This window comes from Myotis yumanensis, unplaced genomic scaffold (assembly GCF_028538775.1).
Source record: "Myotis yumanensis isolate MYYU_CA2020_CCGP unplaced genomic scaffold, mMyoYum1.0.hap1 SCAF_11, whole genome shotgun sequence".
Lineage (NCBI taxonomy): Eukaryota > Metazoa > Chordata > Mammalia > Chiroptera > Vespertilionidae > Myotis > Myotis yumanensis.
This window is the reverse complement of record NW_027223762.1, coordinates 56,982,710-57,271,067: the sequence shown is the minus strand read 5'-3', so window position 1 is coordinate 57,271,067 and position 288,358 is coordinate 56,982,710. Positions and strand designations below refer to the sequence as shown.

At 46.8% G+C, this 288,358-nt stretch overlaps 3 protein-coding genes across 3 annotated transcripts; 1 reads left to right on the top strand and 2 right to left on the bottom strand.

The window, feature by feature from the left end:
• Positions 1 to 7,211: 7,211 nt before the first annotated feature.
• Positions 7,212 to 26,399, bottom strand: LOC139019266 (protein Daple-like). Its single transcript, XM_070428329.1, has 11 exons — positions 26,211 to 26,399; positions 25,425 to 25,551; positions 22,965 to 23,110; positions 18,217 to 18,354; positions 16,239 to 16,697; positions 15,513 to 15,751; positions 12,507 to 12,650; positions 10,562 to 10,574; positions 9,400 to 9,965; positions 9,046 to 9,073; positions 7,212 to 7,361 (listed from the first exon to the last, which is right to left on the bottom strand). The coding sequence occupies exons 1-11, from the start codon at positions 26,397 to 26,399 to the stop codon at positions 7,212 to 7,214; spliced, it is 2,199 nt and encodes a 732-aa protein (XP_070284430.1).
• Positions 26,400 to 50,278: 23,879 nt separating this feature from the next.
• BUB1 (BUB1 mitotic checkpoint serine/threonine kinase) lies at positions 50,279 to 93,523 on the bottom strand. The gene is made up of 25 exons (XM_070428523.1): positions 93,452 to 93,523; positions 90,421 to 90,480; positions 90,203 to 90,341; positions 88,904 to 89,100; positions 85,966 to 86,009; positions 85,216 to 85,304; positions 83,028 to 83,080; positions 82,760 to 82,944; positions 80,482 to 80,633; positions 74,018 to 74,277; positions 72,247 to 72,305; positions 71,053 to 71,181; positions 70,848 to 70,958; positions 69,787 to 69,886; positions 68,809 to 68,890; positions 66,908 to 67,082; positions 65,106 to 65,193; positions 61,213 to 61,442; positions 59,548 to 59,691; positions 54,896 to 55,011; positions 54,433 to 54,594; positions 54,097 to 54,254; positions 53,822 to 53,996; positions 53,174 to 53,280; positions 50,279 to 50,603 (listed from the first exon to the last, which is right to left on the bottom strand). The coding sequence occupies exons 1-25, from the start codon at positions 93,475 to 93,477 to the stop codon at positions 50,408 to 50,410; spliced, it is 3,237 nt and encodes a 1,078-aa protein (XP_070284624.1). The 5' UTR covers positions 93,478 to 93,523; the 3' UTR covers positions 50,279 to 50,407.
• ACOXL (acyl-CoA oxidase like) lies at positions 93,476 to 204,420 on the top strand. The gene is given in 13 exon segments (XM_070428328.1): positions 93,476 to 93,574; positions 93,844 to 93,911; positions 111,691 to 111,787; positions 123,253 to 123,336; positions 133,871 to 133,957; positions 134,986 to 135,083; positions 136,653 to 136,689; positions 140,758 to 140,872; positions 141,796 to 141,882; positions 143,553 to 143,625; positions 146,969 to 146,979; positions 146,982 to 147,100; positions 204,178 to 204,420. Coding segments are annotated over 13 exon segments (1,218 nt in total).
• The last annotated feature ends 83,938 nt before the right edge of the window (positions 204,421 to 288,358 follow it).

The following is a 288,358-nucleotide window of genomic DNA, read 5'->3' as shown; positions in this document are numbered from 1 at the left end:
GTCACATATAGAAATTTTTTGATATTTTGTAACCAAAGTAAAACAAAGACATATTTTTGATATTTCTTTTATATAGTTAAATGCCATTTAACAAAGAAAAATCAACCAAAAAAATGAGTTCGCATGTCACCTCTGAAATGCGTGATATAGGTTCCCCATCACTGTTCTTACACATAGTGTTGAATTTGTCTTCTATCCTTTTCAGTGACCTTATGACCACTTCTCTGAATTCTTTCTCTGTCATATTGTTTGCCTCCATTTCATTTACTACTTCTGGTAATTCCTCCTTTCTTTTGTATGCGGGCTGTTTCTTTGTCTCCCCATGATTTCTCCTCTCAGGGTTTCTGGTTATGTAGCTCTCTCTCTCCTGCACTGACTTTCTTTAGGCAATGCCAGCTGTGTTTACTTTGCCAGCTCCGGCTGGGTGCTCTTTGATTCAGCTGTTCCTTCTGCTCTGTGAGAAGGCACAGGGCCTGTCCGTGAGTTCGCGCATTTGTCTCCCCCTGAGAAGACCTGCCAGGTGCCCGTGGTCAGGGAGGTTGGAGTTCTTCCATTCCTAGATTTGCAGCTGAGATAACTGGTCCCTGGACGTCTTGGTTTTAAGGTCCTGGGAGGCATCCGAGATCTCCCCATTTGAAGGTAAGGCTGGGGTTCTGATCACAGTCAATCTCCAATCACAGCCATCTCCTCTTAAAGATGACACAGCCTCTGTGGGACCGCCGGCCACTCCAGAAGAGATTTCAGCTACAGTAGAGGCTGACCAATCACGGGAGGCCGGTCTGCCAGTCCCCAAGAGTCCCTTGGAGTATAACTGACCCTTGCTCACAAATATTGACACTCCCTACACATCCACGCACCCTCCTTTCGTTCTCTCACTCTCACACTATCTAGCAGCCTGCAGTCTCGTAGGCAGCCATCTTACTTCTCCTATTTGTTTGTTTTGTTAATCCTCACCTGAGGATATTTTTTTCAGAGAGAGTGGAAGGGAGGGGCAGAGTCAGAGAGAGAAACATCTATGTGAGAGAGACACATCAATTGGGTGCCACCCACACACCTCGACCAGGCCAGGCATTGAGCCTGCAACCCAGGTACTTTCCCTTGACCAGAATTGAAACCTGGACTCTCTAATATGAGAGATGATGCTCTAACCACTGAGATAAACCAGTCAGGGCAGTCAAGCATCTTTTATCTGAAAGTTTTGCTAGCTCACTTAGGCTGATTATCGTTAATTAAGTCAACTTAGACAATAACACAAGGGGAGGTGTGAGTGTGAAAAAAGTAATGCATCCTATATGAAAACCAGAGGCAACAGACGCCTCTAGATAAATGTTAATAAGCTTCATTATCATTTCTCTGCATGTGAGCATTTGACCTAATTCACCTCCTGTAAAGACTGGGAATGCGAGCATTAGTCCCCAAACACTAGTATGGCTGCATGTGCACATTTTGTTTTTTTGCGTTTCAAGGGACACACCAGGTCCTGAAATGGTGAATGTCACTCATAAAGGTGTGTGCACAGGTCACACTCAGGAGGCAGCTTGTGAAGGGCCCTGGTGCTGTCAGGGGCGCCCCTGAGAGGGCATGAGTTTCAGGCCTGGGCTGGACTTCAGGAAGTCCTGGTGTCCTTCATAAAATTTAAATTCTCAGGGTGCACCTTTGGCAGGTTTATAGGTGTCATGTAAAACATGATATTTAAAAGTAAATTAAAAACTAAGCCAAGTTTAAGGCAAGTAATATGCACTTCCCCCCTCTCCCAAACCTTAACATCTCTGAAATCAGGATGCAGCTTTGAGCCTGCCTCACAGTCACTGTCGGCCAGGTGGCAACTGTGACAAAATAGTCAATGCCACAACCCATTTATCTTCTGCTTATGTGAGCACCCTTGTCCTGACAGCCTCTGAGATTCCATGAAATACATACAGCACATGCAACTAGGAATCCACTTCAGAACCTCTGGCAATTCCACGTGACAACCCTGAATGATGAGGTGCAGTGCACCCCGTGGTGGCAGGACTCAAGGCCAGATCAGGTCGGAGAAAAATACTGGACCCGCTTTTCAAAGTGACAGGAAGATCAGAGCCTCAGGAGGCCTTGCTGAAGACCTTGCAGCTGTCCTCACGTGTTAAATGCACCGCGGACCTCCCTACAGAAGTGGCCTATTGTAGGCCTGGAGGAAACAGGGAACCCCAAAAACCTCTGCTGTGGAGTTTGTCTCTATGGTAACTCTGTGGACATCAGCTCTGGATATTCGAGTCCCTACCACAGTGTCCATGATTTGTGAGGCTCCTCATGCTAAAGGACCTGAATTGTTCTGGGATGAACGTGCAGCAACACTGATGGGGTTTATGTTTCCTACTTGGGTGTTCACATACCAAAGGGGGCAGATGTGGTGTGTGGAGCACACCCCCTTCAGGCTCCTACACACACACACACACACACACACACGCACAGGTGTGCACATGCAGCATGCAGTCTCCTTGGTTCTCCAGTGTCCCTGAGGGAGACCTGAGATCCTCCCCTTCAATTTCCGCCTACAGCAAGGTCAGCCCCTCCTACCTTTATCCTTGGGCCCTCTGCGGGTGTCTTGCTCTTCTGACCCCTTTGAGCAGCATGGGGTGGCTTTGAGGGGCTCCAGCTGAGATTGAAGAGGCTGAGAAGTAGTGGGCAAGGCCTGGTCTGAGGACCCCAGCGGCCAGGGAGGACTCTCTGAGGTTGACTTTCGTCGTTCTCTGGAACCCCCTTTCTTTAGTTTGATGAGTTTGACTAAGGCTTTGGCTCCAATCCAGTGCTTTTTCCTGTAAGAAGTAGGTTTTTAGGACACAACCAACCCTCACTGCCCCTCCAGCAGGTGTCTGGGTGCCCTACAGGAGCTGGGATTTCCATCACCAGCCTATAAAGGTGGTGGTTAACCTGGTTCAGAAAGCGGGTGCTCTTCGCCACCACCACGCTCAACCCACCTGGGGCTCAGGAGTTGGAACACATTGTGCAGTTAATTCACACAGACCCAGGGGTGGTAGGAGCCTTCATCGTGCAGGAACCCACACTGGCCCCTGGGGAAATCAGAACTTCAAACCCAGCTCTCAGCTCTTGATTACTGTGCCAAGTGCAGGAAGTGGTGCTGTGCTGACCTAATCGTGCTGGCAAAATTCTACTAAAATGCCATTTTCAGAAAGTCAGGGACCTCCTCATTTTCTGCTATAGTTAATAATACGTGAAATAGGCTGGCATACTCTGCCAATTTCTGGCATTGAGGAATCTTGGTGAGGGGAACAGGGCAGGAGAGTGGGCCGTTTGAATTAAAAACAGTGAGCCCTGGCTGGTGTTGCCCGGTGGTTGAAGCGTTGGCCTGAGCACTGACGGTGGTGGGTTTGATCCCCCAACAAGGGCACATACCTGGGTTGCAGGTTTGATCCCTGGCCCCGGTCAAGGTGTATGCAGATGGAAACCAAATGATGTGTCTCTCTCACATAGATGTCTCTCTCTCCTTTGTTCTCTCTCTCTCTCTCTCTCTCTCTCTCTCTCTTTCTCTCTCTCTATCTCCCTCTCTTCCTCCCTCCCTCTCTCCTTCTCCCATTCCCGTTCTCTTCCTTCCTCCCTACTACGCTCTCTAACTGTCAATGGGAAAAATATCCTCAGGTGAGGATTAGAAAAATAAGTAAATTAATGAAAATAGTGAATGTAAAAGGTAATTCATTGCAGCTAACAGGAAATGAAGCATTCTAATGTAACAAGGACCACAGCTGGGTTCTGGTCCTGGCTCTGCCACGAAACAGCACTGTGCTTACACAAGCCACTCAATTTCCTCATCGGTACCTAAATTTCCCTGTCAACAGAAGGGTCAGGCGGAGGTTCTGATATTATGTGGTTCTGTGATTTCTACAGATAGGCCCTGCCGGATTCATGGTGATTTGACCTCAAGGCTGGGCTGGGACAGGACAATGGGAAGGCCCAGCTCCTGGGCTCAGGCCTGGGCCCAGGGGAGCCCTGCTGGACGGAGGCCGGCAGTCTCAAGGACCGAGCCGACCCACTACCGGGGCTGCTGCTCTCTGGGGAAGGGAATGTGTTTCTGAACCTGTCCTGGGGGGTCCAGTGAACCCAGAGGAATGGAGGGCAGAACAAAAGGTTCCTGTGCTTGAAGACGGGGGTGCTGGTCCAGGTGTTTGAGACAAGCTTCCATCCCAAAACAGAAACATGATTTTCTAGGTCCCGAAATCTTGAGACAATAGCTGATATGCCTGATTTAGTGGCTTTAAAAGCACAGACTCTCTGCCCCTTAAACAGGCTCCTGACCAGCTGGCATTCACCATCCCTCATAGGATAACCCTGAGTATGGAGGGTGGGACTGAAAGAAACTCTAAATTCTTTCCATGCTGGGAGGGACCTGCATACAGGGACCTGCCATACAGCAGAAGGTACGGGCCCAACAAACTGGCCACTGCTCTAGATGCTACAGCTTCCCCTGCTCGTGAAAAAGCAAGCTTTCTGTCCTGTGTGTAAGCTACTGAAGCTTAAGTCAACTCACTTCTTTGGCGCTGGAACATGGAACTTGCGCTGAGCCATGCTTTTTTCTTCCAGTGTTTCATTTTGTCTCTGTAAGGCATTTAATTTGTCTCTAACAGAGGAGAGAGAAAAACAGTCTGTTTTTTTTAAAATAAAACACATAAATTGACTCATAACCCCCTCCTGGGACCTGGCCCAGAAGGAGCCTGTGTGTTCCTGGGACTCAGACATCACGGTGCTCATGACCACCATGACCCCTGAGTTGGGAATATGGGGATGGAAGCATGTGACATGGGTCCAGGAGCCTAACACGTCGAGGAGATGACTGAACACCTAGGGTCAGGCTGTGCGTCACCTCAGGAGAGAGACCCCGAACCATCTGAAAGTCAAGCTGGGAAACCCTGAGGGTTCTGGCCAGGTCAGCTCAGGACATTGGGCACTCCGGTCAGACTCAGGGCTAGGCTAGCTCCTGCAGGTGCAGACAAATGATAGCTTTAGTGGTGGGAGGGGTCTGCCCTCGCTGAGTTAGACAGGTATCAGGTTAAAAAGGTCAGTTTAGCAAAGTCAGCCCTCCAACCTGGACCCACTTCAATGTTGGGCTTCTGCTAACACTTCTAGTGAAGCAAACTCAAAGCCTTTTGGGAGCCAGACAGAGAAGATAAGGAACAAAGCGGCCTGGGAGGACCTGAGGGAGGAGTGGGGGCTGCGGCGAGGCTGAGCGCTCAGTGCCACCTGGGACCTAACATGGGGCCTGCAAATGGAGGGCCTCTCTCCATGTGGCAGAGTTTCTGACTGCTTTTCCCAAAGGATCCAGAAGCCCTGGCTCTGAAGCAAAATCTTTTAATTTCTAAATGTGGGAAGTCAGTTCACATTTTTAAAAACACACAAAGGAGCCTCTTAAACCTTGGGCTGCCAGAGGGCACCCCCGCTCCTGGGAGAGGGAGCCTGGCTTTCCTGAAGCAGAAGACATGGCATGCTTTCCTGTTGTCTGTCTAGGAGCCATGCACACAGTGCTCGCTATACAGCGCCCCCCACAGGGCCGCTGGCTCCTGTCCTGTTCCTGCGTCTCCTCACCCATGTGGCCTTGACAGCTCAGACCCCTGCTTTCCCTGCTTGAAAATAAGTCCTCGGCATCCAGACAGCTGCTCAGGCTCCTTCACTCAAGAAGGTGCCCAGGCCCCTCCTAATATGAGGGCTTTTCCGTGAGTTCACCGCATAGTGAGCACCCATGAGAAGTGATCGCTTGCAAACTACTGGGTCCCTGGCCACAGACCTGCTCTGCTCACAGCACCCTCGGCTCGGCCTCTGTTCTTCTAGTCTGTGTTATTCTGTTCCCATAGCTGTCCCCCAGCCCCACAAACTCATGGCCCAGCTATCCCAGGGCTGGGGATGACTCTGCTTGGAGCAGGCTCAGGAAGCCTGCCCACTCCCTGGCCTCCTGCAGACACTTTCTAATGCAAAAAGGTCATCAGATCATCCCCAGGGTACCAGGTCCCCACTCTTCTAGTTTGCACCTGTCCAACCTCTGCTGGTAATTTTTAGCAGCTGCGTTATAGAGAGCCCACTTCAGGCTACAAACTCTCACTTCTACCCCAAAAGTACAGTGTGGTTTCCCACGTCAACCATCCTTGGTAGATGTTGAGCCCCCTGTAGATGAGCAGACGAATCCGGGAGAACAGTGAACAGCAGCATCACCCCGGGGAGCTGGTACAGTACCCAGTGGTCACTGTGGCCATGTCCCTCTGTCCCACACTGGCCAGCCATTCCCGATCACAAGGAAGGACAGTCCCAGCAGCACAGCACCGAGGGGTGAAGACCACCATGGACCCACAAGATGTGTCTCAGATGACTTGACTTCCAAACCACAAGGTTTCCAGCACCAAGGTTCTTCCTCCTGCCCTCATTTCTGGCAGCTTCCTAGGCCCTGTACACCAGCATCCCTTAATCACCCAATTCCCAGTGAATCCAAGTCATCAGAAGGGCATGGAAGTCTTCCATGGCTGAGCGCTGCCTCCTCCAGCTCCCCTCCTGCCACTCCCTGCACCTTCCCTGCACCCACAATATGCCAAGCCCCACCTTCATGTTCAGCCCCTATCCCCTCCCCCCCCCCCCCCCCCCTGCACAGACTGGCTAGCCTTCTCCCCATCCGTGTCAGCAGCAGAACTCCAACTCCTACCAACATGCTTCCTTCTACCTCCATGGAGCTCCTCAACATCTGTGTGCACACAGCTCTGCTCACATCCCATCACCCCTACTGGTTCCTGGAGACCAGGTAACTGGTTCTGTGCACTTTGCAGAGCCAGGCCTGTTGGCCAAGGCAATAACCACAGAAGGAGGACAGCCACTGTGCACCAACAACCCACTCTGCAGCCCATTAAGGGAAAAACCGACACAGAAAGGGCTCAGCCTGTGATCTGAAGTCCTTCCCTAGGAACCTCTCTTTATCTCTGTTGTATTTTTCAAAGTGAACCTGATCCCAAAAGCAGATTAAGAAGTGCCTGGCAGGGGGCTGTGTCTCTGAAAAGCCAACAAAGCCAACCACCCCTATTTGCAGAAATCTGGAACCATTCCAGAGAAAACGAGAAGGATGTGCTGGTAAGATGGTCTGTCCCCTTGCCTGGGACACCAATGCGCCCAGGGGGTTCTCTGCTGCCCAGAATGGTGCAGTCTAGTCACGGAGCTGTTGACAGGCGTCCGTCAGCCCACACCCCTCACACGTACTGCCGCTGCTCCTCCTGGTGCTGGTCCTTGTTCTCCACGTCCTCCTGGAGAAGCCTCTGGTTCTGCTCTTCCAAACTTTGGTTTTGGCTCTGCAGGTGACGGTTTTCTCCCTCCAAGTTGCCCTTGAGGCGGGAGAGCAGCTAAAACATAGATGGACAATGTCTCAAACACCACATGCTCCTGTGATTCCACTGCTGGGAATCTACTTCCAAAAGGAGAAAAAGGTCACATGCACAAAGATGGTCATTTTGGTATAATCTACGTCAGCTGGCATGACCAATACGGCCAGTGCTATGGGGATGGCCAAGCCTTCTGCCACTGCACCATTCAATCAGGCAGCCACTGGCCACGTGTGGCAGCTGAGCACTGAAAATACAGCCAGTCTGAGCTGAGGTATAAGTGCAAAATATATAATAGGTTCTGAGGACTTAATAACAATTAAAATTAATGTAAAGTATCTCATTAATAAGCTGCTTGGTGTGTGTGGCTCAGTAGGTTGAGTGTCCCATTCACCAAGAAATCACCGGTGTAATTCCTGATCTGTGGCAAGAAGGCATACTCAGCCCCAGGGTGCCTTATGTGCCATACCAGCTCAGCCTGGTTCAGTGACCCTGACAGGGGGTGGTGAAGGATTAAGAAAAGACAGCAAGATAATGAAAGCTGGGTCTCAGTGGGACGCTGCTCCTTTGACGTAGAGACAGTGCCAGCACCCACAATCCATATCATTTTATAGCAGATGCCACGAGGCAAAGTAAGGGTGTGATCAAGATGTTTACAACATTCTCGTGGGTTTCAGTCCTACTCAACTACATGCACCTGAACTCTATCACTCAGGCATGTAGGGCCACGTGTTCAGACCATAGGTTCAAGCTTACCACTCTAGCTGTTGGCTATAATTATGCTGGGAAGGCTCTGCCCTCCAAGCTGGGACTTGCACATGGCAATGAGAGGTCCGTGCCCTCTCATCAATCCAAGGCTTGAACCCATCCAAACACTGTAGCCACACCCCACACTGATCAAGGCACATGCCTGGGTTGCTGGCTCCATTCCCCAGTTGAGGGCATGCAGGAGGCAAATGACGGATGTTTCTCTCAAAAAATCAATTAAAAAACATATTATTTTTAAAAATCTCATTAATAAGCTTTTGGGGTTACATGTGATATTTTAGATATAAGGGTACATTAATCCCACCTGATTCCTTTTACTTTTTGAATGTGGCTACTAGAAAGCTGAGTGTTACATGTGGTGGCCTACATTACATTCCTACTGGACATCTCTGCTCTAGGCAGGGTTGGCACGCTTTTCCGGTAAAGAGCGAGGTACTAAATACGTTAGGCTTTCCAGGCCGACAGTGGTCTCTGTTGCAACTGTTCAACCCTGTTATTACAGCAGGAAAGGAGCCAGAGAAACAATGCACACACATGGGTGTGTCTGTGTTTAAAAAAACAAACCAAAAATCTTAACTCATGGACACCAACATTTAAATTTCATGTCACTTTCACTTGCCCCCAAATATTATCCTGCTTTTGATTTTCCCCAGCCATTAAAAACTGTGAAAGCTACTCTTGGTTCTCAGCCATACACAAACAGGCATGAAGCTGGACCTGAATTTTGGGCTGAGGGTGGCCAGCTCCTGCTCTAGAATATCATCGCATTTGGTGTAGCAGGAAGTCCCAAGCTTTGGCTTCAGACAAACGGGGTTCCAACCCGCTACTTCAGAGGGAACAAGGATGGGAACCCCAGCTCACACGATCATTGTGAGAATTAAATGAGATGACACAGAGAGCAGAGTGCTCAGCCGAGAGGACAGAGATACAACGGTACTTGGCTGTTTCCATGCACCGCGCCGACCCTGCAAAAAGCAAAGATCAGGTGAAAGGTGTTCTGTAGCACACCCCTGCCAGTCCTGGTGTTCATCCCAGTCAACTGCCTCTGGCTTCCTCTCTGCCTCTGTGTGACATTCACACACACCCTTTGAGCAGAGATGCCAATGAGGACCCATTCCCACCTGGTGGAGCCCAAGGCGTCAGCCCAGGGAACAGGCCCACCCATGGTCCTGGGGCCTCCAGCTCTGGCCTCACCTGGCAGTGGTTGCCCAGCTCGGTCAGCGAGATGTCCCTGCTCTGGAGCTCCTCCCTCAGCCAGTTGCACTGGTCCTGCCAGCAGTTCACCTCCAGCTGGGTGTCATTCAGGGAGGTCTGCAGCTTCTTGCTGTGCATCTGCAGCTCCTCCTGCTGCCCCTTCAGCCCCTTATACCGGGCCTGCCAGCGGTTCTTCTCCAGCTGCATTTCATGAAGGGAGGTTTGCAGCTCCTTGTTGTAGCTCTGCAGCTCTTCCTGCTCCTTCCTCAGCCAGTCGCACTGGGCCTGCCAGCAGTTCAACTCCAGCTGTCTGTCCTTCAGGGACGTTTGCAGCTCCTTGTTGTGTGTGAGCAGCTCCTTGACGTGGGTCTTCAGCTGCTTGGCGTCAGTCTGCATGTCCATGGTGAGTGTGTACATCTCCTCTTGCTCCTGCTTCAGCCCCTCGTACCGGGCCTGCCAGTAGTGCACCTCCAGCTGGGTGTCGTTCAGAGATGTCTGAAGCTTATTGCTGTGCATCTGCAGCTCTTCCTGCTGCCCCTTCAGCCCCTTATACTGGGCCTGCCAGCGGTTCTTCTCCAGCTGCATTTCATGAAGGGAGGTCTGCAGCTCGTTGTTGTAGATCTGCAGCTCTTCCTGCTCCTTCCTCAGCCAGTCGCACTGGGCCTGCCAGCAGTTCACCTGCAGCTGGGTGTCACTCAGGGAGGTCTGCAGCTTCTTGCTGTGCGTCTGCAGCTCCTCCTGCTCCCTCTTCAGCTGCTGGTGCAGGGAATTGGCCCTGGGGGTGGAGAGACACAGGGCCAAGGGCTGAGGCGCACTCCCAGGCTCTGTCCCAGTTGTAAAACCTTAATCAAAACAGCAACCTCTCTGGCCCTCAGTTTTTTCATGTGTTAATGAAGGATTGAACAAAATCAGCGGTTTTCAAACTGTGTTCATTGGGGTTCTAGGAGGCTACCCCAGCTGCCCCACTGCGGGCTGGGAGAGACAGGACAGGCAGGCTTGGACACCACTGCAACGGAGCATCCCTGCAAAAGTCCTTTCTATGTGAGGCTTTGGCACATCTGCCTACTTAGAAAAAGAGTTCTTTGATTGAGACACTTAAACACTGAATAAAACATTTCTGCTCTAAGACTCTATGTCTATATCCACCTCTTCTCCCCAATTCCAAGCCCCATTCTAATTTCAACTACTGAGATAAATAAAATAGGAGATTCTGGAGTGTTACCTAAATTCACTGAAATTATCATCATCATCATCATTACCGGACTGGGATTCCTGGGGAAGATTTATACCAAAAAGCTCATATGACCAGAGGCTCATGGACTCAATTTGAACACAGGTGTGTGAAATTTGGCCCACACAGCTTTTTAAAAAAATTTTAACATTTACTTATTTTATTCTATTTTATTTCATTTTAAAGTGTGTATGGTTTTATTAATTGAAGACTCTCCAATAAAGTCAACTAAAAAAAATAAAATAACATAAAGAAAGGAAACAGAACAAGAAAAAAAGATTCTCTGTTGTAGTGCTGTAAGTACTTGCCGGTTTAGGTTTAAGGGTCAACTGGCCTCAGACATGTTTCCAGGTCCTCCCACTCAGCGGTTCTAAACCTGTGGGTCACGACCCTTTCACAGGGGTTGCATAAGACCATCGGAAACACACATATAGCGTGTCCCAAAATTCAGGCAAGATTCGCAATTGAATTGAGTTGCAAATCTTGCGTGAATTTTGGGACACCCTATATAATTACATATTGTTTTTGTGATTAATTACTATGCTTTAATTATGTCCAATTTGTAACAATTAAATTGTGGTCACCACAATATGAGGAACTGTATTAAAGGATCACGGCATTAAGAAGGTTGAGAACCACTGCTCCTGGTCCTCTGTCCTTCCCAAACAAAGCAGATTTTTTTGAAAAACAAACAAAACAAAAAAATAATTATTGTATCAGCATTCCAAAATTTTAAGTTTCCCATCAACATTCAGATATCTTCTTTTCAGAAAAAAAAAAAAAAAAAAAGCATAAAGAAGCCTGGCCTGCCTCCCAACTGACAGTCTCTAGCTGGGGTTTATTCTCCACCAGGGCCTGGTCTATCGCTGACTCTCCTTCCCCACCTGCTGGACCTGCCCGGCCACTGCAGGCAGCTGAGTTTACAGCCCCACAGCACATGTTAAATCAGGGCTGTGGGAAGGAAGGCTTCAAGTGGTCACGCCTCTGGGTTGAGGCAAGACCTGGATTCAGATCCTGCCTGTGACTAGGAACATTGACCTTGAACAAGTTGTTTAATCTCCCTGAGCCTGTTTTCTCCTCTGTTGCTGTGGTTTTTTTAAAGGATAACAATAGCTCAGTCAATTCTAATGATTCGCAGTATAATGTTCTACCCAAACACGTGAACCCTGAATTAGTGAGTACTGAAACTGTTCCCACCGGTGCCTGGGAGTCTCTGGTAACATTCTGTCAGCTGATCAAGACATAAAGACGCTCCGTGTAATACACTCAGAGCCAACAGCACCATACCTGGGCCTGAATGACCCTTGTGTGCCACTCGTATATTCCCCGTGAGGCTCAGAGCAGCCTTGCACTTGGGAACACTAGACAGCACTTCAGCACTCCATTTGGGTTCCATTTCAAACAGCGAAATCACCCTCAAAGCCCACAAAATAGAACACCATGGCACTCAATGGCCCACAAAGAGGACGCTGGTAGGTGACAGCTGAAACAAGGCCGGGGTCAAAGACTTTTACAACCTCAGCTGCAAATGTGCACATCCGGCGACTCCAGTATCTCCCACTCTGGGCACGTCCATGACAGGCCACGGGCACTGATTTGGGGGTCACCGGTACATTTCAGCCAGGAGGTGAATTCACAAATGGGAATGCGTGGATGCTGAGGACCGAGCCACCCTCCCTCACGGGATCGCTGGTTTAGAGGATGCAGGTGCCCCTGCCCGACAGTCATCAGCATCATAACTGTGGGAGGGGAGGTTGTCCAAACCTAGACAATGCCCCATCCCAGCTGCCGAGTCATTCGTTCCAGCCACCAGCTGGAGTCCCCTTTACCTTGTTACCACCAGCTGCGTCCAGGGCAGGTTTGGTAAAAATGCACCATCACCAGGGGTCTCACTTGAGCTCAGCTCAGTGGGTGCTGAGTGAGTGGGTCTGACTGACATCCCAGCAGAGGCCCTGAGGGGGCCTGGCGGTTACCTGTCCAGCTCTCCCTGCAGCCTCTGGTTCTCCTCGGCAGCCATGGCGCTCGTCCTCTGCTCCTGCTGCAGAGCCTCCTGCTCTGTGGTCAAGAGCGTCCCCAGCTGCTCCAGCGCCGCCTTATGTTGGAGCTGGTCCTTGTATCTGTTGATGGGAAACACACCCGCTAGGAAAGGACACCCCAGACCTCAAAGCCTGGGTGAGCAGCTTCTCTCTGCAGAGCTGAGGGAGAGGGGGATGGACAGGGGACAGGGTTGGACAAGGAGAGGGACAGACACTGAGCCAGCTCTGGGGGTCTCCTCCAGCCGGGAGCCAAGTACCCCTCCTCCCACCTGACGTGTCTCCATGGTCCCTTCCAGACCCTGTCAAAGCAGCCTCCCTCGTTCATCCCACTGGGAACAAAACCACTGTTTTCTGAACTCCACACCCTTCTCAAAGAAACCACTGCACATACAGCGAATTCCACTGCCCATAACAGCTGATCCCCCCTCGGCCCCAGCTCAGGAACACAACTCTTCCTGCTCTGAGCCAGGCAGGCTGGGGGGCCAGAGGCTTGCCTGGTGGGGCCCAAGCAGCCACCAGGGGCAGCTCACACCCTGCTCCTCAAGGCACCCCCAGTCCAGCCCTTGCCCTCGCTCTCCCACAGCCTCCCCTCAGCTCGGGCTTTTATTTCCTTGCTGTCTCAGTCTGCAGAGGGTCCCGCACAGCCTCTCTGGAGGGCAGCAGAGCACAAGAGGGAGCCCCTGACCAGCCCCAGGCTGTTCCTCCTCCTGCAGGAACCTTCCCTGTTCAGGGTGACTCGGGGGACCCCCCAGGTCCAAGGTGGAGACTGAGTCATCACCTTTCAATCTTCCCCAGGCAGGCAAATGCCTTTCCAGACCCCCTTCCTGAGTTGTCCACACCCAGAGACAGGCTGACAGAGACCACCCAGGTTCCATGGTTTCAGCCCCTGCCCTCAGCCCTCCATCCCCACCCCTCCTCCCCCGACCCCATATCAGCTGTACTTGTACCCTCTGCCTGGAGCCAAGACCTGTGGGTACTCAAACTCAGACACCTGCTCGGTCGGCTGTTAGAAGACAAACGTTCCTTTGTGTGGCCTTTAGCCATGGGTGGAGACTGCCAGGACAAGATGTGGGACGTGGAAGGTTGGGGTGGGGCTCTGCCGGGCTTTCAGGGCAGCGATCTTTCTCATCCAGGTTTGACAAACAGGGCCACGGACCATTAGGGTCCCCACCTCCTGCTTCCCTGTTGTGTCTTGGTAAAGCACAGGATCAAGCATATCACAACCATTAGTAACCAGCCTACTGCAGGGCAGAAACTGGGAGTCCTACTCCCTACTGAATCCTGGGTACGAGGCTGGACACCCAGTACATGTGCACCAGGGGAACAAAGGAGTGAGTGTCTCAGTCAAGTGTCAGGTGAAATGAAGACAGAGCCCCTGGCCTGTGTTTCAGGCACCTCCACCTCCAACTTGCAGCCATGCTGCAGACACACCAAGGGCCTCCAGCTATCTGTCCAACCAGCAAAAACCACTGAATTACACAGTCGGTCCACAAAGCAAGGAGTCACAGGCAGAACAATGAACCCCTCCCTCAGACCAGTCAAATGCCACCTGCACAAACCTTCCCATGTGAACAGACATAAGAATATATCCACGGTTATCATAGGGCATTGAGGGTAAGGCCCACAGCGCCTGGTGCGGGGTGGGCACCACAGGAGGCTCCCATCAGTAGTCAGCTGGGTGCATTCCCACCACGTTAGACAGCACCACGTGCCCAGTGGGTGCTCACTAAGCGTGTCGTGAACACAGGACGGGTGTGGAGGAGGCAGCGAGGGAGATGCCACGAGGCAGAAGATGCTCATTCTGGCGGGAAGAAAGAGAGTCTGATAGGAGCAGACGTCCCAGCACCCCCAAAGGGTGGGAATCTGGGTGGAGAAAGGGGTGGAAGGCTCTGGAGAGCGTCCACAGGAAGCACTGGGTGAGTGTGTAAATGAACATCATCGCCCCCAAATCCATGCAGCAGCAGGCGCCCTCCACAGGCTCTGCAGGCTCAGTGCCCTCCCTGGTCCCTGGGATGCCAAATCCCTGCACCTCAGCTGCTCCCAGGGAAGCCCCAGCCTTTGCCTAGCATCTTGCTGAGGCAGAGGCAAGGGAAGACCTCAGCAGGGACAACTCACAAGCACAGAAGGTGGACAGCTCCCTCCTATGCTGCTCCAAGTGTGGGAGAGCCTCTCTTTAGCGCATCTCTCCAGCCCTCTCCCCCACACCTTGGAGTCCTCTGTACATCTCACTTCCCCCAGGCTCTGGGTCCCACTGCACCTGCCGGGGCCACTGAAATCAGGGATCTGTTGGCCAGGAGCTCAGCCGAAGTTGGCTGACTATATGCACACAAAGCCCTGATTTTGCAAAAGCACAAAGTTAAGATTTATGCATTTAAGGTACATCAATTTTACCTTTAAAAAGGTATATGGAGAGTCATAGGTAAAGGTGACAGGAGAATGGCCGAGTATTGGTAATGCTGCTGCAGGTGAGGGGAACACGGGCTTTTCACAATACTATTCTGTACACGTCCATATATTCAAAAGTTTCCAAAATTAAAAGTAAAAAAAGAAATTCAGAAGCCCAGACGTTGAGACATGGACAGGGAAAAGGCCTGGGGAGCTGGGTAAGGCACGCCCCTGAACATCGGCAGCTGTGGTGACTTACCCTCCTGGTCCTTGCTTTGGAGAGAAAAGTAAGAGGAGGTAGGAATGCCCAGGGGAGCTGGGACCCCAATGCTGACACCTGGTTTCCCTGAGCCGGGATTAGTGGGCACACCCTTCTCCCCTGGGGGACCCTCCTGCCACTCAGTCTCCAGCTGCACCAACTCCACATCGCTGAGGGAGATGGTGGATTTACTTCTCTTCACTGTGAAGCAGCGGGACCAGAGGAAACATGAGGGGCCAGAGTGAAGGAGAGACAGGAGCCCGGGAGCCCGTCAGTCACCCCCAGCCACAGGCACCCACCTGAGAACCTTGCTCTCCAGCCCCAGGGTCTGACACAGCAGTGTCTTCTGGCGGCGGTACTTGTCCATAAGGGCCTCGTGCTCCTTAGTCAGGTGCTCGTGGAGCGCGCCTAGTATCGCGTGTTCCTGCTGCAGGGCCTGGTGGGCTGCCGCCAGCTGCTGGTGCTGGAGCTGAGTGTCCTGCTCTGTGAGCACAGTGTGCGAGGCGCTCTGGGAGCTCAGAGTGGAATTTTCCACCTGCTGGAGGGAGAAGGAAATGATGCCTCATCAGGTGCAGGCCCAGGGGGACCACAGACTCCGGATCCCCACGTCCCCACAGGCAGTGAGGGACCAACAGCGGGTCAAGTGCTGACACCAAAATAGCAGGACCCTCAGGAGAGGCAACACCCAGCCGAGCTGAGGACAGTTCTACCTGCACTCAAGGAACTGCTCTGGGAAGGCCCACGGCAGAATCGGACTGTCCCATGGGCCTAAGCTTAGTCCTGGGCCCCTCCCTGCACATGTGACCTTTCTTGGCAATTTATGCCCTTTCTCTGGATAACCTCCTTGGGTACCCTCTCTGAATACTTTGAAATGTACATGGAAATTCAGTAAGGACATAGAGAACCTGAACAGCACTACCAACCCATTTAACCGATATTTACACAACACCCATCCAACCGCATTCAAACCACCAGAGAGTTGACTGGGGAGGAACCGTCCTAACTCATTCTGAGGCCAGAATTACCCCGGCGTCCAGCTGCTTGTCCCGCTCCAGACCCTCAGGCTGCAGGGTGTCCAGAGACGTCTGCAGCCTCTGGTTCTCCAGCAACAGGTCCTGGCTTTCCCACTCGAGGGCGTGGACCCTCTCAGGGGCTGTCGTCAAGGCCCTGACCTCCATGGCCAGCTTCTCGATCTGCTGCAGCCGATGCAGCTCCTGCTCCAGCTCCTGTGCCCGCACCACGTGCTCCTTCACTCGCACCTTCATGTGCTCCAGCTCCTGTGCCTGCGCCGCCTGCGCCTTCACCTGCTCCAGGTCCCGGCACAGCTGCCGCCGCTCCCACTCCATCATGGTCACTTTCCTTTTGGTGTCCGTCACCGTCTGGAGGAGGACTTTTTGCTCAGTCTTCCTGCCCTTCATGCGGGCCTTGCTGCTGGTCTGTGAACTATCCCGCAGTGAATGCACCAGTTTTTTCAGATCCTTGAACTGCAGGAAAACACAATGGAAACGACACAGGCGTGATTTTGGTCCAAACTGGAGGCCCAAAGTGTAGGCCTGGAATGTCCATCTCATCGTGGACCAAAGGACGTCCTAACATTTCCCAAAGGCCTGATATGGACACAAGGTGAAGGGCATGGAGATCCCCACCCAGACAGTTCAAGTCTAAACACTTTCACAGAAGCCAGATGACTTAGAAACAGAAACTGCATCTTCTCCTAAAACAATGAAAGTGATTTCCTTGGTGCTTTTTACCCTGGTCCACAGTGGTGCGAGAGCTGACCGCCCACCCCTGTGGCCGCTCCTCACACCACTCTCCCCTGCAGGCATTGCACATGATCTTCCCTCTGCTGTGCATGCTCACCTGCCTCCACCCCCAGCCTCCAGCTTCTCTGGCTCCTTCTCATCCTCCAGGGCTCAGTGTGATTGACAGCTCCTCAGGGAAGCCCTGCACCACGATTCTAAATGTCCTGCACCTAATAAGACTCTCCCTGGACCCACGTATATTCCCTCAATAGCACACGTCTCAAGTCACCTGTTGTTCCACCTCCTAGACTGGAAGCCATATTTGGGGAGGGTGGATGCATGCCTCTTAAGTCTACACAGCACCACCCCAAGCCCCTTTTCTGCAATACTAGAGAGGCTGAAGAACTCAAGTACCTGATACCCAGCCTCCCTTGCAGCTAGGGTTAGTCATGTGTCAGGTGTGGCCAATGAGATGTCCACAGAGAATCCGGGGAGGCCTTCCCTCTGTCTCTTCACCCTCCACATTCTTCCTGCCCACTTCTTGGCGAGGTACAAGGGAGAAGCCTGGTTTCTGGGTGGTGTCCCTGAGCCGCTGCCCCAGCACTGGGCTGCCTACCCTGGGACTTCCTGTAGTGTGAGGCAGATCAACCCTGGAGGTTCTCCAGGGCTCTGAGCGTGAAGCTGGACATTTGAAGGGGGATCTTTGTCCTGTGGGCTGTCCCATGAGCTGCAGGACATTTAGCAGCATCCTGGCCTCTCCCACCACAGCCAGGAGCACAGCCAGGAGCACCTCCCCTCTCCTCCCCCAAGTCATGACAATCATAAACAAGATGGCCAGTGCTGCCCAGCCAGTATGGGTCAATGGTTGAGCATCATCAACCTATGAACCAGGAGGTCACAGTTCGATTACCGGTAAGGGCACATGTTACGTTGCTGGTTGGATCCCAGTAGGTGGCATGCAAGAGGCAGCTGATCAATGATTCTCTCTCATCATTGATGTTTTTATCCCTCTCTCCTTCTCCCTTCCCCTCTGAAATAAATAAAAAATAGACTGAACAAACAAAAAGATTGCCAGTGTCCCTGGGGTGCAATATCTGTCCCCGTGCCCCTGCTGTGGCTGCAATTGCTGGTGTGAGCTGCAGCTGTGGGCAGAAACTGGTAACCCGGAAATCACTGCTGGATTTCCAGGACATCCTATGATCCTGGACTCACACTCTTGTAGGCCGGGGAGCCAAGGGAGGCATGGCGCTGGAGGGCCTACCTCCTGGGCTTTCTCAGCCTTCAGGGTCTTCTTGTCACGGAGCAGCTGTTCTCTCTCCTCCACCAGCTCCTCACAGAGAGTCTCCAGATCCTGGCTGGTCTGCTTTTCTCTTTTCATCTGGACTCGCAAGTCTTCAATCTGCAGAGCCAAAGACCGAGCCCATGCAAAAGTCCTTTTAAGGGAGTGAACTGTGTTTTAAAGCAAATCTGAAACCTGTCAGCCCCAGGGAACACTTTATCAGGCCTTTTCTCAAGGGAAAACCTTCCGTCCCACTTCTTGGGGAGGTACATCAGCCACTGCCAAGACTGCAGAGCAGGAGGGGAGAAGCCAGGCTCCTGGGTGGCGTCCCTGAGCCACTGCCCAGGTCAGGCCTAGTTGTGCAGTGAGCTGCCCACACCCTTGACCATCACCTCTCAGCCCATGGTGTGTACTTCCAGCTCACGGTAGAGAAAAAGGCCATGGACACCAATAGGTCAGCTTTCCTCCCAGCTTTCCACTGCTCACTCTCAATGCTTCCATCTTAGGCAGTGTCCACTACTGTCCTGAGGGTAAGGCCACATTCCTGGGGCCAGCAGCCACCACTGGATGTCCTACCGGTACTTTCCCCAGTTGGTGACATTCCTATTCATCCAGCTGCTCTGAGGGGTCCTCTGCCATCTCTCTCCCTCCTCTCCCCTCCAAGTAAATGGACCACCAAGGCCTGTGCTCGTTCCCCATGTGGCTCCCCCTCCACACCCCACTGCTGCCCAGGCCAGACCCCCTCCATCCTGCCTGGATGATGCCCAATCAGCGGCCCGTCACGGAGCTCTTCTGCGGGACCCACCAGTGCCCACTCCCTGAACATGAACTGCCTGGACCCGCACATCTCACACTCTGTGCCTGACACCTGAACACCATGATGGACGCAGATTCAGACTCAGGGTGGGCCCTGAGGTGCGACTCCCAGGCGAGGCCCATGCTGCTGTCCCTTCCCACTGACACCAAACTCATGACCACCTGGGAGGGGGAGAGTGTGGTTCCCTGCTAACAATGTGACCACGAGTGCATTTCTGTTAGTGACAGGGCCAGCAAGCAGCAGGCATGGGCGCCAGCTTCTGTCAGGGTGACATGCTCAGCTCACACCTGGCAGGTGGCAGGTGCAACAAGAGCTGACCCCTCCTGAGAGCGCCAGGCCCCTCCCACCCTCAGAGATTCTGACATGGTCAGTCTGTGCTGGGGCCCAAGAGCCTGCATTTGGACTTGTGACCCTGATGCTGGTTTGGGTTGACGGCTCTAAAGAGGAGCCCCACGATCCAGATCAGGAGGCTCTCAGAGCTTTTAAACACCCCAGACCTCAGGCCACCAACTAGAACCTCTGGGAGCAGGACCTTCAGACACCCAGTGACCCAGTGAGCAGCAAGGACCAAGAGCCGGCTCCATTTACCTGGCTGGGAGCAGCCTGGCACAGGCAGGTTTACAAACTCCCAGAAGGATCGCTGCTCTAATGCCAGCTCTGCCTACTTCTCCCGGGCGGAGGCCGCCCTGCCTTTATCTCACAGATCTGAGCACAGTCTCCAGACAACTCAGAAGCAGCAGGCAGGCAGCTTCTTCCCCATGAGGGGGAGGGTTAGGCACAGTGGGGCTCATATCTGTCCCCTCACAGCACTCTGTCCGTACACCCAGCCCGCTGCCCCAACATGGGGACAGGGCAGCCCCAGCAGCCAGGGCCAACAGCAAAAGGCGCTGCAACGTGCCACCTGTCTGATCTTTCTCAGAAGTGAGAACATCTTTCTTCTCCTTCCTTATCGCTGCCCCACTTCCTAGCACCAGGTCTGGGCTCAGCAGGAAGCAGGCATCTTCCCTGATGGCCTTGCCTGCTCTGGAGCCGGCCCTGAGGAGGAAGGCCCTGCACAGCTGTCACTCACCCTCATTCAGAGAAGGGCACCGGCCCAGGGAGTCCAGTGATCTGCCCAGAGCCCCACAGTGAGGATGCAGCAGAGCCAAACGCATGGCAGTGGGCCGACCCCAGGCCTTCTCTCTCAGACAAGGTCTGGGGGTGTGTCCCCCTGCCAACCTCCTGCCTTGTTCACCCCTCCCCGTCTTACTGTCAATCCTTCTCCCCTGCTGCCCCGTCTGTCCCAGTGAAAGGAATGTTATGTCAAACCTTTGCATATCTGGCATGGCTGCTTCTGGTCTGAAAATGTGACTGCCTCATGTCCCCCCCACCCCCTGGCTGGACACCCCATCTTTCTCTGCTTCTTTTTGCTGTGGAACTGGAACTCTCACGCCTGTCCTTCCCTGAAGGCCATCCCTTCCCCTAGGGCAGCGGTTCTCAACCTGTGGGTTGCGAACATTGAAAATTCATCCTGCATATCAGATATTTACATTATGATTCATAACAGTAGCAAAATTACAGTTATGAAGTAGCAACGAAAACAATTTTATGATCGGGGGTCATCACAACACGAGGTACTGTATTAAAGGGTCGCAACATTAGGAAGGTTGAGAACCACTCTGAGAGATCGCTGGGCTGAGATGGGTTTCCAGTCTTCCTCAAAGCACCAGGCTTGGGCCGCAGACTCCTGTGGGGATGCTCCAGGTCCCCAGAGCACGCGGGTGCCAGGGGCCTGCCCATCAGCCCCTGTGCTGCGCTTTTGTGCCCACGATAGGCCCCAAAGGGCTGCCCCTCTTCCTAAGAGGAATGAACTCTTAGATGTCAGTGCAAAGTGAGGGTGGGGGGAACACCCTCTCTAAGGTCCACAGAAGGGTCGTGAGTTACAGGGAAGGAGGTGACCTTCGGGAACTAAGGTTTACACAGACCAAAGGGAGCCTACAGCCTGGGAGACACTGGGTGGTAGGAGAGCAGAGCTGGCACCGGGGGGCCTGGGACTCTGGGCCACCTGTCCTGGCTGACCCTTATCTCTCCTTCTCAGACACCTCCCAGAGGGCCATGTTGTCTGGACGTGTCCAAGGCTGGGCCTGTCCTGGCTCCAGGAAGGTCAATTTCAGGCCATGTCCCCTGTGGCTTTTAGCTGATGGCCCAGATGCACCATCGATCCAACATTAGGGAGGGCCCATGATGCAGCCAGGCCTCGAGTTGGCAGAGCAGGACAGGGAGGACAGCAGAAGGGCCGCCTTCGCAGGGCTCCTGGCAGCAGACAAGGGAGAGTGCTGATCTGCAAACTGCAGCCCCTTCCTCCCACTAGGGGCTCAGAGCCAAGACAGGTCTCTGAGAGCTGTGGCAGGACTTCCCGGGGATCCTACAGGGAACTGATGGAGAGGAAGCAGGGAATGGGACCTGAGAGACAGGGCTAAGGAGTCATGTGGGGAGGCTGCAGCCACCACCTGTCTTGTGTGTGTGGAGGAGGGACCGGAGTGGACCCAAGGACAGAAGCGTCAGGGGTCATCTATCATCCCTGCCGGGAGCTGGGCCAGAGGCTACAGCACAGGCCTCTGCAGCTCACCCCTGGGGACCCGCCCCGTTGGAGGTTCTCATCTTTCTATAGGTCAAGCCTTTCTATCTCAGCCGAGGTCAGGCTGCCAGTTACAGAGACATACCCTGTGCCCGGCCCAAGTGAATCTAAAACCCAGACTGTCTGGTGGCTTTCCCTGAGCTGCACTGCACAGAGAGACGCAGCATGAGGAGGGCCTTCCTCCCGACCCCCAGGGAGAGGACACACTGCTTGGCAGCTGCTCTGCTGTGAGGTGCACGGAGCCTCAAAGGACGAGAAGCGTGAGTCACTGAACCTTGGACGTCCCATGAGAGGCCGGGAGAAACCACTGCACAGGAGGAGGGGCGGTCCCAAGCCTCACTCAGAGATGAAGTTCCAGCAGAGCCGTGACCAGCGGGACCCAGGTCTCTGGTCTGCAGCCCACGTCCCTGCCATTGCCAGGGCAGCCTCAGCAAATGACGCTGGCAGGACCCCTGGGCCGGTCAGGACAGACACCCAGACACCTGAAAGACAGGTGGTCAGCAAGCGGGAGTGCCCTTGCGCCTCCCTCATCCGGAATCCGGGCACCCGTCACGGTGTGCTCAGAGCACACGACACAGCTGTGTCACCCGTGGTGGCTACATGGACTGAGGCCCTCTGACCCAGGATGACCTGCTCAGGGAGGCCGTCGCTAGCCTCTCAGGGCCCTTCTTGCCATGTGAATGGGGTCCTGGTAACTGTAGGATGAACCTGGCTGGTGAGCCTGTCTGTCCTCCCAGATCTCTGTTCTACTGCGCTACTGGGAAGACCTGGTTTTTCCAGAAAGGCAATGCAGTCCAGCCATCTCTTCTTCCTCATGCCCTCGACCGAAAGGAGAGAGTGAGCACTGGGCTCCTGTCACCAGCAGCCATGCCCTGAAACGGCCCATCCATGGTCTCCACAAGGGAGGGAGTCTTCCATCGCTGCTTCTCTCCTGGGCCCACCTGCTGGTTTCTAACAGGGTGCTGCTCTCCTTCCATGAGGCACTTACTACGGGCTGGACCCTTTGCCTGCACTAACTCACACCATCCTCACCACACCTACTGGTGGGTGCATTGTTAACCCCATTTCACAGATGAAGGCAGCGAGGCCCACAGAGGTCCATCGTGTGTGATCTCCCTGCTGCAGGGACTCCTCCTGCTGCCTCGTGATGCCTCTCCAGGAGGCCTCCTGTCCCCCTACCAAAACGGTGGCTGCACAGGACTCTGCCTGTCCCCCAGCTGCGCATGCTCACCGGCACCTGGGTGCTCCCCCTGGCCACTTACATGCCCGTATGTTCCGGACACCACCCACGGGTACCTGCTTTCTGAGCTGCTGGTTCTCCTTCTCCAGCTCCCGGCGCTGGAGGCTGCTCTCCTGCAAGGCCAGGGAGGCGTCTGGCAGCCCCTGGATGGTGCCCTGGAGGCTCTGCTTCTCCTGGTCCAGCTTCAGGAAGCAGCTGGAGGCTGAAGAGCAAAGTGGAGTCAGAGCCCATATTCCAGGGGCCTCAGCTTCTGCTCTCTGCCCCCGGCCCTGAGACAGCCATCACCCAGAGACCTAGGCTTGAGGGTCTGGGATGGTCAGCTGGGTGCCCTCCCTTTTTCCCAGGGTGCTGTTGCTGTCTGCACCTGAGGGTTCCTCGGGTGGTTATGGCCCCTCTGCTGGCTCAGCTGGGTTTGTCAGGGGAGCAAGCAGAGCTTAAGAAGAAAGCAGGTGATGGTAGAGAGAAGCCAATGCAAACGTTCAAGACAGTGGAATTGCTGGCACCACTTTCTGCCAAGTTTTAACCTGACCGTCAAGCCAAGGATTTCAGAGACTAACGGAGATGGCAGAGTGCGCTCTCTGTGCCAGCCTCAGAGTGGTGTGAATGCAGGTGGCTCAGCCGAGGGTGTAGGGAGACACGATCACTGACCGCATGTCTGTGGGTGGAAGAGGCTATGGGGCACATATGCCCAGTACTCGCCATCTCTGGGTAAGTTCCTTCAGTCAGAGATTTCATTTTATACTTTCACAATTGCATTGAAAGAGAATGAGACAGTTTATCCAAATTGCTTTAAAAATTCTAAGCGAGATGAAAACATAAGGTGAAGCCAGAAAAAGGCAATGTCCTCCTTTGCTTTTAAACAGCTTCAATGCGGAACAGAAAGGGAGCACCGACCTGAGAAGAAAGGGAGTTCTCGGCCCCTCCCTGCCGCCAGCAGGTGCGTGACTTTGGGAAAGTTCTGGGGCTTGTTCAGGAGGAAAACATGACTGTCTGAGGAGTCAGGGTTGTTCCCTCACCTGTCCCTCCAGGCCACACACTCAGCCCTGAGAGCCTTATCGCACTGTACTGCTAGTAGGGCTGCTCATGAGCACCCCTAGAAGCAGAGCAATAGGTATCTTTGGCTAAGACAAGGGCGATAAGAAGAGCCATCCTTTGTTGGCACCCCGTGGGCCAGGCACAGCCTAACGCTTCACTCTCCCCTCTCACAAGATACCCATAGCAATCCTGTGAGGCAGCTTCATCACCCCCATTTTTCAGATAAGTAAACTAGGGTGCAGAAGAGGTCACTTGGCTAACAAGTAGAGGAGCCAGGACTTTAAACCAGCCCTTTCTGACTCAAGAAGCCACCACCTCAACCACAAAAAGTACGTTCATGCTTTGTTCGTGAGCTGCCAGCTGAGCAGTAGGAGTTGGGAACATGAAGAAGAAGACAGTCACCGACCTGGAAGGGCTCACAAGCTACACTGAGCATCTGAATCAGGGAGGCTTTCCAACCCCATCAGCCACCCTGGATGCTAACAGAAGCACATTTGGTCTGAGCCAGTCCCTGCCAGTGGCACCATTCTGTGTCCCACCAGGGGGCGGTGTGCTCCCCAGGAACCTGAACTCCCAGAGCCTGGGTTCCCAGGAGTGGGGAGACACCAAGCCACAGAAAGAACTAACTTCTCACACAGACTCGTAGGTCAATGAACTGATTTTAGGTTTGGAGCAGATGGGATGCCTTGAAGAGAAGGAATACCCAGCTGCTTTCAACAGCCTTTCCATGATGCTGAGGAATGTTGCTCAGAATTTAAAAAGCAGCCCCTCCCCAAACCAGCCTAAGGCCCTCCTGGCTCAGCAGAGCTCTAAGCAAACCCTAACCTGCACTCTCAGGTGCACGTGTGCTATTATTGGACACAGGAACTGGCTTGTTGTTTGCTGGGTGCTGAGACTCCTCCTGTACGACCAGCCACCACACCCACCTTCCCTGGCCAACTCCTCACCTCCTCTGGGGGCTGGGAGGGGGCAACACCAGAGGGAGAGGAAGAGGCCTGGGTCCCCTGAACAGCAGCCACTGAGCAGCCCCAGCCCAGGAAGATGGAGAGCAGACTATACCCATCTGTCCGATTATGAAATCAACAGAGGAAACCATGCCCCGGGTACAACTATAATGGAGGTGAGTGACCACTGGGGACGTCTCCTGCATCCAGAGCTTCCAATCCTCCACCAGCAGATCTAAGACACCCTCTGGGCATTAGCGTGCTGTCATCTGGAAGCTCCTGGCACTGGCTGAATGGAAGCTGAGAAATCTGGCAACACTTCCTCCGCATTTGGCTTCCTGACTCAAGGTGGCCAGGCCCTTCATGTTCTTGGGGAGAATTGTAATGAAACAGTTCCAAATGGCCCTTGAATAAAATCCTATTTACTTGGGTAGAGGAAGGGCTGACACATGAGTTTCAGAGCCAAGGGCTCAGCTCCCCGGGTAAGAGCGAATCCACAGCCAGGCTGGCTCTGAGGCACCAGGGGCTGCTGCTTACCCTCTGACAGCTGCTCCAGCTCCCAGCGCAGGTGGGCAGACTCCTCCACACTCTGCTCCTGTGCAGTCTTGAGGGCCATGTTCTCTTCCCACAGCTCCTCAAGGCATTTCTGGTATGTGTCCCGGACCTAGTGCAGGAAGTGTGGGGGGAGGGGGGGTTGGGGGAGCAGTGAGGATGTGGACTGGGGCACACTCTGGACAAGCCCCGGCCCCATGCATCTGTCCTCATTCCCCCAGGATGAAGGGCCTCCATGCCCCTGCTCACTTCCACAAACATAGCTGCACAGAAATGACTCCAACACATGGCCCATCTGTGAGATTTACAACCACTAAAAGGTATGTTGACCCAGTGACCTAGGGGATGAAGACACCCGAGGTCTCTGAACGGTATCTGAACAAAGTGACCTACAGCGCAGGGCTTTAGAGCAAGTGCTATGGTGACGGCAGCTCTGTGGCCCCTTAGCAGGCCTAATGCCTTGGAAAGGCAGTAGAGACTGACACATCACAGGTCAACCCACATCATAAACGCCCGAGGAGACCCTTTTTGCAACAGAGGCCCAATCCCTCCATCCTCACAGGAAAGCAACACAGCATCAGGCCCTCTCTGAGTTGGAGGCTTCAGTGGTGCCCACTCAAGCCACTGAGCTTAGCAAGTGACTCTCTGCCCTCAGAGGGTCACTGTGGTGGCAGCAGCACCGATCCAGTAGGTGAACATCAGAGAAGGGCACAACATGAACCTACAACTGCCCCCATCTGTGCTACACGTGGTGACCACAGCTTGTCCTACCAATTGTAGGTGGTGCAGCTTCGATTTCAGCTGCACATTCTCCTCCTCCCGCTCGAATAGCTTATCAATCCAATACCAAATCCAATGCTCCTGGAGGTGGCCCTTGGTGTCCATTGAATAATCGTCTCCAGTCTGCACCTGGTCAGCAAGAACACACACGAGAGCCATCAGGTTAAGGGCCCTGGTCATGACGACAGCTCTTCCAGTCACTGGACCCAAACCAACAACCTAGGGGTGACTCTGCTGCCGTGGAAAGTTCTGTCTCTGCTTTTGAGCCCCTGCCCTTCTCCATTAGGCCAGGCCAGATGGAAAAATCCCCGAAGCAAGGCACTATTTAATTTTGGAAAGGAACAATGTGAGAGTGTCTGACATGTACAGCCTCGGTGTTTGGACGAGTGCACCTGCTGACAGGTGTGGGACTTGGCTGAGCCACTTTTTTAAACAAGGAAGGGGTGAGGCTGAGAGTCTGTCCTGGCTTTGAGGGCCAAGTCTAGGCCTCTCACAGTCACTCCACTGATCTGGGTCCAGGAACAAAACTCAGAGGAGCTTTTGTTCAATACGCAGTTCCTATGTGAACATGTCACACACCTACTCTTAGAAAAACAACAGCTCTGGGCAGTTTCCTGGAAATGAGGGGTCTGTAAGACACAACTAGCAAACAAGTCCTATGGCCTCTGTGTGCCAGGCACATGCTGGGGGTGGAACACAATGGTTGGGCCCTCACAGGCCCCCACGGGAGGCGTCCACTGCACTTACTCCTGTCCCAGTGCCCAGCACACACCGGGGAGCTGTTCAGCTCATTCCCTCATCCCTGCTCCCACCCCCCGGAGAACTCCCAGCGCCACTCAGTCTCAGGAGGACTGAGTCTCCCCTGAATGCCCTCAGTCTGCGAGCACGCATACACGGGGACATGCCCATTTCTCCTGGCGGGCTGTTTTCCAAGGCTTGCCCCACTCACGGGTTCTAACACCTGGGAGCGGGCCGGTAGCTCCTGCTTATCCATCACATGTTCATTTCCCCGCACGGGCCAGAACCCCGGATTCTCGGTAGAGGGGAAACCGTGCACCTACCGCCAGTGGACACGGTTCTGGTCCAAGCCTGGCATCCGGAAGGGTTTGGTCACTGACTCTGGCTTCACCAGACGGCCCCCTCCCTGCCGGTCCCCAGCCCTGCACTAGGTGCTCTCTGTCTCTGCCACATTCACTTTCACAACAGCCCCCAGAGGGAGGCAGGGACAGTCCCTTCCTACACACGAAGAGGCTGACTTGAGTCAATTAAGGAATGAGCCCCAAGTCACAAAGTCAGCCAGTGGCGAAGCTGGGCTTGAACTCAGGCTGCAGAACTCCAGACCTGTCTCTTCACTGCCCTCAGCAGCCTGCACCTTATCCTTAAGGAGCCCGCTTGGGTAAGAAGCCCTGACTACTATCAGCGATGTGAGCTGGAGCACATGGAGGGGCTTCAACAGGAAGGAGGCCCTGCTCTCCCCCCTTGGCCACTGCCCCCAGCATTCTCATCTTGTGTCTACCCACCAGTACTCACCAGTATCACCATAATCCCAGGCCCTGAGATCCCATAGCAAAGCCTGCCTGGTCATCCTTACAACCAACTCCTACTCAGCCTTCAAAACCCAGCCCGAATTGCCCACTCTGAAAAGGACTTCAACTCCACTCTATCCCACCCACTGAGTCAGATGCTGGGGCACCCAGAGTGCCCACTATGAGGCAACACTGAACTGGCCTGTCCGCCCCCCCCCCCCCACCCCCAAAGGCTCGTCCTGCAGTGCAGGACTATGCCACTGCTCTTCTCCTGGGGCCCCCAGAAATGTTCAAAGGCACTTGTCAGCTGAATCACACCATGAGGGGGAGTCAGAGGCACCATGTGAGTTGGGCCCTGAAGGACCTGGGGAAAGGCAGGGATGGACAAGTGTCCAGAAGCAGAGTACAGTGTGGAACTAAATGATTTATAGCTACTCTTCCAATGGGCCTCAGTTTTCTGGGGGTGTCAACCTTCCCATGGATCAGGCAGCAGAAACATCTAAACCTGCTTTGCACACCCACCACCGCAGAAGTGAGAGACAGGACCCCGAGAATCTGTGCCCGAGTCTTAAAGTGGCAAAGGCTGGGGCTGGAGGAGGCAGAGAGTGTGAGACCACCAGACCCACAGTCTGATCTTAAACCCAGCTCCTACCTGCCTTGCCACCACCCGCCCTAGCGCTCCCTGCACAATCGCAACCAGGGGCCCCATCTGTGGACAGAACTTCGCGTAATAAGCTCACTAGAAACGTGTTCCTATCGATGCCACCCGGTGCCAGGGCACGAGGGGATGAGAGGCACCTGGACCACCTCTCCTGTGAGGGACGGGACAAGGCTTGCTCCACACCCAGCAAGTGGAGTGAGAGCTGGGACTCGCCTGCAGAGCCTCCGCTGCCTCTGGGAGCAAGCCCTGCCCAGGAAGCTAAGTGCCCATCCCTCTCTGAGGGCCAGAGACAGGCCCAGCTGGCCCTCAGCTGCTCTGGACCCTCAAGGCACCCGCATGTCTGCCCCTGGTGGTGGGAATTTCAGCCAAGGACAAAGCATGGGACCAGAGGGACCTCCCAGGCACTCTCTCTCTGCCTCTGTCCTCCACCCCGGGCCCTGGCAACAGAGGTGGGATGAGTATTTGCAGATGGAAGTCAAGGATCACCCGGTGCACCCCCACTTCCCAGCTGTGCCTAGGGGTGCTCAGGCCTGTCTCCTCAGGTTGTGGCACTGCCACCCTCCCCTTTTATGTGTTTCTCAGTGGCAACACTGGACGGGCTATTGGGGAGGGAGCCCGGGCCATCTGTGGCTCCCCCTGTACCCATAGGAGGGCCCCACATGGTGGTTGTCCACGTGACAGTCATGCTCGGCTCTCTGCTCCGCTGCCCATCACACCTGACACTGTCACCGTCCGAAGGAGACAACACCTCTGATTCCCCTGTCCTTCTCCCCTGGTTGCAAGTCTTTTCATGCTGAGATGGGATTTACTTGACGTGTGTGGTCACTACCAAGTGCCTTGTGTGTGCCAACCCCAGGCATGCAGTCAGACAGGCCCCTGCACCTGCCCTCAGGGGCGCGGGCTGCACACAGTAAACCTGGCCCAGCAGGGTTTACACCACTGTGATGTAAGCGTGCGGGCGCAAGCTCTGTCCTCGCAGCTCCCTGGGCCCCGGCACACGGGCCTTGGAGAACAGTGTGACTCATCCTCTATGTGGCCTGGCCTCCATGGACCACTCTGTTTCTCTTGTAATTCATTTACTAATGCAAAGTGTAAAGCATTACTAGTTTCACAGCAAAATTATTAATCGACTAGAGGCCCGGTGCATGAAATTCCTGCTGGGTGCGGTCCCTAGGCCTGGCCAGAGATCAAAGTGCGAGCATCTGGTGTGGAAGGGCAGGTTACAGCTGACCTCTGGACTCAGGGCAGCATCTGGGCCCCTGGCCCCAGCGCACTCCCCTCATCCCCGCACCTGAGTCATGGTGCCCAAGTCTCCACATGGAGATGGGGTGAGCATGGACGGACATTGCGGGCCGGAGAGCAGTGTAGGCCTCTGAGCCACCCAGTGGTGTCCCCCGGAAGCAGGGAGGGCAGCATGCTCTCTCCTGGCTAGCCTTGCAGACCAGCTCCTGCTCAAACCCACCAGGAGCCCAACAGGCCCCTGTGGTCCTGGCTGCTGAGGCCTGGCTCACCTTAATGAGTTTGTGCAGGTGCAGGGTGGGCTCCTCCTGGGCACCCAGCACCTGAGCTCAGGGCCTTCCCTGGCGGGCGAGCCCTGGTGTCCCAGGGAGGGATGCAGGGGGAGTGAGAACGAGCTTGCATCCTTACACACCTCCATCCCTGTCACCCCCGCTCCAGGTTAGCCAGCCAGAGGTCTCAGTGTATTGCCAAGCCAGCAATGTTCTGCGCTGCCCCCTGGTGGCCAGCGCATGTCATAGCAAGCAGTCAAACTCCTGGCCTCCCTGTGCAACTCCCATCCAGGGGGACAATTTGCATATTAGGCTCTTATTAAATAGGATATTAAAAATGTTGCTGCTGCTATCCAGAGGCACACACTTGAGAACACGGAACAGGGTTCCCAGGGGAAGCCCTGCAAAAGCCCAGAAGCTCCCCAGTGCCAGGAGCGAGTCTTGCTTTGCGTTAGATCCCCTGCTCCTGGCGCAGGGCTTGGTGCCACACAGGCCTTCAGTCACTGCGTCTGCATGATTGAGCGAAGCTTCCTGGACAGGCCCGGAAAAGACACGGAGACAGGGGCTGAGCCCTGAAACCCACCCCCATCCACGGGGCAGAGTGTTGGCTGAGATGTAGGGGCTGCCTTAGGTCCCCAGTGTGCAGGAGGCAGTGGAGGCCACAGCCTGGGGAAGCTTGCACATGACCTCCCGCAACCCTCCAACCTGTGAGTGAGGGTGTCTGTGCCCCACACCTGTCTGTGCTGCAGATTGATGCCCTTGGTCACCAGCAGGGCCAGGGGGCCATTTCCAGGACAAAGCCGAGAACTGGCCCCCACGCACACCCCTCCTGGGCCGGGCTGCTAGGGCACAGCACCCAGGGTGCCTTCTCCCCAGGGGACAGAGCAGTGAGCCACCAACATTCCTGCGGGAACAGCCACTCCCTGAGTAGGTGGGAGGAGCAAACACGCCTGGAAGAGAGGGTCCTGAACTCACTGCTCATGTGAAGCAGTTGGGTGCATGGTCAGAGCATCAGTTACCCTGCCTGGGCCTTGGTCTCCATCCCCCCTCAGCCCTGACACCCTGCTCTGAAAAGACCCATAACCTTGGAATCCAAGTAGGCTACACCACAGAGAACTTAATATGGAACTTGCCCAAATACCAGGTGTTTTACCTCTTTCATTGTATAAACCTCACGGACTAGTACAATTATCTCTGTTTTATAGATGAGGAAACAGTCCTGGTAAGATTTAGCCATAGAAATTACAAGGAGTCTTAAAGAAAAAGATTAGTGAATAGAAGGTCATCATTGTGGCATGAAGGAGGAGGAGGAAAAGTCCTAGAAGAATCAGGGCTTTTCAACCACATTCCCAACCCTATTCCTTCCACTACCAGAGGGAGCCCAAGGATCGTGCGGACAGGATGTGGTGCAAGGAGAGGGCCAACTGGGGAGGCATTGCAGCTCCTCTCCCCGCTTCCAGGACACAAGTGCCCGCGGGCTGCCTGCCCCTGCTGGGCTCACTTCCATGTGGCTGCATAGAAGTCTATGTCTTTCTGCTTCTGCCTGAGGCCCATCGCCTCCATCTCCAGCCTCTCCACGCGCCTTGCCTTCTCCCTCAGGGAGTCCAGCTCAGGAAGGGGGGCACGAGCAGCCTGGGCGCTGGCCGCCAGATCCATGTTCTGGGAGGTGGGCAAAGGCAGGGGACCTGGCTCAGGGCACCCTCGGGGCTGGGGAAGGCCCAAGTCCCTGCAGCCCCAGGAGAAGCCAGGGGCGGCCAAGCTGGTCCATGTGCAGGCCCATGTGTGGGGTCCCACATGCTCTCACTGCAACATGTCACCCCCAGCAGCTCCCAGGACAGCTGGCTCTCAGGCAGTGCTGCTTTGAGCGGGAAGGAGAGGTGTCCCAGGTCACATTCCTGGACCTGGGGCCACGGTGACTGGGGCGTCCTAGCCCCCCACCCCCGGCCCACACGATAGGCCTCCTGCTCACATTGTGCCGGGCCTCCTGCAGCTCCAGCACCAGCTGGTACAACTGATGCCTGGCGTCCACCAGCTGCTTCGTCTTCTCCTCCCTGGGGGCGATGAGAACATGTGGTGAGGGCTCCTCAGAAGCACCCGGAAAGCCCACCACCTGGGAGACCACAGCGGGGAAGGAGGGGGTCCTGGCTTCTAGGCGTGAGGACGGCGTCTACACGTGGGGCTGCAAAAACGCTCTGGAGTCCAAGGTGAGCTTTAAGTTGTCACTGATGCTCTCAGACTTCACCACAGACCTGAGCTTTCCTCTGAGGGTGCAGGCAGGGAAGGAGCCCCCAGAGCCACTACTCCCTCCACAGCCAGGCAGGCAGGGAGGCCCCCTGGCAGGGAGGTGAAGGCAGGCAGCTTCCCAGATACTGGGCATGGTGCCATCACCAGCTGCAGGAAAGGGGGAGCAGGCCCACAGGACTGGACAGGAGAGACACATCCTCCCTCCAGCCAAGAGCACCCACACTGGGCCCGAGGCTGAGCGGCAGGCTGCTGCTCTGAGTCTGCCATGTCTGGACTGGCAGGAGCCCTAAAGGCCCAGCAGAACCCTGTTGTGCAGGCCCCGGGAGGGGAGTGAGCGGGCTAGCCCAGGGCCCAACAGGGACCCAGCTCAAAGCAGAGCCCCGTCACTCCAGGACACTGTGAGAGCTGCCCCGTTTGCTGCACCGTATGGCAGTGAACCACATGTGCGAGCAATGGGTGGTGACACACGGCACAAGAGCAGAAAGACCGGGGTCACTGGGGGACTCACAGCTCCTGCCTGATGCCTCGAAGCGTGTCCTTGGTGTCTGCCAGCTCCATGGCCAGGTGCTGCGTGTCCTCGCTGGGGCGGCTGCTGGTGTTCCACTCCTGGGTCAGGGTCACGACCAGCTACAGCAGGGCAGACAGGGGGTCTCACCGGCGTGCTCCTGTGCCCGGCACAGTGCCCGCACTAGAACGTGGTGAAGAATGACCAAAAGACGGAAGAAAGTAAAAGAGAAGATGGCAGCCGAGACTGCAAAGCCAGGAGGGAGGCAGGAGGAAGTGGGGGAGTTTTTAAGAAGCGAGGATATATTTAGTGAGACAGAAGGGCCGAGTGAATGGAGCAGGCTCCCCAAGCTCAACCTCTGTCGTCACACAGGTGTCTCAGGGGACTACGCCCTGCAGGGAAAGTGCCCACGTCCTGCCCCCTCGGAAATGGGCCAGGAGGACAGACAGAGTGCAGCTTGAGAGGAAGTCAGGATGAGGAGCGGGGCCATAACTAGGGCTCCAGACCCAGGCCCCTCCCCACCGTACCCCAGGCTGTTGGGCCACCTGAAAACACACCTTCCTGCAATGGTCTTGCTCAATTAAGACCCTCCTGAGGCGACAGACCATGTTGTTGGTAACGTACTCCACGTCCTCCAGGGCCATGTCTGGGACCTCCAACCACTGCAGGTCCAACAGGCTCTCCTGGTGGCGGGTCACCTGAGGGCACACAAGGGTAAGGTGCTGCGGAGGCCGGGCAGGGAGCAGCGGAGGGTCCCTGAGAGCACCCACCTCCCAAGGCCACGCCCCCTGGGACCTAGGCCCACTCTCCCACAGCTGACCCACCTCACTGACATTATTAACCCTCAGCCACCAAGTTCCTGTGGGGGGCGGGCAGGCTCCTCAGCAAGTGCAGCCACACTCTGCAGCCAAGCCCTGTCCTCACACACCACTGCTGCTGTCACACTAGCTCAAGGAGGACACTGACTTCCCACCAGACAGCACTCCTCCCAGTGTGGGAGCTCCCTCAACTCTCCCAGGGATTTCAGTCGCATCCATCCATGTATCACACAAAGAGGGTGGTAAGCCTTGGGAGGGGAGGGTCAGGAGGGATAGCATCTTATTCTTCAAATAAAATCTAATGCGAAGATGGCAAAATATTAGAGAGCTTATGTCAGAAGGTTGGGAAACATGACAATCTTATTTTTTGAGGAAACCTTTCATAATCTGAAATACTTCTCAGGTGAGCCTGGATCTCATCCCCACAGGCCACACAGGACCACCTGGTTCCCCCTTTCTGCCGAGTGTGAGCGCAGGCCCACGGCCTCATCCTCACTGGGCAGCCTCTCTTCCAACTGCCAACATCACCTTCTTCAAACCAGGGACATGCCCTTGATGGGGAATCAAACCTGCGACCCTTTGGTCGGCAGTCCAACACTAACCACTGAGTCAAACCATCTAGAGCCTGGACCCGCAGCCTAGCCCCCTGGCAGGAGCAGGTGAACTCATCTCAATCCAGGGCTAGAAGCGCCAGGGGGTCCTGCACCTGGTGCATGGGCTCCAGAGTAGGAAACCCCTCAGGGCCCCAAGCCAGGACCCCTGCCCCAGTTTGAAAACCTGTGAAGACCCCTGAGTCCCAGGACTGCCAGGGCCCAGGCCGGTGGGGTCTGTGGAGACCTCAGGGGGGGTGGGAGAGGAGCCAGGGCACCCGCAATGGGACAGGGAGGCAGGTGTACTCACCCCCGCCACCAGCGGACTCTGTAGAAAGAGCTCCATGAGCTCGCGGACAGTAACGTCCATCCTGAGGCTGTGTCCACCGTCCATCGCTATGCACACAGGCTCTGGGCCCACCGTCTCTGTGCCCACCAGCTCTGTGTCAAGCACTGCCAACGGCTACTCGTCCCACATTCCAATTGGCTCCTCACCCCACATTCTAAACTGCTATTTGCACCACATTCTAAACTGCTATTTGCTCCACATTCGAAAAAGGCTCTTTGCCCCACATTCTAAACGGCTCTTGAGCCTGTATTCCTAACTGCTCTGGGCCCCGTACTCCAAAGGGCTCTAGCAGGGAACACAGCTGTGTCAGGGGCTGTGGCAGCTCCCTGTCAATGCTCAGTGCTTTGGAATACACAAAAATTATGACACACTCCCTATGAAATTTAAAATCTTTCTGGGCACATGAAATATGAGGAAGTATGTCTACATCCTATGTACTTATAAATGTAAATTAACCACTTCAACATAATTTTGCCAGTCTCCATTTTTAATTATTTTTTCCATCAGCCAAATTGCAGAAATTTGATCAGTTCCTTTGAAGTAACCATTCATTTTATTTTGTTAAGTCTGTCCTCGTAGCTCAGCTTGGGAGTTCTCTTTCCCATCACAGTGAACGGAGACCCTCCGGTTAGTAGTTCATGCATTACAACACCTAAACCCACCAGTCAGCTGCCTACAAAATGTATTGATAGAATATTAACTAGTAAGTAATTTAGAGGAAAGAAAAATGAACAAAATAAAGCTGCATATTTGGGAAATATTTTAACAAAAAGTCTGTGCATAGCTTTCTGTGCAAGGAGCATTAAACTAGCACATGTAAGAAAGATATTTAGGGAACAGATATGTAGGTATGTCAGAACAAATTTAAACATCTAGGCTGTCAATCAATGAACTAAAAGTGTTTTAATTATTTTCTAAACTAGAAATGGCTTTATTTTGGTTAACTAAAAAATTTATTTTGATTTAAAATAAATTTAATTTTTTTAAGTAAATGAAATCTTTGGACTTATGATAGAGGGGGGATAAAGTACCAATTAGCATTTTTAGTGACTATCCAGCTCCAATAAATATTACAAATTCCTTAAAGTCAAAGAAAAAAAATGAAAAAAAGCCCAGGTGTTATTTTTTCATAATCACCTAAATCAATTCCTCTTATAGAACCTACCAGAAATCTAATAGCCTTCATTTGTGGGAAGCATGATGAGATTTAAAATAATGCAAAACAATATATGATCAAAATGGGAAACAAATTTATAAATGTAGTTACCTGAACTGAGAACACAGCAAATTACATATAACTTAGAGATTCTTGATATATTGAAATTACTTCTTTTATGATTATGCAAATCAGGATTTGAATAATGGTTGACTACATGAGCTTATGTCAATGAGATATTAACCGGATGCTAAAATTTTAAACTCTCTGCTTCCAAATTTCAGGGCCAAGGTTTCAGAGAAATGCAGCCAAATGTATGAGACTAGAACTGTTTTAAAGAAAACACATAACAGTGACATAGAAAACAGGATCAGGCAGACTGAAACCACAAGAGTGTGTGCAAGCCAGGCACACTGATGAGCACGTTGCACACATTATAGCTCATTCAATCAACTCAAAGGCCTCAAGGTGTCCCATCTACTCTCAATGACTTAGCTGAACTTTGGACCTCAGGTATGCAGAAATTCTAGGAGGAATATAAGGTTTTCTTTCCTGAAAACCAGTTCCATGCCCTGGCTGCTGTGGCTCAGGTGGCTGGATCATCATTCCATACACTGAAAGGTTGTGGGTTTGATTCCCGATCGGGCCATATACCTAGGTTGTGGGTTCAATCCCCAGTCAGGGTGCATATGGGAGGCAACCAATCAATGTTTCTCTCTTACCTAAATGATATTCTCTCTCTCTCTCTCTCTCTCTCTCTCTTTCTTTCTACCCTCCCCCCTCTCTAAAATCAATAAGCATATCATCTGGTTAGGATGAAAAGAAAATTGGTTCTATTAGATCTTAGAAAACTTAGAAATTAATTTTCAAATTTTAATAGTTATAAATTCCTACCAAAATTCCCAATAGTTTCAGAGAATACCTTGACTTAAACTAAACCAACAATTCAATTATTTTATTTATACAAGCAGTTTTACTGCCATCTGAGTCAGACCCTCAGAATGTTCTGCTGTTGGATTGGAAATCAATAGATACAGCTCTACAATCAGATTCCTAGTTGTGAAAAGTTGAACAATAGTCTTTAAACATATGATGAGTCATCAGCAAACATCTCTACCCTTAAGATATGTGGACTGTACATGTGGGATTCTGCAAGGGGATGAGGAAGAGGGGAAGGTGAGAAACAAAAAATAGTCAGAATCCCTTACTTGGAGAAAGTTATTAATAAAGCAAAAGTGCTAAGAAAGAACTGAACAGCCCTAACCGGTTTGGCTCAGTGGATAAAGAGTCGGCCTTCAGACTGAAGGATCCTGGGTTTGATTCCTGTCAAGGGCATGTACCTTGGTTGCAGGCTCAATCCCCAGTAGGGGACGTGCAGGAGGCAGCTGGTCAATGTGTCTCTCTCATCGATGTTTCTATCTCTCTGTCCCTTTCCCTTCCTCTTTGTAAAATCCACAAAGTATATTTTTTTAAAAGAGAAAGAACTGGACATGTCTGTATCCTTTCATACATGAAATAAAAATATGTGACATAATTACTTAGACAGCCTCTTCCCAGCCTTCATTTTGCAAACATTTTTCTGAACCAAACAGCACTTGTAAACATAAATCTCATGCCTACAGTCAAATTGTATTGTGGCAAGACACTCAATTTAGAAGCACTTGCACTCGACTAATTGTATCACAGAACATTAATGCAGCAAGATACAGGCAAACAAATATCTCCGATTTGTTCCCTCCTTCATCCTCACACACATTTTCTTGTTTCTACACTGGTCTGTTCTGCCTTGTTCGTTTCTCAGCATAGTCTTAGGACTCTCGATTGCCTTGTCTCTGCTGACTATTTTATATTTATTTCTATTTCCGCTCCATTCAACCTCTCTGTCCATTCTTTAAGCTTCTTGCTATTCCATTTTCTTTATGTTTTTTTCTTGTCTCTAAAATTTCATTCTAACATAGTTAAAGAAAAAATCTATTTTAATGTCAGATAAAAATTCTCAACTTCACAAATTATGTTTCAGTTCTTACAGTTTTCACTGTTTGTATTAAACATTTTACTCCATTCAAGTTTCTTTTACCTTATCTTTAAATTTCACATTTCCTTCTTTTAGTCTTCTCCCTTCCCTTTATCAACTTATTATGGAGTTTATCTCAGATGACTAATCTCTGGTTCAGTTCTATCATTTTTTAAAAAGTACAATTTCCATTTAATTTTTTCCAGAGAATGTTGCTTCAGTCCTTAAAAGCTTAGCTCCTTACATAGGCTTTGGTGGGGGTAATGGGGTAATGGGGCAGCCCCGCAGGTCTGACTTGGGTGGAGGTTCAATCCTTCCGGAAGTAGTGAGAATGGATCCCGACTCCTTGCTGTGTGGCAAGGACATCCAAGACCCTTGCTTCAGAAATGTCCCTAAAGGCTGTGGCCTCTACTGCTTCCAATGATCAACTTCTTAAAGGCCTCGTCCTTGGGCACAGCTAGTGCAGTGAATAGGCTGCACATGGCTGCGGCCTTTATTGGCACAACTGTTGTTCCCTCTTTTCTTGGTTGTCTTGGGAGAGAGGGTCCCAGAGAGCCGGTCCTATCATTATCCTCTTCCTAGTTTCTATCATTCCAACAAGCATTGGAGGTGTCCCTCCTCATCCCGTGGAAATGTACACATAGCCAGGAAAATGTATGGTATTTGCTGTGCCACTCTTAAGAAGAATATTTTGTATTGTCTTACTTCAATAAATTTTTACCTAAAACCTAAGAGTTTCCATGAAGAGAGATTTTGTATCTAAGAAAATGTTTTCCATGAGGACAAAGTCCATGAAAATGAGATCATGTTAAGAATCATTTCCACTTCTGCTGTCAGTCATTCAGTGACTTCCTTTTGTCTCAGAATAAAGGTCTGAGTGTTCCACTGGCCAACTAGGACCCGGGCTCCAGCTGGCAGGACCGGATGTAACTGCAGGACAGAGGGGCACCTGTGAGCTCCCAGGAGCCACACCTCAGGTGTCCCTCCCAGTGTCAGCAGCCCCAGGAGTTGCTACCCAGCAAGGTCTGGGGAGGACCAGGGAGCCATGGACACAGGTTCTCTGGACAGACCTGCAGGGAGAGTCTACACCTGCCCTTGCCCAGCTCGTGCCCCGCCTCACCTCTCCTCACTGAGTTGCTCCAGGGCCCAGAACCAGGCCCAAAATTGCTCCTCAGGCTCTATTTGATATTTGTGGGCAGCCTCTGCAGCAGCACTATCTCCTCCATTGCTTTCTCCTCCTGGGGCCAGAGGGAAGGAGAGGATGCAGACACGGTCCAAGTGGGGATGAGGAATGGGACAGGGGCCTGATCCTGGGTCTTTTCACACAGGGTCACCCTCCTTCCCCTTAATTCCATACAGGCCCTTCCTGTGCTCAGAGCCCTTCCTCCAGGGTTATGTGAGATTATATTGGCTAGAAAGAAGGGGATTAAATTATCCTGGAGAAGTGTCGAAGTGCTAGATTTCAGTAATATTTGAGAAAGAGAATAAAGGATATACAAGGAAGAGGGACAACCAAAGAAATATTTGGCTCAGCAGTGAAAAATATTTGTACATTCATAAAAATGTATCTGATTCAATAAAAACTATGATACATGTTGAGGGAACAGAGGGAGGGAAATGAGGCCACAGTGGAGTGAGAAAGCTAAGCTTTTATCTGCTAGAACAGGAAGTCAATAGATAGTGCTAAAAATTAAGTTAGCTATTATACTTTTGTTAAAAATAAATTTAAAAAATTAAGGGAATAAAACATTAAGGTCAATCTTTATATCACAACAATGTTATTGAAATTTAGCCTAAATGTTGAAAACTTTTTTAAAAAGGTCATTACTAAGCCAAAGACATTCCTGAATATGAATATTTGAACATTAGAAAAACAGAAGAGGTTTAGAAAATCAACAAAAAGAGGTCCATGCTATCGATATTGGGTCCATTATATATTTTAGGAATCATGGCAGACAACGTTTAAATCAAACCAGTAATTTTTTAACTTTTAAACTTTTTACATACATGAATTACATCATTGTTCTTTAGCTTCTCTTGCTCTAAGAATAGAAAAAATTAACTGATCAATTCTGATACAAATGCTATAGGGAAATAAAAGTTGCTGGTTACCTGACAGGTTGATTACCAACATACAAAATGAGAAAATTTTATTCCATTTTTATAATATCCAACAAAATTTATAGTTTAAGTTACCTGGAAAGATGATACCTGATGCCCATAAAGTAAAATCTAAACACTTAGTGTTACTTTTTGACCAAACAGATATTCTCTATTAGGTACAAATGAACGAATATCCATGTACAGAGGAAAACGACAAAGCACATTAGACCAGGCAAGGAACTTACCTAATAGAAAAGCTTACCTCCTGCATATCAGAACCTCTCATTTCTAATCTTACATTCATTCCCACTTCACTTGAAACACCAGATCTAACAGCTGACAGCTCTCAGAACCAGCTTCTGGCCAGGCATCAATCCCTAGATGCACCCGCATCCCTGGCCACATCCTTAACCACTGATTGATAATCAACTAAAATATCTTACTAAAAAAAGCGGGGGAGGGGTTCTACTCAATTCCAAAGTAAGCTATTTAAATTTGAATTTAAACAGAGTGTGCTAACCGAATTGGACATACCTACAGCACACAAATCATTTTGCTCCTACAAAGGCCAGGAGAAGAAGAAAAGCTCCAAACAGGGTTCTGGGTGTACTTTGTTCCCACCTTCCTTCCATAATGTGGGCCGCACATCATGGGCACACATTCCTTGTGACTGAAGAGAGGGGGGCATGGGATAACTCTTCCTTTACTGTCCCAACTGTCTCCCTACAGGCAAGCCACCCACGGCCCTGGAAGAAGCTAGGACATACAGCAATAGAACCTTAAATGAACAGCTCGAGACAGGCAAAATGCACACTCCATGAGAACGCAGCTCAGAACCCCCCATTTCTTATTGTGCTGTATTACTTCAAATATAATGGAACCTTCACATGTACTTCTGCTCTCCCAGTCAACTGAAAAACTTGTCATGTATAGGCCTTTTTAAGCAAATCAACTCAATTTAACATAGCATTCAGGAAAAGAAGCCAGCAAGGAGGAGTGTGAGATCCTACAGTTCTGATTCTTCTCCTAAAACCAAAGGGCACAGGAGATGATGCTAGTTTCAATGCTGAGGCTCACCTCCGGGACACCCATCGGGCTCTGTTTGCCCCGAGGTGCTCTGACGGCACAGCCTTACGTCTGCATGAGAACGATTTGAACAGCTTAAGTCTGTATGTGAGGTGGGATCATTTGGCTGAGCACTGTGTAAAATGGGCCCCAGATCAGAAATTCAATCCTTATACATAAACAACTGATTTTTAAAAATGTGTGCAAATGAAAAGCCGTGACCTCAATCCAATCATTCATCTTTAAAATGTATGCTCTTTGGAGCAAGGGGACAGGACATAGTGGTTAGGAAAAACAGACCACATCAAAATCATGTGGCCAATTGACCACGCTGAAAAAGAGGTGGCACAATGTGTAAACAGAGAGTCTGCTGTTCTCCTCTACTTGTTCCCCTCTTTCACTTATCAGGAATAAACACAGTCGCCTTCCTTTCTGCTGATATTATTAGCACATTCCAGGCACAATCTCAACAAGCAAGTTATGCTGTGGCAAGTTACTGTCAGATACCAGTTAATATAGTAAACATGCCAAAAGCAAATGAGCTGGTTTTGGCAAATGTTCTTGAGACAGTTAAACTAATTCTAACTATATTCAACACATGAGTTTATTTAGTTAGCTGTGGTTTACTTGGGGACTATTCAACATGGCAGATTTAAAAAGTATAAGAGCTCAATGTTCTAATCTATAGAACACTTTCATGACAGTGATTTTTAATTCTTTCAAGAAATGGTTTTTACCTCTTGCCCTTGTATTTACAAAACTAACATCTCACTTCTTCCTCCCATGCCACATGATTAATTTGGGGCTTCAATTAGAATACTTTATGTAGTTGATCATAGGGCTGCTTTATAAAAAATTTTGCTGTACCTGTGTAGAGGTTGGTCTGTCTGCAGTCCACCTTACATCAAGGTGGGATAATCTTCTGTTTAGGCAGAAATGCAAAATAGGTACTTATTTTCATGAAACAAAGTATGCCACCATATGGGGTAATAAAGTTGTCATTTATAAAAAGAACCCTATAATACTCGCCAGTAATGTCCATCTCAAACCACTGAACCAATCTTATAAGAAAGTGGAGCAAGATCCTGATAGAGTATTGGTTAAGACACTATTTTCCAAACCATGCAATAATGGTTCTAATTTTTAAAAGGGAATTGGGTAGTCAAATCTAAATATACCTACTCTCTGGTTCTTAGAGAATCAAAATGCTCACTGATGTGTTAAAAGCTAATCAATCAAGTAATGAATAATGTCTAACAGCATTCACAAATTTATATACTTAAGATTCTTTATTTTTTTCCTCCAAGTATACAGTTATATTCATGCACAAACCTAATTTGGGATTTCCTCGTTTCACAGGAATCTGAACCAGTCATTTTAAATAGTATTGCCAGCACTAGAAATGTATACAGCTAAACCAGCTGCTGCTTTGTTCTTTAAGGAAATTCCTTCACTGAATTTCAAGTTCATTAAATTGCTTTTGAAGAAATTATTCTAGTCAAAATTTTTATGTTAGAATCACATAAAATTATTGTAAAGGTTCCCCCCACTCACACACACACACACACACACACACACACACACATGTTTGAAAAATGAGACAATGTTAGCTCTTTGAAAAATAAATTAATTCAGTTGTGCACAAAGTGACAGGTAGAGCCTTTCACAACTTCCTCTAACTTCAGGCTAATGAAAGGATTTGAATTAAACAGGAGTTTGATATTGTGATAAAATCAGAGACCTTGCATATGCCTACGGATAGCTGAGTATCCTCTGGGAGGACTTGATGATCAGTGTTTTACATAGTCTGGAGTAAACTTATTCATTCATTCATCCAATTCATTCAGCATCCATTCAATCCATAAGCCTTTACCACATGCCCTTCAGTTTTTTTGGTGCTGGGGGTGTTGCTTTGTTGAAAATTTTAACAAGGTCACGCTTCCAATGATTTTTATTTCTAGTGGTAGGGTCAACAGACAGTGCTGCTCATCAAACCTCAAACACATGGCCCAGGGGGGCTCTCGATCTTCTGCTGCTGTAGCTACATTCCAGACAGAAAGACAGAAGAAGAAAAGGGAGATTTTTCAGAAGATCAGCATAGCACAGAGCTTTTATATTACTGGCTTAAAGCTTCATGACATGGCCACACCTCGCTGCATGAGAGGCTCAAAAACGTAATTATATAGCTGAGTAACCGATGCAAAAGGAGAACTGGCTATTGGAAGGTAACTAGCACTCTGCCACAATCTGCAAGGAAAGATTAGGGATGTTTTAACTTCAAGAATTCATCATGATAAAATTTCATAGCCCTTTGCAAGCATATATGAAAAGCTTATAAAAGCAGGTCTGTAATAATCATTTCTTAAGCTAACAGGACAAAGTGGAGATAGGCTTAACTTATAGAATGAAACTAGGCTTGATGCAAGAAATTTTATGGCATTCAACTGAACAGGATTACATATTATATGTGTGTTGTGACTGACTAATTGGGTTTCATCTTGAGTATTATAACTAGTGGTTCTTAAAGAACAGGATTTTGTATGTATTATGTACATTTTTCTAGGAAGTGTTTATTATTATCATAGAATCAAAGACATATGTGAAAGAAAAGGCTAAGAATTACTGTACCTGATTTGATGTGGAACAACTCTCATTTCCAACTTCAGAGAATTATAATCCAGAGTTTTCAGTAAGTGGTGCTGGTGCTGACACTCAAATTAGTAAACTGTCCAGTGCCCCTTCCGCTGTCTCTTCCCACGCCTTCTAAACTCTCCTCCCACTTTCTCTCTTCTTGCAGCATGTCAGTTTCTTTCTTCCAAGTGAGTCAATGCAGCTGAGAATGTTAATTTATTTGATTTGATGCTCTGACAAAACATGAGGGTGTTCGTTTGTCATCCCATCAGGGGCAGTTAATGCTCTTTGGACAGATCAGATCTGGGCCCAAATGTGCACTCTGATTGCAGTCCCAAACCGTGGGACATGTCATGAGACAACTTATAAGAAGGGCCATTGGTGTTGAGACTGGGAGTTCCTTTTTGCCTTCCTGGACCCTTCACTCTTTGCTGCTGTTTACTGGTGTATTTGCTTACAGTTCCATTGGTCTAGATGCTATAAGAAATCTAACATCTTTCTCAGCCATGACCAGTACTTCCTTAATCACCTTCACATGGAAGTGGAAGAGCCTTTCTCCACTAGAAGGGCCCTGCTCAGACTCTTGGTTTTCTAAAGCAGATGCCAGCTCCACTCTCCACTCCAAAGACTATGACAGTCAACTGATCAGGATTACAGACTATGTGCTGTGCACTTAAATGGTATCATAAAGAGCAATCCTCTGTAATTGCTCAGGACATCAACTCCCTGTAGCAGGCCTAAGCTGGAAGGTCAGCGTGGCCATGAACACCAGGCCATAGGGACCCGAGTGTCATGTGGGCTGGGTCCAATCCTAACCTCACAGACAGGAAAACTACAACCCGAAGAGCGAATTACCTGAGTGAGCAGTGCAGAGCAGAGCCTGATTCCTGCTCACTCTAATGTATGAACTGCCAAGACAATGAAAACCCCATGCCCACAGGCAGGGATGTCTGCAAGGTAAATGTCAATGAACCTAGGAGATGAACCATCCTTTCCCGAGGGCCCATTTGGGGCTGCAGCAGTGTGCCTGGTAAGATTAACTAGTCAAGGCTTTTGGTGTCTTGGTGACATGGAGACAGAATTTAGCAAGAGCTCCCAGGGTGCAGTGCACAGGGCTGTTCAGCATTAAAGAGAAAGACTCGTGCTCCCCAGGCCAGAAGGAATCATGGAAGGAATCTCTCTGCAGAGACGGAGCTAAGGTCAGGATAGGACAGAGTGCACCATCTGAACAAAGGTGTGACTCCAACACGTGGGCAGCTCTGCACAGTCAAGAGGTGTCTTGGCATCACATTTCCCAAGACAAGAGCTGATGGAGGACCAAACTGGAGAACACAGCACCCCCGGCATAGGACAGAGTCAGAAGGTGCATGCTGACCACCCGCGGAGAATGCTTGCCTCCTTCCCACCTGCTTGGAAGGAGCACAGCAAGGCAGGGCTGTGGCTTTCAGCTCTTAAAAGAGGGAATCAACCCCTCCAGGCGAGTCCCACCCACATGCCATCCCTGAACTGCTGGGCAGGAGCTGCAACCACCACCTGGACTCCTCCTCCCAGGGCCTGAGACAGGCCTCTAGACCAGGCAGGATGGGCTTGTTCCCCTGGCCAATGTCTGGTGTAGGCAGGGCACGTGGTTGTGACAGGAGACAGAGGGACTTCCAGGAAAGGCTTTCTTTACAAACTGGGGGAGAAGCAGGGAAGAAATCTGCTTTCTCTTTGCTGATGTGGGAGTGTGGCTGTGATGGCTGCAACCAATGCAGCCACTTGCTGTCTGGGAAGAAGTGCTCCAGGGTGCATGACTGATGGAGGGTTTTGACTGGCCTTCTGGACACCAGCGTCCTTTTTACACAGTGTGCACAGGGATCAGGTGCCACATTGGTGAGGGAATTGGAGGTCATTTTAAATTTTTTGGTTTTTTTCAAACAAGCCTCTATTTGTAGGAAGAACAGAACTCAAAGGGCTTTTCCCCTTCACTGCACTAAAACCTAAACTCTCTTTGTGGAGAAAAATGTTTCCTATACCTTGAATGTGGCTTGACCTTGGCTCCACCCTCATTCCGTGAATGCAGATGGGAATTTTGTGACCAAAATGGATTAGAATATAACAAAATATTTCTGTCACACCAAGTAGACTTTAGTGATCTGTTGGAGAGACAGATCTATTTACAGCTGAATCTTTGGGGAAGAAAAATAGTTGTTTTATGAATAATGAAAGCTGATAAAACTGGGAGCACCACAAAATTAAATTGTGTCTTTCATGTTTGAGTCGAAATCACTAGCCAGCCTTGGAGAAAGTAATTTAATTATGAAGTACAGACTGCTTTTTTGTATCTCAGTCTCTCTCCTCTGTATCTCTTGTCTGCACAAGGATCCTATCAGGTGACCCAACCCTCATTCACAATCCAGTTTTGGAGACCATGTATTCCAGCTGCTCTACCCATGCATGCATATATGCATCTATCCCTCCCTCCATCACATGCATGCATGCATCTATCATCATCCCTCCTTTCCTACCTCTTTCCCTCTCTCCCTCCCTCCCTCCCTCTACCCATCCACCCATTCATCCGTTCACTGGCATTATCAGCCACTTGCCACACACTGCGCTATGAGGGATGTTGTCCTCACGTAACATCCACTGTTAAATGGTTCTACTTTACAGACGTGGACACTGAGGCAGGTGAAGAAGCTTGCCCAAAGTCACGTTGTGAGTTGCAGAAATGGGAGTTGATTCTGAAGCTTAGATGCTGCTTCAACCGCCAGAAGACTAGCAGCCTCAGAGTCTCCCTCAGGTCTCAGGTTCTTGGTACCCCCTTCACCTTAGCCACAGGCCCACACCTGTCCCAGCAAAACCCGAAAATTCAAATTAAAGGCAACAACTGTACAGTACAGACCTATAGCTGGGTAACAACTTACAAAAAAGCAGAGGCTGTATCTGTGTTCAAAGCTCAGCTGTGGGTTCCCCTTCACACAGCCCTTAGACATGGCAGCCATTCAACCCTGGTGTTCACAATGTGCCCCACACCACCTTTCCAGGCTTAGCAGCTACTCCCTCTGAAATATACCTAGTTTTTAAAATGCTACACCTGTGTAGTTGGATTCAGTGAAGAGAAACATGAAGAATGTCCTATTTTTCTGTCAGATTTTCCCCGAGTTTTTTTTTCATTCTTTACATCGAAAGCAGACAGTCATTGTAGCTAGCCTTGTACTACTCTGGAACAAAAAATTCATCCGCTACTCAGCCATGGAGGTTAGGGAGCTGGTGTTTGGGATTAAGGAGGTTCTTCTGAGCGTTTCTTAGCATCACCATGCCCTGTGATAAGTCTGGGAAAAGACAAGGTGCCTTCTACTCAATGTACCACTGGATGCCCTAGCCAGAGCAATTAGGCAGGAAATAAAAGGTATGCAAATCAGAAAGAAAGAAGTAAAACTGTCTGTTTGCAGATGTGCCTTTATATGCAGAGAACCTTAAGACTCCACTACAAAACTGTTAGAACTATTAAACAAATTCAGTAAAGTTAGAAAATTAAAAATAAACATAGAAAAATTAGTTGCCTTTCTATACACTAACAATGCACTGTCTGGAAAAGAAAAAAATCCCACTAACAATACCTTCAAAAACAATTTTTGGGAATATATTTAACCAAGGGATTAAAAACTCTGTACATGAATACTAAGACACTGATAGTAGAAACCGAAGACACAAATAAATGGAATGAAATCCTGTGTTCATGGCTAAGAAATATTAATATTGTTAAAATGTCCAGCCCTGGCCAGTGTTGCTAAGTGGTTAGAGCATCGGCCCACACACCAAATGGTCTCAGGTTTGATTCCCAGTCAAGGGGACATACCTGGTTGCAGGTTTGATCCTCATTCAGGAGGCAACCAGTCGACGTTTCTCTCTCTCTGCCTCTCCCTTCTTCCCTCTCTTCCACTCTCTAAAAATCAATGGAAGCTCTGGCAGGCATGGCTCAATGGTTACAGCATCTCCCTCCAATAAAACTGAAGGGTCTCGAGTTTGATTCCTGGTCAAGGGCACTACCTGGTTGCAGGCTCCTGGGCCCCGTCCAGGTGCATGTGGGAAGCAAACAATTCATGTGTCTCTCTCACATTGAAGTTTCTCTCTTTCATTGATGCTTCTCTCTCCTCCTTTCCTACCTCCCTTCTACTCTCTCTAAAATCACTAGAGAAAATATCCTTGGGTGAGGATTAACAACAACAAACGTTCATACTAATCTAAGCAATCTTTAGTTCAATGCAACCACTATAAAAATGCCAATGGCATTTTTCATATAAATAAAGTCCCAGCCCAGCCCGCATGGCTCAGTGGTTGAGCATCAACCTATGAACCTGGGGGTCATGGTTAGATTCCTGGTCAGGGCACATGCCTGGGTTGTGGGCTCAATCCCATGTGGGGCCTGCAGGAGGCAGCTGATTGATGAATCTCTCTCATCATTGATGTTTGTTTTTTTTTTTTAATATATTTTATTGATTTTTGACAGAGAGGACGGGAGATAGTCAGAAACATCGATGAGAGAGAAACATCGATCAGCTGCCTCCTGCACACCCCCTACTGGGGATGTGCCCACAACCCAGGTACATGCCCTTGACCGGAATCGAACCTGGGACCTTTCAGTCCGCAGGCTGAAGCTCTATCTACTGAGCCAAACCGGTTTTGGCACATCATTGATGTTTCTATCTCCCTCTTCCTCTCTGAAATCAATAAAATATATTTAAAAAAATAAGAAAAGTCATACAATTTTTAGGAACCACATAAGATCCTGAATAGTCGAAGCAATCCTGAGGGAGAACAAAGCTGCATCACACTTCCTGACCTCAAGCTACATTACAAAGTTGTACTGAAAACAGGGTGACATAAAACCAGACACCTAGACCAACTAAAAAAAATCAAGTGCCCAGAAATAACCCCTGCATATAAGTTCAACTATTATTTGACAAGGAAGCCAAGAATACTCAATAGAAGAAAAAGCTCTTCAATAACAGTGTTAGGGAAAGTGCATATTCACTTGAAATAGAATGACATTTGGACCTCTTTCTTGTAACATTTACAAAAGTAAACATGAGGTTTAAATATAAGACCTGAAACTGTGACACTCCCAGAACAGGGAAAAGCTCCTTGACATGGGTTTGTTAATAAATTTTTGGATGACACCAGAACCACAAGCGACAAAAGCAAACATCAACCAGACAAACCTTCTGCGGAGCAAAAGAAACAATCTGTAATATGAAAGGGAACCTACACACACACACACACACCACAAAAGCAAAACACAACAGGAAAGACATGAAATAAGCATTTCCATAGTAATGGTTACTTGAAACTTTAAAATTTAGGAGACTTTCTTATTTCTCAATTGAGGATGGCATTTTATGACACAAAATCCAAAAAAAAGTTAATTTAAAAGTTTATGAATCAGAATATAACACAAAATTTTAAAAAATTTCATGGCAACAGAAATTTTAAATAAAAAACAGACAATAAATTGGAACAAATATTTGCATCTCATACATCAAGGGCTCTGACAAATTAACCTGAAAAAGAACAATCCAAATAAAATGTGCACAAAAGATCCGAGTTCACAGAAATACACAGCTCTTGAATATATGGATATATTTGTTTTAATTCCTGAGAATGCAAATGAAGACCACAGGAAATCCCATGTTTCACCTGTCACAGCAGTAAAGGTCACAAAGCTGTGATGTTAGTGGAGGTGTAGAGAACAAAAGCTTCCATGCGGGCTGGCACAGACCCCTGGGGGCAGTTTGCAAATATCGACACAAAATGTTAAATGCACTCACCTTTAACCCAGCAATTTCACTTCTAGGAATTTACAGATGTTATCAGATAATTGAATATTACACAGCCATTAAGATTCAATGTGACCATGCCATATGTCGTTACTCTCTACTATACCTTAAGTGAAAAAAAAAATCTGCTAATTGTGTCAGAAATAGATAGAAATATGCATAAAATCATTTTTGGAAAGATTCACAAAAAGTGGGTTGTGCCCTGAGCAGTGATATCAGTGGTTAGCGTCAGCCTGCACACAGAATGGTCTCAGGTTAGATTCCTAGTCCAGGGCATGTACCTGTACCTGTACCTGTGTTTCAGTTTAGCTCACTGCCTCCAGGTAGGGTGAGGGAGCAACCCTCACCAATGTTTCTCTCTTCCTGTCCCTCCCCTTCCACTCTCTCTGAAAAAGCAATGAAAAAAATATCCTCAGTTGAGGATTAACAAAAAAAAAAACAACAAAAAGTGGGTGGTGGTGGCCTTTGGAACAGGGAAAAGGAGTGGGAGTCAGTGTAGGAGGAAGCAGTTGTCTGGATTCTGAACTGGTGCTGCCTCAGGTTGGCTTTCCTTCATTATGCTAATGAAGGAGGAAGTTCAGTTCAGGTTGTAGGACCCTTCCAGCTTTAAAATTAATAAATGATAAGTTGGCTACTATAATTTTAGGGAGACCTTAAGGATTTATACAGCTTATAAGGCTATTTTTAAGATGTGAGATTTTCCTTTGAATGGTATTTTTAAATAATGAAGAGGCCAAAGATTTATCACTTTAGTATTTCCCATAGATGGCAATGAAGAACAGGCAAGACGATAGGGAAACTATTCATAACAACTTGAGTCCCTTGGCTATGTTTGGAGAATTTTTGCTTATTTTACATAAACACAAACCCTCAAATTTGGAAAAAGGCTGTTTTGGCCCTTTTGTGGCTTAGAGTGAACAGCTAAGCGTTTAAAAACTGATTTTAGAGACTGTCCACACACCAATTCTTCTCATGAATGTTTATGTCCAAAGAGTAGCCATACTACACAGGGATCTTATTAAGCTGTGTATTTTGTTGAATTATTGACAATAACCAAGCGCTCACATGAATATATTTTATAGACTTTTAAAAAAGAAACATTTACAAAAAGAAAGAAACATTTACACAAACAATAAACATGAAGGCTCAAAGTGAGCAGGCCAGCATTTACAACGTGATTTTTCAGGAGTGCTTGTGTTTTATTTTCGAGAACGTTTATGTTCTAAGAGCAGTACAATTAGCCTGTTACGGAGGGTCTTAATCTTGTTTGTATAGTGTTGTTGAAATATCTTCTTTAGCTTTTGCCTTAACAAATCCAAAGACGGAAGATGATGACAATCTGGTATATTCAACATGATGTGGAAAAATTCATTCCACATATCCAAATGCGGAAGCCTGGGAAAACAAAACATAAAGGATAAAATGTAGCATTCCATATGCAGGGCCCACTCTTGCCTTTGACTACCAGTCATGGAGAACTTAACATTAACAACCTTCACCTACACGAAACTCAATGCATCAAGAAAAGGAATGTTCAATTGATCCTATATAATAAAGAGGTGATATGCAAATTAACCCTCACACCATCACAAGATGGCTGTGCCCACAGCAGAGGCAGGGTTCCCATAACGAGCCATAATGAGCGATAAGAAGGCACCTGAGGCTGCACCCGCCCCCCCCCCACCCCCCCCCGCCGCAGCCTGGCGGGGCTTGACGGGGGACCTGAGGTCATGCCCCATACCCCGGCACTTGGCCGGGGGACCTCAAGCTGGGTCAGGGGACCTGAGGGTACGCTGGGGGACCTGAGGCTGTGCTCCCCGCCCGGCAGGGCTTGATGGGGCCCCTGAGGCTGAGCTCCACCTCCCAGCGGGGCTTGACGTGGGACCTGAGGCTGCGCCCCTCTCCCGGCGCTGGGCTAGGGGACCTGACACTGCACCCCCTGCCTGGCACTGGGCCAGGGGACCTGAGGGTGTGCCCCCCACCTGGTGGGGCTTGATGGGAGTGGGGCTGGCCGGGGCTGGGTCTCGAACGATTTCAAGGTGCACGTGGGTGGGTGGGGACTTGACTCTGGGTTCCGCGGCATGCCCCAGACTCTGACAGGAGGAAGATTTTCATACACACTTTACTAATTTTCTTTCATCTCTGACACTTCTATTATAAAGAGCAAATAGCAATATTAAAATATTTCCTCTAATTAATTCCCTTTTAATGTGCACAAATTTTGTGCACCAGGCCACTAGTTTATAAATAAGAGATATAATTAAACATCTATAAATATCTTATTTCCAAAATGTGATTCAAGAAAAGTAGTCTTAGTAATAATAGCTCTTCAGTGGAAAAGCTTTCTCTTTTATTTTTTTAAGAATATTGATCTGTTTATTGCTAGTGGTATTTCCAATATTGTCAGATCTGATAATCTGATCAATGGCTCCGACAAGCCTCATTGCATCCATGCCAGGAACAGGTAGAAAGGCTGGGCTGCCCAGAACAGAGCACAGATTCAAAGTTCTAACCACTGTAATGGCTAAAGCTATCTGCAAAAATTCCAGAACATGGAGATAATGCACTGGGGGAAATTTGTGTTCCAGGCAGGAAATCCAGCCCATTATTACCAGGCCTGCTTAGAGTTAATTTATGGCTACTCTGGATGTTCTGGTCCTTCCATGATGAGCAAGAAAAAGCATAAAGTAGTTACTAAATTTGATGATTCATGCAGAATAAAGCATACTGTAAGTTTTCCTCTGGAGCCTCTTATTTATGTACAGACCCTGCATTTTATAAAATTACTATTGACAGGTCTTTTTCTTGTAAAGTCTGTAAAAATTCATTCGGGCTGTACACTTAAGGTGAATGTCTTTTTCAACGTATGTTTTCATATTTCAAAAACATTTAAGAAAAAGTATCCTATATAATAAAAGCTCAGTGACCCTTACAGCAGAACAACCAGAACAACCGGTCGCTATGACATGCACTGACCACCAGAGGGCAGACATTCAATGTAGGAGCTGCCCCCTGGTGGTCAGTGTGCTCCCACAGTGGGAGTGCTGCTCAGCCAGAAGCCAGGCTGGTGAGCACAGCAGCAGTTGTGGGAGCCTTTCCTGCCTCCGCAGCAGCGATAAGAAGTGGTGAGCCAAGTGGTAAGGAGCGAGCAGGCAGGCAGTCAGAAGCAAGGGGTCCCGGATTGCAAGAGGAATGTCTGACTGCCAGTTTAGGCCTGATCTAAACTGGCAGTCGGACATCACCCAGAGGTCCCAGAATGTGAGAGGGCACAGGCCGGGCTGAGGCCCTCCCCCTCTCCAGCACAAATTTCGTGCATTGGGCCTCTAATAAATATATAATGAGTATACTTGTACTGAATGCTCAGCTTAAACATTACCAATAGTTGATTCACACATTATATTAAGAGAGCCATCTATGTTGAAAGGAAGAATCCTAGTCAATCATTAATTGCCATTGTGATTTTACAGATGAGAAAACAGTCTCAGAAATACTAGTCATGCAGGGGTGGGACTTAAAAACCTACCTGGTAATGGATAGTTGCCTCATCATATTACTCTATAATTTACAAAGCACTTTTGCATGCATTATTTTTCTTGCTTCTTATAATAAACATCTAGGGTACGCAGGAGGATTATAATTTCCATTTCCATAGGCAAGAGGACAAACAAGCAACAACTGGAGGCTTGGTAACACCAGGTGATTGGTGTGTACAGGAGGCAACCATTCAGCCGGGGTTTTCATTGCTTCTAGGAGGGCCCTGGCTGCCACACTGTCTCAGATGAGAACAAAGTAATGAAGCTGTGGAACTTGCTCACTGTACCCAGCACCCAGGACTGTGCCATGTCACCATAGTCGCCAAGGCATGGGTTTTCCACGCAGGCAGAGATCCATTTCCCCTTGAGATGGAACTCAACACACCAGCATATTTATTCTCTCCTCACGGTGGTACTAGTGCTAATACCCACCTTCTAAAAAGACCTTCAGGCTTCCAGACTCCTCCTTCATTTTTCAATTTCATGTAAGAGCCAAAAAGCATGCAGTACACGGTTGCAGCAACTCCAAAGTAATCAACCTACAAAGAAAATATAGGCCTATATATCTAAAATACTAATTCACACACCAGTATATTAAAATCTCTAACTTACTCAGCAAGCTACACAGTCACAAGAAGTTACTTTTGAAGAATCTGGACATCATATGTTCTGTATCCCACTGATGTGCCCTACTGAATGCCTGTCTAGGCTTTGGTGGAAACTTCCATGGACAGATCACCCACTGTCCCCTGAAGCTCTGTTCTCCTTGAGCTGTTGTGTCCTTCTAAGTCCTTCCTTTCTTTTGTCACCCAGAGGCAAAAGAAATCCCCTCCCCCAAGGACAGTTTGGAAGGCCTCCTAACTCCTGGCCCTGGGACCCCACCCTCCGCTCTCACTGCACTCCAAAGCCTCGTGGAATGTGCTCATAACTGAACATAAAACTCAAGCATGGCCTAAAGTCCAGAATAGGAGACTAGAGCAGCTCATACTAACTAGATGCTCAAATTCATTCTGAAAATATAATTAAGTTATAATATAATAAAGAAAAATGTTTCCAAATCTCTCATGTTAACTCTTATACCTGGTAGCTCCACGGTTTGTTACTGAGCATCTCAGTACATTGAAAACCGGACGTTTCACACTTTGCTGTAAATGTAGTTCCTTTTGGAAAAAGTTTCATATCTATACTCTGACCCAGGTCAATAAGTGCCAAGCCATCAGATAAATTATCATCTTCTCTGTCCTGTTCCAAAAATCTGTATTAAACACAAACAAGGCCAGGCCGCATGAGCACAATAAAAAAAGTCTGCTAGGCAAATGGTAAGAAGAGAGTCCTGTTAAAAACACAGTACTTGCCTGCTTCCAAGTATGAAGTTGTCTGGCTTAATGTCTCCATGGATGATCTCGCAGCTGTGGACTTGTTCAATCATGTGCAGCATTCTTATAGCAAAGGAAAGCACCAGAGCTTGAGGCATCACTTTCTCAGGGGTGTTTTTATAGAGATTGATAGCATTCTAAAAACAATGGAAAGTGGAATCATGAGTTGGGTACACGGGATCAATGAAATTTCAAGTCGAGAGCTTTGCCCCAGTCTACCACTCCAATAAAAGCTCCAACTATACAAGGTATTTGCAAGGCATAAGATAGAGAACTTCAGATTCATATCCACATCATCAATGTGAATACACTTACCAGTAATGTTCCATAGCTGTAGAGATCTCCCACTAATACGCTGCCATCCTGGAAGAAGTGGGCAGAATAGAACTTGATAAACATGTGTCGCTCACTGGGTGATAGTCTCTCCATTAGCTGGGTCCCAATGTAGAATTCCCAGGCATTGGCGGGCTTCTGGACCTGCAAACCAGGTGTGTCACATTCAAATCCAGTCCCACATTCTGGAAATGATGGCAGGAAAGCAATTTCTATCCCAATGAAAGACATGGGTGGGAAGTGATGACAAGCTGTGCGGTGTTGCTGCATTATGGAACCTGCTGCAACATAATTTTAGTGGCAATTCTGAGTCCATGTAGGATAATTTTGGTTCTTAAGTGGGGGCTATAAACCTAAATGAAAGAAACCACTAGTCTTAGAAAAGAAAAGAAAAGCTCTAAAAGGCAGTTCTCTAGTAAACAAAAAAGCTGCCCAGATCACTTACCTTCAAAACAAATTTCTGTTTACTTTTGGTATCCTTCACATCTCCATGGGTAACTTCATAAACTTGGGCAAAAGCGCCTTCTCCAAGAAGGTGATCAATATAGACCAGCAAAGAACCTGAGGACACAGACATGTCAAAGTGGGGGGGGGGGGCGGACACACACGACTTTATCACAATTATTAACTAAATCCAAAGAAAGCAGAAGGAAAAAAAGAACTAGAGAAAAAAAAAAAAAAAATCAAAGAAATTGAAAACAGAAAATCAATAGAGAATATAAAAAAACCCAAAAGCTAATTATTTTAATTCTTTAAGAAGATCAATGAAGACAATAAGCCCATACCAGGTTACCTAAGAAAAAGAGAGGACACACAATATTAATATCAAAAGTGAACATGTTACTATTATCAATGAAATGAAACAGAGTCATCACTACAGATTCTATGAACATTAAAAGGATAATAAAAGAATACTATGAGCAATTCTATGCCCACAAACTTAACCTAGATAAAATGTACCAATTCCTTGAAAGAAACAATGTACCACAATTCACACAGGAATAGACAATCTGAGTATGCCTATATCTAGTAAAAAAATTGAATCAATAATTAATAGCCTTTCTAAACAGAAAGCACCAAGCCCAGATGGTTTCACTGGTGAATTTTACCAAACAAAGGAAGAAATACCAATTCTCTACAATATCTTTCAAAGGATAGAGCAGAGGAAAAACTTATTAACCCATTCTATGAGGTCAGCATTACCCTAATACCAAACCAGGCAAACACATTACAAGAAAAGAAAACTAGCCCTAACCGGTTTGGCTCAGTGGATAGAGCGTCAGCCTGCGAACTGAAGGGTCCCAGGTTTGATTCCGGTCAAGGGCATTTCCTTGTTTGTGGACACATCCCCAGTAGTGGGTGTGCAAGAGGCAGCTGATCAATGTTTCTAACTCTCTATCCCTCTTCCTTCCTCTTTGTAAAAAATCAATAAAATATATTTTAAAAATTTTAAAAAGAAAACTGAAAATCAATATCTCTCAAGAACACAGAGGCAAAAATTCTCAACAAAATATTAGCAAATCAAATCCAAAAAAATGTAGAAAAAAATTATACACCACAACCATGTGGCATTTATTTCAGGTATGCAAGGCTAACTATACATTAAAAAATCCATTAAAGTAATTGATCACATAAACAGACTAAAAATAAAAATCATATGGTCATATCAATAGCTGCAGAAAAAATATTTAATAAAATTCAATCATGATAACAATTCCCTGCAAACTAGGAATAGAGGGGCACTTCCTCAACTTGATAAAGAAAATCTACAAAAAACCTACTGCTAGCATCATACTTACTGGTGAGAAACTATATATATATGTTTCCCCACTAAGATCAGGAATAAGGTGAGGATATCTCTTCTCATTATTCCTATTCAACATTATACTCAAAGTCCTAGTTAATGCAATAAGTGAAAAAAAGGAAATAAGAGGCCTATAGACTGGGATAAAAGAAATAAAATAGTCTTTGTACACAGATGACAGCAGTATTGTCTATCCAGAAAAATCTCAAAGAATCAACAAAAATCTGTAGCTATTAAGTGATTATAGCTAGGTTGCAGCATACAAGGTTAATGTACAAAAGTCAGTTGCTTTCCTATGTACCGAGATGAGTAAATACAATTTGAAATTAAAAACACAATACCATTAACATTTCACTCCAGGTATGCAAAGCTTATTAAAACACTTAGGTATAAATCTAACAAAATATGTACAAGATCTGCCCTGGCCAGCGTTGCTCTGCAGTTAGAGCATTGGCCCACATACCAAAGGATTGAGGGTTCGAGTCCCAGTTAAGGGCATGTGCCTTGGTTGTAGTTCAAGCCTATGCCCCAAATGGGGGACAGGTGCGAGGCAACCAATCGAGGCAAACAACACTGGTTCTTCTCTCTCCCCCTTTTCCTCTCTCCTCCCTTCCACTCTAAAAAAAGGAATGAAAAACAAAAAAAATTTCCTCAAGTGAGGATTAACAAAAAACCACACAAAAAACCAAACATAAAAAAAGTACAAGATCTATATGAGGAAAATGACAAAACTCTGATGAAAAAAATCAAAGATTTAAATAGAGATATTTCATGTACATGAACAGGAAGACATAAAACTGTCAAGTTGTTATTCTTCCCATCTTGATAATATAGATTCAATGTAATATTTCATGGATATTGACAAACTGATTCTAAACTTTACATGGAGAGGAAAAAGACCCAGAATAGCCAGCACAATATTGAAGAATAACAAATCAAAGAGCTGACACTACCCAATACCAACATCAAGCTACCATAATCAGGACACTGTGGTATTGGTGAAAGGATAGACAAATAGGTCAATGAACAGACAAAAATAGACCCAGAAACAGACCCAAACAAATATAGTCAGCTGCTCACTGACAAGGAAGCAAAGGCAATTCAATTAAGAAAGGAGAGTCTTTTCAACAAATGGTGATAGAATAACTGAACATCAACTTGCAAAAATAAATCTAGATACAGAACTTTTCACAAAAGTTCAGTCAAAATGGATCATACATCTAAATGTAAAACACAGAACTATCAAATAAAAGACCCAGAAGACAATAGAGAGAAAATCTAGGTGACCTTGGATTTGCCAATGACCTCTTAGATACAACAAAAGCATAATCTGTGTGCCGTGGTTGGTGTGGCTCAGTTGATTGGCCTTTGTCCCATGCACCAGGAGGTTGTCAGTTTGATTCCTGGTCAGGGCACATGCCTGGGTTAGAGCCTTGATCCCCAGTAGAGGGCATGAAGGAGGCAGCTGACTGACATTTCTATCTCCCTCCACGTCTCCCTCTCTCTCTAAAATCAATAAAAGGAAAAGAAAAAAACATATTTGAAAAAAGCATGGTCTGTGAAAGAAATGAATGAAAAATAGAATGAAAAACAAAGTCAGAGACTGAAAGAAAATCTTTGCAAAACACTTATCTAATAAAGCACTATTATCTAAAAAATACAACAAACTCTTTTACTCAACACTAAGAAAATGAACAACCCCATTTAAAAAGGGGCCAAAGATTTATAACTCACCAAAGAAAATAGACAGATGGCAAATAAACATATAAAAATGTTCAATATCATGTCATTAGGCAAATTAAAAACAATAATGCACATCTATTAATATAGCTAAAACCAAAAACACTGACACTATCAAATGCTGTGAGGATGGGAGCAACAGAATTCTCATTTTTGCTGGTGGGAATGCAAAATGGTAAAACCCTTCTGGAAGTCAATGTAAACATATTCTTATGATATAATACAGCAACCAAACTCCTTGATATTTACCCAAATGAACTGAAAACTTATGTCCACACAAAACCTGCACTGAGATGTTTACTGCAGCTTTACTCATAATTGCCCAAAATTCAGAAACAGACAAGATAGCCTACAATAGGTGAATGAATAAATAAGTGACGGTGCATTCATAATGTGAATTATTACTCAGCAACTTTTGAAAAGAGCTATTATGCCATTAAAAGACATGGAGGGATCTTAAAAATGCATTTTGCTTAGTGAAAGAAGCCAATCTAAAATGTCTACATACTATATGATATAACTATATAACATTCTGGAAAAGGCAAAACTATGGAGACAGCAGTAAAAAGATGGGTGGTTGGCAGGGTTTTAGGTGAGCACAGGGCAGGTTTAGGGCAGTGAAACTACACTGTATGATATTGTAATGATGGATACACATCATTTCACATTTCTCAAAACAATACTAAGGAAGAGAACCCTAATATAAACTTTAGTTAATAATAATGTAACAATATTGGCTCACCAACTTCAACAAATGTTCTGCACTAAAACAAAGTGTTAATAAAGGAGTCTGTGTATTATGTATGGAAAGTATGTTGTTAGAATGTTATTCCCATTGTTATCCACAGCCACTGTTTCCCACTCCCATTTTTATTAGTTTTGAGTACCTTTCAAAAGTTCTCTGGAAATACTATCAAATATGAATATATACAGACATGATCTTTTTAAGAAACAAAAAGCAGCCAGCCAGTGTGGCTCAGTGGTTGAGCGTCAACCTATGAACCAGAGGTCACAGTTTGATTCCTATTCAGGGCACATGTCTGGGTTGCAGGCTCTATCCCCAGTATGGGGCATGCAGGAGGTAGCCAATCAATGATTCTCTCTCATCATTGATGTTTCTATCTCTCTCCCTCTCCTGTCCTCTCTGAAATCAATAAAAATATTTTAAAACAAGAGCAGTACATAGTACTAGTCTGCCCTTTTTCTTAACAGCATGTTTTGGAGGCCATCCCCTGTAAGTACAGAGAGCTGCATTTCACTGCAGAGATATCCAGTTATTTATTGAAGCAGTCCCCACTGGCACCTATGTAGCTTCCAACCTGCTGCTTTTACATGCACATGTTTAAAAGTATGTGCATTTTTAATTTTGATAGGTATTGTCAACTGGCCTTCTAGACGTTAGAGCCCCAATAGCAATAAAAATGTTACCTACTGTTATGGCTTAATACCCTTCCCAAGGTGATGGTGCCAGAAGCAAAATCACACACACACGGGTCACCACAAACTTCCCACAGAGAAATAAGAGTTTAAAGTTACTACCACATAGTTCTTACCCAGCTGAAACTCAGTCTTGGGCTTGATGGCAGGAAGTTTACACTGCCACTCGAAAGCATTTGGACTGGAGCGCACTGGTTGAGAAAGCCCGGATAGAAGTTTGAAAATCAATCGATCATCCCATGGATTCTCAACAGTGAAGCCTTAAAGAAATGGGAACAAAAAATAAATAAATAAATAATAAAGTTAGTACCTAAGGTATTACAAATAAAGCAAGCGGAGACATGCATTAAATAAGCTTTCAAAAGCCTCACCTGTAAAGAGCACTGATTCAAATAATAAAAACCATTTTCAAGTCAAAATGAATGGTTCTGTATAGTTCATTGTCATTTTAGATCTATAATTAGACCAATATTCAGTTGAGACAAAGGAAAACACCAGAGGCACCTGTTTCACTCATCTGGAACTGCTAGATACTGCCTTTAGCACAATTATGGGTACATGTCTTAAAGGAAGACTTGCATATTAGTTAGGTACTTCTAATATGCTCCAATATATATTCTCTAAATTGCTTTTTCACTTATGTCTACAAAAGATGTTGCCTTTAAAGAAACATCTCACCTGAGGATACATTTATTGATTTTAGAGAGAGAAACCTCAATGTGAGAGAAAAATCAATCAGTTCCTTCTTGTACACGCCCCAACGTGGGATCGAAGTCCCAACCTATTTGGTATATGCGACGACCCTCCAACCGAGCCACTTGGGCAGGGCAAAAGATGCTGCCTTTTAATACGTACAATACCTATGTGCAATTTGTATGTATTAGATATTTTGGGTTCACAAAAGAGAAATCATTTCTAAAGGGAAGAAAAAAGTTAGTGGCAGTGATCAAGCCTAATCCAGCATCAACATTTACTTAGTGCTAAGCCTACGTAGGACACTGTTCTGAGTACTTTACAGTTAGTAACTTACTTGGTCCTTACTATAAGACTAAGTAGGTACTAGCATCATTGCCACTTTACAGAAAGGCCACAGAGGACTGAAATAATCTCAGCTAAGAACACATGACTCATAGGAGGGGGAGCCAGATTGGAACCTAGCCAGTCTATCTCCAGAGGCTGGGCTTCTAACCATTATGTAAAATGTTTTTGTGCAGCCTGGGTTTGGGGATCTCTTAACCCTGAACCTGGTTACTTTTCTGTAAAATGGAGACAACAGTATTACATTAAACGCTTAACACATAGTATGACCTCCAAGTCCAATTTCCTCTTCCAACAGATATTTTTGACACTTTCTAAAATTAAAATGGATGGCCCTAGCCAGTCTTGTTCAGTGGATAGAACATCGACCCTTAGGGTCACAGGTATGATTCTGGTCAAGGGCATGTACCTCAATTGCAGGCTTGATCCCTGGCCCGTGTGGGAGGCAACTAATTGACATGTCTCTCTCACATTCATGTTTCACTCTTTGTGTCTCTCCCTCTCTTTTTCACTCTCTCTAAAAAAAGAATCAATGGAAGATATCCTTGGGGTAGGATTAAGAAAAAAAAAAATTAAATTAAAATGGATGAACTAGCCCTCTAGCATCAGCAAATGTGATAAAGTATGCAAATTCTTTCTGAATGACATTTGAATCCCTGCTCTTTGAGCTTTTCATGAAGTAGCTTTTACTAGGTGACTGTCCTAATTCGGGGGCACAATGAAGACTGAGAATCTTTTCATACTTGAAGTATCGACACTCCCAAGTGACCGAGGCTGCACCCATTCTGCCTGGAGTCCAGCACTGGTGTCCGATGGCTCCCGCACAACAGGAAGGTTAGTATCTGTGAGTGTACAAGCTTTCAGGTTCCGCTCTGCCTCGCTGGTCAGCATGCCACCTGCAGCTGGCTGGCTCGGATGCAGTAAGGATGCACTGATGGGGAATGCTGCTTCTGGGCTTTTCTCTTGAATTGGACTGGATGTGTGAAAAGAATGCGAGAGGAGGAAACTAAACACCACGTGATTACAAGACTATTAGATTTGACCACATGAAAGTCTCACAAAGCAGTTTCCTTTTCATTCTAGGAATGATATTCCAAAATTGCTTCACAAAGTTGAATAAAGCATTTTCTTCAGACAAAACAAAAATATACAAATACACAGCTAGTACCATATGATCAGAAATAAATCAAAGATGTGGTAATATATTCGATAAGTTGGTAGGTAATACAGGGAATATTCTTTAGTAGGGAACATTGAGAGGAACCAGTTTATACCCCCCAAGCTATTATATGAGCATTAGTACTGTCACCAAGATTGAACACTTACCTTTATCCAAAATACCTTCTTTTATAAAAATGAAATAAACAGAAAGTGTGAACTGCAATCCAACAACCCAACACTGGTACATTTTTACACACATATACATCTGTACATTCAACCTCATTACTCATGGATTCCATATTTATGAATTCACTAGAGGCCGGTGCATGACATTCGTGCACTGGGGGGGAGGGGGCGGCAGTGTCCCTCAGGCCAGCCTGCGCCCTCTCGCAGTCCAGGACTCCTCAGGGGATGTCCACCTGCCTAGCCCGCTCCCAGCAGTTGGACATCCCCCAAGGGGCCTTTAGTGCTGCCTTGGAGGCAGGAGAGGCTCTGACCACTGCTGCTGCGCTCGCCAGCCATGAGCTGGGCTTCTTTCTGGCTGAGCGGTACTCCCTCTGTGGGAGCGCACTGACCACCAGAGAACAGTTCTTGTGTTGAGCATCCACCCCCTGGTGGTCAGTGCGTGTCATAGTGCCCGGTAGTTCCCCATTCGGTTGATTTGCATATTAGGTTTATATTATATAGGATGTGCATGCTAAAATTTATTTGTAAACCCCAAATCAATACTCAACCTGCAGAGTGGCATATAGATCAATGAAACAGAGCAGAGAGCCCAGAAATGAATCTATACCTATATGGTCAATTAGTATTTGAAAAAGGAGGGAAGAACATACAATGGAGTAAACACAGTCTCTTTAATAAATGGTGTTGAGAAAATTGGGTGGGTACAAAAAAAAATGAAACGAGGCCACCAACTTACACAATACACAAGAATAAACTCAAAATGGATTAAAGACTTGAATGTAAGTTACAAAACTTTAAAAATCCTAAAAGAAAACATGGGCAGTAAAATCTCAGACATCTCTCATAGTAATAGTTTTGCTGATATGTCTCCTTGGACAAGAGAAACAAAGAAAAAAAAAATAAACAAATGGGACTACAGCAAACTAAAAAGCTTCTACATAGCAAAAAAAAAAAAAAAAAAAAAAATCAACAAAATCAAAAGGGAACTCATTGTATGGGAGAACATATTTGCCAAGGACACATCTGACAAGGAGTTAATTTCCAATTATATAAAGATATATATTTCCAATATATAAAGAACTTATACAACTCAACATCAATATCAGGAAGACAAACCCAATTAAAAAATGGGCAAAGGACTGGAATAGATACTTCTCCGAAGAAGACATACAGCTGGCCAATAGACATGAAAAAATGCTCAAGAAAAATGCAAATTACAACCACTATGAGATATCACTTCACACCTGCCAGAATGGCAACCATCATCAATAAATCAACAAACAACAAATGCTGGTGAGGATGTGGAGAAAGGGAACCCTCATGCACTGTTGGTGGGAATGCAGACAGGTGCAGCTGCTTTAGAAAAAAATATGAGTTTCCTCAAAAAATTAAAAATAGAACTTCCTTTTGACCCAGTGATCCCACTTCTGGGAATATATCCTAAGAATCCTGAAACATCAATTTAAAAGAATATATGCACCCCCTATGTTCATCGCAGTGTTATTTACAACAGCCAAGATCTGTAAAACAGCCCAAGTGCCCATCAGTCAATGAATGAATAAAAAAAAAAACAAAACCATGGTATATTTCCACAATGGAATACAATGCAGCCATAAAAAAAGAAGAAAATCTTATCTTTTGTGACAGCATGGAAGAACCTGAAAATTATTATGCTAAGTGAAATAAGCCAGTCAGAGAAAGACAAATACCATATGACCTCACTTATATGTGGAATCTAATTAACAAAATAAACTGACAAACTAAATAGAAACAGAGGCATGGATACATGAAACAGACTGACAGCTGTGGGAGGGGGGGCACAGAAAATGAAGGGATTAGCCAAAGAACATATAAGCATAACCCATAGACAGAGAACAGTGTGGTGATGGCCAGAGGGAAAGGGGCAGGAGGCTGGGTGGAGGTGGACAAAGAGGGGGGAAGATGGGGACATCTGTAATAGTGTCAACAATAAAAATAAAGTAAAAAATAAGAAGGATATTAAAAAGGTACCAGAGAAAAGAAATCCCTTTTCTCTAATTAAAAAAAAGAAGGGGGCGGAGGGGGGGAGTTTGATAACAAGAGCACAGTCCAGTGGTGAGAGCAAGGGTTCTAAAATAAGAGATATGGGTTCAAGTCCCATGCTTCCAATTAGAAGCTATATGACTTTAGGTCATTTATTTAGCCTTCTAGGCCTGGTTTCCTCATCTGTAATGGTAGAAAAGACTAGTTCCTATAACTGAAGTTACTGTAAAGTTAATTAAAAGATATAGTTTATGAAAAGCATAGCCACTGTTCTGGGATATAATAAATGCTCAAAAGATTATAGCTACTTCCAGTGTCTATAAGACTACTCAAATATGTTGGAATTTTACTTCTGCAAAACATTAATGTATGGTAAGTCTGCATTGTGCACCAATTCCTAAGTTTAAACACTGTATCTTCTGCCTCATAAAAGAAAGTGATTGATTGTCTTAATTATAATGGGTATAGAGAAGGAATTCTGTTTGCTCAGTTCTGCAACAGGGTCTTTGTCTGGTAAGAGTACTGCAGTTCTGCTCCCAAATTAGAGGAAATCAGATACAGAAACTCTTTCCACAGGGATTCTCTGCTACCGCACTGCTTTTCTCATAGCCCCGATATACCCCATGTTTAGATTAACCCCTAGAGTGCCGGGGAGGGCAATCGCACTTCTCCCGTCTTTCGCCAAGAGTGCCGGGAGCACTATCGTGCTCCTCCTGCAGTGTCACCATTAGATGCTAGTCATTCACTCTTTATTGACATATGGCACCTAAGTGCAGATGACTTATGATGCCGAATGTTTGTAGTTCTAAAATTGACCACTGGCATTTATCTGCCTAATTTTTTACAGGTACTACGATTTTATGAAGTTTACTCAAATTTTGTAGCCCTAAAGCTTTGAAATGACGTCCAGTTCTAAGTCTGCTTTTATTAGTGATGATAATATTGCTAAATATGTCAAAGATGAAAACAAATGTAGTAAAGGTTTCCTTAAGTTTTTGAATATGTAACTTCATTTACTTGCGATTCATAATTTTTTTCCTAAACTGCTGTAAAATCAGCAAAAATGCCTTGGCAATTTTAGCATAGTTCCTAGGATATTGGTTGGCACTCAAAGGGTTAATTATTCTATTTATCCACAGAGAGGGCCTTCGGACTTAAAGCTGAGAGTCCATAAAAATGCTATTAGCCTTTAAGGACTGGAATTCTATTACATCTTAAAGCAAAGCTAGAATGAAAATGGAGTGACAGAACCACATGCTCACTATACCTGAACTTTCTGTCTTTTGAGGGTTGCACCACGTTTTTTTCACATGAATCCAAAGTCACATGGGTGCACTGTGCTGCTATCACATTTTCTGAAACATAAAAAATTAGAGGTAGACGTTATGTGGACACGTGTGTACACACATGATTTTATGTTACAAAGTCAAGGATTCCTTTTTATAGTGACTTATGTTGTAATTTTAAAATAGTGTTCCATGGTAAATGTGCAGTAAGGTTTTTAAAAGGGGGGAAATCACTTTAAAAAACATTCTACTACTAATATATGTGAGCATTTCAACTTTATACATCTAATCCATACAATCCTTCAGAGAACAGGGCCTGGAGAAGGGCAGGTCCACTATGGGGAGGATGACCAAATCATGGGAGGTTACTGGTATGGGAGGCAGGCCACACGCTGCTTTGGGAGAACCTGATGACAAGGACATCGAGTCTAAAAGACTGCCAGGCTTTAGGAGGGTAGGGGTTTTGGTGTCTTTCAGTCAGTCGGTTGTTTTAGTTGATTGAATGATATAGTATGTTTACATCAGAAAGCTCCCTGGCAACAGTTGCCACTCCTTTTAACTAAAAAAACCCCATACATCTATTAACAGACTAGATAGGGCAGAAATACAGAATAAACTTCTACCAAGTGACGTTAGTACTATATACAGCCAAATATTACACTGGATTAAATTTTATCAGATATTGCCTCACCAAAGAGGTGCTAATATTTTTAAAACTAGAACATCAGCTCCTATTTATAGAACCAAAGTGGCAAATACTATAATTGTAGCCAATTTTTGACTGTTCTGAAAGGCTCTTAACTGATAAAACTAGTTTTCTTGAGGGGAAAAAAACTTTTAAAACATTTTTTTTATTAAAGTGGCAAACTTGTGGTAATACTTGGCAATTTTTCAGGTTTCAGCTGACCTTCTCTTTAAAATTCAGAAAAGAAATATACCATGTTGGGTTAATACTCGACAAAAAAGTTTTATCCCTTTAGTTAAACATTTTTAAGTCCACAGGCTCAAATATGCTTCCATCTAGCGGAGTGAAATTCCTTGGCAATTCTTTTACTGGCATGCTTCAGTGAACAATTGCTTTTTTTAAAAAAAGTGCCAGCAATGACAAGAGTTCGTTAGTAATTCAGTAGTCTTCCAAAAGGTAAAGTAGTTTCAGATCTCATTGCATATATATTTTGTAGGTCAGCAGTTAATAAGTAATAACTATCTGTGCTCAATGAAAATGTTATATATTAAGGTACAATTCAGATAAACAAAGATCTTGATATAGGAAGTATTACACTTGGGGGAAATAAGGACTATTTAAGTTTCCTCATTATTCTCACTAAATCAGATCACTAAAAAATAAAATTTTCTGCATGGCGGTGTGGCTTAGTGATTGAGTGTCAGCCCATGAACCAAGAGGTTACTGGTTCAATTTAGAGTCAGGGCATATGCTCGGGTTGTAGGCTTAATACACAGTAGGGGGGCATGCAGGAGGCAGCCGACTAATGTTTCTTTCTCATGGATATTTCTATTTCTATTCCTTTCCCTTCTTCTCTCTCTAAATATCAATAGAAACATATTTAAAAATAAATAACATTTTCTTAGTACTTGGCTATGCCTCTAAAGTAATGAGATCTGTAGACAAATATCAAGAACTAAAAATTACTATTTGTTACTCTTACCAAATTAATAAAATATAAATGTTCATTATTTTTTATTTAATCTGTCTGTAGTGGCCTTTCTGTTTGTTCTAAAACATAAAATAAACCTATACCCTATACAAGTATTGTTACACAACCTTTATCTTCCAGAGCGTGTGCTGAGTCCACTGGAAGTTTGTGGAAAGGAGTAGATGCAAGCTGTGCAGCAGATGTAAAGTCTCCTGGGCTCTTAGGACTGGGTGCCAGCGTCTTGGTGCAGCGGACGCCCCATACTGTCGAGTCATCCCAAAACTCTTCAGCATGAGGTACTTCCTGCAACAAAAGATGAACAGAAAAAAATCAACCATCTCCCTGTGTCATCCATGAAATTTAACACATTAATGCTTTGAAGACTCAGAAAAATGAGGAATGAAAGAGGAAACAGGTGCAATTCTGGCTAACACACAGCCACTTTCCCTACTCTGCTTGTTCGAAGCAAGTTACTAAGTCCAGCCTACATTCAAAAGAAGGTAAACTAAGCTCCACCTCCTGGATAGAGGAACATCAAAGAATTTGTGAACAAAGGCTAAAACCACCACAGTAATTAATAATTTGGGTAAGATACTTTGAGGCTATACAAATATTCTGTTTTCCTCTTGAAGTTTCACTAGCCAATTTTAATATTCACCTGTGGATCTTGCCTGAAGCAATTATTATCACTGTGACTGACAGCCAGCCATTTTCTATAGTCACTCATTCCTTCTACCTGACTTGGAGTTCTTCTTCTATGGGATGCTTTGTTCTTTCTCTGCCATTTTATTTATAGCAATATGAATATTTACTTTATTTCTTGGTTTAGAATTTAATACTACCCTATTCTACTTATTTTCTTGCTTATATTGTCCCAGGTTTGGCCATTGGCTGCTCAGGTTGGCTCCTGTGTCTTTTTTCTGTGTTCCATCTTCTTTTTAAGCACTTCCTTACTTTCTGGCACTATAAGATACCAGTATTCAAGGCTTGTTTATATTTTTCTAGCCCCAGCCCTAGAATCGGCTATTTCTCCAAGAACACAGAGGTCAATTTTAGAGTCTATGACAAAGGCAGAAACTGCTAAGTCAGAATCACACTTGACCATAGCTCTTTAGTTGCCCATAAAAATGCCACCCTGGTTTTTATATATACTGTGGTCTTCATAAATCCCACCATGTCTCTTCCAACATGGCAGGAATAGCTGGCTGATTGTTTTTTTTCAGGTGAACACAGGATAAAGCAATCGGCCTATGCTTAGGGCCAGAATGTATGGATAACTTATTGTGGGTTTTTTAGTCAAAGCACACGTAGTTGAATAGTTCACTAAAATGCGCCTCTGAGATAATGCTACTATATTTGAAGTTTAGCCCATTATTTGGGAAATTGCTAAGGTCAAAAAATCCACCAGAAGCATTAGAGAGCTGGGTGATCATTTATTCAAAAGAATCCACTATGGGATGAACACCACGACACAGGATTTAGCAGAGCTTCTTAGCACCTCTCTGACACATCACAACAGAGGGCAGCCTGGGGTAAATGATGAGAAGTACAGCTTGGTAATACTCAGGGCTGAAGTGGAAACTCAGTGTGGACTGGACACAGAGCTGCTGTAATAGAGAAATGCTTTGGGCCAACAAACAGGTGACACCTGTCTGCTGCCATGCCTGACGAAGGATCATTCCAATTTAGCTTTTGCTAACAGCCCACTTGTAGGCCTCACTTCCCAGGTCTAGGAAACATGTGTATTTCTCTACCCCACCCTTCACCCCTGTCCTTCTTTATAGAGGGCAGGATCTTTGAGGGCAAGGATCACACCAGATTCTTTTTCAGTTTCTATACCTATCACAGTGTCTGGCACATACCAGATACTCAAATAATTGTAGAATAATGTACCCCAAAATCGCACTCTTCATATGACATATAATTTTTCAGCAGTTTTACATAATCTAATTTATCAGTCACAACTATTTGGTAAAACAAAAAGGGAAGAGTGGTCAGACCATTTCACAGATGAGCAGACATTACTTACCTTTGGTCTTGGAGAAACTCTGCTTATAGAGCGTTCTCCAAAAGCCCTGGCTCCTGTGGGTTTGTTTATAGGTTGTGGTAATCTAAGAAAAGATTTGTAAAATTATAAATAATAAAACATGCCAAAGAAATAAATGCTACTACCTGAGTGTTAGAAACACTTTCCAGTTATCCTATTTAACTACTTAGTATTTATATATATATTCCTTACTTTTGCAATAGTTGTACCAAAACTGAGTACAAACTGAATTAATGTGACTGTGTAGATAAGAGTAGAACTAGTTACCTCAGCGAGGGTGGAAAATACAGAAGTTTCTATTACATCGAGCTATAAGTTTTAGAAACAGTTAGTGGTGTGGCCACAGGTCAGGGATGCCATGCATTTGATTTATTTCCAGTGCTTAATTTAGCTATGGGATTTCTCTCTGAGAGCTGATCAGGCCCTTTCTCCTTTCTGCCACAGTATAAATAACGTCCATATTGTGATATCTTTAATTCACACCGACACTTCTCTTTCCACAGTTTAAACTATTAATAGTGAAAATTCCTGAAGCTACCCTCTCTAATGTAATTTCTCTTGGCCTTCAAACATATTATCTCTGCAGTATGAACCTGCATAAGCCATCTCCTTTTCTACCTGATCAATCCTGCAAATATAAATAGAGCATGTACAGATATCAGGATTGGTGAATTCATTCACATCCAATAAAAGTTCAAATCCACAGAATCCTTCAGTTCTCTGATAATTTACTACTATAAGCTTTTATTGCAGAAGGTCTGCTTTCTTTTGAGTCCTGCATAGCACTGAGGATATGGGGAAGGTTAGCAATAATTTGGTCATCGGGTCAGAAAGATCATCAGTGGTGAGCGGGGACTATAATGCAGATCACTTGATTGGCAGACCACTCTATTGCCACTTCACTGCCTTGAGACACAGAGGAATCTCCTACAAGGAGATTTTAACTAGGTGTTTCCTTACCCGTAATTTTCTTTGTTTCCATCTTCAAACACGGAAAAAGCAGATGACAAAGAAGAGATAATTTTATTGACTCCCCAAGTTCCAGAAGATCTTGCCTTTTCTGCAATAGAAAAAAACAGCATTTAATTATTGCATTGGGGAGAAAAAATTCTTCTTTATACTAAACTTCAACTATAAATAAGAAAATGGAATAATAGCTAACAGAAAAGAAGTGATAGCAGCTTTTCAAATACTAGGTAATGCGATAAGTCACTATGTATTGAGATAAAATAACTTAATTATGGTCACAGGGGTTCGCATTCAAGTTCTTGCCACATATACAAACATGGTGTTCATCATTCTCCTAAAACATTGCTATTGTCACCTGACTCAGTTAACAATGCTCTCAGTGGCTTTGTTTTCCATTTTGTTTAAGAATTAACCATTGTAGCTTTATATTTCAGATCTTCCTGGATCTAACTGGATCTTAGTATTGTTTTTTTTTTTTTAATTGATGTTAAAGAGAGAAAGGGAAGATAGAGAGGGGGAGCGAGGAAAACACACAGAGAGAGAAACATTGATTGGCTACCTCCCACATACGCCCCAATCAGTGATCAAATCCACAACCTGGCTGTGTGACCTGACCTTTGGTGCATAGGATGATGCTCCAACCAAGCCATACCGGCCAGGGCTTATTTAGTTTATCATGATCTCTCCCTGGCTTCCAGCAGGAATCCCGATTCCAGACAAATGTAAGATAGTTGCTGGCCTTCAGCACTCCACCCCTGCCATTCTACTACCAGGCAAGACTAGAGTCAGACTTCAAGAACTCAGCCCTTTCTAGCCATTTCTACCCATGGGGATCTTGTCCTTCTTTGGCACTATTATCATTTTATAAACAAATCTGATCTATGACACACATTAAGTACCTTGTCGAAGATTCTCGGATTTTTTAATTTCACACATTCCCTGCCCTTATGTGGCAAGCTAAAAGGGTAGGGCCACTTCTTGTATAATCCTTGATATTCCTATGACAGTCATCTACAATGCTATGTACTTAGCAGTTTTAAACAAATTATTACTTTGAAACTGAGCTTCAAATGCATCTTCATTTTGATCTAGAGATGGCCATTCATCTTTGTCATCAGAAACATCAGGAAGTGTAGGAGCCTGGAACATATTCATGATGAACCCTTAAAGGAGTAGAAAGAATAACTGTAAACAAAGCTGCAAAAACCATTCATTAATCTGCTGTTAGAGACTACACATTCCAACCAAAGGCTTTACCTAATGCTTCTTTTGTGTGCACGGTGGGTGATGGCTGCACTTTGGATGGTGTTGCCTGAACCATTCCCAGGGATGTGTTTGGAGTTGTGTGAAAAGAACTTGTGTTAACAACCTTATGTGTTTCACACCCTATTAAAGGAATGGGGACAAGATGCAATATCAGTAGGGAAATCAGAATTATTTAAAAGATATACAATATAAGAAACTTATTACAATTAAAACATTTATTATTGTTGATAATTATCACTAAGGATTTCCGTTACTAACGTACTCTCATTTTTTATCTTATTAATATCTTATCTTATTAATAAGGCCCAGATCTCACTCTCTTCCTCCTCCTCTGCTCATTCCAGCCCCCCCTTGCCTCTCTGCAGTGCTTAGATACATCAGTGACATTCCCACCTGAGGGTCATTCTGCATGGGCCTGAAACAGGTTTTCTAAGCTAGCCACATGAGCAGTTCCCTCTTCCAGGCTTTGACCCCTAAATATTACTTTCTTTTTGGATGTCTTCCCAGGTCACTTCTATATTTTCAATCCACCTCTCCAATAGCAATACTTCCTTTCCCCTCCACATAGGTGGGTTTTGTCCTTTCTGTTCATGGCTACACCCCTAACTCCCAACAATAATGCCAGGCCCCAAGAGAGTGCTCAGGAGGTCTGGGTTCAATACAGGGGTCTCCAGCTGTTTTTGAGTAGCTCTGCTCCCACAGAACTGTCATTGGAAAGGATGTCACAGTCACATGGGGGGGCGGGGGGAGTGTGAACGTCCAAGCTATGTGTCTTATTTTACTTATACCATAAAACTTACATAACTTCAGTGCAAATGCCTCTAACAAAGTAGTACCAAATAGAACTATAACACCCCTAATTAAACCTTTAATCACATTTGCTACCTCATGACATATTAAAGTTGACTCTTGTTTTAGATGAACTTGAGAAATTTAACAGTAAGGTTTTCACAAATCAAGTTTCCAAAAGATTCTAACTAGTAAGATGTAACTAACAAGTAGGTTTCTACCTCTATTTGAAATGGTCCAGAGCTCATCTTACTCCTATATTCTAAGAGGAAAGCTAACACCAGCTTCATTAAGGTCTGAAGCCTTCATGAACCACGGCCACCACCCAGACCTCTGTGTGACCTGGAGACGTCTGGGAAACAGGTCAGAAGCAAATGTATTGTAACTACATATTACCTTCTTTCATCTCTGCTCTGCTCTGTGGCTTGAATTCCTGAGTACTTCTAGTCACACATCTGGAAGAGAAAACGCTTGAGACACACTAACTCTCAAGAAAGAATAATAAAAAAATGTCAGCAATTACAAACCTACTGGTAAAAAAAAAAAAAAAATGGATAGAACTGCTTAGGTCCTACAGTGTAAGTAAATGAAATGTTTTATTTTTTCCATTTCCTTTTGAGGAAAAGAATTCTTACAATTATAAGCCAGGTACTAATGTTTGCCTGACACAGTGATTATGTATTTTAATAGCATGCTAATAATTCCTTTATGTGGTATTGCAAGATAATGGCTCCCTAATTCAAAAGTTCCCATTCATCACATAAGCTAAAGGGCTAACACACAGCTCTCCTGAGTCATGGTGAGGAAAAGCACTGCTGAGCTTTGGCTGCATGGCCACCACTCGTCATGAGCCAGTTGACAAAGCACATTGTTCTCCAGATTTTAATGGTTATTAAGAAAGAAAAAATGGCACAAAAGACACTTATATCAGTTGTCTTAAGTATAGTTGTGATAGTGGACTTCATCCATTTAACACTGCTAAAATTTTTTAATAAACCTTGTTAAGATATAAAGTAAAAAGTACAGCACTTTTCATTTTACCATCCTGGTAGGGGCGACTGGTCAGGCATCACTTTTAACAAGGCATGTCACTGCTGCTGCTCTTATCATTTTATAGGTGCATAAATGAACTATGAAGACGTAATGGAATCATGACTCCCACCAACAGTCCTCTTCTTACATATATGGTAGAGTAACCAGGTCTGAATTATTATCTTAATGTGAGTGAAAAAGCATGATGATTTAAAATCTTATTTCCTGCCCTAACTGGTTTGGCTCAGTGGATAGAGCATCAGCCTGCAGACAGAAGGGTCCCAGGTTCGATTCCAGTCAAGGGCATGTACCTTGGTTGCGGGCACATTTCCAATAGGGGATGTTCAGGAGGCAGCTGATCGATGTTTCTCTCTCATCGATGTTTCTAAGTTTCTATCCCTCTCCCTTCCTCTCTGTAAAAAATCAATAAAATATATTTTAAAAAAATAATAAAATAAAATCTTATTTCCAGGGGAAATCATTGACAAAAGTTAACTGCAGACATTAAGGGAAAACAATACTTAAGAACCATAATATGTGTTAAGGGGTTAGGCCAAAGGGAGAATATGAGATTAACTGTAGCTTTTATTTTTTTCTAATGGATCAATAAAATTGTTATATGTTGAAAGAGAGAAACTGAAGAAAAAATATAAACAAAACAAGTGATATGACACTCTATTTTAGAAATCTAGGAAAATCCCTCAAAATTGGGGATACATCTTTAGCAGTATAAAGATATTGTGTAATGGATATTAATCTCAAACCACTCCTGGTGGGAAGACAGAAGGAAGATGAGAAGTACATATGTTAAGAAACTGTTTGTGTATTCAGTAAAAGCTAGTAAGCAAAGGTAGTTTCAGTTTAACAGATGTATATTCTTCTGTTATAAAAAGATCGTTGAGTTTCAGTGTAGTGAAAATGTTTAATTCAAGAGAGCAGTATGAAGTAAAACACATACTCTAAAAGAAATATGAAAGAAGGTAAATCTGAAAGATTTGGGGTTGAAGTTTTGGGAACTTGGTTTAAAAACAGGAACTAGCTGTCTTTTACATCTTGCTCCTGATTTTGTAAACTATGTAAGAAACTGACAGACACCATTCACAGCACTGTCATCACTGGACCAACTTTGGCTCACCTGGCATCATTTCCGGCCACTGAAAACATGGAGTCTGTCCCTTGCTGGGCTGCCAAAGGAGCAGGAGGAGCTGCACTCTGGCTGATGGCTGGGGACACCAAAGCCACAGTGACCACATTGGCTTCAGGAGGAACAGCAGCAGGTGCCTGTCTGGGTTTCTCTCCCATGTCCTCTGAGGTTTGCTGAGTTATGGTTGGCAGAGATGGAGTGCTCAGTTCCTGCTGGGAGTTGACACTTGGCCCCATGCATGCTGGATTAACCTGTCATGTTAAGGAAACAAAAGCAAAACCATGAAGTCCAGAATCTTAGTAATTCGGTGTTACAGCTTTTCAAACACTGGCATCTGTCTTCAGTGGATTCCTTTCTCCTTGAAGTATTCTGAAATGAACAGTCGACAAGAACACAAAGGACCATCCTACATGACGGATGATTTTGTAGTTTAACCATAGACACAACTGGCAGTTCAAACTTCAAACCACTGAAATAACGCCCCATCTAGTTTTATTAGTATTTAAGAACTGTCTTATTTCTCTTCACTTAATTTTGGGAAAAGACCAAGTCAATTTATCAAATACTCATAATAATGTTCCTTCCATCAAAATGTTACCTTTGGTAGCTATTTTCTCTTTAATGAATAGGAAACCTGAGTATAAACTACAATTGTAACTGCCACACAAACAAGCATGGCTTATACAAGATGGAAAACAAGTTCTTCATTTAAAATCTTTGTTTTCCTATTCAATGTAGAGTTTAACTGTACACTCTTTTGTTACCAAATTAAAAGACAGAAGAGTGAATTCCTCACCACACAAAAGTATTTTTACAAATTATTAACACCAAATAGCTAGGGCAAAAGTAGTTATTTCACAGACAAAAGGACAAAATATAAAATGTTCATACTCACAGCTTCTGGTCTAGATGGCAGAATAAATAAATGGTGTTTTGGCCTACTCCCATGACCACATCAAAATTAGAACTAAATTATAGAACCACCCTAGAGAAGCACCTGAGGACTAGGTGAATAGAAGTCTTATAACTAAGGATATAAAGAAACCATGCTGAGACAGGTAGGAGGGGCAGAGAGACATAGGCAGTCTGGTTCCAAATTCACATGTGGCAGTTAAGAATCAGGGCAATATCTCAGCTGCAGAAGTCCTCCCTGAGGTGTGAAGACACTCCCAAGAAGCTCCAAAACAAACACACCTGGTGGCCGGCTTCAGACCACACTAGACCTGCACCACACCAGGCTCCTCATCCAAGAGCACTGTGCCAGGAAGTAAAAAATCATAGGATTCTGTCTGGGTGAGACAGAGGGCTGCTATACTCCTAGGCATCCTCTTAGAGCAGTGGTTCTCAACCTTCCTGCAACCCTTTAATACAGTTCCTCATGTTGTGGTGACCCCTAATTTCATTGTTACAAATTGAACATAATTAAAGCATAGTGATTAATCACAAAAACAATATGTACTTATATATGTGTTTTCTGATGGTCTTTTTTTTTTTTAAATTAAAATCTTTATTGTTCAGATTACATTTATTCCTTTTTTTCCCCATAACTCCCCTTCTCCCAGTTCCCGCCCCACCCTCCGCCCTCACTCCCCACCCACTGTCCTCATCCATAGGTGCACGATTTTTGTCCAGTCTCTTCCCGCATCTCCCATTCCCCCCCAAGAATAGTCAGTCAATCCCTTTCTATGTCCCTGATTCATTGTAATCACCAGTTCATTCTGTACATCAGATTATTTATTCACTTGATTCTTAGATTCACTTGTTGATAGATGCATGTTTGTTGTTCACAATTTGTATCTTTACCTTTTTCTTCTTCCTCTTCTTAAAGGATACCTTTCAGTATTTCGTATAATACTGGTTTAGTGGTGATGAACTCCTTTAGCTTTTCCTTATCTGTGAAGCTCTTTATCTGACCTTCAATTCTGAATGATAGCTTTGCTGGATAAAGTAATCTTGGTTGTAGGTTCTCGGTGTTCATCACTTTGAATATTTCTTGCCATTCCCTTCTGGCCTGCAAAGTTTCTGTTGAGAAATCAGCTGACAGTCATATGGGTATTCCCTTGTAGGTAATTGAGTCTCTTTCTCTTGCTGCTTTTAAGATTCTCTGTCTTTTGCTCTTGGCATTTTAATGATGATGTGTCTTGGTGTGGTCCTCTTTGGATTCCTTTTGTTTGGGGTTCTCTACGCTTCTTGGACCTGTAAGTCCATTTCTTTCACCAGGTGGGGGAAGTTTTCTGCCATTATTTCTTCAAATAGGTTTTCAATATCTTGCTGTCTCTCATCTTCTGGCACCCCTATTATTCTGATATTAGTGCGCTTGAAGCTGTCCCAGAAGCTCCTTACACTATCTTCGTATTTTCGAATTCTTTTTTCATTTTGCTTTTCTGGTTGGGTGTTTTTTGCTTCTTCGCATTTCAAATCTTTGACTTGATTCTTGCCCTCCTCTGGTCTGCTATTGGGTATAATATTCTTTATTTCAGTCTGTGTATGCTTAATTTCTAGTTTCTTTATCGTAGCATCGAGGGTCTCATTAGTTTTCGTGAGGCTCTCCTCAAGTTTATTGCAAGCCCTCAAAATTGCGTTTTTTAGCTCCACATCCTCCATTTCTGTCATGTTTTTTTGTCTCCACATTTTTTATGCCTTCTTGGTGCACCCCCTTGTGGTCTTTGTGCGCAGTCTTGTTCTAGTTAAGCCTTGATTGTTGTAGTTAATACTTGAGGGATTTGACCATCAGGCTGACTGGCTGTGAGAATCAGCTGTGTGGAAAACTTCTGTCCTCTGGGGAGGTGCTAATCTAGCCTTTGCCTGAGGCGATCTGGCAAATGGCTCTGCGCAGGGCTTGGGCAGGGCGGGATCAACAGGGCGGGCGGAGGGAGCAGTTATGGCTGCTCTCAGTCCCGTTCCCAGAGGCTCTGCTTCTCAGAACCCCGGCAACCGCTGCAAACCTCGGAGAGAAAGCTGCCCTCAGGTTCCAACTGATGCCGGATAATCCCGCTTCTCCTGTCTGAGTCTGAGTCCCTAGAGACTAGCCCGGATCTGGAGCTCAGAGTCTGAGACTCCCTCCTGACTGAAAACGACAACCGCGCCCTCAGCCACCAGCCCGCTTTGCGCGCGCACCTCGGTACCTTTATATTTTCCACACTGCGCCTCCTCTGAGCCTCGGTATGCGTTGTCTTTCCTTCTAGTTGAAGAGTCTCTCCTCAGCCAGCCTTCCTGTGGTTCTGGGTGATGTCTGTTCTGTCTTTTAGTTGTATTTTTGAAATGGTTGTTTGCGGCAGCAGTCTCCGGTGTTTACCTATGCCGCCATCTTGGCTCTTCCTCCAATGGTCTTAAGCGACCCCTGTGAAAGGGTTATTTGACCCCCAAAGGGGTCTCGACCCACAGGTTGAGAACTGCTGTCTTAGAGGGTCTGAGCATAAACTTCAGAGAAGGGACAGCAGCTTGAAAAGTTCCAGGGACATACTTGGAGGATCTGAATTGTAAGGTTCACGGTGAGGCCTAGAGGGGCAGCTATATCCCAGAAAGAATTGCTAGCAGGAGCCATCGTTCCTTTTATTGCCCCACACCCCCCACAGCCTACAGATGGCACAGGTGAGGTCCATATACAGTCAAACCTCATTTCTCAAATGTCTTATATCTCGAACAATTTGGTTCTTGATCAAGTTGTTTACCGAAAAATGTCTCGGTTGTCAAACCAAACTTTGTTTTTTGAACTCACAACCCCTTCAAGCTGATACCTCAGCTTTAAAAATGGTTTCTCTCAGGCAACAAAGGAGAGAATGTTTTTGTTGCTGGGGAAATCAAGGATTAGCACAATTGTAAAACATAAAGAGGCCATCAAGAGTGCTAATGTTGCTAAGGATGTGAAAGAAATAATGATCACAGACAATTAAAGAGGTAGAAAAACTGTTGTTGATTTGGATAAAGAAAAGCAGTTGGTTAGCCAATGACAGCATTTCAGAGGCAATGATATAGGAACAAGCAAAGATGCCCCACGCTGATATGAAAGACTCCCCTGGAATGAGTGCTGAAAGTGATTTAAGGCTAGTAGGGGGTGATTTGATAAATTTAAGAAAAAAAAGTGTTTATTTACAAATTAAATAGTATATTAGACATGTACTATATAAAAGAAAGGTTAAAACAGGTAATCATTTGGGGGTCTAGAATGGATTATTACAATTTACATTATTTCTAATGGAAAAAAAATGATTTGGTTTTCTAACAAATCGGTTCTCGAACAGCCTTCTGGAATGAATTGAGTTGGAGAATTGAGGTTCCACTATAGAGCTATCCATTAACCTGGCTAACACACCTCTCGCCCCACCCTGGTAATTCTCTAAGCCTTGCCCCACTAGACTCGTACACTGACTGAACCTCTTGTGGCCTCCAATTGCCCTGTTCCTCTTGCTAATTGATGATTACTTTGTAGCTCTTAGCAGGTAGCCCTGGGATGGACACAGGCAGTAGCTGACCTTGGCCTGTACTGAAGACACTCCCAAGAAGCTCCAAAACAAACACACCTGGTGGCCGGCTTCAGACCACACTAGACCACCGCCCAATTAGCATCACAAATGACACAACCAAAGGGTGGACTGACAGGCACCAGAGCCATGCCAAAGCAAAGCCTGCTCCCTGGGGTCAGCCCCTGCAGAACAGCTTGTCCACTGTAATATCATGGCCAGTCCTCTCAGCCAGTCAGCCTGAGGATCAGTCCTTCCCACTGATGTGCCAACATACTCAGTTATAAGAGGGCACACAAATCTCACACTGGGACAATCCTGGAGCAACCGACTCAAGTGAACAGAAAGACTGTGCCACTGGGTCCCACAGAACCCCTACTACATAGGGCCACCCTGCTAAGACTTAAAGGCATAACAGATAGCCTGGCTGGTGTGGCTGAATGGTTGAACATCAACCTGTGAACCAGGAGGTCATGGTTCGATTCCTGGTCAGGGCACATGCCCCGGTTGTGGGTTAGGTCCCAGTGTGGTAGCTGACCAATGATTCTCTCTCATCATTGGTGTCTCTATCTCTCTCGCCCACTCCCTTCCCCTGAAATCAATAAAAATATATATTTTTTTTTAAAAAAAGACATAACAGATATATCTACTACATGGGAACAAACAGGGAGGTAGCCAAAATGAGGAGACAAAGAAACATGTCCCAAATGAAAGAATAGGACAAAACTCTGAAAAAAGAACTAAATAAAATGGAAGCAAGCAATCTATCAGATTCAGAGTTCAAAACACTGGTTATAATGGTGCTCAATGAACTTAGGAGAAGAACAGATGATCTCAGTGAGAACATCAATAGAGACAGGAAACATGAAATGGAGATAGAAAACATAAAATGAACCAGGCAGAAATGAAGAATAACTAAAATGAAGCATACATTAGATGGAATCAACAGCAGATTAGATGAAGAAAGGGATCAAATCAGCAATTTGGAAGACAAGGTAGTATAAAACACAATTTAAACAGTAAAAAAGAAAAAAAATTAAATTGAAGATAGTTTAAGGGATTTCTGGAACAGTACCAAGTGTACCAACATTTGCATCATAGAAGTACCAGAAGGAGGGGAGAAAGAGAGAGAGAGAGAGAGAGAACGAACAAAAGGTTGAAAACCTATTTGAAAAAATAATGATGGAACACTTCCCTAACCTGGTGAAGGAAAGAGACATACAAGTCCAAGAAGTACAGAGTCCCAATCAAGATGAACCCAAAGATGCTCACACTAAAACACATTATAATCAAAATGCCAGAAGTTAAAGCCAAAAGAGAGAATCTTAAAAGCAGCCAACGAAAAGCAGTTATCTACAAGGGAGCTCCCATAACTCTCAGCTGATTTCTCAACAGGGGTACAGTGCCTTCAAGGATGAGAAAATGTGATGAGAAGGACAGCTGCCCTCAGCCAACCTAGAGGACCAAGACAGAAGGCTATGGGGGATATGTGGCCAAGAAAAGTGAAACTAAGAATATATCTGATGCATTTGAACACAATGAACATTGGAACATAATTAAACAGTTTCTTTAGAGAGAGTGGGGAAATAGAACTGGTAAGTACCAAGAAAATATAGCAAAAAAAAAAAAAGGCCCAAGATAATTATTTTAACAATTTCTTGGAACTATCCCGGGAAAAAAATTATGCAAAAAAGGAAATTCAAATAAATAAGAAAAAACAAATCATTCCAATAGAATCATAAATATATAAATACAGGGTGTGGCAAAAGTAAGTTTACAGTTGTGAATACTCAAAATGCAGAGTTTATTCTTGTATTATTATTTATTAACTATTATATTATTTTCCATATAGCATACTTTTGCCCCACACTGTAAAGAAATATATAAACATGTACATGCATATTTAACATCAGAATTAACTAAAAATAGGTCCAAAAAGGAGCAAATAAAAAGAAAATCAATGGCATGGCAAGCATCAGTAAAGAGCACACATACCTCAGGACTTTCCTGAAAAGCAGGAAGGTGCTCCTGGGATGTCTCTACCACTTGATGCAACTTCTTATGAAGTTCATCCATTTTCTCTTTCAGTAGTTGTTCTTCAAAAGCATTTGCTTCTTTCATTTTCATGTAATGTCTGTCTTCATTTACTTTAGAAAAGATAAATGGTTTGAATGCAAAGTTTAAATGTAGGCCATAGGATTGCAATTTTTTTACTAGTCTTTTCCATATGTATTAGGTTATCAGAACTAAAACATGTATTACATTTATTTTGCCAGCTATTTATTTAAATTAAGGTATAATTGACACATAACTATTAGTTTCAGGGGTACAATATGATTCTATATTTGATCACAAGGTAGTTAGTAGTTAACATCTGTCACCTTACATGGTTACAAAAAATGTTTTTTCCTTATGATCAGGACTTTTAAGATCTACTCTCTTAGCAACTTATAAACATGCAAGTTTATTAACTATAGTCTCCATGCTATACATTATACCCCATGACCTATTTATTTTATAACTGGAAGTTTGTACCATTTCACCCCCTTTATTCCTTTCACCCTAACCCCTGACAACCACTAACCTGTTTGTATTTATGAGTTTTTTAATTCCAAATAGAAGTGATATCATACAGTTTTATTTTTCCCTGACTTATTTCACTTAGCATAATGCCCTCAAGGTCCAGCCATGTTTTACAAATGGCAAGATTACATTATTTTTCACAGCTGAGTAATATACCAGGGTGTGTAATGTGTGTATGTATGTAGATTTATCAATCATAATTTCTTTATCCATTCTTGCATTAATGGACCCTTATCTTGGGTATTAGAAATAATGCTGCAATAAACATGGGGGTGCATATATCTTTTTCGGTGTTTTCATTTTGCAGTGTTTTGTATACTAACTATGTTTCTTGTAACTTTACAGATGTTTTAAATTAATTCTAACACTTCTTTGATGTTTTTCTATACACATATCATGCTATCTGCAAATAGTGAAGTTTTACTTCTTCCTTTCCAATTTGGATGCCTTTTGTTTTTCGTGTGTAATTGCTCTGTGTAGGACTTCCAACACCATATTGAATAAGAGTGGTGAAAGTGTGCATCTTTGTCTTGTTCCTGATCTTAAAGGAAAAACTTTCAGCTTTCACCACTCAATTTGGGGTTAGTACTGGGGCTTATTACAGTGAGGTACATTCCCTTTATACTCACTTAGCTGAAAGTTTTTATCATAAATAGATGTTGAATTTCATCAAATGATTTTTCTGAATCTATTGATATTGATCTATGATTTTATCCTTGATTTTGTTTAGTGATGTGTCATGTCCAATGATTTGTAGATTTTGAACCATCCCCGCACTACTGGAATAAATCCCACCTGATCCGGGTGTATGGCCTTTTAATGTATTCAGTTTGCTAGTATTTTGTTGAGGATTTTTGTATCTATGTTCATCAGGAAAATTGTCATTGCAGATAGTCCCACTTACAATGACTGGGTTACACAACCATGTCATACAAATCAAATCACCTGGCTAAGAATTCAGGTCACAACATGTGAAAGAAAAATGCATCTGTGCATGGCACAAAATGGGTCCTCCATGAGTGTGAAATGACTGTTCTTTCAGGTACCAATGAATGAGAAATAAGAAACAAAACCGGAAGGCTAACAGGGTGACTATAGTACAAATAACTGAGATGGTATAAGTCCTGAGTGGAACAAAAGCTCATTTTCCTCTGAGGTCTATATGATTACAGAAAAAAAAAAAAAAAAAGAGTACAAATATTGGTATTAACATTCAGTTTTCCCTGTGAGAAAACCTTGGCCGCCTCCATAGCCATAAGTAACATAGCACTTTATCAGAGGATTCCTTCTAAATGTCTTATTTGTATTAATTGCAGATCTTGAAAAAATCTTTTAACTCCAATTCCTTCTTAATCCTTTGACAGTACAAATAACTGACCCAGTGATTTAGAGTTGCTATATATAAAAGTTCACCTTTACAGGTAATGTTTACAAGTCTTAAAATACCTATTTCCTAAAAGCTAAAGCAACACTGGTATGGATATCTATTTTAGCACTGTTTCATCTCCAATCCCTTTGACAACAAGGCTGCCACAATAACAATGAACAAAGATGTCTAGGCTTTTTAAAGGATGAGCTGGAGACTTTGCAGATTCTTTTACCACGTCAATTATCTGTTTAAAAATGTTAGTAACTTGGAAGTGAAAATTATTTTAGTAATATAAAAATAACTCAAATAAGACTGCTGTACCCCACTGCTCATGCTTTCTCCGTTGATTGTACTTGTGGGCTCTCAGCTCTTCAAAGGAGAATTCTGACTCTCCACAAATGAGCTTCTCCTTGCAGTACATAACAACCTGCTGAATGTCAGTTTTGGCTGTCAGAGAGGGATGTCCAGAGTATTCTGATTTAGAAATCACGACCACCCTTTGTTCCCTATAATGGGAAAAAACACATTATTTACAACACTGTACACAGCAGCTCTTGATGAGAACTAAGGAATAAATTAATGTACTTACATATTTGACTCTTTATCACAAGCTGAAGATGTTACTTTAGAAACTTCTGAACCCTAAAAAGACAAAATAAATAACAACAACAAAAAAATACTCACATACCTAAAAAGAAACCATCACACAAATTATTTCAAAAAACAATATGAATATGCTCACAGGGCCTCTCCATCATCACATAGATTTATTTATGTTCTTTTAAATTATAATTAATATCTGAAACTTGAGTTTGCATTATTAGTTGTAACTTCTACAACTAAAAAGTCCAATAGAAAGTGATTTAAGAATTCCCTACTTGGTAGTAGAGTAGGGCAGGCACTTATTCCCTTCAATCCAGTATAGGAGCTGGGCCACAGTGCCTAAGTGTTATAGGATTAACAATGCAAATGCCACATTTTTAATCATTAAGATTTTCTTCTGGTACTATTCTACCCTTAGGAGTTCCCAATGCTGGCATCTGTCACTACAACTATTTACTGAACATATCATACATGTCCTGTCCTAAGCTAGGTCCTGGGAATGTGATCATAAACAAGACCCATCACTGCTGTCTAAAAACTCAGTCTGGGCAACAGAAAGCAGCAAGGAGGCTGGCATGAATGTGTAGGATATAAACTGGAAGTGTGAGTATCTATCAAAATTAGAAATTCATATTCTACTTCTAGAAATGTGTTACATTAAGAAAACATGCCCATGTAAGATAAGATCAGAGCCATTGGATTTAGCTTAAAAGGAGGTCCCAGAAAACTTTGAAAAAGCAGTTGTGCCAGGAAAGATGCTGGAAAGAAGACTGAGCGAAGGAAAGATGAGCATTTTACACATCAATGAGCCTTTAGGGCAGAAGAGATCTTGACAGGGCAAAAATCTTAAGGAGTAAAGACAAGCTCAGGTGAAAAGCTGCCTTTTTCCACCGAGATGGCAGGGAAGGGTACAGTTACATTTATGGGTTGATGGCAGATAATTTATAGATGTCATCTGATGGTTTCTGCTGTTGTCAATGAAACAGTATTTTTGCCAGCTCCTGAGAGAGAGGTTAGAGTCATGTCCCAAGTTCCAAATTTGAAAAGTGTAAACAGGAGTTTAAATTCACTATAATTTGGTATTAGAGAGTGAAACGGGAAACAAGATATACATAAATTAAGAGATACATAAAACATAAAGAGTGCTTGAGAAACTGGAAATATAACTGCCTGAAGTAGTAGAACCTGGCTCTGATGTTATGGATACCAACGTTTAAAGCTGAGGTTTTTTTTTAAAAAAATTTATTCACTGATTTTAGAGAGGGGGTGGGGAAGGAGAGAAACATCAATTTGTTGTTCCACTTATTTATGCATCCATTGGTTGATTCTTCTATGTGGTCTGACCAGAGATCGAACCATAACCTTGACATACTGGGAAGATACTGTAACCAACTGAGCTAACCAGCCAGGGCCTGAAGCTGAGGTGGTTTTATTTAAATTGATTTTAGAGAGGGAGGAAGGAAGAGAGAGAGTAAGAGTGAAAAAGAGAGAGAAACATCTACATGAGAGAGATACACTGATCAGTTGCCCCATACACACTCTGACCAGGGGTTAAACCCGCAACCTAGATATGTACCCTGAACAGGAATAGAACCTGAGACCTTCCATTGCTCATGACAACACTCCAACGAGATGGAGCCACACCGGCCAGGGCTCAGTGTTTATAGCAGGGCTCAGGAGCCTGCAGGTGGATGTGGTCCAGGGTAGGGGTTCCTGGGCCTGAGAAGGCCAGCAGACGAAATAAAGAAGCTGTTGGGGAGCTTCTCAGTATATGGACATAGGAGGTTGTATAGTGGGGGTGCCTAAGTTAGATAAATGTAAGACGGTGTGGTCAGTCAGTAAGTTATTTAAATTTAATATTGGAGCCCTGGCCAGGTAGCTCAGTTTGTTAGAGCATCATCCTGATACACCAGGGTTGCGGGTTCAATCTACAGTTAGGGTACATACAAGAATCAACCAATAAATGCATAAATAAGTGAAACAACAAATTGATGTTTCCCTCTCTCTCTCATTTAAATTTTTAAAAAAATTTAATATTGGAAGTGAGCAGTGGTAGATGACAACAGGCCAGAAAGTCACCACAGGTGCAAGTGACATGAAGGGTAGAGTCATAGAACGTGTAAGGCAGCAGATTACTGTTCAATACCATTCCCAGTTTACAGAAATGTTATTACCTGATTCTTAGAAACACAGGCTGGATTTGATTTTGATGTCATCATTTGGTTTAAAATCTGAGCATTATGCAGAGGTTCTGAGGTTCTAGCTATGGGGCAGGGGGAATAATGAAATAAAGAGAAATAGGGGTAAAAACCATAATAAAAATTATTACAAACATATTCCCCCGATCTTTCAATAAAAGCATTACAAAATAAATCAGCTCTTTCAACATTGTCTCACAAAGTAGAACTAAAACACTTTTTGGATAAGAGAAATATTGTAGAAATGATTTTCTGATCAACTGAAAATGCCCAAGGAAATATCCAAAAGTAATGTAAACTGTAGTTATTAAAACAAAAAACAGGGCAAGTTAGTCCACACTTTGCTTAAATGTGATCTTTATTTCTAAGGAAGAAAATGACTACATTTCTTTAAAGTTGCATTAAACACATTTGATTCAAATCAAAACAGACTCTAGACTAAGTACTACCCTCAATTTAGGGCAATTTTTATTTATTTTTTGAAACCCTAAGAATATAATGAAGTCAAGTCATTCTTATGGGTTTGTTCTTTTAAAGTGCTAAGACAGAGCCCCTGATCTCCAGTGCTATTTAGCAGGCCTTAATACGATCAGAGTACCTTCCCCATTACCTAAGACAATACAATCAATAAAACTGAAAAAATTTGTTTAAGGATGGAAAAAAAAGCAGTGCAAATCAGAGACTAAATTAGCAACAATTTAAACATTTTAGAAAACATTATTTTACCTTGAGCTGGCAAATGGGTTTTGGTAACACGTGTCTGAAATAACCTAAATGACAGCAGAAAGGCACAAATAATCAATATAGAGAATACACTTTAGTTTAATACATATTTGCAAAAACTAAATATGCCAAGTACTTTATTCTAAGCTAGAAAAGACTGAGATCAAGGAATAATGTAAAGTTGAATTTTAGAGTTGTTCCAAAATTAAAAAATTCTTGGATTATCTTCGCACCCAATATATTCACATTAGAAAATTCATCTGTTTGCATAGTTTATATCAGTATTTCTTAAACCCATAAGGCAAATGCACCCTTCTTCTCTGTGTACCAAGTATGCCAATGTTCCAACATGGGGATTTAAACTCTCTTTTTAAGCATTCTATATACCTGGAACATATGAATATGTTTGGAAGAAGCTACTACTTATAAAGGCAGATATAGAATTGTTCATGCTGTGAGAACTTAAATGTCATTTTATGGCACTTTTGAACATCAAGCCAATTTGTCAAGTCACATGCAACATCCAGAGCTGACGTTTTTGAATGATGTGAGCAAGAGTGCACAGTATGAAGAGACTAAGAGACATATAGCCAAAGGCAACCAGATGCCAAATCTGATTTTACTCTTAATTCAAACAAACCAATGGTTCAGAAAAATTACATAGCAATGAATAACTGAAAATTAGATAATAAAGAATTACTGATAATTTTTTTAGTGAAAATGGTGTAAGGTTCACTTTTACAGATGTTTAAGGAAGTAGTTGGGGTAAAATATTTTGCTGTCTTACATTTGCTTTAAATTCTCCATAGAAAAAACAAGTTCAACTGTCAAAATTACTATTAAAAAGAGCACAAGGGGCCCAGGCCAGGTCTCTCAGCTGGTTAGAGCAGGGGTTCTCAATCTGTGGGTCGAGACCCCTTTGGGGGTTGAACGACCCGTTCACAGGGGTTGCCTAAGACCATAGGAAAACACATATATAATTACATATTGTTTTTGTGATTAATCACTATGCTTTAATTATGTTCAATTTGTAACAATGAAATTAGGGGTCACCACAACATGAGGAACTGTATTAAAGGGTCGCAGCATTAGGAAGGTTGAGAACCACTGGGTTAGAGCATCATCCCGATATGCCAAGATTGCAGGTCGAATCTCCAGTCAGGGCACATACAAGAATCAACCATTGAATGCATAAATGGGAACAATAAATTGATGTTTCTCTCTCTCTCTCTCCCTAAAAAAAAAAAAAAGCATGAGGACTATAACAAAGTAGACAAAAAAAAATGAGTATATTAAGTGCTGGAAGGGGTACAGTGAGATAAACTCTCTCATATGCTGCTAAAGAGGGACCAGCAGAACTCTGGTATAGCCTTTCCAGTAGGAAATCTAGTGATATGTATCACAAGCCTTAAAACTCTTCCTATACCCTTTCACTCAGTAGTGTCAATTCTGAGAATCTATCAGAAGAAACTAGCTAAAAATAGGAAATATATTAGGAGATACTTTAATGATGAGGGAAAAAAATCTTGTTGCAAAGCTGCATATGTTCATAAAGCATGGCTGCAATCCTATAAAAAGCAGAGAAAAGTGCCAACTAAAATGCCAAAAAATTTCTTCTGCTTCTTTAGTTTTCTATACCTTTCAAATTCCCTAAATGAAGGATATTACGTAATCACAGAAAAAGTAAACAATTGTGCAAACCAAAATTATTTATTAACATATATTGTTTTGCCCTGGCCAGGTAGCTCAGTTTGTTAGAACATAGTTCCATACACCAAAAGGTTGCAGGTTCAATTCCTGGTCATGGTACCTACCTAGGTTGTGGGTTTGATCCCTAGCTGGGGCACCAACAAGAGGCAACAAATCGATGTTTCTTTCTCTCCCTTTCTAAAATCAGTAGAAACATTTCCTCGGTGAGGAAAATAAAAGAAGAGAGATTATGTTTTTGTTGTTGTTGTTAATCCTCACCCAAAGATATTCTTTCCATTGATTTTTAGAGAGAGTGGAAGGGAGGGAGACAGGAAGAAAAAGACACAGAGAGGGAAACATTGATGTGGGAGAGATATAGATTGGTTGCCTCTTGCACCTACTATGATGTGACCAGGGATTGAACCTACAACCCAGGTATGTGCCCTTAAACAGGAATCAAACTCGAAACCCTTCAGTGCTTGAGCCAACACTATAATCCAGCGGTTCTCAACCTGTGGGTCGAGACCCCTTTGGCGGTCGAACGACCCTTTCACAGGGGTTGCCTAAGACCATCCTGCATATCAGATATTTACATTACGATTCATAACAGTAGCAACATTATAGTTATGAAGTAGCAACGAAAATAATTTTATGGTTGGGTCACAACATGAGGAAGTGTATTTAAAGGGCCAGAAGGTTCAGAACCACTGCTCTAACCACTGAAAATATTGGCCCGGGCTATTACGTTGTTCTTTATAAAAATCACAGTGTTCAACAGTTAAATTGTGACATAACTCTGGGACAGATTTATCAACTACTTTATAAGTATATAAAAGTTCATAATTTCTTAACAGCAGTATAGAGCTCAATATATACAACCTAACATAGAGTACAATTTCCTGTTAAAATACACAAACACAAAACACACACAGAGGCAGAAGAAAAGATATTGGAAGTATTATTTCTGGGCTGTTTGTTTCCTTTCCACTCTTGTTTATTATCCACATTTTCCACAACAAGGAGATGACAATAACATTATCTCCAGAGCAAATGCAGTGGGGCCTTGACTTAGGAGATTAATTCGTTGTGAGACCAAGCTCGTTAAGGAGCTCGTTAACTCAAATTACTCTATCAACTCAATGCAAAAAATCGGCGGAGAGACAGCTGGTATCTCAAAAAACTCTAAGTCAAGGCCCCACTGTATTACAGTTCAAAGCAGGAAACACCACACAGAGCTTCATTTTCAAACTACCTGTACTGTTGCTGCAGCAGCTCTTTAGGTTCTGCCTGGTTTTGAATTCCTCTCCGGAAGACGGCGCTGGCATGTTGCAGGTGTCCTTGGCCCTCCAGATGCTCAGCCCAGGTTATGTACAGAGGAGAGGACAGCTTCCCAATCCCATGGTTGTACAGAAACTCAAAAAATTGATGAGGGTCAGTGTTGCACTCAGCCTACAGAAACCCAAAGCAAAGAGACATGAGAACAAAGGACCGTGTGGTCTAGGTCTAGCCCAACCAACCAAAGGTTTCAGGCTGTACTACATAGGGCAGCAGTTCTCAACCTGTGGGTCGCAACCCTTTTGGGGATCGAAAGACCCTTTCACAGGGGTCGTCTAAGACCATCAGAAAACACAAATAAAATTATATATTGTTTTTGTGATTAATCACTATGCTTTAATTATGTTCAATTTGTAACAATGAAAATACATCCTACATATCAGATATTTACATTACGATTCATAACAGTAGCAAAATTACAGTTATGAAGTAGCAACGAAAATAATTTTATGGTTGGGGGTCACCACATGAGGAACTGTATTAAAGGGTCGCGGCATTAGGAAGGTTGAGAACCACTGGCATAGGGGAAAGCCCTTCTTGCTCTGATGACAAATCTAAAAGTGAAGCTCATTCCTTTCCTAGACATTTAGTGTCCCCCATAATTACCCACACTATTTCCCAACATAGTGAATTCTATAATAATCCACTGTATAAAGTATTACTTTTGTTTAATCGGAGCTGGCTCAAGTTCTATAGGATGACTCTATCCTAGTATTTTGTAATTTAGTGAACCAATCCATGTTTATTCTAGCCATTACACTTATGACTTTATTGCTAGAATTCATGTTCCCAAGCCATTATTTTAAGATTAAAGAGACCAAGTCTTTTAAAGTCTATAAGCTGAGGCAGCCTATCCTTTGAGTACTAAATTTAGTTTCTGAGAGCTCATATTTTCTTAATTATTTGCAATGAATTTAATTTATTCTCAGGAACCCTTCCCCAAACACAATTCCAACAAAGCTTTTTTTAATTGAATAGTTTCTACCTTGTGTTGTAACATTTATACACCTGATACACAGAGAAAGAGGGTTTTAAAATTAAATCAGACTCCACCATACAGAAGCCAAAAGGTTCTAAATTACACATCTCTGACCATAAAATTTATGACTGAAAACATGAGGAATTAAGACAGTCTAAAATCATCTTAAAGCCTGGGGGGAAAAAAGCAAGAGTATAATATGATTATGAATTTGAGTATACCTGTAACTGTACTTACAAACTTTAAACAATAATTGATGAATCTTGGATCATTATGGTATCTCTTGTTATCTAAAAATTCCTTCAGTAAACGTTCTAATAGAGTTGTAAAGTATTCTTTGTTCTCAGGAAAATTCTCTTCTATCCATTGCATATAACTAGAAAAATGTGGATAATATTAATTTTCAAGGCAACATAAAAATTTGTTTAAAGGAAATAAATGAACTAAATGCTAACCTTTGCCATACACTAAGTGGGTCATTGCCCTTGTAGCTCTGCATGTGGGCTTCGAACATTCTAGAAAAGAGAAAAATATGCACATGGGATATTAGGGATAATTCCTAAAAGCAAAAAATGTATTTTATTTTATACTTATACTAGAGGCCCAATGCACAAAATTTGTGCAAGGGGCTCGGTCCCCTCCGCCGCGGCAGCTGCCTCTGTCTCAGCTGCCTCTGCCGCTACAGCTTCCTCAGGAAGGTTGTCCGGTCTAATTAGCATATTACACTTTTATTATTATAGATACCTTAAAATGAAAATCTTAAATACCAATTCAGGTACTATCTATATATATAAAAGGATAATATGCTAAGTGTCCCTTCTACCATCCGACTGATCGCTATGATGGGCACAGACCACCACAGGGCAGATGCTCAACACCAGAGCTGCCAAGCTGCAGTGACTTTGCAGCAGCGGTTCTTGGGTGATGCACCCCGAAACCAGAGAGGAGGGAGCCCGATTCCGCGTGATTTCACCTTCAGCTGTGGGTTATGTTGTTGCTGGGGCACTGTTGTCCCTGAATCTGCACACTTGCATTTTCATTCCACACACTGTACAACAGCAACTTTGCAGAGTGCCCTCTGGCACTCCTGGACCCCTCAGGGGATGTCAGAGAGCTGGTTTCCCCTGAGGGACCCTACCTGCTGGAGGGACCCCACTCACCCTGCAGATGGTAGGGAGGGGCCGCAGGAGGTTGACTCCAAGGCGTGTCCAGCCCATCTCACCCAGTCCTGCCCCGATGGCCACCTTCTAATTAATTTCCCTTCAATGTGCACGGATCCAGGCACTGGGCCACGAGTTTAAAAATTAAAAAAGCCGTCACTCAGGATGGTTAGAAGAAGCACTTTCCAGAAGAAAGTAAGACCAAGGCCTCTGAGCTTGGTCCTAAAACACACAGCTGGAGAGTTCCCAGCCCTATCCCCAGACTTCTCCTCCACTGATCCCCACCGTCACCACCAGCACCAGGAGGCAGTGCCCACCAGTTTGCTGCTTCCCCTCCTCCTGATGGATTTGCTTTTTGATTTAGCAAACCCACTTCTCTAAATCTAGAAGACAATACACCTGTGTATGTGCACAATGCCACTAGTACTGGATTTTCACTGCAGCAAAATCTGTAATAGCAACAGGCTGTCAACAACCAAGTATGTGCCAATGGAGGACTTTTCAGATCAATTATGGAACATGAAATATTCTGCAGTTGTAAAAAGAATGACAAAGAGCTCTACATATTGCTAGAGAAATCTCTAAGGACAGTGTTCAGTAAAAAAAAGCAGTATATACCCTGCTACATCCCATGTGAGGTAAAGGTAGGAATTGTACACATACAACCATAGCTATACTAATATTAATATGTCATTAAAATACAAATACATCTGCACAAGAAACACTTGAAAAATAAACTAGAAAATGGTTACATATGAGATGGTGGGAGAGTAGACAGGCATAGATCTCAGTGAATACTTTTCTAAATCTTTTTTGCAACTATGTTAATATGTTAGTTGCTTTTAAACATCAAAAACTGCTTCTACATTTTGAATCTCCCTTTCATGCCTCTTGGCAGACAAGGCCCTACAATGTCAGGTCCACGGCACACGTTTCATGGTGTGATGCCAGCCCCGTGTCCCTAGAGCCGTGGCGAGTCCACTCTACACCGAAACGTGGAGTTCACGGGAGCGGAGGCCAATGTAACGTCTTCAGAAAGTGAAAAGAAGGGCAGAAATGCCGCATGTCTCCCTGTCAGGGGAGTGGGAGGGAGGCAAGCTTCTGGAAGTGAAATCCTTGGCGGCTACACTGAAGGCTGAAGAAAAAGTCTTAGAGAAAAGAGATGTTGGCTTTGACTGAATCCCGGATCCCAGACAGCAAGCTCCCCCTGGTGCTGTCACAGAGGTTTAACTCTCAAGTGATTCTGAAACCGCGGTATAAGTCGCCTCCACCACAGAGCAAAGGGTTGGGGATTTAAAAAAAAAAAAAGATTAGACTCACGCAGCGGTTCTCAACCTGTGGGTCGCGACCCCTTTGGCGGTCGAAGGACCCTTTCACAGGGGCCGCCTAAGACCCTCCTGCATATCAGATATTCACATGATGATTCACAACAGTAGCAACATGACAGTTATGAAGTAGCAACGAAAATGGTTGGGTCACAACATGAGGAACTGTCTTTAAAGGGCCGGAAGGTTGAGAACCACTGGTAGAGGCTGACATCAATAACACTAAGTGTAGCCTTCTTTTTTTTTGCTTAAAGTACATGTCATTCAAAGGCTTTTAAAAGTTGACTGTGGGGTGATCGGTTAAGAGCAATTTTAAGTTCTCCCCATGCTCTGCAGTAAGAAGTGGCCTTGAGCCCCGGCCGGTGTTCCCAGTGGTTGGAGGTCAGGCCACGCAGGGAAGGGTCGCAGTTCCAGGTCAAGGGCAGGGGCCCGGGTTGCAGGTTCGACCTGGTGGGCGGGCGCCTGGGGGCGGGGGGGGGGGGGGGGGAGGCCAATTGATGTGTCTCTCACAGAGATGTCTCTCTCACACACACACATCTCTTCCCCCCATCACCCCTCCTCTTCCTCTCCTTTCCTTGAACTCTCTCGAAAAAATATCACCTCAGGTGAGGATTAACAACAAGAGTAAGTAGCCTTGAAAGTTTCTCAGGAAACCTACACGCAGCTTTAGGTTCTGGCTGCGCTGGGTTTGTCCCCCGGCGGCGCAGGCCCAGAGCGGGCTCCTCACGGGGGACAAGCGGGGCTCTGAGGGCCTCACCAGTGCCCAAGTCCCCCCACACAGCTACCTGCCAGGTTTGGGCAGAGGCGCGGGCACACGGCGGGGTCGGTCCACGACTCGAGTGGCCACAGCCCGGGTGGGCAACGCTGGGGTGGGGCCAAAGGCCGCGGAAAGGGGCGAGCGGAGCAGGAGGCAGGACCCGGCCGGCCGGGACAGGCAGACCGCAGGCTGGAACCTCAGGTGCCCCGGCGCAAGCATGCCCACCCACCAGACCCACACTCACTGCAGGACGTTTTCCGGGCTGTCCATGGCGAGAGGACACGCCGGCCCCAGCCCCGCCAGCGCTGCGAGTGAGGAGCCGCCGCGAATTCGAATCTCCAGCGCAGCCGCAGTAGCAATGACGAGCGTTAGGCAGGCTCCTGGCCATTGGCCTCTGCTGCAGTCAGACTGGCCAACCGCCGCAGCCGTTGCTAGGAGACCAAGTCCCGCCTCACCGTGATGAACATTTGCCAGGCGCCTGGCCATTGGCCTCGGCTGCAGTCGGGTTGGCCAATCGCCGGGGCCGTTGCTAGGAGACCAAGTCCCGCCTCATCGTGATGAACATTTGCCAGGCGCCTGGCCATTGGCCTCGGCTGCAGTCGGGTCGGCCAATCGCCGGCGCCGTTGCGGCCGCAGCTCCTCCCACTTCCCGCGGCCGTAGACGAACCAGAAGCTTGCGACTGGCTGAGGGGACGGCGGCGCGGGTGCGTTTTCTAAGTTGGCTCTGGCGTGGGTAGTGGATCTTTTTCACAGCCCTTCAAGTTGCACCTGGCTTCCGCAGGGATCATCCCAGGGAAGGCACAATGGGAGATGAATACCTAACCTGACACCTCTCTCCGTCCCCGCCAAGCGAAAAAGTGGGGCCTTGGTCCCTAATCCCCAAAGTGGTGCCTTTTCGACTCCTCTCAAATATATGAACCAGAATCACTATGCCTGGTTCATGGAAAGAAGAAAAATAATGCCTTTTGTGGGTACAGACCGTGGCGTCGTTTGAGGCCGCGGAGCCTGGGGTATAGGAGTTGGGCAGGTGGGGTGAACCCAGCACCCGCAAGACCATGCACCTCACTTCCCGCAGTTTTCTGTTCCGTGTCTTCCGCTGTAAGAGGAGAAAGACGCCAACGCCATGAAGTTTCGTCGCACAGCCTGTAATGCAGTGGCGAGGGTTAGGGCGGTTCATCAATGACCCAGGAAAAAACCCTCGCGGTTGTTGGCTTAGTGACTGGAGCGCGAGGGCAGGTGGGTGGGCACTCGGGGTTGGCCATACCCGGCATAGGTGGCCTTGGAGACCTCGGGGCTTGATTGAAGGGATCTGATTGAACTGATCTGAAAAGCTGCGTGCATGTCCTGGAATGCCAGCTATTAACATCTTGTGTGGAACTAGGAGCTCTGGAGACCAAATTCTCAGGAATTATAAAATTAAAAAAAATTAAATAGAGACCTCTTTCTAAAGGAGGCCAGATGTCCAAGAAGTATGTAATCTGCTGATGCTTCCTGCCTAAGAGTAAGTAGAAAGCGTCAGCCTAGCGCTCTGGGCCTTTGGTCTTTCATAATTTCCCGTTTTACCTCTCAATAGTGTTTCTTCAAGAGCCACTTGACAGTGCAAGTAAAATATAAAGGGCTAGTCATGGGATTATTCCTTCTAGAGAGGCTGTTTGGATTGTTTGCTCTTTTAGGGCGTTTAAGTTAAATACCTAAAAATAATAGTAATTAATTAGCAGCTTCTAGAAACACTGATGGTCTCAGAGTCCACAATTTCTCCCAGGGTGTGGATCAATTGGATCTACACAAATACCTTATTTGTGGGGTTTATTATTCAGAGGGTACTCACTCTTTAGATAATTCCTGTGATGGCTAGCAGGAATTAATAGATTTTTAGTCCCATCAGCTCAAGATTTCAACTTGTCATCAATTAGGAAATGTTGATTGAACAACCATCATGTACTAGGTGCTATTGGATTTATACCTAATTAACTCAGATAGAGTCTGTCCTTATGAGATTAGTGGTTTTGTCTGGGAGATGAAGATACAGTCACAGGAAATTGTATAAGGGTATTATACACTGAGTGGCCAGATTATTATGACCACCTGACATTTGTAGGCAAATTAGCTATAATTTCCCGCTGAAGTTGCTAGAGGGCCAGATCATTATAAACGTCTGAATAGCACAACATACTTAAGTATCGTTGCTGATCAAGTTCATCCTATCATGTTGATGGCATATCCCAATGGAGATGGCTTCTTCCAACAAGACAATGCTCCATGCCATGGTGCTCCTATTGTGCAGGAGTGGTTTCAAGAACATGAGGGAGACTTTACCTTGCTTAGGTCGCCCCCACAATCACCAGATCTCAATCCAATTGAGCATTTGTGGGATGAAGTTAAAAGAGCCATCAGGCAGCTGGTCCCACAACCATCAAATCTCACAGAACTGGACAGTGCTATTCATTAGGCATGGTGTCAGATTCCTTGCATCACCTTTCAACATCTCGTGGCGTCAATGCCAAGAAGAATCGCCGCAGTATTGAAGGCAAAAGGTGGCCCAACGAAGTACTGATGGGGTGGTCATAATAATCTGGCCAGTCATAATAATCTGGCCACTCGGTGTATATGTGTGTATTAAGTGCTAAATGAGTGAGTATTCAGACTATCCGCTAGGAGAGTCAAGAGGAGAGCGGGAGAATGGGGCCTGTTGGTCAGATAAAGCTTCATGAGGAAGGGGGGTGTTGAATTGGGCCCTGAGGTGGGGATGGATGTGGGTGGGAAGAGCTTGGGGGAGGTCATTCCTGGTATATAAGAGGGTTACTGAGGGAGATCACCCTTGACTCTTGTTAATGAACAATTGAGATTCTTTTTGTTTTTGTGTGTTTTGTTTTGTTTTTTGGTGTTTTATTTCAGTATTTTATTTTTTCATTTTTAAATACATTTTTATTGTTGATAGTGTTACAGATATCTCCCATTCCCCCCCTCCTCCTAGCCCCTACCCCCTCTTCCTAGCCCCTATTCCCCTTCCCCAGATCTTCACTACTCTATTGCCTATGTCCATGGACTATGCATATTAAGTATACTAGAGGCCCGGTGCATGAATTCATGCACCAGTGGACTTCCTCGGCCTGGCCTGTGGGATCGGGCTAAAACCAGCTCTCTGACATCCCCCGAGGGGTCCCGGATTGCGAGAGGGTGCAGGCCAGACCAAGGGACCCCACCAGTGCACAATCAGAGCCAGGGAGGAACACGGGAAGTTGGCCAGCCAGGGAAGGACCGTGGGAGGACTCCAGGGTGTACCCGGCCCGTCTCCCTCAGTCCTGATCACTGGACCCCAGCAGCAAGCTAACCTACCACTTGGATCATCTGCCCCCTGGTGGTCAGTGCACGTCATAGCGAGCAGTTGAGCAGCCTTAGCATATCATTAGCATATTACGCTTTGATTAGTTGAACAGACAAACAAACACTTAGGCTTTTATTATCTATACTAATAAAAGGGTAATATGCTAATTAGACCAGATAGACTGGACAAAGCCACAGTGGCAGGGGCCGAGGCAGTTAGGGATGATCAGGCCAGCAGGGGAGAGCAGTTAGGGATGATCAGGCCAGCAGGGGAGAGCAGTTAGGGGTGATCAGGCCAGCAGGGGAGCAGTTAGGGGTGATCAGGCCAGCAGGGGAGCAATTAGGGGCATCAGGCAGGCAGACAGAGGCGGTTAGGGGCCATCAGGCAGGCAGGCAAGTGAGTGGTTAGGAGCCAGCAGTCCCAGATTGCAAGAGGGATGTCCAACTGCCGGCAGTCAGACATCCCCTGAGGGATCCTGGATTGAAGAGGGTGCAGGCCAGCCTGAGGGAACTTCCCCCTTCCCTGTGCATGAATGTCATGCACCAGGCCTCTAGTATAAGATAAGTTCTTTGATTTATCTCTTCTCATCTCCCTAACCCCACATTGAGGTATGTCAGTCTGTTCCATGCCTCCATGCTCTTATTTTGTTGGTCAATCCATTTTGTTCATTAGATTCCACAAATCAGTGAGATCATGTGATATTTGTCCTTCTCAGATTGGCTTATTTCACTTAGCATAATATTTTCCAGGTCCATCCATGCTATCCCAAAGGGTAAGCGATCCCTCTTTTTTTTTTTTTTTACAGCTGCATAGTATTCCATATTGTAAATGTCCCACAGCTTTTTTATCCATTCATCTATTGATGGGCACGTGGGCTGTTTCCAGATGTTAGCTAATGTAAAAATGCTGCTATGAACATAGGGCTGCATATATCCTTTCAGATTGATTTTGGGGTGTTATTTGTTTTTGTTTTTTGATATATTCCCAGAAGTGGGATCACTGGGTCAAATGGAGGTTCCATTTTTAATTTTTTGAGGAAACTCCATACTGTTTTCCATAGTGGCTGCACCATTCTGCATTCCCATCAGCAGTGTACTAGGGTTCCCTTTTCTCCACATCCTTGCCAGCACTTGTTGTTTGTTGATTTTTTGATGATAGCCATTCTGAAGGTGTGAGATGATATCTCATTGTGGTTTCAATTTGCATTTCTCTGATGTTTAGTGACTTTGATCATTTTTTCATGTGTCTCTTGGCCATTTGTATGTCCTCTTTGGAGAAATGTCTATTCAGGTCTTCTGCCCATTTTTAATTGGATTTTTTTGTCTTCCTTTTGTTGAGTTGTATGAGTACATTATATATGTAGGATATTAACCCCTTATCAAATGTATCATTGGCAAGTATGTTCTCCCATTCAGTAGATTCCCTTTTCAATTTGATAGTGTTGGTTTTTTTTTTCTGTGCAGAAGCTTTTTATTTCTATTTAGTCCCATTTGTTTATTTTCTCCTTAGTTTTCTTTTTGCCCTGGGAGATGTATCCATAAACATATTGCTACATGAGATGTCTGAGATTTTACTGCCTATGTTCTCCTATAAGATTTTTAGGTTTCATGCCTTACATTTAAGTCTTTTATCCACTTTGAGTTTATTCTTGTGTATGGTGTAAGTTGGTGGTCCAGTTTCATCTTTTTGCATGTATCTGTCCAGTTTTCCCAGCACCATTTGTTGAAGAGACTGTCTTTATTCCATTGTATGTTCTTGCCTCCTTTGTCAAATATTAATTGACCATAATGGTATGGGTCAATTTCTGGGGTCTGTGTTCTAAATCTATTGGTCTATATGCCTGTTCTTGTGCCAGTACCTGTTGTTTTGGCTATAATTGCTTTGTTGTATAGTTTGGTGTACAGTATTGTGATCTTTCCTACTTCATTTTTCTTTATCAAGGTTGCTGCAGCTGTTTGGAGTCTTTTATAATTCCACTGGAGATTGTTTTTGAAAGACTGGTTTGATAGTTTGATTTCAAATCCTAAAGGCTAGATTAAGGAGTTTATATTGGGTCATGATTATAACTGGGTCTTTTGATCATGACCAATTGTTGTGTTCATAGGACTTCATGGTAATTACACTCAGCTCTACCTTATTTTCTAGAAGCCACAAAAATGCCCTGGGCTGGGTTGCTCAGTTAGTTAGAGCATCATCCCAATATGTCAAGATTGAAGGTTTGATCCTTCAATCTTTTTAGAGCACATACAAGAATCAACCAATGAATGCATAAATAAGTGGAATAACAAGATGTTTCCTTTTCTCCCTTCCTCTCTCTAAAATCAATCAATCAATAAAAAAATACAAAAAAATCACAAAAAATTGCGCTCCTTTACTTTTGCTACTAGGGGTTCCTCTCGTACCAGGCTTGTTTATGGAGGTATTCTGGGTAGCCCTTTCACACCGCCCCTTAAAAAAGACACAGTGAGCCATGATAAAGCCCACATACCAATAACTATGGGCATATCTAGGAGTCGTAGAAACAAGTATTATGATTGTTGATGAATAGAAACGGAATGGCATGTTTACAGGAATAATTTTCTGGTTTACTGAATGATTTCTCTTGGTCCTTACTTATGGAAGTCCCTCTCTGCCATTATTCTTATTCTGAGGGAGAATTACAATGACCGGCCTACATAATGTGTTCATCTTTTTTCTCTTTTTTTAACAAAAAGCTTTTTTTGTCTTCCTTTATTTTAGAGAGAGAGGAAGGAAGAGGATGAGAGAGAAGAAGAAGCACCGATCGGTTGCTTTTCAGGGACCAAACCTGCAACCTGGGTATGTGTCCTGACCACAAATTGAACAACCCAAGACCTTTTGGTGCACAGGACAACGCTCCTACCAATTGAACCACACCAGCCAGGGCCACAATGTGTTCATCTTAATGTCCTTATTGGATTAATTAACCTGGTGGTGTCAGGAGGATTTATTTGGAACAGGAAGAGGGATGGATCTTAGAGGCAGAGGACAGTAATTTTCAGACTTTGAACTGAATTTGGAGACTGAGGAATGAAAGGTAAAGTAGGGAATCAGATCTCACAGAGAGGGAGTTCTCAGGACACAATGACATCTTCAGTATGTCGGGAAAAGAAAAGAAAGATAAATTGGGGGCCTAGGAAAATTGGCAGAAAGAGGCCATTGAAGCCACTTTGTTTTTAGGCTTTCTTTGTTTTTAGACATGCGGAGTTAGAGTGTTACCAAGCATTTGTCCTTGTACAGAGCAAGATGAGAGACAATGGAAGGAAGGCAGGCAGGTGGTTCAAAGGCTATATGAAGAAGCTTATTGAAGTTTCCTGTGCCGTTTTTTGTTGTTGTTGTTAATCCTAACCTGAGGATGTTTTTTCCATTGCTTTTCAAAGAGCGTGGAAGGGAGGGAGGGGAAGAGAAAAAGAGAGATAGAGTTGTGAGAGACATATCCACTGGTTGCCTCCTGCACACACCCCGACTAGGGCCTGAGGGGGGAACCCAAAACCCTTGAGTGGAAATTGAACCTGCCACCCGACAGTGCCATGCCAGGCCTGATGTTCTATCCACTGAGATATGCCAGCCAGGGCCCATGCTGTTTTTTTCTAAGAGCTTCACATTATCTCTCAGTGTCAGGGATAAATTAAAAACTTCCAAATAGTTTGACGAAGAAACAGTTTGATACTTTGATGAGGAAAATCTGTAGACTCTCAAATGCTGGCAATCTTTACAAAAGTACAAGATACCTAAAGGCTGGCAAAAGTGTTGTTTGTTTCTTAAAAGTTGCTAATTGGAGCCCTAGACGGTTTTGCTCAATGGATAGAGTGTTGGCCTGTGGACTAAAGGGTCCCGGGTTTGATTCTGGTCAAGGGCACATGCCCAGGTTGTGGGCTCAATCCCCAGTAGGGGAGCATGCAGGAGGCAGCTGATCAATGATTCCCTCTCATCATTGATGTTTCTATCTCTCTCTCCCTGTCCCTTCCTCTCTGAAATCAATAAAAATACATATTAAAAACAAAAGAAGTGTGCAGTTACAACCTTCTCTTCCTTTAAAACTCTAATTTACCTCATTTGCTAATTTCAATGTTTCAAATTTCTATCTAAAATGACCAGTAGATTTTCTAAATTATTAGGAAGGCCAGTAAGTGAAGTATTTTAATTTGTATTTGGCCTTTCAGTGATTTGTTATCCCAACATCATAATTTCATAAACTTATTGAACAAGGAAAAGCAGGCCACGTCAGAGGACATAAGCTCCAATCTTGACTTTCCCAAGAAGCAGCAAATCTGGGAGTCAGTTTCCTGATCTTTAAAATGAAAACAGCAATATCGTTCCTTATCTTCATAATGATTCTCTGAGGTCCCCTGTCCTGTAACCTCACAAAGTTCTTCATTCAGTTCCTGAGCAACCTTGTGTTGTCACATGATATCAAAGTTAGTGTTGTATTTAGATTAGAAAAATGATTATTTTCCATAGGTTCAGCCTATTTAACATAAGCAAATAATCACAGATGGACAGATACCTTTCTTTCCCTGGGAAATTTAGAGCTATTTAGAATAGCAGTATTAGATGTGTTCCTGAAACCTCATATAAAAGTGAATATTTATTAGTAGACTCAATACAGAAAGCTGGTGAATGATTTAGGGGACTAAGAAATATTAACAGTAAAGTTGATATGTAGAAAGGGAGATATAAAGTCCCATCTTAGAAAACCTTGTTCATCCTCGAGTGTGTTGTGAGTTCAGAAGAAGCCCATGTGGTCAAAACTCAGTGTCCATACTGTATGGTAGTAGCCTGGGGAGAAAGATGGGGGTGTGGGAGGACCCCAGCGCCCTGCCCCCAGCACCCTCCCCAGGAACCTTGAATAGAATGTTCAGTTGTGCATGCTGTCCTGGCATTTATGTGAAGGACCCAAGTGATACCTACCATAGCTGTCATTTCTACCTGGGCATGGGTCTAGAGACCAGAGGACCTATTTCTTTCCCTTTCCTAGTCCTTACTGATTGGAGGCAACTTGGTTCTTCATAAGTTTAGTCTTGCAGCCTGAGCACTGATGAATGGCAGGCTGTGTTCTCTCCAAACTGGCCTGCCTTAGCTCCGTGCACCTCCTCACCCCTCTTGTCAGCTACAGAGCCTTCCTCCAGTTTCTTCTGTGGAACATTGAATCCTTCGGTTGCTGTGCAAATTGTGCTTCAAGGGGGCCCAGATGTTGGAGTTTACCAGAAAAAGACTTCAAAGCAGTGATTTTAAATCTATTTAAAGAACTAGCCCTGCCCTGGATGGTTTGCCTCAGTAAACAGAGCGCCAGCCCAAGGACTGAAGGGTCTCTGGCTTGATTCCGCCCAAGGACACTTACCTCAGTTGCAGGTTCCATCCCTGGGATGTGTCTCTCTCACATCAATGTTTCTTTCTCTCTGTCTCCCTCCCTGCTTCTACTCTCTCTAAAAATCAACGGAAAAACATCCTTGGATAAGGATTAGCAAACAAACAAACCAAAAAAGAACTAGCCCTGTCCAGGTAGCTTGGTTGGTTGGAGCTTCTCCCTGTACACCAAAAGGTCTGGATTTGATTCCTGGTGAGGGTACATACCTAGGTTGCAGGTTCAATTCCTGATTGGGGTGAGTACAGGAGGCAACCAGTAGATGCTTCTCTCTCACATGGTTGTTTCTCTCCCTTCCTCTCTTTCTAAAATCAATAAATACAGATCCTCAGGTGAGTATTAAATATCCTGTATAGTAAAGAGCTAATATGCTAATTAGACCTAACAGCCGAACGACCTTCTGGATGTCCTTCCAGATGACCTTCCAGACGAAGCCAGGGCTGTGAGGGCCGAGTTCCTTGCATTAATTTTGTGCATTGGGCCTCTAGTATATAATAAATAAATATGTTTAAAGAACTAAAGGAAACCATTAAAGGAAGGTGTGATAATGATGGTGCATAAAATAGAGACTATCAGTAAAGAGACAAAGTGTAAAGGAGGACCAAGTGGGAATTCCGGAGTTGAAAAGTACAATAACCGCAATGAAAGATTCATTAGAGGGGTTCAACAGTTAAGTTGTCATAAAAAAAAGTCAGTGAACTCAAAGCCAGAGCAGTAGAGAAGCTAAGGAATAGAAATTACACACACACAACCACACACACACACACACACACAAAACAACACAAGGAAAAATGAAGAGTCTCAGAGAAATGTGGGACATTAGTGCACCAACATACACATACGAGGATAACAGAAGGAGAAGAGAAAAAGGAGGGACAGAAAAAATATCCTAAGATGTAATGGCAAAGGTGACCACAATATAATGCTTCAGCAGATGCTGAGTGATAGACTAAGGCATCCTCCTACCATCGTGCAAGTGATGGAACCAACTGAGGAAAAGGAGCAGGGAGACCAGCATCCCTCAGGACTGAGGAGCTTCCTGGAGGTGGGACTTTCAGTGCTGAAACTGGGACTTCCAAAGGACTCAGACTGGGAGCAGTGGGACCCACGGGGACACGATAAAGCAGCTTCCCAAATCACCCATTTCCCTTCTGCAACCCCAGCACAGGGCCATGCTCTTCCACTAGAGGCCAAGCTCTGCTGTGTCACCTGCAAGAAGGGACTGACTGGACCAGCGCCAGGGGGCTGCTGGCTCTGACACTTTATGGTCCCATGATTTCAACAACACACACTGAAGTCTGCTGTGAACAGTCTGTGCCTTACCTCACACAGTATGTTCAGTTAGCATGTTCTTGGTGGTATATTAGTTCAACTTAATCCTTGTACACCAATGAAAACTATATCTGTACAATAGATACTGAAGATGAATCTGATTGGCCATGATGAGTGAAAAAACCAGACACAAAATATATATAGTGTCTAGCCCCAGTCTTTCAATATTAAGAAGCAGTCAAAAATAGTTTGTGGAGCTACTAGCCAAGAGAATAGCTAGCACTGGGCAGGGGAGAAGAAAAGTGACTGAGGGGTGATTCTGGGTGCTGGTGATGTGATGGCATTTTCCTTGATGTGGGTAGAGATGATCAGATGTATTTTCTTTGTGATAATTCATTGGCTGTGCTTTTGTGACTCATGCCTTGTTCTTGGTGTATTATAGATAATAGTGTATTTTAAAAATAAGATACTAGTTTATGCTCAGCAGTTGTGTGTGTGTGTGTGTGTGTGTGTGTGTGTGTGTGTAACAATGCCATATCTATTAGTTATTTATTGATTTGTTACACATTACCTTAAAACTCAGCAATCTATAACAGTAGCATATTATCTCACACAATTTCTGTGGGTCAGGAACTTCAGAGCATCTTAGCTGGTAGCTCTGGGTCTCTCAGAAGGTTGCATTTAGGGGTGTTGGTTGGGGTGAAGTCATATATATATATATGAAGGCTCGATGGGGGCTGGAAGAGCCATTTTCAAGATGGCACATGCACGTGTCTGTTGGTGGGACTCCCTCCCACCCCTTACCCCCATTCTTCCCCAGGTGGCCCTCTTCACAAGGCAGCTAAAGTCTCCCGGCAGCTGGCTACCTCCAGAGCCAGTGATCAGGCAGCTCTGTACTGTTTTCTAGATGAATACATGTCCTTATGTGTGTGGAGTACATTCTTTTCTATTGCTAAGTAATATTCCATTCTATGACCAGACCATCGCTTATTTATCTGTTCTCTCAGTGATCTATGCCTGGGCTGTTCCATCATCTCTCAGTTTGGGGAAATTATGAATAAAGCTGATCTGAACATTCTTCTAAAGAATCTTTGTGAGCATGTCATTTTGTTTCTCTTGGCTGAATACCTAGGAGTGTAATTGTTAGGTCAGGATAGGTATATATTTAGCTTTATGAGAAACTGCTAGACTTTTCCCAAAGTGATTGTACCATATTATGTTTTTACAACAAAGTATGAGAATTTCCGTTGCTCCATGTCCTTGTTGACATTTGATTTTGTCATTAAAAACAATTTGTTTTTAGCCACTTAGGTGGGTGTGTAGTGGTACCTTGTAGTGGTTTAACGACATTGAGCACTTTTCTTATGCTTATTGGCCATTTGTATATCTTCTCTTGTAAATTATCTCTTTGAACCTTTTGGAGGATGTTTGTGTGTGTGTAGCTCACATGTAAACTTGTGTAACCACCAGCACAATCGGGATACAGAACTGGTCCATCACCACAGAGAAACTTCTGCGTTTCCTCATCAGTTACAGTCTTCCCACAACCCTAACCCCTGGCAGCCACTGATCTCTTCATGACTGTAATTCTGTCATTTTGAGAATGTTGTAACATTGGAATCATACAGTATGTAACCTTTTGAGTTGGCTTTTTTCATTCAACACAGTGCCTTTGAGATCCATCCAGGTTGTGTGTACCAGTAGTTTACGCTTTCTCAATGCTGAGTAGCATTCCATTGTGTGCTTGTACCACAGTTTGTAGACCTGTTCCCCCATTGAGGGACATTTGGATGTTTCTAATTTTTGGCGATTGCAAATAAAATTGCAATGAACATTAATGTATACGTATGTGTGTAAACAGAGTTTCATTTCTCTTGGCTAAATACCCATGAGTGGGATTGCTGGGTTGATGACAAGTGTATGTTTAACTTTAGAAAGCACTGTCATACTCTCAGAGAAGCTGCACTTCTTAAAAAAAATTTTTTTTAATCCTCACCCAAGGATATTTTTTCCATTGATATTTAGAGAGAATGGAAGGAAGGGGGAGAAAGAGAGAGAGAGAGAGAGAGAGAGAGAGAGAGAGAGAGAGATTAGAGACACATCAATTGGTTGCCAACTGCACCTGCCCCAGCCAGGGCTGGGGATCAAACTGCAACACAGGTTATGTGCCCATGACTGGGAATTGCACCCCCCACCCTTTGGTGCATGGGCTGATGTTCTAACCACTAAGCAACACTGACCAGGCACTACACCATTTTTTATTCCCACCAACATCAAATGAGAGATCCCATTGCTCTGCATCCTCCTTAACACTTGGTGTGTTGTCAGTATTTTTTATTTTAGCCACTCTAATAAGTGTTTATGATTTTTTTAAAAATTATTTTTATATTTTACTTAGTACCTTGTAGTTGGTTCTGATTCTTCAGATAGGACAAGGATGTCAAGGTTTGGGCCATTCTTACCAAGTGCTATTCTTGCTAAATGTTAAAATGTAGCACAGTATTTTGCAGACCAGTTGCAAACAAGATGAGCTTGAGGGGGAGGGAACTGACATAAATGTAGCCAACTGCAAAGAGGAAACTAACATGTAATTGATCAAATAGTGCATTCAAGCAATGGCTAAGCCTCTGTGTGGGGAGACAGAGCTTTGTATATAGAGACCCTGGCTCCTTCACTTGCTGCAAGTAAGTAAAACCTCTTCTTGTTTTTGAACAGAGCACCCCAGGGGGTGAACCTCTTGAGTTTGGTAACAATTCCACTTGTGAGACTTCCTGCAGAGGTGTTTCACACTGAAGGCTCACACCAGGCTTCTCTGAGGGAAGGTGAAATTAGCATCACTTGTTTCAGTGCTTGCCAGTGGCATGTCCTAGCTCAGAGGTTTTCAATCTTGTTCTTAGTGATGGGATGTGTTTTCCCCACTAAATCCCACACAGAACATCGATACTTAAATCAGATGATGGTAGAGCTGCTGGGGGTTGAGTTGGGCCCTCTCTGTACCCCCACAGTTGTCCCTGAGGTGTCCACAGCCTATGAGGCTCAGCTCCTCATCTTGACACTAATGCCATCCACTCAGGACCTGCCATGGCTCTTAATTCCCTGGGGCCTCTCTCTATAATCTGAGGCATGGAGATGAATAATTGCCATATCTTCATATCTTACAGACCCACAAGAAAACAAAAGGGACATTATATCTATTAAATTACATTACTGTTTAGGATTCATTTGCCATTGTTATACAAATGTTATTTGAGGTGGCCTATAGGTGGTTGTTAAATGTGGAGGTTGATATTTAAAGACAGAAAATACGTAAACAACTCAGCATGTTGTGTAGGAATTTGAAGCTTGTGGGGCCTTCCTAAAACCCTGACTTTTCCATTGCAGAGATCGTTACCTTTTTTCTTGAAAAATGTTAGGAATTTAGATATTCTTAATGTTCAAGCTTTTGGGCAAATAGTTTCTAAGACTTTTAAATCCAATTTTCATTCTTTGTTAAAAGGAAATTACTTGTGGTCACAGTTCAATGAAGAACAAGCGCCATCTAGTGGTTATTTTAAGTGTACAATTTAATGTTTAAGGTTTGTTTTTGTTTTTTGATGTGTGTGGTTTATTTTAATATGGTTCGAAAGTCAGAATGCATAAAAAGGTATTGTTCCCCATATGCAATATTTTTCTCACATCTACTCCATGTACATAAAAGATAAACACTGCTATGAGTTTCTGGTGGGTCCTTTAAGAGATTAAAAAACAACAACAGTGCATATGCAAGCAAATATATAGTTTTTCCCCTCCATTTGCAAAAATTATATAGCATGGCAGTAAAAGTAATATATTCACTTGTTTATACCTTGTTTTTCATTTAAAACACACTTTGGCAATTTCCCCATATTGGCATATTAAGAGATTTTTTTTTATGTAGTATCCCATTGCACGGTTGTACTGTATTTGTATCGTATTTTACTCTTTGTTGATGAGCTTTTAGGTGTTTGCAATGTCTGCTGTTACAGCTCTATAGTGAATAGCTATTCCTGCTCATGTAGCATTTGAATCACCCCAGTAGTGCATTTTGGGATGAGGGTGGGAAGGGAAAGGGGAAAATACACCTTAATTAAAATGTCCTAATGTGTCTCTGTTGAGAAATTTCTTTTTAAATTTTTTTATTGTTTAAAGTATTACATATAGTATTACATATATCTCCTTTTTCCCCTATTGACATCTCCCCGGCCATCCCCACCCCCCGGCACATGCCCTCACCCCCCTAGGATCTGTGTCCATTGGTTTTGCTTATATGCATGCATACAAGTCCTTTGGTTGATCGCTTTACCATTCCCCTCCCCCCACCTTCCCTCAAAAGTTTGACGGCCTGTTTGATGCTTCTCTGTCTCTGGATCTATTTTTGTTCATTGATTTATGTTGTTCATTTTCCACAAATGAGTGAGATCATGTGGTATTTATCTTTCTCTGACTGGCTTATTTTGCTTAGCTTAATGCTCCCCATGTCTATCCATGCTGTTGTGAATGGTAGAGAAATTTCTTTAAAGTAAGGAACATGGGTATTAAGAGCTGTTTATTAGTAGCCCAGTTTTCTTGAGGCATGTTTACTTTATAGTTTTAAATAGTGTTGTAGTTCCTTTGGTTTGTGCATGTATTATCTATGCATTAACGGTCCTCCCCTGCTCTTCATTGTGTCTTATTTTCCTACATAGATTGACATAAAATCATTACTATCATTCTATTCTAGTGAGATGTTTGGTATCACTATGAGCAGTAAACATAGTTTATGTGAGAATAACTTTGGGATTTAAAAATAGATGAATAGTAATAATTTCATTGAAAATTTACTGGAGTAGAAATGTAAAGAAAATAGATAAATAATATGTTTTAGAATCTTGTCTGAATAACACACTTCCTGGCATTCCCCTAGGCTTTACTGTCTGGTCTGTATAGTTTGAGTTTCTCTTGATCCACATTTTTCATTTTTGATTACAGAACTTATAATTAATAAATACTAGAGGTAATTACACTAAGAAGATCCATCGCTTATATTACTCTAACTTATACTGAGAAGGCTAATCCCTATTTTTGTAAAACTACTAATTGAAATTCTCTGCTATTAGATGATCCCTTATTCTGTGAGTCAACTCTGTTATTTTTAGACTGCCCCTTACTCTGTAAATTAACTTTGCTTTCTAGCTGCTTGAATAATAAGGAAGATAAACTTGGCTGTCTGACCTTGTAGTGTAGTCATCTAACATAAGGTCCGGGAAAACCCTGATTTGGGAGACAAAAGGGGTGGAAAGATATAAATAAGGAAAGCTTCCTCCAAGTTTTTGCTCAGAAATTTGGGAGACATCTCCCTCTGGGCCCGCTGGCATAATAAGCAGTGTAACTCCATTTCTCTGGGTGTTGCTTGGTTTTTCTCCAGTCTTCTGTAAGCATCATTTCTTCCATAACATCACATACTCTTCACATGTATGATGACATAAGGAGAAGTCTCTAGAAGTGCAATTGCCAAGTCAAAAGACAGGTTTATGTGTAATTTTGGTAGATATTATCTGGTTGCTGCACAGATAGATTGTACCAATTATATCGTACCTCCCTCCTTCCCAGCTAGTGCATGACAGCCACCTTGCCAATGCAGTGTGTTATCTGACTGTCTGGGTTTTGCTCATATAATAGGCAAAAACTTCCATTTCAGTGCAGTTTGAATCTGTGCCTCTCTTATTGCATGTGACAGCAGATATTTTAAAAATATATATATAATTGTCATTTGTATTTCCTTATTCTGTGGACCAGTCAGTTCAAATCATTGGCCCACCTGTTGATCTGTTTTTGATGAATTATAGGAACTGTTTAATTAGGGAGATTAGCCCCATTGCAATGACACCAGTAATAAATATTTTATCCCAGTTTGTCATTTGTTTCTTGTCTACTCTTATGGTGTTTTTGTCATGCAGAAGTTTTTGTTGTGTAGTAACATTTATTGATGCTATCTTTTAAAAAAATTTCATGTTTTCTTTATGGCTTGTTTATAGTATACTAGAAAGGATTTTCTTGCATTAAGATTATGAAAGAATTCTTCATGTTTGATTTTAATTTTTTGTGGTTTGTTTTTCTCCATGAAAATCATTGATCTGTTTCAAATTTATTCTGATATATAGTGTGAGGTAGGGATCCAATTTTTCCCCCCCAGTTGACTACGCAACTGGAATGTCCCCAGTGCTTTGTTTTTCCCAGTGACTTGCTATTCCAGCTTTGACTTACATATACTGAGTTTCCATGTGTATTTACTTGTTACATTATATTTCATTCCATTGGCCTATCTGCCTGTTTTGCACCTGTTGAATTAACAAGGCCTTTTCACAATCTGATTATTTGATAGAGATCATAGCTCCTCAGTTTTAGAATTTTTCTGGCTGCAAAGAAGAAATCAATGTGTAATAGGCCAAATAGTGTAACATAAGCAATGGCGATGCCTCCCTTCTTTGGGGAGATAGAACTTTGGATATGAATTCCCTGTCTCCTTTATTTGCTGCAAGTAAATAAAACTACCTGGGACAACCACATCTCGTTTTTGAATGGAGCACCCCAAGCAGTAAACCCCTTGAACACAGTAACAAAACTGTAGGGACCCAAGTAACTGTAAGTTCAGCTACCATGGCATGGGGCTTACTTTTTGGTTCTGGAACTGTTGCAATGGGTCTAACAGTTCCTGCCCTGGAGAAGGAGGAGGGGGAGGGGGATTTAGAGTATGAATGGCAGCTGATATTCCTGGGCACTTACCATGCAAACACAGGCTTAATAAGCATTGAAATGAGGACCCTCTGAGTCACGTACAGTTACTGTTCTCCTCTTATGAATGAGAGAACAGAGGCAGCGGAGGCCAGGTCACTTGATGTTGTCACACAGGCACAGAGTCAGGAATTCGAGGTTTCTTCCAGGCTCAGGCCGTGCTTTGCATTGAGGCATGTTAAGTGGCAGAGTGGGACCTCCCCTCCTGTGTCAGTTTAAGTTTATTGAGAAGCAGACACCAGGATGAGACCAGATGTGCAAGTGATTATGGGAGAAACATCTGGGAAAGGTGCTGGCTTTGGGGAAGAAAATACGTACCAAGAAGGGCTCTCTGGTAGCGAACTGGGCTCACATTTTAAAAACAGAGCCTAGCAGCCACTTCTACGCAGGTGAGAGGCCCCTGTCCCTGACTAGTCCATCCTCTTTCAAATATGGACTCTAGATGCACAGCCTTTGGTCCTAAACTGACACAGGAGGGAGGTTCCTCCCGGCTAGGGCTGCCCCTCCCCCAGCTGAAACCCTGGAGATGTGCTGCAGGACCAGAGCGGAGCCCAGCAGGAGGAGCAGGTCTGTGTAGCCCAGCGGTTCTCAACCTTCTGGCCCTTTAAATACAGTTCCTCATGTTGTGACCCAACCATAAAATTATTTTCGTTGCTACTTCATAACTAATGTTGCTACTGTTATGAATCATAATGTAAATATCTGATATGCAGGATGGTCTTAGGCGACCCTTGTGAAAGGGTTGTTCGACCCACAGGTTGAGAACCGCTGGTGTAGCCGGAGAGGCCGCCTCAGGCCATGACCCAGCTGAGCGAAGCCTCCTCCTTCACTGCACCCCGAGCTGGGGGGCCCTGTTGATGTCGAATTGGCACCAAAGACCTGAGAGGGTAACGGGAAGGGAGCTGGAGGAGACCTGGAGGACCTCCAGAATGTGTGCAGGTAGGGCTGACACCTGGGAGGAGGGAGAGGAGAAAGGGCACAGCTTGGTTTGAGGAAGTCGCAGTGGTGGTGGGGTGAAGGGGATGGTGCTGGGCAAAGGTTGCCTGAAGCCAGAAAGACCTGGCTTTAGAACCTTGCCTTCTCAGCCGCCTGCCGGGAGACCGAGGCAGACTCTGCAGGGAATGCCATGGGTGCCAGCTGGAGGTTGTGGTTACCTCTGCTCCCTAGGCCTAAGCGACACTCCTTGTGGCCACCACAGTACAGCTCCCTTCTCCCCGTGTCCCAAATGCTGCTCTTGGTTCATTACAGACACAGGAAAATGTCTTTTCTACCTGCAGTCTTGTCAGGAAATCCTTCTTTCCTTCCATTTTGACCACCCTGATGGACTACATGGTCCTTTATACAAACGGGGGGGGCTTTCTCGGATGCACAGTAAGTACCACATGGGAGATACGAAGGCACTAGGGGTTGTCTGTTTGCCCAGAGCCACCAGCAATCCAATCAGTTCAGTGTCTTTTTTTTTTTAAAGGTTTTTATTGATTTGTAGAGAGAGAGGAAGGGAGAGAGAGAGAAACATTGATGTGAGAGAGGAACATCCATCGGCTGCCTCCTGCACACCTCCTACCAGGGATCTAGCCTGCGCCCCGGGTATGTGCCCTGACAGGGAATCGAACTGACAACCGCTCGGTGCTCAGCACGACATCCAGCTCACTGAGCCACACCGGCCAGGACCAACTCAGCGTCTTGACACACATTGTGAATCTCGCCTTCACAGGTACGATCTGAGTCTGGAGGAACCGAGAGCTTTGACATTTGAGAGAGTGAAGTTCACTCTGGGTCTGCCTCTGTTAAGACGGTCATTTCAGGAACAGGTACGTGTCTTTATTTTGCTGTTGTGGATCCTGGGGATCTGCCAGTGTTGCCTGTATGGGTTGTGCTTTCCTCAGCCCCCCTTTCTACCCTTTTCTCCCTCTGCCCTGAGCCACTCACTCACTCTCAGTCTAAGGAATTGGGAAATCAGAAGAAGTAAGGAAGTATTTGTTCACAAAACCAATATAATTTTAGGCATAAAACTCAAATACCTCAGCAATGTAAATAACTGCTTTTAGAGGCTTTTAAGGCATTTTAGACTTGTCTGAAGTGTATGGGCCCTGTTTGTCTAACCACTGCCATTCTAAATTCAGTTAGATTATTTTAATTTAGCCTCATTACAAAGAGTGTGATTTGAGAGTTCCTCTGTGATGCATTAAGAGCTATACATTTTAGCCAAGTTTAAGTCTATTTCCATTTCATTCAGCTTCATGGTTTCCTTGAACTTAACACTTTCCATGGGAAAAACAAACAAACAAGCTTCCTGTTGATCCACCTGGGGAGGGGTCTGACCTGGGGAGAGACTTCAGGGAGCAGGTGGCTGGGGAGCAGGTGTGGGGTCTGTTGGGGTGGAATCTGAGGATTGAGGGGTGGGGGTCTCCCCATTCAGGGGACTGCTGTGGGCTTGCTTCTCTGTGGACTGAGGATCAGCGCTGATGTGGGATCTGAGGTCCTTGTTTAGAACAGATCGCCACCCTGTCGCCCCCTTTGGTTGGCTGTCCTGAGGATGCAAGGACAGAACTCGGCATCTCAGAACGTTGGCACCTCCTGTTAAGGTGTGTGGCCACCTCCAAGGTGACGATTGTCACCTGTACATGCCAAGCATGTGGAAGGAAAGCATCCACATAATAGAGGGAAGCGTGCTTCAAAGCCTGATAAGTCATTCCGTACCAAGTTAGTAAATCGCCAGTCAGTGGAACATAACGTTTAGAATACAAACAACAAAGAAAAGGGGGGAAAAAGAGAAAACCCAAACCGTTTTGCTTCCAGCCACTTTCTCTACCAAAGTCTGGCTTCCGAATGCATCAGCATGGGGCGGGCTGCAAGGCGAAACCCCAACATGCAGCCTGTCTCCTGCTCCCTTAATCGGCCCAACACGTCTGTGGCTTTTCTCAGTGTCAATACTTGGGACCCGGACGTGAGGGTTAATCCTTTAAAGATGTTGACTAATTGCTGCTAGACCCAGAGTCTGAAGGATTAGCCAGTGCGATCTCGCTCCTGATGAGGCGTGTGGACTCCTGGATCCAATTATCTTCCTGTTTTCTCGGTGCCCTTCGTGACCTCAGCAGCCCGGACAGCCCTGTCCCAGGTGATCAGCTATAATTCCTCCAGGAGGCCCTGGGCGATCCTTCCAGTATTCATTTCTGTTAGTTATTTCAGCCCGTTTGGTGCTTCTCTCTGTGGGAATTTGCAAAAGCCAGTGAACCCAAAGGAAATTGAATGAGTCGGCCGTTGGTGCTGCAGGCTCATCTCATCGGGCGGAGGTCACGAGACTCAGCAGCACATCTGTGCTTGAAGGTTCTCGAGTTCCACCCTGTAAACAGCTGGAGGAGCTGTCCGTGCCCAGTAATTCTAGAAGAAGTGTTACATGATTCATCTGCCTCTTAATAAAAATAGTGAGTCATGGCTGTACTGCCTGTTCAGAGAGCGTTCCAGGTCCTTCCCCGGCCCCTCTCTTGTGTTTCTGTTAACATTCGTGGCTGATCCGATGAGCTCCGAGGCAGAACGTGGTGTGTCATGTGTAATGATGATGTTCTCAGGACAAATGAGGAGTGAGCCCACTCGTTCCAATTCTCTATGGACAGTCCCCAGGCCAAGAATAAGCCATTAAAATATTTCCACTGTGTTTTCCCCTTTGCCATCTGCAATAGATTTGAGATGTTCCAAATAATTTTAAAAGGAAAAAGCTGTGTCTGCGTTTGACTACAGAGTGTGCATGCACACACGCACACCCATTGTGAGCACCATTGTTGCACCTCCTCGACTTCCTGTACCTGTCTCCAGTGACATCACTTTTGTGCCTTTCAGCCACCTGTCCCTTCTCTGCCTGAGGATTCTAGCAGTGGATCCCGTGTGTGTGTGTGTGTGTGTGTGTGTGTGTGTGTGTGTGTGTGACTCCCTGAATTTCCAGATGACACAGGACCCAGGGGTGACATTTATTTTGTGGCAGTGCTGGGCCTGGATCCCCTTGGGTGACTTGTTCTGTGTGTGCAGCCACTTCCTCAGAGACACTGGTCCCTGGAAGCTGACAGGCTGATGACCTGCATCCAAGCCATCATAACAAAAAATAACAGCTCAGATCTACTGAGTACATACTCTATGCCACAGTGCTAAGAACTTTCAATGAATGAACTCATGCAATAGTCACAATACCCCTAGTGGTACTCCCCTTTTACAGATCAGTAAACTGAAGCTGAGTAATTGGCCTGAGGTTAGACAATTAGTGAGTTGCAATGTAATCCATGGAGCATGGGTTCAAACCCAGATGGTCTGCTTCCTGAGCATCTTACATCTGGTGGTTCTTGGCCCTGGCTGCCCATTAACATCGTCATCATCTGGGAGTTTTCCAAACTCCTGCTATGCAGGCTTTTACTCAGGCCAGTCCACTCAGCACGGAACTCTCCCAGGTGGGTGATGTGGGGTGTTGGCTGGCTGGAGTGCTGCTGCACACCCCAACACTTTCCCGGGACCCTGAACTATCTCCCCCAAATCATCCCTGTTTGGCATTCGGTCCCTGCCAGTCGTAGTTCAGGCCTCACTCATAGGAGCGCTCCATCCCAACGCTTCCTTGCCCCAGGAGGGAGCCCGTTGACTGGGGCTGTGCCTGGACAGGTGTAGTGAGGAGATATCTAGATAATGAAGCATCCACTCAGCGACTCCCCCAGCCATCTCTCTCCCATCCTGAGCTCTGCTTGATCTCCTCCCCATGGTCCACATGAGTGGTGGGCATGGTAGCATCATCATTGTCTAAACCAGTGGTTCTCAAAGTATGATCTCAGGACCCCTGGGCCCCCCAAGACACTTTCAGGTTCTCCCTTAAAGGTAGATACTCAGCTACCTGTGTGCATGACACCAGATTTTCATCATAAATGTCAACCAGAACAGCATATTGCAGCAGACTGAGTGTAGAGACAGGTATGAGAGCCCAGCTGTCTATTACTAAGCCAGATACTAAAATACTTTTTGCAAATATGTAAACAGTGCCACATTTTTCACTGATTTTTTTTGGGGGGGGCCTGGAAACTATGGTTATTTTATATAAGAATTATGTCATTTACATTAACATGGGTTTATTATTTTTTAAATGAATAAATATTAAAGTTTTTTCCATTTTAATTACTGGATGGTAAGTCGATAGATATAACCCACATAAACAAACGCTTTTTGGAATCCTTGATAAATTTTGTTGTTGTTGTGAATCCTCACCAGAAGCTATTTCCCGCCCCCCCCCCCGCCCCTCCCCGCCATTGCTTTTCAGAGAGAGTGGAAGGGAGGGAGGGAGGTAGGGAGGTGGGGAGAGAGAGGCAGAGAAGGAGGGGGAGAGAGAGAGAGAGAGAAACATCAACTGGTTGCCTCCCACATATGCCACAGCTGGTGGGAGTGGTGGGGGGGAGTGAACCCACAACCCATATACGTGCCCTTAACTGGGAATCAAACCCATGACCCTTCAGTGCATGGGCTGATGCTCTAAATACTGGGCACTCCAGCCAGGGCAGAATCCTTGATAATTTTGAACAGTGTAAAGGGGTCCAGAGACCATAAACTTTGAGAACTGCTGACCTAAGTTACCCATTGTTTTCTCAGGAAGCCCAATTTCAGCTCAGCATGTTGGGGAATTGGCAGAAGATGTGTAGCTTTAGTGTATATTTATTATACTACAATTATCTATTATTTCTATCAGGATTTTAGGTAGTCTCAGTTTGGGATGGCTTTTGGTTTTGTATTTAGAGAAGTACTGGGTGGGCAGTCAGATCTAAAATGGAACGAGATTCTAAGGTCAGAATCTGAGAGGGCACCTGGCAGTGACTGAATGCCAGCTGCGTTCCTCATTGATCCGGGAAGGAGCAGCCTTTCCCAGGAGCCGTGACACTGAAGCCTTGGCCAGGGGCAGGGGGGCGGGGCGAGAAAGGAGCAGGGAGGATGCCAAGAGGCCGAGGATGTCTACCCTGCCACTAGCCCTTCACCCCAGCCCTTTACTCCCAGGCCTGTCCTGCTGCCCACAAACCCCAGCTGACTGGTCCTGCAGACCCTGAGGGGTACCCTCCCCTACCCCAGCGCTGGCTCCTGACCTCTGAGCTCTTGGCTCTGACACCTTGGTCTTCGCTCTGCCCTTGGCCCTCTGGCTTCTGTTTGTACTGGACCCAGGCCTTTCCTAGTGGGCTGTGACGGGCTGCCCCTGGCTCTATCTTGTGTGCTGTCTCCGGCGGGAGTCCCTGTTCCAGCTTGAGCTTCACGGACTTGGACACCGGCCACTTGGCCAGTACCCTGGCCTGGCCAGCCTGACCCCAAGGGAGGCTGTGGAGGATTTGAGCAGAGATAACAGGATAGAGCAGCCTGTTTACAGAAGTTCTTCTGTATAGATCGGCACCTCAACTTACTTGTCACCTGTGATGGCCACAGGGATTACTTGAAAGGGAGTGCCAGGGAGTGAGTTGGGAACCACCCAGGGACTCCCCTGCAGCTGGAATTCTGCACTCTAAACCATTCTGCATAATGAAATAGTCTCATTTTAAGTCACAATTATTCTTGCAATGAAATAGTATGTTAACAATAATAATTTGCGAACCTTTGCTAATTTCCTCCTATGTGCCAGGTAAAGTGATTCATTCCTTTTACAATTATTTATTGAACACCCACTATGAGCCAAGTGTTGTTGAAGAAGCAGTGAGCAAAGCAGGCAAAAATACCTGTCTTTATGGAGCTGGCATTTTAGTCTGGGAGGAGGCAGATTAAACTCACAGACAAGACATGTTTAGTGTGTCACATGGTTGTAAATGCTGTGGGTGAAAATCAAGCATGGGAAACTGGAAAAGAAGTAAAACCATCTCTGTCCACAGGTGGCATGATCTTATACGTGGAAAACCCTAAAGATTGCACACACACACAAAATGTTAGAACTAATAAACTCAACAAAATGGTGGTGTACAGAATCAACCACTGTTTTTCATTAAAAGGAACGTAAAGTAACACACTTTCCGTGAACGGAAGAGGAAGTGCACGTGTCAACATGGCGATGTCACTAGGATATAGGTTCATCATGACATGCTATTGATATTGATAAGTTAGTGATTGCAGGGAAGGAATAGTCAGAAAACTTTCCAAAGCAGCAAGGAATTTGGTAGAAAGAGGCATGACGTTTAAGGCAAGAATTGGAAAATCCTAAACTGTCAGAATGCTACAATATTGTTATTGTGAAAGGAGAACTATATCCGTTGACAGAGCCATGGGGCTGCCACCTCGCATCATTCCTGCATGGGGCTTTCCTGGAGTCGCCAGGGCCCTGGGGAAGCAGAAGCCGAAGGGAGCAGCATGGCCTATATGACAGCCCTCCCAGTACTCTGCCCAGGCTCCCGACTTTGAGGCCCCAGCAGAGAGTGAGCAGAGACTACGAAGGGCCCCACGTGGGAGCCACAGGGAAAATGGTTGGATTTTCTTGCTTTTGGAGTCATTGGAGTGTTTTCACAGTGGAGGGTGGGGTGGGGGAGGGGAAGGAGGGAAGTAGAGCACAATGCTTATTTTAAAAATGTTGTAGTGCCTTCATTAAAACTTACAAGTTGTTTCAAAAAGCCTAATTAAAAAAAAACATACACTAGAGTCATTAAAGCAATTATGAAAAAGGACACACTGGGAGGATTCTCACCCCTTGATTTCAAGACTTATTATAAGACACTCAGATTATGTGGTATTGGCACAGGACAGACAAATAGATGAATGGGACAGCTGCAGAGTCCTGAAATGAACCCGCTGGCACACGATCAGTGGATTTTTTGACAAGGTTGTCAAAGCAATTCCATGGGAAAAGTTTTTTCAATAAACGGTGTCTGAACAACTAGATAAACACAGGAAAAGTTAACCTTGATCCCTACCTCACACTACACACAGAAATAAGTTGAGATGTGTGATACACCCTCACATAAATTCTAGTATTATGAACTTTGTAGGAAGATAAAGGAGATCATCTATTTGACTTCAGGATAGGGAGAGGTTTCTTCAGAAGAAACCAAAGAGCTAAACATGTAAACAAAAGAACTGATAACTTGGTCTTTATCAACATAGAAAACTGTTGTTCATCAAAAGACATCGATTGTTAAGTGAAAAAAAAAGGCATTCCCCAAAGTAGGAAAAAATATCTGCAATGTGGATTATGCCACAAAAATTTATGCCCAAATTTGTACCCAGAATATATAAATAATTTCCAGAGCTTAATGATAAAAAGACAACACCATTTTAAAAAAATGGGAAAAGACTTGAACAGACACTCTATAAAACTATAGAAATGGCAACACACATAAAAATGTGGCCAACATTTTTAGTCTTCTCAGAAATGCATATCCTATATAATAAAAGCATAGTATGCAAATTGTCCCCTTCACCAGAGTTCTTCTGGGAATTGGACCAGGGGGTAGCCAGCTGCGGGGAGGGAGAGAGTACCCGGCCGGCAGCCGGCAGCTGCTAGGGACCCTACCAGTGCAAGAATTTTGCACACTGGACCTCTAGTTTAAACCATAATGAGCCCTAGTCAGTGTGGCTCAGTTGGTTGAGCGTTGTCCTGTGCACCAAAAGGTCATGTGTTCTATTCCCGGTCAGGACACATACCCAGGTTTTAGGTTTGATCACCAGTTGAGGTGCCTATAGGAAGCAACTTGTCAATGTTTCTCACTCACATTGATATTTTTCTCTCTCCCTCTTCTCTCTCTCAAATCAATAAAAATAACCATACTTAAATCATAATGAGATGACATCTCACTCCCTTCAAAATAGCTGAAAATGGGAAAGACTGGCAATCCTGATGAGGATGGAGAAGCTAGAACTCTCATGGGTTGTTGATTGGAGAGGAAATGGTGCAACCATTTTGAAAAACTGTTGGGCAGAAACCTGCCCTTTAACCCAGCAATTGCATTCCTGGGGAAATATGTCCACAAAAAGACTGGTCCATGAATGTTTATATCAGCTTTATTGATAATAAGTCCAAACTGGAAACAACCCAAATGTTCATCAGGAAGAGATTGGACAAACTGTGGGATATTCATAGGTGGCAAACAGCTCAATCCTAAAAAAGAAGGAACTGCCAAAAAGCAGGATGACTTATTTGCATGAAAGAACGCAGACAGAAAAGAGCACATCCTTACAATTCCCTGTAAGTCAGGAACTGACAAGGCTGAAGATGGTGATAAAAGAGCAGTGGTTTCCTGTGGTGGTGGGATGCTCTGAAAAGGGGCCTGAGGACACTTTCTGGAGGTGATGGGGACATTCTGTAATTTTAATTGGCACTATTGTTGCCAGTTCTGTTGACCAGAACTCGTGCACTTAAGCTCTGTGCACTGCACTCTATGTCAATTTTATCTCAATGATATCCTATATAATAAAAGGCTAATATGCACATCGACTGAATGGTAGTACAACCAGTCACTATGACATGCACTGACTACCAGGGGGCAGAGGTTCAACGCAGGAGCTGCCTGCTGGTGGTCAGTGCACTCCCACAGGGGGCGTGCCGCTCAGCCAGAAACCAGGCTCACGGCTGGCGAGCACAGTGGTGGTGGCAGGAGCCTCTTCTGTCTCTGTGGCAGCACTAGGATGTCTGACTGATGGCTTACGCCTACTCCCCGTGGGACATCCCCCAAGACTTCCTGGACTGTGAGAGGGCGCAGGCCAAACTGAGGGACCTCCCCCTCCCAAGTGCATGGATTTTGTGTACTGGGCCTCTAGTTATTAATAATATTAACACCACCATAGTGTCTGATGGTTGAGGCAGAGGAAGCAGGAAGTCCAGTGGGGAGGCTGTTACCAGAGTCCAGTTAGCTGATGGTGGGAGATGCAGGAAGGGCCCAGCTGGGGCTCTGCTCTGGAGGGAGGTTCAGAACTCGTTAGCCTAGAGGTAAGGGTCTCTTTCAACCAGGATCAGTGAGTCCATAAGCCCATTTATTTATTTTATTTGCACATTCTACTCTGACGCCTTCTCTTTCTAAAATAATTTGGGGCTAACTATAGCAAAGGGCTTGTATTTAATAAAACTGAGAAGACATAACTAAAATAAAAAATCGAAGGCAGCCCTAACCGGTTTGGCTCAGTGGATAGAGCATCGGCCTGCGGACTCAAGGGTCCCGGGTTTGATTCCAGTCAAGAGCATGTACCTTGGTTGCGGGCACATCCCCAGTGGGGAGTGTGCAGGAGGCAGTTGATTGATGTTTCTCTCTCATCGATGTTTCTAACTCTCTATCCCTCTCCCTTCCTCTCTATAAAAAATCAATAAAATATATTTTTTTAAAAAATTGAAGGCAAAAGAAGCAAATATGTCTGTTTGGGGACTGATATGAGAAAGCTAAGATCAGGAATCTGCCCAGTCTCCCTGGCTGGCACCTACGAGGGGCTGCTGGTGGGTTGCCAGAGGGCAGTGAGGGTCTTTTAACATCAGAGGAATGAGAGCTCAGATGATAGACCCTGCAGTGCTGGATCAAGCTGACGTTAGTGGAAGAAGAATATATCTGCCTTTTAGAGCCCCTCTGGGACTTATAAAACTAAAAATATGCATTTTTGTAGAATTTGATCTGTGACAGACTATTATGCCATAAAGGTCTAGATCATCAAGTGCTCTACAAAGAAATGGGGGCTGTTTTAGGGAAAACTACCTGCCTTTTGTTTGAGACTGAATTTAATAAGCAGAAATGTAAATAGTGTGGGGTGTAATTTAGGATAAACTCCGAGCCTAAGTATATTCCCCATGCACTTTATGGAACCATCATCATTTAAAATCACTACAAACTAACATTCTGATATGGACATTGAACGTGGTTTGAATATATCAAGTCTAAATGAAGGCAGCTATTGATACAGAAATACTGTGGAAGTGTATGCTGAAATACACATCGTTTATTGATTGATCATTATCCGTACAGACAATTTATTATGTGGCCAAATGATAATCCCCTTGTCCATATTAGACATTCCTTAATTAATAACAATGAACAGATCAGAAATGATTAAAGAACGGGGAGGATTTATGTGTGGGGAAGATGTTAAAAATAAATGCCAGCAGGGCAGTCAATCAAATTAAGCCTAGTCTTAGTTCTGGAACTTCTGCTTGACTCTGGAAGGGGACCAAACCGAAGGCGTGCTTAAGTCAACATCAGAGGATCAGTGGCAAACTCCTGTTGGCATTGCCCATTGGCTCTAATAGCGAAGATCGCAGTCTCGTGCAGAGACTGGAGAAGGAAAGTAAGCGTCAGAAACAATTTAAATGCCCCAAGAAGGCTCAATTTGGGGTTGAAGCTTTAGCAAATATGATTGCAATTTATTTCAAACTGGTGGGTAACGTGACCCAGATGGATACCACTAATGACAAGGTCATACTCCTCCATCAACAGTAGAAATGGAGAGAATGAAATGTGAAGAAAACTATGACCGGTTGGAGGTTTTGCGGGATTTACTTACTCATGGTGGTTTAGGTTGGCAGTAGCTGAGTGGTGCTGTAAGGGGAGAAAGGGCTTGCTGCCACCATGCGGGGTAGGGTGACGTTCAGGAAGATCACCTGGTCACAGGGACATGTTGATGTCAGGTGCTCAATGGAGTATGAAGTAGGGATGCACCAGTGACAAAGGTTGGTCCCCAGAGTCCCAGGTTTCCTCCAGCTTAACCACACCACGAGGGGCAGTAAAGGGGGACGGGGGACGGGCAAGACATTCGTGAGGAATCTGAAGACCTGGTTTCGGGCCCTTGTTGTGCCACTTACTGGGTGACTGGTTGGACAAGCCTTGAGACCTCTCTGAGCATAGACATTTCCATCTGTTACATGGGGTCAGTACCTCCTGTCCTGCTTAGCCTCCGTGGAGGGTTTTTGTGAGCATCAGGGGGACAGAGGACACACGGGCCCTTCGAAAAAGCCTGCAAAGATCTTCTCCAGTTGTTTTTTATTATTTGGTGGTAACTAGCTCTCCAGTGGGAGCCAGAGCTGGAGCCGGAGCCACGCGATGGTTCACACTAGAGCCTGGAGATATTTTAGGAAATAATCAATACAAGATGCACTGGGTTGGAGCCACGATAAGACTAATAAGTCTTGACAGTGTGCTGTTTGATAGAATTAAAAATTCTTGAGAGAAACATTGTAAAAACCTACAGGAGGGGAAAGCAAAGTGCAGTTGGGGAGAGAGCTTAAACCCATGTGGAAACTTGAGAACCATCCACGGAAAGTCAGCTCTCACCCTGCTGCCGTGGGGCTGGTTACACACATGTGTACACACATGTGCACACATGTATACACACAGGCACACATGCTTATGTGCACACCCCACACAGTGCATATACAGTGTATGTACAATGAAGATGAGCAGTAATTTTAACAATGGGTCTGGGGCCCCCCACCTTCTAAGGCAGCGGTTCTCAACCTGTGGGTCGCGACCCCATTGGGGGTCGAACGACCCTTTCACAGGGGTCGCCTAAGACCATCGGAAAACACACATATAATTACATATTGTTTTTGTGATTAATCACTATGCTTTAATTATGTTCAATTTGTAACAGTGAAATTGGGGGTCACTACAACATGAGGAACTGTATTAAAGGGCCGCGGCATTAGGAAGGTTGAGAACCACTGTTCTAAGGAAATGCCCTGCCTCTGAAATTTTAAGGCAAAGCAGCAACAATCGTTTGCGCTGTCCCACTTCTCGCTGGAGGAGAAGGGAGTGCTCATGTTGTGGCTGTTGTGTGCAGCCAGTGAGAGAGGGCAATGAGGGGGCGGGGTTTACCGGGTAAATGAACAAAGCCTGAGATGATCTAGGTTAGACAGGGAAGTAAAGAATATTGCTCTTCCCGTGTCCTCGACCTTCCACTCCGCGGTCTTTATCAAGACTGACCGTGGATTGGAGCCAGGCGTTCTGGCTGGCCAGAGGCCAGTGCACAGGCTGCAGGCAGGACTGCAGGGCTGGGCAGCGCCAGGGGCAAACCTGCTAAGGCAGCTCAAGGCCCGAGGGAATCTGTTGGAAGTCTGGCCACAGACAGACACAGCTGACCTTCTATTGTGTAAGAACATCATCCTGAGGCCCTTCTATATGGTCAGAGGCCAGACAGTCACAGAAGGAAAGAATGAAAACATTTACATCTGTAGGATGATGGGGTTAATGTTCATTTAAAAAGTGCTCTGACTGTGTTGCATTTTTGTTATAAAAGTAAATATGTTTTTTTATATAACTGTTAATCCATAAGTTTAGAAAACCATAAGGAAACCTTGACATTGGGCCTGTCCTGTTTCCAGGCAGAGAAAACAAAGAGTTTTGTCAGTCGAAGCCCCGTCATAGGAGAAGTGCTCTCCACAGCGGACATGGCCACAGCAGTAACGGTGAGAGGGACTGGGCACCGCCCCCACGAACTGACACTTGGTTTTGAATGACAAGGATTCCTGCAGCTATCAGTCTATTCATGGGAACAGATCTTTGTAAAATGTATAGCTTATAACCCATCCCCCGCCCTCCTCTTTACTCATTGGGTTCAATCCTGTTTTTGTGTTTTCTTTGCTTTTCCTTTTGTTGGGTTTTATTGCATTGGGTCAATCAAATATTTGTATTTGTTTAAATTTATAAAACCATATCAATCATTTGTGATTTTCTTTCCTTCACTTAACTATCATCCCTTATCGTTCCATATGGTTGCATGCCACTGCATTCATATTTATTGTTAGGTCGGAGGGAGCCCGGGATCGGATACATGCGGACATGGGATGAGACAATGGACTTCCTCTGGAATTTCTCACAGATCTGGAATCTCTCACGGGTCAGCGTGCCAGACACAGATACCTGCTTCTCCTTGAAGTTCACAGAGATCCCCGCACAAGATACTGACCCATTCCTGAATGTGCCGCCCACCCCCTGCGGCCGAGACTCCCTCAGTTGAATGTGTGATGATCCCTGCTGCGGGCACTTCCTCAGTTCAGGCCCCCGCCCTCACCAAACACCTGAATAAAGAGATGTCCCTCCCTCCCTGAAGGCGCGAAATTCACTGGCCCCACCTTTTGGGCCGGTGGGTCTCGCCCGAGAACGCAAATAAACTTCTCCTTTTTCTTTCTGATTCACTCGATTCTCTTTGCTTTCCTCGCCGCCGCTTTCCTGGGTCACCTAACATTTGGTGCCTTGAAACCCGGGTGGCGTGAGCACCTAGTCTTGCCGTCCCTTCACGGCTTGAGGTGCCCGCCTCTCCCTCCTTGTGGCCCAGGACCCGTCGGGACCTCGTTTCTTCAACTCGGCAGCCTCTTCCCGGTGGCAACATCAGCGGTGAGTCCTGCCCCGCCCCGTGCCGCTCCCCCGTGGCCACACACCTGCCGGCGTCTCTGTCCGTAAAACGCGGCCGTGTCAGAGACTGTCCTATCCGGGCCCTTCCAGGAAGGTTCCTTGGACCTCAGGAGATAGTGGAGACGTCCCTAACTCCTTTGGTCTACTCCGTCTGTCCGTGGCGCGAGTCAAATCGCTAGGACGCTAGCTTTTTGGCCCCGCTACTGGCCACGGGGAACGGACCATGGGCAATCAAAATTCCAAACCTGACCCGACCACACCTCTAGGGTGTCTGCTCACCAATCTGGCTGAACTGGGCCTGTCGCAGGACCTGCGTCCGAAACGTCTCATTTATTTCTGTAACGTGACATGGCCCCAGTATGAATTGGATAATGGATCTAGATGGCCTAACAACGGGACATTTGATTTTACCATCCTCACCGACCTCAGTAATTTCTGCCAACGAACCGGGAAGTGGCTCGAGATCCCCTACGTTCAAGCCTTCCTTTGTTTGCGTTCTCGTCCCACCCTCTGTCCTTCTGTTCTTCCTGCCCCACGGCCCAGGTTCTCCTGGCCCGTGGGAAACCTACTCTCCCTACTGAGATCTTTTCGTTTTCCGCCTTATCTGAACCACCCAAGAATCTTTCCTCCCCGCCCCAGCGCCATCCGCCCCAGCGCCGTCCGCCCCAGCGCCGTCCGCCCCAGCATCCTCACTCTCCGCACTCTCCACTCCTCCCTCCCTGCTGGACTCTCCTCCAGCCACGCCTTCTCCACCGCCTCCTGATCCCACCTCCCCTCTTCCGCCCGCCCCGCGGCAGCTGGAAACTCAAACCGCCTTTTACAACCCTGTGCCCCTGTACGCTGCGCCGCCAATGCCACTGCTGCCGCAGCGCGCACTGTGCCCCATTCCCCGTTCCACCGCCGCGCGGTCTGTCCGTCTGCCTGCTCTGCCCCCACCGCCGTAGCCGCTGCGGGAGCCGGAAACTCAAGTCCCCTGCCGTCCCGCTCCTGCCTGCCTCCCCAGTAGGCACACGGGCGTCCACAGGCTCCACCTTCCTTCTGTCCCTGAGCCTTCGTTCTGCCCTGCCCCTGGGAGGTTGCGACTTTAAACCGCAATTGAGAAGCACCTGGTGTCTTTCTCCTTTCTCCGCCAACCCCACTGTGTGCATCAAAAAATCCCAGTGCCTCTCCCACGCCCACCCAGGCCACCTCTCCTGCGCTCTCCCCTCCCCTTACAGGCCTGCCTTAGTAACCTGTACCCCACGCAGTACCCTCTCTAAGTTCTAACTGCCCACCTTCCACTGCGCTCTGCCGAATCTCCTCCCCCATGACTGCCAGCACTTTACATTCACAGGTGGCTGGCCAGTTCCCTTTGCAAGAGGTTGCAGCTGGGCTCTCTTCAGACCCTTTTAACAAGCAGCTTCCTTCTCCCCTAGCGCCCAAATCCTGAGAACGTTAGCTCCAGAACAGCCTCTTCTGTTTCTGTGCCCATTCTACCCCTGAGGGAAGCAGCGGACTGAGGGCATAGTCTGAATCTATGCCCCCTCTCCCTAAACCCGACCTTTAAGGTCTTTATTAGTCCTCAGACCCAGGTCCGAGATCAAGTGAAAAATGGCCTTGAAAGTTCTTAATGCCCGTGAGGAGCAGGCACAGTCAGAATGGGAAGCCTGCCTTCCACAGAGGGTGGACCTGCAGACACACCTTGTTGTGGCCCTGTGGTTGACGGCAGCCGCCATGGCCCCAAGGGGGCTGTGAGCGCTGGGGGTGCAACGAAAGGAAAGCCGCCACTGGAGAATGCTTCAAATGCGGAGATGAAGGCCACTGGGCAAAGCAGTGCCCCCGGTCCTGGGCTCCAGGCAAGCCCTGCCCAGCGTGTGGTCAAAATGGTCACTGGAAGAGTGACTGCCCTGGAAAAGTGGCGGGCCTTCTATGCCTCAGCATGGGGGGGCCGCCCTTCCAGGCCGTGACCGCTGGCCATGTTGAAACTGGCTGAAGACTGAAGAAGCCCAGCCTCGATGACTCCAATCACCCTCTCACCCTCGCTGAGCCTCGGGTCACAATGAAGGTAATGGGTCACCTTCCCGGTCGATACGGGGGCTGCCTTTTCTGTCCTGCCCTCCTTTTTAGGGCCCCTTTATCCTTCCAAGATCTCGGACATGGGTATTGACGGCAAATCCACCTGCCCGCTGGCCACCGGGCCGCTTCCCTGCCTCCTTGAGGATAGCCCTATAACCCACTCATTCTTAGTCATGCCTTCATGCCCCGTGCCCCTGTTAGGACGAGATATCCTCACCATCCTAGCGGCCACTCTGCCCTTCAGCCTCCCCACTCCAGCTTCCCTGCTCCTTCCACTCCTGGCCCCCTCCCTTTACAGGGACACCGATCCTCCACTGCCATGAGTCCTGTCATGGGGCCCAGTTGTCCCAGACCACAGTCGCCTAGCTCAGTCTCTGTCTCTGCTGTGAATGCCTTATCTCTTTATCTCCTCCACACTGTCTCCTCCTTTGAACTGAAAACTGCTCTAATCTCCACCCATCCCCCGCCACCCTTCCCAAAGGAAAAATGCGGCAGTTTTAAAATCCAAGCGGCTAGAGACCTGGGAACAGGCTGCGCGACCTGCTCCCTCCCTCCCCGCCTTTTCTCCAGCCTCCAGGTCCCTGGCTTCCACTGCTCCTTCCATTTTCCCTTGGATAGCAGCGCATTCTAACATTTCCTCCCACTTTCACTGCAATGCCTACCTCTCTCAGGCTCACCGAGTGCCTCCCACCATCCCCGAAGAAGATTCGGCGACACCATCCAGGACCGGATGACTCATCATTCCTCACAGGCTCTTACCTGGCAAGCGACCCTCCAATTTTGCTCAGGTTTTTCATATTTTCAGGGGAAACAGATACGGAATGATGAGGGAGTCATCAATTCTACTGTCTGGGATGGGAAATCCTCTAGTGTCACTCTCTATTTATGAATCCTGGACCTACTCCTATGCCCACACTCATCAACACAACTTTCCATTTACTCTCTAACATCAATCCCTTCTCTACATTCTTCTGGATTTGTCTGTCACTGGCTCGAACCCTCATCATAGCCACTCAATTCCAACCTATTGGACCGTCTAACTAAACTCTCTTTAGAAATTCGCAGCTCCTGGACCGGACCTCCTGCCCATGGCCCCAACCAGAAGTCCGGGCTACACCAAGGAGCCCCACCTTCCTGAGCCCTTTTGACCCTTCTTGCTCAACCACCGTCTCTTTACTGATCCCCCTCCCCTGGGTACATATCTCCCTTATCTGTCTTTAATCCGGCAGCTGCTCCGAGAACACGCTGACAGGTTCCTGCCCAAACCGGAACCAACTGACCAGGACTCCGGGGGACCAGCCCTTCACCCTGGTGACTCGGTCCTCCTTAAGAACCTAATTGTAAGCCTTGGAGCCTACGTGGACGGGACCTCATGCTGTAATCCTCACAGCCCCCACCGCGGCCAAGCTGCTTGGCGACCTGTCCTGGCACCGCCTCTCCAGACTCAAGAGGACCCCGGAGCAGCAACACTTCTATAAATGTGATGTATTGGGCCCCACTAACATCTGCCTTAACCGCCCTCCCCTCCTCTCTCTCCTCCAGGCCCTGAGTAACCTACACACACCCTCACCCTCTTGTGTGGAGGTTCAAGGTCTGTGAAACCTACTACCAGAACGGCAAACAAGTCACCCGGCAGCGAAACCCAGACAGGTCTTTGCTGGCTGCCATCCCACTCATGACTTCTCCAAGAACCCAAGGGAAAGGTGAATGTCAGCCTCCCATGGCTGGCATTCCCCTTTGGGAACCTGAAACTCCAGAGCCCACCCTGCCCCCACGGATATGCTACCAGACCAGTAATCCGGTAACTGGGGGACGAGTCACGTGGAACTGCACCCAGAACTACACTGCATCCAGCCTCACCAAGGCCAGTCCGGGTACCTTCTTTTGGTGCAATGGCACCTTAAGTAACTGCATAAACTCCTCTGACCCCGGGCCCTGCTTCATCGTCATGGTAGTTCCCCAACTAACCTTATATGGAGAGTCAGAGCTCGCCTGGCTGCTCCCTCCATCCCGCCCCCAGACGCACCGGGCTGCCTTCTTCCCTGTCATGTTAGGGGTGAGTATCACTGCCTCAGTAGGCCTCACGGGGGGGGCCCTCGGGAACAGTCTGGTCACTGCTCAGTACTTTAATGACAAGCTCCAGTTAGCCCTGGAGTCCACTACTGCTTCTTTAGCTTCCTTACAGCGACAGATAACATCAATAGCCCAAGTAGCCCTGCAGAACCGGCGCGCCTTAGACCTTCTGACTGCAGAAAGAGGAGGAACCTGCATATTCCTTCAGGAGGAATGCTGTTATTACATCAATGAGTCTGGAGTAGTGGAGCAAAATGTACAGACCCTGACTAAGCTGAGTGAAGAACTACATGCAGGACACTTCCAGGACAACTCCCCTTTCAGCTGGTTCCAAAGCCCCTTAGCTACCTGGGTCCTGCCCATGATAGGGCCCCTGATTCTCATCTGTGTCTTTTTTCTCCTAGCCCCGTGCCTCCTCAAGTTCATCCGCTCCCGGATCGCAGAGATGTCACGGGTGACTGTGAATCAGCTCCTGCTCCATCCCTACACTCGGCTCCCCTCCGACCCGACTCTGCCTAACCCCGGCCTTTAACCGCCGCCCCCCTCGTCGTCCTTGTTCAGCTGGAAGCAGTCAGAGAGTCGCCGACCCTTATCACCAAAAGGCCGGGATGTTAGGTCAGAGGGAGCCCGGGATCGGATACATGCGGACATGGGATGAGACAATGGACTTCCTCTGGAATTTCTCACAGATCTGGAATCTCTCACGGGTCAGCGTGCCAGACACAGATACCTGCTTCTCCTTGAAGTTCACAGAGATCCCCGCACAAGATACTGACCCATTCCTGAATGTGCCGCCCACCCCCTGCGGCCGAGACTCCCTCAGTTGAATGTGTGATGATCCCTGCTGCGGGCACTTCCTCAGTTCAGGCCCCCGCCCTCACCAAACACCTGAATAAAGAGATGTCCCTCCCTCCCTGAAGGCGCGAAATTCACTGGCCCCACCTTTTGGGCCGGTGGGTCTCGCCCGAGAACGCAAATAAACTTCTCCTTTTTCTTTCTGATTCACTCGATTCTCTTTGCTTTCCTCGCCGCCGCTTTCCTGGGTCACCTAACATTTATCTTTTAAAATATTTTTATTTTGGAATAGTAATGCTCACAGGAAACTACAAAAGTAGTTCCTAGAGCAGGGCTGGGCAAACTTTTTGACTCGAGGGCCACAATGGGTTCTTAAACTGGACCAGAGGGCCGGAACAAAAGCATGGATGGAGTGTTTGTGTGAACTAATATAAATTCAGAGTAAACACCATTACATAAAAGGGTATGGTCTTTTTTTTTTTTTTTTTAGTTTTATTCATTTTAAACGGCCGATTCAGCCTGAGGGCGGTAGTTTGCCCAAGGCTGGCCTAGAGTCATAAGAACTCTTCAGTCGGTTCCGTTGGTGGTGACACCATACAAAGTTGTAATGCAGTATGAAACCAGGAAGTCGGCACTGCTGCAGTGTGATCGCTGGACCAGATCTTGTTCAGATTCATAGCTTTCCACACACTCAAGTATGTGTGTGTGTGTGTGTGTGTGGTATTGTTGTTGTTGTTGTTGTTGTTGTTGTTCTGTGCATTTTGGTTCCAGACACGATTCGGGCAGCCACCACCACAATCAAGATAGAGAACTGGCCTTAGCCAGTTGTTCAGTGGTTAGAGCGTCAGTCCCCAGACTGAAGGGTCCTGGGTTCAATTGCGGTCAAGGGCACATGCCTTGGTTGCAGGCTCGATCCCTGGGCATGTGTGGGAGGCAACCAGTCGATGTGTCTCTCTCACATCGATGATGTTTCTCTCTCTATCTCTCCCTCCTCCCTTCCACTCTCTACAAATCAATAGAAAAATATCCTCGGGGGAGGGTTAACAACAACAAAAAAGATAGAAAACTGTTTCATCATCCCAGACATGCACAGTGCTACCCGTTTGCAGTTGCCTCCAGCCCCCGCCATGCCTGTTTTTTGGCAACCTCTAATCTGTTCTCTGTTTCTGTAGCTTTGCCATTTTGAGAATGATGCACAGCGGAAGTGTGTTCACTTTTGACTGCTGTATTGTATTCCTTTGTGTGGCTGTGGCCAGCACCGGGAAGTCTTAGACTTCTGCATTTGCTGACCAAAAGGGTATAAAATGGCACTGTGCCATGGGCTTGCTTGTGTGTTCCAGCTCACCAAAGATGGTGAATGAGTGGCTTGAAGGGCATGCCTGCCGTGGCCCCTCACGGTGCCCCAAGTCCCCAGAAGAGGTCATTCATGTGGCCCTGCATATATCTTTCCCTCCGTGGACACCCCTGGGCCTCAGGATTAGTCCCTGCATCCACGCCTCAGTCTGATGTTCCCACAGTGGGAATTAAACTAAAGTAGAATGCGAGAATGACCAGACAGGAAGGCCTGTGGATCGGTGGTGAGTCCAAGGTGGCAGTTACTTCTGTTCTGCAGTGTAGTTGTCAAAAATATGTAGGATCTAAAACCAAAGAAATTAATGAGTGCCCACTGGGGTGACGGCACCCACAAGGAGGTCCTTCCAGGGAGACAGGCCTCCCTGGGACTTGATCCAGTCAGGGTCTCTTTCCTTCTGGATGCATCGGCTGTGGCTCCAGAGAGAAGAAATTCAGCTGAGATGCACCAGATGGTCACCCCTTTCAGAAACAATGGAGGACCCTGGTCTACACTCAGGATCCATCTCGCCCCTCCACCTGCCTTCTCTTCAGCCAGGTCTGGTGGAGTGTGACCTGGGAAACCTCCACGGGTCTCCTTGAATTGTGGGCGGGCCCTCTTGGAATCTCCAGGGTCCAGCATTGAGCCTGGTGCATTGAGTCCTGCAGGGAATGTCTGACTGAATCAGGGGAAGCAGCCTACGGTCCAAGCTGACTTGAGGGACATTCTGCCCGATTGCAATGTGTGCACATTACTTAGATCCTGGCTCAAACAACAAACTAAAGAAAAATTACAAGCCAGTTGGGGAAATATGTACATTGCAAATTTGGTGATACTAAAGAATGGTTATATTCTAGGTGGGATAATGGTTTTAGGGTTAGGTTTTTAAAAAGACTATTTCTCTTTTACAGATGGATAGGACCTGTTTGTGGATGAAATGACAGGGCATCTGGGATAAACTTCAAGATTACCTGGGGTGTAGAATGGGGGCAAAATGTGCTGTGAGGTCAGTCATCTTTAGTTCATCATACTCTTCTATTTTGTTTGAAATATTTCTCAATCAAAAGCTTTTTAAGAAGTTGTTCTCTTGAATATCCTGGACAAAAATCTGAGTAGATTTAGAGAAATAGATATTTTAAAATGCTTCCCTGATCACTGTGCTGCTCAAAACCCCTTCCTGGTGCAGGAGGGACGGACGCAGGGTGCTGGGAGCAGTGCCTGCTAGCTTTCGGATGGGCAGGGCATCCCCACATCTCCCTGCCAGCCCAGAGCCGCTGGTGGCCTCTGCCTGCTTCCTTTCACCTTCCCCTGAGTGGGCTGTTCACCTGAGCAGGGGCGTCAGCATCAGTTCATCTCATCACCTGTGCCCACAGGCTGGGCCTTCTTTTCCCTCCATGTCTGTTACCCACAGACTCGGGTGTCCCTGAGCGCTTTGGATAAACACCGTTGTGCTCACACAGCCAAGTGCTGGCCCGCCAGGTTGGCTTGGCAAACAGCTCACAGTGACGGGCAGGAACGAGAGAGGTGCCAGGGAAGCCTGTCATCCTCACTTAGCTTAGCTTCCTCCCACGACTGGTCCCTTCCTTACTTGAGTCACCTTACTATCGGTCTTAGTTTGCCTGGGCTGTGATGATAAAATATTATAGATCAGTGGCTTAAACAACACAAATTTATCTTCTCGCCATTCTGTAGGCTGGAAATCCAAGGTCAGAGCCAGCAGGTCCAGCTCCTGGGTAGGACCCTCTTCCTGCAGATGGCTGCCTCCTCCTTATGTCCTCACAAGAGGGTTGATGGTGGAAGAGAGAGTGAAAGAGGGAAGGAGGCTGGGAGGGAGCGAGAGAGAGAAATAGCTCTCAGATATCTCTTCTAGGAACACGGATTCCATGGTGAGGGTGCCGCCCTCATGACCTCATCTAAGCCTAATTAGCTCCCAAAGGCCCCATATCCTAATACCACTGCATTGGGGATTAAGGCTTCAGGATATGAATTTGGGGGGGATACAGTTCAGTCCATACCACTGTCCTTTCTGGGGTCACCACTGTCTCAAACAGCGCCTGCAGTGCCTCAGTGTATCCCCTTGGCTCTTGGAATGAAAGCGCCTGGATGCTGACAAAGGTTTTTGGGGAGACCTGCCTTTATTGTTGTGTGGGAGGGGCCTGGCCTGCCACAGCCGGTGCTGGTGGCTTCCTGGCCCACATGACAGACCACTGGTCCATGGCAGCAGGAAGACCAATGACCTGGCGCATGTCCAGTCTCGGGTTTAGTCTCAGGTCTGGCGTGTTCCCTCTACATCTGAGGTCATGGTGAGTGGCCTGAGTGGCCTTAGTTTCTCTCCCATGAAGACGGCACTGCCAATGCCCACTCGTAGGCTGTGTTCAGATGGAAGTTGGTGACACTTGTGATATGCTCCATGCCAGGCCTGGGTGCGTGCTGGGGCTGTGACCTCTGAGATGTGGCCTGAGCCCTACCCAGCACTCTTCAGGAGTGGCTCACTTAGTAGACTGAGGTAGGATGAGCCTGCACCCAGCTGTCACCCAGCTTTCCCTGCTATCATGGGTCGTCGCTCTATCTAGTCCCCATCTAAAGCTTAGAGGCGCAGGCAGGGGATTCCCTCCTTCTCCCTCCATCAGCAATACTTTTCCCGGGTTTACAAAAGACCAGACGAAGTATTGGCTGCTGACTCTCACCGAATCCTTGCAGCAGCTTCATGAAATGCTATTAGATGCCAGGCAGTTGGGTTTGAACCCCAGCCCTGCCATTTCCTCCGGCACAGGCCTGCCAGGTCACTTGCCTCTCCTGTACCTTGGGGTCCACATCTGATAAGTAGGGTGATGTTTTCTTCTCTGAGTTATCATGAGGACCAATGACCTCATGTGAATGGAGCTCAGTGCCTGAAAGGCGTGGGTGCTCATTAGTTGGGGTGCTCATCATTCACTCCATTGTCTGATGGGGAATGAGGGCTTCTGTGTCATTTGTCCCAGGCCCCACAGCAGGGGGAGCTACGCGGGGGTCCTACACAGCCAGCTTTGTCGCCTTCCTGGTGCTTGGTTGCATGTCTTCCATCCCAGGCCTCGCGAGCTGGACCCTGAGCACACAGGCAGAATGAACGTTCAGGACAGTCATTTGATGGGGTGAACAGGGCGGCCCGGGATGGAGGGCTGACTCTCTGTGGTGTTGGAGTGGCCTCCCTCTCGAGTGAACTGTGAGCTATGTCTGCTGAGAGGAGCTGGAGTCTGACAGGGGTGAAGAGGTGGGCATGGCGTTTGGCCAGGGGGCTAGCTGTCACTCAGTTGTTGACTGTTGTTCACAATGGCCTGTGTTGTCCTTGTTTCCAGTGTGGAATAATTTATTGGCTATTTAGTGGTGCGGTCAGGAATCTCAGAAGCCCAGCACATTTAACTAAGTGGCTTCAGCCACTCCAGGTAAGGCATGTATCTCAATGATGTCTTCTTTTATGGAGAGCCTTAAAAATTCACAGTGGCTAGGGTGCGTGTGTGTGTGTGTGTGTGTGTGTGTGTGTTTCATGCTCATGCAGAAAAAAATGAAACAGGATTGGTTCAGCCAGAACTTTGTATGGAACGAGAATTTCTCACTCTCCTTTTTTTGTCTTGCATTGAGCCTGTCATATTCTTTTTTTTTTTTTTTTAAATATATTTTATTGATTTTTTACAGAGAGGAAGGGAGAGGGATAGAGAGCCAGAAACATCAATGAGAGAGAAACATTGATCAGCTGCCTCCTGCACGCCCCCCACTGGGGATGTGCCCGCAACCAAGGTACATGCCCTTGACCGGAATCGAACCCGGGACCCTTGAGTCCGCAGGCCGACGCTCTATCCACTGAGCCAAACCGGTTCTGGCAGAGCCTGTCATATTCTTAACATCACATTAGCTGTCACCAGATGGATTGTAATTTTTTTATATATTTCATTGATTTTTTTACAGAGAGGAAGGGAGAGGGATAGAGAGTTAGAAACATTGATGAGAGAGAAACATCCATCAGCTGCCTCCTGCACAACCCCTACTGGGGATGTGCCCACAACCAAGGTACATGCCCTTGACTGGAATCGAACCTGGGACCCTTCAGTCGGCAGGCCGACGCTCTATCCACTGAGCCAAACTGGTCAGGGATGTAACTTTTTAAAATATGTTTTTATTGATTTCAGAGATGAAGGGAGAGGAAGAGAGAGACAGAAACACCATTGATGAGGGATCCAACCTGCCACCCAGGCATGTGCCCTGACCTGGAATTGAACCGTGACTTCATGGTTCATAGGTCGATTCTCAACCACTGAGTCACACCAGCTGGGCTGGATTATAATTTTTTATAATTATTTCCAACTCACCTCTTCCTCTCTCCCCAGCATTCCTAATGATCTGAGAGGTCTGTAGTTAGATAGTCAGAGTGGCTGCCTGAGCAGCTAACCCCCTTCTAACATCTGGTTAACTCCAGGAGCAGAAATACACTGGGATGTTTGCAATGACTAAGAAGGGCCATGGGAGCAATGTGAGAGGGATCCAGACCGAAGCCACTTTTGACCTCCTGCACAGGCAAGGATTCTTTCCCTTGTTGTGTGGTTCCGGGCAGTAAGTCACCTGCAGAAAACCAGCCTCTCTCTCTGACCGAGCCCAACTTCACACCCTCTGGGTATACCCTCTGGTATGAGGCACTCTGATTCACAGCAGTCATCTAAGTGCTTCAGTGGAGGTGGACATGTGCTAATACCAGTCATCACACAGCACCTACTATGTGCTGTGTTTACCTCCATGAGTCTAATACCAGCCAGTGCTTACACAGCACCTATTATGTTCTGTGTCCACCTCCATGTGTCTAATACCAGTACCACACAGCACCTACCATGTGCTGTGCTCAGCTCCATGAGTCTAATACCAGTCAGTGCTTACACAGCACCTACTATGTGGTGGGTACCATTCTAAGCACCTTCCATGCACTCAATAAATAATGCCTGTGACAACTCTATGAGAAAAGTGACAAAACTGCTTGGGTGTCCTTTCTCACAATAGCGGGTTAGTGATGGGATGTCATTGTTGGTACTCTCCAGCGCACTGTGCGGCAGGAGGGCACTGTCTGTGCTGTGTCTTCCTCACTTGGAGCCAGGTCCTCGGTGCTGGCATTGTGCCATGTTCTTATTCGTTACCTGCACAGAAATCCATAGGACAACCAAAGCTAACATTTCACATCGTACCTTTCCTATGTTTACTACATGTGATGAACTCCTAGAGTTTCCCTCCCCTTCTCGTTAATTAAAAGTTGCTTGAGACGCAGACCCTCTCGATTGATATTTCCACTGTGGGTCACGACCGGCCACGTGCAACCCTGCTCTGCAGATCCCCACCCCCCCATTCTTTAGCTCCTATTCCCCCTGAATAAAGAAAACAGATGTGTACTTATTTCACTTTTTGTTATAGTTTCTTGTTTGATATTGGGTATCAAGGAGAACTACAAAGGAGCAAACACATTTCGAAGTTCTCTCTAAAAATGAGTTTGTGTACATGTAAGTATGCAAACATGTGCATGAGTATGGTTGTGGCCTGTGCATGTGTGTGTGGCTGGTTGACCAGGTCTTCATTTTTGCTGAGTTTGAACTTTAGAGCCTGGGCTTTTGTAAGTAGGTTTTCCTGACCCACAAAGGCTAGCTGCTCAGTGTTAAGAAAGACAGGTTCAGGTGAGGGCCGTGTTGGAGGGTGCCTGCCTTTCCTCCTGGTGCTGGTTGTCTTAAGCAGCCAGTGATGTCTGCCGCAACCTTTTGCAGTGGGTGTTGAGGATCTGAAGAAGGGGCTATGCACAAATGAAAACACTAGACGAGAAATATGAATTTAGAAGGCCAGTGGAAACCTCTCTCTAGAGGAGAAGCTCACTTCTGGCCTTTTATTTCAAGTCTGCTTTTTTTATTTACTTGAATGCACATTTGTCCTTAGCAATACAAACAGGCATATCAACAGTAAACAGTAAAAGGATTATCAGGTTAGGAAATTGCCTTCAGCCATTGAGGCCACAGCAGGGCAATATTATGCTGATTTTCAGCCTTGCTGAGTATCAAAGTGCATTGGCCTTCCAATGGGTCTTTTTGCATTAATGCTAACTACTGTTGGTTTTAGCCTCGGGCAGATGTCCAAGGTCATGATAACAGCAACAGTGAGGACTGCCCTTTAGTGAAGGCTCACTGCGAGCTCAGCTCCATGTCAGACACCCTCTGCATCGTGTACTGTATCCCCTCACAGCCCGTGAACTGTCAGCGAGCTGCTTCTGTTCATTGAGCACGCGTGTGCGGGGCACAGGCTCAACCCTCTACCTGCCACATTGTTAAATGTTCTACACCTACAGGAAGGTATCACTGTCCCTGTTTTACAGGTGGAGAAACTGTGGCTCACAGGGGTTAAGAAACTGATTCTAGTTTTGCAGTTCATGAGCAAGTCTCAGGTTCTAGTGTGATCATCCCTCATAGCTTCTCTTTCCTGCTAAGAGATGGGGGCTGACATCTTGTGGGTTTGGGCTGACCAACATTTCCTCTCCCTAAACCATGGTATTGAAGTCACCTTGCTGTCATTAAAGGGAAAACTACCCTCACCCACATTTATTTATTTGTTTCATCTTACAATTATTTTTTCCACAAAAATAATTTCCCTGTGTTGGTCCCATTTCCCTTCACAGCACAAATGACGCAGCTCCCTGGTGTGAAACCATAATGATGCAGGGACTCCGGTGGATGCCGAGTCTCCGGAGGACGGCATAGAGGGGGTGGAGGTCTCCTGTGCTGTCGTGCTTCCCCTTCATGTCCCTTTAAACTATTAGACCGTATCAAAGAGCCCCACTCCCTCGAGGACTGTTCCAGCCTCTCACAGTTGTGGGTTATTCCTTCTCCTGTGTTGGTTGTTTTATTTATTTTTTTAGGTGGGGGTGGGTGGTGGTATAGATAGTTAAGAGGTAAAAGTTTTCTTTTTATATTTTATGCTAAATTTAACAAATAAATGAGGCTATAACATCTCTCGGGTGAAGGTATCTTAATTTTTATTTATTTATTTATTTATTTATTTATTTATGTTTTTAATCTTTCCATTGATTTTCTAAAATATATTTTTATTGATTGCAGAGAGGAAGGGAGAGGGAAAGAGAGATAGAAACATCAATGATGAAAGAGAATCATTGATCGGCTGCCTCATGCATGCCCCCCACTGGGGATGGAGCCAGCAACCTGAGCATGTGCCCTTCATTGGAATCAAACTTGGGACCCTTCAGTCCTCAAGCCGACACTCTATCCACTGAGTCAAATCAGCTAGGGCAATGGTCAGCAAACTGCGGCTCTCGAGCCACATGCGGCTCTTTGGCCCCTTGAATGTGCTCTTCCTAAGCCTTAGGAGTACCCTAATTAAGTTAATAACAATATACCTACCTATATAGTTTAAGTTTAAAAAATTTGGCTCTCAAAAGAAATTTCAATCCTTGTACTGTTGATATTTGGCTCTGTTGACTAATGAGTTTGCCGACCACGGAGCTAGGGCGTCCGTTGATTATTTTTTTTTTTTAAATATATTTTATTGATTTTTTACAGAGAGGAAGGGAGAGAGATAGATAGTTAGAAACATCGATGAGAGAGAAACATCGATCAGCTGCCTCCTGCACATCTCCCACTGGGGATGTGCCCGCAACCCAGGTACATGCCCTTGACCGGAATCGAACCTGGGACCTTTCAGTCTGCAGGCCGACGCTCTATCCACTGAGCCAAACTGGTTTCGGCAGTTGATTATTATTTATTTATTTATTTATTTATTTTTTAGAGAGAGTGGAGGAGAGGGAGAGAGAAACATTGATGTGAGACACATCAATTGGTTGCCTCCCGAACACACCCTGACTGGGGCTGGGGATTGAACCTGCAATGGAGGTATGTGCCCTTGAATGGGAATTGAACCCTTGACTCTTCAGTCCTAAGGCCAACCCTGTAACCACTGAGCAAACTGGCCAGGGCCATCTTAATTTTTAGAACTTATAGCAGTGACCACTCTGCTGGCCTTCAACAAAGCATGATACTGGGAGCCGACACACATGGTGTGCATTATGCAGATCAGCTACAACGCCAGCATTTGGGCTGATGCAAACTTTCCAAATCAAGTATTTTTGCCAGAAGTGACAAACCTCCTTTCCCAGAGCATATCAGATGTTTACGGGACTGGCGGCCTCCTGCCATTCCCTCCCCCCCAATTCTTTCTTTCCTGCCAGGCCAGTGGTTTCTGCTACTACCCCTTCTTCCCTCGAGGTGTAATCTTCGCCTCCCACATGGGCTGTTGTTGTTTTTTTGTTTGTTTGTTTTTAACTGCACCCCAGGGATTAAGCCTCAAGCAGTTCATTTCTTTGAGAAGTCCTGGCTAGCCTGCCAAGACCAGGGCAGCCTCAGAGACCTCTCTTAAAAGGATGCAGCCATGTCCATTTATATCTCTGCAAAGCCCTTGCACATGTGAAAACTCTGCCTGCGCAAACATGTGTCAGAGCGGGTTTTCTTAGGCTTCAAGGCTGCATTTCTTGGCCAGAAGGAAAGTGGAATCTGTATACTTTCAAGTCTGAAACCTGAGAGAATCTTCCCTTGATCAATAGCTTGTTGGTTTAGTTCAGTCACATCGTCAATATTGTTGGCTCCAATTAAATGAGCATTTCCCCTGGACGCCCCTGCCTGGCCCCGGTGCCTTGTATTCAGAGCTGACCATTGTGGCGTTTCAGGGTAACACAGGTGGCGAGTCAAATTAGGGAGAACCAGTGGGTTAGGGGAGCATGTCCATTGTGATCCTGTGCTGCTGGCTTCCAGGGGTAAGGGAAGAAAACCATGTTCTGAGCAGAGACTTAAACAGAAACCTGCATTTTCTTCTCACTTCTCCATGATCAGGGTTCTTTTCGGAATGTTTTGAGCTGGAATCCTTGATCATGTTAAGGAGACAACCTGCATGACACATTCTAAGATTATTTTTCTTTTCTTTAAAAAAAATTATCTTTATTGTTGAAGGTATTACAGATGTCCCCCTTTTCCCCCTCCATCGAACCCTCTCCCCAGGCCTTCACCACACTATTGTCTGTGGCCAGGGGTTATGCATATACTGGTTTGTATATAAGTTCTTTGGTTGATCTCTCCCCACTCAACCCCTCACCCCTGCCTTTCTTCTGAGATTCCTCAGTCTGTTCCATGCTTTTGTGTCTCTGGATTTGTTCTGTTCATCAGTTTGGTTTGCTCATTAGATTCCACATATGAGTGAGATCATGCGATATAAGATTCTTTTTCTTATAAGATAGAGAATCATTAACAAATGATTCTGAGGGCTTGTATGTGTGAACCTTTTTGGGAAGTTCTGAAAGAGCCATCAAAGCCTTAACTAAGTTATTTCTTTTTATACAAATCAAAATGGTATGGGCTGAGGGCCTAAGCAGTGGAGGGAACAGGGCATGGCTGCCTGTTGGTTTTGCTGGCATTGAGCACACTGTTTTGACCTTTGGTTAGTTGGTTGCTGTTTGAATGACAGACCTTTCTTATGGAGGCAGTGATATTCATGACCTGGGTCACAGGGATGGGCAGGAGGAACCAAGTGATTAGTCCTGAAGGAGTGATACCAAGCAGACAAAAGGAAACACATAGATGTGGAGTTGGACCCCAGGTCATTGGACATCCATTCTATCTTGTGAACCTCATAGGTGAGATGTTTGGGGGACAGGGGTGTATGGAGAGCTGAATGGATATTACTGGGCTTTTAGGGGTCTGCGTGTTGGATTATTTAAAATCAGAGCCTCAATGTGATGTGTCTAGAGAGAAAGATGTTGATCATTGAAGAAAGTCTTTAGATGTTGAAGCCCAGTGGCTCAGGAGTAGCACACGTGTCAGCCCACCATTATAACAGAGAGAGACCAGGAAAGAGGTCTCTTAGCCAAAGAAAACTTATCCAATGAAAACTGGCACCTTATTTTCCTGATGGAAGAGTCGTTGAAGTGCTTTCATTTCTAGTCATTTTCATGGGAGGTGGAGGCGAGTGTGTGAACTGAGGTGGTGGCATAGGGCCTTGACTTCACAAGGCTGAGCCAGATGACTTGGTTGTCTCCTGCTCTGCTGTGATGTCACCCGAGTGGGCGTACTTCACGATGCGGGCCTGTTTCACAGTCGTCCTTGCACTGAGCTGAGGTGTTGGAATGAGCTTTAAGAAGAGAAATGCCATTGCTTTGCTGTTTCTGTAGGAGTTTGTGATCCACACACCATGTGAAGATGCTGAAAAGATGTACATCGGAAGTGCCATGCATGGGAACTACGCTGCAGTCTTTGCCCAGCTCATTGTGGTTGGATGGTGTCAAGGTTGGTCACCACAGAAAATGAGAATGATTCTCCTCACCATCACTGCTCCCCAGTGAGCACTTGACCCTAAAAATGCAAGCACAGTGCGGTATTTATCCTATATAATAAAAGCTGTATATGCTAAGTGTCCAGTCATCCAGTCATCTGTTCAACCAAAGTGTAATATGCTAATGCTCAACCGATCGCTATGATGTGCACTGACCACCAGGGGGCAGAAAGTCAACCAGTCGACCAGTTGCTATGACATGCACTGGCCATCAGGGGGCAGACGCTCGGACTGGTAGGTTAACTTGCTGCTGGCATCTGGCCAATTGGAACAGAGCGAAATAGGCCAGACATACCCTGGAGCCATCCCAAGGCCTCTCCCCAGATGGCCAACCTTCCACGTCTCTCCCCGGCCCCAGTCGTGCACCAGTGGGGTCCCTTGGCCTGGCCTGCGCCCTCTCGCAATCCAGGAACCCTTGGTGGATGTCGGAGAGCCGTTTTCAGGGACCCCCCTGGTGGACGAATTTGTGCACTTGGCCTCTAGTATTGTAATATTTGTGATGATAAAATTGACCAGTCATTTAGATGTTATACACTGTTATCTGCGATCAACTGTGTCTTGCCCCAGGAAGTTGGTGATATGCCTATCTTTTTTTTCCCCTTAATCGTCACCTGAGGATATGTTTATTGATTTTTTAGAGAAAGAGAGAAACATTGATGTGAGAGAGAAACATTGATTGGTTGCCTTCTGTACGTACTCTAACCAGGGATTAAACTCACAACCTATGTATGTGTCCTGACTAGGAATTGAACCTGCAACCTGTTTCATGAACCCACAACCTTTTTGGTGTACAGGGCGACACTCCACCAGCTGAGCCACCAGCCAGGGCTTTACTCCTGTTTTTAGAAGCAGAGTTTAGTCACCATCTTTTCCTTAGGGCCCCACTGCTTTATCGTTCCTGTCTGAGACGAAAACGGAAGCTTGTACCCTAGAGTGACTGCGGTTGATATGATGTACAAAGAAGGTGAGTCCCCAGGAGACACCCTCCTGCCCTCATTGGCACTTCCTGCCTGCTCCCACCTGCCTGAGGAGAGTCCAGCCCAGCTCTCCCAGACAGTGAGGCAGGAAGACTGACTCTGAGGCCTAGTTAGAGTCTGTACAGGTTAGAGAGCATGTGCATTGGTCTCATTTCCTCCCAGCCTCTGATGCCTATTGAGCAGGCAGCTCTGCCCTGAGTGGTGTCGTCCCCTCTCCTTGGACTTGTGGGCTCTCAGGGGCAGGTTGAGGACTCTCTTTCCTGCCCCTGAGCCCCAGCCTCTGGTGTTGGTGCCCACGAGGCCCCTGATGCATCCTAAGCTTGACTCCATAGACTAGTGTTGGAGGCTACAAGTCTGAGATCAAGGTATGGGCAGGATTGGTTCCTTCTGAGGCCGAGGAAGGGTCTGCTCCAGGCCTTTGTCCTCGGCTTATAGGTGTCTTCATGCTCACATGATGTTCTCCCATGTGTGTCTGTGTCCAAATTTCCCCTTTTTACTAGTATAAGGACGATAGTCACTAATGGCCTCATTTTGAGTTGTTTAACTTTATAAAGATCCCATTTCCGAAGAAGGTCTATTCACAGGTCCTGGGGGTTAGGACTCCAACATATGGATTTGGGGACACACAATTCAACCCATAGTACTCAGTGGAGGGAGACCATTCCTGTGGGCTTCACTGGTCATCCCCAGCCAAGATCAAGCCAAGCCAAGAAACAGATGGGGGAGGATGAAAAAAAAATGAGAGAGAAGAAAGGGCAGGGGGAGAGAGGAGGGAAGAAGGCAATCCTTTGGTGGAGGGGTGGTCTTACCCCAGCCCCTTCAAGTGTTTCACCCACTGAGCACTGGGCACTGCGAGGCCGCAGGACTGGGCTGCAGGTGTGTCTGCGAGAGCTTTGCATGTGTCCCGCGGGAACCAGGACCAAAGCCCTGGCTGGCCCTGCCTCTAACAGCGCCCCCGTGTCAGTGTTACTGAGAGCAGGGCCTGGCCCTCGTGAGGTGGGGCAGACACTGAAACACCACCTCTCCAGAAAGCCTACGTGTTGTCCTGTGAGCTCCCAAATTCAAGTGTGTCCTTGTCCAGGGCGATGTTCTAAATAGAGATGTTCTCCCCCCAGACTAAGGCTTCCCAAGGTGGGTGAACAAGTAGACCCAGCTCCAACATGTCATGAGGAAGTGGGTTGGCAGGTTTCAGAAGCCTGCCAACGGTCCAGTTGCCCACCCACCCACTGCTATCCTGATCCTTGTGGCCATCTTCCTTGTCTTTTAGGCATATGCTTAACACATTTGCCCATCTGTTGGGATGGAGGCTTCGGGAGGGAGAGGCACCCGTGTCCTGTAATCCTGGGGGAGTAAGGGCTTTCCTCCCCTCTCTGTTCTGTCTGACATTCTTTCTGCTGCCTGGAGTGCGCCCTTTCCCATCACAGCAACTGCTCAGACAGGCAGGCATGGCCCCAGAGACTCTACCTGAGCCCCAGGAAGGCACAGCCATTTAAGGTAGCAGCAAAGAGAACCCCCACCCCAGCCCCCACACAGTGCATCGCACTTCTGGAAAAGGCTTTGCGTTTGTGTGGAGCGGGGCCTGGGAGTAGCAGGGCCAGCATTTCGGAGGCTGGCGTGGATTCGCCCTGCAGCTCCATTTCTTTTCTGCTCTCTCTAGGTCCGCCTGGTGCGGATGATGGGATTTTAATATTTGAGGAGGTTCGGATACCAAGGGACAACCTGCTTTATACGTGAGTGGTTCCTCCTTACCTCACATCCTGTGTGTGTGATCTCATTGCTCCCAGCCCGGGCCTGGCTCTTGGCCGCCTGGGCTGCAGGTCAGGGCTTTGTTCTCATTACCACTCCTGCTCGGCTGTTGACAACTAACTGGAAAATGCAGATAAACAAACAGGAAAAAATTAAAGTGGTCTGAGATGCTATTACCCTGACATAGTGTGTGTCATACTTTAACGTATAACTTTTTTAGATTTTCCTCCATGGTGATATGCCTATCTAAAGAGAGAAATATCTTTGAGATTACTGAATGAGATCCTCTTATGAATTCTTCTTTATAACTTTAATCTCTGCTTCACCTTATATGTCAGATGTTTCTGTGAATAGTAAACACACGTGCCTGGTCATTGTTAACACTGCTGTGAAAGACTGTGAAATAAATGATCTATGACGTATGTACTCAGTCACTATTGTTCGGTATTTAGGGTGTTAGTGTCTGCTTTGCAGGAGATAGGACACTACCTTTCCATGTTGCAGGTGATAAAATGAGCACTGCTGGGTGGATACTGTCACAGGTGCTCAGGGCCACTGCCCAGCTTCCTGGGGTGCGGCCCAGGTAGTTAGACAGTGAGGTGAAGGCGGCTTCTCCAGCCATGGTCCGGGGCTCACAGCACTCTTCTCAGAGGCTCAAAAACACCAGTTACTTTCCTTTCCTTGGCAGCATTTCCTGTATCCAGTTAAAATCCTGGACCACAGCCACATTTAAATCTCTAAAAAGGCCCGCGGACAGGCTTGCTCCTGCTTTCCTATGGATTTTCCTTTTGCACTTCACTCCTTTTTGTTGCTTGCAAGTTCTTGTCAGCAGATAAATGTCATGGATGCCAAAAGTTTAATAAAAATATGAGGGAAACAGACTTAAAATGGACCCAATTCTGTTTGTTAACCCCCCCTGCCCACAGCCCTTGAATTGCTTGGACGTAACAAAGGCTTCTTTGCAGCTTCCCTGGTGCAGCCCTCAGGGCCCAGGCGCTGCCAGTGCCCATGACCCCAGATGCCTGCACATTTCCTGATCACTATGGCGTCACTCCACTGGGAGATGGGGTGGAGGGCAGCAGAGCTACAGGTGTGAGCTCCCCCTACCTCCTCCTCCCTCACGGGGCCGCAGTGGCCTGGACAGCCCTCTCCCAGAAGCTGGATCCACTGGCTTAGCATTCATCTAATGCACCAGAGATTAGAAAGTAGGTTAGACCAGAAAGAAAAGTGATAGGAAGCTACCCAGTCCATAGAAGATAGGAGCATACTTAGAATACTCTTTGATAAGTAAGATTTGATTTTAAAGACATTGCATGGACATTGAGGCTGCCTTCACCCCCCCTCCCCCATACATAAAGTACAGAACAGCAGCAGCAACACAGATGTTTTGTGGGAGGCATCCCACATTGGGGGTGCTGGTTTATTACTTGATCAAAAATGGGTCAGTAAATAGACACAATGAAATCTCTATCAAAATCCCAGTTGCCTTTTTTTTTTCTGCAGAAATTAAGAAACTGGTCCTAAAATTTGTATGGAAATGTAAGAGACTTAGAATAGTGGTAACAATCTTGATAAAGAAGAACAAAGTTGGTGGACTCACACTTCTGATTTGAAAAGGTACTACAAAGCTATAGTAATCAAGACAGTGTGGTATGGACATAAGGATATACATCTATCTATCTATCTATCTATCTATCTATCTATCTCCACTGTGGAATAGGACAGAGAGTCTAGAAATAAACCCTTACATTTATGGTCAATTGATATTCAACAATGGTGACAAGATAGTTTAATGGGGAAAAAAGTCTTCAACAAACGTGCTGGGACAACTGAATATTCACATGCAAAAGTATAAAGTTGGATCTTTACCTCGTACCATACATACAGATGAACTCAAAATGGATCATAGATCTAAGTGTAAGAGCTAAAACTATAAAACTCTTAGAAGAAAACATAGGTGTGAATCCTTGTGACCTTGATTTAAGCAATGATGTATTATTAGATGTGATACCAAAAGCACAAGCAGTCAAAGAAAAAATAGATAAGTTGGACTTGATCAAAATTAGCAAACTTTTATGCTTAAAAGAAAGACAATTCACAGAATGGGAGAAAATATTTGCAGATTATGTATATCATGAGGCTCTACTACCCAGAATATAAACGGAATTATTATAGACCCACAATGAAAAAGATATATGACCCAATTAAAAAATGGGAAAAAATCTAAATAGGTGCTTCTCCAAAGAAAATATACAAATGGTCAATAAGCGCATGAAAAGATGCTGAACATCATTGTTGTTAGAGAAATGCTAATGAAATCACATTGAAATACCACTTCACACCCACTGTAGTCTCTCTAATAAAAGAGACAATGATAACAAGTTTTGGCAAGGATTTAGAGAAATCAGAACCCTCATACATTGCTGGTGGGATGTAAGATGGTTTTGCTGATTTGGAAAAGACTGGCAGTTCTTCAAAACTTTCAAGGTTTCATATGACCCAGCAATTTTACTCCTGGGTACGTATGAAAACACTGTCTACAAGGGAATTGAAAACATCTGTCCACATAAAAACTTGTACACAAATGTTCATAGCATAATTATTCATAACAGCCAAAAACATAGAAACAACACAAATATCTATAAACTGATGAATGAATAGACAAAATATGGTAGGTTCATACAATGGAATATCATTTTGGACATAAATAAGAATGAAGTACTTATATACACGCTACAACATACATGGAAATTGAAAACAGTGTGCTAAGTGAAAGAAGCAGACACAAAAGCCACATGTTGTAGGATTCCGTTTACATGAAATGTCCAGAATAGACAAATGCCTAGAGATAGAAAGTAGATCAAGGTTGTTGGGACCTGAGGGTGGGGAATATGGTATGGGGCTTCTTTTTGGGGTGATGAAATGTTTTGGAATTAGAGAGTGACAATGATTGTACAGCTTTGTGAATATACGAAAAACCATTGAATCGCACACTTTAAAAGGGGGCGTTATGGTGTGGATTATATCTCAACAACTCTCGGGGCTTTATGGACGGTGTTTGCTCTCAGGCTCTGGTGTTGGGTTGATGGTAGCGGTCCTCACGCCTGTCTTTGTCAGGGCCACTGCCGAGCCTGAAAACCTGCTTTTCCTTGTCAGCATCTCCTGGGGAGGCACCTGCCCTGCTGACTCCTGAGGGAGGTTGCAGGATGTGAGGCCATGAGACTTCCTCTGTGGGCAGGTGGGAACTGCCTGACCTCCTTGCTGGAGGTGCCATGTTCTTCTCTTTTGTTAATCCACCTCTCTTTCCACTGCTTCTCCCCACCACAGGTTTGGGTCTGTGACCCAGATGGGCAGTGCCATTCCCCTATTAAGAACAAGAGTGCAAGATTCAATGCGATGCTGGCAGCACTGACCCCTTTGAGATCAGCGGTGACTTTCCAGGCTATCAGCGCCATGAAGGTAGCTGACGCTCATTGAACTTACCTCATTGTTCATTCTCTGCATGTTCTGGGTATGATAATTCCAGGAGCTGAGCTTCCTGAGCCACAGTTGGTGTAAGATGGTCGGTCACTAGGTAGAGACCAAGAGTGCCAGTTGGCCACACAGAACATTCCCACACACTGTTACCACGGGGTCTGCCCGTTCATCTGCAGCCAGCTGTGTGTTGTTGATCACGGTGCGGACACATTGCACTGTGGCAAGAGAGCCACAGAAGGTGTCTCTGGGAGAATGGCTGGTTCGGAACAAGCATGTCTGCTGAAAAGCAGCCCGAGCTGCCCCGTGTAGATGAGGCTGGCAGGACTTGGCTGAGTCCACAGGGCCATTTGGGGTGTGACATCAGCACTGCAGGCTGGAGTCTGGGAGGTCAGAGCTCCAGAGGCCTTTTCTGCCTCCCCTTCCCCCATTCTCCCATATTCTGGTTTGGAAAGAGTGGCCAGGAGAGAAAGTTCTGGAAGGCCCCCTCCTCACCCTCAGGACTCAGCATTGTGTTCTCTGAGTCCTCTCTGTCTCTTTGCATGAGGGAAAAGCCTGCTTCGAGCTCCACTGAGCTTGGTGAAGCTGGAAAAAAATGAAGATGCCCATGGATACACATTGGTGGCTTGATCCAGCGTTGCCGTCAACAAGGAATACATTTAATTCACCTGATTCCAGACCTGACATCAGCACACAGTCGTCTGAATAGTAGGAAGATTCTTCCTTAATCACTTCTCCCAGGTCTGTCCCATTCACAGGAAGCCTGTCACCCTTCCCGCCAGCGGGCACAGCTGTGACGCTGAAAACCACTCGGTGCCAAGCCAGCGACTGACACCCACCTTGGGCACTGCCCCTGCGCCTGTGTTTCGGTGGCTCTTGAAGTGGATCAGCAGATGTGCAGCTCTGAGGTCCCACGTGGGCTGAAACGTCCAAGGGATGAATGAGACCCCAGGGGAAGCTTGTCATGCAGGCACAGGGTGAGGCCAGGGCACCCACAGGGTGTCTAATGCTGAGGAAACCGACTTCATGTCTGTGATAGAAGCTGTCTCAGGACACCAGAGAGAGGCACAGGGAGAGAAGCCAGATGAGCCCGTGATGCACCATAGAGAAGATGGGACAGAAGTCTGCACAGGAGCCTTTGTCACAGTGGCCTCCCAGCCCTGTGAGGAGCGTGGAGAAAAACACAGTGGCTACTGTGAGGAGAGGGTGGCGTAGTCCAATGGGGCAGGTGTAGGGAGGTGGGTGGCCTCCCAGCAAAGAGCTGATGTGAAATATCCCAGGTCAGGATCAGTGGCGTGGGTGCAAGTAGGGGAGACAGAGTGGATGATTTTTAAAAGGCAGCATTCTCCAGGCTCCGGGCCATCATTGAGGGGCCACCCCCTGCCAACCCCAGAGGCTCTTGCAGGGCTATACTGCCATCAATTCTTTGTTGGGCGTCTGACACGCGTGCTTCATTCCTGGCAGAGTGGAGGCTCCAGTCTCAGCCTGGACATAGCCAGCAGTGGGTTCATGGGCCAGTAGGCAGCTCTCGCTGCCTCAGTTTCTCCTTCTGTAAAGTGGGCTTTTGGCTAATGTGAGGCACAAGTGGGGGTGCTGTGCTGGTGTAGAGCAAGTGCTCAATAGCTCAGTGCTCTTACCGAAGTGGTGCTGGTGCTGCTGCTGCTGCTGTTACTAGGAAGGTTGGACTTGCCTGTAGGGAAGGATTAAATGGGCTTTTCCAGGAAACAAATGCCTGGATCCTGGCCTCCAGGTATGAGGCGATCTGATGTGTCTACAGAGGCGCACGGTGTCTCGGATTCTTGGGTGTCTGAAGCAACAATGACCCCCGACTGTCACCTGCCCTGTCCAGGAGGTAGATTTGCCAAGTGATGGGAGACGCCTGGCAGAGCTTGGCAGGCCTTGACTCTGTGCGCTCGGCCCTGACGGACAGCAACCCTGGCCACTGTGACCTCATCGCCAGCGTCTGGGAGGATGATCTCACCAGCCCTGTTGGCAGCTCCTCCTCTCCTGTGGCTCAAACATATGACAGATGTTCTCTGGGCTGAAACCTGAGCCAGTCCTGCTCGTTCTGCTCTCACTGATGAGTGAAAAAATGGATCCCTTTCTCCGACGTGCATTCCTTGTGTATTAGAAAACTGTCACCGGGCTCCCCACAGTGACACTCATTCAAGGCTGAGCATACAGGGTCCTTTTAAACTTTGCCCAGATGTCTTACTTTTCATGGTTATCTCTCATTTCCATAATATTTCTCAGTACTTTCAGATTTTCTCCTCAAGTCTTGCCATAATAGCGGTCCTCTAATTTATGTCCAAAATGCCATGTCAAATTAAATGATTAGCAGGAACAAAAGGACCAGAAAACTAAGATGTTTGGCAAGGGTGGAGGGTGCGAGTGGAGAGGCCGGGCGGCCCTTTCCCAAGGAGGAAGGAGGCTGGGAAGTCAGCCTGAGGTTGGAGGCTGAAGAAGAGGGAGTGTGAAATGTCAATGAAGTTAGCCTGTTGTTTTCTCTGAAGAGTCTCCCTAATCTTTTATTTTACTATTATTACTAGAGGCCCGGTGCACAAAAATTTGTGCACTCGGGGGGGGGGGGGGCGGGGTAGGAGGGGGGTCCCCCAGCCCGGCCTGTGCCCTCTTGCAGTCTGGGACCCCTCAGGAGATAACAACCTGCTGGCTTAGGCCTGCTTCCGGGTGGCAGAGGGTAGGCCCAATCCCTAAGTGCAGCCCCTGGTCAGGCTCAGAGCAGGGCCGATTGGGGAGTTGGGGCGCCGCCCCGTCATGCACAGAGCAGGGCGGATCAGGAGGTTGCGATGCCACCCTCAGTCACGCCTAGGGTAGGGCCGATTGCAGGGTTGGGGCACCGCCCCCTGTCACACTCAAGGCAGGGTTGCGGCGCCACCCCCTGTCACACACAGAGCAGGGCCGATCAGGGGGTTGGGGCGCTGCCCCCTGTCACTCACAGAGCAGGGCCAATCAGGGAGTTGGGGCGCTGCCCCCTGTCACTCACAGAGCAGGGCCGATAGGGGAGTTGGGGCATCGCCCCCTGTCACACACAGAGCAGGGCGGATCAGGGGGTTGGGGCGCTGCACCCTGTCACACTCAAGGCAGGGCCAATGGGGAGGTTATGGCTCTACCCTTTCACACACAGAGCAAGGCCGTGGAGGGAGGTTGGGGCACCACCCTCTATCACCCACAGAGCAGGGCCGATCAGGGGGTTGGGGCGCCGCCACTGTCACACTCGGGGCAGGGCCGATGGAGAGGTTATGGCTCTACCTTGTCACACACAGAGCAGGGCCGATCAGGGGGTTGGGGCACCACACCCTGTCAAACACAGAGCCGCAGGGCAATCAGGGGATTGGGGAGCTCCCCCCTATCAGGCACAGAGCAGGGCTGATCAGGGGGTTGGGGCGCCTTCCCCTGTCATGAACAGGGCAGGGCGGATAGGGAGGTTGTGGCCCCGCCCCCTGTCACACACAGAGCCGCAGGGCGATCAGGGGGTTTGGGCACTGCCCCCTGTCACGCTGATCCCGGTGCTGGGAGCCTCGCTGCTCCGCTGATCCCGGTAACGGGAGGCATATTACCCTTTTACTAAATAGAATAGAGGCCTAGTGCATGGGTAGGGGCTGGCTGGTTTGCCTTGAAGGGTGTCCTGGATCAGGGTGGGGGTCCCCACTGGGGTGCCTGGCCAGTCTGGGTGAGGGGCTGAGGGCTGTTTTCCGGCTGGTGAATGACTGAAGCTCCCAACCGCTCCTTGTTTTCTTTCTTTTTTTTTTATTCTGGGCCAGCTTTAGCTCTGAGGCCTCGCTGCTGAAAACATCGATACAATGTTGCGGTCTGGCTGGCTTTCAGTCCGGCTGGTTTCTGGGGTTTTGTTTAGCTTCTTGTTTGCAACATAGTACATAGTTGCTTAGAGTTGCAGCTGAGATGCCGGCAAGTGAGGCGGGGAACGTTGGAGTCCGCAGTCACTGAAGCGAGCAAGCCTCCTTGCTCGCTTCAGTGCATGGCTGCCGGCCGCCATCTTGGCTGACAGTTAATTTGCATAAGGATATGCTAATTAGCCAATGGGAAGGGTAGTGGTCGTACGCTAATTACCATGTTTCTCTTTTATTAGTGTAGATTATCATTATTATTATTCTAATCCTCACCCGAAGATATGTTTTATTGATTTTAGAGAGAAGGGAGAGGGAGAGCGAAACATTGATTGGTTGCCTCTTTCTCACAGCCCCCGCTCCCCACCCGGAGCCAGGGATGGAATCTGCAACCCAGGTACATGCCCTTGACCGGGAATTGAATCTGAGACCTTTTGGTGCGAGGGCCGATGCGCTGCACCCGGCAAGATTCTTAACAGAGGCAAGTGCTGAGTACATGTTCTTGTGCCCTTCAGCCAATCCTCATTCACTCCCATAGTGACTGGGAAGAAGGATGTTGTTACCTCTTCCTTCCAACTCTACGCAGCCCCTGGCCCAGAACAACAGGCCTTCTTCTCCCTTCCTCTCTGTGGTCCTGCCCCAGGTACTACCCTTCACCTGGGCTTCATATGCACGTGCTCACGGACGTGCTCTGTGAGGAGGCCTGTGGTTGCCAAACTCTGCCGGGTGCAGGTGGGATCAAGGCGCTGGTGGTCAGGGCACTGCCTAGGGGTGTGCACCTCATACAGTGCACCGGTGACACGTGGGGCACCTGCAGGGTCCACATTTCGAGTAAGGTCAGGACTGCCTCTAGGCAGATGGGGTGTGGGAGGCGGGAATACCCATCTGGTGCGGGGCCCAGGGACCGAGCAGACGATGTCCACCCGGGCGGTTGCCAGAAAGCACCGTTTCTGCTCCTCTCAGTTCTTTGAGGGAGATGATCAGATGGACCTTTCTTGTCTCAACAGCTTTTGGCAAGTCTGTCACCTGCCTGGTGAGATCCTGGTGAGGTGGAGAGACTCAGATCCCTCTGGGGCTGGACTGTTGGCCCGGGGACCTGGGAAGGGGAAGCAGGAAGGGTCTTCGGGCCTCCCAGGCCATGGTCCACCCGGCAGAGGACAGATGCTGGGAGTTCAGGTGACCGTCCTGTCAGGTGAGGCCACCACTCCCAGCTGTGGGTGAGAAGGAGACCTCACCAGGGACAGGCTCAGGGCCTGCTGCTGTGGGTGGTGGGACACTATGGTGGGGTAGACCTAGGGCTAATTTCAATTCCTCTGAGCTTTAGTTTTCTCATTGCTAAAAATGAGGCAAAAATAGTCATCTCATGGAAACATTGTGAAAATTCAATGAGTTAACGTGTCTCTTTAGCAGCACTATTATGAGCGGATAATATTTATTGGGCCCTTACTATAAGCCAGTCCTGTGATAAGTGCTTTACAGATGTTAACTCATTTCCATTGGTCTACCCATGCACCTTACATCTGGGGGAAACAGGCATGAGAAATAAAAGAATTTACCTGAGATGGGCACAGAATATGTGGCCTTTGACCCTGGTTAAGGGAGTAGATGGCTCCATGTTGTGTAGATAAGATTGACATGTAGCTATTATTGAAAGATGGGATAGAGTTAAGTAGGAACAGAAGCAGCCTGTCCAGCACATGTGTGCCTGAGCTGCAAATTAACTGAGTTACAACTTTGGGTCATGGAGGCCGAGAGCCAGCCAGTGAGCCCCGGAGCAGGAAGCACCTCACGTGGCATTCACCAGGACTGCAGCTGGTAGGACCCGTGCTCCTCCTCACCACCTTGCCCCAGTGCCCAGTGCCAGGCCAGGCCCAGGGAAGGGACCCCATGTGGTGTGGTTCTGGTGGCACAGGTGAGATCAGCATGCCTGGAAACAGATGGCATGTGTGCCTGCTCTGGACTCCACAGCGAGGCCACGAATGGCAGGCACTTTGGAAGCAGCCTCTCTGGACTTGCATCCTGCCTCTGCATGGCCCAGGCTAGTGATTGAAGCTCCCCAGGCCTCTGAACATACTGACAGCACTCCCTCATGGAGCTGTAGGAGGGCCTGAGAGAGTTGGTACCTGTGCCTGCATGTACTAAGTCACCCATTCATGTAAGCTGTCACTTAATTACAAGGGATGTGGGCTTTTATATAATGAAGTCCAGGTATACGGAGGTTGTGAGGATAAACAGTGTTTACAACACATGCTCGCTTCTCAATGGTGGTAGCTACTTGGAGCTGGGGGTGGAGAATTGGGAGGCTGAGTCTGGATGCAGCTGAAAAGTGGCCATGGCCGTGGTCAGCTGTGTGTGGGGGATGGGATGGGAGCAGTGGAGTCTATGCCATGTGGCTTTTCTCCTGGGGTTCATTGAAGGACACGTGGTCGTGAGAGAAGAGACTGAACAACCATCTTTTTGAGTCATCATGGGAGCAGTATGTCAGATGGTGGGCAACTTTTCCCACCTGTGGGGCTGAAGGGAGAGCAAAGGGAAGACATTGGTTCAGCTGGGATTCTCAGAACTTGTGATAGACACACAGCCTTCCTGACAGTGAGCATTGTTGGACATGAATAAAGGGTCTGTGGGAGGTGGTAGAGTCCACTTTTTAAAGAGAGTCCTTGGATGACCTTTCTAAGATCATCTGACCATGGAAAGTTAGAATAATAAGGAAGAGGAGGTTGGGGCATCTGAGTGTGCTTCTGAGTCAGAGGTGGCCTTAAATGACACAGGTGGTGCAGTAACTCAGGCCTGCACTGGGTTGGGCAAGGCTGCGTGTCTCTGCTGCCCTCTGGTTTTGCTTTGGAACTTCCCCATCACCCGGCTCAGGCACATCCCCAGAGATGTCCCAACATCAGTGTTCTCCCCCTGGTCTCTGGCTCCTGCACCCGGCTTTGCAGTGCTGCCTATGTGCTTCTGTCACTGGTTGGGGAAGGGGATGGCCAGCTCGTGGCAGAGTGTGACATTCTACCTGCATTGATGACCGTGACCCTTTCTCTGAGTTGAAGCTCACTCAGTCCCCTAAATTAATAACCTCAATTTCTGTGGCTACCCCGATAAAACCATCATGGGTTTGTCTGTTTAATTCTTGCAAGGAGATCGCCTACTTTTATTTTCTTTTGCGATCATTTTATGTTCATTTCTTCTTGTTATTTAGATTGATGTCATTTTTGTTGTCAATCGTGCCCTGAGGACATTTTTTCCCATTGATTTTAATATTTTTATTTTAATGTTTTTATTGATTTCAAAGAGGAAGGGAGAGGGAGAAATAGAAACATCAATGATGAGAGAAATCATTGTCGGCTGCCTCCTTTATGTTCCCTATTGGGGATTAAGCCTGCAACCTAGACATGTGCCTTGACCAGGCTCAACCACTGAACCATGCTGGTCAAGCTTTATTGATTTTTAGAGAGAGTGGAAAGGAAGAAGGGAGGGGGAGAGAAAGAGAAAAACATTGATTAGAGAGAGACATATTGATTGGTTGCCTTCTGCACTTGCCCCAACCAGGGTCAGGGATCGACTCTGCAACCCAGGCATGTGCCTTTGACCAGGAGTCGAACCTGCAACACTTCCATTTGTGGGGCTGATGCTCTAATCACTGAGAGACACCGACCAGGGCTAGATTTATCTCACTTTTATGATTATTAACAGAACATTTAGTCTCAGTGCAGGGCTCAATAGAGCACTAAATATCATGGAAGCATTTTTACTCTTCCATCCACACATCCACCCATTCTCCAACCCACCCATCCATCCACTCACCCATCTGTCCACCCATCCATCCACCACCTATTTATCCACCTATCCACCCACCCACCCATCTACCCATTCCACTACAAATACTAAATGTAATGGTGAAAGTTCTAGAGAAAAGCAGTTACCTACCTGATGGACACCATATTTTAGAAGAACTCCCAGGCAGGCGTGTTTAGGAAAAGCTGGAGGCACCCTGTCCTCCAGAATCTGACCCCTCCAAGTAGCCAGGGCTGGAAAAGCAGCGTCTCCACAGGACCTTGTACACCCCAGGGCTCGGTGGGGAGACTGGGTTGCATGGGATTGGATAGAAACGAGCACAGTGATAATGAGTACAGTGAGGCCTCTCCTCTTCAAATAGAGGCCACAGTGGAGGGTGGAGTGAGAGAGGCTATGGATCCGCAGAGTAGTGTGTTGAGCATGTAGGAAGTCAAGTGTGTGCATCATGGAGATCGATGACTTAAAGACTGATGTTTATTCTGCTGACACTTGTGAGAAGGTTCGTCCTGCATCAGGTGCATGTTTGTCTTTTTTGAAGTGTTATGTGTTTTGCTCATGTCCTTTTACTTGGGTTGACATTCTTTCCTTGGTGTTCACACACACACACACACACACACACACACACACACACACACACGTGTGAGCGCGCACAAGGGGAGCAGAGCAGCAGGACTTGCTCGGAGCCTGGGGAAATCCAGGGGATGAAGGCTTTAGCCGGATGACCCTCAGAGGGGCCATCTGTGAGGTGGATACTGTTTCTAGTTTTCTGGTGCAGAAACGGGGTTGACCACCAGAGGACAGCAAATACCAATAATGACTCGCAGATTATTTTTCTTTACACATATTTACTTTCGTATGTAAGGAGTAGCGAGGATTTTGTTGTTTTCAATAGGGTAGTTTCGTATCAGCTGTGAGTGCAATTTTGCCAAGTGGTCAATCTAAGGATAACAGGGGTGCATCAGCTGGGTATTATCTGGTTCAAGGCTGACTGTGAACAGGAGGTGGAGTTATCTTGACGACTCTTCAAGGTACAATTGATTCAAAAATGTCTTACAGACATAAGTTTGCTGCATTGTTGGTGGGTGTGAAATGGTTAAGTATTTTTTGTGTGGTGTTTCCATGGCAGTTACATACATTTTCAACAACTGTAATTTAAACATTTATTTTAAAAAAGATAGTTTGTTGCCTTGTTCTCCAAAGACCAGAGAGCTCAAGACCCAGTGCAACCGTAGATAACTATTTGTAATGTACCTTTCACATGCTGTGACTATTTAAAATGGAGATTAAAAAAATCCCCAGTGTGAATTTACCTCAAGTCCGTGAGCACGTGTTGAAAGCTTTCCTTCAACAGGACCTGGGCAGTGAGCAGAGATGGCTAGAGCAGGAGTATATGCCCACCAGGGGCTCATGGCGTGTCCAGTGTCAGATGTTTCAGCCCCGAAAGGGGTTCCTGGGTGAGGAAACCTCCGGAGTGATGCTGGCAGGAGGGGAATCCCATATAATAAAACCTCAATATGCAAATTGACGGACAGCAAAACGACTGGTCACTATGACACGCACTGACCACCAGGGGGCAGATGTTCAATGTAGGAGCTGCTTCCTGGTGGTCAGTGAGCTCCCACAGTGGGAGCACCGCTCAGCCAGAAGCTGGTCTCAGGGCTGGCAAGCACAGTGGTGGTGGTGCAAGCCTCTCCCGCCTCCACTGCAGGCAGGTGGTAATGAGTGCGAGGTCCTGGACTGCGAGAGAGATGTCCCACTACCAGCAGGGAGGGGGCCTAAGCTGGCAGGCGGACATCCCCTTAGGGGTCCCGGACTTCGAGAGAGAGCAGGCCCGGATGAGGGATCCCCCCAGTGCATGAAATTTTATGCACTGGGTCTCCAGTGCTTCATAAGAAGAGATTTGTGGAGTTTTCATGGTTGGAAGGGAGATTACAGCCCAGTGCACATCTTTTATGGAAACTTCCTGAAAAAGGCTTCTGGGTCTCTCTGGCATAGGGACCTAGGAGTTGGTATCCAGCCCTTCCCCCTTGAATGAAGTATCCCAGTCATGTTTGTGGATGGATGGCCTGAGAGCAAATGTGTGCAGAGTGGCTCTGTGCTGTAGAAGAGGAAAGTCTTGGGGAATCCCCCCCCATTTGATGTGGCCCAGGAATGTTCAGTGTCTGAAACTGTGACAGCACTTAAAGGAACAGAGCTCCCTTCATCTAAGTCACCAGTGCATGAGCAGGGCTTGTGGGCAACCCCAGTCTCTCAGACCCTGGGTGGTGGCCGTGCAGCTGTGAGAGAGGCAGTGATGCTGCTGCCAGAGTTGCTGTGGTCTGCGTCCTGCTGTGGGGGGCTGGCCTCTGCCAGCTCTAGCAGCCTGCTCACCTGGGCATGGAGAAGGCTGCCAGGCTGAGCTGTGGGGCTTCCTCTCTCCTCGGGAGCCCTGCTGCGTGCCTTTGGGGTGTGTTGTGTGTACAATCCAGAAGGTCAGATGTGGATGATTAAGGGCCGATTGCTGTCCTTAGGAGCTTTCCACCTGAAACTTGATATTCCATGTAGTGCAGGCGCTTATACAGGTTCCCGTCCCCTTCCTCTCTCCTCATTTTGTTACTCCGTTCCTTTGCCCTGCAGATGAATTGGTCCCTTAGTAGTTTCCCACAGAGAAAGGCAGTGGCTCAAACCACAGCCAATACATAACTGACTTGTTCTGAGTGTATAGGGGCATGTTCTGAGCATTTTACACATCATCGCTCTTTTCTTTATTTTTTTTACTTACTTTATTAAAATGTGTTTTAGCCCTAGCCAGTTTGGCTCAGTGGATAGAGCGTTGGACTGTGGACTGAAAGGTCCCGGGTTCAATCCTGGTCAAGGGCATATGCCCGGGTTGCGGGCTCGATCCCTGGTAGGGGGCATGCAGGAGGCAGCCGATCAATGTTCCTTTCTCATCATTGATCTCTATCTCTCTCTTCTTGTCCATCTCTGAAATCAATAAAAAATAAAAAAACTGAAACAACAAAAACCCAAAATATTAAAAAAATTGCTTTTTTTGTGACTTGAGAGATGGAGGGAGGGAGGGGAGGAGGGAGAGAGAGAGAGAGAGATTTGTTGTTCCACTTATTTATGCATTCATTGGTTGCCTTCTGTATGTGCCTGACTGGGGATCAAACCTGCACCCTTGGCATATTGGGACAATGCTCTAACCAACTGAGCTACCCATCATGACTCTTTTAATCATCAGAGCAGCCCTGTGACATGGGTGCTGTCATGATTCCCATTTCAAGATGAGAAAATTGATATATAGGAACAGGTAATGGCAAGAGTCCTGGGCCTCACAGCACACTGGCCAGTCCTGGGTCCACCACTGAGACTGCTTTTGGAATTCTCAAATTAGTGGCTCTTTGAGTCTGCCTTAGAGCCTGCTCACTGGCACTCCTGGGCCACTTTGGCGCACAGTTGTATTTGCTTTGGTTAACCAACCCAACCCAACCCAAACCAAACCAAACCAAAGATTGAAAAAATTTGTCTACATTTAAAAATATGGATATTCCACCCAAACTGGCATTTGGCAGCTGCCAAATGGTTAGCCGCTAAGCCAGGAGACAGGCTTCCTTCCCCTCTGTGACTCGGGGCCCAATTTATTTTTTAGTGGCACCGCCAACTTTGATAGCTGTGGGTCACTGTGGTCCTGAGCATCTATGTGCTGGGAGCAGGGGGGCCAGGGGAGATGGGATGGTCCAGCCTTTATATTCAATGTCCTTTTATGGGGGAAAGGCTCATTTTATAATGAACATTCATTAAGTGTGTTTAATTTTGAGCTCACTCCAATGGAATAATTTTGAATCTTTTTGCCCACCACAAAAAATATAATAAACCAAAAAAGTTCACACTTCCTTAAACTTAAAAGAAAATGTAAACTGGATTGTTTAAATTTGTCTCCACATATCCCTTATAGGCACTAAAAAGAGAAGCAAAATGATGGTTGGTGGAATATTGTGTATTACAACTCTCCTATTTATCAAGTCTAGAGATTTCCACATTTCTGCTATGAGAGATAAGAGTTAAGTTCATTTACATGACACCTCATCTTTCTCTCCTCTTTCAGTCCCCCCTCACAATTTTTTATTAGTACATTATTTTAATTCTCTAAAGAGTTGTCACAGTACCTGTAAATACTCTTAAACCTCCATTTCTTATCTAAACATGCCTTGATCCTTTCCATCTGCTCCCACCTGTGTATACTGGACCACTGACTTTTATATCACCAGGGCTGAGGCACTGACATTTTATTCTGTAAACATAGTCTAACTTGGACCGTAGGTTACAGTGTTATGGCCCGGGCTCTGAAGCATTGTTCACTGCGGAACCATGTTTTCGATGAGGATTCTACTTTCTTCCTACAGGTCCAATGTCACAACAGCTTTACAATTTGAAGAACAAGGTCAAATGGAACCACTTCTCACACTCTATAAATTATTTAAAATCACATCACATTTTTCTTTGCTTGGTATTTAGATCATTGTGTTTTTGTGAGTTTTTTTGGTTTCCCCTACAGTTACCAACTGCCTTAGTTTTCTTGTTGGGAGCATAAGCAAATGTCTTCACCCCCATATCACCATATCAGTACTGTCTTCTAGCTTCTTGCTCATTTTGTCTCTTGCATGGAATCATAATTCTCCTTGAAGTTCTTGTGGAGCCCACTCATTTCTTACTTTAATTCTGATCTATTGTTTTTGAGCCTGATGTACAGCAGTCATCATCCAAGTTCTTTTTCCACTGGATTTCTGGGAGTAGTTAAACTTTTCCTTCTATCCCATAGTGTCCCTTTGCATGGGTTCTCTCTGGTTTTGCTGTAGTTTACTCTTAAACAATATCCTCTGCAAGGTATATGGAGTCCTATTTTGATACTTTGTGTGTATGAAATGGTCTGTATTTTGCCCTCACGTTTGATTGATAGTTCGGCTGAGACTTCTAAGGTGAACTTGTTTTCTAAGCATAAAGTTTAACTGTGGAAAGCCACATGTATGAGAGACCTGCATTTCATTTCTGGAAGCTGTCTGTCTTAGGTTTGTGGAAGTTTCGCAACATGTCTAGGTCTGGTATTTCATCTATCCTGCATGGTGCTTAGTAGGCTCTTCCAGTTTGAAAACTGGTATCTCTTTGCATTCTGGAATTTTTTTTTCTACTAGTTCTTTGGTGATTCTGTTTTTCTCAGATCTCTGATTATTTGGAAGTTGGAATTTTTTTCTTGATTACTTTAAAAAATTTCCTTGTATTTCTCAACAGAATTTACTTTATGTTCTGAACATTTTCCTGAGTATATATTTATATTTGTACAGTTATTTTTAATTTTCTTTTTTTTTTAAATATATTTTATTGATTTTTTTACAGAGAGGAAGGGAGAGAGATAGCGAGTTAGAAACATCGATGAGAGAAAAACATCGATCAGCTGCCTCCTGCACATCTCCTACTGGGGATGTGCCCGCAACCCAGGTACATGCCCTTGACCGGAATCGAACCTGGGACCTTTCAGTCCGCAGGCCGATGCTCTATCCACTGAGCCAAACCGGTTTTGGCTATTTTTAATTTTCAAAAGTGCTTTCTTTGATCTATCCCTTTTCTTTAGGGATATGTTTTTTGTTTGTTTGTTTGTTAGATACAATTGCTTCTATAATCTCTCTGTAGATAGCAACTGGAAATTGCTTTTCAGAATTCTGTTCTCTGAGTCATCTAATTTTACCCGAGGGTTGATTAGAGGTATGGAGAGGGTTGGGGGGTCAAGGGACTGCCAATCTGAGGTTAGGCCTGTATCAAGGGCCACCAGGATTAGGTGAAGCCATTCAGTGGAGTCCCCCAAAGACCTTATATGACTTTTGAAGGACAAGTAGAAATTGGTTGGCAAAGGCAGTGGGGAAGGACATTCTAGGCAGAGGGGAGACCATGTGTGAAGGCACGGAGGGATGAGCCAGTGCGGCCCACTGTGCAGGAACAGCGGGCTATCATGGCCAGAGCTTGATGGCTGCTCGAGGGGTCGTGTGATTACCCACCACACTGACCAAGCTGGCAGGCCAGCCAACGCCCTAACAGAAAAGGACTCATGAGCCGTGGGGAGACTCTGAAGGAAGGGTTACATGCAAGACAAGGACATGATCAGATTTGCATTTTAGACAGACTGTCATGGCTGGTAAGTAGAGGATAGAGGGGTGAAGTATTGGCAACTGGGATGATGATAATGGTCAAAGGAAGGCATGAGGCGTAGCTGGTGTGGAACGGGTGGGAACGAGAACATGGAGTGAGGTAGGAGACAGAATGGAGAGCATATTGGTGTTGATGGGATCTGAGACACCAAGGATGACGGCAGGTCTAGCTTTAGTGATTGTGTGGCTTGAATTCGTCCATGGAGTTAACATCAGTAGAGGTTTTCCTTGAAATAAGCAACTGATTTCTCCACCCTTTACACAGTCTGCCGTAGGGGCTGTGGAGTGAGCCACCTCGTTGGGAAGTTTGATAGCAAGACCGAGGGCCTCTGTAGACCTGCTCTCCTTCCTCCTCCTCCTCAAGCAGCAGGTATTAAGGGCTGGCCGGGGGAAGGCTCCTCCTCCTCCGAGGCCTCCCTGTGCAGCGCTGCAGGACTGCATGGCAAGTGTGTCTAAGGCAAGCCCTTCTGTTAGTTTCCCTAGCCATTTCCTCTAGCCTGGCTTGAATCACTAGAAAAGGTAATATTTTGGCCTGTATCTGCTCTTCCCTGGTTTATTTCTCAGTTTGTACAGAAGCCGGGTAGGCGGTGCCTCAAAACTCCAATAGAGGGACCATAGAAGGAAGGGATGCAGTTTACATTTAAAATGTGTGTGTGCTGCCAGGTACGCAGTGAGAAGCACAGTCCCCGGCCCTGTAGGATATGTGGCCTCACCACAATACGACACAGGGGTGGGGATCCTGCCTACACTATAGGGAATGCCCTCTGGGTCAGACTTGACTTGAATTTGAAGAGGTTGCTGGAGCAGGAGAAGGTAAACAGAGGAACAGACACATCCTACCTGCAAGGTTGGCCCTGGGTGGGGAGGACTTCTGCGGAAGCACCTTTATTTTCTGCTCAGCAGACTCAAGGGCAAGTAGGTGTAGCCCAGGGTCCCCAACTTCTGAAGCTACTCATTGGGAATGCCACTTTTAAGAGAGTAGGACCTGCGTCTTCTGGGTCATTGTTGTCCTTAGAAGAGAGCCTGGAACTTAATTACCCACTTGTTAAATGGCTGGATGGATGGACAGGCTCAGTGATGAAGGGAAGGCTTCTTTGGAAGAAAAAGTCAGTCTAGGTCACAGCTCCTTGGAGATCAGATGTGAGTGGCATTTTAAATGTGTTATAGGCACTGAAACCCTGATGTGAACCTTCAAAAAACATAAAGCACACGTTCTCTATGTCTATGTGTATACGCAGACCTTCGTTTCTCAGCTTTGAACTTGCCCACAGCAGGTATTTTCAGTCCAGGCAGGTGCACTGGGGCAGAGGTGGGTTTGTTTGATTTCCTGCAGGGCTCCCGGCTTCCTGGCTTGCGCTTACAGCTTGCTCATGGGCGAGCCTCCCGGGGCTGACGACATTGTGACTCGAGTGCTATTCTGAGCAGATGACTCGCGGGTTTGGAGATAGTTTCTCATCCTCTAAAGACGGCTGTGTAATAGGATTAAAGCTTCAGAGAGCAGCTCCAGCCCCAAACTGTGGAGGAGCTGGGGGAATTCGTCCTGGGTGAGGGAAACTGATGGCATACACCAGAGGCCTCGTCCCCTCCCGGCTCTGGACAGACCGTTCCTGGGCTGATGACCCTCTGATCTGTCTCTTTCCCATTCACTGTTCTGCTGTTTTCCCAGGGAGCCTGCTGCCCTGCTGCTTCCCGGCACCCAGCTCTCCCAGCCCCCTTCAGCCCCAGTTGCTGACTATGATCTGCTTCTCCTTTGCTTGTCAGGCTGTCAGCTACCAGAAGGCAGGGGTGTCACACACTTCAGGTGCGTGGGAGGCCCTCGGAAAATGCCTGTGAAATGATTCGGCCCTGTGGGCATCCCAGCCCATCACAGGCATCTTCACCATAGTGAGGCCCAGGAGGAGGGAAGGGGGCTGGCCAGTGCTGACCGCCCACAGCGGGCCGGGTGGGCGATGCTCGGGGTGCCTTTTCTCATGCAGGGCTCCCAGCAGATCCATCGTGGCTCCTGTTTTACAGATGGGAAGACAGGCTCGTGAGTTGAGGTGGCTTGGCAAGGGCAAACAACGTGTGTGGAGCAGGCGGTGGGCCCCACAGGGTACCCCCTGAACGCCTCTTGTTAAAGACCCTCTGTTTTGAGGCTGCCCTGACTTTTTCCTCCAAAGAAGCCTTCCCTTCATCACTGAGCCCATCCATCCATCCATCCATCCACCCATCTATCCATCCATCCATTTAACAAGTAGGTAATTAAGTTCCAGGCTCTCTTCTAAGGACAACAATGACCCAGAAGACACAGGTCCTACTCTCTTGAAAGTGGCATTCCCAATGAGTAACTTCAGAAGTTGGGGACCCTGGGCTACACCTACTTGCCCTTGAGTCTGCTGAGCAGCAAATAAAGGCCTCCAAGTGCAACAGCTTCAATTTCTGGAAATTGTCATGCCTCTTGCTTGGGTGACCTCTGACCTTTGAGCTGACCTGTCCCATGTGACAATCTGAGAATGAAATCCTCTGTCCCCTGGCCTATGTGACATCCTGAGAATTAAATCCCCTAGACTTGAACTTCACTTTTGTTCCCAGGGATGTCACAGGTCAGGTCTGCAGGGCAATGGTGTTAGCGCCAGAGCGACCCCAGTGGGTTGTATTTTCTTTGTCAACTTTCATCTGGTGAGAATGCTGTAGTGAGTAGACTTTTAAAAAACATCTGCATATCTCATTTCTTTGTCTAATTAGCACTATGAGATGATGCCCCGGTTTCCATGCCTGAACAAATCGCTGCCACAGAGGCAGGCCCTGGGGCTGCTCACCTCGAGCTCTCCCTTCCTTGCACTCCCCTTCCTCCTGCCCCTTCTCAGTCAGGTTTTATTCAGTCACACACAAGCCCTCGGAGCAGGGTGGAGGGGTCAGTGGGGGAAAAGGGACATCTGTAATGCTTTCAACAATAAAGATAACTAAAAAAGAAAAGAATTCTCCTTGTTAGCCAAATGATACCTTCAACTGCCTCGAAGTATCTCCTACATTTAGAGAGCCCTTGGTCAGTGAGGCGTCCTGGCTCTGAGCAGCCAATCACTAGAGACGCTTAATATGCAAAGTAAACTCTGTGCCTAGACTCTGTTTTAAAAATACAGTGACTTTTAAAAAGGGAGGGAGGAGTCAGTTTACATAAGCCCATGTTTTATTTGACCTACGGATGGATTAAAAGCACAACAGTGTTGTAAGTTTTGGAGGATAGAACAGAGGAATAAGTCCCTGCCTTCCGGGGTTTTCAGTCCTGAAGACAGAAGTGTGTAAACCTGAGAGGATCCTGTGTCCTGTGGGTGCCTTGGGAGTACGCTGAAGCTCGTGAGCAGCCCGGCTGCCCTGTAGCAGTTGGTGGCCAGCCTGGCATGGCCTGCGGAACGGGCCTGAAGAGGACACGTGAGTCAGGAGAAGTGTAATTTCCATAACACTGGATGGGTGGTTTCCCTTGGTGCCTAGAATGTTGCTGATTTCTGGGCTTTGTTTTAAAGTGGAGACAGACAAATGCAGCCAGCCTGGAGATGACCCCCAGGGCAGGAAGGCCACTGCTGGGACAGGGGTGAGAGTGATCAGCTGGGAGAAGAGTGGGTCTTGGGGTGGGGAGGCATGAGCCCTACCTTCCAGTAGACTGGGCTGTTGGAGGCAGCTGGGAAGATGGTTTGGACCAGACGATGAGGGTCTTTTTTGCTTGCTAAAGATTCTGCATTTTATTCTGTTGGCAACGGGTTGCTACTGATGGTTTCTAAGGAAGGAAGCGGCGAGATCTAGCTTGTGGTTCAGGGAACACCTTCGTTTGGAACAGAGAACACAGAGGAGGAACAGGTTTAGGGTGGGAGGTGTGAGTTTGTGGAGGCATCAGGCAGCAGTGGAGGTTCTGGGAGGCTCTGGCTAAAGCTGGAACATAGGTGACATCGTGCGGGAAAAGGGAGCTATGATGAGCTCTGGGCAAAGCCTACATTTAAGTGGTAAGCTGAAGGGCACGATGGGGCAGAGGTGGGTCAGAGAAGCAGGAGGAAACCAGAAGATCAGAGCTTCGTGGACGCCAAGAGGAGAAAATTTCAAGGAGTGTCTGGTCAGTAATCCCACAGTAATGAGTACATTTGCTGAAAGGTGCTCCTTTCAGAGAGCCAGATTGTGTGCTAAATGCTCTCCACACATCGTTGCCTTCTCTTCTTACAGGGGTTCCATAGGAAGGCACTGATAATGATATTGATAGATAAGGGTCGAGGCCCAGATTGTCAGCCTTCTTGGGAGACAGGATGTGGGCTTCGGTGTGAGACAGGGTGTGAGTTCCACCTCTGGCTGTGTGAACTTTTACGAGTTACTTGGTGCCTCTTCTCTGAAATATATTGGCCCTGTCCCCTAAGGATGATCCAAGGATGTCTCATTGTGAGTGAGGCTCTACACACAGGGCCTTCATGCAGGAGCCCTCCATAGGCTTTCCAATGGTCTTGGCTATTTCCCAGCGTCATCCAGCTGGCCAGTCGTGGAGCTGAGATTTGAACGCATATATGAATACATAGCCTGTGCTCTTGCCTTCAGCCAAAGGAGGTGATATGAGACTGGAATTCGAAGGCTTGTGGAGTTGAGGAGTTTAAGAGGTAGGAGCGACCTGAGTGTGAGCCCAGAGGGGAAAGAGGAAGTAGGAAGGGAGAGAATAATGCTGCCAGAGAGGGAGGGGGTGGTGGGTGACTGGTGGGAAGCTCACAGGGAGACATATGACATGACATTCAAATGCAGGTGAGGAATGACCCTAAAACCAAAGCAGATGTTTCTTCTTCAGAGACAGGAGGGACAGAAATATGAAGGGAGGAGGAAACACAGGAAGTTTCAGCATTCTAACTGGTGATTTCTATTCTCTCAGGAATGCAGTGGTGGGTCAAGGTCTGAGGAGTGGGTGCTAAGATTTGAGTGGAAACTTCAGAAGAGAAGGCTCGGTCTCCACAGCCGACAGGGTGGGGAGGAGAGAGGCTAGGAAGAAGATAACTTGGAAGCCCACTGAAGACCAGGTCTTGAGTGGCATGCCGGGGTCTAACTCACATTTGTGGCAGTGCCAGGCAATGTGGCTTGTACCTGGGATCATGGCAGGGAAACGGGATGGTTGTATTGGCCCAGATGTGGAAATTCTGTTGGATTGCAAAAGGACAGAGTGTAGCAGGGAGGTGATGCTGCTGGGAAGGCATGGATCAAGGGAGCCCAGGAGATGAGAGTGGGAGGAAGGGACCCTGTGGCCAGTGTGGAAATGCCCCCGTGTTTGAATACCCAGAGGATGATTAGGAACTTTTAACGAATAATACAGATGACCTACTTACAGATCTTATCTCCCCACAAATACAGTACCATATAAGGCATCTGTATGGGAAGCTTTATGGCAAGAATGGCTGCATACCTCAGACCTTATCCATACATAACAACATTAGCTGGATTTTACCCAAACTACGACCTCAAGGGCAGTCCATTAAAGCTGGGCTCTCAGGACCTCTGGACTCATGGTCATGTACCCCCGAGCTCTTGGATCAGGCATTCCCTAAGGAGCCCTGGTTCCTTTTAGTGAAGCGTGGTTTTAGAGAACAAGATTTGGGTGCTGAGCGTTTTTGTTGCTACTAGAGTGTTGTTACTTTTAGGTCGTCTCAGTTGACAGAGCAAGGGAATATGTGTTCATATAATAATCTTCGTCTATACAGACATCTATAAACATGGGCTCATTTGTATCTATATTAAGCTAAATACTGATGTCTCAACTCTAGTCCATTACCATGCAGATCATCCTAGACTGCTCTCCTTGCTTCTCTGTGACCCTTGCTCTGCTCTGACAGTAGCTTTAACCATCTGCCATCTACTTACCTAATTGGTCAATTCCAGCACACATGCACTGGGGAGGGCAAAAGTAGGTTTTCAATGGTAACACAGATAAATAATGCAATAATGCAATAATGAATAAATAACAATACAAGACTGAACTCTGTTTCGCTTACTCACAACTGAAAACCTGCATTTACCGTCCCTGTCTAGTGGTTTCAGAATTGTTAACTCAGACTCCACAGGAAGTAGCTCTACCATCTGGAGTGCGGTGCTCATGCTCAGTTCATTTTGCCTTCAGTCTGTGCTCCGCTCCAAAGTTTCCTAGTTCGGTGCATTACCTTTATCTCCCACCCTCTTCAGTGAGGTTGCTTCATAGATTTGTGAAAGTTAGGTGATTTTGCATTCCATTCTTGGATCCCTTTGTCAACTTCCAAGTGGTTTTTTTAAAAAAATTGCATGCACCATTTCACACTTTGTGCTGTAAAGTTCTATGAGTTTTTACTTATATATAGTTTCATGTATCTGCCATTACAGTATCACACAGAATAGTTTCACCACCCCCAAATAATACAGTGTGCTTCACTTATCAATCTTCTTCTCTCCTCAAACCTATGGTAACCACCAATCTTTAACCAACTCTATAGCTCTGCCTTTTCCAGAATGTCATATAAATAGAATCATACAGTATGTAGCCTTTTCAGACCAGCTTCTTTCACTTAGCAATCTGTGATTAAGATTTATCCATGCCCTAACCGGTTTGGCTCAGTGGATAGTGCGTCAGCCTGCGGACTCAAGGGTCCCAGGTTCGATTCGGTCAAGGGCGTGTACCTTGGTTGCAGGCACATGCCCAGTAGGGAATGTGCAGGAGGCAGCTGATCGATGTTTCTCTCTCATCGATGTTTCTAACTCTCTATCTCTCTCCCTTCCTCTCTGTAAAAAAATCAATAAAATATATTAAAAAAAGATTTATCCATGTTCCTATATGGCTTAATAGCTCATTCCTTTTGACTGCTGAACAGTGTTCTATTATATAAGTGTACCACAGTTTGTTCATCCAGTCACTCATCAAAGGCCATCTTAATTGCCTCCAGATTTTGGGGATTATAAATAAGCCTGCAACAAACAGTTGTATGCAGGTTTTTGTGTGGACATAAGTTTTCAGATCATATGGGTAAATACCTAGGAGCCCAATTGCTGGATTATATAAAACTGTTTATCTTTGTAAGAAACTTCCAGAGTGACTCTATCAATTTGTATTCTCACCAGCAACGAATTAGAGTTCCTGTTGCTTTGGATCCTTGCCAGCGATTGTCAATATTTGGCATTTAAGCCCTTCAAACACGTGTGCAGTGGGATCTAATTGTTGTTTTAATTTGCATTTACTTGATGACATGTGAGGTTGAGCATTTCCCCTGTGTATATATATATTTTCTTTTGGTGAAGTGTCTCTTCAGATCTTTTGCCCATTAAAAAATATTTTTATTGATTTTTAGAGAGAGAGACGAAGGAAAAGGGAGAGAAACATTGATGTGAGAGCAAAACATTGATCGGTTGCCTTCTGGATGCCACCTACCGAGGATCGCGTCCACACCAGGGCATGTGCCTCGACCGGGAATTGAACCAACAACCTTTCTGTACATGGGTGATACCCAACTAACCGAGCAGCACTGGCCAGAGCTTTTGCCCATTTTTAAAATTTTGGTTTTTTTTTCTTATTGAGTTTTAAGAGTACTTTGGATATTTTGGATATCAGTCTGTTATCAGGTATGTGTTTTGCAAAGATTTCCCCCCAATTTGTGGCTTTTCATTCTCTTAACAAAGTGTCTTTGACAGAGCAGAAGTTTTTAATTTTTATAAACTTAAATATACTTATTTTTTCTTTCCTGAATTGTGCTTTTGGTAGTATATCTAAAACTCATCACAAACCCAAGGTCACGTAGATTTTCTTCTATGTTTTCTTCTAGTAATTTAATGGTGTTGCAGTTTACTTTAACTCTGTGAGCCAGTTCAAGTTAATTTTGTTTAGCGGTGTGCCTAGCTCACTTTTTCCCCCCTGCTGCATATAGATGTTCTACTGTTCCAGCACCATTTACTGAAAAGACAAACCTTTGTCGGTTAAATTATCTTTGCAGCTTTCTCAATACTCAATTGACTATGTTTATGAGGGCTATTTCTGGGCTCTCTGTTCAGTTCCATTGGCCTCTGTGTCTATTTTTTTCTCCAATACCAAGCCATCTTGATTATTGTAGTCTTGAAGTTGGGTGGTGTGGCGCTTCTAACTTTGTTCTTCTTTTCTGTTTTGGCTATTCTAGGTCCTTTTCCTTTTTGTGTAAATTTTGGCGTCATTTTGTCAAAATCTATGAACTGACTTGGTGGGAACTTGATTGGGATTGCATTGGGATCTCAAGAATGGACATATTAGCAATTTTGAATCTTTTAATATACAAATAGAAAATATCTCTCCATTTATTTCTATCATCTTTGATGTTCTTTTTAAAATCTTTTTTCTCTCTTTTGGATAATTTATATTGATCTATCATCAAGCTCACTGACTCTGCTTTTGGTATCTCCATTCTGTTATTAAGCCATTCAGTAAAGTTTTATTTTGAGATATTGTATTTTCCATACAAAAGTTTTTATTTGCATCTTGTTTTTATCTTTTCTTCCTCTGCTGAGATTTTCTATATTTTCATTAATTAGAGCATATTTTCCTTGATCTCATGGAATATGGTTGTAATATCTGCTTGAAAACCCTTATCTGATTATTTCAACACTTAGATCACTTTAAGGTAGGCATTTGTTGATAGTCTTCTCTTGGGAATGGGTCACATTTTCCTGATTCTTCAGAAATTGAGTAACTTTGGATTATCTTCTGGTCATTGTGAATGTTATTTTGGGGGGACTGTGAGTTATGTTATATTCTTCTGAAGAACATCGAGGGTTGATTTTAGCAGGAAATTAACCTGGTTAGACTCAGGGTTGATTTTAGCAGGAAATTAACCTGGCCTAACCTTGAGCTCAGTCTTCTATGGATTCATGTCTCAGTCAATTCTTTTTTTAAAAAAAATATTTCTTTATTGATTTAAGAGAAGAAGGGAGATGGAGGAAGAGATAAGAACATCAATGATGAGAGAGTCATTGATTGGCTGCCTTCTGCACGGCCCCCACTGGGGACCAAGCCAGCAGTCCGGGCATGTGCCCTTGGCCGGAATCGAACCCGGGACCCTCCAGTCCGCAGGCCGACGCTCTATCGACTGTGCCAAACTGGCCAGGGCTGTCTCAGTCAATTCTTAAAGACTTCGCTCTTCTGCCTTGTCCCACCCTTGTTAGACACTGGTCACTCAAGAACCACCCAGAGTCCATGCACATGGTCAGGGCCCCTTCTTCTGCCCCTGCCTCTCTCAGGTTCTGCCTCATACTCCAGTGACCAGAGTTGCCTTTTGCGCTTTTTCCTATTTCCTCCAGCCAGAAAGGTAATAGGTTTTTTCTGAGTTCAGCCACCCAGGCTTTCAGGGCAAAAACCAGGAAAAAAAACAACAAAAATCCAGTGCCAGTTGCTACTTCAAATTTTTGACACTCCTCAGCAATCTGATTGCTTATTTTTACTCTTAAGAATACTCAGCAGTTTTGTTGTTGTGTTTTGCCTGAGTTTTATAGCTGTTGTCTGTAAGAGGGTCTGTTTGGAGAGGGCTCATACTGCCATGCAGGAGGTGACTTTCTGCCTTTTTTTTTTTTTTTAATCTCCTAATACTATTTCTTGGAGACATTTCCAAGTTAGTATCTAGACAACTTCCTCAATCTTTTTAATAGTGATGGTAGCCCTGGCCTGGTAGCTCAGTTGGTTAGACATCATCCCAATATGCCAAGGTTGTGGGTTCACTCCCTCATCAGGGCACATACAAGAATCAACCAATGAATGCATAAGTAAGTGGAACAACACGTTGATGTTTCTTTCTCTCTCTCTCTCTCTCTCTCTCTCTCTCTCTCTCTTCAATTAAAAAATACAGGGCTTGGCAGTCCCTATAACCAGACCCCTCCTGGTGGATGTGTATGTTCTTCATAAAGTTTTGTTTTTAGAGACAGTACCACGTCCTTGTCCCCCTGCACATTGCTCGGAGGTCTTGGTGGAGAAATGTCTTGGGCCCCCAGGCAAGGTTTTTCTTGGAATCCTGGAAAGCATTCATTTTCTTGCGAATGGCATGATTTCTGCTTCCTTCTGGGTTGACTGAAGGCCCGGGCCGTGTTTCGGGGCACGTCCAGTGGCAAGAAGGTGTGGAGGAGAGGAGAGAGAATAGGGAGTGCCGGGTATTTCAGAAGTCTTAGAGACTGACCCCTGCCCTCAGCTGAGAGGAGTTAGGGATGCCTGATGCGAAAGGACAGTGACAGCCCCAGCAGTTCCCACAAAGCTCAGTGTTATAATTGCCCATTTCTAACTTGGTTATCTATCACCCTAGCTCAGTGGTTGGCAAACTGCGGCCCGTTGAGTGTGGCTCTTCCACAAAATACCATGTGCGGGCATGCACGTACAGTGCGATTGAAACTTCGTGGCCACACTCAAGGGGCCAAAGAGCCATGTGTGGCTCGTGAGCCGCAGTTTGCCGACCACGGCCCTAGCTGGTTTGGCTCAGTGGATAGAGTGTTGGCTTGAGGGCTGAAAGGTCCCAGGTTCAATTCCAGTCAAAGGCACATGCCTGGGTTGTGGGCTCCATCCCTAGCAGGGGGTGTGCAGGAGGCAGCCAATCAATGATTCTCTCTTATCACGGATGTTTCTATCTCTTTCCCTCTCCCTTCCTCTCTGAAATCAATAAAAATATTTTTAATAAATAAGTTATTTATCAACGAAGAATGAAAGTTATCTTTGGACAAAAATATAGCACATTAATCTAACAAAAACAGGCATAGGAATTACATGGCTTTTATCCAAATAAATGAAAACTTGTGTTCATGTGAATACCTGCACACAAATGTCCATAGCAGCTTTGCTTACAATAGCCTCAAATGCAAATAACACAGATGTCCTCCAACCGATTGATAGGCTGCGGTACATCCACCCTGTGGAATACTACCTAGCAACCGAAAGGAATGGTTATTGGTCCTGTAACCACCCAGACGAATCCTCAGAAAATTTACTGAATGGAAAGATCTGATCCCACAAGGTTTACATACTGTATGATTTCGTTTGTATCACATTCTTGAAACAAAACTATAGGAGCCGAACATAGATGGATGATTGCCAGGGTCTAATCAGTGGGTGAATGTGGGAGGGAAGTGGGTGCGTTTGTAAAGGGCAACACACGGGACAGAACGCCCTGCAGCTTGGCTGGTCGATGTTACTGTACTCTCTGTGATTCTGGCCACAGTTGTGTGAGAGGCCCCATTGGCGGGAACTGGGCTAGGATGGACAGGACCTCTCTGTTGTATTTCTCCCCATACTTTCCAATACGTACATGTGAATCTACAATTATCTCGTAATAGAACAGTATGCAGTTTCCTCAAAAAACTAAAAATGGAACTTCCATTTGACCTAGTGACCCCACTTCTAGGGCTATTTCCCAAGAAACCAGAAACACCAATCAGAAAGGATATATGCATCCCTATGTTCATAGCAGCACAATTTATCATAGCTAAGATTTGGAATCAGCCTAAGTGCCCATCAGCAGATGAATGGATTAAAAAACTTTGGCACATCTACACAATGGAATACTATGCTGCTGTAAAAAGGAAGGAACTCCTACCATTTGCGACAGCATGGATGGAGCTGGAGAGCATTATGCTAAGTGAAATAAGTCAGTCAGAGAAAGATAACTATCACATGCTCTCACTCATTTGTGGATTATAATGGACAACATAAACCGATGAACAAAAACAGATGTAGAGACAGAGAAGCATCAATCAAATGCTCAAAACTCAGAGGGAAGGGTGGGGAGGGTGGGGGTCAGGGGGAGAGATCAACCAAAGGACTTGTATGCATGCATATAAGCATAAGTGATGGATGTGGACAACAGGGGGTGAGGGTGAGGGCAGGATTGGGGGGATGAGGAGACATTGGGGGGATAAGGACACATTTGTAATTATCTTAATCAATAAAGGGGAAAAAAAGAGTTATGAATCAATCCACTAACTGGACTAACTGCAAAAAAACACACGAAACTATCATATATACTAAGTGAGTGTTCCAATGATTACAGAGTTCTTTTTCTTTATTCCTAATCATTTTTAAGTTTCTTATTAAACTAAAATCATGGCTCACCTATTGAAGGCAGTTGTTGATAGGATAAGTCAAAAAGTAAAGGAATTGAATCCAAAATGTGGGGATATCTATAGATATTTCATTAAACTCTACCTGTATGGAGAAAAAAAGAATATATTTTTCTTTTTTCTTTTTGTTAATCCTCACCTGAGGATATTTTTTTCCCATTGATTTTCAGAGAGAGTGCAATGGAGAGGGGGAGAAATGGGTTGTGGGGGGAGGGAGAAACATTGATGTGAGAGAGACATTTTGACTGCTTGCAGGCCCAACTGGGGGTGGGGAGTGAACCTGCAACCCAGGTAAGTGCCCTTGACTGGGAATCGAACCCTTGACCCTGGGGTGTGTGGGCTGATGCTCTAACTACTGAGCACACTGGCCAGGCTATATTTTTCTTTTTCAATAATGGATCTTCTACACCTTTTTAAACAGCTGCTCTCATATGTCACAGAATGCCTTGTTATGGGTGAAAGGAATTTTTGTTTGTCTATTTATTTGTTTTGTGTAATATTAGTAAAAATTAGGTAGAGGAGAAAGTAGGCAAAGGCTGGAAGTAAAGTGCTCTTCTTGCTTTCAAGCAAGTTCCTTAAAACTATGCTTGTGTTTTACATGAAAACGAGATTTTCTTTCCTGGGAGTTTGCTTCGGACTCTGGTGGGGTCTGGGGTCAGCGTGGGTCAGCAAGCCGCAGCCGGCTCTCTCAGCTCTGTGACGGGCTGTGAAAGGCCTTTCACTTTCTGGCACTAACAGACCAAATCCACCTTAGAAACGTCCCGAAATGCTTTTGTGATGGACGGTACTGGTGGGCGGCCCCTGCTTTTTCTCTCTGGTCCCTTGCACGTTCCTTTCTTCTCTTCAGCCTCTTCCTCCTCTCGGCCTCCTCTGACCTCATCCAGTTTTTCGTGTAAATGTGGGGGTTCGGCACTTCATGCTGGAGGCGCACACACCCAGCCCACGGCACACGGGTTCCCTGGGCATGGAAGTAGGCTTTCTCGGAAGCGTGTGTGGCTTATTCATGTCAGATACCCGCCCGTTCATATCAAGAGAAGCAAGGAAAAACCAAAATCCACAATTATTTTATTTGAAACCTAACACCTAAAAAAGTACATTCATGGACAAGCTGTACGAACCCAGTGGTTCCTGGAGCGAACTTCTGGGGGCCGGACACAACACCGAGTCACCAGGTCCGGCTGCAGCTCACTGGGCTGCCACAGGGATGGCCTTAGCCACTTAATGCCGGCAACAAAGATGACACCGGCCTCCTAAAGCCCTTCCGGTTGCCGGGCCTGCCAGCTCCTTTCCTCTGTCACAGGTCCTCTCTGCGGGGGGGACCGGGGGGGGGGGGCGGCGGCAGGGGCTCCCTCCACTGCCAGTACCTCAGGGCATTGTTGCTGGGAAATGCCTTGCAGAAGCGGTCCAGGGCTGTCACTGAGGGGGCAGCAACTCTAGACTCACACATGTTTTTAATTTGGGCAAATTGGGGGCCACAGCAAGTCCTTGTGAAACATCTCCAGGGTCCCCCAGCAATACTATAACTTTAAGTTCTCAATGATGATGCCTGGCTTAGGCTCCTGGGGACAGTGGGAGGAGCAGCAGCAGAATCGGTCTGGCTTCTTCAGTCATTTGGGGCTTAGAGACTTAAAAACAACCTGTTTTTTTAGGCTGGTCAAACAACCACCGCCTACAGTTCAATGTTAGTTCAATGCTAATTTCCACTGATTTAGCAACTTGTCCTTTGCATCAGGTCTTGAAAGCTTTTGATCTGAATTACCGACCAGGGTTCTGACAATCCTGGAAGGAGCCTGCACAGTGTAGCAGCCCCTTCTTTTCCGAATCTTCGGTTTTTTGTTGTTTTTAAAATTTAATGTTAAGGGACAAGGAAGGATTGGGAAATAAACTCAATAATGAAATGAATGTCATGAAATAAACTCTGTAATGAAAGCACGCTGCTGCTTTTCCTCCTCCTGCCTTTCCCGCTGTCTTCTTTCTCCTTTGATGGGAGTGACAGAGAGGAGTGCGGGGCGGGAGGGGGGAAGGGGTGAGGCTGGCCCTTGTTGTCCACAGCATCCCGTGGCCCTCGAAGGGCGTGGGGCTCTCCCTGCCGAGTGGGTGGTCACCTGGGTGCACCAGGAGGCCGCCCCTCCCGAAGTTCAGCCTGGGCCTGCCAGGGCCCCAGCTCACAGCGGTTTCGCTCTCTGACGTTGGGTGTGGGACGCTGAAATGACATGAAGAGGACGTGAAGTGAAATAGTTTTACTGTGAGCTGCATCTCATCGTCATCATCATCATCATCACAGCACTTAGTGAGAGTTCCTCTGTGCCACGCGCATGCTAAGTCCTTTCGGGGTTTCCTCGCCTGGCGGACTGGCTCCCACACCCCTGGTTCGGTAGGTCTCCGTCCGGCCCGAGGATCTGCATCTCTCACAGGTTCCTCGGGGATGCTGAGGCTGCTGCCGGTCCTCAGTCCTCATCTCTGAGCTCTAAGGGAAGCTGCCTGAACTATCCAAGAGACAGAGAGCACTATTCCCATTTTACAGCGAGGAAACCGCACGGCAAGGAGGGGACTTGACCACGAGGCTCCTCGCAGCTGAGCTGACCACATCTGTTGGTCCAGCATGGTTCATTTCTCGGAGGAGGTAGCACAGGCAAGCCCTAGACAGGTGCCCTGGATGAGGATGGTGTTGTGGTGTGTGTGATGGGGATTTTGGGAGTCAGGCACGGAGGGTGAGGAAGCTCTGGGTGATGCCTGAGGAGGACCGGCCCTGGAGGCACCATGGGGGGAGCAGCGGCCTGAGCGGTGCAGGGAGGGGGGGGTTGGGGGGAGGTGGAGGGCGGCACGCATGGTTCCGTTTATGGGCAATGCTGTCCATGCCGTGCCTCCTCTCCCCTGCCCACTCCTTTTCTGTATCTCCCATAAAACGGGGAAGGAATCGTATAAAAGGAGAAAAAGAAAAGGCAGGAGGATAATAAACAAGCTTTTCTTTTTGAGTTTATTTTGCGATGTTCTAAATCTTTGGAATCATGAAATTAAAGGGAAGTAAACTAAAGGAAAGAGTTCACATTAGTCTAGGGAAGGGAGGGAACACTCAGAAATAATACAAATGCGTCTCCCAGGTTTGTCATAAAAGCATGAAGTCAGACCTGCAGCTTGGGAAAGCCGAGAGAGGCCGGCAGGGCGGCAGGTGTACAGAGAGGCTGCAGACTGGCGGCCCGCTGGCCCCCGTCCACTGACATGTTGGCTCACACAGTATTTGAAAAATATTCAAATCAATTTAAAATGTGGGAGTTTTTTTGGTGTTTTTTGTTTTTTTGTTAACAAAACCCTTGGTTTCCAGCTTTTCTCGAGGGATGAGGAGTGCCAGTGTCAGGGCTGTGGCTGGTGAGTGACCCTGTGAAGGTGCCCCTGCCGGCACGCCACGCCTGGTCTAGCACGTTCTGAACTCGCACTCCGAGCTGTGCCAGCTGGGTGACGGGGGGGCTGGCACTTCCTGGACTCTTGCCCCTCCCCTGCCCTGTCCACCTGTGTGGGAGAGCACCTACTGAACACCCAGCACAGTGGACCCATAAGAAATAGATTCGCAGTATCAGGGGCACCTCGGTCAAGTGGGCATCGGGGAGAGACACTGACAGTCCGTGGACACGTAAGGGGAGCTCCCTCTGGCTTCTAAGACAGTGTCAATGGTTCCTTTCCTTTAAAAACCTTTCAAGTGTGTTTTAGAAATCGGTTTCTAAAATTATTAAGATTATTTTATGAGATCCATGCGGTCTACATGGTACTTTATAGGGCGTATCCGGCCACAGCTGGGGCACTTCTGGGTGTTTTATGGCAAATTATTCTCAGATTACCCTAATGCAGGAAGGCCTGCCTGTTGTCTGAGCTCCCTGGGTCATATAGAAAGTGCTCGGACTTGATACAAAACAGCTGCCTCGGTCAGCTGTTCCAGAAAAGGAGCACTTCAGGCTGCAGCAGCACGAAAAAGGTTTCTGTAGCTGGTGGAGATTTTGAAAAATGTTAAATTACTCTTTCCTTGCCATTAAAGTGTGATTTAATTTTGTTATTAACAAATTGTGTAAATCTAAGAAGAACTGCTCCAAATGGGGGTTTGTTAAGTGCTTCCTGGCAATACTGTATGTGCTGGCGGTGTTTCCCAGGGGGTGGCAGCTCAGAACTCCCGCTGACCTCCCTGTCCCTGGGCCTCAGCCCTGCTGGGCCGGGGTCAAGGGGCCAACCCCCGGCCCCCCTCCCTCCTCTCCTCAGGGTCCCTGCTGAGACCAGCAACAAAAGGGTCAATTGTCTGAGGCCTCCCTTTGTCTCAGGGGCTCTATGGGCCTCTCTGAATGCCAGTGTCTGTGCACATGGGGTATGAATGCCTATATGAATGTATATGTGCTGGTGCACACATGTGTGTGTGCATGCAAGTATTGTGCATGCACAAGCACACACAAACACACATGCTTATTAATGTGTGCATTCACGTGCATGTATGAGTGTGTGTGTACATGTGTGAGCATGTGTGTATGCACACATGAGTGGGTGCTGTGCATGTGCACGTGTGTGCATGCATACGTGTGAGTGTGGATGTGTATGTACACTAGTGTGCACCTGTATGTGGGCATGTGTGTGTTGGGTATATGTGTGAACACATGCAGTGAGACTTGCTTAAAGGATGTCTGAGTTGCTGATGCTTCTAGGTGGGGCCTGACTGGCTGACGGGTTCCTCGGGCGGAGGAGGAAGGGTCTCCAGCCAGCTGCCTTTACCTGGTCCGTGCTGTGGCACAGAAACCTCAGAATTTTCTGTCCCCTGCCTCCTCCACGGTCAGATAATATGCAGGAGTGAGGAGCAGGCACCAGAGGCTCCTTCCGCCGCTTAACTGGCTTATTTGCCTGTTCCAACCTTGGTTTCATGGCGAGGCTCACAAGGACGGTTTCAGACTGTTCTAGTATGTTCTTAGAGCTGCCTAATTGGATCCAGTGCATTCCATGAGGGGTTTTAGCCTCATTTGCAGAACGACTGGGAATGCTGCATTTCCATGCACCCCGTAAGCTGGTTCCCATGTGGCACTGGTGCCTTTGCACGGGCTCTCATCACCTTGTTTTTGGCGCGGCTGCCCCAGGGCTGTGCACACGGAGCCCTGCATGTGCTGCGGCCGGCCTGCGAGGTTCCAAGAGTCACACTTTCTTCCTTACAGAGGTGTCCTTTAACAAATGGCATAAAACATATTTGATTCCAAAGCCAGGAAAACAGTAATAAAAATCCTGAATGAAATTCACCTTTGTGAGGGCTTCACCTGCAAGCCCTGCTTAACCAGTGCTCTGCCGCCCAACAGCCCACGACTTCCCGGGGCTGTCCTTCCAGCGCCACTTCCTCTCTGCCCAGCAAGGGCTCGCCTCTCCACTGCGGATCAGCCTTCCGTTAAACAGTCCTCTGGAGCTTATCCACATATGCCTGCAGGAAAGTTATCTTATAATCAGCCTAACTGTAAGCCAGAACTCTTAACCCCAGGAAGCGTTAGTATTACCCAGCACGTGAGAGCTATAATTTGCTCTCCTGACCTTTGGCTGCAGATTCTGTTTTTATTTCATTCCCCACATAGTTTCCTCCTTGTTCTTTAAATTTTTTATTGTCCCAAAGCAGCTTCCTCTGCTTTTTGCTTAAGTCGCAGAGAAAATATAAGCTTAGTTGAGAGAGATCATTGCATAAATTCGGGCAAGTGCGATACAGCATCAGCTCGTTGTATATTTCATGCTTCACTTTGAGATATGTGTTGTGTAAAGCTGAGCCGAGTCGCCCAGACGGCTGATGGCCCATCGTTGTTGGTTCTGCATGGGGTGTATGCGGGGATGACAGCAGCGGAGGCTGATTCTGGAGCTGAGTAGGTCACTCAGCAGCTGGGGGACTCTGAATGTCGCGCTGGACAGTCATTGGGCTTTTATTTTTTTAAATCTCAGCGATGATTTTCCTTCTCCTCACTCTCTTCGCCATGGCCTGGGGACCCTCCTGTCATCTCGCAGGACCCAGGATAGTGCCACAGAAGTCACCGCACCTCCATGGGGGTGACATCAAAGAAATCAGCAATGATGTGTTTGGTTATATTAACTGCAACGTAGGTAGACTCTTCGCCTGGGAATATTATCAGTGAGGCTTGGGGTTTTAACTGCTGGTAGTTCCTTAAACTAGTGATTCCATCGTTCGAGCACTAGTGGTTGAATGAAACTCATGTAGTTGTCATGGCTTATGAATGTTTTTTACATGATAAAGTACGTTCTAAGTTCCAAAAACTAACTTAAAAATGAGATTTTGGAAAGTGACAACATTTTCATAAATGGGGTATTGCTTATATAGAGAGGCAGTTATTATATATAGTTTGTCCTGTTAGGCAGTTAGCAGTTGAAATGGTTGGCCTGACTTTTTAAAAAATATATATTTTTATTGATTTCCGAGAGGAAGGAGAGGGAAAGAGAGATAGAAACATCAATGATGAGAGAGAATCATTGACCGGCTGCCTCCTGGATGCTCCCCCATGAGCCTGCACCCCAGGCATGTGCCCTTGACTGGAATCAAACCTGGGACCCTTTAGTCTGCAGGCCGAGGCTCTATCCACTGAGCAAAACCAGCTAGGGCTTGGACTGACTTTTCCATGGTCCACAACTGACTTTGTGTGAAGGAGCCGAGGGCCAGGCCCAGGCCTTGTGACTGGACCCCTAGTTATGCCTGAGAGGTTTCCACAACACCCCCAGAGTAGAGAGCGAATCACTGGGTCACCTGGGCCCTCACTGGTGCTGGACCCAGTGGTCATGCACACTTTCTATCTTTTTTAGTTTTTTTTTAATTTAAACTTTAATTCTTATTTTTTTTTAGAGAGAGAGGAAGGGAGAGGGAGAGAGAGAGAAACATTGGTGTGAGAGGGGAACAACCATCGGCTGCCTCCTGCACGTCCCCTACCAGGAATAGAGCCAGCAACTGATGCCCAACCAACTGAGCCACACCATCCAGGGCACACACTTTCTCTTTTTAAAAAATTTTATTGTTATTTATTTATTTATTTTTATTGTCTAAAGTTTTACGTATGTCTCCTTTTTCCCAATTGACCCCCCCCCCCCCGCCAACCCCCAGCCATTCCCACCCCGGGCAAGCCCCCACTGCCCCAGTGTCTGTGTCCATTGGTTATGCTAATATGCATGCATACAAGTCCTTTGGTTGCTCTCTAACCCCCCCTCCCCTGCCATTTGTCTCTGGATCTATTCTTGTTCATCAAATTATGTTGATCATTATATCCCACGTATGAGTGAGATCATATGATATTTATCCTTCTCTGACTGACTTATTTCACTTAGCATAATACTCTCCAGTTCCATCCATGCTGTTGCAAATGGTAAGAGTTCCTTCTTTTTTATAGCAGCATAATATTCCATTGTGTAGATGTACCACAGTTTTTTAATCCACTCATCTGCTGATGGGCACTTAGGTTGTTTTCAAATCTTAGCTATGGTAAATTGTGCTGCTATGAACATAGGGGTGCATATTCCTTTCTGACTGGTGTTTCTGGTTTCTTGGGAAATAGCCCTAGAAGTGGGATCACTAGGTCAAATGGCAGTTCCATTTTTAATTTTTTGAGGAAACTCCATACGGTTTTCCACAGTGGCTGCACCAGTCTGCATTCCCACCAGCAGTGCAGGAGGGTTCCTTTTTCTCCACATTCTCACCAGCACTTGTCGTTTGTTGAATTGTTGATGATAACCATTCTGACAGGTGTGAGATGGTACCTCATTGTTGTTTTGATTTGTAGCTCTCAGATGATTAGTGACTGTGAGCATGTTTTCATATGTCTCTCAGCCTCTGTATGTCCTCTTTCGAAAAGTGTCTATTTAGGTCCTTTGCCCATTTTTTGATCGGATCATTTATCTTCCTTTTGTTAAGTTGCATGAGTTCTCTGTAAATTTTGGAGATTAAACCGTTATCTGAAATATCATTGGCAAATATGTTCTCCCATGCTGTGGGCTTTCTTGTTGTTCTGTTGATGGTTTCTTTTGCTGAGCAGAAGCTTTTTATTTTGATGTAGTCCCATTTATTTATTTTCTCTTTAGTCTCCATTGCCCTAGGAGCTGTGTCGGTAAAGATATTGCTGCAACATATGTCTTCTATTTTGCTGCCTATGGAGTCTTGTAGGATTTTAATGGTTTCCCGTCTTGATGTCACATGTGATTCGCAAGTTTGCTGCCTTGCTGTCCTCAGAGCTATGGCCTGTTGGCGTCAAGCTTATGGAGTCAGTGTGACCCCTCAGGGGGACCCTGGCCCAGGTGGTCAGTCCCCTGGGGTATGGGGGACAGAGGACAGTGGTTCTCTTCTAATGCAAACCTCAGAAGCAGCACACAGAACAGCCCCATCCTCTAGTTCTTTGTCTCAAGAGCTGAGAGAACCTTGTTTTGCTCATAGAAACAGAGAGTACAGTGGTGGTTGCTAGGGGTTGGGGTAGGGAAATGGGGGGATGCTGGTCAAGGTACATACTTCCAGTTTTAAATGAGCAAGATCCAGGGATCTAGTGTACAGCATGTGACCATGGCCAACAAACTATTACGTGCTGGAAAGTTGCTGAGAGCAGATCTTAAGTGTTCTCAGCAAACACAGATAATTATGTTGCTGAATATGGTAACGTGTGGTAATCATTTCACTGTGTATATGCTTATCAAATCATCAACTTGTACACTTTAAATGTGTACAACCTTATTTGTCAATTATACCTCAATAAAGAACGTTTTAATTTTTTTTTAAAGAAAGAAAAAGGGGGAAACAAAGAGCCCTGTTCTGGAAGTCTTTCCTGAGGAGAGATGCTTTCTGTTCAGTCCACAATGAAATACTGGAGGCTTCATAAAGACCCTTTCAAAATGTGATTATCCCCTAAAAGCTAAGTTGAAACTAAAGAGCTATTATTAAAATGTGTTATTTATGAAGTATTTGCCATGGGGCATAATAGGAAACGTTTAAAAATTATTGACCACATTAAATTAATTTTCTGGTGACTTCAGCATATTCTGGATATTATTTAATGTGTATTTCTCTCTTAATTGCAGCTTGGGTTGACGATAGCCATTCGCTACAGCCACAGGTAAAGTTTACTTTTTCTTAAAGGAATATGCTTGCTGGTGTCTGGCAGTATTGGCTTGCTCCAGTCTGCAGGCTTTGAGCTTCATGTTGGTGGCTGCTCTCCCCATGATGCCAGGGCCTCAGCCATCAGATGACATTGTTCTAGTTGACTGGCAAGAGTTAGCCGCTGTTTGGAGGAATGAGGCTTTCATGTGAAGTGGCGGTAGTAGCATGTTGCTTTTAAAATAAAAAGTATGTTCTAGGGCAGGGACACAGAAGTGAGCAATGTACTTCGTCCAAGAGTGAGAACCGAGGTTGGGGGTGTCCTGCGTGAGATGCAAAACCAGAGAGCCAGGGGAGCCCTGGCCCCTCCACGCAGGCCCCCCCCCCCCTCCCGTCTCAGGTCCATCTGAGAATGGGCAAAAGCCCCTGGTTTTATCTCATGGCATGATTTCTACCTTTGTCTCAATTGCATCATATGTTTGAGTCAGTCTTCCCCCTTTGCACACATCGAAAGGTGTTGAATTAATTAAAATGAGATGCAGCTCCAGCCGAGGGGCCACACGCAGGTTCCTCCTGTCTGTAAATCTACTGGTCCGACAGCCTCCGGGGAGCGCCAGCCGCTGGCGACAGGCTCCACCCCACCTTCCTGGGCGCAGCTCAGGACCTCAGGCCAGCTCTCCGCCAGCAGCCCTGGTGTCTGTTTTCACAACGAGTTTGCCTTCTACAAACGCTTAGAACCACTGTGTGCAAGGCTCCCATCTCCGCGGGAACTGGGCAGTAAAGGGGGCCATCACCGAGACCTCTGACAGCTGCTGTGAGCTGTGTAGGTGAGAGTAGGAGAGGGCAGGAGTGAAGCAAAGCATCCGTGGAGAGCATTTGTGGGCCCCCTTGGAGCTCAGCTGCTCCAGAGAAGCTGGCCATAGCTGGAATGTCTTGGAATCCTAAGTGTGCCTGCCCAGGGCGGCTGCACGCCCTTCTCTGTGAGCACCGCCGAGCCTGCAGCCTGCAGGACGCACAGCTGCTCTGCAATGAGGACGCTGGTGTGGATGGCTGACCCTGGATGCGAATGCCTACTGGGCACGGGATGTGGTGTGTGTGTGTGTGTGTGTGTGTGTGAGAGAGAGAGAGAGCGAGATGGAGGTTTTTATTGTCTCCCTTGCCCTTCGGTGTGACTTTTCTCACGTGAGTCCTGCCTGTGAGGGGAAGCAGCTGCCTGATTATGCAGGAGGCCTACAGGTGCCTCTTCCTAGGAGAGCTCAGACCTTGCTCTCATTCGTTTAAGGAACAAAACGTGCTCTTCCCGTGGGGTCGAGGGTTACCCTGTGGTGGCTCAGAGCAGAGTTCCAGCTTAGGCAAACGCCCAGTCTGTGTGGAGCTGGAGAAGAAAGCTTTCTTTTTAACTTTGTCGCAAGGCGGACTTCAGCCTTCCTGCAGGAGGGATCCGGTGGGATCGTGGGGTAAGGTAGACCTGCGGGTGGCTGGGCGGTGCCTTTGTTCCTGTGCTGGTCCCTGGCCCAGGCCTTTGTTTGTGAGAAGATCCCTGCTTCTCACCCAGGGCCTGGTGGGTGCCTGGCGGCATTCTGTGTTGGCACCAACACCGCACTGGGCTGGTGGAGTCTTCTCTGGGCTGAGCATGTTCTTCCTCTGAGAAGGGAGAATGTCCTCTTACCACCAGCTGGGCAGCAGGTAGGATGCGCCTGCCATGGTTGAGGGCCAGGATGTGCTCTGGGAAGGAGCACTTGGCTTGGATTGTGAATGGCTTTCCCTCCGGGCCCTTCCCCAGAGCAGCCCAGCCTCACTGAAGAAATGTGGTTAAGTCGAGTAGAAGGGTGGACCCCAAGCCACAGCCCTGCAGGAGCTAAGGACAGGAGCACCTTTTTGATGAAGGGAAAGAGGAATGTCGACTTTAGACAGGACAGAGTTTGCTCCTCCTGTGGCCTCGTGTATGGAATCTGCCCCCGTTTCTATGGCTGCCTGGTGTCACTGAACTACCGTCTATCATGCTCTAGCACTCAGTGGGTCAGAGGTGACAACAAAAGTTTGACCCCGCCACCCAGGCCGGGTAGCTAAGTCGATAGAGGGTCATCCCAATATGCCAAGGTTGTGGGTTTTACCCCTGATCAGGATACATACAAGAATCAATGAATGAATGCCTAAATAAGTGGAACAATTGATAGTTCTATCTCTCTTCTCTTTCTAAAATCAATAAATTAAAAAACAAGATTGCCACCACCAATCCAATGCCAACAGGAGTCCCCAATCTGGGGAGAGGTAAAAGGAGACAACATTCAGGTGAACATTGCAAACCAGGAAAATGCAGCCTCTGGGGGAAATGGAGTGTGCTCCCCTGAGACAACGGGAGGCTGCTTATACAGAGAATATGCTCACCCTGATTGGTTCATTTTTGTGCAAATGAAGGATCCAAACTTATGCAATTTGATTGGTTTACATAGCAGTGTCTTGATTGGCTGGAATCATGCATCCTGAATGGTTGTTGTGAAGCCACTCTGATTGGTCAGTAAAAATACAAATGAGAATATAGCTGTGCAGCTCCAATTGGACAAATGGAACAGGTCTCAGCCCATTGGACAAAAGATGATTGCAGGAAGTCCTTTAAAGGGGTTGACGCAGCCGGCCGGAGCACAGTGCAGGAGGCTGGCAGCCCAGTCTGCCAGAAATGGCTGCTAGACTCTGGTTATGAACTTGAGCCCACAAGGAGTCCTTCGTGGCAGGTATACTCTTTCTTGGGGTTAACAAATACTTGGAAAGGGCAGTCAAGATGGCTTATATCTACACACACTAGGATGAATAAAACAAAAAATGTCAAGTGTTGAAGAGGATGTAGAGATGATGGAACCCTCATACACTGCTGGTGGGAATGTCAAATGGTGCAGCTGCTAAGGAAAACAGTCTGACGATTCCTCAAATGATTAAACACCATATGAGCCACAATCCACTCCTAAGTATATACCCAAGAGAAATGAAACATATATCCATGCAAAAATCTGTACATGAATGTTCATAGTAGCATTACGCATAATAGCCAAAAAGTGGAAACAACCCAAGTGTCCATCCGTTGATGAGAAGATGGATAGAGAGTGAATGGAATATTGTTTGGCCATGGAGAGGATTGGGGCTTGGTGCATGCTGCAACGTGGAAGAGCCTTGAGGATATGCTGGGCGAGTGAGGTTGGTCACAGGGGTCCCTGTACTGTATGACTCTATTAGTGTGAAGTGTCCAGAGTGGGCAGGTCTGTGGAGGCAGAGAGTGAATTGGTGGTTGTGGGGGTTTAGCGGGGAGGGGAGAAAGGGATACAGGGAGTGGCTTCATGGTGCAGGGTTTCTATTGGGGGTGGTGGGATGTCCTGGAATCAGATGGCTGTGATGGCTGCACAGCTCTGTTAATGCTTTAAAGACCACTGAACTGTACACTTTAAAAGAGTGAACTTTATGGTATGTGAATTATATCTCCATAAGCTAGTATTAAAAAAAAAAAGATGGCTTGTGTCTGCTCCACAGAGTGTGGGGCCTATGCTGGAAGCCTCAAGACTGGGAGCAAAGTCATCTGAAGGCTCGGTCACCTGTGTCTTGTGGGTGATGCTGGCTCATGGCTGGGGGTCTGTTCCTCTCCACATGGGCTAGTGTAGGCTTCCTCACAGCTCAGGGGTTAGCTCTCTTTGAGTGTGTGTCCAGGAAAGAGAGAGGCCACTGGAAGCTGTCTCCTTTCTGTGGTCAGCCTTCCACCTACTCTGTTGGTTGGAGCAGTCACAGATGAGACACCACCTCGCAGTGGAAGGAGTGTTGGTCACATTATAAGAGCATGAGAGGTGGGAGATCTTCATGCGGCCATTTTTGGAAAATGCAATTTGTCACTCGGTCAAGTGTTGCAGTATTATTTGGAGCCCTTGTGGAAAGAGATTGAAGACACTGTTTTCTTCACTTACGAGTTGGGACGCATGATGAGCATGTGTGATGAAGACTTCAGGGCAGACACAGCCTTACGGGAGGAAGCAAACCCACCAGAGGAGGCTTCTTAGAGGAAGCGAATCTTTAACACTCCTGTTCCCCTAATGTGGGGGAGTGGGAGGCGGGCCCAGCGGCTCAGGCAGCTGCCCTGGCAGGCTGATCCTATGGGTCCTTGAGAACACAGTCTTTAAACGACTGTGGGACATCAATTGGAGGAGAGGCAGAGTGTGGGGAGGGTATGGAGGGATGGGATTGAGCTGGGCTGCCTCAGTCTACAGTCTGCAGCCTTAGCAGTTCAGTCTCAACCACAAGCTTCGATCGCACCCCTCAGAACAACAGCCCGACACAGAGCTGGATGGGGTCAAGGGGAAGGTCAGCAGCTGTCTGTGGTATGTGAGCAAATCTCTTCGGGATCCAGGCCCCTCCCACCCAGGCAGCACAGCACGTCCTCCAGCTAGGCCACCTGTGCCCTCACACGCCCTGTGCTGTGTGTCCAGGAGCGTTTGCTGTCCTGTCCCCTGTCCTGGCTCTGAGGTATCAATTAAAGAGCAGGGAATCATGGATATTTGCATATGTACAGCAGAAACAAAAATCTAAATAAATTAGAAAGGAAAGTAATGAGATGGAGGAGGAGGAACTTAGGGGACATCTACTGAGACTCCCCTGCAAGCTTCAAGTGGATGGCGGCGCAATGAAGCCGGTGTTCACAAGTGGCTGCCTACAGCATCTGCGTGTCCCCTGCACAGGAGCCGGAGGACTTGGGGAGCATAAAGGATGGTTAGGAAGCGATCGCCATCACTCACGGTTGAAGGGCAGGCTTTTCTGGTTGGGCTGGGTCTCTAAGTGTCAATGTCCGAGTCGCACATCTGATTCACAGCAGCCAAGGTGAGAGCATCCCGAGAGCAATTGACCTTGCGTATCAGCATCTTAAAATAATGAAGGCGTTATTAGAGGCTGTGTTTTCCAAAAAATCACTTCTGAAATGTAAGGAATTCGTAAAGTCCCCGGGAGCACAGCAGCGTCTGTAAATTGTGTGTGTGTGTGGCTGGGGCGGGGGGGGGGTGGGGGGGTGGGGGGGTGGGTGGGAGATTAGAAACCCCATCTTCTGGGAAACCCCTCATGTGCAGGAAGATGGCACTTACTAACATGTCGCCAAGAGCCATTTGCAGGCCAGGCCCCACCTGCCCTCGCCTGCCGTCTGTCCTGTCCCTGGGGTGAGGGGCACAGGGGGATCATCTTCCTCTCAGAGGCCTGCATGGCGTTGTCCCCTGTGGTGGCTCTTGTGCCCCTCCTGCTGTCTGGCCCTGTCACCCACCTCTGTCCTCAGAGAGGAGGAAGATGAAGGGTGTGGGTTTCTGGTTGTGTCCCCTCTTTAAAAGTCCTACTAGCTTATTTAGCTTATTTAGATTAATTGAAACTGCCATCCTTTTGTCGATTACTTAATTATTTTGTAAAATACATCTAATACAGTATCAAACTTACCATTTTAACCCTTAAAAAAGGTTAAAGAGTGTACGGTTAGTTCAGTGGTATTAAGTACAGTTGTCCCTCAGTCTCCATTGGGGATTGGTTCCAGGACCCTGCCCTGCCCAGGATACCAAGATCCATAGATGCCCAAGTCCCTTATATAAAATGGCGTAAATATAAAATTGCATGTAAACCTGTATCTGCGTGTAGATGACAGCAAGCTGAGCCTGAACATCACTTCATGCATGTGGATTCAGCACAGTGCTCAGTATGTGACAAATTCAAGTTTTACTTTGTGGAACTTTCTGGGATTTTTTTTTTCTGAGTCTTTCCGATCTGTGGTTGGTTGACTCCATGGATGTAAAAACCACAACCACCACTACCATTCACCTCCAGAACTTTTCATCATTCCAAACTGAAACTCTGTCCCCATTGAGCACTACCCCTCCATTTTCCCTCTCTCACCCTCTGGGAACCCCCATTCTAGTTTCTGTTTCTGAATTTGACTACTCTAGGAACCTCATATAACTTGGATCATACATGTTTTTATTTTTGTGACTGGCTTATTTCACGTACAGAATGTCCTCAGGGCTCATCCATGTTGCAGTACATGTCAGAATTTCACTCCTTTTCAAGGCTGCATAATATCCTATATAATAAAAAGGTAATATGCAAATTAACCCTCACACCCTCACAAGATGGCTGCCTACGACCAGGTTGGCAGAGGGGTTAGTGAAGGATGACCAAACAACTGAACAAGTAGGCTGCATGGGGAGACAAGGCCAGCAGGGGGGTTAGTGAGGGACGATCAAACGACTGAACAAGCAGGCTGTGTGGGGCAACCAGGCTGTGGGGGAGGGTGGCTGTGAGGGGTGACCAGACCAGCGGGGGGGGGGGGGGGGCACTTGGGGGCAACCAGGCCAGCGGGGGGGGGGGGGTAGTTGGGGGCAACCAGGCCAGCAGGGAGGGGCAGTTAAGTGTGACCAGGCCAGCAGAAGGGAGCAGTTGGGAGCAACCAGGCAGGCAGCAGGTGAGAGAGGGATGTCTGACTGCCAGTTTAGGCCCGACCCCCGGGATCAGGCCTAAACTGGCAGTCAGACATCCTCCAAGGGGTCCCAGATTGAAGAGGGTTCAGGCTGGGCTGAAGGCCCCCCACCCCACATGAATTTCATGCACTGGGCCTCTAGTTCCATTATAAGTATATACACATTTTGTTTATCCCATTCATCAGTCAGTGGATACTTGAATTGCTTCTACCTTTTGGCTATTGTGAATAATACTGCTATGAACACATGCAAGTATCTCTTCCATATCCTGCTTTCAATTTGTTTGAATGTTTATCCACAAGTGGAATTGCTGGATCATATGGGATTCTCCTTTTAGGTTTTGAGGAACTGCCATTACTTTATAAATGGGGGTGTATCCTATGCCTTTATAGTTCCAGGTCATTCCAGACCGTCTGCTACTGATAAATGGTTTCCATGATCCTAGCTTTTTGGCTCAGTGGATAGAGTGTCAGCCTACAGACTGAAGGGTCCCGGGTTAGATTCTGGTCAAGGGCACAAGCCCAGGTTGCAGGCTCCGTCCCCAATAGGGGGCGTGCAGGAGGTAGCTGATCAATGATTCGCTCTCATCATTGATGTTTCTATCTCTCTTTCTCTCTCCCTTCCTCTCTGAAATCAATAAAAATATATTTTTTAAAAATATTTAAAAAAAATGGTTTCCATGTCCATTGTTGCTTTGACCCAGAACCCACCTGATGGAATTGAGGGCTTCCGTGGTCCTCTTGGTGTGGATGGGGTATCTTTAGAAACAAGGTTTGGAACATCAGGCTCTCATCACCAGGTCTGTTTCCAAAATTCTAACAGGAGGGCTGGCGCAAAGAGAGATGGTGCAGGGCGTAGTAGGTGAGGGCGGGTGAAGGAACAGGAGAAGGCAAACATAGTCCCAAGGTAACAATATTGGAGGATGGTTCACTTACGAAGAGGAATGAACTGCAGGGACTCAAAGGACATGAATGTGGGAAGAAGTCACTCTAATCCTCTAACTTTAGTGGCCAGGCTGCTGCAGACACACAGGCAGAGCTGCCTGGAGCAGGAGGCCCTGGTGGATGAGGGGCTCCAGGCTTGAAGGGGGGCCTGGTCCTGTTTCCATGCATGTGCATTGGTGCCTCTGCTATCACATCTCCCTTGTTACAATGAACATGCTCAGAGGTAAGGAATCTCCCTGCCCACTAACCCAGGCACACCCTGCCTCTCCCAGTCTTGTCCCCAGACATGGCGGGTCAGCCTCTAACTCCTGCTAGACCGGTTCCTCAGACCTGTCTGTGTGGTACAGGAGCACGCACGCACGCTCGTGTGTGTGTGTGTGTGTGTGTGTGTGTGTGCGTGCGTGCGCGTGTGAACATCGTGTGGGGTAGGTGCTGAGGGGTGAGGAAGTAGGGAATGACGACATCCTGTTCTGACTGTATAGATGTTCAGGGCAAAGAAGAGCATCTGCCCTGAACACCTGGGTGCTTGACAGCAGGTCCTGCACACGTTTCGTTTATTATCATGGAGTTTTCATTTATTTTTGTAAAGTCAAGTCATTTTCGCAGAGTGGAAAATTGTCTCTTGATGTTCATTCCCCACTGTTTGGCTTGAGGTTTTCGGGTGGAATCCACACGGTGGTGACAGCTGGGTAACCCCCAGAAGTGCCCTTTGCAGATAACAGCTCTCGGGGCCCCACCGCCCACACAGTGGGGAAATTGTTCCCCACTGCGTGGGTGTTTTGTTTTTTCTTTCTCTGCAAGATTGAGAGTTTAGATGATCTTCCTGCCTGTCACAGTGCAGCAGCCTGAAGAAGCCTGCTGCCTCCTGGCGGGAACCCCGCGGCCATGAACCGGGCCCAGAAGTGACTATGCCGCTTTAACGCTCAACCTCTGACACTGTGGAGAGGTCTCGGGACCCAACAGCATGGGGTTTTGCACGTGGCATTTAGGCCCACGTTTCCAAGAAAAGCTCAGGAAAGCAGAGTGTGAGAGCAGCAAACTGACCTCCGACAGAAGTATTTTGTTGAGTTTTTGTCATTTTGTTGGTTGTCTTCTTTTTTCTTTTTTAATTCTCACTGGAAGATATTTTTTCCATTGATTTTTAGAGAGAGTAGAGGGGGTGTGGGGAGAATCATTGATGTGAGAGAGACACATTGATTGGTTGCCGCTGGCATGCACCCTGATAGGGGCGGGGGATGGAACCTGTAACTCAGGTACCTGCCTTTGACTGGGAATTGAACCCATGACCGTTCGGTGCACAGGCTGATGCTCTAACCCCTGAACCTCGCCATCCAGGGTATTGTCTTTCTTTAATAAATAAGAAAGGGAAGCAGATTCTCGTTCAGCTCTGCTCTAGTTCAGTGGACGCCCATAGAGGCGTGACTTGATAGACGAGCCTGAAGATGTCTCTTTCCCACAACTGACTTCTTGTGGGTTTTATAGGCCCCAAGAAAGGCCAAATATGGTCCCCTGGTTACAGGTACCAACCCCTTAAAAGTCCTTGGAGTCCCCCGAGGCTGGCAGGGGAAGGGGAGAAGCAGGGAGCCTACATGTGGTCACAGGTGGGCAGGGGCTGAGTGTCCCTGAGCTGGTGGATAAACGTGGGTCCGAGACTGAACAGTCACCCCAGACTGCCTTCCGTGCTGGTTTTGTGAGAACTCAGAGGGCTGACCAGGAAGTGAACGGGTGGTGCCTTCATGCTCTGATTCAGATTAGAAGCAGGGTTTGGAGTTCACAGATGAATCAGACGCTTATTGAATGGGCAGGCGGCATCAATGCACAAATGAAATTGTCATCTTGACATCCCAAGGGATGAAAAGACAAGAAACAGGCCATGGGCCCGTTGGACTTTGATTTTGAGTGTTGGCAAACCCCTCTCGACTCCCATTTGCAGCTGGTTTGATCTAGCGGAGACAGCTGGGGGAGACTGTGTTCTCCAAATTTTGTAAAAATAAACAAAGATGCCTTTCTGCCCTTTCTTCCCCTTCCAGAGCATAGTTGTTTCTGTCACTGGGGTTCTCCGCTGACTGTTCCATCTGTCTCTCTTTCAGGCTTCACAGATTTATACATGGGGTTGCCAAGAATTTTATTCAACCCCAGTGGCAAAATCTTAATAGCAAAGCCATCTTTCCAAAGGTTGCATTTTTTTAGTTGACCTTAATACAAAATATTGTCCCCGGAGAGCAGAATATGAATATTCATGGATGTCTTGAGTGATATGCTCTTACCTAGTGATGTTCTTTTTTAAAATATTTTTTATTGATTTTTAGAGAGAGAGGAAGGGAAAGGGAGTGAGAGAGAAGCATGGATGTGAGAGTGAAACAGCAATCATTGATCGGCTGCCTCCTACACTCCCCATCAACACCCTTTCGGTGCACAAGGCTATGCCCAACCAACTGAGCCACACTGGCTAGGGCTAGTGACGTTTCTGAGGGCCAAGGTTGTGTTGTTAGTGATCACGACAGAGCTCAGCCTGGGGTTGTGAATGTGCTGGCTGAGTTGTAGGTGCTTTCAGGGTCCAGGGGAGTAAGGAGATGGCTGTGTCATCCCGTGCCTCTCCATCACTTTTAATCTCATGTCTGGTATCATGTTGGTAGCCTTGTCCTTTAGGGACCTTCTGGTCCAGGCTCTTGGCTGTTTCCCCAGCCAGACCCGCTCATCATGTCTGCTGCACATCCCCAGGACCGTCTTCAGGGAAGCTCCTGCTGGTCACCAACGGGATTTTTCTCAAGCACAGATCTGATCATGCCTCCCTGCACCCCCTCAGAAGCTTCCGTGGGCTTCTGTGTCCACAGCTCAGAATTCGGATTCTCCGCATGTGGTCCCAGACCTCATCCCAACCCATCTCCTCCCACTAAGCAGCCCTGGGCTTCCCTCCTCCCTACCCCTTGCTCTTGCTCTTTTCTTTGAGGAATTAACTTCCCCTCGTTCTTCTGCGTTAGTGAATTCCCACTTGCTGTCCAATGGCTAGAAGTCAATGCCTTTTCAAATATTTGTCAGGGAAAGATGCTCCTTTCTGTTGTTAGGTCTTGGGCTGCTAGGTCTTGAAGGCCAGACCTCAACTCTATGTCTTTCCCCTTCTGTCTGAGGCAGCAGATTGGAGAGGCAGTTTGCATTCCCTTCTGCCCCTCTCCCCAGTCCTCCCATGCACACCTCCGCATCAGAACTTGTGGACTCCACAGCCTAGCCCTCAGAGCCAGGGCCAGTCGGCAAAGCCATCCTGTGTGGGTGAGCCTGGGAGGAACTGATTAGTCTTTCTTTTATAATACCTCTGAAAAAATGACCACTTCTTTACTTTTAAAAGGATAAGGCACCCAATTCAAATTGTTCTGGAGATTCCACAAACCCAAATTAAAACAAATATAAATTTTAAGTGGTTTATGTAATGATAAGCTAATTCAAAAAATGACAAGTTAATTAAAAAACTTATATGTAAATATAAATTTGAAATTTTGAACACGAACACGTTGGAAGACTTACACTGTCCAATTTCAAGACTTACTGTAAAACTGCAATCAAGACAGTGTGCTATTGGTGCAAAGACAGATACATGGGTCAGTGGAGGAGAGGAGAGTCTGGAAGGAGACCCCACATATCAATGACCAATGGATTTTCAACAGAAGTGCCAAGGTAATTCAATGGAAACTCACAAATCTGTTTAACAAACAGTATTGGTACAATTGGATATCCATTAAAACAAAAACAACCCACGCCCTTAACTCATACCTTATAACATATACAACAACAAACAAGAATGGGCGATGGTCGAAAGTAGAAGGTAAAACTTTATAGAAGAAGACAGCAGAAAATCTTTGTGACCTTGGGCCAGGCAAAGATTGCTTTGGACACAAAAAGCGTACACTGTGAGCAAAAAGAGTTGGTAAAATGGGTTTTATCAAAATTAAAAACATCTGCTCTTTGAAAACCACTGCTGAGGAACTAAATGACAAGCCACAAAGCAGGAGAAAAGAGTTCCAAAACATGTACCTGATAAAGGACTAGTGTCTAGAATATGTGTAAGACTCGTACAGCCCTTTACCAGAAAAAGGAAGTTAATAAATGGGCAGAAAGTTCTTGAACTGACACTTTACTGAAGAAGAGCTGTAAACAGCCAGCGGAGACATGAGCTGCTCAATATCATAAGATCATTAAGGAAACACAAAATAAGACCGCGATGAGGTGCCATTACACATGAATCAGAATGGCTTAAAACAAAAAAACAACCACACACCAAAAAAAAAAACACCCCAAACAATTTCTTCAAACAATAACAAAACACAGAACTCCCCAAACCTGACAGTGTGAGGGTGCTGGTGAGCACATGGAGTAAGTCCAACTCCCATAGACTGCTGGTGGGAAGGCCAAGTCCGCTCTGGAAAACACCCAGTGGTTTTTTATGGGGTTAAACGGTACCGGACCATGCGACTCAGTGATTCCACTCCTGGGGAGTACGACACCGAGACATGAAAATGTCTCCCACACAAAGACTCATGTTCCAATGACTACAGCGGCTGGCCCCACACGGAATGGTCCCACACTGAAACCAAGCCCAGTTGCCCTTCCCCGGGAAATGGATAAATGGTGGCTGATCCGCCCGGTTTCCTCCACAGTAAAAAGATGGTAGGCTGAGAGAGGGAAGCCAGACTGGGGTGCACGCTGTGTGATTCCATCCGTGTGACATTCTGGAAAAGGGAAGGTCAGGGAAGGAAGCAGATCAGCGGTTGACTGGAGCAGGGGGAGGGGTTATTAGAAAGTGTCACGAGTGGTTTTGGGGGGGGCGGTGATAGACATATTCTAAATCTTGAGTGTGGTGGTTACATGACTGTACAGTGGTTTTGCTTTCCATGGTTTCATTTATCTGTGGTCAACTGCGTGCGATATGAAACATTAAATGGAAAATTCCAGAAATAAACAATTCATACGTTTTAAATTGCATGCTGTTCAGGTCGTGTGATGGAATCTTGCACCGTCCTGCTCTGTCCTGCCTGGGACGTGAGACACCCCTTTGTGCGGCATCTCTGCATTGTAGCTGTAGATGCTCCCCACCCACTCGCCACCTGGGAGCTGTCTCTGTGATCAGATCGGTGCTGTGATGTCACCGTGCTGTGGGCAAGTCCCCTATTTTACTTGATAATGTCCCAAAGTGCAGGAGTAGCAATGTTGGTAACTAGGATATGCCAGAGAGAACCCATACAGTGTTTGCTATAGATGAAAAGATGGAAACCCTCAATTTAATAAGGAAAGAAAAAGTTGCTTGCTTAGATTGCTAAGATCTATGGTAAGAATGAACCTTCTATCATGGAGCTGTGAAGAAGGAAAAAGAAATTCATGCTAGATTTGCTGTCGCACCGCACACTGCAAAAGTGCCTGCCACGGCGTGTGCTGAGGGCTTGCGCAGGTGGAAAGGGCATTGCATTTGTGGGTGGAAGACACGAGCAGCACGTGTCCCCAGGGGCTGCAACCTGTTTCCCAGAAAGCACTGAGCTTTCAGCAAGGGACCCCCTGAAAGAGTGGCCACGGTCATGTAACTTATACAGCATATTGTTACAATTGCTCTATTGTATTCATTACTGTTCACCTCTTGCTGTGCCTAATCTGTAAACTAAACCATCACAGGTATGTATGTGTGGGGAAAAAACAGTGTATACAGTCTCAGGCACCTCTGGGGGGTCTTGGAATGTGTCCTCTGTGATAAGGGGGGACCGCTGTATATGTTTGTCAAAACTCATGAAACTGGAACACCGAAAACCGGTGAACTTCACTGTAATCGGACCACATCTCAGTGAACTTGAATTGAAGAGCGCTAAGGCTGGGGAGCCTGGCCACTCCTGGAGCTGAGGCCACCTTGTCTGAGGCCACACTGAGCATCCTGTGCCCACGTGCTTTGGGGATTCAGCAGGTGGAATTATGTTGTGTTTGCACTCCCGGCCCCGGGCATGGATTTTATGGTTTTGCTCACTTTGGCATTTCTCCTAACTGGGCATGTTAGAGGAACTGCACCCCTGTGACGCGCTGGTCTTTCTAGGCTTTGATGTGAACCCACTCACAGGTGCAGGCAGGCCTCCATCAACCTTGGACGTTTCAGATGGAAAGTGCCTGAGTGAGGCCCTCTTGGCGGAGGCGGTTCAGCCAGAGGCAACTGGCTTTGACCTTCTCTTCACCACAGGGCTGCTGCCGGGGGGGGGGGGGGGGGGGGGGGCGGGGGGGGCATCTAAGGCAGTGGTCCTCAACCTTCCTAATGCCTCGACCCTTTAATACAGATTCTCATGTGGTGACCCCCAACCATAAAATTATTTTCGTTGCTACTTCATAACTGTAATTTTGCTACTGTTATGAATCATAATGTAAATATCTGATATACAGGATGTATTTTCATTGTGACAAATTGAACATAATTAAAGCATAGTGATTAATCACAAAAACAATATGTAATTATAGATGTATTTTCTGATGGTCTTAGGCGACCCCTGTGAAAGGGTCATTTGACCCCCAAAGGGTCACTATTCAAAGGATGAGAACCGCTGCTCTAAGGGCTGCCAGGGGCTGTGGGGCCGGCTCTACAGTCTGTGGTCCACTGAGCCGTAGGGGCTGGTTTGACATGTGGGCTTGGCCTGCTCCCCTCTGAGGAGCGAGCTCCCAGGTGCAGGTGCCTGAGGTCAGGTTCCAGGAAGCCCTGCTCATCTCATCCATCGCCATCCATCTGGAAAAGGGACTGGCCCGAGACCCAGGCGGTGGGTGCAGCTGTTTGCAAATGTCACCAGCGACTAAGCAGTGAGAAGGCTGCTCCACGTTGGCCCCTGGCCGTCGAGGCAGATGTGGCAGGTGTCACACCATCTTCTGCTCGGTTGCTCCCTGAGAGAGTGCCCTGCAGCGAAGTAAACGTGTCCCTCTCCCCTCCCCCGCCTTTTGTAAGGTGGATACGACTGCTTGTCACAGGGGCTCATTCTGTTTGTGACAGCGCCCAGCTGGGCAGCGCCCATGGTGAGGGGGTGCTCGGAGGCCCAATGTCTACAGCGTTCCTCCCCCCAGAACCCAGGCTCACCCATCCACTCTCATCGGGTTGGCCTCTTGAAAGAGGTGACAGACACATCTAGTGTTTACTTACTTACACCCTTCTCGTCCAGTGGCTTTAAATTGGCTGCCCCGACTCAGGGGAGGGTGCTGCTGGCATCCCGCGGGTGGAGGCCAGGGATGCTGCTTACCGTCTGCAGGCACATCCATCGGCCCACTGTGACCAGTGCCAAGATGAGAGGTGCTGCCCTGGGTCCATCTGTAGGGTTGGCATGTGCTGGCTTGGCTTTTGTGTTGGCCAAAGCTCCAGTGTTCCCCGGAAACCTTTTCGTTCCATTTTGTTTGCTTGCTTGTTTGTCTAAACATAGAATTAAATCGCTTTTGGTGAATTGCACAAATGCTGAGTGGCAGCTCCCAGAGCCCACTTCTGCGGTTTGTGCAGCGACTTGGAGCTACGTACCCACAGTCAGGCTCACAGGCCCCCGTGGAAGCCCGCCCATCTCCACCCCTGGTTTGGCTGTCATTGGAGACACACAGGAGCAGGTCCTGCTCCGTTGATAATCCACAAGGTGTGACAGGTAATTGGAAGGTAATTGATTATTTTGCCTTGACTGTCCTATTTCAGTCTCCCTTCCTCCCCTCTTTAAATCTTAAAATGAAAAAGAAATAAAACCTGGGACATTAAAAAATTCCAACTGAATGTAAATTCATTTCTTTGTTCATTCCTATTGAGTGTCTGTCATGACGTGATAGAGATTAAGTACACGTCTGCCTCCGGGACCGGTGGGAACACTGCACGATGCAGGTGGTAAAGGGAGTGTCAGTGAACTAGGGCATGCGTGTGCGTGTGCGGGCCTGTGCGCGGGTGTGTGTGCTGTCGTCCACTGGTGGGCTGGAGACAGCTGCTGGAGGAGGGACAGGAGACTGGCAGGCAGATGTGGTGCAGGGGGTAGAATTGGCCCCGTGGTTACAATTCCCACATGACCCTCCCTGTGTACCTGACCTTTCCGGCAGAGGCTCAGGAAGGAGGTGGGACGTGTGGTTTTACACCGGGTGGACATGGGGATTCGAACTCAGGTCATTGACTCCCAACAGAAGATGTGTTTCCCAAAGTGTGGCAACAACACCTCTGGGGACCCGGGGTGGTTTCATGAGGCTCACAGCCGTGATCCAGCCCAGCCCTGGGGCGGGGTGCTTGTTCGGGGTCATCGGCAGGGACTACAGCCTGTGGGCTGGAAGGGCAGGCGATGCTGATGGAAACCTTTCTTCTAAAATAGATGTATTTCCGTAAGAGCAGAGTAGGTTTATGGAAGAGTGTGAAGGAGACTTCAGGTGGTGGGATGATGTGACAGAAACCGTGGAAGGCCGCCCAGGTGGCAGAGTCTAGAGAGCACCTGCTGGACCCTGGGGAGTGGCCCCGCTCCCAGTGATCCGGGAGGGACCAGGCTTCATGCGTTTTCTGTCCTCCCTTGGGAAAGGGCGGAGACTGTGGTGGCCCTGCTGGGGGTGGGGGCAAGGTCGAGGCTTCTGAGACCATGGCTCCTCTCAGCTGCCTCACGTGGAGAGGCTGGAGCGCCCAGCCTGTGTTCCGAGGCGCTCTCTTCCAGCTGAGGCAGCTGACTGACCTCCAGGGGCTGCCTGTTTTGTTTGGAAGGGTACCTCTTGGCATCTTCTTTTTAATCACATGTCCTCTGTGATCAGAGTAGGTAGGGGAAAAAAGAAATGTGAGGTGTGGGAGACAAAACTGCCTAAAAAATAAAATTCTGTTGTTTCTTCTTTGATACTTGTTACTTTTTTTTGTATCCCTGAAAACAAGGTAGAGGAAAAATCAGTGATTCTGCCAGTTGCCAACAGTTACCCCTGACCTTAAAGCTGGTCTTGATGTGGCTGAAATGGCCGTGAACTATGCTTTAGACCAGCCGTTGCCAACCGGTGGTCTGCAGACCTCTGGTGGTCCATGAGGTCCGAAAGGTTGGCGACCGCTGCGTTTAGACCACATGCTGCATGCTTCCCCGTTCAACCCTCCCAGCCCCTACAGTGGACATCACTGTCTTACAGATGGAGGCGCTGGTGCTCAGAGAGGGTGAGGCATTTGTCCGAGGCCACACAGCCGTTTTATAAAGACCAGGCACTTTCCAGTCTCCTGGGAGCCCCCATTAACCTGGATGAAGCTGTAACTTTGAGATACCATTGGAGAAAATGTTGCAAACAAATCAAAGAGCAACTTGACAAGAGAAGATACAGGGAAGGGTTTGATTGGCTTCCAGAGAAGTAAAATATAAACTGTGTGCTGCTCAATAAGAGAGAGGAGACCCTGTGAGCTAGGGGCATGGATAATGTAAATATCAGCCCCTGCCTGAAATTACAACAAGGTTGACTTTACTAAGACTCGTGCTGCTGCTAAGACTGTTGGATAATTCTCTCTAGTCTTCTTTATTTTCTTTTGTCTTCACCTGTTCTTTCTTTGGTTCACTGAACAGTGATTTTACGTCGGGTAGGATGCGCTCAGCTATGAGTAACAGGAAACCCTGGCTCACCTGCTTTAAACAGTATCTGAATGATTCCTGAAGTGAGGCCGTTTCAGAGAGGTGGTTTCGGTAGCTTGGTGACACCCTCCAGGACCGGGCTTGCTTTGATCTTTCCTCTCTGTCACACTCAGCAGATTGGTTTTGATTTTGGCTGATTCCCTCATGGTCGCAAAATGGCTGCTGAGGGTCTTGCTGTCGCATGCGGACACAGCAGCATTTATCCGAAGAAGAGGACCCACCCAGCCCTTCCTCTTCTTTGTAGCAGCATGGAAACTTCTTTTCCAGAAACCTGTCAAGGGACTTCCCCTCAACACTCATTGGCCAGCTCCACCACCTGCCCGCTGCTGAGGCGGTCCTTAGCAAGAGAATTGGGGTGACTGATGGGCTTGGTGAATACAATGGGTCCATGGAGGAAGGTGACCCACATGAACAAAAGTGGGATTCTCTCACGAAGGAGGGAGGGAAGAGGAGTTGGCCAACAGCTGGAAATAGTGCTACATATTTAAATATATACTTATCCCTGGCCAGTGTTGCTCAGTGGTTGAGCATTGACCAATGAACCAGGAGATCTTGGTTCGATTCCCAATCAGAGCACATGCCCAGGTTGCGGGCTCAATCCCCAGTAGGAGGCATGCAGGAGGCAACTAAACAGCGATTCTCAACATTGGTGTTTCTATCTCTTTCTCCCTCTTCTTTCCTCTCTGAAATCAATAAATATATATTAAGAAATAAGAATATATTTATTATGAGGAATTTCAAAACACAAAAGGGAATAGCATAGTGGATTTCCAATTACCTCCCAGTTTCTAGAATTATCAAATTTTGACAATTTTAGTTTATCCCTATCCTGCCCTTTACCTCCTGCTGAAGTATTTTGAAATGAATCCTAGATACATCATTTTAAGAAATGAGCTCCATGCCTATACTGAGTACCTTCTATCTGCCCAGTCACAGATGCAAAGAGAAAAGTCGTTTCAGGGTCAAGAAATTAGTGAAGACTGACCTGGTTATGACAACTACTTTTGCTAAAGAGACCGAATTCCCTGCAACAAAGGAATATGCAATATCCAGGGAGCGGGCTTTCTGCAAGCTTCCGTTCTGGCTGCATACGGAGTCCTTGGGGCGCGAGGGGCCAGGTGTCCGGGGAGCCCGAGTCGGGCAAGGGAGGTGAATGGAAGTTCAGCATCTCGTTTGTCATTTGCACTCCCAGGCGGATGAGGTAAACGCTTTCTAAGAGTGGGTTTTGGTTTGATGACACCTGCTTCTGCATGTTAATAGATTTCTGGGGTGAGCTAGAGCCGGTGATGTCACCTGCAGGTGTGTGAGCCTGCGGTGGCGGTCTGCTGCGTGGCATTTGTTTCACAAGGCGTGGCAGCCACATCTGTCCTCGGCTAGGAGGGCACCCTCGCCAGCAGGCGGGAGAAAGGCACTCTCAGCCAGCACAGAATGTCAGGTGTCACAGGCGGACTCCGGGCTGGGCTGTACACATGTACTTTCCCTACGGCCTGAGCTCGTTCTATTTAGTTCTGGAACAAAATGCAAATGCCACTTCTTTAAGATATCACGGTGGCAGGCAGAGAATGTTTCCGTGGCCCTTTCTGCGCTCCCCCTGCTTCAGCTCAGGTGGAAACGGCCCCTCTTCTCTCCGCGGGCGAAACAGGAAGCTGCCTTCAGATTTTCCTGCAGTTTTTAAGCATTTGCTGCTTTACCAAGAGCTCACATGCTTGAGGAGGGGTGGGCCCTTTGTAGAGAACATAAAAAGAAATTCACCATTTCTCTAAGCACGTGTCTCCACTTCTACCCGGCAGCTAAAGGTCAAATTGCCGAGCTGAATCAGTTATAGCCTCGTGTTCAGGATATACTCAACCTGAGCTGATTTTATCTGCTGGGCTTTGTAAAATGTTAGTGTTGGCACAGAGAGATGAAAAACAGAAGCATTTTGCATAACTACTTTTGAAAAATCTTAAAAAATGTAAAAGAGAGCGAGAGAAAGAATGGCATCATGACGCGAAATGGTGCCGTGTGCCCGGGTATTTGGAGGTGCGGGCTCGCGGCCGTTACGCTGCTCCCGCTGAGCTTTCTAGAGTGAGCAGGCTGTGGCTGGGTGGCCTTTGTTTTGCGCGCTGTGCACTTTGGTGCCATGTGAGAATCCGCCGACCCCAATACATTTTACTTGACATGCACAGCTGGGTGGCTGGCACACAGTCCAGGCCATGAAAAGGAATGCGAAAAGAAAACACAGACAATCTATTCATCAGAGCCCTGTGACAAGGAGGCATCGGCCGGCCGGGGCAGGCGTGCACCTGCAGGAAGCAGGAGAGAGACAGACCGGGGCTCAGGGAGCAGGCGGAGGACTCACAGCTGCTGCTGACCCCGAGGCCTCCATGGCTGGGGCTTGGTCAGAGGTGAAAGCTGACTCCATTTCCAACGTGCGGACTCTGGTTTCGGGGGCTCGGCGAGCAGGAGCACGGGTGGTGGCACTGAGGTCTTGCTCCTCACCTCTTGCAGGTGTGAGTTCAGCAGGTGCCTGGTGCCCAGCGACACCCACGCTGAGGTGTGTGTGAGCTCAGCTTGTCGGGAGGGTCGCGCTCGGGTTCCTGACTCTGGGGCCATGCTAGGTCTGACCCTCCCAAAGAGGGCGCAGGACCCACGGACCCAGACAATAGGGAGGTGAAGGCCTGGGTCGCGGGTGGGGGCAGGTTAGAAGGGATTAATGGAGGGGGGAGGGGACATATGTAATACTTTCAACAATAAATATTTACTTAATTAACAAAAAACAAGATTAAACCAAGTAAATTTGAAAATCTCCCCCCCTCCCCCCCCCCCTAAAAAAAAACAAGAAGAGGCAGCTTCTGAAACCCCGGGAAGCCTTTCTTTGGCCACAAGGATGTTTAGTCAAGTCAGTCCTGTTCACACAGCCCGCCTGGCCCCAGACCCCGCCTCCCACTTCCTGCGTTTATTTGCAATTTTGCAGCTGGTTTCACACGTTGTTTTTTACCAGGAAAGCAAGCTTTCCATTTCCGTGTGCACGTGAGCCTGTCACCTGAGCAGCTGCTTGCATTCCTGAGTAAAGACTCGGGGAAGACCCCTCACCACCCCAGCTGCAGAGGCTGGGCGTCCGTCACTCAGGCTCCCCGAGTGGCATGAAGCTTGGCTGGGCTGGGCACGCTTACTGTCCCCAGGTTGCTCACAGCTCTTTGGAGGACATCAGTGTGTATTTCACTCAAGGAAGCGGAAGGCTAGGGGCCTCTGAGCGCCTTCCTCTTGGGCTGGAAGACTGGGAGCTTTGGAGACAGACAGACAGACAGACAGACTTGGGTTCAAGTCCAGCTCCTCCACTCTGTAGCTGGGGGAGTGTTCAAGTCCAGCACGTTGCAGGGAGCCCAGCACGAGAGCCCCCAGGAAGCAGCGGTGGGCTTGTCTGGGTATTCGGGACCCCTGCTCTGTATCTGTCCTGCCAGCAGGACATGATGCTGGAACTGTCACTTTACTGGACCAAAATCAGCAGTGGATTCTGTAAGGCTTCCAGGAGCAACAAGGTGCCTTTTAAAAATTGGTTTTGTTTCAATATTGAGTTTTGCAAATGTTTATACCTCTCAAACCAAACCAGGTCCAGACTCATTTTCAGAAACCTTTTTTTCTTTTATGTTGCTTGTAAAGCTCAGTGAAATTCTATAGCATATTAAAATAACAGAAAAACAAAATGAGAAAACTCGTCTAGGGCTAAGGTCCTTGACAATACCAGCTTTAAAAAGCAACAACTGCCCAGCCAGCGTGGCTCAGTGGTTGAGCATCGACCTCTGAACCAGGAGGCCATGGTTTGATTTCTGGTCAGGGCGCATGCCGGGGTTGGGGGCTCGATCCCCAGTGTGGGGCGTGCAGGAGGCAGCCGATCAATGATTCTCTCTCATCACTGATGTTTCTATCTCTTTCCCCTCTCCCTTCCTCTCTGAAAAAAGAAAAGAAAAGGAAAGAAAAGAAAAGAAAAGAAAAAAGAAAAAAGACAACAACTAAACCCAAACCACTGAGAATGCATAGGCTTCTCCCCCTGGGACAGCAGTTGAAGGTGTGCATTTGGTGAGCTGCCTATGGGAAGGACCAGAGGGAAAATGCTGGCTGGCCACTTTCCGTGCGGTATTGCCCCTCCCAAGTCCCTCACATATGTCCTGCTCCTTGACCTGGAACAGGGAACTCAGGAGCTAACCCTGGTCGTTATTAAATTGTAAACTTTAAATTCAAATTCACACAGGGCAGTTGATGGGAATTTGAAAACACAGGGCGAAATCCTGCTCTGACAAAGACGGAACAAAAGCGCTGTCTTTCGGAGGTCACTAATCCGGTGTTTGCACCTTATTGTCACTACGTCATGTCTGAAAACCTCGGAATTATTTCCAATTAGAGGGTTTAAGTGGCTCTTGCTCTCTGAGCCGCTGACCCCTCGAGTCTGTTTGGCAGGATTGTCTCCCGGTCCTCACCTGGGCGCACATTGTGCTGCTGTCAGGGGTCTGAGCCGCTCCCGGTGACCCCATAGGACCATCCACACCGCGAGGCGCAGGGGCTGTTGTGAAGTTTACAATGACAGATGGCAGAGGCATAAAAGGCACCTCCGTGGGCTTTGTGACCAGGGATTTGGGTGTGCAGAATCCTTTCTTCTCTCTCGTTCTGGAGGCCCGCTGTGATTGCTGTCAGAGCTGCGTGCGGCCCATGTGCGAACAGGATGGCGTGGTGCACACCTGCTCTCGAAGCGCTGCTCCTCCCGGCCTCCCGGCCTCCAGCCGAGCCTCAGCCCCTGGAGGCCCTAGCCACCCGCTTCCCAGGGGCCTGTCTCCGGGAGCACCAGGCTTTCACGGGTGCTTTTAACTTGCCTGATTTCTGGACACGGGGGGGCGAGTTGTTAAGGAGGAGCACACAGGCCTCTGGTTCTGCTTTCGGGACACTAGCTGGACTTAGAGGTCGGCGCCGTGGCCGTTTCCGTGTGTGGGAAGAAACAGAGAGAGGGAACAACCGAGTTGTGAAATTGGTGCAAGATACAAAACTCTGTGGTGTGGCCCTCGGACACGCATCGTAGCCTCTTTCCAGCAGCCTAAAGGGGCCACGGCGCTGCTCATGCCCGGAAATGCCACGGTCCCCCGGGGCAGAGTGGCCGCTGCGGAGAGGTTGCCCGCCATCCTGAAGGGCAAGTGCACCGCTGCTGCCAGTGCTTCCGCGTCCGTGGAGACTGTGGGTTTCCGGCTTCTTTGGAAAAGCGGGCAGTCCAGCAGCACCCTGGCTCCTGGCCCACATGACAGCCACCAGCTGGAGCCCTGGAGCAGCTGCCACCTTTGACGGGCTCACACTCACTGGATGTTGATTTTTTCTTCTTGCATCCAGCCAATGCACTCACTTCCAGAGAAAGTGAAATGTAAACATATGACAAGGACCTTTAGAATTCATCTGAATAGCATAATCCAAGATGCACCAAACATTTCATGTTACAAAGATGCTTCCCTCTGTTACCAATAGTATACAAATTGGAAGCAATGTAGCCATGGGAACAGGCTGACTCAGTTATGATGCATTTCTATAATGGAATATTATATGACCATGAAGGTAATACTCAGGCAGCTTTTAATAACACAGAAAGATGGTCATGATTTAATGCTGGGTTACAAAAAGCTAGAAATTGCCCTGGCTGATGTGGCTCAGTTGCCTGGGTGTCGTCCTGTGCACTGAAAGGTAGCGGTTCTATTCCCCGTCAGGGCACTGGCCTAGGTTTCAGGCTGGATCCCCTGTAGGTGGGGTGCAGGAGGCACATCAGTGTTTCTCTCTCTCTCTCTCTCTCTCTCTCTCTCTCTCTCTCTCTCTCTCCTCCCTTTCTTTCTCTCTAAAAACCAATTAAAATGTGTTTTAAAAATCTAGAAATTAAGTTGTGTGTGCAGTACACTCTAATTATCTCCCAAAGTGTAAAAGTAAGGATCAGTATGCATAAAATAAGCCTGGAAGCAAAATTTTCAAAATATTAACAGCAGTTGCTTTTTGTCAATGAAATGATCTATGATGGTTTCCTCTTTATTTTATTCTGGGCTTTCCATGTTTTCTACAAGGAATGTGCATAGCTTTAATATTCAGAAAAAAAGAAAGCCATGAGTAAGCATGGGAGAAATAGAAGCCTAGACGAGTGGGGATTTTCCCCAAGTCTCCCAGCCGGTTGGTGACAGGGCAGTTCCCTGGTTCCCCCATGGACTCGTCCCACTCCTGAGGGTCGGGCTGCCTACAGCTGTGCACCGGCATGTAGGTGGGCCCCAGGGTCTCCCCTAGGACCCGTGAGCTCCATGTGAGCATGCTTGTTGTATGGGGGTGTATATAATTTCAGGTCCTTTGTTTTGCCTTTAATAATGAGCAGTCTTTAAGAACCAGACATCTATGCCCTTGAGTAGAAATTAGGGCTGATTTGGGTGTTATTACGTGCATGGCTAGTTTCACAGCTCATGTGACTTGTAGTCCTGGGGGGAGGGGGCACATGGAGGCTGGATTGCCTCCAATTGCCATTGTTCCCTCCTCTTGCATCCAGCCAACTGCACTCACTTCCCTCCTACCCCGGAGACAGTGACAGGTAACTACATGACAGGACCGTTAGACGCTCCTCTCCATTAGGGAGGAAAGTCAGAGCAGCTCGGGCGCCCTCGCTGGGAGGAGGGGTGCCTTGCTTAGAAGAGCCCTCTGCACCGTGGATGCCACACAGCGTGGTTGCTGCTGGGGAAGACCAAGTCCCTTCCTAACCCTGCCACAGCTGCTCTGGGACTCGCTCAAATCTCTCCGTTCTCAGTGCATGTCCCACACAGCTTTCTCCAGGGCCCACGGGACAGGTCGTGGGGAGATGCTCAGGGAAGGTTTTCACAGTTCCCAGGAGGAAGAGGAGCCCCAGAACTGAACACAAGAGCCCCCCCCCCCCCCACACACACACACACACCTCTCAGGGGCCCACCAGCTCACGGGACCGAAAGCTGTTCATTCTTCTACAGCAAAAAGTAGGCTGTGCAGTGACCCAGAGCCACTCCATCCTATGGATGTGTCCGGGAAAGGCACATTCTCTAGGCTTGGGCAGGTTCTGCATGTGGAGATGTGCCCTCAGCTAAGGGAGTGTGAGGCTGCTGACCACGTGGGCATAGCCTTTCCTCAGAGACCGGCCCTACGGTCCCTCCCAGGAGGGCGAGTCTGCTGACGCTTTCCCCCAGGACGTACCCCGCGCTGTGTTCCCAGCCGTGTCTCTCCCCCGCAGTGTGGGTCTGCAACGTTGACCAGGCGTTCACTCCCATAAGACAGTCCGATTCTAGGCCCCAGGCCTGGGGAGCGTGCTGACCCACTGGCTTGGGGCTCTGGGGTTGGGTAGACTTTGTCAGTGAGCAGCCTCGAATCCAAGTTCCTGGTGTCTCCCTGTGGTCGCATGGCCAACAAATCTTGCTCTGATGAGGCACCTGCTGGTCAGCTCTTCTAGCAAATGGGCGGCGTGGGATGTCAGGCGTTCGAGGTGGCCAGGCAGCGGTTGCTTTCTGCAGTTCCGGCTGATGGTTCCATTCCTTAGTGTTTCTGTACAGTGTCTGTATTTCTATTTTTCCATGCTTCTGAAAGAAATAACCAGGGCCTTCAGGAGAATTTCTGGTTGCTGGGAAATTAATACAAACTGGAAATGTAAGAATCAATATTCCGAAACCTAAATTTGCCTGTCAGAAAATGAACTGTAGGTTTCCTGTTGTAAATGTGGAAGGAAGGAATAGAGCACCTTGGCCTGAGGCCCCTGTGGCCTGGCTGGCAGGGGTCAGAGCAGGACACTGTGTGTGCATGGTGGGGTGTGTGCATGGTGGGAGTGTGCAAGGTGGGTGTGTGCATGGTGGGGTGTGCATGGTGGGGGTGTGCATGGTGGGGGTGTGCATGGTGGGGGTGTGCATGGTGCGAGTGTGCATGGTGGGAGTGTGCAAGGTGGGTGTGTGCATGGTGGGGTGTGCATGGTGTGAGTGTGCATGGTGGGAGTGTGCAAGGTGGGTGTGTGCATGGTGGGGTGTGCATGGTGCGAGTGTGCATGGTGAGGGGGTGCACAGTGGGGGTGTGCACAATGGGGTGTGTGCATGGTGGGAGTGTGCATGGTGAGGGGGTGCACAGTGGGGGTGTGCACGGTGGGGTGTGTGCATGGTGGGGTGTGCCTGATGGGGGTGTGCATGGTGAGAGTGTGCACGGTGAGGGGGTGCACAATGGGGGTGTGCACGGTGGGGTGTGTGCACGGAGGGGTTTGTGCATGGTGGGGTGTGCATAGTGAGGGTGTGTACAGTGGGGGTGGTGTATGGTGGGGGTGTGTATGGTGGGGTGTGTGCATGGTGGAGTGTGCCCATGGTGGGGGTGTGCACAGTGGGGGGTGTGCACAGTGGGTGTGTGCGCATTGGGGTGTGTGCACATGGGAGGTGCATGGTGGTGGTGTTGCACAATGGGGGGTGCACGGTGGGAGGTTGTACAGTGGGGTCGGGCCAGAGCTGCCACAAGCTACCTCCTCAGATGTGCCTCTCAAACACCCTGTTTTTATTTGACCTCTTAACTTTGCATTTCTAGCTCAAGGCCCAATTTCACATTCTGAAACTGAGCATGAGTCTCAATTCTGTGAAGAAAAGGCTGTTTCGGGGGAGTGATGACTCAACCTCTATTTTGAGCGCAGTGAGACGACTCCACCTAAAAGGCAGGAAAGGAATGAGCATTTGCTATATTCGGGTCTATTCTTAAGTTTTATTTTTAATTACACAAGTGATATGTGGAGTACTTTCATGTTATAAAATTTAGAATGCTCCCTGCCTCTCTGCCCCTGGTTCCAGGCCCTGTGCCCAGGTCACCACTATTGACAGCTTGGGTGACTTGTATGCATTGACGTGTGTGTGTTTTGCATACGAGTGGCTGCATAAGCTACAGTTATCTGCAGCTGTTCTTTTCCACGGGACGATCTGTCGTGGAGACCATCCCTGTCATTAAGGATCTGCCTTAGTTTAAACTGCCGACTCGCACTGTTAGATTCATTTGGTCGTCCCCTCCTCATAGATGGAAAGTGACTGTACTTCTCTGTGTATCTCAGTGAAGCTGTTTCAGTGACCAAGTCCATTTCTTTTCCTCCACAGGGTGGTAGGTATTAGTTTAAAAATGTGGTAGAGAAAGAAGGATTTCCTTCTCCCAGAGGAGGAGGGGCAGCAGACTTCTCCACCGACAGAGGGTCAGAGCTGCGGGCTGGTGCCTGACGGCGGTCAATGGGCATGGGGGCCTCGTGACAGGTGGTCGTGGGGGCGCCGGGCAGGTGGAGCCGGAGGGAGTGCCAGCCACCGCGGAAGTCCAGTAATGGGAGGCAGAGCTGGGGTTTGGCGCATACAGGGCAGCGTCTTTGAGTTGCGGAGGCAGAAGAAGCCACACTCACTTGGCATAAGCTGTGTCCTGAGCAATGCCAGGTGCTGGGGACCCGGGTGCCTGAGATTGAAATTCTGTCCTTCAGGCCTCCCGTTTGGTCAGGGGAAAGCCATGCACAGATGTGGTGCAGGAAGGGGCCCTTGGGCTCCTGGGTGTCGGGGGAGAAGGCCTCAGGGACTTCTGTCTGGCCTTGAAGGATGAGCAGGGCTTCGCTGAGTGAGGAAGGGAAGGGACAGACATTCCCGGGCAGGGCCCAGCAGCCCTGGCACAGAGGTGTGAGAGGGCAGGCATGTCCCAGGATGGTGGGCAGCTGAGTGTGGCTGGACAGTAAGGCCCAGGTGGAGGATAAGGGAGGAGGGGGCAGCAGGCAGGAGTGGGGGCAGGAAGGGCCTGGAGAGCACAGCGCTGGCCTTTTGGGTGCTGCTGGGTCAGTGACGTGAGGGGGCACCCTGGCACCTGATGGGCTCCAGGAGAGGGAGATCTCGGGGTCAAGGAGTGGATGTGCTGGAGCCGAGAGGTTCGGGCTGGGATACTGACTGGGATGTGGGTCTTTGTGCGTCCCTCAGTGTGCATCCGTCTGTCTGTCCATCCTTTAGCATTCCCAGAGAACTTGTTCGGCTCCAGGTTCTGAAAATGAGATGTGGCCCTGATCGCTGGGGCAACAGGCTGTTGAATGATGGCACCTTGTGTCCCTGCTAAGGATGGGTTTGTTTGAGGGACAAACATCTTCTGTTTGACTTTAAGAGCCTTTACTATTATTTCAATAACTTCTTGATTCTCAGTATTGACCAAAATTATTAATGCCTACTCTCTCTTTAAAAAAAGAAAAAGATTTTAAAATGATTTTTAGAGAGAGGGCAGGAGAGGGAGAGAGGGAGAGAAGCATTGATGTAAGAGGGAAACATTGATCTGCTGCTTCCTGCACGCCCTCTACTGGGGGGTCAAGCCCACATCCTGGGCATGTGCCCTGACCAGGAATTGAACCAGTGACCTTTGGTGCATGGGACAATGCCCAGCCGATTGAACCACACTTGTCAGGACAATGCCTGCTCTCTTTGTAATAGAACCTTCTTCTAAAATTGTACTTAAAGATACACTGCGCTCTGTGGAAAAGTAAGAATGTACGTTAAAAGGTAGCATGCTTAGCATGGAAGCATACTGCACACATTCAGTATCTCTCAGGGAGATTGCTTACACAAAAAGTAGCTAGTCCATATCATGAGAATCTATGTGATTGTCACAAAGAATGGGGCAGGAGGGTAATGCGCTTGGATATAAACAGCACAAACTATGTTGTTAAGTGGGCAGAGCAAGGTGCCGAAGAGCAGGTGCTGCATGATCCTACTTGTGTAAAGAAAAGGATGGCTGGATGCTACATATGTGCTTGTGTGTGCACATGCTTTCTGATGGATGTATAAGCGACTGTCGCTAGCAGTGGGCAGGGGTGGAGAAGGAGAAAGTCTTTTGTTTTTGTTCCAGTTTTTACCCGTGTGCAGGTATAACTTCAATATTAAACACTGTTCAGTGTTTTTAATGCTTGTTTGGCTGCATCAAACTCGTATGTTCTCTGGTGGCCCTTTCCCGTGCTTCCCTGCCGTCTCCCCACTTGCCTGACCTTTCTCCCAAGACCCTGCTGCATGCCAGGGGTTAGTGTTTGCCTAGAATTAGCCTCACAGGAGAATGGAACGCTTTGCCACCTCGGGTTTCTGTCCCTTTTCTGGGTCTAGAGCAGTGGTTCTCAGCCTTCTGGCCCTTTAAATACAGTTCCTCATGTTGTGACCCAACCATAAAATTATTTTCGTTGCTACTGCATAACTGTAATGTTGCTACTGTTATGAATCATAATGTAAATATCTGATATGCAGGATGGTCTTAGGCGACCCCTGTGAAAGGGTCGTTCGACCGCCAAAGAGGTCGCGACCCACAGGTTGAGAATTGCTGGTCTACAGTCATCTTGCAGGATGGTTGTCTGGTCTCAGGATGGCTGTCTGGTCTCAGTTGGGCTAATTGAGCCCCCTGCAAGCCAGGCCTGTTGCCTGCAAGGTGGTGTCTGGCTAACATTTCTCACTTGCTCATGAGATCTGCCAGTCACTGTGCTGGTTCCGCATGACATGTCATGCAGGCTTGCCGTGCGTTAACCCCGTCAGGTTCCTCACCGCTGTCCTGAGCGTGCTGTTGTTTTGCAAGTGATCTGCAGAACGCATGTGGTTTTGGAAATGGGGGCGGGGGGCCGCATGGTGTGGTTTCTCCAGGCAGATGGCAGCCTCCACGTGTCAGTGGTGGCCTGGGATGCATGACCTTGGGACTGGAAGTGAAATTGTTGACTGTGTTAGCATGTTCTGAATTTTCAGATCTCATTGTGCGGAGTGGAAATCTGGCTTCTTTTAAAATACGTCAAAATGCTTTTGTACAGGACCAGGCGGCTAATCTAAAAGGCAGGGCTCCGCTTCCTGGTTCCTCTGCTTCCTTTGATCATGCTCCCACCTTCCATGAGAGCGGAGAGCAAAGGCCGCCCAGAACCCACCCCCCCCGCCTTTCGCCCACCCCCCAAGGCCCCTCCAAGTGACACGCGTTGCTCAGTGTTAGCCAGTCACCAGAGCTTCTGGGGTTGATTTCCTGTTTCTTTCAAGTATGTGCTGCCTTTCTGGTTTGGACAAAGAGCCCAGCATTCTCCTTTGGGTAATATTCCAGTGTTGTTCCTGCTTCTCCGTCCTGGACGCTCTGTCACTTGCTCTTGCTGGCCGCCGAGGGCATCACTTCTCCTGTCCTCATAGGCACTTACAACTCCCGACATTTCTTTTAAAAGAAACAAAATTACTTGAATATATTAATATTTTAAAATGATTCCCCCAAGAACTTACCTGCTGATAACTATTTAGTGCACTTATAACAGAGAGACTGCACTGCCTTCCATTGTCTCAGCAAGAACTTGAGTCAGTCAAGTCTCAGAAGTTTGCTTCCCTCAGCGATGACAGCTGCCCACTGACCCAACTCAATGCCCTCCCTGCTCACTGGCCATGGGGCTGGTCACTGGCCCTGGGGCTGATCACTGGCCCTGGGGCTGGTCACCGGCCATGGGGCTGGTCACCGGGCATGGGGCTTGTCACTGGCCATGGGGCTGGTCACCGGGCATGGGGCTGGTCACTGGCCCTGGGGCTGGTCACCGGCCATGGGGCTGGTCACTGGCCATGGGGCTGGTCACCGGCCATGGGGCTGGTCACCGGGCATGGGGCTGGTCACCGGCCCTGGGGCTGGTCACCGGCCATGGGGCTGGTCACCGGCCCTGGGGCTGGTCACCGGCCCTGGGGCTGGTCACCGGGCATGGGGCTGGTCACCGGCCATGGGGCTGGTCACCGGCCCTGGGGCTGGTCACCGGCCATGGGGCTGGTCACTGGCCATGGGGTTGGTCACCGGGCATGGGCCTGGTCACTGGCCATTGGCCTGGTCACCGGCCATGGAGCTGGTCACCGGCCATGGGGCTGGTCACTGGCCATGGGGCTGGTCACTGGCCATGGAGCTGGTCACTGGCCCTGGGGCTGGTCACTGGCCATGGGGCTGGTCACCGGGCATGGGGCTGGTCACCGGGCATGGGGCTGGTCACCGGGCATGGGGCTGGTCACTGGCCATGGGGCTGGTCACCGGGCATGGGCCTGGTCACCGGCCATGGAGCTGGTCACCGGCCATGGGGCTGGTCACTGGCCATGGGGCTGGTCACTGGCCCTGGGGCTGGTCACCGGGCATGGGGCTGGTCACCGGGCATGGGGCTGGTCACCGGCCATGGGGCTGGTCACCGGGCATGGGGCTGGTCACCGGGCATGGGGCTGGTCACCGGCCATGGGGCTGGTCACCGGGCATGGGGCTGGTCACCGGCCATGGGGCTGGTCACCGGGCATGGGGCTGGTCACCGGCCATGGGGCTGGTCACCGGGCATGGGGCTGGTCACCGGCCATGGGGCTGGTCACCGGGCATGGGGCTGGTCACCGGCCATGGGGCTGGTCACCGGGCATGGGGCTGGTCACCGGCCATGGAGCTGGTCACCGGGCATGGGGCTGGTCACCGGGCATGGGGCTGGTCACCGGGCATGGGGCTGGTCACCGGCCATGGGGCTGGTCACCGGGCATGGGGCTGGTCACCGGGCATGGGGCTGGTCACCGGCCATGGAGCTGGTCACCGGGCATGGGGCTGGTCACCGGGCATGGGGCTGGTCACCGGGCATGGGGCTGGTCACCGGCCATGGGTCTGGTCACCGGGCATGGGGCTGGTCACCGGCCATGGGGCTGGTCACCGGCCATGGGGCTGGTCACCGGGCATGGGGCTGGTCACCGGCCATGGGGCTGGTCACCGGCCATGGGGCTGGTCATTGGTCATGGAGATGGTCACCGGCCATGGGGCTGGTCACTGGCTATGGAGATGGTCACTGGCCATGGGGCTGGTCACTGGCTATGGAGATGGTCACTGGTCATGGGGCTGGTCACTGGCCATGGGGCTGGTCATCGGCCATGGGGCTGGTCATTGGTCATGGAGATGGTCACTGGCCATGGGGCTGGTGCCCCCGCAGAATCGCCCAGCAGAGGCTAGGAAGTAGGGATGAGCTGAGATCAGGCTCTGACGCGGCCTGGCTTGTCCTGGGGCCTCAGGCTACGTGATGCAACTCCACTGGGTTGGGCTCCTTCTGGAAACTTGGGTTCCCTGACATAATGTCTCCCTTAAAGATGGTTTTGTGAATAACTGCGGTAGCTCCTGTGAGTGCACCGAGCAGCAGGGGAGGTTGCTCCGTAAATTCTTGTTTCCTTTCTTTATCCCCAACGTGCTTACATATAACAACCCAGTAATAACCGGAACCTGCTCCCCTCCCTTCCTAGCCCCCAGGAGAGTCAGTGGGCTCAGATGGCTGGGGCCACGGCTCTCACTCTGGTCAGTACGTAGAGTTGGTCTAATGTGTGCCAGCCTCCAAGCCCTCTGCTTCCTCATGGCCCGGGCTGGTGATCACCTGGAGACATAACCGCACCTCAGAACAGGAGGACAGGGACGCTTCACTGGATCTTACGTTACTTTGGTGGTTGCAGCTTCGGATTCTACTAGAACCTGAAGGAAGTTTTCTGTGTCTGGGGGAAACAGTGACAGAATACTGTACAAGCAAAGGGGAAGCCATAGTTAGGAGACCAAACCTGTCTGCTCTAAAGGGAAGTGCAGTGCAGACCAAAGCGCCTGCCCAGTGCCTGTTCAACAGGCAGCTACCCTGCAGCTCAGTCTAATGCCTTCGGCCTGGTCTGCTCCTAAATGGGCTTTGTCTTCGGTTTCAGCAGTCCCCCGTTGTACCTTCAAAATGAACATCTGGGGACATTTTTGTTGCTATCCTGCCGTGTTCTGTGGGTTCTTCACGTTCTCACACACGCGCATGCACTGCCTCGCGCCGTCCCCGCCTGGAGGAGAGGCACACACAGCCTCGTCCACAGCAGCGAGTTTCTGACTGTGGGGCTGGGACTAAAGCGCTGGTGACAGAGTAAAATCAACTGCCCCAGCCTTTTTTTTAAAAAAAAAAAAAACACACAAAAAAAACACCCAACAGGCTTATTGAGATATATTTCAGCGACCATAGTATTTGCCCATTTAAAGTATATAATTCAATGCTTTCTACTATATTCACAGTTGTGCATCCATCACTACAATCTAACTTAAACAAAATTTTTGTCAACTTCTGGAAGAAATCTTGTTCTCCTTAGCAGTCACTTCCATTACGCATCTCCTGCCTGACACCTTAGGTGAGAAGTAACCTACTTTTTGTCTCAAGATTTGCCTATCTGGGCATTTCATATTCGTAAAACTGTACAACATGCATTATTTTGTGGCTGACATCATTCGCTTAATAATGTTTTCCAAATTTATGCATGCCATAGTATGTATCAGAGCTTCATCCCTTTTTATATCCCAAATAATATCCCCCTGTATGGATAGACTACATTTTATTTACCTACGTGTCACTTGGTGAATATTGAGTTGCTCCCACTTTTTTGGCTATTGTGGAAAAATGCTCCTATCAGGAGTCGTGCCCAAGTTTTGTGTGGTTGTATGTTTCCGTCTCTCTACCTGGGAGTAGGATTGCTGGGACATATGGTAACTGTATGTTTAAGGAACTGCCAGGCTGTTTACCAAAGTGGCTGCCCCATTTGACATTCCCGCCAGCAGTACCGAAGGGTTCCAATTTTTCCATTTCCCTATCAACACTTGTTGTCTCTCTCTTTTATTATAGCCATCCGAGTGAGGTGAAATGCTATTCGATCAGGGGTTTGGTTTGCATTTTTCTTGTGACTAGTGATATTGAGCATCTTTTCATGTGATTATTGATCATTTTCATAGCTTCTTTGGAGAAATGTCTATTTAGATCCTATACCCATTTTTAAATTGGGTTATTTTTACTAGTGAGTTGCAAGAGTTCCTTATATATTCTGGATACTAGTCCTTATCAGATAGATAATTAGAAAACATTTGCTCCCATTCTGTGGGTTGTCTTTTCACTTTCTTGATGATGTCTTTTGAAGTACAAAAGTTTTACATTTTTAAAAAATAAACCTTTATTGTTCAGATTATTACAGTTGTTCCTTTTTCCCCCCATAGCTCCCCTCCACCCAGTTCCCACCCCACCCTCTGCCCTACCCCCCCCCCACTGTCCTCATCCATAGGTGTATGATTTTTGTCCAGTCTCTTCTCACACCCCCACACCCCTTTCTCCCCCGAGAATTGTCAGTCCACTCCCTTTCTATGCCCCTGATTCTATTATATTCACCAGTTTACTCTGTTCATCAGATTTTTTATTCACTTGATTTTTAGATTCACTTGTTGATAGATATGTATTTGTTGTTCATAATTTTTATCTTTACCTTTTTCTTCTTCCTCTTCTTAAAGAATACCTTTCAGCATTTCATATAATACTGGTTTGGTGGTGATGAACTCCTTTAGCTTTTTCTTATCAGTGAAGCTCTTTATCTGACCTTCACTTCTGAATGATAGCTTTGCTGGATAAAGTAATCTTGGTTGTAGGTTCTTGCTATTCATCACTTTGAATGTTTCTTGCCACTCCCTTCTGGCCTGCATAGTTTCTGTTGAGAAATCAGCTGACAATCATATGGGTACTCTCTTGTAGGTAACTGACTTTTTTTCTCTTGCTGCTTTTAAGATTTTCTCTTTGTCTTTTGCCCTTGGCATTTTAATTATGATGTGTCTTGGTGTGGTCCTCTTTGGATTCCTTTTGTTTGGGGTTCTCTGTGCTTCCTGGACTTGTAAGTCTATTTCTTTCACCAGGTAGGGGAAGTTTTCTGTCATTATTTCTTCAAATAGGTTTTCAATATCTTGCTCTCTCTCTTCTTCTGGCACCCCTATAATTTGGATGTTGGTACGCTTGAAGTTGTTCCAGAGGCTCCTCTTACACTATCTTGATATTTTTGGATTCTTTTTTCTTTTTGCTTTTCCGGTTGGGTGTTTTTTACTTCTTTGTATTTCAAATCTTTGACTTGATTCTTGCAATTCTCTAGTCTGCTGTTGGATCTCTGTATATTATTCTTTATTTCAGTGTGTGCTTAATTTCTAGTTGGTCCTTTTTCATACCCTCGAGGGTCTCCCTAAATTTATCAGTTGTTTCTAGAAAATTCTTGAAAAACTTTATAACCGTGGTTTTGAACTCTATATCCAGTATTTTGCTTTCTTTCATTTCTGTCATTTGTGATCTGTTTCTTTGTCTCTGCATTTTTTATGCTTCCCTGTGTTGATAGAGTGGCTTTCTGTGCTAGGTGTCTTATAGGGCCCAGTGGCTCAGCCTCCCCAATTACCTGGGGTGGACACTCTTGGTGCACCCCTTTGTGGGCTGTGTGCACAGTCTTGTTGTAGTTAAGCCTTGATTGCTGTAGGTATCACTGGGAGGAATTGACCTCCAGGCCAATTGGCTGTGAGAATCAGCTGTGTCTACAGTGGGAGAACTTCTGTGCTGGAGACACCCTTCTGGGGCAAGGCTTGCTTCAGTGGGGCTTTGGTGCTCACTGAGTCTGCCCCCTGAGTGTGTCCCTTATGGATCTGAGGAGTTGTAATCTGGATGGTCCCACTCTGACCACTGGGTACACAGGCTCTTGGATCTCTAAGGAGGTGCTAATTTAGCCTCTGCCTGAGGCTACCCAGCAGGAGCTATGGGGAGATCTGCAGGTTCCTCTTCCTTGTTTGGGGTTTAGAGGCACCCAGATGAGGCCCAGCTGTGAAGCAATGCAAGCTGCTGTGGGGCCTTGGGCCTTCTTTTGGATGTTCTGGGTCTGTCTGACCCAGCTGCAGTTTGTTAGGTAATTTTAGATCTCAAAGGGCCAGGCCCTTCATATGCAAAAGCCTCTGCCCACAGCTTGGGTGGGGCAGGGTCTCAGGGAATCAACAGGGTGAAGCAAACAGCTATGGCTGATCCTCAGTCCTGCCCTAAGAGGCTCCGCATCTCAGTGTCCTGGTAATCGCTACAAGCACCTCTGAGAGAAAGCCACCCTTGAGTTCTCACCGATGCCAGACAGTCCAGTTTCTCCCTGTATGAGTCTGGGTCCCCAGAGACTCACCCGGAACTGGAGTCAGGGCTGTCGGGAGCTTGTGCCTCCCTCCTGATTGAAAAAGACACCGGTGTCCTCCATTGCCAGCCCTTTCCGTGTGTGCTTGAGCCTCCGTACCTCTGCACTTTACTTCCGCACCTCCTCTGAGTCTCAGTGTACTTTTCTCTTTCTTTCTAGTTGTAGAATTTCCACTCAGCCAGCCTTCCTGTGGTTCTGGATGATGTCTGTTTTGTCTTTTAGTTGTATTTTTGAAGTGGTTGTGTGAGGCAGCAATTTCGGGTGTTTACCTATGCCGCCATCTTGGTTTCTTCCCAAAGTTTTACATTTTGATGAAGTTCAACATGTCTTTTTTTCCCTTTGTCTTGTTGCTTTTGGTGTCAAACTTAAGAAACTATTGACCAAACCAATGTCATGAAGATTTACTCTTACACTTTCTCCTAAGAGCATTAGAGTTTTAGCCCCTATATTTAGGTCTGTGATTCACTTTGAGTTAATTTTTATGTATGGTCTGAGGAAGGACTCTAATTTCATTCTTTTGCATGTGGCGTCCCAGTTGTCCCAGTACAATTTGTTGAAAAGACTGCTCTTTCCCCATTGATTTGCCTGAGCACCCTGTGGAAATACCAATGGACCACAAATTAAGGATTTACTACTGGACTCTCCATTTGATTCCATTGATTTATGTGTCTCTCCTATCCCATATCACCCTGTCCTGATTACTGTAGTTATGCAGTAAGACTTCAAATTGGGAAGTGTGACCTCTACATAGTTCTTTTCTTTTTATTGTTTTGGCTATTCTGGGTCCCTTCTATTTTTTTGGAATTTCAAGAGCATTGTGTCAATTTCTGAAAAGCAGCTTGGGTTCTGATGGGGATTTCATTGACTCTGTTTGGGGGCCATTTCCATCTTAATGATATTAAATCTCCCAGCCAGGAACATGGGATATATTTCATTTATTTAGATATGTAATTTTATTCAACAATATTTGTAGTTTTCAGTGTATAAGGCTTACACTTCTTTTGTTAAATTTTTATTCCTGTGTATTTTATTCTCTTTGGTGCAATTATAAATGGAACTGTTTTCTTAATTCCATTTTTGGATTGATCATTGTTAGTGTACAGAAATATAATTAATTTTTATATGTTGATTTTGGTAGCCTGCAACCTTGCTGAGCTAGTTTATTGGTTTTCACAGATTTTTAGTGGATTCCTTGGGATTTTCTATATACAAAATCACAGTATCTGTAAACAGAGGTAGCTTATTTCTTCCTTATAGAGTGTTCTTCTGTATTTCTAGTAACATTTTTGTTTTTAAGTCTATTTTCTGATATTAGCATACCCATTCCAGCTCTTCTGGTTGCTGTTTGCATGATGTACCTGTTTTCATCATTTCACTTTGAACTTATATGTATCTTTGAATCTAAGGTGCATCTCTTGTAGAGAGAATATTGCTGAATTCTGTTTAAATCTGTATGACAGTGGTTAAGTGAACTATTTGGGTATCAGTACCATTGTATGCAGGTTAGCAAATGTGGTTGAGTCCAGCTAGGGATGAAGTCAGGTTTCCTTCAGGAGCAAAGGCCAGAGGTTTGCTGTTGTCCCAGGTTCAGAGCTAAGAGTGTGGAACAGGGACCCTGGCTTCTGACTCCTGGCAGCGTCTCTGGGGTCCAGCCTGTACTCGCCACCCCGCGCCCCTTCGAAGTGCACTCACCATGCTGTCACCTTGCGTCACATTCTTTAGCATCCCATGATTTGGAAACGTTCCAGTATCCTAAGATCATACACGAAAACTCAAATGACCTTGTGGAAGTTTATTTCCAGGCAGTATCCTTGCAAAGCTGATGAATTATTTTTGTCACAGGAATAATAAATTGTTAACTTTGGAAATGTTTTTTATAAAGAAAACAACGGCCGGGTTATTTTGTTTTAAATTTTTAATTATGTGCAAGGATACATCAGTATGAGGAAATGAGCTGGGCTCGTCATAACGCAGATGATGGCACTGCCCGCTGGAATGTCCAGGAGGCCTGGGACCAGGTAACAGGGTAGTGGACATTTCAAGGTAAAGCATAGAAGGGAGTCTGGGTGGTGAAGGACGAATGTCATGAAATGAAGCCCCGGGAACCTGCGCCTCTCACAGGCACCCGTAGGTCCACCTGCGGCCCAGGGCAGCAAACCGATGGGGGAGTGTTCTTGGGACAACTCCAGCTGAGGGGACTTTTCATTGCTTCAAGGACAGATGTGTTCATCTGACACCTGACATTCAGATGCTGGACATAAATGAGGCCCAAGAACTGGGTAGATACAAACAGATGGAGAATGAAGTGTTTAGTTTGTGCTGGGAGGGGTGGTTATTACAATACAGACCCACTCAAAGAGATTGTTTTCCTAAAATAAATATTTCTTGAAGGCACATACGCTGTTGCCAACAGAACAGCAAGGCTTGCTTTTACATATTATTTCAATTTGAGAATCAAAGATGAAAAAGCACGCCTGGAAAAGGCTGTGTTTAGGGAGGCTCGGGACTTGCATTAATTTCCTGGCAGATTAGAGAGTAAAGTGGGAGAGAGGTTAAAGCAAGGACTTGCCTGCCAAGTCGATTGGAAGGAGGAAGATCAAGGGAATTGTCTGGGACCAGGGAATGGCTATTTTAAGCAGATCTGAGCAAGAGTCTGTTCACCTTCATAGATCCTGCTCGGGTCAGGTCAGCCGAGTGACATTTGCTGCAGTTAACCATGTTAGCAGATTTATTCCTGTATCTCACTGGGCTAGACCTACATTTCTCACCTCTGCTTATCTCTAAAGTTAAAACAAACCGCAAAATAACATAGATGAAGGGAAAAAGTGACTCATCCTTTTGCGTAGTTTCAGAAACATTCCTAAGAGAAAAAAAATCCCCCCCAAAAAAAGTGTTAAAGTGATTTTGTAAAAATTTAAAAATGTACATATTTCAAAAGCAAAGGTAGAAAACCTGGCACAGTAGAGAAATAGTGAAGCAAATATGACTGACAATGGTTTAATTTCCTTAATATATAAAAAACCTCTATGTATAAATAAGAAAAATGCTAGCACCACAGTATATAAATGGCAACGTAATATCGACAAACTAAAGAAAAAATATTCATGGCTAATTAATATGTAACAAACTAAATTATTAGTGATCAAAGAAAGGTGAATTAAAATGAGATCAGTGTTTACTTTGTTAAATTAGCAAAAAACTTTGGAAAGAACAGTACTCAGCTCTGGCACAACTGTATTAAGATAGGCAATCTTATGCCCTGGGAGAAGGGATAAAAATTTATACAATCTTTTTTTGGAAAGTTAGTTGGTGATATGTGTTAAGATCTTTAAAAAAGGATTACTTTTTTTTATCCAGTAATATTTTTTTCTAGACATTTACCCTAAGGAAATCATTAAAATTGTGACTTCAAGGAAATTTAATGACATGGGAAATTACCTACAATGAAATATTACTAGATAAACAGAAAAACAGGATATAGAACTCTTCATGATATGTTACTAATTGAATATATTAATATATGCAGGAGATATTCATTATCCCTTGATAGTAACACACATACTTGTCCATTTTACCTTTTTCTGGGATTGAGGTGTCTGTAATTTTATACACATTTGCCATGTAACATTTCCTTATACACAATAGATTATTATGGAAGTAGTGGTACATCTTTAAGAGATTTTTTAAAGGAAGGACATGTTATATATTAACATCTCTGCATGACCTTCTCTCTCTCTCTCTCTCTCTCTCTCTCTCTCTCTCTCTCTCTCTATATATATATATATATATATATATATATGGAAGCTAAGTAAGTCTAATATTATCAATCCATTATCACACTTCTGCCAGACGAACTTACTAAAATTTAAACCCAAATACGTCATGGCTGGGAACTTACAATGGGACTTCACTCTGGGAAGATGAAGTAGGTGTATTTTTCTCTATTCCTCCCACCAAGGACAATTAAAAATCCTCAACATTACATATAAAACAAATATAAGGAGACTCTAAAAGGTGGAGATAAGAAAGCAGACCAGCAAGGCCTTGAATCCAAGGAATGATATAGTGGACAATCCCTTGTTCCCTTTTTGTCTCATCTACCCTAGACTGGGTACCAAGGAAGCTGACAACCCAGAAGAACCAATGAGAACAGCCAAAAAACAGTTTCAATGAAGTCGACTTTCTCTAGCCAAAGGAAAGGACCCTTAGCAAAACAGACAACATGTAGACAGCATTGGTGTACGTTAGTCAAACACCACAGAAAGAACTGTGCCCTCCCGCCCCATGCCAGCAAAGGCCTAGATTTCTGCTCTACCTACGCTGTAATGAGGTGCCCCCACTCCACCAACATGGTGTTGTCAGAGAAGGCCATGAAGGGAGCTGAGACTCACCATGGCAGGGGGAGAGGGGCTCCACATCTGTGGTGTCAGTGGAGGCCATATGGGGAGCATGGATGTCAACCTCTACTCCTCACCTCCTCCCACCTTCCGCTGCAGTGGTGTCAGAAGAGGCCAACGGGAAAGTTAGAACTTTCGCTACCACTCAGCAACAATGACACTCCACCCACTGCATGTCAGTGGAGACTACCTGAGGAGCCAGAACTCCCACTCCTCCCCAGCAATAATGAGGAACTCATCCCCATGACTTGGGTGCCAATGGAAACCAAGTGAGAACCTACCCTTCTACCTCCACTGGTCAGGAATGACTCCCTTCCTTGCTACATTGTGTCAGGGAAATCCAGAAGGTTTAGATAAGATCCAGAGTCTCACAATACATTCTGAAAATGCACCTGTTCCAATAAAAATCACTTGTCACACAGAGAATCAGGAAGCTCTCAAACTGAATGGAAAAACCTGTAATAATGGATGTCAACATCAAGATGACAGACATGTGAGAATAACCTGAAAAATATTTAAAGCAGTCATCATAAAAATGCTTCAAGAGCAATTACAAACACACTCGAAACATGAAAAAAATAGAAAGTCTTGGCTAAGAATAGAGTAGAAAATCTAAGCAAAGAAATGGAAGATATAAAGGAGAACCAAATGGAAATATTAGAATAGAAATATGAAATATACAATAACATAAGTAAAAAAAATTTAGTATATGGTCTCAACAGTAGAATGGAGAGAAAAGAGGACAGAATCAGTGAATTAGAAAATAAAACAATGGAAATAACCCAATCTGAACAACATAGAGAAACTAGACTAAAAAATAAAAATAAATAAGGACAGCCTTAGGAACCTGTGGGACTATAACAAAAGATCTAATGCTTATGTATTTGAAGTTTCAGAAGAAAATGAGAGAAAGAGCAGGGCTGAGAATACACGCCAGGAAATAATGATTGAACCCCCCAATTTAGCAAAAGACATAGCCTACAGGTTCAAGAAGTTGAGTAGATTCCAAAGAGGATAAACCCATACAAAGTCACTCCAACACACATTATAGTGAAACTTCTGAAAACTAAAAACAAAGAAGAAATCTTGAAAGCAGTGAGAAAGGAACAGTTTGAATCATAGATTTATCATCAGAAAACATGGAGGCCAGAAGGAAGCATGACTCTTTTTAAGCACTTAAAAGAACTACCAAGTTAGAACCATATACCAACAAAAACATCAGTCAGGAATGAAAAAGAAACCAAGACATTTTCAGATGAATGAAAATTAAAAGAATTTGTCAGGTTATCATAAAAGAATAGATAAAGAAAATTCTCTAAACAGGAAGAAAACAAAAGAAGGGACTTTGGAGCATCAGGAAAGAAGGAAGGAAGGAAGGAAGGAAGGAAGGAAGGAAGGAAGGAAGGAAGGAAGGAAGGAAGGAAGGAAGGAAGGAAAGAAGGAAGGAAGGGAAGGAAGGACATAATAATAAAAATGTAGATAAATACAATAAATTTTCTTCTCTTGAGTTCCCTAAATTATGTTTGATAGTTGGACCAAAAGTTATAATGCTGTCTGATATGAAAAATGAAAGTAGAGGAAATATTATAACCATTATATCATACACAGAGGAGGATAAAGAGATGTAAGAGAGGTAAGGTTTTTATTCTTCTCTTGAGCTGGTAAAATATTGACACAGTAGGCTGTGATAAGCATGTATATGTAATGTTATAGCTAGAGCAATCCCTAAAAAAGTTATACAGACAGATACACTCATGAATGCTATATATACATCAAAATGGAATTTTTAAAATGTTCAAGTAATCTAAAAAAAGGCAAGAATAATAAAATAGAGAAATGAAAAACAGAGAGAACAATGAAAAAAGTCAGACTTAGTCCCTAACATATCAATAATTGTACTAAATGTAAATGGTCTAAATAATTCAGTTAAAAAACACAGGTTGGCAAAGTGGATTATAACCAAACTCTATGCTGTCCATAAGAAACTCACTTCAAATATAATTATATAGGCAAGTTGAATGAAAAAGGATGGAAAAATAAATTTTGGAAAGATTAGCTAAAGAAAAGCAGACTACATTAATTTCATATAACATAAACTTCAGAGAAGAGAAATTGCCAAAGACAAAGAAGAACATTCAATAATGATAAAAGGGCCACGCCATCAAAAAGATACCAGTATAGTAATCCTAAATGTGCACTGAAAAATATGTGATATGAAAGCTGGTAGAATTGAAAGAAGAAATAGACGAATCCACAATTGTAGTGGGAGACTTCAACATTCTTCTTTCAGCAATTGTTATGACAACTAGACAGAAAATCTACAAGGATATAGGAAAACTCAACAACATCATCAACCAACAGGATCTAACTGATGTTTGTAGATCACTACCAAAAATAAATAAACAAATAAATAAATAAAGCAGAGTACATATTCTTTTCAAGTGCCTTCTGACTTTACCAAGACAGACCATATCTGTACCATAAAGGAAACTGCAACACATTTAAAAAAAGGTACACAGAGTACATTTCTGATCATGATGGATTCAAACTAGAAAACTGCAAGAGAAATATAATAGAAAGAAAATCTCCAAATTCATGTAGACTAAACAACACAAAGTAAATAACCATAGTAAAAAGAGAAATTCTCAAGAAAACATGTAGAAACATATTGAACTGGATGGAAATGAAAATACAATATATCAAAATTTGTGGGATACAGCTCAGGCAGTTCTGAGAGGAAAAGTTATAGCACTAATGCATACACAGTAAAGAGGAAAATTCCCAAATCAACATCTAGCTTCCACCTCCAATTAATATCTAAGCTCTTCTTTAACCTAGAAAAAGAACAAAATAAACTGTGAAAGAAAGCAGAGAAATGAATAAAGAGCAGATATGAATGAAACTGAAAACAGCAACAATAGAGAATATCAATAAACAGAGCTTTTTTTAAAAAAATGACAAAGCTAAGATTGAACAACAAACAAACAAACAAACCAGGAGAAACACAAATTAATGAGACGGGGTAATAGCACAGACACTGAAAACATCAAAAAGATAATAAGGGGATAGTGGGAACAACTCTGTAAACATAAATCTAAAAACTTAGATGAAATGGATCATTACTTCCCAAAACACAAAACACCCAATATGAGAAACAGTTTGAATAACCCTATAACTATTAAGGACATTGAATTATTTTAAAACTCTTAAAAAAATTCCCAGGCCAGATGGTTTCATTGGAGAATTCTGCCAAACATTTAACAAAGAATTAACAATACTGAACCGCTCCTCTAGAAAATAGAAGAGGAATTCCAATTCATTGTGTAGAAATAACCATATCCTGATCCCAACACCAATTAGAGACAATATAATAAAAGGAAACTACGGAGCAATATTCTTTATGAATATAGTCACAAAAATTTTTAGTAAAATATTAGTAAATAGAATCTAGCAATGGATAAAAAGATGTATACAACATGACCAAGTGAGGGTTATTCCAGCGGTGCGATGCTGGTTTAATATTCAAAAACCAATGTAATCCACCATATTAACAAGCTAAAGAAGAAAAATCACGTAATTATTATCAATTTGTGTAGAAAAGGCATTTGAAAAAGTTAACTTGCATTCTTGATAAAAAACTCATTCAAATAGAAATAGTGATAAATGTGCTCAACTTGATAAAGAGCATAAATTCAAGTATATATAAAAAACTGTGGTAGCCCAGCTGGCATGGCTCAATGCTTGAGCGTCGACCTATGACCCAGGAGGTCATGGTTCGATTCCCAGCCAGGGCACATGCCCAGGTTGCGGGCATGTTACCCAGTGTGGGGCATGTTGGAGGCAGCTAATCAATGATTCTAAAGCTGTGGTACATTTACACAATTGAATACTACTCGGCTGTAAAAGAGGTAATTCTTACCTTTTGCTTCAGCATGCATGGATCTGGAGAACATTATGCTAAGTGAAAGGCAGTCAGAGAAAGACAGGTATCATATGACTTCACTCATATGTGAAATCTAATGAAAAATAAAAAAAGAACTAACAAGCAAAATAGTGACAGATGCAGAGAGAGAGCAGGCTGACAGCTTTAGGGAGAGGGGCTGCATGGGGAGGGGAAGGGATTGAGCAAAAAAAAAAAAAAGAGAGAGAAAACTCGTGGTCAAGGACAACAGTGTGGTGATTATAGGGATGAGAGGGAGTTGGGGAAGTGGAGGAGGGTATAGGGGGGTAAATGCTGATGGACAGAGACTTGTCTTGGGGTGGTGAACACACAATATGGTGTACAGATGATGTGTTGTATAATTGTGTACCTGAAACCTGCATACTTTTGTTAACCAGTGTCACCCTGATCAATTCAATAAAAAGGAAAAATAAGTAAATTTAAAAAAAGAAAAAAGGATCTTAAACATGCCCAAGTGAATAAAACAAACTTTAAAATAATAAGAGGGATCTTTTCTATTAAAAGTGGAATATTACCATATAAAAAGAGCATAAATTCAACATTATACTTTACTAAAGGCCCGGTGCATGAAATTTGGGGTGTTCCTCAGCCCAGCCTGCACCCTCTCCAATCTGGGACCCCCTCAGGGGATGTCAGACTGCTGGTTAAGGATTGGGCCTAAACCGGCAGTCAGACATCCCTCTCACAATCTGGGTCTGCTGGCTCCCAACTGCTCTCCTGCCTGCCTGCCTGATTGCCCCTAACTGCTTCTGCCTGCCAGCCTGTTCACCTCCTAACCACTCCCCTACCAGCCTGATTGACGCCTAACTGCTCCCCTGCTGGCCCGGTCAACCCCAACTGCCCTCCCCTACTGGCCTGATCACCCACAACTGCCCTCCCCTGCTAGTCTGGTCGCCCCCAGCTGCCCTCCCCTGCCGGCCTGGTTGCTCCCAACTGACCTCTGCTGCAGGCCCAGTTGCCCCCAACTGCCCTCTCCTGCCAACCCAATCATCCCAACTGCCCTCCCCTGCTGGCCATCTTGTGGCGGCCATCTTGTGACCACATGGGCATGGCCATCTTATAACCACATGGGGGTGGCCATCTTGTGAGGGTGTGATGGTCAACTTGCATATTACCTCTTTATTATATAGGATGGTGAAAGACTGAATGTTCCCTCTATGGGGATAAGGCAAGAATATCTGCTCTCACCATTCTTATTTAATATAGTGTTGGGAGTTGTAGCCAGTGCAATAAGGCAAGAAAACAAAATAAAAACCAAATAGATTGTGAAAGAAGTAATAAAATTGTTTTACATTCAGATTAAAAAAGGAAAAATCTAATATTTTTCTTTCTCTGTATGAAACCAGACAACCAATGGGACTGGGCTGCCTATCACTACATAAGCCAATTAAGCAGAGACAGGGTTGAATCACATAGGAGCGTTTATTCCAATAATGCCAGTGGTATGGGAGCACAGCAGTTCATCCACAAAGGTCTGCTCTGCAATCCCTATAAGCCAGCTGCTTATGTTGGGTAGGACCAAAATTACCTGGGGAAGTAGGCAAAAGGAATAAGAGTGGGCATGCAAAATGGGTATTGCTGGCATGGGGACTAGGCAATGTGGGCTGGGGTAGAACTCCATTGTTTGGGCAACATAACAGTTCTTGAATGAGAATGTACTACATTCCAAGGTTGACTCCCAGGTCCTGGGGGCAGACAACTCCCAGCCAGGTTAGAATGTGCTTTCTTTAATCAGAACAAAACAATCACGCTGAACAGAATATGATTAATATTTCTTATAACTAAGAGCTAGTCCCCAATATTCTATAACTGCCCCTAACATGTAGAGAAAAACCTAGTTCTTTCCTACCGTGTGTTACTGTGGCCTCCGAGCCTCCTTTACTGCTCACCCAGAACACTTCACTTCTGACACTCTGGTCACCAAATGTGTGAGGGTTTTTCCCCACAACAATAACCAAGTCTGATGCCAACTGGATGTTCTACAACTTAACTCAATTGTGACACTCTAGATCAGCGGTTCTCAACCTGTGGGTCGCGACCCCTTTGGGGGTTGAACGACCCTTTCACATGGGTCACCTGAGACCATAGGAAAACACATATATATAATTACATATTGTTTTTGTGATTAATCACTATGCTTTAATTATGTTCAATTTGTAACAATGAAATTGGGGGTCACCACAACATGAGGAACTGTATTAAAGGGTCACGGCATTAGGAAGGTTGAGAACCATTGCTCTAGATGTAGTGTCAGATTCGTAGGTAAGGGCTCAGTTCCACAAGGCTGTCCCCACCCCCACTTCAGACTCCAATCACAAGCTCCGATTATCACCTGTGCTTCTGATTGACCAGCTACAGAGCAGAGGCTCCTATGACTTCATCCTCAAGTTTGATTCATATGCTAGAGGTGCCGATAGCACTCAGGAAAACAACAGTTATTGAAAGGTAGGTTAAGGAACACAGATGAGCAGCCAGATGGAAAGGTGCTTAGTATAAGGTCTGGGAGGGTCTTCGGTACAGGAGCTTCTGTCCCCGTGGAGTTGGGGTGTGTCATCCTCCGGGTGTGGTGTATTTGTCAGTCTGGAAGCTCTTTGAACTTCAGACTTTTGGGGTTTTATGCAAGCTTAGTCACAGGCATGATCAATCATTAACTCCATTTTTAGCTCCTTTTCCTCAAGAGAATGGAGGGTGGGGTTGAAAATTCCAAGCTTCTAATCATGGCTTAGTTTTGCAGGTGACCAGCCCTCATCCAGGAGTTATTAGGAGCCCATTCCGAGACACCACATTAGAACAAAAACTCCCTTATCACCTGGCAAATGACAAAGGTTTCAGAGCTCTGTGCCAGAATCTGGGATCAAAGACTAATATATATTTTTCCCATTATCTCACAAGATGATGTAACTGTTTATGTAGAAAATTCCAAGGAATTTCCAGAAGAGTGCTAGAACTAAGAAGTGAGTTCAGCAAGGTCACAGGATACAAAATAAACATACCAAGTCAATTGTATTTTTATATACTAGCAATGAATACAAAGGTTGCAGAACTTAAAATATAATACCATTTACAGTTCCCTTTGGTGCAAATGGAACAAAGCATGTATAGGACTTATAGGGTGAAAGTTATAAAATATTGATAAAAGATGATCTAAAGAACTGGGAAGATATACCATGTTAATGGATTGAAAGACCCTTGAGTTTGAAAAGAAGAGTCTACTGGCGTTTTTGGGCGCTGGAAAGGGGCAGCTGCTCTTAGGGGGCTTCATATGCTTTCTAACACACACACACACACACACACACACACACTTTTTCTAGCATTTCAGTAGACAGCCTGCTTTACCTTTAAGGCTGTGGACTAAAAGGGAATGTGAAGGCAGCAGCCTGCCCTTAAGTCCTCAGGCATGTCCCATGGCCAGGGAGAGTCTAAAGTCAGCCCAAAGCATGAATACATGGGTGCCAACCCTAACGATGGCTGTCATCTGATGCTCACCCTCCGTGAGGGGGAACCTGGAGCTTGTGTGGGCCTTCGTGTCTGCCTCTTTTCTTTCACTGCACACACGCTGATCCCCCAGAATGTTGGCAGGCTCTGACTGGCTGTGGGGCAGGCAGGATGCACACAGACCCTGCACCTGCCATAGGATGAAGGGGAAGAGGAGAGAGGAGCTGGCTATCAGGGGGGCCTCCGCTTGCTTCCACACGCCAGTGGCTGAAGTGCTGGGGCCTCCTGCAGTATCTCTGCAGTGGTGCTCATGATGGAAGACTTCTCTATACAGATGCAATTTTTAAAAACATGAAAATAATTCCACAGTGAAATCATTAGCCCACCACAGGCAGGCTCAGCTATAATTTATGGCTCCACGTCTCCCACACCGTAATTTTGTTTTGTATTCATTAGGATATGATTTTTTTTTAAAAAAAGGAGAAATCTCAAGGAGTCGCAGCTCTGACGACTACCATTAACCACTATGCCACTCACAGATGTTACTGAGGCTGTAATTCTGGGAAGTGAATTAATTTCCCGGGGGCGGGGACTGTCTGAACAATGTTCAGGATCTTCTCTAGAGGCGGCCGTGGGCTCTCTGGGCAAAAGCTGCTGCTTCGATGGCAACATGGAGGTTGCCACCACCTTCTCTGGCTTTGTTGTGTCCACTTTGTCCCTCCCTTGGATTTGAAAAGAAGAGTTGACTTGTGGGTGTTCTTGGGCGCTGGAAAGGGGCAGCTGCCCTTAGGGAGCTTCATATGCTTCCTAACACACACACACACACACACACACACACACACACGCCCCTTTTCTAGCTTCAGCAGGCAGCCTGCTTTCTTCGCTGTCAGCAATTTCAGTGTCTTTCAGGTTCAGTGAAAGAGACTTTCCTCTTTCCTCTGAAACTCTTTTTATAGCAGTTTGAGTGATACAGGACAGGTTAGTGCATTGTTTGGGTTAAATAAAAAGGAAGAGTGCTTCTTTGGGGAGATTTTTAAATGGCTTTTCTAGATCAAGGGCGAATAGAATAGGGGGGAATCCTAGGAACTGGAGATAATGGTAATGAGTGTGATGATGGCACCTACCACACCTTGAACACCTGCTATGTGTCAGGCATGGTACTAAACAGGTACGGAAATATCTCAGTCCTCACCATCACTCTCAGACCCATCTTGTGGCTGAGGAGTCGGAGGTGCAGCAAATTGGTGTGACTTGCCCAGGATAACACTGCAGGTGTCAGATCTCTGTGTGAACCAGGTGTGTCTGACCCAGAGCCTGGGTTTTAACCACTATCTCCTGCCTCCCCTCCTGCGATGCCTGGGGTGGCGTGATGTTGACTTTGTCCCTTGGCCTCCCGTGGGCAGCATGAGGTTCCAGAAGAGTACGCAGAGCGAACTCAATGGCAAGGCAGCCCTGTTCACTGGTGTCTATTGTAAAGGGGTTTCAGCCTCGGTGTGCTGGGCAGACCCACTCTTGTTTGTACAATGAGCCCTCAAGGAAGAAGCCGGAGTTGGCCAACCTTCAGACTCAGGTGACTCGGGCCCACCTCTCCTGGTTCCTGACAGTCAGGGTTATACAGGCTACACCCTCGGGCTGTAATATCCAGAAGTGGCCACTCGCTGGAAGCATGGAGACAGCGCTGCAGGTCCTTCTGCCCCGTGTCATCTCCTAGCTGAAGGGCTCCTGGGGTCCCCACAAGGTTGCCCATCTGCTTGTCGGGGGGAGACGGCGCGATTCCCTTCATGGTCCTGCAGCCTGCTCCATGGGGCACTACACTCGGTGGCCTCGGGGGGCTGAATGCCAGTGCCCACTGGACGCAACTTGAGAACCACAGCTTCCTGTGTGGGACCTTCATGTTCCTGGCGTTTTGGTTTGGGGGGACCTTTGAGAACAGGGGAAAGGGTTGTCCAAGGCTGTCTCTCTGCCCCGTCTGGCTGAGACACATGGGCACCAGGGTCTGTGCTTGCGCGTTCGCGTGGCTCCCTGCCCCCTTCAGGTCTCCCTCCCTTCCTTCCTTCCTTCCTTCCTTCCTTCCTTCCTTCCTTCCTTCCCTTCCTTCCTTTCTTTTTTTTCCCCAGAAAAAGGATATATTTTTATTCAAATAACTGAAAATAGGAAACCAGAGGGGAGGCCTAGGCTGGAACAAATAATGGCTACCTCCTCCCCAGCAGAACAGGGAGAAGGTGGCCCTACACTCTCCGCTGTCAACACAGGCCCCCCGCTCACTCTGCTGCAGCATCCTAGGGGCAGAGCCCCACCTTCCCTGGGACTGGGGCAGTCGATTCCCAGCCTGCTTTGCCCCCGGCCCCTTCCCAAGAGCATCTTGGAAGGGAGTGTGGGCAGAATAGGAGGCAGTGAGGATGAATATTTGGCGCTGGTAGCAGCAGCAATGACAGATGTCTAAGAATGAGACATGGAACAAAAAACAACACAACTGTGCGGAGGCAGTTTGTGAACAGAGGAAAGATGGAACCAGAACCTTGGGGGTTGGGGGGGAGCAGGAGAGGGGAGGAGCAGGGGGTGGGAGTGGGCAAGGCTAGCTCCTTGTTAGTGCCCATGTGAGGGAGTGGAAGCAGATGGGGTTGGGGGCTCACACCCCTCCTGCCTTCCCTCCTGTGCCCAGAGGCTCTGTTCAACCTGGGCCAAGGCCTAGGCACCTTGTGGGAGAAGGAGAAGGTGTGAGCCGCACCTGGTGAGACACAGGTTCTTTGGGGCATCTTGGGGCCAAACAGCCCTATCCGTGGCCACAGGTGCTGCTGCCAGGACAGTGGAGTGGGCATGTCAGAGTGAGATGGGGCTTGGGCCCCTTTAAGGCCAGGGGAGCCCTCCCAGGCCCACTAATGGGAAGCCAGAGGTAAGCCTGGGTAAGGGACCCCCTAAACCAGGAGCCTAATCAGCACCGAGGGAGCAGGGAGGCAGCAGACATGGGTGCGGCTAAGTGGGACGTCAGCTTTGTCAGGAGGGCAGCGCGATGGCATGGGGTGAGGGGATTGCTGGGAACCAGACCAAAGGAGAGTTGCTCTCTGCTCTGGCTGCCAGGGCCTGGCTGGTGTGGTGTGTGGTGTGGCCGGGCAGGCGGGCGCAGGTGTGTGTGGGGGGGTGGCCGGGCCAGGGGAAGGGGCGGGGCAGTGAGCGGAGCTGCCCAGAAGGAACCTGCTCCTAGTGATGAAGCGGTGGCGCGGCCACTGCTCCTCCTCGGAGGACTCCTGCGAGATGCCCTCTTCTTCCTCCTTCTCCAGGTTTTGGTCTGCCCTGGCTTCCTCCCTGGAGTCCTGGAGGTTTTCCGGGTCTTGGCAGCGCCCTTGTTTTTGCTCCCCTTTAGTCTGCCCCGGGGTCTCTAGGGGGCTGGCACTGCGCTGGGCTCCGTGGAGGCTGCTTTGAGGCCTGCCCGCCCTCGCTTCTCAGTGCCGTCCTTTTCCTGCTCAGAGGCCACGGGCTGGCTGGACTTTGAACTCGCTCACCTTCCCTCCCCTACGGAGCAGGTGGAGGAGCGATGGCTGGGACGGGACGTGCAGCTGGGCGCAGGCCTGTGGTGCCGCTCCTGCTGCTGGAAGCCACCATGCTGGGCGCTGAGGACCGGCCTGGCTTCCCCAATGCGATGCCTTCTTGGAGCCGCACTAGCGCCAGAAAGAGCCCGGCTCTGGGTCCCCGTTAGAGGACTGCATCGGCCTTTCTGGCACTGACAACAAAGCACCCGGCTTCTCTCCCTCTCAAAATGCAATCGTGTTTAAAAACAGTCCTGGGTCCATCCCAACCACTGGGGGTCATCTCCCCGGCCGGGTGCTGGGCTGACAGCCTGCTGAGGGCAGGAGAAGGAAGGGCATGGGAAGGTGCACAAGTTCTTCGCTGGGAATTCTGCAGATGGAGGGCACGTGGAGAACTCTTCCTTCGGGCCCTCTCACACAGTGAACCGCAACGAAGGCGAGAGTCAAAGAAGCATGTGTCTGTGACACACACACACACACACACACACACACGGGAAGTCTGACCGCCAAAACCGGGGGATGCAACATGCTGGGCCTGATGTCTCAGCACGGGGTTGCCTGCAAGGCGGCTGGCACCCCAGGAAGTCTTGGGGTGAAGGCAAAGGCCCAGCCGCAAAGCTTCTCTCCTGGTTTGAGGGGGTGTCAGAGAGAAGGCCGATGCAATGATGCTGCGGAGCAGGAAACACGCGAAGCAATTATCTTTTTAGTAGGTCACTGGCCTCCTTTGGGAGGAGCGACCGGAGGGAGCGCAGGAAGGCGGGCGGCCTCCCCGCGCGGCTGCCGTGCAGTAGCCGCTGCTGATTAATAGCCGTGTCACTTCCCATGAATGTTGCTTTAAGCAGCCGTGTTCAGAATTGAGTGGGAATGAAATAAAACAACCCAAAATAGACGTTTCCCCTCTTTCTTACGAGTTGCTGGCATCCAGAAATAGCTTTTCACATCCATAATTTTACACAGCATCGTTCACAGCACTCGGAGCCGCGGCTGCCTCCTCACGTGGAGGATGTGCGCGTGCACACACGTCACTTGTTTTTAAAGATGAGGAAAAATTTGAGCTCAGAGACTTTGAGTTTTTTTCCAGAACCGAAAGATAAATGATGTTTACAGAGAAAAATATAGCTTTTGCATGTACTTTAAAAGAGAAATAGTAACCCAGTGGAGGAAAAGGACCGAAGAATCTTGTGCCCGTACAGAGGGTAACCTGGGGCAGCAAGGGCGCCCGGTGTAGTCGCTGCTGGCCGGCCACAGGGCTGAGCCCCAGGACCTGGCAGCCAGAGGAGGGCCTGGGCCTGCGCGGCGCTCAGTGCGGTCAGGAGGGTGACCACAGAGCAGAGCGGCAGGGCAGGGCGCCCGCACCGTCCACGCCCTCGCAGGGCACGGTCTTGAGGCCCACCTCTCTGCTGCCACCGCTGGAGCCAGGCTGCCAGTTTTGGGGCAGTTGGTGGCTGTCGGGGCTGACCTCTGGCTGCATCTCTGGGCAGGAGAAGGACCGCGAGCCTGTAGAGCCACACATTCCCTTGGAGAAGCCAAAGAACACATCTCGGGGCAAGGCTGGCGGGAACTTGGCTCAGTGCTTTGGGAAGTCAGTGTCGGGCCAGAAGGACGGAAAGCGTGGTGCTGCCTGCCTTCTCCCCTCTCATTGGTTTCTTTTCAGTCCATAGCAAAAAACACAAAACAAACCAGCAGTGGGTGGGGCTGGGTCAGGCTGGGTCCTCATCTTATTTGCCTCCTCCACCCCGTCTTCACTGCCCACTGCTCCACCCAGATACTTGGATCAGAACACTGAGTACCAAGCAAGTGTTCCAGGAGCAGCGGTGGGCAGCATGCAGAAGGGCAGGGCGGGGACAGAGCTGCTGAGACCTGGCCCAACTCCAGTCTGTCATTCCTCTTTCCGGCTTATCTGGGGACCACACCTGGCCAGGCTGGGCACCCGAAGGCGCAGCAGCCTGCCCTCAGCGAGCTCTGAGTCCTGCCACAGGACTGTTTACAACACGGGCTTTGTTACTATTCGGGGTGGTGGTGACTGAGAAGATAAGCTGCTCTCACAGTTCCTAAGAGGAGGGGCCACCCGGAAGCACCAGGGCAGTCAGGAGGCAGAGGGAGCAAGGGGAGACCTGGACACCAGCCTTCACTACGGTTTCAATGGGCAGGAACGGGGAGGGAGGGCAGCAGGCTAACTGGGCTAGGACTGGCTAGCTGGATAAATTTGAAGGTTCTGGCGCCTGGGGGCTGTCCCTGGTTGGCTGGTACCCAGCCCTGGGGAGAAGCGTGGCCCTGAGTGGAAGAGCAGGACAAACGTGGCGGCTGGCTGGGGTGTGGGCTCACGTTCACCAGGTTTGCCTTGGAAATGTGCTTGCAGAGCAGTCACTTGCTCTCTCTAGGAACTGGCTGGCTCTGGGAGGGGCAGCCCCTTCGGTGTCAGCAAGGGCCCAGATGTCAACGCATCGAAACCTGTGGTTAATACAGGTGCACACGCCAGTGCGAAGGGAAAAGTGCTCCCGTGTGGGAGGAGCATGAAACGCTTGGGCTTTCTGAGGGAAGCAGCTTTCTGCTCAGACTGGTTTGGGTTGTGAAGAGTGTGCTGAGGAGGGAGAAGATCTCTCTGGAGGTGGGTTGTTAACTGATGTGTGGCAGTTAGGGGTGAGGTTGGCTGCAGACAGAGAGCTCTGCCTGGACAGAGGTCTGCAGGGTCTTAGCAAGAAAACTGTCAACAAAAGGTCCCTCCCACCAATCCAAGGCCGACAGGAGTCCACAATCTGGGTGGTGAAAGGAGAAACTTTGTTCAGGTGAGCAGTTTGCAGCCGGGGAAACACAGCCTCAGGTGGAAACTGAAAGCGTGCTCCCCCCAGACTAAGGGAAGGCCCCTTTTTAAAAAATATTTTATTGATTTTTTACAGAGAGGAAGGGAGAGGGATAGAGAGCTAGAAACATTGATGAGAGAGAAACATCAATCAGCCGCCTTCTGCACACCCGCAACTGGGGATGTGCCCGCAACCAAGGCACATGCCCTTGACCGGAATCGAACCCGGGACCATTCAGATCGCAGGCCGATGCTCTATCCACTGAGCCAAACCGGCTAGGGCGGAAGGCCCCTTTTTATAGAGAAAGTTCTCATCCTGGTTCCTGATTGGTCCGTTTTTATGCTAATGAAGAACCCAAGTTTGCACAGCCTGACTGGTTGGAATAACACATTCTGATTGATGTTACAGAGCTGCTCTCATTGGTCAGTAAATATGCAAATGCATTTTTGATTGGACAGGGCAGGTCTCAGCCCATTGGTTAAAAGATGACACCTGGAGCCCCTTTACAAGGGACGCCTCAGACCGCAGGAACACAGTGCCGGGGGCTCGGCAGCCCAGTCTGCAGCTTTCCCAGGAAATGCAGTTTGCATGAGAGGCCCCTGTACAAACAATGGCTCCTCGTCTCTGTTATGATTTCGAGCCCAGTTAACCACGAGGAGTCCTTCTTGGCAGGTATATTCCTTCTTGAGGTCAACAGATGGTTGGGACACTCAAGTGCAGCCAAAGCCAACTCCCGAATGCCCAACTGAGGCACCTGGGTGTCACTCTGTAGGAGCTGGCAGAGCAGTGGCTGTCTCCCCTGGGATATCTCCTAATGCCGTGGTTGGCAAACCTCGGCTCGAGAGCCACATGCAGCTCTTTGGCTCCTTGAGTGTGGCTCTTCCACAGAATACCACGTGCGGGCATGCACATACAGTGCGACTGAAACTTCGTGGCCCATGCGCAGAAGTCAGTATTTTGTGGAAGAGCCACACTCAAGGGGCCAAAGAGCCGCATGTGGCTTGCGAGCCGTGGTTTGCCGAGCCGCAGTTTGCTGACCACTGTCCTAATGAATTCACAGACTCACGGTCACAGAACTTGATCAAGTTAGGATGCTGGTGTGAATTTATTCCAGATGAAAAAGGAGATCTACTGTGGCAGGGGCTGAAAATCAGTCTCCCAGGCCTGCAGGTAATGCCAGTGAGTGACAGGGTTCTGGGGGCTGCGGGGGGCAGCCAGGCCCCAGCCGAGGGGTCAGAGGCCTCTGAGCTCCGGCTGATAACATCATAGGAATGGGGTCCAGAGTTGCTAGATCCTGGTAGAGTTCAGGCTGGGAATTCAGGCCTTGCTGTGAAATCCCCTTAGTTTTGTGAAGTCACCTTGTATCTTGGAGGAACCTTAGCTGAAGTCCCCTTTTTATCCCCATTATGGAAGGCACCGGAGGCCTGCCACGCGGACCTGTGGTGGCCTCTTTCTGCTCTGTGCCTGTCATCCCAATTGACCTGAGGGTCAACGAGGAAATGGGACGATTACGTGTGCCCCAATGGGGAAACTGAGGCACACTAGGGACGGGCTCAGATCTAGCATCAGCAACGACCCCTGAGATCCTGAGCAGGCCTCTTTGTTGGGCTTTCTCTGCATGTCCCAGTGGGTAAAACTTGTTCGTTCTGCAGACATTGAGTGTCTGTGTGTGCTGGGCCCAGGCTGAGACTGCACACTCGAACCAGAAAATTTGATGGACAGCTCTGGGAAATTGTACTGTTATTATAATTACTTTTCAACAAAATGAAATAAGAAGGTGCTGTGGCCGGTCTCTTCTTTTGCTATCACTGGTGAAGGCTCCTGAAAGGGTCTTCTGGTAGCAAATGGGAAATACGGTGATTGGAACAGGGCCTTCCTGCTCATGCCGCCTGGTCTGTTCTGTGTGCCGGGCTGTGAGCTCAGTGGCTGGGCCTGGCCTTCCTGGCCCTGGTGGGCGTCCAGCACCTAGTGTGGTGCAGGCATGGGCAGGTGTGCAGATATTCCCCCGAGGAGTGGATCGGGTGTGGCAGTGTCTGGTTTTAGCGGACAGTATTTTAGGCAAACAGCCATAGAACAGGGTACATTATAATCTCAGCATTTAAAAATGAAAGTCAAGAGGGTGGGGACAAATGGAATTTGTAAAATGACCCGACACTGTGATGACATCATTGTTGGGGTTGTGAGTTTTTAAGGCCTCATTTGGTGCCACACCCTGCTGTGGGGTGGACAGAGGGCAGGGCGGGCAGTGTCCGGGGTCAGGCAGCTGTGGGTGTAGACTGCCTGGGAACTCACGCTCGTAGAAAACCCACCTCACAATGCTCACTGTCACCTGTGTCCTACCCACCTCCCACCCACGCTGCAGGACCAGGAATGGACACTAGATGCCTTATCCACTAAAAAGATTATGGTACTCTATAAAAATTACAAATAAAGTATCAGTATTAAAATTAAGACAAACTGCTACTTCCCCTCTCTCACTTCACCGGGGTCTGAAGCACAGGTGTGCCCTGTTTGCTAATGTAGACTGTGCTTCTGTGTGTATATGCCTGTGTATGTGTGTGTGTGCATACATGCATGTGTGTGCACATGTGTGCATATGTGTGTGTGAAATGTTCTTTCAGAAATCAACATAAAGATCAGAGGTCTACAAAGACAGGATGCTGCGCCACCCAGGACTATAGGGCATGGCCTGCCTGGGGCAGAGGGCTGACCTACCAGGGGCCGAAGGATGCTGCAAGAATGGTCCATGGTGTTGCCTGTGGGGACAGTCCCACACCACAGTATAAACTGATCAAAGGAAAGACTCACTCCACATGGACGCAACTGCCTCAGAGCAAAATGTAGCCCTGGCCCCGGAGCACAGGGTTTCGGGCGAGATGTGGAAAGCACCTTCTCTGTGGAGCTGAGGGGCCCTGAGTGGGCTGAACGGCGTGACCGCCTGTGAGTCTGACAGGAGCGCCGGCATGAGCATCGCCTCCCTGTAGAGAATGTCCTTTTGAAATATGTTCTAGGAGGCTGCTCCCATCCTATTAATTATGTCACAAACTTAGTAAAGCTGAATAATTAATGATCGTGGGACACTTGGAACTGTGAAATGCCATGTAAATGTTAAGGAGTAAATTACTCTGTGTATTAAATAGACATGCTGTTTTAAAAATATTCCATGTGGGAAGGGTTATTTCCAGAAGGGCTGGAAAGCTTTGTTTCACTGTCTCCAGGAACTTTTTATTCCTGATTGTCTTACCCACATTGTCAGAGGCTTGCGTTCTGTTTTCTGAAGTGTTATAATGGCTTTGATCTAAAAGGCCGCTTGGTCCTTTTGGCTCTGGGAACGAAACTGCCTGTTGGACTTGGGTAAACCTGTGTTTATTTGATTCTCTCTAGCCCAGTGGTTCTCAACCTTGGCTGCATATTAGAATCACCTGGGAATCTTTTTAAAATCCTGATTTCTGGGCCTCATCCTCCAGAAATTCTGTTTCTTTGTTACTAATGTTGTGGCCCCACCCCATAACAAAGAAACAGGTATCAAACGCTGAATAAACTCCCTTGGTTGTGGACAACAATGCTTTGTCTTAAGCTTAATATTTTTAAGATTATTTTTTACCTGAGCTCTTTTATTAATGATATGTCAAAAAACACCTAGCCACTGCATGCAGATTTGTTAACACTTTTTCATTGATATGCTGTTCTTTATTGTTCTCACACCCTAGTTGAATGTTAACATAAAAACATTCAAACCTGTAAAGAGTTTTTGTGAGTTTATTTGAGCCAATCTGTCGACAATTGCCGGTAAAAAGAATCTCATCGAATTGGAAGAATGACGGGTTATATCTAATTTATACATTGTAATCAAAGGAAGGGATATAGGTGAGTTACATGAAATCCATTGGTGATAGACTAGAGAGGCGGGAGAAAGCAAAGTGGGGGAGGGAGGAAACCTCTGGGATTGGATAAAAAGTAAAATGATGGACACATACTTAGGTGGGTGCAGGAACAATTAACATGATGATGAAAGAATTTGTGGTATCTGTCCTGGGACCCAGCACACCTGGTTGTGCCCCAAGGGGTCCAGAAAAAGGGAAGTTACAAGTTACCCAGACATTTCAAGGGTATGTTATTATAGATGCAAAAAGACAATAGGCTCAGTGAAGGTAAAGGTTGACCTTGTCAGTGAAGATACCGGCCTAGGATGTAACTACCCACCATAACTGCTCTTAGTTAAAGTTCAATTTCAGACCATCCTTTGTGTTTACTTTAGGTCTCTGAGTTTGTAAGCCATGCAGGCCTTCCCTTTTCATCCACACAAAGCACCAGTTTTTTATGGGAAACTCAAGGCTGGTCCCCATTTCTCACAAATAGTATAGCGACCAGACAGCCTGGATATCCTAATAAAATATCAAGTAAGGCAGTTCTGTTAAGTTAACAGACCATGTGTTCATTATTATTCTGGCAAAACATGGCCACACAGACAGGACATAAGCTAGACTACAAAGTAAGTCACACAGAGATGTGGAGAGGAACACCTTACAGAGCAAGCATTGCCCAGGGAACAGTTGTCAAATACCTGATGTGTGTGTGTGTGTGTGTGTGTGTGTATGTGTATGTATGTATGTGTGTGTAGGTGTGTGTGTGTAGGTGTGTGTCTGTATCCACACCGCCACTTTTCATTCCTTGCCCATAGCAGACATCAATGAGTGATCGCAATTATTTTTCCCACTGAGTTCACTGCTCTATCCTTTAGAAATGCTTACTTTTTTTTTTTAGCAATTCCTTAATTCATGACCACAGAAGATGCTCCAGGGTCATGCATTTCTCCTTTTTCCCGTCCCAGCTCCAGAATTTCTGGTTCCTTTTATTGGAGAATGATGTTTAGAGCCAGAGGTCTGGGTGCTGGGTGGGCTGGCTACAGCTGGAGGGTAGCTGGTCTCCCTCTCAGAGGACAAGGCTGGAAAATGTATGTCCATCGGTATATGTAGCAACATTTTACAACTGAATTCATACTGATCCCTCTGACCCAAGCCCAGCACCACAGGATTTATTCCAGCATGTTTCCTTTTCTACATTTGTAACTTCTGTCTCTGACTGTGAGAAATCTGACTCTCAGTATTTCAAATACATTTCCTTATGTATTGTGCTCCAATGTGTTTTTTAAAATTAAAAACTTTTTCATTAGAGTTGACATACAGTTATTGTTTAGTTTGAGGTGTGCATAGTGATTAGACATTTATATACCTTACTAGAGGTCCAGTGCATGAAATCTTGCATGAAGGAGGAGGGGTCCCCTCAGCCCAACCTGCACCCTCTCCAATCCAGGACCCCTCGGGGATGTCCAACTGCTGGTTTAGGCCTGATCCCCGGGCCTAAACCGGCAGTCGGACATCCCTCTCACAATCCAGGACCACCGGCTCCTAACTGCTCGCCTGCCTGCCAGCCTGATCACCCCTAACTGTCTTTGACTGCTGATCTGGTTGCCCCTAACTGCCCCCCCCTGCTGGCCTGGTTGCCCTATACAGCCTGCTGTTCAGTCGTTACTGTTACTGTGACGGCATCCTGGACAATTTATATATTCCCCTATTATTTGTATAGATGAAGTGATCCCCTTGGTAAGTCTAGTTCCCACCTGACACCATACATAGTTATTACGATATTATTGACTATATTCCCTCTGCTGTATTTTAATTTACATGCATACTGTGGTCAAAGAAGAAAACATATTATAGCCCAGTGAGTATTTTTACAAATTTCCAGTTATAAAAATAGTCACCAGGCTACAATAGGTCTTCTTGTTTGATCAGAGTATGCATGTAAACTAATTTCAGAATTGCAAATCTGCACCGCTGTGAGAAAAACGTTACCAACCTGATGACACTGTTAGGGTATAGTTCTTCTTTTCTTCAGTCTAATTTAATCACATATAAAATGTCTCTCAAAGCATTGCTTTAGCTGCCTCCCTCGGGTTTTGATATGTTGAATTTTCATTTTCACTTTCATTCAGTTCAGAATAGTTTAAACTTTTCCTTAAGACATCTGTTTTTACTGCTTTGGTTATTTAGAAGTCATAGTCCAGGAACATTCTTTACAGGAGTTCTGTTCTTTTAATTGTATGGCCCAGAAAACACACACACACACACACACACACACACACACACGCACACGCACACGCATGCACACACACACAGGAACACATTGAGAAGGAAGTGTGATCTGTTACAGTTGGGAGGATAGTCCTGTAAATGTCTGTTAGGTAAAGTTGATTGATTATACTCCTTGCTGATTTTCTGCCTACCTGCTCTGTTAATGACCGAGAGAAGAGGGTTGGCATTCTAATTTGTCTATTTCAGTTTGTGCCTCAGTATTTTGAATCTCTTTTTAGATGCATCCATGTGCAGGATTGCTATGATTTTATGGAGAATCGACTCTTTTATTATGTAATTTTGCTCTAAATCCCCGAAACTATTCCTTGCCCTGAAGCCTACTTTGTGGTATTAATACAGATCCTCCAAGTTTCTTTTGTTTAGTGTTTTCATGGTGCATCTTCCTTCACACTTTTATTTTTAACTTACCTATATTTTTAAGTGGGTTTCTTGTAAAACAATATACAGTTGGGTCTTGGCTTCTTATCTAACTTGAAAATCTCTAACATTTAACTGGTATGGTTAGACCAATGGCATTCAAAGTGATCATTGATATTTTTGGATTAAAATCCATATTGTTAGCTGATTTTTATTTTCTCCATTTTTGTTTCTTTTTTCCTGTATGCTCTTGGGTTAATTGAACATTGTTAATTATTCCATTTTATATTTTTAATTGATTTATTACTCATACTTCTTTTCAAAACATTTTAACTGTTGACATGTATAAATTAAATCTTAATGAATACAGTATAAATCTTAATGAATCAGAGATTACCTTCAAATAATATTATACTGCTCCCCATGTGGTATAAGGATCACAAACACTGTATTTCCAATTCCTCCCTCCCATCCTTTCTTCTGTTACTGTTTTCATATAATTTACTTCTAAATATGCTATACAGTAAACATATTGCTACTCTTTTTAACATGTTATGCTTTAGAGCAATTAAAAATAACGACAATCAAATTTCATTTTATCTTCATTTCATTTCTAACACTATTAATTTCTTTGTGCATATCTAAGTTTCTGATACTATATTTGTTCTGCCTGAACTTTTAACATTTTTTTGTAGTATATGTCCACTAACAGTAGATTCTCCCCAGTTTTTTTTTTTTTTTTTTTGAGAAAGTCTTTATTTCTCCCTTTTCTCTAAAAACATTGCCAATAGATACAGAATTCTGGGTTGATAGTTATATTTTCCTTTGGGGCCTTTAAAGATGTCCCTCAATCACCTTCTTGAGTCGATTCTCCTGAGAGAACAGCCATCGTTTCTCCTTATATTCCCACTCCAGCTGCTCTTAAGATTTTCTTTGGCTTCTCAGAGTTTGATTATACTGGCCCAGGTGTGGTTTCGTGGTTTTGTGTGTTTGTGCTGTTTGTTGAGCCTCTGGGATGTGTGGGTTGAGGTTTTAAATCAAATTTGGAAATAAATTTAGCCATTATTTCTTTAAATGTTTTTTTTCTACCCATTCTTTCTTTCCTTCCCTCTGGGTCTCTAATTATGCAGATGTTCAATGGCTTTGTGTTGTCTACTGGTCACGGAAGTGATGGTTTTCCTCTGTCTTTTTTCTCTTTGCTTCACCTGGGATAACATTCATGGATCCAGCTTCAGGGTCCCTGTTCCTTCCTTAGGCGATGATCAATCTACTGAGTGAGAGGGGCTTGTCCACTCGGTGGAAATCCGTTCATCAAGGCTTCCTGCAGTCTTTTCACACTGTTCACCAGTCCATGGCACAAAAGGTTACTAGGCCACATAACAGAGAGTGGCATGCATCCTACATGTGTATACACACACGTCTCCTGCGCATCGTGTTTCCTTTTTCTTCATCTCCATTCTTATTGTTTACCTGGATTTAAACTTACATCTTTATTTATTTTTTTTGTTGATCATCACCCAAGGATATTTTTCCATTGATTTTTAGAGAGAGTGGAAGGGAGGGGGAGAGACAGAGAGAAGCATCGATGTGAGAGAGACATATCGATTGGTTGCCTCCTGCAGGCACCCCAACCAAGGCTGGAGATCCAGCCTGCAGCCAAGGTACGTGCCCTTGACTGGAATAAAACCTGGGGCCTCTTAGTCTGCGGGCCGCAGACTCTGGGTCTATCCACAGAACCAAATGGCCAGGGAAACAATATATCTTGATTTTTAAGAGGTGTGTTGCCACTCATACTAAATATTAAAGTTTTTCTTGATTTTAGGGAGACACTCCCCAAATGCCAACATCGGAGATGTGGTGAGAGGTCATGTTCTAGCTTTAGGTTTCAAAGGCAGAAACGAGAAGTGATTAATGGAAATGAATTAATTAATAACCCCAAGCCCTGAGCATGGCTGTGTGGGTGACAGAGCTGAGCAGGACAGTCAGAGCCGCGCCCGCACCCCTGCGTGCTCACGGCCAGACCTTTCAGATTTCCTTGGCTTCCGGCTCCCTGTGCCCTCTGGTCCCCGAGTCCCCATCACAGCTCTGTTCTCCTTCGCCTTCCTTCTTTTCCTCTGTGCCCCCTGGTGGGAGAGGGTCCCGGGAAGAATGTTGCATTCGGACTGTGGTACATCTACACGATGGAATACTATGCTGCTGTTAAAAAGAAGGAACTCCTACCATTTGCAACATCATGGATGGAACTGGAGAGCATTATGCTAAGTGAAACAAGCCAGTCAATGAAGGAAAAATACCACATGATCTCACTCATTCATGGATAATAAAGACCATTACAAACTTTTGAACAATAATAGATACAGAGGCAGAGCTGCCTCAAACTGATTGTCAAACTGCAGTGGGAAGGCCAGAGAGAGTTGGGGGGCAGCAGGGAGGGGAGTAAGAGATCAACTGAAGGACTTGTATGCATGCATATAAGCATAACTAATGGACATAAGACACTGGGGGGTAAGGGAGGGTAGGGGTTTGTCAAGGGGGGGGGGAAGGATACTCATGTAATACCCTTTGTAATACTTTAAGCGAAAAATAAAAAAAATTAAAAAATAAAAAAAAAAATAAAAAAAAAAAAAATAAAAAAAAAAAAAGAATGTTGCATTCGGGGGAGAGTTGTCCATGTCCCCAAACAAGCCCAGGAGAAGCCGGCGTTTCTGGATGCCTCTGGCTTTCCCTGCTTCTCTCTAGTTCCCTGAACCTACTCCCTCTCCCTCAGCAGATGAGGAAATAGGCTAATGAAAGGTATGCTGGTACCTCTCCGCTGCCCAACACCCACTTGTTACATCTCAGGTTGGGCTGTGACTATCGGCCTGTCTCCGCCCTGTTTCTGTCTGTTGTGTCTGCAGCCCGGCTGGCCAGGCCTGGACGGACACAGCGCTGCTGAGTCCAGGCCCCTGCTGCGTGCAGCTTGTGCTGCCTTGTCTGGGGGTTTACAGTAGCTGGTTGGCAGCAGGCCAGGTTCCTGACCCCCCAATCCCACGCCTCTGCCTCCGCAGGCCCCAGTGAGCCCGCCACCCCCGCCTGCACCCCTCTTGCCCTCAGCACACCTGTGGGTCCAGAGGGAGGGGGGCCCTGCTTCCGCTGGCTACGCTGCTGCTGGGCAGTGCTGCCTTGCTGCCTGCCTTGCTGCCTGCCTTGCTGCCAAGATGGCTGGATGGTGAGGACCTCTGGGGGGCGGTGATGGCCTTCCAGGAGCCTGCCCACCTCTGCAGAGCCGGCAGGGCTGGCCCCTCCTCCCTCCCAATCACCTCCCTGGCATCAGGCACCCTTTCAGGCCCTTAGGACCAGGCAGCCAGCAGAAGGGTCGCAGTCCCGCCTGGTGGCCTGTGTGCCTGGGGGACTCCTGCCTGTGGCTGTGGGTGCCTATCGTGAGGTTTCTCACTAACCTCCTCCCGTGGAGCCCGGCATCCAAAGGCTGCTTCCCACAGCCGAGTGGGATGGTGCCGTGTGCTGGCTCAGCTCACGCCCCGGGGGCTGACACCTGGTTTACTTTGTGTGCATGCTGCGATGCCCCGGCTGATGCCCGCTGGGTCCTCACCCCCTGCCTGGGGCAGTGAGTCCCATGCTCATAGCAGATGCTCAATGAACTTGGTTGCAGTTGAACTTGGTTGCAGTTGCCGCTTCCAAGACTCCTCAAGCTCTCTATCCCATCCCACCGCGACCACATTTGTGATTTTTCATCCTGCACTGAAACCACACGAAGTGTCCCCCACCCATCATCTCACCTGGCCTCTCCCAGCCCCTCTCTCTGCCCCCACACCCAGCCTGGCCCTCCTCAGGTTTGTTCTCCACACACCAAAACGGAACCTGATCTGAATTCCCGCTTGTCGGCTGGGACCCTCCGGCGGCCAGTGGTGTCTTCTGCGCTGGATAAAGCTCAAGCCCCCTGCTGTGGCCTGGAACCCTTCCCCACCGGCCCTTGCCCGCCTCCACCCCATGTCTCATTTCTTCTGTCTCCTACCACGGGGCTCTGAGTTCAGGCTCTTCCCCGCCTTGGCCTTTCCTACAGGCACCTCCCTCCCCACTCCATCGCTACCTCCCACGCCTTGCTTTCCTTCACCTGGCAGTTCACAGTCATCTGTTGAGCTTGCAGTTCAGGTTGTCATCTCCTCTGACATCTTCCCTGGAATGAGGACCCTTTTATAAGCTTCTTGAAACAGCAGCCTGGGTGCCACCGATCACCGAGCCATTACTCTTGGTTTGTGGTTGTAATTCTTTGAGCATAGAAACGGTGGTCCTTACTTGGGCATCTCCGCATCTAAGATGCTTGGCTGTCTGCACAGATGCTCCACTGCATGAAGTGACCTGTGTAACACATCACACATGGAGCTCCGCTTCGCAGCTTTCCCATGGCCTTGGCAGCCGAAGTTACACACTGTGAGGGAGGCTAACGTCTGGCCAGCCAGGGCGTTAGCAGAATTGTCCAATGGGATTTGCTACAAAGTGCATTTCCTAGCTTAGAAAGTGACTAACAACTGTTAAAGAATTTCAGGATTCTCGGTGGGCCAGCCAGAAGGACTGGTCTGGGTCTGCCTCTCCCCTTACTGATTCCAGGCCACATGGGCTACTCAAGCACCTGGGCTGGGCTCCCGGCCAGGAGGGGCCACAGCACCATTGCTGTCTTTCAACTGGATCTGGTCTCTCTCTCTCTCTCATTCTCTCTCTCTGGCAATCTCTTTTACCCAACACCTGTAAGGATTAAATTAAGGTATTGGATAACACTGTTCAATTGCATAGGCACTGTCCTAAGATCTTTAATGACTCATCTCGACTCAACAAGTTTCTCTCTTTAATTATTTTTATAGCACTTAGAACTGTGCCTGGAACAAAGTAAAGGCTCATTAATACTTGCTGAATGAATGAATGGGTGGAATGGTATTTTATAATTTGCATACACTCATCCAAGTCTTGTCCTTGTGAAAAAATGGCCTTGAGGATAATTAAGCTCCTCACTGAATGAACTCTCCCGTTTGTGGGAACTGTGGTTTTGACATAATACTAATATTGCCAAAAGGCTTGCTTGCTCTTTTGATGTAAAACAGATTTTGTAGTTGAATTCTGCCCTCTCACTAACTTAATGGCCTTAGAGATACTCTATCTGCATTACCCAGGACCCTTGCCTTGATGGAGGTTCTAATACTTAAAGTGAATGCCACCTATAAACTAATACCTTGCATTTCTAGAGGCATTGGCTGTTAAATAAACATTTTAGAAATAAGGAGTAAATTTGCCATAGATTCCTATTTCCTAATTTATCTTCTGAGCCATCCTGAGGTTTTTTATTTTCAACTAGAGGCCCAGTGCATGAAAATTCATGCACTGGAGGGGGGTCCCTCAGCCAGGCCTGCCCCCTCTCACAGTCTGGGAGCCCTCAGTGGCGGGAGGTGACCCGGCAATCAGGGGAAGGCTATGCCCCATCACACCTCTGCTGCTGCCACTGCCAGCAGCGCAAGCCAAGTCTCGGCCAACCCTGGTTATCTGAGCCTCAGGCGGCCCTGGGTGGCTGGGGAGTTGAGGGGACTGGGGACTCCAGCGGCAGGCATGTGGAGTGGCCAGGCACACCTGGGGGTGGGCCCAGCCTTGCCACATGTCTGCCACCCCAGCGTGGCTGAGGTGACTGGGCGCCGCCATCTTGTGGCTGTGGGCGCCGTCATATTTGAGGGTTTGGCAGTCAATTAGCATATTCCCTTCTTATTGGTTGTGGGAGCTGCCACCTTTGAGGGCGGGACAGTCAATTAGTATATTCCCTCCTTATTGGCTGTTGGTGTTGCTATCTTTGCGACAGCATGAGGGTCAATTAGCATATTCCCTCTTTATTAGATAGGATCCTCATCTGAGGATATGCCCATTGATTTTTAGAGAGAAAGTGAGAAAGAGAGAGAGAGAGAGAGAGAGAGAGAGAGAGAGAAGGAAGCATCGATGTGGGAGAGAACATTGATTGATTGCCCTCCCTATATGCCCCAACTGGAGATTGAACCTGAAACCTAGGTATGTGCCTTGGCCAAGAACCGAACCTGCAACCTTTCAGTACACAGAATGACGCTCCAACCAACTGAGCCACACCAGTCAGGGCTGCTCTGAGTTTTTATATCAGGCTTTTTTAAGACCTATGCCTCCTGGCCTCTAACCCACCCTGAGCTTCCTCAGGTCCCCTTTGAGAGCAGACATGAGCATGTGGCAGAGAAGAGGACTACCAGGCACTCCTCTCCGTCCGGCTGATGGAGCTCTCCCTCAGCAGGGCCCTTGCTGGTCAGTGTTAAGTAAAGTCACAGGCCAGCATTGCAAAGAAATCTCCCCGAATCTCCACTGAGGGGAAATCTGATGATTCTTCCTTCCTTTTTAAGGCCTATTTATTATTCTTCACCCATTTCTACTGGATAGGCTGTGTGTGTGTGTGTGTGTGTGTGTGTGTGTGTGTGTGTTTGGGGAAGTCAGTGGGGAAATTATATAGACATTTTTAAAAGTGACCAGATCTGGGATTCTTCCAGTCATTGCATTGTAGTCACAGCCCAGGGTGCAGGTGACGGTACTATGGTGTAGAGTTATAAATGATATAAACGTATAAGGGCACTGACACACACATTATTTCTAGTGAAAAGAGTGTGGTATTTAGGACTAGAGAGCACTGGCTTTGAACCTTAGCTCTTGGTTGAGGCTCAATTTCCCCATCTACAGAGTGGGTCTATAGTTTCCTATTTCACAGGGTTGTTGTAAGGACCAAGTGAGATGATAAAGGTGTCAGCCCTTTGGTTGTAGTAGATGCTCAGTGCAGTTAGCCTTCTTTTCACCCAAGGCCGGGTAAACAAATGGCAGTTTCCATGTTTGTCAGTTGCCCCAGCTCAGTGGTTCCAGGTGTGCAGTTGGATAGCACTCTTTCTTGTTTGCATAGGACAAGACTCAATGCAGCATCTTTTGCATATGCAGGCTTCATTGAGGAAGCAGGATATTCAGAAATTACAAGATTATTTTATAGATAGAAGAAGGTAAATACCTTGAGCCAAAATGGATATTTGTCATTAAGAAAGTGGAAAGGGAAGCCACAGAGTGAGAGCAAGTGTTTACCATCCATATATATGATAATGTGATGTTATCCAGACATGTGAAGAACACACTCAACTAAAACTAAGATGAGCAAGCCAATAGAATATGGGCTAAATATTTGACTAGATACTTTACAAAAGAAAACACACGAATGGTCAGCCAATAGACCAGGAAAATGGTGCTCATGATTATTAATTATCAGGAAAATTAAAATTCTTACCTTAAAGATATACCATTGAATGTCCACTGGAATGATAACATTAGAAGAACTGCAAAGACCAAGAGTTGGCCAGCATGTGGGACAACTAGACTTCTCATACACTGCTGGTGGGAATGTAAAATTACACAACCACTTTGGGAAATTGTTTGATAGTTTCTTTAGAAAGTTAAAAAGACATCTCCCATACGACCCGGTCATGTCACTCAAGAGAAATGAAGACATATGTCTCCTCTAAGATTTTTACATGAATTTGCACAGCAGTTTTGTCATAGCTGTAAGCTGGAAACAGCCAACATGCTCATCAAAAAGTGAATGCACAAATGAAATGTGAGTATGCAGTGCTCAGAGTGGACTCCAGGTCAGCACTAAAAATGAACAACTCTGAGTCCATGCGAGGAATCTCAAAACAATACGCTGCTTGAAAGAAGCAGCACACAACACACACTGCTAATCCCACTTACTTAAATGCAAACTGATCTCTAGTGACAGAGCAGGGCGGTAGTAAGGGCTAAGGTGGGGAGGGGGATGAACTGCACATGGCAGAGGCCTCGTTTCTGAAGGTGTTGGGAATAGTCTGTGGCTTGGTTGTGGTGCTGTTCTCATGGGCACGAACAGTTGTCAAAGCTCTAAATGGCACGCTTTGAGTGAATGCTATCTGTTGTAAATAAATTATTCCTCAAGAATGTTGATAAGGAAACAATGATTAATTGTTAAAACAAAAATAGTAATGTGTGGAATATACATCTATTTTACAGTAGCACAGTGGATGGGAGAGTAGAGATATACTGTTCTATTGTAGTAAGGTTCTTATCTGTAAAGTGATATCAACTTTAGGAAAAAATGTGGTTAAAGATGCATATTTTAGTCCGTAGAAAAATCCCTAAAAGAACAATAGTATTGCCCTGGGCAGTGTGGCTCAGTTGGTTAGAGCATCATCCTGTACACAAAAAAGGTTGCAGGTTCAATTCCTGGTCAGAGCATATACCCAGGTTGATCAGTGGTCGGGGTGCATACCGGAGGTAACTGATCGATGTTTCTCTTTCACATTAATGTTCTCTCTCTCTCTCTCTCTCTCTCTCTCTCTCTCTCTCTCTCTCATCAATGGAAACATATCCTTGGCTGAGGGTTAAAAAAAAAAAGAGGAGCCCTAACCGGTTTGGCTCAGTGGGTAGAGCGTCGGCCTGCAGACTGAAAGGTCCCAGGTTTGATTCTGGTCAAGGGCATGTACCTTGGTTGCGGGCACATCCCCAGTAGGGGGTGTGCAGAAGGCAGCTGATCAATGTTTCTCTCTCATCGATGTTTCTAAATCTCTATCCCTCTTCCTTCCTCTCTGTAAAAAATTAATAAAATATATTTTTAAGAAAGAGGAGCATAGTTAAAAATCTAACAGAGGAATACTACAAATTATTCAGTTAATCAAAAGAAGACAGGAGCAGAGGGGAAAGTGAGCAAAGAACATGGAATGAGAAAAAATTGCAAGATAATAATTTTAAAGACAATCAGATAGGTATAAGTGGTTTAAGCACTTAGATTTGCACATTTTCAGACATGACAAGTCAAGACTAAAAGAGATGCTTTCTGTAAGAAACCCACTTAAAATACAAAGGCAAATAGGTTAAAAGTATGCAAAAAACCTTATACCTGCAAATCCTAACCATGAAAGAGCTGGAGTGAACCTCAGAAAAAGGACTATTTCCAGAGATAAGGAGGAACGCTGCACAATGAAAGGCTGTCTACTCATCAAGAAGACAATCTGAATGTGTATGAACTCAACAGAACAGCCTCAAAATACATGGAACAAAATGGAAAGTGCTAAAAGGAGAAATGAACAACTTCAAAATTATGGTGTGGACATCACTTCGTGAGTAATTGATATAACAAACAGACAGGACACCAGTAACAATATAAAAAATATGAACGTGACTATGAACTTGACATCAATGACCTTTATTGAACACTGTGACCATCTATAACACATAGAACAGCTATCCAAACAGACCAGGTAAATTTAAAAGGATTGAAATAATACAGTCTGTCCTCTGATTAGAATGAAAACAAATAAGAAATTAATAACAGGAAAATATTTGGAATAATCCCCAAATAGTAGGAAACTAAACCATAATTCACAGGTCAAAAAAGAAATCACAAGGGAAAGTTAGAAAATGAGGCCAGTGTCCCTTATGACCAAAACATTAGCAGATCTCATACTATATAAGACTGACAGTATGCAATGACTCCATGGGGCTTATCCCAGGAATGTTAGGGTGGTTTAACATTTGTAAATCAATCCGTATCATTGACTAGATTGCCATCATAAAGGAGAGGGGCATATAACCACCTCAATCCGTGGCACTCAGCTGATGGAGAGAGGGTGAGCCAACACCTCCATGGCTGTCTCTGTTGTCAGCCTGCAGACAACACTGTGACCAGTGAGGCCCGGCTTCCCAGCCCTTTCCTGGGCCCCTCAGGGACCTCGGGGTGCTCAGAGGAGAGTGCCCAGCCATGTGTCCTTCACCCTTGACCATAGTGCCTGGTCCTGAGGCTCCCTCTGTGTCCTGGGGTTTGGCTGAACACAAAGTTTTTATTCCTAGCTTTGCGGCAGGCAAGGACTCATTTTAAAGGAGACATTATAAACAAGGCTCATAGGAAGGTCTTCAGAAGCAGGGAGAGAGGGAGCGCTGTGGTGTTTTGAAAGATGGCAAAGAGGAAAACAGAACCGAGGGGAAGGTGTGCGGACGGGGAGGCCGCTAGACATCGCTATGGCACTGCAGTGGCTGTGCCCACAGGCACCTGAGAAATGAGGAAAACAGGGGCTCAGCTTTTTAAAATTTGAATCCTCACCCAAGAACATGCTTAGAGAGTGGAAGGGAGAGAGAGAAACATCATCCTTTGCCTTCCAGAGGGTCCCCGAAGTGGGGGTCAAATGCACAACTCAGGGATGAGCTCTGACTGGGAATCAAACCAGCAACCTTTCAGTGCAAGGACGATGCTCAGCCAGCTGCACCACTCCAGCTGCGCGGGGCTCAGCATTTCAAAGGAAGAGGCGGTTCACAATCTGTATTGGTTTGCTGTTGGTGCTGTAACTAATTGCCACAAACTTGGTGGCTTAAAATAACACACATTTATTATCTTCGCGTTGTGGAGGTCAGAATGGGTCTCGCTGATGAGAAATCCAGGCTGCAGTCCTGGAAGCTCTAGAGCAGGGGTCCTCAAACTACGGCCCACGGGCCGCATGTGGCCCGCCGAAAACATTTATCCGGCCCGCCGAGTGTTTTTGCCGCCGCTGGGTGCATAGGAATTTGTTCATAGTTTTTTTTAAACTACAGTCCGGCCCTCCAACGGTCTGAGGGACAGTGAACTGGCCCCCTGTTTAAAAAGTTTGTGGACCCCTGCTCTAGAGGAAAATAGATTTCCTTGCCTTTTGAAGCTTCTCGAAGCTGCCTTGCCACTGGCCGTGTGGCCTCGTCCTCCCTCTTCGAAGCCAGCAGTGCTGAGTCTTCCTCGTGCTGCAGCGCCCTGCCTGCTTCGTTGTCACGTCTCTCCTGCCCTCTCTCCTATAAGGACCCTGAGCTGACAGGGATAATCCGGGACAACCCCCCCCTCTCAAGCTCCTTCCTTCATCGCATCAGCTGAATCCCTTTGCCATGAGGGTAACAAAGTCGCAGGCTTCAGGTGTGAGCAGCTGCACACCTCTGGGGCCATGCTTCTACTTCAGAGTTTTCCCTGGAAGTAGAATTTTAAAACATTAAAAACATGAGAGATGTGAGACTTTTTTTGTGTGAGGGGTAGAAGCAAGCAATTTGGAACTAACACAGGGAGAGGGGTGGGCCAGTGCCCATTGAGCAGAGGCCTGCGAGGGGCCAGGCAGGAGGATGAGCGTGGACAGAGGTGAAGGCGAAGGGGCGGGAGCCGCAGGTTGCCCACAGGGCTTCCAAGGGGCGTGTGGAGCCTTGGGAGCTCTGAGCAGGGAGAGGGTTTCACCTGCACTGTGTCCTCCCGGGTGTGTGGGGCGCTGCTGCGTGTCACACCTGTCTGTTGGTCTCTCAGGTAAGCAGGGTCCTCCTGGACGAGGATGTCTTCCAGGGGAAGGAGCTGGTGGACAGCCGCCCGCGGCAGGCGTTGGTGGTGGCTGAAGGCCTTCAGCACCTGAGAGAACATGGCTGTCTGCAGGACTGAGTGAGTGCACCTGCGGCATGGCGAGTCCCAGAGGCCACCTCGAGGGTCCCAGGTCATAGCACCGTGGGGAGCACCTGGTGCCGGGCAAAAACCCTGACTGCCCTGTGGCCCCTGCCTCATCCGCTGCTGCAGGACCCGTACTGACTGTGTGTGAAAAGCTCGGCCGCCCTGCCTGGCCCACGAGCCTGTGTAAATGCCATTGAACTTGGTGACAGGATGGGTAAGAGCCAGTGAGGTCAGGTGAGCAAGGCTCTGCTCCAGTGTCTTAGGCCCGTGGGAGAGAGCAGGAGCTGACCCACGAGTTTCTAGCCTGGGGAGGAGCAGGTCACGTGCCTCGAATTTAGACGGCTTGGCGTGTCCCCAGTCCTCGGCCTCAGACTGGGCTGTGTGGTGAGGGGCACCAGGGGTGAGAAATCCCGTATGAATCTTTGGGGGTTTGGGGGGACTGAGAATAGCAGGGACCTGTGCCCTGTTCCCACCACCCTGAGAGCAGAGACACCGGTGGGACGCAGGGGAGCCTCTGCACTTTGTGGGGCCCAGAGCTGGTGAGAAGCGGCCCCAGGATGGTCTCTGAGGGCAGGACAGGCAGGTGTGGGCTGTCGACCTGTGACTTGGTCATATGGCAGGACTATAGGAGTCAGCTGTGGTGGCAGCTGTGGTTCAGCCCAGAGGGCAAACCTGCGTCTGCAACCCTTGGGCGGCACTGCTGCCCGGGCCTCCAGACGTGCCTCCCAGTGCAGAGCGGGACCTTTGGCCTGAGTTTAATCCTGAACTTGGCTGAGTATTTTCCTCAAAACAGCAATTCTGAACCTGAGATGATGGATGAAAAGTTTTAGCCTCAGTGAGAAGGGATCAAGAGGAGGTCAAGGGCAGCTGTAGTAAGGGAAAGGGAGGATGAGTGTCTGAAGAGGGGACTCCCTGCCTCTGCATCAGAGCCAGGCCCAGGGAGGGCGAGGTGAGTGGGCTGGGCCTTCATAGCAGGCAGGGCCCGAGGGTTTCCCCAACGTGAACAATGGCTGTGAGAATGAGCACCTCCTGTGCTCTCTCATCTGAGAACTAGCATGGTCATTTCTCTGAAGGAGGCTTAGTAAGGGATTACATGTGAATGGGGGCTGTGGTCAGTCATGCATGTGCTCATGTCCATGGTAGTGGTGGTGGTGGTGGTGGTGGTGGTGGTGGTGGTGATGATGATGGTGATGGTGATGGTAATGGTGATGGTGATGGTGATGGTGATGGTGGTGGTGGTGGTGGTGGTGGTGGACATACTTGCTTTTCTTCTGTGGGATATTGTGTGGTGTCTACATGGAGGAGAAGAGAATGGAGAAGAAAGTGACAGCAGGCATGGGGATGGTCTGAGGCCCCATGAGGAGGCCAAGGATGGTGACTCCCTGTGACCATCCCTAGTCCCCTGACCCATCAGAGCCCTGCCAGGGGCCCGTTTTCACCTACAGCTGCAGGGAGGCTGCCCCTCAACAGGATTTGATAGCACCCGGGAACAGATCAGGGGTTCCCGGGATAGCAAGAAGAGTTAGGCCAGCAGCTGGGAGGTAAGACCTGAAGGGACCCTTAGGGGGAGGGCTGGGGCACTGCTGAGGGCGCTGGGCAGACTCAGATACTGAGGCCTGTGGCAGGCCACTCAACCTGAGGGTCTGCTCCAAGTCTTTGAGTATTCTAGTCTTCCTCCCATGGCTCATTTCCTTTCACATCTTCATGGGCTGGCGTGCCCAGTGGTCTCCTTGCCCTGGCACTAGATCCTCCCTGCACAGAGGCCTCTGCCCTCCTCCTGGCCTGCATGCCCTCCATCCTCACACCCGGTCCTGTGCTCCATCCTGAGAGGCCGTTCCCCCTCCAATGCTGAGCCCTGGTGGGCCTGCCTTAAACAGCTGGCCCTCACCCTGCTATCCAGTGGCCCTATCCAGGCATGCTGTCCTCGCTGCCCAGCACCACCGGGGCAGAAATGACCCCTCCACCTGCCATGTTGCAGACAGACCTGACACTGTTCCTCCCTCCCCTCCGCACCCTCGTGCCCATCAACACGTACTGCCAGGCTGTTGGTGGAGCAGATATTCGCTGAAAGGCCAGCATGAGCATCTCCTCGTTGCTTTCCGTTTGGATTTCCACACACTCGTCGTCTTCAGGCAGGTCTCCGGGGGTGAAGGCGTGTGGACTGGAGTCTGGGGGCTGCTGAGACGACACTGAAAGCCACCTCTTAGCGTGGCTTATGCATCTTTTAGACGTATTTCAGCACATTTACTGTCCTTGGGGCTGCAACCCCCAGTGTGACCTTGGACAAGTTACTCCCTCTGTACAGCTGGGTATTCCCATGGATAAAATGGGGAGAAGACTTCCTCTGTAGAGACTGTAGGGCTGAGTCATATGAGACCATGAGCATAAAATGCTTCCATGTGCGCCCAGCACGTGGCCACCCTGGGTGTTTGGAGAGAAAAGCACCACCGTCTCACTTACTTGCCATCATGGGTGCAGAGACCGGCAGATGTGGCAGGCCCTGGGCAGCTGGGCCTGGCGGACTCTGAGGTCTGGGGAGGGGTCCCCAAGAACAACGTCACTTTAGCAACTTAAAGGTGAGTAGGAGCCTCCAGGTGTATGTTAGAGGACCTGCAGGGAGGGGACATCTGCACACAAGATGAGGCGTGGGAGAATGTGGCCCATCTGGGACACCAGGACAGGCATGGGCCAGGATGGAAATCATTGTGCAGCTGGTCAGGATAGGAGTATATCCGGCACCTGCTTTTCACCTGTGCTCTGAACACACAGCCCCGTGAAATCCTGCTTCTCCCAACCATCGACGTCAGTGATTGCCGCCATTGCTAAAGTGGGCACGCACTGTGGGGAGCAGCTCCTCAGTAAAGCATATTGGTAAAAATCACGTTTATTGTCCTGTTTTTACCAACCTCAAAAGTAACATGTGTCCATTGTAGAGGTTTTTGAAAAGACAGAAAAATACAAAGAGGAAAGTAAATATATCCACAAACACACTTCCTGGGGAATTGCATCACCTACATCGCATTCTTTCTCTGCAGTGTGGGTGTCCGTGTTGAAAATTGCATAACTCCCCTTCTCACCTAAGAGTTGGCATGGTTACTCCTTTACAGTGCAGTTGAAATGGCCGGTGCCATTTACCACGCAGATGTGCCAAATTTATTCAACCAGTGGATTAGTACCTATTTTTTCCTAGCTGTGATTGTTTCCTTGAGATCAGGTATTGAGACAATGTTTGTATTGTCAACAAAAGTTGTACCCATTCCCACTCCCACCAGGAGTTAAACATGAATCTTAATAGTTGTGGGACCGATGACATTCAACTCTAGACCTTGACACAAAGTAAAAGGTACCCTTTTCATTACTACCCCGTACATTCAAACCTCCGAATACAAAATCACAGAGAGAAATCTCATGAGGCAGTCAGTGCTTACCTCACTGCTGACTGTGCTCTAGCATTTTCTTTTCATTTTATATCATTTTAAGAAAAGCTAGTCATGCCCTAACCAGTTTGGCTCAGTGGATGGAGCATCGGCCTGCGGACTCAAGGGTCCCGGGTTTGATTCTGGTCAAGGGCATGTACCTTGGTTGCGGGCACATCCCCAGTGGAGAGTGTGCAGGAGGCAGCTGATCGGTGTTTCTCTCTCATCGATGTTTCTAACTCTCTATCCCTCTCCCTTCCTCTCTGTAAAAAATCAATAAAATATATTTTAAAAGAAGAAAAAAGAAAAGCTAGTTGTGATGCATTAAACTGATTTCATGATCGGTAGTGTTCACAGCCTGTTATTTTTTAAACACAGCCCAGACTCAGTGGTCAGACGGAAGGGCCTTGCTCAATGTAGCTGAGATCTGCAGGTGATCAGAGAGCATCCACGATGATAGAAAGAAGCTGGGGTTTCAGAGGGTACCTTTCCAGTTCAGGCTGTGGTGCCTTCTGCTGAGACCCAGATCTCTGACAGTTCAGTTTTCGCTGGAAGGTTACTATTTTGGCCCTTTGGAACTTCAGGTTATGTGTTTGGAAATGGGAAAGAAAGAGATAAAGGTCTTTCAATGTCCCCTAAGCACTGACACTTAACAAAGAATGATCGGCTCTTCCTGTCTGATTGGCTGATCGTGGATCTTGGGAGAGTGGGTGCACAGCAGCCTGGCACTGGGTCCAGGCGGAGTTCATGCTCCCACAAATGTTCAGCTGGGTGTTGATTGCTGCATGTGTGTGAGGAAAGAGTTGCTCTTAAGCTCTTCTGTGGAAATCTTTGGATCCTGAGATACTTTCTCTCTACATTTCAATGTTTCCCTAGCACTTGGTAGTAGTAGATTTTTAAAAACATGCTTTAAAATTTTTTTAATTTAATTTTTAAAATCCTCACCTGAGGATATGTTTTCTAAATTCATTTTAGAGATGGGAGGGAGTGAGAGCGAGAGAGAGAGAGAGGGAGAGAGAGAGAGAGAGAGAGAGAGAAGAGAAACATCAGACAGTTGTCTCCTGTATGTGCCCTGACCCAGTGATGAACCTGCAACCTAGGTATGTGACCTGACTGGGAATTGAACCCGAAACCTTTTGGTGTATAAGATGACGTTCCAACCAACTGAGCCACCCACCCGGGCCGGTGGCAGATTTTAATGACATCACTTTGTGTCAGGAAATCAGGAGAAAATCCGGGGCTGGCTGTTTCTACAGGAGCCTTGGCCATGACTGCTTTCTTTGGGTGACAGGCTGAATGTTGCAAGAGTGACAGTTAGTTACTTAGCAGTGAAGTAGATAAATGCAGAGTACACATAGAAGTGAAACTGTAGAATTAAATCACATTTTTGTCTTTTAACCCCTTTATTTCCAAGATCAAACTTTTTCAACCCTATGTACTTTTTCTACTTTACTTTTTGTGCATTACAACCAGGGACATATTAGATTTTATACCACACACACAAAAAGAGACTTTTCCCCACCTCTCGCACCTGCTGCTGGCGCTGGCCCCAATCACTTGTGCCATCAGCTGGTGCAAATGGGGCCAGCACCGTCAGCATGTGGGAGCAGCGGGGGCAGGAGTGGGATTGCTAGCAGACAGGGGACCCAGGGGTCACGGCAGGAGGGGCTGGGTGGGGGTGCAGAGGATGGGCCAAGACCCACCCCTGTGCCCACCACAGCCTCACAGCCCACAGTTCCTTTCAAGGTGCATGAATTCGTGCACTGGGCCCCCCTAGTGTTATGTATAAGAACAGAGATAGGATGATGACAGATTTCTCATTGGAAAAATGCAAGCAAGAAGACAGTGGAACCACAATACTAAAATAAAATCTATCTGAAATTCTATACTCAACAAAGTTATGTTTCAGGAAAAAAAGTATAATAAAGACATGTTCATGCAAAAGTTGAAAGGACTTATCACCAATAGACCTCAAATATAAGAAATATCAAAGGAAATATTCAGGCAGAAGGAGCTAATACCAGATAGAAATATGGGTCTACATAAAGGAATTTAAAGCTCTAAAATATGGGTCAACATATAAGAGTAGGTTTTTTTTTTAGTATTTAACTCTCTTTAAAATAATGGACTGTTTAAACAAAAATCATAACGATGTAGTGTGAGGTTAACATAAAAATATAACATAAAAGTAAAATGTATGACAATATCATAAAGGTCAGAAGAAGAGGCGAGGAGAAAAGGAGAGTTCTCACACTATAAGTGAACTATAATATTACCTGAAAGTAGACTATGATAAGTTGGAGATTAGTAATAAAATGAAGTAATCCTATATAATAAAAGCCTAATATGCTAAATGTCCGGTCATCCAGTCAACTGTTCAACCAATCAAAGCATAATATGCTAATGATATGCTAAGGCTGCTCAACTGCTCACTATCATGTGCACTGGCCATCAGGGGCCAGATGCTCCAACTGGTAGGTTAGCTTGCTGCTGGGGTCTGGCTGATCAGGACTGAGCAAGACAGGCCGGACATGCCCTGGAGCCCTCCTGCAGTCCCGCCCTGGCTGGCCAATCTCCAACATCCCTCCCCAGCCCTGATCATGCACTGGTGGGATCGCTCGGCCTGGCCTGCGCCCTCTTGTAATCTGGGACCCCTTGGGGGATGTCAGAAAGCCAGTTAAATCCTGCACACCAGGCCCAGGAACCCCCACTAGTGCACAAATTCGTGCACTGGGCCTCTAGTGGAATTATCACAATGGGAAGCAGGAAAAGAATAAATATGAGAAAATGAAGAGATTGTTGAAATAGAACACAAATAGCTAGATGGTAGCTGCAAGCCCAAACATATTAATAAACACATTAAATTCAAATAGCTCAATTAAAAGATAGAGACTGTCAGATTGGATAAAAAAGCAAAACTCAAGAAATACTTCAAATATAAAAACAAGTAAATGGTTTAAATGGAAAAGAATGGAAAAAGGCATACCATGCTAACACAGGAAGAAAACTGGAGTGACTGTTAATATCAAATGAAGTAGATTTCAGAGCAAAGAATATCACCAGGGATAAATAAGGTCATTTCATAGTGACAAAAGGGCTGATTCATCAATAGGACGTAATAATCCTAAAACCAGGAACAATCCTCTGAGGCGGCTACTTTGGTTATCCCCACTTTGCAGATGAGGAAACTGAGGCTCAAAGCAGTTGTACAATTTTCCAGGGACTGGAAGCTTGCTTTGTCTGACCCTAGAGCCCATGTTGATAGGGCAGGCTATGCCCAGAAGAAGAGTCAGGAAATCACACTGGGGTGCCTGGGGGAGCTCCAAGGCAGCAAGCCTGAACTCTGCTCTGTGGAATGGGGAGATATCACTGGACAAATGCGACCCCATCGCACCCAGCATGTGCATACAGGTCCTACTTCAGCCTAACAAGCCTCTCACTGTTAGGAGACCAAAGATGACGTACTACCCCCACCCTGGGGTACTCCAGACCTGCCCTTCCAGATGATTGTCCCTGGTGATGAATGGGCAGCCTTTCCCATGTGAGACTCAGTGTGCATGGCCCAGGAACCAGGCCCTGTAGGGCCTCTTTGCTTTTCCTTTGTTTTTGTTAACAGTCTTTAAGCACTTCTTATACACATCAGAGGCCCAGTGCATGAAATTTGTGCACTGGAAGGGTCCCAAGCAGCTGCTGCCTGCCACTGGCCAAGGCCTCCCTCCCTTCCCCTGGCTGACCCCGCCCCCTGGTCGAACCCCGGGAGGAACTCCTGGTCAAGGGGACAATTTGCATACTATGGGGGTGCAATTATAATTATATAATTATAATTGTATAATTATATTATACAATTTGCATAATATAATCCTATTATATAGGATTATATAGGATAGGCACCTTGGTAAGTGCTTTACCTATAGTAACTTAGGTAATTCTCAATTTAAATGAATTTGTTACAATTTCACTAGAGGTCCGATGCATGAAATTCATGTAAGGGGCTTGGCCCCCACCGCCACAGTGGCCATCTCTGCCTTGGTCCCCACTGCCACAGCTTTTATCCGGAAGGACATCCGGAAGGATGTTTGGTCTAATTAGCATATTACACTTTTATTATTATAGATTAGATTTGCTTTACAACAGAGGAAACTGAGGCCAGAGAGAGCGAGAGAGATGAAAGAACTTGTCCAAGGTTAAGCAGCTAAAAAGTGATCAAGCCGGACTTTGAACCCAGAGTCTGTGCACTTATGGTCCAGAAAATAGCTGGGCTCATTTTAGTGGGTTGAGCATGGTTTGAATTTAACCCATCACTTTGCAGCTGTGCGACCTGGGGCAGGTCATCCCCTCCTGAGCCCATTTGCAGGGGCCCAGAAGTGAGTGCTGAACTCTTTCTGTGCTGGTGGAGGCTGGCTGGCAGGACCAGAGCCTCCTTTCCCTATCAGACCTGTGAGGTGATCCCCGGCTCTTTCCTTGTGCTGCAGAGCTGAGGGAAATGAGGGGAGTGTGATTAAACTACTCACCCAAACTCTTGGTGAGTCAGGGAGGGACTGGAACAGGAGCTGAAAGCAAAGCCGGCTCCTGGCCTGCAGCCGCGCCATCCTCAGTGGCCAGGGCTTCGTGCTCACACGCGACCTGCATGTTGGCTTTTAAGTCTCAGTGTGTAAGTGAGAACCCCACCGGCCTCATCAGACATGATGCAAACCTTCACCTGCCCATGTGGAAACACTGAGCCGGAGCTCTGCAGGCTCTGCTGCTTCTCCCCACTTCCCTCCTTCCTTCTTTATGGCGCGACAGCATCAATCGAGCCCTTAAAGCTGTCGATATTAACTGCATTTGCACATTGCCTCTCCTCCTCATCCAACACACCCAGATTGAATTTCCTATCGTCATCAGAGAGAGGACGCAGAATCCAGATTACATCTCTGCCTCTGATGGCTGTGTTGTGGAAAGGGGCTTTCTGAGTGGTGGGGGCACCCATGGGGGTGGGATCTCCCCACTAGAGCTCTGTGACCTTGGACCTCACCCTGGGAGGCTCTGTGTCCTTATCTCTGAAATTCTAGCACATAGTAGGTGCTTGGTAAATGCTTGACTCGTCCTCTTCTCTTTTCCTGGGCGTGATTACAGGCACACGTGCTTTTGTTGCTCTTTGCTTTATTACACTTTGCAGGTTCTGCATTTTCATCAACATTGAGGCGAGACCCTCCACCAGCAAAAAGACTACAGCTCTCGGAAGGTCAGATGATGGTTAGCATTTTTTAGTAATAAAGGAATTTTTAGTTAAGGTATGTACATTTTTTAGACATCATGCTATTGCACACTTGATAGGTTACAGGAGAGTGTAAACACAACTTTCCTGTGCGCTGGGAAACCAAATTATCCATGTCATTCACTTTATTGCCATATTTGCTTTATTGTGATGATCTGGAACCAAACCCATGATATCTCTGACGTATAACCTATACGGTGAAGGACTCCAGCTCTCTCCCCTGATCCTCTCCCCTCCTCCACCATGACCCATTAGACACGTGTGGGAGCTGCCTGGTTGGGGCTCCTCAAGGTGTGGCCTTGGACCATGGAACCAAGTCACAGTCTCAGCAAATCTGACTTCAAAGCATTAGTATCTAGAGAGACAGGCTGGGGACCTGGACTGGCCACATGTTTCCCTGCGCTGCCACTGGGGGTGGGGCTGTAACTGGAGCCCCAGGTGCTGGACTTGACCTTGCACAGCCAAATTCTTTATTCACAGAGACTGGTTACAGCATCCCTTGGCCTGTGAGTGTCACCTGTACCTGGGTGTCCTTGGCCAGGGGCTGTGCCTGCACGTTGGCCCCTGCACATCAACACTGGAAGACACCACTCCTGAGCTCACTGGCCTCCAGATCTGTTTCCACAGCAGGATTTGGGGCCCTTCCATTGGGCTCCCCTGTGAGAGCCTGCTCATCTCAGCCCCCAGCTGCTCTGCTTCTCTCCACTGTGTTGTTCCAGAATCCCATGTGGAAGAGCAACCCTGGCCAGAGCAGGATAAGAAAGATCTGTACAGAATTGGAGCAGGACAAAGCCTCAGAGAGCTCCAGCCCAGCCCAATGATAAAGTTATCAGCAAGCACGTGCTGACCAGTCCTTTCATGTTGGATGCAGAGCTGCTGTGAGCTGTTGGGAAACGTGATCCAGCTGGACAATGGCTTGAGGCTTATATTGTAAAGGTTGCATAAGAGAGCACTAAAGCAATTACAAGTGTTTGTAAATTAAAGTAAGAGTGTGATGGCCAGCCCTTGCCCCAACCCCCTTACCCCTACCCCCGCCCCTGGTTATTTAGTTGATTGGTCCAAGACTAAATTCCCTGGGGAGGTTCAGCCCCACCTCATTCATCTGGCATCGACCAGTTTCTGTAACAGAGCCAAGGCCCAAAATAAGCAAAGCAGAACTCTGGGATCCGACAGAGGTGACATGAGGTCCCTGTGCTGAAGCTCAAGCCCTGACTCCCCTCCAGGGGGTCCGGCTCCTACTGTTCTCTCTCATACATACTCCTGGTTCCCTGGGGTGACGAAGAGGAGTAGGGGCAGAGGGAATGCGAATGCAAGCAGCTAACAGTGCTGGGATCACGGAAGAGCCAGAAGGAGAAGCAGGAGGCTCAGGCATCCAAGAGCAAAGTGAGTGAGCCCAGCCTGGAGGAGGAATTGGAGCTCTTCTGGACACAAAGTCCTGTAGGCAGGCGGGCTGGTCCAAGGACAGTTGGAGGCTCACCCCTCCATCCTGGATGCTGCAGATTTACTATTGCCTGGATAGCAGTCTTCCACAGCAATCCCCTGGACGTGTATCTCTCAAAGCAGATAAGTAGGTCAGCTTGACTTGGATCTAACATGGCAGAGACCATTTGGCTCCCCATCCAATTTCTTAAGAAGAAACAGAGCCAAGAAAAATCCTGGCTGGTGCCTGGACCTTGTGCAGCCAGTGATGCTGGTGGAGGGTTGGTTCTAAGTTTGAAGGTCATGGCTAGGATTGCATATGTAGGCAGGGGAGGGACAAGATGGGCTTCACTACAACACCAAGTAACTGTAGTAGAGAAGAAGGAGTTCAGGGATAGTCCCTACTCTGAAAGGGCCCAAGGTCGAATCTGGCAACTATTCTGAAAAGGGCTTGGTTAGGGTTCAAGTGTGGACCCCAAAGAAAGGGCCTTCTCAGTGGTTAACATGACTTTATCAGCCAGACCCTTTGCTCAACCTCAACCTGATCTTTCAAGGACACTAACAGGTCTCTTACTAACTCCTTCCCTTTGTATTTCATGGATCAGAGACTCCATTCTCTGGGTAGAGTGGAGGTCTTCAAGAAGAATCCCAACATTCTGGAGCTCTGGACTAAATTCTAGGATTCTCATCTTTGCTGCCACCTTCTGAACATTACACAATCACCTGTTGGTTTTAGGGATGTAGAAAGGCAGCGCAATGGAAACACTTCATGATGATAAATTATTTCTCAACTTTGAAAGAACCTTGCTCCAAGGTTAGAGGAATTGGCTCTTGTTTTTTGAAAGATGTTTCCATTTTTGACCTCTTGACATTTGAGCCTCAGGTGGATAAAGCGTCACCTCTGTAGAGCTGTGGCCACCTTCGGTCCTCTCGTAGGCCAGTGAGTGGAGTTATTATCCTCATGGTTTTCCCATGGACGGCAGAGCTAAGACCAGAGATGAGAGGCTGTTCTTTGGGTCTGGTAAAAGGTGGAGGCTGGGGTTCTAATTCAGATCTTGTAAGTCCAAGGCTCTTGTCCCTTGCTTTTTTTGGGGGGGCAGAAGGGTGATAACTTTGCTTTTGGACCCTGTGCTCATCAATGTTCTACACTCCTTGAACATAATCCATGATTTTTAGCAAGCCTCTGTGTTTTGCTGTGAACCTGCAGTCACTGGAAAAGAGCTTCTCACAGTGAGAAAACCCACATGTGTTATTTGTGTCTTGCATTAATTAGTAGGTCTTATCTTGTCAGGCAAATTAGAGTGGGAGAGCATTGGGCAGTAAAACTGACCCTCATCACTGATAAAGAAAAGAGTGATTACTACAATGACCCAAGGAAAATTCATTTTATTGGCAACATTTCTTTGAAGAGCTCAGTCAGCCCAAACTTCTTAGGGCGTAAAGAAGGTGATTATAAATTTTGTTATAGGATGGATAGCATCCAGGCATATAAGAGAATAATGACTAGAGCTGGCATTTATCCTGGACCAATTTGCCAAATTTTGAATCTACTGTATTCTCTTTTCCCCTTCTTTATGATGATTCATCCCATCACATCAAGGAAATCGGAGGGGGAAAATAAGCTTCCCAAATTGTCTTCTGAGTTTGATCATCTTGTTAAGATTTGTTTGGATGCAAGAAGAGACACCTTTCAAATTTGCTCAAGCAGGAAAGGAGAGAGGGAGTCCAGTGCTCACAGGGCCAGGAACTGGGGAAGGACCTGATATCTGGGCAGCTCAGCTCTGGTGCCTTGGTTCCCACAGCCTCAGCCTCTGCCTCTCTGGTGTCTACCCATTCATTCTCCTCTTTCTGCTGCATTTGAGGCTGCCCTTCGGCTGTGCAGTCTGTAGCTTCTCCATTTCAGCTGCACGGAGATGGATCTCATAGGTCCGGTGCTGCATCCCAGCTCAGCTGGAGTTGAGTCCTTCCTGACTTAGTCATCTTTGGTTAGGAAATGGGGTCATGGGTCACGAACACGCCTGCTGATTCCCTCCTCGTGCAGATAGAGACAGTTCTCAGAGAATTGGAGCTGAGCAGACATCTACTGCAGTAAATGTGATAGATTTTAAAGCAGCTTCTAACAATCTTTTGTAGCTGGTATATACTAGTAGACATGGAGTTGACTTTTATGTGTTGCTCTTATACCCAGCAAGCTTGTTAAACTCTCAAAAACAATTCTTTTTGGGGGGGTATGGATTTCAGAGAGGAAGGGAGAGGGAGAGAGACATAGAAACATCAATGATGAGAGAAAATCATTGATTGTCTGCCTCCTGCATGCCCCACACTGGGGATTGAGCCCACAACTTGGACATGTGCCCTGATCCGGAATCAAACTGTGACCTCCTGGTTCATAGGTCAATGCTCAACCACTGAGCAATGCTGCTGGGCTCAAAAACAATTCTGATAATCTGTTTGTAGTTCTTTTGAATTTTTTTTAAAGATAATCATATCATCTATGAAAATGATAGCTTGTTTCTTCCCTTACAATTACTCATATTTATTTCATTGTTATATTATTGAAGTGGCAAGGACCTCGAGCACAGTGGTTGAAAGAAGTGGTTAGTAGCAAGCACTCGTATTTTATTCTTGGCCTTAATGGCCATGTGCTCACTGTTTCACTGCTGAGGATGCTATTTGGGGTGGGTATTTTCCATACATTCTTTATCATGTTAAGGTCTGTTCTACCCTTAGTTTATGAAGAGGGGTGTGTGTGTGTGTGTGTGTGTGTGTGTGTTTAATACACTGTTGATTCTGTCTGCTAATGCTCATTTAGGATTTCTCCATCTGCAATCATAAGTGAGGTTGACTATGTTATTCCTTCCTGGTACTGCACTTGTCTAATTTGCATATCAAAGTTATACCACCCTCATTTGATGATTGGGGTGGGGTGCTCTTTTTTCTATTCTCTCGAAGAGTTTGTACAAAATTGAAGGATCTGTTCCTTGGCTATTTGTACAAGTTCCTGTGAAGCCATCTAAGACTCATAGTTTCTTTCTGGGAACATTTTGAATAACTGATTCTTTTATCGTGTGGTTATAGTTATTCAGGCTTTCTATTTCTTTTCGTGTCTATTTTGGTAATATCTATTTTTCTAGTAATTTGTCCATTCCCTCTTAGTTTTATAAGTTATTGGCCTAAAGTTCACAATGCCTTCATACTTTCCAGCCCTGCTCTCTCTGTAGTCACACTCCCCTGCATCCTCACATTGCTGACTCTCCCCATCTCTGTGCCTCTTGAAAAGATATTTTCATATTTTTTTTCAAATAATAAACTTTTCTTTCTGTCGGTCCTCTCCGGGTTGTGTCTGTTTTTTCTATTTCTTTGATTTGATTTTTATCTTCATTTTTTTTTCCTTTCTACTTTCTTTGGGTTTGTTTCTAGTACCTTCATTTGGGTATTATCTCATTACTTTTCACCATTTCTCCTTTTTTGTTATAAATATTTGAAGTTATAACTTTTTTTAAAAAAAGACTGTGTTGACTAGTCAACCATAATTCGACACATAAGATTTTCTGTTTATTCTGTTTTAATTGCTGTCATGATTTAATTGAATCATGAATTAGTTGAGTATGGTTTTTAAAATGTTCTAATGTCTAGTATTTAAACATAATAATAGCAAACTTGGTTGAATTCTTGCTTTATGCCAGGAACCAGTCTTCACATTTCACATGAACTTGCATGATTTTTGCAACAGTTCTACCAAGTAGACTGTTATGATCCCAATATCATGTACTAGTATGTGGAAAAGGAGAGTTTTAGCAGCTCCTGGTTGGCTGAGCTAAGATTGAAACATTGGGCATTTGGCCACAGAGTGTAGCCACTGACACCACTACCTTTAGTTAGTAACTGTTCTCATTGTCTAACTGCAGTTTTTCATGGCAATCTAATTTTCTTTCTGCTTTTTTTAAGCTGTTTTATTTATTTTTTGGTGACCTTTGTTTTCACTATCCTGTGTTAAATATGAATTTCCTTTTTGCTTTCCCTTTTGGGGTCATTTGGGCTTGTTGAATGTGTGGACTTATGTCTTTCAACAATTCTGGGAAATTTTAGGTCATTGCCATTTTGAAGACAGTCTATGTTCTTTCTATTATCCCATTCTAGGTGTTTTAGGCTAACGTCAGTATCTCTGTGGTTCTGACTCTGTTGGTTGTCTATCTCTTCTCATTTTCCTTTGATTCCCTTGTGTTTTGTGATATATTTTTTTGATCCCATGATTTTGGAACTTTATCTGGGTAATTCAGGCCAGAGCAGATCAGCATCGACTGTCAGGTGCCTGGAGACTGTGGTCCCCTTTACCCTGGCTCCTGCATGGGCTCTGGGGCCTCATGGACTCAGGCCGCAGAACCACGTGAAACAATGCATGCAGGCGTTAGCTGAAAATTCTGAGAGATGTTTTGGCCCCATCCATGGCCAGAGCTGAGGCTGGAATTTCCTCATGATCTCCTTGGGTGAGGATGGTGTTATTTCTGCCATGGTAACCACTGTTTTCCCCAGGACTGTGTTGTGAGGGTGTCTTTAACCTCCTACAGGGCCTTGCACCTGTCCCCCTTTTTGGAGTCATGCTTTCTCATTGTGTCCAGCCTCTGAGTATTTCTCTTTATCACCTTATCCCTTCAAATGATTTTTTAAAAATACTCATCAAGCATGTTTGCAATGGTTTCTTCCAGAGAGTTAGTTTTCCTAAAGACCATCCATTCTGCCATATTGCCAGAGCTAGATGTCCCACACATGTCTGGTGTCCCCTCCTCATGCCACAACCTGTTTCTGTCCTTCCCTTTGGTCCTCACCTGTCTGAGCTCTCAGGACACACGCCTCTCAGCTCCTAGGACCCCATGCCTTCTGGGTCCTTCCTGCTGCTTTGTCCTCTTGGTCCCCTCAGCCAGGGCTCCTCACCTGACCTCTGAGTGCAGCTGTTTCCAGAATGGGAGCCTGGTCCTCTCTGTGCAGTCACATTCCAGGTAACCCTGTTCCTCCCTCAGGTTTAAAATACTGCTTACACGGCGAGGACTCTTGGATTTGCATCTGCATCCCAGGCATCTTCACATCGCCAGAGTTTGTTTCTAATTTTCGTCCTGGCCAGTCCTCCTGGATGTCCCATTGATTCTCACCTCTAACAGTCACAGAGGTGAACGCTGGGTCTGTCCCACAAACAGGCTCCTCTCCGGGACTTTCCTCCTCAGTAAGCACTGTCCCGGACACTTGCTGTCCGTGTGGTCCAGCTTCCCTTCTCCCCGTGCACACCCAGCCCTCACTAAACCCTCTTCCGACCTCCCTGTCACCAGTGTCCCATCTCAATCCATCAACTCCTTTCAGCTCCTGGGCCGTGCTCACTCGGCAGTTAGAACCATCTTTTAAAATCGCAAGTCATCTTACTCCTGACTTTATTGCACCTAACCTTGCACCAAGATGGCTCCTGACATCACGAGTCCCTTGAGCCCCGTCTGCCTCTCCATCCTTGTGTTTGGGCCACTTTCCCCCGGCTCAGCCCAGCCTCGTCTCCTGTTGAGCACCTTCTGAGCTCCTTGTGGCCTCAGATGTTGCCACAGGCTGTTTTCCTGGCAAAGCAAGCTTCTCCCCATTCCTGACCCTGCTGACTCCCTGTACATTTTCAAGTTAAACAGCCCATGAACCTCCTCTGGCATCTCGGTTAGAAGAGTTCTTTCTTGGTATTTTTTTCTCATGGAACTTAGATCTGTCCCCCACCCCCCGCCCCTGGCACTTAGCCACAGATTCTTTAATTACCTATTTAATTTAATTTATTTTATTACCAACACCTGTCTCTCCTGATGACAGGACCACGTTTTCCGTTTGCAACGTGTAGCATCATGCCAGTGACATGAGACCCTCCATATACAATTGGTGACGGGCCCAGAAGTGATTCTCTCCCACCCCCGTCCCCAGCTCATGAGCCTGAGAGGGCAGCGTCGCCTCAAAGCACGTGGGGCAGGCGGGACAACGTGCCCTCACTTCATCAGAACATCCACCATTTGTGCATCTTGAACTGGGGTGCCGGGAGGCCCCACCCAGATCCGGCTGTCCCCGAAGGGGTGCAGTGAATGTCACACACTCTAGTTTTCACATCTACGATCTCCCTCCCCTCTCAGGGTAGGGAAATGCGCAGCATAAAATGAATGCAACCCTCACACAGTCCTTCCTGGTTGGTCTTTATGTTCCATTGACCCTCCCCTCACAGATAAGATTGATTTTGTCTGTTTCTTCTTCTTCAAATAAACAAAATTTACCCTCAATTTGTTTAAAAGGGGAAAGAAAGCCTGTTTCTAATTCGTTCCCATACACTTATTAAATGTAATCATACAGTAAAAAAAAATCAGAGCTGTTATAAACAGCAGGGAAGTATTAAGCTTTCGGTGTACAAAGTCTGAATCATAAAATACGTTTAGTGGGGCTCTCCCTGCCCCAGGACGCAGCCAGATGACAGTCACAATTACTGGCTCCGAGGCCGATGCAACCCAGAGGCAGAGAGAGGAGCCGTGGGCCCGCGCTTCCCCGAGACCAGAGCCCGGCCTGCGTCTCCCGAGGGCTCCTTTGGCCTTAGGCGCATGGAATTTACAGTTCCCGCTGTCTGTTCCACGGTTCTTTTAAAATATATTAAGAGTGAAGTAAGCTAATGGAAAATATTATTCACTTTTTTCTTTTTTTGGATGAAACCTCTTTCTTTCCTCACTCCCCTCCTTTTTCTCATCTTTGTCCTCCTCCCCCCAATCTGAAATGGATAACCAGACGCCCCTACCTCAGAGCTCAGTGTGGAAAGAACAAAAATGCTGGGAACTGTCATTTCGTTTGTAATGGAAACCCAAGGGGCCCTGAGTGCCTTGAGGCGGTGCCTAGAGAGGCCAGGAAGCTGAGGCTTATTCACATCCGAGCAGCAGGCGCATAGATGACCTCTGGCTGTGCACTGAGGAGATGCGGGATAGCACCTGACACGGGCGCATGCACCTAGGAAGCACACGCTGTTAATTTGCTGGGGCTGCCGTCACCAAGGGCCTTCGCCTGGGGCTTAAACTACAGAATCTCATCTCTCACGGTCCTGGAGGCTGGCAGGCCCAGATCAAGGTGTTGGCAGGGTCGGGTCCTCCCGAGGCCTCTCGATGACTTATCGATGTTCTTCTCCTCCCTGTGTCTTCACTTGGTCTCTGTGTGGGTCCGTGTCCTGATCTCCTCAAGTAAGGACACAGAGTGGGTCGCAGCCCACCCCCATGCCCTCATTTAACCCTAAGTACCTTTTTAAAGATCCTGTTGCCCAATTCAGCCCCACTCTGAGGTCCTGAGGGTTAGGCCTTAAATATATGGATTTTGGGGGGAGGGTGGTGGTGGACACAATTTAGCCCATAATACACACACTCACGCACACACTCTCTGAAATGCTTTTATAGGCCTCCCCAAAGTAAAGTTTTCATTTTAACCTGAGCTACACTGAGGGCCAAATTATTGGGTCTTGCAATGGAGAGATTCCCAGCCAAGAGGCACACGCAGGGAGAGAGTTCAGCCCACTCCCCCGCGAGGCTTCAGCGCACAGGTACCTCCCCCGCAGTCATCTCCCCCTGCCCCTAGAACTCTCCATGGCTCCCTTTGCCTGGATCAGCTCTGTTGGTGTGGGGGTCTCCACACCTGTCACCCCCACAACTTCTACCCCCTTCTCACTCTCCTCAGTTCCCATCCCCAGTCTGTCTCTCAGGGCCTTTCTTTCTCAGGCCCCCACATCGTCAGATCATGGGTGACTTTTTATCTTTTCTTCCTCAGTTATTCATTATTTTTTGGTTTGTTTGTTTTTACAATGCTCATGTAAGTAAGTAATTAATTTTAAAAGTTAATTTTTAATTAGAAAATAACATTTCAAGCATCTGTGTGTGGACAGGTGCACACACAGTTTATAATAACTTGTCCCCAAAGAACTGGGAGCCACAAATATGGAACTCGAGTTCCTCAAGAAGCTGGGCTGACTACCAGTCCCAGGCAGTAACTTCTCTACGCCACTGTCTTTCTCTGCCCTGGAACACACATTCTCACAACTCGATGCCTGGGACATGGGGAGCTTGGCTAGTGTTAAAGGGGCCACCTCAGAGACCCCCAGGTCTTCACCGTCGATGAGGAAGGGCCCCTTGGGCCTGTTCTAAGGAAATCAGGTCATCAGCCAGCCCTGGCATCTGAGACAGGTGGCCTGCTGGCCACAGCACTGCCTCGCCTGGGTGTGGTGGGCCTCTGGGTTTCTCTCTCCTGGTCATTTTGGTGGCTCCCACGCTGGGCAAGGGCTGTGAGCTGCGTCCCCGCAGCTCTGTCGGGGCCCTGAGCGTCCAGCGTGCTCAGAGCAGCCATGCAGTTCTCCTCGGGCCTCCAACCAGGACAGGGGCTCCAAGCTGAGTTTCAGCACCTGCAAGAGAAGCCAGTTCTGTTGCATTCAAGGAGCTGGTTGGGATGAGACGTCCGTGTTCGCAGGGCCGGGGCCTGTTGGGGGGCGGGGGACTGTCAGTGTTCTTTCCTGATCCTGCTGCCCTGGGAGGAGGTGACCCATCTGGTCCTGTTATTGTCCCGCTGGCCCGGCTCCGGGGCAGGGTGGGAACAGTTTAAATGCAAGTGTCGCAGAGCAAGGGGAGCCTGTTCCTCCCTCCCGCACAGGGTGAAACTAGAGCAGGAAACGCAAATAAAACATGTTATGTTTCTCCAAACATATTATTCTGAGCACTGAGCGGCTGTGCCGCTGTGCCTAGTGCTTCTGCCTAACACTGAGGCACTATGCTTAGTGTTAGTGTTTCTTCACAAGACCTGGAGAGATCACTCAAGACCATTCTAACATCGCCCACAAGCCTCGCTTTCTTCATCTGTAAAATGGGTACCGCCGGCCTCACAGGGCTGCTGTGCAGGCGGAAACATGAAGTGAAATAATACCTGAGAGTTTGGGGAGAACGCCCAGCCCAGAACCTGGCTCGTGGTGGGTCCTTGACACACGCAGCCTGATGATGTTGGACATGAGTCAGCGCTGGGTGAGGCACTGGAAGCAGAATCGAATTTCAAATTTCGTGCGATTTGCCTGTGGGTTGGCTTTGACCTTGTGCTTTATGGAGGGGAGGCAGAGGCTGACCGTCTCCAGGCGGAAATGTTACTGACTGACGTACCCATCAATACAGCCCCTTACCTGCAGGACAGCAATTCGGGATTCCTGCGGACGGGTGAGGACGCCTTTGCTCTCTAACCCGTACCTAGCGCTGTCCAGTGGCCCGGCCTGCCCGTGCTGGGGGACGGGAAAGGGTGCATCACTGGGCGGGAGGCACTGATGCTCACAGGACTGCAGGGCGTGCAGGAAGTGCTGGCTTCTGTGCCTCGAGTGACCACGTTCAGAGGTGAAGCCGGTCCCCAAGGCGTCAGGGTCCCTGGAGATGGGAGTGCAAGGCTGCCCGCAGGAGCACCCTCCCGGGAGCCTGCAGTGGCCTGAGCCTGTCCACGGGGTGAGATCCTGGCACACCCCAGGCAGAGTGAAGTCCAAAGGCAGGTGCTCCTGGCAGGAGTGGCATGGCAGTTGCCGCTGACACGACTTCCTGAGTCAGGATGGGTTTGTGGGAGGGTTGGGGAGTGGGAAGTTCTGAGGATTGAATGGGGAGAGCAAGGAGCTGGAAGAAACAGAACTCAGGGCCTGCAGGAGCGAGGGCCCTCGGCCAAACGAGGGGCGTCTTTGCTCCCTTCATGGTTTGCCTGGGGCTGAGTGACTTTCTCTTGAGCAGCCGATTTTCCCAGTTTGTGCAGAAACATTATCGACACTTTGAAAATGAGCAGCAGGCTCTTGCCATGTAAGGAAGAGTTTCAGGAAGTAAAAAGGAGAGGGAAACCTAGCTAAAAGCTGGACTGCGATTTTATGATGCAAGGTATTTAATGATTTTAAGATGCAGAGTGGCAATTTAGGATTTATATGTTGTCTTCCAAGAATCATAGGTATATTTGCTCATTTTAAAAGGATTGGGGTGGGGTGGGAGGGGAAGCACCATTCTCCTGTATATTGTAGGGTATAGTTACTAAACACCTGACATTTATTAGGACTTATAAGAGTCAGAAAAATTAGCATGATTTGTTGAAATATTTTGAAAAAACTATGACATGACTACTTCTAAATGTTTTTACCACCACTGAAGGCAATACCCAAAATAAGATTTATGCACCGAAAGCTACTGTGATGGCTCAAAATTCTTAGTATGATTATTCTGAGTAGGAGAAATAAGTTATTTTGTTTTTCTCAATTTTCTGTATTCTTTTTTAAATTTCAAATAAAATGTTGGTCTTTTGTAATAATGGGATTACAAATTTAAAATGTACTTCTTTTCTTTCTTTTTTCTTTTCTTTTTTTTTGCAATATATGACGAAAAACCGAATCTCAGGCTTAAAATGTACAACAAATGTGTTTGTCACTTTCGAAGGTGACAACGTTGTTATGCTACAGGTAAGATTCAGGAAATGTTTATTCTTCTTAAACAGCATCAATTTCAGGATCAAGCGTTACCCAGAAATCTGAAGTGTTTCCTATGTTTCATCTTCATCTGACATCTTGTAATTGGCAAAGGTTTTCCTGCCGGTACCTGCTTTTTGCAGTAGTTGAAGAGGAATTACATTTTTCTCCTCGATGGTCTTTGACATTGAATTCTATCTCTTTTGGTTTAAGGAAACTACCTGGGCATATTGAGTCAGAGTCTTCTGCTCAGAGGGCTTGTCCCAAGGAGTAGGTAAGGCCTGAGACAGCGGTTCTCAACCTGTGGGTGGCGACCACTTTGGTGGTCAAACGACCCTTTCACAGGGGTCACCTAAGACCATCCTGCATATCAGATATTTACATTACGATTCATAACAGTAGCAACATTACAGTGATGAAGTAGCAACGAAAATAATTTTATGGTTGGGTCATAACATGAGGAACTGTATTTAAAGGGCCAGAAGGTTGAGAACCACTGCTAGAGGATGGACAGGCAGAATATGTGAAAAGCTAATTTACAAAAGGAGGGCTTGACCAGCTTCAGCAGTGACCGGGGACGTGCACACAAGGGCATGCGTGGTACGGTGTTCTTTTCTCTACCAAACTGGCTCGCGTGTTAGTGTGTTGGAGACCCAGTGCTGGTGAGAACAAAAGGGGGCACTCGTCCATGTTCTGTCGGGCCGTGTGGGATTGTCCTCTGGGATGCTACCTAAGGCAATAATTCTAAATACAGAGAAACTAAGGGCACAATCATTTTCACTAGTATATTATTTATTATAGCAATAATGTTGGAATCTAAATGTTCAACAATAGGAAAATTATGATGTAAACCGTGTTCTGGCCACTCAGTGGGGAATTATATTGCCTTTAAAATTGTACTTACCAAGAGTTTATTAAGAAATAAAAACTTTATGAAGTGATAAGTGAAGTGATATAAGACTGTACATGGAAGGTGATCACATTTTAACATTGAAAAAGAAGAATAGGGACTTCAGGTTCTGCTAAGATGGCGTGGCCCCATCCTCCCAGGGCCACCTCTCGACAGTGAAACACCCTGGACGTAACACAGCGAACTAGCACAGAAAGATGCTGAAAGGGGAGGAAGGAGGCAGGCTGCCACAAGAAGGAGATGGCAGTTGGCCCTCTGGGTCTCCTCCTGGCCTCCCATAAATCCTGGACAGGGCATGTCTCTCACAGGCACAGGTGAAAAAGCCTGCTCTGCTGAGCCAAAGGGCGGGGAGAGGGTGCTAATGGCAGAACCCCTGCTGGCCACACTCACTCTGCATTAGTCACACACACACACACACACACACACACACACACACACACCAATGTTAGCAGGGCCTGGCCGAAACTGGTCTTTGCCCTGACTTCCCATCTGAGGAGGCAGGCAGAAGCAGGCAGCAGGGGTAGCAACCCCATCTGCCCACCTGGTGGGGCTGAGCAGGGAACTCACCTTCCATCCCCTGCCTGGTGGAGTGAGTAGAGCTCAGGGGCCTGCCAGGTGGAGTGAGTGGAGCGTAGACTCTCCCATCAGGGTAATGTCCGCAGGGCCCATTGGCGAGCCCAGCCTTCACCTCCACTGGCAGCAATAAGACCCAGTGAGGGGAGGTAAGATGGAGCTAATCACTAGTATACTCCCCCCACCCCACCCCAGCATCAGCACGGTCCATTGGAGAGTTGAGGCCCTACCTCCACCTGATGAACAGGACATGTGAGTCAGGGCTGATCACCACTCACATGACCCATCCCTGGTGTAGTGCCCATTGAGGAGCTGAAGCTACACATTCACACAGTAACAAGAAGTCAAGTTAGACAGTGAGAAGCATGGCTAGTGGACACTTCAATCCCTTCTCTCCCTGTCCTGTCACCCTCATGCTAAAGGGGCCCAGTGGGAGCTGAGCCTCCAGCCACACCTGGCAGTGGTGGAATGAGCTGAGGCAGTTGGCCCTCTGGGTCCACATCCCTCTCTCCTAGTCTTAGAAGGAGCCAGTGGAAGCTTGACCTCTGCCCTTATCCAGCATCAGTGAAAGGCAGGAAGAGGTGATGGGAAATTGGGCTGGTTGGCACTCTGCTTTCCCACTCTTTCCCACTGGTATCAGGGAGCTGAAGGTTCAGCTCACCAGTCTGCAACAAGGCCATGCCACGCAGTGCACCATTTTTGCCAGAATGGTGTTGACAGCACCCACCGGGAAGCTGAACATGGACACACACCCAGACCTTGTGGTAAAGATCAAATTCAATCTCAATCACCCCGGATACAGTAGGAAAATCTCTCCTTATACAATCAGCCAACTTGAATGAGAAAGCAACAGATAATGACACTGAGAAGAATCAGGTGTTGGATTTATCTGACAAAGATAATACTTCAAAGGTAATTACAAATACTCTAGAAAAAAATAAAAATAATAGAACATTTTAGCAAAGATAGAACATAATGGACCTAATGTAAATTGTAGAATTGAAAAATACAAGAACTGAAACAGTACATTTGCAGAATGACATTGATAGTAGAGTAGAGATGACGGGGAATAGAATCTGTAAAACTGAGAAGAACAGTAGAACTTACCCAGTCTGAACAGAATGGATGAAAATGAGCAGTCTCGGGGATCTCAGAACAATAACAGAGAGTATCTGTATCTCTAAGGCCTCACAAGGAGAGAAAAGCAGATGAGGATGAACGAGTATTCAAGGAAACAATGCCCGAAAGACGGGAAAGTAAAAATCCAAGGTACTGAGTGAATCCCAAATAGAATGAACACGAGGAAATTTACCACAGGTTACATCATAATTAAACTTCTGAAAACTAAGAGCAAGGGAAGACTCTCAAAAGCAGACAGAAAAATGGTGCATTACTTTTAGGGAAATACTAACTCGAATGACAGCAGGCTTCTCATCTGACAGGGAGGCCAGGAGGAATCGACACACCATGTTCAAGCTGTAAGAAACAGTCAACTGCAAATTCTATAGCCAGTGAAAGTGCATTTCCAGATTGAAAAAGAAATAAAGACGTTATCAGATTAAGGGGAATGAAGAGAATTTGTTGCTAGTCAATATGTTCTTAAAGAATGAATAAAGAAAGTTCTATAAACAGAAAAGAAAATGATAACAAAAGAAGGCTTGGGACTCCAAAAAGGAAAGGATGTTGGAATGTATAAAGTAGGGGTAAATATAACACACTGTCCTTGTCATGAGTTTTAAAAATTGTATTTGATGTTTGAAGCAGAAACAATAATCATATCTCCTTTGGGTGAAATGTTCAATGTGTATAGAGGACTACTTTAAACAATTATATTTTGTAAAAAGGGGAGAGTAAAAAGACCTAAATGTAAGTGAGGTTTCTAAACATTACAAAGTGATAAAACATCAATGCCACTAGAGGATGATACATGCATGCCCACACACACGTGCGTACCTCCCCCCCACACACACACACATGCATGCCCACACACATGCACACACACACAATGATACTTAGAGCAACTACTAATAAAACTATACATAGTGAAATACTGGGATTAAAAACTGGATAGAGATAAAAGGAGAAATAGACAAATCAATAATTATAGTTGGAGACTTCTACACATAATTCTCAGCTATTTGATAGAACTACTAGACCAAAAATTAGAAAGAACATGGAAGGACTGATCAACACAATTAACCAACAGGATCTAATTGATCACAGTTGACCCTTGAGCAATGCCTGTTTGAACTGAGTGGTTTCATTTATACATGGTCTTTTCTCAGTTGACTCATGCAGTTCAAACCCATGTTTTTTAAGGGTCTACTGGAGGTTTGGAATTCATGCATGCAGAGGGCTGACTAGTTACATGTGGATCTTCACCTGCATACATGCTCAGTGCCATTAACCAGTGTTGTTGAAGGGTCAACTATATAGAACACTATACCAAACAGGAGCAGAATACATATGTTTTCAAGCACTCATGGAACATCTATCTAGGTCAGGGGTCCTCAAACTTTTTAAACAGGGGGCCAGTTCACTGTCCCTCAGACCGTTGGAGGGCCGGACTATAGTTTAAAAAAAAACTATGAACAAATTCCTATGCACACTGTACATATCTTATTTTGCAGTAAAAAAAACAAAACAGGAACAAATACAATATTTGAATTTGCATGTGGCCCGCGGGCCGTAGTTTGGGGACTCCTGATTCTAGGTAGATCATATTCTTGGCCATGAAACAAACCTCAACCAATTTAAAAGAATTAGGTCATGCAGAGCATGTTTTATTACCATAACTAGAGTGGGGTCTCTTGGCCTCGCCTGTGGGATCAGGCTGAAACCAGCTCTCCGCCATCCCTTGAGGGGTCCCAGATTGCAAGAGGGTGCAGGCCAGGCTGAGGGACCCCACCAATGCACAATAGGCACTGGGAAGGGACACGGAGTTTGGCCAGCTGGACAAGGACTGCAGGAGGGCTCCAGGGCATGTCCATCCCATCTTGCTCAGTCCTGATCAGCCAGACCTCAGCAGCAAGCTAACCTACCGGTTGGAGCATCCACCTCCTGGTAGTCAGTGCACATGATAGTGAACAGTTGAGCCGCCTTAGCATATCATTAGCATATTATGCTTTGATTGGTTGAATGGCCAACTGGCCGAATGGGCACTTAGCATATTAGACTTTTATTATATAGGATAGAATGAAAGTAGAAGTTAACAAAAAGACAAGAAAAATATCTCTATACACTTGGAAATTAAATAACATACTTTTAAACAATCCATAGGCCAAACAAGAAGTTTCAAAGGAATTTTGAAAAATATATAAAATAAGTGAAAATAAAAATGCAACATATCAAAATACATGGGATTCAGATAAAGCAATGTTGATAGGAAAATGTATAGCATTAAATGTTTACTTAAAAAAAAGAAGATGGGCCTCAAATCAATAATCTATGTTCCTAAATCAAGAAAATAGAAAATGTAGAGCAAAATAAACATAAAGCATAAGAGAATAATAAAGGAAAGACCATAAATCAATGAAGTTGAGAACAGTAGTGAAAATCCACGAAACAAAAAGCTGCTGCTTTGAAAAGAATTGATAAAATTGCTAACTGTAGCAAGAGTAACAATGATAAAAAAATAAGATTCAAGCAATATTAGAAACAGTTCTAACTCGGGTTTATATAGCTAGTATTACTCGGATACCAAAACTAGTCAGAGAGAACAGAAAAGGGGAAACTGCCTATCAATAACTCACATGAACTTAAATACAAATATCCTCAACAACACTAGGAAATTTTATCTGGCAGTGTATATATGAATTCGACATTGTGACTAGGTGCGATTCATTCCTGCTATGCAAAGCTGCGTCAACATTCAAAAATCAATAAATGCAATCCATTGTTAACAGACTAAAGGACAAAAAACAATCATGATCATATTGGTTTACTTAGAAAAAAGCATTTGACAAAATCCAACAACAATTCATGATAAAAAATCTCAGCAAACTAGATACAGAGCAGAATTTTCTTGACTAAAAAGGATAAAAGGCCTTTGCAAAAAAAACTATAACATCGTGCTTAATTATGAAACGCTGAATACTTTCTTCCTAAGATCAGGAATAGGCCAAGGATGCCCATTAGCATCACTGTTGTTCAATACCGAGCTGGCAGTTATAGCCAGTGCAATAAGGCAAGAAAAATAAAAGACAAAGATTAGAAGGGAAGAAATTAAAACCGTACGTACTTGCATAGTACATCATTGCCTACACAGAGAATTCAAGGAATCTACAAAAAGACCTCCTAGAACTAATAAGTCAGTTCAGCCAGACTGCAGAATATAATACCAATACACAAAAATGAATCACATTTCTGTTTACTAATAAGGGACATGTGGAAAGTGATATTAAACAAACAATATCATTAACAATTGTTCCAAATAAAATAAAATACTTAGATGTAAATCTGACAGACATGTACAGGATCTATATGCTGAAAATTATAAAATGTTGTTGAAAGAAATCAAAGAAGTCCTAAAGAAATGGAGATACATACTCTATTCACAGATTGGATGACTTTACATAGCAAAGATGTGAGTTCTACTCATGTTGGTCTATAGCTTTAATGAAATTCCTATAAAAATCACAACAAAGTATTTTGTAGACTTAGACAAGCTTATTCTAAGACATCGTTAAAATGATAAAATAGGAGTTTTCTTCCATCTTCCTGGCAAAGAACACTAGTTTTGACAATCACACGTGGATGAGAGTGCCTTGGTGGAAGTCCAGGAGTCCAGTGGAGAAGTTCCAGCACAGAGCTGGAGGGAAAAATTGTGATTGGACACACTGAAGAGGGAAAGAGAAACAGTTTCACTTTACCTGCATCACTCCTCCTCCAAGGTCGCATGGCTCAGGGACAAGGACACCGCACTGTGTGACTTCTCCCTCGGGGAAAATAAGAGCATGTGAGTGACCCCCTGGCTTCCCCAACGTGCAGGACACTGCTATCGTAATCAAAACAGTCTGGTACCTGCATAAAAATAGACACATCGACCAGAGGAACAGAATCAAAGGCCCAGAAATAAATCCGTGCATGTATGGCCAACTAATATTTGATGAGGGAGCCCAGAGTACTCAATAGAGACAGGATAGTCTCCTCAATAAATGGTGCTGGGAAAACGATGTAATTACGTGTGGAAGAATGAAATTGTACCCCTATCTCACACCACTCATAAGAATTAACTCAAAATGGGTTAAAGATAAACCTAAGAGCTGAAACCATCAATTTCATAGAAGAAACATAGGGTAAGTCTCCTTAGCATTGGTCTTGACACCCAAAGCACAAGCAACAAAAGCGAAAATAAACCAGTAGGACTTCATCAGACTGAAAAGCTTCTTCACAGCAAAACAAACCGCACAATGAAAAGGCCACCTATGAAACGGAAGAAAATACAAACCACCCATCTGGTAAGGGGTTAATATTCAAAATATGCAAGGAATTTATACAACTCAATAGCAAACAAACAATCTGATTTTAAAAATAGGCAACCTGCCCTCACCGGTTTGGCTCAGTGGATAGAGCATCGGCATTTGGACTCAAGAGTACCAGGTTCTATTCTGGTCAAGGGCATGTACCTTGGTTGCGGGCACATCCCCAGTGGGGAGTGTGCAGGAGGCAGCTGATCGATGTTTCTCTCTCATCGATGTTTCTAACTCTCTATCCCTTTCCCTTCCTCTCTGTAAAAAAAATCAATAAAATATATTTTTTAAAAAATAGGCAACCTGAATGGAAGACACACAAATGACCAACGGGTGTGCTAAGATCTGGAAACAGTCCAAGTAAATGAATGGATAAAAAAGCTGTGGGATACTATGCAGCTGTCTAAAAGAAGGATCTCTTACCCTTTGAGAGAGTATGAATGAATCTGGAGATTAGTATTACGCTAAGTGAAATAAGCCAGTCAGAGAAAGACAAATATCACATGATCTCACTTATACGTGGAACCTAATGAACAAAATAAACTGACAAAAAAATAGAGCCAATGGCTTGGATGCATGGAACAGACTGACAGAGGTCAGAGGAAAGGGGGCAGGGCGTGGGAAGAGATTAACCAAAGAACTTCTATGCATACATGCATAGTCCACGGACATAGACGATAGTGCAGTGAAGGACTGGGGTGGGGCAGGAGCCAGGTGGAGGGGGGCAAAGAAGGGAAAATAGAGACATCTGTAATACTCTCAACAATAAAATAAATTTTAAAAAATGAAAAACTTAAAAAAGAGATTCTCAACATTATGAATCACCAGTAAATGCAAATCAAAACCACAGTGAGATATCACCTCATACTGTTAGAATGACTGTTCTGAAGAAGACAAGAAAATGATTGTTGGCAAGGATGTAGAGAAAGGGGAACCCTTGTGTACTATTAGTGGGAATGTAAATTGATACAGCAGCTATGGAAAACACGATGGAGATTCCTCAAAATTTAAAAACATAACTATCATATGTTATAGCAATCCCCTTCTGAATATTTAGCCAAAGGAAAAGCAATCAGGACCTCAAATAAACATCTGCACCCCAATGTTCATTGTAGCATTATGGACAATAGCCATGCCATGGAAACAACCTAAGTGTCCATAGACACGAGTGGATAAAGAACATGTGATCTGTATATAGTAGAATATTAGCAATATAAACAAAGGATATCCTGCCATTTGAGACAGTAAGGATGGACCTTGAGAGCATTTTATACTCAGTGAAAGAAATCAGAGAAAAAACAAATACTTGGCATCACTTATACTAGCATGTGGAATATAAAAAAGCAGAGCTCATGGAAAATGAGTAGCATGGTGATTGTCAGGGGACTGGGGAGTGGGGGGGAATGGGGAGATGTTGGTCAAAGGGTACAAACCATCCATAATAATAAAAGTGTAACATGCTAATTAGACCAGACGTCTTTCTGGATGTCCTTCTGGACAACTTCCGGACGAAGCTGGCACTGCGAGGGAAGCCCGGGTCCCGGGTGCCAGAGGGAAGCCTGTGCCGGCAGCGGGGGAAGGAAGGCCTACTCTTGTGCGCATTCCGTGCATTGGGCCTCTAGTCCAGTTATAAGACGAATACGTTCTGGGGCTCTGATGTGCAGCATGGTGACCATAGCTACCAACACTGTATTATATACTTAAAAGTTGCCAAGAGAGTAAATCTTAAATGTTCTCACCACATTCAGACCCAAAATTATAGAGACCCAGATCAGATCAATGTTGCCAGGAGTGAGGGAGGGAAATGAGAGGGAAGTGGCTGTGGCTATAAAAAGGCAGCATGAGAGCCCGGGCCAGTGTGTCTCATTTGGTTGGAGCATCATCCCACACACCACAAGGTTGTGGGTTCAATTCCCGGTCAGGGCACATACCTAGGTTGTGGGTTCAATCCCCAGTTGGGGTGCATACAGGATATAATGGATCAATGTTTCTCTCTCAGATCAATGGTTTCCTCTCTCTCTTTTCCTCTCTCTAAAATTCAATTTAAAAAACACACATATCTTTGGGTGAGGATTAAAAAATGGCAGCATGAGCTATGCTTGGGCTGGAGCTTTTATGTGTTTGACTGCAGTGGTCACACAGACCTACACATGTGATCGCATTGCATAGAAGTAAACACACACACACACACACACACACACACACACACACACCTGCATCTAAAACTGGCAAAAGCTGAATAGGCTCTGTGGCTTGTACCAACATTTTCCTGGTTGTGATATTGCTCTATAGTTATGCAAGCGATTACTCTTGGGAGAAACTGGAAAAGGGGGACCACGGAACCATTTCTTACAGCTGCATGGGAATCTACAACTATACAAAAGAAAAAGTTAAAAACAAAAAGGAAAACCCATGCGTGGATAACTTTAGAAGGATATGTAAAAATATTAGATACAGTTCTCTCTATGTTGTAAGGTCTCAGGATAATTGAAAAACTTTACATTGAAATACATTTTTGTAATAAGAATTTTTATAATGAAAATAATTGCTACCTTAAAGAGTACTGCAGATATTTTCAGAATGGTATTCAGATATATCGTTTATTCCATTGAAAACTAAAAGGTGATCTGCTATTCAGCGACAGTTCTCTGCTGCCCACTTATTGTAGCTTATAGGAAAATCTACAGTAAAGCACATGACTTGGGGGGAATTCTTTAAGAAGCCATTTAATCTGGGTAGGTCAAAACTGCCTGTTCTTTTATCTCCCTCCTACTTAAATGCTGTTAAAAACGGTGGTGAAGAATATTCAGTAATTTAGATGTTGCACTAATTCACAGGTCCCTCTTGGCTGGTGACCCCAGTATGAGAGGTTTTCCAGCAGCTTTCTCTTAGGGCAAGTATTTTAAACTTGAGATGCAATCAACAGCATTTGAATTTGAAGTTGTGATTCAGACCTTTCATTGCAGCTCCCCCTGTGGCCACCACGGAAAGAAAAGGCTGTTTAATTTGGATGTGGGACTGGTCACCGTTTCTCACTGTGCATGGGCGGAAGCACGTGGAGAAACGGGGACTTGTTCTTTGTCCTGTGGGTGGGAGCAGGGGCCATGCCAGGCGAGCACTGACCGCACCTGGAGGCAGGCGTGCGGGGACACTGGGCCGCCTGCTGGGGAGGACTGTGCCAGCATCTGAGGGGAAGACTGTGCCAGCGCCCATGGGGAGGACTGTGCTAGTGCACCCGGGGAGGACTGTGCCAGCACACGCGGGGAGGACTGTGCCAGTGCACCCGGGGAGGACTGTGCCAGCACACGCAAGGAGGACTGTGTCAGCGCACCCGGGGTGGACTGTGTCAGCACATGCGGGGAGGACTGTACCAGCGCCCACGGGGAGGACTGTGCCAGCACACGAGGGAGGACTGTGTCAGCACACTCGGGGTGGACTGTGTCAGCACATGCGGGGAGGACTGTGCCAGTACACGCGGGAGGTCTTCGCCAGCTCCCACGGGGAGGACTGTGCCAGTATAGGCGGGGCCGGTAGGGCGCACGCGCAGGAACCCACACCCGACTTCAGAGCGCAGGCCTAGGGTGGAAGCGGGTGGTCCAGCTTCCCAGTCTGCCAGAGAGGAGGTCACCGAAGACCCTGAGACCAGGCAGTGTGGACCTTCGTGGCCGTTTTTGCAGTCAGACACCTTTCTCTCACGTGCTGGACAAACAGCACCCACGCCTCGATGGGAGAGCATCAAGAGCGGGAAGTAATGTGACAGTTCTCTGGAGGCCTCACAGGACTCAGCATATAGTTATAATTCTGCTTGTGATTTATGGTAGCAGGAGGATGACACAGTCAGTGAGGGGAAAGGCAGAGGGCGAAGCCTGAAGGGAACCAGGAGCGTGTGTGCCCCTCCCACGGGAGTCACAACTACTGCACAGGCCGGTTCTCCTGGACGGCGGGTGACAGCCCGTGTGAGGCCTTGTTTGCAGGAAGGCCCATTAGAGACCCGGCATGAAGGCTTTTTAAACTTCATTTTATTTTGGACACCATTACAGAGCTCCCCTCCCAAATTCCACTTTCAGAAGGAAACAGGTGGTAGCATGAGACATAGTGTGTGTACGAGCAGCTCAGGCCCAGCAGGCCACACTAACCATCAGGGGATGCTGGGCGCCCTCCCACACCCAGGTTTCCAGACGCCCCAGGGCCAGCCCCCCAGCAGGCCTTCCAGAGAGCAGCAGTCAGGCCGCCCGTGCCCGCTCCCGCAGTGGGGTCTGGGCCCGGCAGATGCCCTCCTGGCTTAGGACTGGAAGAGGGAAGATGAAAGGTGGTGGCGGCTGGAGAGGCAGCCCCATAGCACCGGAACAGGAAGGAAAGGCTCAGACGCTGCAGCATGAGCGGGAGGCCTAGAACTGAGAGGCCTTCTGGTCCAGGGGCGGGGGGCATCATTGGGGGACCAGGAGTTGGACAGACTCTGGAGAACAGAAAACCAGTGGGATGGACTTGATGGATGGACCCGGTGGGCACGGCCGAAGCAGGAGCTGTTTCTGTGGGTGTCTCTGGGCACATGCTGAGTCACAGGGATGGAGAGCAGGAGAGGGCAGGAGACAGCAGGCCTGTCTGTGAAGGCTCCTGTCTGCAGGATGGCTGCCCCCTTCTGAGCTCTTGACCAGCCCCGGAAACCACCCTGGGAAGGGCGCAGGGCAGCCTGCCCCGCGAAGGCTGGGTCTCCTGTGGGGACAACCAAGAGCCCTGAGTATGTTAGCTTTGTACGGGGTTGGGGTCAGCCCTTCTGCTGGCCGGTTGTCCACACTCCCTAACAGGAAACTTACCCGCTGACATGCCGGGCTTTGTCCCCAGGGCTCTCAGGCTGCCCGGCACCCACACGGTGACGGGGAGGGTGGAGCTGGCTGCCAGACTGCTCAGCTGGCCTTCCACTTGAGGGCTGAAAGCTGCCCCTACTGGGGAGGCTTCCCTGCTCGGGCTGGGCTCTGCTTTCACTCCACTTACTGAAGTAGAGAGAGAAATTTCAGGAGACTGGGGGACTGCCCTCCGCCGGAAGGGGAGACGGGCGCCCCTGAAGGTGCTGGGACTGCTGTCCCGTGAGTGAGGGGCTGTGGGCAGGGCAGGCGCGTGCTGTGGAGCCTCCGGGGCTTCGCATAGGTCCCTCAGCAAGACAGAGGGTCTTCTGACCCTTTCATTATTTTCCTGGGGCCGGGGTTGGAGGCCCTTGGAGAAATTTAATCATACCCTCCACCAAATCCCATTATCACCCACACCCATGAAATCCCGTTTTCACTTTCTTTTGCTTCATTAGAGATTCGCCAGGACAGGGGCCCTCCTAATCCACTTGGGCAGATTTCCTGCAGAATATTAGTCAGAAACTGCAGACATTGTTCCTCACACGAGCAAGTTTATAAAAATGCAAATGACCTACAGCCCAAGCTGTTTAAAGACCATGCAGGTACCTGGTTTCCTACAGGAAAGCTGATCCCCCAGGGATTCCAGGCTCCAGAGGTATTTTTTCCGGGATAGTCAGAGATTCTTGTTTGGTTCTTTTTTATCTCCAACTTTTACTATAAATATTTTCAAACAAATTTCAAGAGGAAAATGGAAAGTCTAGCACAATAACACTTGAGTATACTCTCCACTCCCCAGTGTTAATACTCCACTGTGTTTCAATGTTCTCTTTCTTATTCTCTATCTATCTCTATCTCTATCTCTATCTCTATCTCTATCTCTATCTCTATCTCTATCTCACATTTGAAAGTAAATTGTGGATATTAGACACATCATTCCTAAAAAACTTCAACACGCATTGTCTACAATAAGGACATTTTCTTACATAAATACAATGCCATCATCATACTTAAGCAAAAGGATCGTAATTCTATAATATTATCTAATGAGGATGATGAGCCACTTAAGGAAAATCAACATGAAAAGAAGGAGCAAGATGAGCAAACTGAGCTACAGGTGCTGGAGAAAACTAAACAGGGCAACTAAAACCAATTAGTGTCCCTAGAGACGCGTGATGACATTTTATTCAAAAAACAGGAACAGCCGGCTCTGAAAAAACGAGCATTCAGAGGGTTCAAGCCCTCGTAACCATAGTGCAGAGCATATAGTAAATTAAAATATACATTCGCAGAATTTTCAATAGAAGGGCTGAAGGATAAGTTTGAGGAAACTTCTCAGAACGAAGCTCAGAAAACCCAAGTGAAGGGAAATAGAAGGAAAAGGCTAAGAGGTATGGATGATCAACCTAGGAAAGAGAGAACAGATGCTATAGAGAGGCAGCTAACACCAGAGAAATACAGGAAGAAAAATTTCCAGATGTGAAGAAAGGCACAAGTCTTGAATTGGCAGTGGCCACTGGAAGTATCAGAACCTAAAAGATCACCAAGTAAGGACAGAGAGAGAGCCCCCAGACTTTAGACTGAAAACACATTCCTAAGAAAAGGGTCAGATTGGCCTTGGCCTCCGGAGCCGCTGGGACAGAGGCTGGCCAGCACTTCCTCTTCAGCGCACCACGGTCCCCGGCATCCTGCTCACACTCGCGCTCCGGGCCTCTGCGTTTCTCCCAGCTCCTGGGTGATGCAGGGCTGTTGTCTGCGAAGCACACTTAGAATGGCCAGAAAATAAAGGAGAATGGAACAATGCCTTGGAATTCAGAAGGAAGTTGTCTTGAATGTAAAATTTTAGAGCTGCCCAAATTTTTGACTAAATCTGTGGTGAAATAACGAATCACAGATCTTCAAATGCTTGATGAATGTGCGCCACGCACTTTCTGAAGGTGTTACTTGTAGGTGAACTGCAGAAAAGCATGAAAGGAATTACCAATTAGAAGACGTGCATGCTGTCTGGAGCTGACCCAAGAGGAGAATGCTTCAAGAAATACCTGGAAAGCATTGGGGTGGCAAGCCCGGGACACGGTTAGTCCAAATTGGAACAGGAAGTCAGACGAATCAAAAGGACGTGAAGAAGGAAGCGATTTGCTTCGAAATAGGACAATTAAGAGGCAGGAAGATCTTAGTGATCTGATGGAAAAGGCATATGTTTCTTCATGAGACAAAGGGGGGAACGTTCATTAAGACTCCGGGGAGAACAAGCCACTCAAGAAAAGCATGGTCTAATGTGAGGCGCATGGGACGGGCCCGTGTCCCAGTCACTTCCCCTCCCAGGAGAACAATGCAGCTAAGCATGGCTGTTCCTGGAGGCTGGGGTTTGGGTAGGAAATCTGTGCTCTTTCTTTAAGACCATTTAATCTGGCTTGAATTTTAAAGATCAAGTATATTTAAAACCATTTAAAAATAGTTTCTCCTTTCAATGTAAAAGCTGAGGGAGAGACGAGAAAGAGTGAATGGGGAACAAAGAAAGGAAAGCTCCCCCTGCACCCTCCCCCCACCTCACTCTCCAGCCCTGGGGTTCTCCACCCCACGACTGGGGAGAATTCCGGATTCTTCTCCCATAAGCAGGACTCAGGTGCTGGGATGGGACGCGGCATCAGGTGAGGACGGACCTGGGCTGCAGCTGGAGAACCTGGACTCTCTAGTCCTGGAAGGAACCACACAGTGAACCTGAAGGAACCTCCTCACGGGGGGACCCCCACCTCCTGGCTGT

Coding starts and splice junctions, on each gene's coding strand:
- LOC139019266 (XM_070428329.1), bottom strand. CDS start 26,399: ATGACCAGGGCCCTTAACCTGATGGCTCTCGTGTGTGTTCTTGCTGAC. Junction 18,355..22,964: donor ACCAGCAGCTCAGAAAGCAG/GTACCCGTGGGT, acceptor TTGGCTCTGCAG/ATTGAAGACTTGCGAGTCCA. Junction 7,362..9,045: donor CGGTGCATGGAAACAGCCAA/GTACCGTTGTAT, acceptor TCTATGTTTTAG/CTGCTCTCCCGCCTCAAGGG.
- BUB1 (XM_070428523.1), bottom strand. CDS start 93,477: ATGGACAGCCCGGAAAACGTCCTGCA. Junction 53,997..54,096: donor AACTTCATACTTGGAAGCAG/GCAAGTACTGTG, acceptor TGTTTAATACAG/ATTTTTGGAACAGGACAGAG. Junction 50,604..53,173: donor CCTGAAGGTCTTTTTAGAAG/GTGGGTATTAGC, acceptor TTGTTTTCCCAG/GCTTCCGCATTTGGATATGT.